The sequence below is a fragment of the Hippocampus guttulatus genome, chromosome 12 (genome assembly GCF_054856545.1).
Source record: "Hippocampus guttulatus isolate MCC_2025c chromosome 12, RoL_Hgut_1.0, whole genome shotgun sequence".
Lineage (NCBI taxonomy): Eukaryota > Metazoa > Chordata > Actinopteri > Syngnathiformes > Syngnathidae > Hippocampus > Hippocampus guttulatus.
Genome location: NC_141272.1, coordinates 14,972,621 through 15,229,113, shown reverse-complemented (window position 1 = coordinate 15,229,113; position 256,493 = coordinate 14,972,621). Strand labels below are relative to the sequence as shown.

At 41.9% G+C, this 256,493-nt stretch overlaps 22 protein-coding genes, 19 non-coding genes and 1 pseudogene across 59 annotated transcripts; 30 read left to right on the top strand and 12 right to left on the bottom strand.

Annotated features, from left to right (window-relative positions):
- Positions 1-3,209: 3,209 nt before the first annotated feature.
- LOC147197593 (claudin-3-like) lies at positions 3,210-5,004 on the bottom strand. Its single transcript, XM_086126003.1, has one exon. It carries the CDS (start codon positions 4,880-4,882, stop codon positions 4,235-4,237), a length of 648 nt encoding a protein of 215 aa, XP_085982129.1. The 5' UTR covers positions 4,883-5,004; the 3' UTR covers positions 3,210-4,234.
- Positions 5,005-8,583: 3,579 nt separating this feature from the next.
- On the bottom strand, positions 8,584-10,299 carry LOC147197592 (claudin-4-like). Its single transcript, XM_086126002.1, has one exon. It carries the CDS (start codon positions 10,009-10,011, stop codon positions 9,355-9,357), a length of 657 nt encoding a protein of 218 aa, XP_085982128.1. The 5' UTR covers positions 10,012-10,299; the 3' UTR covers positions 8,584-9,354.
- Positions 10,300-14,842: 4,543 nt separating this feature from the next.
- Positions 14,843-15,534, bottom strand: LOC147197591 (claudin-4-like). Its single transcript, XM_086126007.1, has one exon. It carries the CDS (start codon positions 15,479-15,481, stop codon positions 14,843-14,845), a length of 639 nt encoding a protein of 212 aa, XP_085982133.1. The 5' UTR covers positions 15,482-15,534.
- A 6,366-nt stretch (positions 15,535-21,900) lies between these two features.
- On the top strand, positions 21,901-22,520 carry LOC147197590 (claudin-4-like; annotated as a pseudogene).
- A 3,723-nt stretch (positions 22,521-26,243) lies between these two features.
- Positions 26,244-28,942, top strand: LOC147197589 (claudin-4-like). Its single transcript, XM_086126004.1, has 2 exons — positions 26,244-26,477; positions 27,342-28,942. Exons 1-2 carry the CDS (start codon positions 26,283-26,285, stop codon positions 27,783-27,785), a joined length of 639 nt encoding a protein of 212 aa, XP_085982130.1. The 5' UTR covers positions 26,244-26,282; the 3' UTR covers positions 27,786-28,942.
- Positions 28,943-30,109: 1,167 nt separating this feature from the next.
- On the top strand, positions 30,110-32,106 carry LOC147197588 (claudin-4-like). Its single transcript, XM_086126001.1, has one exon. The coding sequence runs from the start codon at positions 30,188-30,190 to the stop codon at positions 30,929-30,931; it is 744 nt and encodes a 247-aa protein (XP_085982127.1). The 5' UTR covers positions 30,110-30,187; the 3' UTR covers positions 30,932-32,106.
- A 1,102-nt stretch (positions 32,107-33,208) lies between these two features.
- LOC147197587 (claudin-4-like) lies at positions 33,209-34,521 on the top strand. Its single transcript, XM_086126005.1, has one exon. The coding sequence runs from the start codon at positions 33,292-33,294 to the stop codon at positions 33,922-33,924; it is 633 nt and encodes a 210-aa protein (XP_085982131.1). The 5' UTR covers positions 33,209-33,291; the 3' UTR covers positions 33,925-34,521.
- A 3,625-nt stretch (positions 34,522-38,146) lies between these two features.
- Positions 38,147-39,728, top strand: LOC147197586 (claudin-4-like). Its single transcript, XM_086126000.1, has one exon. It carries the CDS (start codon positions 38,184-38,186, stop codon positions 38,937-38,939), a length of 756 nt encoding a protein of 251 aa, XP_085982126.1. The 5' UTR covers positions 38,147-38,183; the 3' UTR covers positions 38,940-39,728.
- A 1,997-nt stretch (positions 39,729-41,725) lies between these two features.
- cldnj (claudin j) lies at positions 41,726-42,364 on the top strand. The gene has a single exon (XM_086124733.1). The coding sequence runs from the start codon at positions 41,729-41,731 to the stop codon at positions 42,362-42,364; it is 636 nt and encodes a 211-aa protein (XP_085980859.1). The 5' UTR covers positions 41,726-41,728.
- A 1,114-nt stretch (positions 42,365-43,478) lies between these two features.
- Positions 43,479-47,076, top strand: LOC147197584 (claudin-4-like). Its single transcript, XM_086124732.1, has 2 exons — positions 43,479-44,319; positions 45,270-47,076. The coding sequence occupies exon 1, from the start codon at positions 43,556-43,558 to the stop codon at positions 44,264-44,266; it is 711 nt and encodes a 236-aa protein (XP_085980858.1). The 5' UTR covers positions 43,479-43,555; the 3' UTR covers positions 44,267-44,319; positions 45,270-47,076.
- A 163-nt stretch (positions 47,077-47,239) lies between these two features.
- On the bottom strand, positions 47,240-49,041 carry sbds (SBDS ribosome maturation factor). Its single transcript, XM_086124731.1, has 5 exons — positions 48,767-49,041; positions 48,438-48,567; positions 48,136-48,336; positions 47,518-47,682; positions 47,240-47,437 (listed from the first exon to the last, which is right to left on the bottom strand). Exons 1-5 carry the CDS (start codon positions 48,892-48,894, stop codon positions 47,312-47,314), a joined length of 750 nt encoding a protein of 249 aa, XP_085980857.1. The 5' UTR covers positions 48,895-49,041; the 3' UTR covers positions 47,240-47,311.
- Positions 49,042-49,434: 393 nt separating this feature from the next.
- ech1 (enoyl CoA hydratase 1, peroxisomal) lies at positions 49,435-54,292 on the top strand. 2 transcript variants are annotated; one of them, XM_086124729.1, is made up of 11 exons: positions 49,454-49,496; positions 49,637-49,677; positions 50,565-50,733; positions 50,891-50,979; positions 51,094-51,218; positions 51,405-51,453; positions 52,186-52,250; positions 52,990-53,060; positions 53,204-53,275; positions 53,398-53,548; positions 53,835-54,292. In XM_086124729.1, exons 2-11 carry the CDS (start codon positions 49,641-49,643, stop codon positions 53,937-53,939), a joined length of 933 nt encoding a protein of 310 aa, XP_085980855.1. In that variant the 5' UTR covers positions 49,454-49,496; positions 49,637-49,640; the 3' UTR covers positions 53,940-54,292. The 2 variants fall into 2 exon arrangements, with proteins under 2 accessions (XP_085980856.1, XP_085980855.1); XM_086124730.1 differs by lacking the exon at positions 49,637-49,677 and having other exon boundaries at positions 49,435-49,496.
- Positions 54,293-54,552: 260 nt separating this feature from the next.
- Positions 54,553-72,695, bottom strand: cep295 (centrosomal protein 295). 4 transcript variants are annotated; one of them, XM_086124727.1, is made up of 30 exons: positions 72,410-72,695; positions 71,588-71,788; positions 71,214-71,338; positions 71,021-71,114; positions 70,346-70,462; positions 70,139-70,279; positions 69,064-69,247; positions 68,326-68,484; positions 66,704-67,009; positions 66,276-66,373; positions 65,688-65,879; positions 65,545-65,609; positions 63,056-64,145; positions 62,783-62,951; positions 62,447-62,587; positions 62,058-62,249; positions 61,688-61,806; positions 60,742-60,826; positions 60,413-60,595; positions 59,994-60,115; positions 59,120-59,552; positions 57,958-58,322; positions 57,605-57,781; positions 57,256-57,390; positions 57,118-57,187; positions 56,651-56,832; positions 55,708-55,885; positions 55,432-55,519; positions 54,749-54,848; positions 54,553-54,657 (listed from the first exon to the last, which is right to left on the bottom strand). In XM_086124727.1, exons 1-30 carry the CDS (start codon positions 72,506-72,508, stop codon positions 54,616-54,618), a joined length of 5,652 nt encoding a protein of 1,883 aa, XP_085980853.1. In that variant the 5' UTR covers positions 72,509-72,695; the 3' UTR covers positions 54,553-54,615. The 4 variants fall into 4 exon arrangements, with proteins under 4 accessions (XP_085980853.1, XP_085980854.1, XP_085980851.1 ...); XM_086124728.1 differs by having other exon boundaries at positions 70,346-70,459; XM_086124725.1 differs by having other exon boundaries at positions 54,553-54,848.
- A 235-nt stretch (positions 72,696-72,930) lies between these two features.
- Positions 72,931-80,848, top strand: med17 (mediator complex subunit 17). 3 transcript variants are annotated; one of them, XM_086125291.1, is made up of 13 exons: positions 72,931-73,089; positions 73,772-74,016; positions 74,095-74,258; positions 74,711-74,930; positions 75,007-75,143; positions 75,448-75,529; positions 75,639-75,791; positions 76,300-76,430; positions 76,734-76,918; positions 78,017-78,154; positions 78,311-78,428; positions 79,167-79,326; positions 80,459-80,848. In XM_086125291.1, the coding sequence occupies exons 2-13, from the start codon at positions 73,782-73,784 to the stop codon at positions 80,665-80,667; spliced, it is 1,932 nt and encodes a 643-aa protein (XP_085981417.1). In that variant the 5' UTR covers positions 72,931-73,089; positions 73,772-73,781; the 3' UTR covers positions 80,668-80,848. The 3 variants fall into 3 exon arrangements, 2 of the variants coding, with proteins under 2 accessions (XP_085981417.1, XP_085981416.1); XR_015102441.1 differs by having other exon boundaries at positions 72,970-73,089; positions 73,730-74,016; positions 78,327-78,428; positions 80,459-80,606; XM_086125290.1 differs by having other exon boundaries at positions 72,972-73,089; positions 73,730-74,016.
- Positions 79,809-93,384, bottom strand: vstm5 (V-set and transmembrane domain containing 5). Its single transcript, XM_086125292.1, has 4 exons — positions 92,919-93,384; positions 89,398-89,724; positions 84,300-84,443; positions 79,809-82,955 (listed from the first exon to the last, which is right to left on the bottom strand). The coding sequence occupies exons 1-4, from the start codon at positions 92,998-93,000 to the stop codon at positions 82,924-82,926; spliced, it is 585 nt and encodes a 194-aa protein (XP_085981418.1). The 5' UTR covers positions 93,001-93,384; the 3' UTR covers positions 79,809-82,923.
- Positions 93,385-95,900: 2,516 nt separating this feature from the next.
- LOC147197578 (U2 spliceosomal RNA) lies at positions 95,901-96,091 on the top strand. The gene has a single exon (XR_015102583.1). It is a non-coding gene; the product is annotated as a U2 spliceosomal RNA (small nuclear RNA).
- Positions 96,092-97,998: 1,907 nt separating this feature from the next.
- On the top strand, positions 97,999-98,189 carry LOC147197577 (U2 spliceosomal RNA). Its single transcript, XR_015102575.1, has one exon. It is a non-coding gene; the product is annotated as a U2 spliceosomal RNA (small nuclear RNA).
- An 897-nt stretch (positions 98,190-99,086) lies between these two features.
- On the top strand, positions 99,087-99,250 carry LOC147197576 (U1 spliceosomal RNA). The gene has a single exon (XR_015102572.1). It is a non-coding gene; the product is annotated as a U1 spliceosomal RNA (small nuclear RNA).
- A 558-nt stretch (positions 99,251-99,808) lies between these two features.
- LOC147197575 (U2 spliceosomal RNA) lies at positions 99,809-99,999 on the top strand. The gene has a single exon (XR_015102578.1). It is a non-coding gene; the product is annotated as a U2 spliceosomal RNA (small nuclear RNA).
- An 897-nt stretch (positions 100,000-100,896) lies between these two features.
- LOC147197574 (U1 spliceosomal RNA) lies at positions 100,897-101,060 on the top strand. Its single transcript, XR_015102571.1, has one exon. It is a non-coding gene; the product is annotated as a U1 spliceosomal RNA (small nuclear RNA).
- Positions 101,061-101,618: 558 nt separating this feature from the next.
- Positions 101,619-101,809, top strand: LOC147197573 (U2 spliceosomal RNA). The gene has a single exon (XR_015102582.1). It is a non-coding gene; the product is annotated as a U2 spliceosomal RNA (small nuclear RNA).
- A 902-nt stretch (positions 101,810-102,711) lies between these two features.
- Positions 102,712-102,875, top strand: LOC147197572 (U1 spliceosomal RNA). The gene has a single exon (XR_015102587.1). It is a non-coding gene; the product is annotated as a U1 spliceosomal RNA (small nuclear RNA).
- A 551-nt stretch (positions 102,876-103,426) lies between these two features.
- LOC147197571 (U2 spliceosomal RNA) lies at positions 103,427-103,617 on the top strand. Its single transcript, XR_015102574.1, has one exon. It is a non-coding gene; the product is annotated as a U2 spliceosomal RNA (small nuclear RNA).
- An 897-nt stretch (positions 103,618-104,514) lies between these two features.
- LOC147197570 (U1 spliceosomal RNA) lies at positions 104,515-104,678 on the top strand. Its single transcript, XR_015102570.1, has one exon. It is a non-coding gene; the product is annotated as a U1 spliceosomal RNA (small nuclear RNA).
- Positions 104,679-105,236: 558 nt separating this feature from the next.
- On the top strand, positions 105,237-105,427 carry LOC147197569 (U2 spliceosomal RNA). Its single transcript, XR_015102577.1, has one exon. It is a non-coding gene; the product is annotated as a U2 spliceosomal RNA (small nuclear RNA).
- An 897-nt stretch (positions 105,428-106,324) lies between these two features.
- LOC147197568 (U1 spliceosomal RNA) lies at positions 106,325-106,488 on the top strand. Its single transcript, XR_015102569.1, has one exon. It is a non-coding gene; the product is annotated as a U1 spliceosomal RNA (small nuclear RNA).
- Positions 106,489-107,046: 558 nt separating this feature from the next.
- LOC147197567 (U2 spliceosomal RNA) lies at positions 107,047-107,237 on the top strand. The gene has a single exon (XR_015102581.1). It is a non-coding gene; the product is annotated as a U2 spliceosomal RNA (small nuclear RNA).
- A 902-nt stretch (positions 107,238-108,139) lies between these two features.
- LOC147197566 (U1 spliceosomal RNA) lies at positions 108,140-108,303 on the top strand. The gene has a single exon (XR_015102579.1). It is a non-coding gene; the product is annotated as a U1 spliceosomal RNA (small nuclear RNA).
- Positions 108,304-108,854: 551 nt separating this feature from the next.
- LOC147197565 (U2 spliceosomal RNA) lies at positions 108,855-109,045 on the top strand. Its single transcript, XR_015102573.1, has one exon. It is a non-coding gene; the product is annotated as a U2 spliceosomal RNA (small nuclear RNA).
- An 897-nt stretch (positions 109,046-109,942) lies between these two features.
- LOC147197564 (U1 spliceosomal RNA) lies at positions 109,943-110,106 on the top strand. The gene has a single exon (XR_015102590.1). It is a non-coding gene; the product is annotated as a U1 spliceosomal RNA (small nuclear RNA).
- Positions 110,107-110,664: 558 nt separating this feature from the next.
- Positions 110,665-110,855, top strand: LOC147197563 (U2 spliceosomal RNA). Its single transcript, XR_015102576.1, has one exon. It is a non-coding gene; the product is annotated as a U2 spliceosomal RNA (small nuclear RNA).
- An 897-nt stretch (positions 110,856-111,752) lies between these two features.
- LOC147197562 (U1 spliceosomal RNA) lies at positions 111,753-111,916 on the top strand. The gene has a single exon (XR_015102589.1). It is a non-coding gene; the product is annotated as a U1 spliceosomal RNA (small nuclear RNA).
- Positions 111,917-112,474: 558 nt separating this feature from the next.
- LOC147197561 (U2 spliceosomal RNA) lies at positions 112,475-112,665 on the top strand. Its single transcript, XR_015102580.1, has one exon. It is a non-coding gene; the product is annotated as a U2 spliceosomal RNA (small nuclear RNA).
- A 662-nt stretch (positions 112,666-113,327) lies between these two features.
- Positions 113,328-125,301, top strand: tada2a (transcriptional adaptor 2A). 2 transcript variants are annotated; one of them, XM_086126210.1, is made up of 16 exons: positions 113,328-114,005; positions 114,649-114,709; positions 117,121-117,227; positions 117,311-117,370; positions 117,706-117,797; positions 117,930-118,087; positions 118,442-118,530; positions 119,634-119,706; positions 119,784-119,847; positions 120,534-120,577; positions 122,378-122,488; positions 122,609-122,680; positions 122,758-122,890; positions 123,207-123,250; positions 123,390-123,469; positions 124,819-125,301. In XM_086126210.1, exons 4-16 carry the CDS (start codon positions 117,368-117,370, stop codon positions 125,002-125,004), a joined length of 1,149 nt encoding a protein of 382 aa, XP_085982336.1. In that variant the 5' UTR covers positions 113,328-114,005; positions 114,649-114,709; positions 117,121-117,227; positions 117,311-117,367; the 3' UTR covers positions 125,005-125,301. The 2 variants fall into 2 exon arrangements, with proteins under 2 accessions (XP_085982336.1, XP_085982335.1); XM_086126209.1 differs by lacking the exons at positions 113,328-114,005; positions 114,649-114,709 and adding an exon at positions 115,227-115,399.
- On the top strand, positions 113,569-113,732 carry LOC147197560 (U1 spliceosomal RNA). Its single transcript, XR_015102568.1, has one exon. It is a non-coding gene; the product is annotated as a U1 spliceosomal RNA (small nuclear RNA).
- Positions 125,302-125,760: 459 nt separating the features above from the next.
- dusp14 (dual specificity phosphatase 14) lies at positions 125,761-130,409 on the top strand. The gene is made up of 2 exons (XM_086126211.1): positions 125,761-126,755; positions 127,769-130,409. Exon 2 carries the CDS (start codon positions 127,832-127,834, stop codon positions 128,489-128,491), a length of 660 nt encoding a protein of 219 aa, XP_085982337.1. The 5' UTR covers positions 125,761-126,755; positions 127,769-127,831; the 3' UTR covers positions 128,492-130,409.
- Positions 130,410-131,683: 1,274 nt separating this feature from the next.
- On the bottom strand, positions 131,684-167,551 carry synrg (synergin, gamma). Of its 7 annotated transcripts, XM_086126202.1 has the most exons (24): positions 167,486-167,551; positions 165,899-165,939; positions 164,450-164,625; positions 164,105-164,232; positions 163,380-163,485; positions 163,185-163,296; positions 162,236-162,592; positions 160,427-160,702; positions 158,545-158,625; positions 157,877-158,073; positions 157,437-157,676; positions 156,661-156,800; positions 155,864-155,979; positions 155,696-155,758; positions 153,059-153,943; positions 146,276-146,794; positions 144,244-144,407; positions 144,106-144,159; positions 142,684-142,780; positions 142,470-142,618; positions 136,989-137,099; positions 136,859-136,897; positions 133,917-133,949; positions 131,684-132,184 (listed from the first exon to the last, which is right to left on the bottom strand). In XM_086126202.1, exons 1-24 carry the CDS (start codon positions 167,518-167,520, stop codon positions 132,053-132,055), a joined length of 4,251 nt encoding a protein of 1,416 aa, XP_085982328.1. In that variant the 5' UTR covers positions 167,521-167,551; the 3' UTR covers positions 131,684-132,052. The 7 variants fall into 7 exon arrangements, with proteins under 7 accessions (XP_085982328.1, XP_085982329.1, XP_085982331.1 ...); XM_086126203.1 differs by lacking the exon at positions 136,859-136,897; XM_086126205.1 differs by lacking the exon at positions 160,427-160,702.
- A 5,074-nt stretch (positions 167,552-172,625) lies between these two features.
- hnf1ba (HNF1 homeobox Ba) lies at positions 172,626-200,773 on the bottom strand. 3 transcript variants are annotated; one of them, XM_086125240.1, is made up of 10 exons: positions 200,002-200,773; positions 195,745-195,944; positions 194,753-194,948; positions 193,365-193,591; positions 184,816-184,970; positions 183,775-183,901; positions 182,584-182,766; positions 180,578-180,696; positions 178,255-178,299; positions 172,626-174,718 (listed from the first exon to the last, which is right to left on the bottom strand). In XM_086125240.1, the coding sequence occupies exons 1-10, from the start codon at positions 200,388-200,390 to the stop codon at positions 174,698-174,700; spliced, it is 1,662 nt and encodes a 553-aa protein (XP_085981366.1). In that variant the 5' UTR covers positions 200,391-200,773; the 3' UTR covers positions 172,626-174,697. The 3 variants fall into 3 exon arrangements, with proteins under 3 accessions (XP_085981366.1, XP_085981364.1, XP_085981365.1); XM_086125238.1 differs by having other exon boundaries at positions 194,753-195,026; positions 200,002-200,772; XM_086125239.1 differs by lacking the exon at positions 178,255-178,299 and having other exon boundaries at positions 194,753-195,026; positions 200,002-200,772.
- Positions 200,774-225,518: 24,745 nt separating this feature from the next.
- Positions 225,519-228,350, bottom strand: dynll2a (dynein, light chain, LC8-type 2a). The gene is made up of 3 exons (XM_086125233.1): positions 228,200-228,350; positions 227,639-227,818; positions 225,519-227,190 (listed from the first exon to the last, which is right to left on the bottom strand). Exons 2-3 carry the CDS (start codon positions 227,768-227,770, stop codon positions 227,053-227,055), a joined length of 270 nt encoding a protein of 89 aa, XP_085981359.1. The 5' UTR covers positions 227,771-227,818; positions 228,200-228,350; the 3' UTR covers positions 225,519-227,052.
- Positions 228,351-228,828: 478 nt separating this feature from the next.
- Positions 228,829-233,607, bottom strand: srsf1a (serine and arginine rich splicing factor 1a). 2 transcript variants are annotated; one of them, XR_015102433.1, is made up of 6 exons: positions 233,199-233,607; positions 231,969-232,159; positions 231,097-231,269; positions 229,515-230,918; positions 229,165-229,240; positions 228,829-229,039 (listed from the first exon to the last, which is right to left on the bottom strand). XR_015102433.1 is itself a non-coding variant. In XM_086125232.1 (4 exons), the coding sequence occupies exons 1-4, from the start codon at positions 233,387-233,389 to the stop codon at positions 230,703-230,705; spliced, it is 771 nt and encodes a 256-aa protein (XP_085981358.1). In that variant the 5' UTR covers positions 233,390-233,607; the 3' UTR covers positions 228,829-230,702. The 2 variants fall into 2 exon arrangements, 1 of the variants encoding a protein (XP_085981358.1); XM_086125232.1 differs by having other exon boundaries at positions 228,829-230,918.
- A 906-nt stretch (positions 233,608-234,513) lies between these two features.
- On the bottom strand, positions 234,514-241,803 carry aldoca (aldolase C, fructose-bisphosphate, a). 2 transcript variants are annotated; one of them, XM_086125835.1, is made up of 9 exons: positions 241,798-241,803; positions 240,603-240,732; positions 239,964-240,175; positions 239,601-239,655; positions 238,999-239,159; positions 237,938-238,021; positions 237,692-237,866; positions 236,922-237,121; positions 234,514-235,866 (listed from the first exon to the last, which is right to left on the bottom strand). In XM_086125835.1, the coding sequence occupies exons 2-9, from the start codon at positions 240,712-240,714 to the stop codon at positions 235,774-235,776; spliced, it is 1,092 nt and encodes a 363-aa protein (XP_085981961.1). In that variant the 5' UTR covers positions 240,715-240,732; positions 241,798-241,803; the 3' UTR covers positions 234,514-235,773. The 2 variants fall into 2 exon arrangements, with proteins under 2 accessions (XP_085981961.1, XP_085981963.1); XM_086125837.1 differs by lacking the exon at positions 241,798-241,803 and having other exon boundaries at positions 240,607-240,735.
- Positions 241,804-243,557: 1,754 nt separating this feature from the next.
- bbc3 (BCL2 binding component 3) lies at positions 243,558-252,801 on the bottom strand. 2 transcript variants are annotated; one of them, XM_086126221.1, is made up of 5 exons: positions 252,550-252,801; positions 249,901-249,960; positions 249,726-249,819; positions 246,571-246,767; positions 243,558-244,671 (listed from the first exon to the last, which is right to left on the bottom strand). In XM_086126221.1, the coding sequence occupies exons 2-5, from the start codon at positions 249,946-249,948 to the stop codon at positions 244,576-244,578; spliced, it is 435 nt and encodes a 144-aa protein (XP_085982347.1). In that variant the 5' UTR covers positions 249,949-249,960; positions 252,550-252,801; the 3' UTR covers positions 243,558-244,575. The 2 variants fall into 2 exon arrangements, with proteins under 2 accessions (XP_085982347.1, XP_085982346.1); XM_086126220.1 differs by having other exon boundaries at positions 249,726-249,960.
- Between the last annotated feature and the right edge of the window lie 3,692 nt (positions 252,802-256,493).

Here is a 256,493-nt window from a genome sequence, read left to right as displayed (position 1 = left end):
ATTCCAACTTCAGGTGCCAGGCAACGTCTCTGCCCTCCACATTCCCCAGTTTCGGTCATGTGACCACTTGTCAGCAGCCTCCTTTGGCCGGAGCCAGCCTAACGTGACCAGAGGCTCATCTAAAATGGCTAAAACACATACGCTCACTGTATGTACATTAGGTTAGAATTCATACTTAGAATCAAAACAGAATGCTTGAGTGTAATTGAATCGTACTGTTGAAATCCGTTGGGAATTAATTGTCTTTTGTGCGGCGAGAGTCAATGATTACCTCGACACTGGTTAAACATGACTGAGGGTCTGACTTGAGTCAGTGGATCACAAACACGCACGTGCGCGCACACACACATAAACACAAATACATAAACTATACAGGGCAAAAGGACAAGAAATTAAGCACATTGTGTCCTGTTTGCATGCAAACTAGTCCTGTTGTTTCATTTTGGGCATCATATTCTCGATTTAATTAAAAAAGGGTGGGGGGAAAGATAATAATACTTAAGTTAATCATATAATCATTTACCTTTTATTGACATCTGTTAACTGTTTCAGTCATCCTAAGGAGCATTCCAACTTACTATTCTGCGACATATTTTTTAATCATTCTTTCCCTTCCACATTCCTCAACCGATTCAAGCCGTTGCACTTTCCCAACAATTATAACATTTTCCATGAAAACAAAAATCCGAATTCACATTGTTCAACTCATCCAGGGCATCTTGAGAACATGTCCAGATTTCCCACATTTTTCATTGTTCCACATTTCCCAGGTCAATATTCTCAACTTAATGCATCTAACAGATTGGCACCATTCTTTCATATTTCTTTGCCAATTCTATTTAATCATATTGTGCAAATCCCCATATTTCCAGGGCAAAATTCCCAAATGAAGATTTATTTTACATAGTGACCTCCTACCTCCACATTTCTTTGCTGACTCAGACCACTCTAATGTGGAGTTTCTACATTTCAGCAATTGAATCAATTTCACTTCAGCGACATCAGCATGCACACGTTACACATTCTGGAGTTCCTATTATTTCACTTGTACTTGATGGGATGTGTTTTCTTGGCCATGTGATGCTCATGTTTTCGCAGCGTCTCTTTAACTACAGTGGCCACGTCACACTGAGTCAATCGACGCCGATACACGGCCGTAACTCGACACACTCGTCTATCAGTCGTCCATCAATATTTTAGAATCCTGCCACCTGTTGGGTGTGACAAACTGACTCCAACCACATATACGCTCACAGGCCATTTAGGGACACAATCTTCATTATATGCCTGACTGTGTGTTGAATTGGTACAGAGCCCTTAAGGTGACATGGAGGGAAAAAAAACCCAACAACAACTTTGCGTCACCTCGCAAATTTTTGTGTTCCCTCGCAATGATTGCGAGATGAGTTTTTTTTTTTTTTGGCAAGGGAACGTCTTTTTTAAAATGCATGTTTATCGTGTGTCAGAGATTTTCTCTGACAAAGTTAAAGAAATGACTCGGCACACAGGAAAATTGTCTTCAATATCGGCGGGAGCGGATCTCTGAGAGCGAACGACGGTTTAGTTGCTCCGATGATACACACTCGGCTCCGTCTCCGCCGATTCGAACTTTTATTGCAAAATACAACAAAGACACTGCCCCAGAGATTTGCATACCGCGCCCCCGGTCCGGCCTCTCGGTAGTGATCTGATCTACCCGAATACACAAGTCACAGACTTTGCTGATGACTAATGTCCACCTGGACGCGACAGCTGTTCCCAAACTGTCTTTTGGTATTCAACAACTCTTTGTTCCCAATTTGTTTATTCCCACTCTGTGATTGAATCTAGCCTTCACCCCCCTTGCTTTGACGGCTGACACCTCTGCGCTGAGCATGTCCAGACATGCCCAAATTAACCGAAACTTTAAACATGATACAATTTTGTTCATAGATTTCTCTATCATCGTGTTTATGTACTTCCGAGTCAGTTTGGCTACTGGCGCCTCTCACGCGCGGCTTTTTGAGAGACAACAGTACGCTTAAGCTGTCTTTAGATTTTATGGGTTTGCATTTCAAGCCAATTTCAAAGTAAAATGCGATTAAACTCGCCCACCGATGAAAAACTTTCCATTTTTGTTGCTTTCATTTACCCGGAAGATGACCCGGAAGTCCATAAATGTGCATTTTTTTAAAAAATCGTGATCTTGTAATCTTTGTGAGGGAACATGTCACATTAGGGGCTCCATAAAACTCTATAAAATGGTGACATACACTGTATATATAATATTACGGAAAAAAATTCTAGCACTTTAAAATATTAAAACATGCCCAATATGATTGCTGTTCATGAAGAACAAACATAACAAAACCGTTGACACTGTTTATTATTATCACTCTGAGAGGTGCTTCTAATCATTTGACCGTCTAACAGTTAAACAGTTTGTGGCCAACTCGGTCCTCGAAGGCCACTGTCCCACATGATTTGAGAAGTTTCCTTCCTCCCGATGCACTTGATTCAAAACCTGAGGGTTGTTACCAGGCTTCTGCAGAGCTTGATGATGAGCTGATGATTTGAAAGGAGGAGACGACTATATACTGACTCGCGAAAGAGTCAGACGAATAATACCTCGCTAGCAATCAAAACAAGTGTTATGATCCGTCTTTCGCTCCAGTGAAAAGTAATGGATTACGTTTACTCATGTTATTGCAATTGAGGAAGTGTATTTTTTGTAAGTGGTTTTAAAAATCTGTCCTCTAAGGTTTTTTTGTTTAATCTATTGTTATCATAAGGCACATGGAGACTGTTAGTTACGATTGCCTTTGTCGTCTTTCCTATTATTCCAACTGCCACGGTTTACTATTTCGGCTTTATGCAAATTAGTCGATGTGTTCATTATTGCATTTTGGATTTGTAAAGGATATTGCTCCATTAATATCCAGTCCTTTCCTTGTTGAAGCAGTACACAGCATCCTCTCATTAAAAAGGAACATTTTCCAGTGCGTTTACTTCAGTGACGACATGATACTTTTCACTTGAGTGCACTTTCTTTACGACTTTTTCTGCAAACGAGCACGCCTCTCGTGAATGAAAGCCCTTTATTTGAGAAGTTGTCCCATGATTCATCGCCAAAGGTCTCTGCGGGTACTCCACCGCCTGTGAAACAATCCCATGGCCCACTGTCGAATGTCAGACGTCATGGTAAAATTTCAAGAAGGAAAGCACATTACTTTAAGTAAAACATGAGTATGTTTATTGTCAGAAGATGCAGTCTGGACATCAGTGCACATTGCATCACTGTACACGTGTCAGGAGATGAGATTAATGATGCTCTTACAGCACGGGTTATTCAAACCCATCCTTGTTCATAGGCCCACTGGATTATGTCAAGTTTGCTTGAAACGCATTCACGAAACATCGATATCACGGGGTCTGGATCACAACATTCAGCGCAGGTGCAGCGACAGTTCTGTCTGTGCTGTTTGTTTCTATAGGCGAAAATGGTGATAATGTATCTTTGCTCATCTATCTATGCCATTTATGTACAGTCACAGGCAAAACAATGAAATGCTCTTCCAGTCAATGCAATTTAATCAAACCACAAATATACTCAATAGGCTTGTTATGACTGTAAAAAAAATGAAATGTACAGTATCGTCACCTCATCGTACATACATAATTGCCCATGCAATTAATTGTTAAATACAATGTTCACGGCAAAATGAATACAAAATCAGAAGTCACCGAAAAATGTGGCACACTAATATTTAAATATACAGCTGTCGTTCAGTTGATGTTAAGACGCGAATTGCTGGGAAGAAATTGTTAAAGGTGAAGAAAAATACAATTTCAGTACAGATTTTCTGCCAGAATGGTACAAAATGATTCACAGCAAATAATGTGTGTGTGTGTATATATATTCATACACATGTATATACACACACACACATACATACATACATACTAATTTGGACTGGAAAAAAAAAATCTTGCTAGGATTCAATTGAAATTTCTTTTAATTCCACCTGAAAGCTGTTCTTGTCTATTCATTTTTGGTGATGGGCTACGAGATTTTTCTGAATAAAATATGAGCCTTGGCTCAACACAGTTTGGGGAAACATTTAGTGAGTAGTAAGCAAGTCACACATGTGAGACTTACAGTTAGGTAAAAATGTACACAACACCGACGAATGCATGAGTTTTTCATCATGTCCTGGTGGCGACGGCCTTCCAGTCTTTGTGTCCACGTCCTCACTCACACGTAGTCTTTCCTCTCCACCCCCTGGCCTCCTGCCGACCTGGAGGCCGAGTACGCCATTCGGGAATTGTTGTAGCGGGCCTCCCTGGGCGGGCACGAACAGCAGAGCAGTCCGCCACCCAGGATCAGGAGGGCGGCAGCCGCCCATCCGATGTAGAGCGCGGCGCCCAGTTCCCGCCTTTGGGCGTCAGTCAGCAAGGGGTTGTAGAAGTCCCGGATGATGGTGTTGGCCGACCAGGAGACGGGAATGAGCTGCATGACGCCCGACACGATGAAGAACACTCCGGAGACGATCATCACCTTGGCTTTGGAGGCCTCCTCTTCGATGCAGTTGGTGCACTTGGCGCCGGTGATGGCGATCAACACGGCTATGATGGCGAGCAAGATGGAAATGACGGTGAGGGCGCGGGCGGCCTGCAGGTCCTGCGACAGGGCCAGCATGGAGTCGTAGACCTTGCACTGCATCTGGCCCGTGCTCTGAACCACGCAGGTCATCCACAGGCCCTCCCAGATGATCTGCGCCGTCACGATGTTGCTGCCGATGAACGCCGTCACCCGCCACATGGGCAGGGCGCATGCCACAATGCCGATGATCCATCCCAGGATGCACAGGGAGATGCCCAGCAACTCCAGGCCGACGGACATCCTGCAGCTCTTCCACCAACGTCACGCCGGAGAAACTCTTGAGGAAGTTGGCGCCGCGTGCGTGTTTGTGTCTGTGTGTGTGTGTGTGCAGCCCCGACAGGAGCACTATGCTTTATAAAGTAGGCTCAGGTGGATGGGAGGAGTCCTCGGAGGAGCTGACATCACCACAAAAGGGGGAGGAAGGACGGGGGAGAAGAAGAGACTCCGCTCTCAGCTTTCACAATGGCCCCACTGGGCCACAATGAGGCCTTTTATCACATAGGCAAGTGTGGAAGGCGCATAACACTTTGGCTGAGGGCATATTCTATGGTCCTAAACTGAAAATCACAGGTTTCATCACAGGGTTTTTTATACAGTAATCTTAACGACGTCTGTAGCGCAGTAATTCTCAAATTGCGGTCAGCATAAGACTCTGCGATAAAGTAGCATGTGGTGCTCTTTAAAACTCCTTCTCGCCTTAGCTTCGGGCCAATAAATGCTCAGATGTGATTGAGACGTATCATCACAAAAATCTGACAATAACACAAAATAACTTTGTCCAAGACGTTTTTGTCCGAGCTGCAGTTCTCACACTTTTTACACCAAGTACCACTTCAAAAAATAGCTCTTCAAGTACCGCCAACCGTAAATACAGTAAAGATAAATAAATACAGAGGCTGGGGTTTTATTAGTAAAAATCTGATGTACTTTACTTAAATTAAATACAACTGAACAGTGCTTAAAGAAAGTGTACTTCATGGGTGGGCGGGAGGGGGGAGTATTGCAGTGGATTTGAAAAAACAAAACATATCATGAGAGTGAATTGCTGTGTCAACCGCTGACAGAGAGAGGAAAGTTTTTCCCTCTTGTTTGATCAAAATCTTGACCACATGTCTTGGTCAAATCCTCAAGCCGGTGCACCGGATAACCGAGCATTGGCTCTGTCTCTTTTGGACCCCACGCAATGGCACCTATTTCACCCATTTTGGGTTACAATTTGACCCAGCAGTTTTAAGTGTGTACATTGAATGTATCCATTTGTCATTCGTACAGTCACCTAGCCCCCTCTTTCCTCCTACAGTTTGTTTCATTTGGTTTCGCTAATCAGAATTTCCATTGCAAAGGGTGCCAAAAAATAATTCATAACAGCCCACTTCTCGTTTTGTCGGTGTTTTTGGTAGGAAGAGTACGCTACTGGTACAGTATTCAGATGTAACTTCCAAGTTAAGCATCTTCATTGAACCGTCCCCACAAAAATGGAAGCATGCATTTGTCCCAACACAACGGTTAAAGGAGGGTTTTGTTAGCATTTCACGTATAGCTTGATTGGCAGCAATTATTTCGTTTAGCTTGTAAAAACGCAAAATACACTTCTTTATTGATTTATTTCACTTTTATGACAACATATTCCACACACGGGTACGTCCATGATAATTCCAATGAGATGTAATGTGTTTAAGTTGCTGCTAGACAATAGACACAAATTGGACAACACGGAGGACGCAAAGAAAAACTATGCCATAATGCAGAGCAAAAATTTGCAAAGTGTACTTATGCAAGTTTTACTGATCCCGTGCAGGCAGTAGACAAACAGTAAAGGCAGGCATGGCACACGTTTGTGAACATTTCCGGGACAAGGAGCGGTAATACAGTTGGAAATGAGACAGCCGTGCAGGTGAAAATAATGCCAGAGCCAGAAGCGGGAGATTAGCTTCAGGGCTCGAGGGAGGATCCGAGTCACCAGTGCCGCCGCTGTTATGGCTACGGCTCTTATGAAGATAACGAGTGGAGCCGCACTTGTTAATGAAGCCGTTGAGGGATACATCTTTCCATTTTTCATCATTGCTCATGCTGTTATGACTCGTGAACGAAAGAGCACTCCCTGAATTGCTAGTTCACCCAAAGTGTGTTTTGTGGCAAAAAAGAAAAAAAATTAGAGCGCCTTAGGTTGCATCTTTCACATCACTTGGTAGATGTATTTCCTAGTTTTGGCTGGAAACGATATGGCTTTATTCTTTCAGAATTGACGCTAGATACATTACATTGGCTGCCAGTGTGCGTGTAAATGATTGTGCAGTTTCGTTCAACATTTGCACACGTTACGATTGTCTAGTGACGTGTTGATTGAACATGGCGATGATCAATATTATCTTTAAGACCAGGGGTGTCAAACTCATTTCACATTGTGGGCCACATACGGCCTCAGTCGATGTCAAGTGGGCCGGAACATTAACATTTTCCATACTGTGCTATTAATAACCAAAGTAATATGTCTTTCCTTTGTTTTGGTCTAAATAAGCACAAGAATATTTGGAAAATGTTGAAATTTAATGAACATATTTTTTACAAAAGATTTCATGAAGCAGCTTAGATTTCCTTAGACAAATGTGCAATTTACTTTTATCATTCACATATATGCATTGCAACTGATCCCACTGATTGTACTAAGGCACAAAACTTTAACAAGTAATATGGTATTGAAAAATATAGCAATGCACTTGTAAGATTAAACGAGATTTATAAAGAAAGGAATTTTTAAACCATTTACACATGTGCCTAAAAAATCTAAATTTAATCCCTGCCTACATCTTACAAACTAAGGTCTATGCATTTTTTCACTTTAAAATGATCCCGCGGTTCTGATTGAACGGCGGTTCTGAAGATACGGCCCGCGGGCCGTATCTTCGTTATTGCCGTTTAAGACTGTTTTAAGTCATTGAATGTACTTGACAATTAAATAAGTAATCAAATTGATTATAGACAAAATATTGAACTTTTATTGCTAAGATGGCTAATAATGTTGTGTCCCTATAAGATTCAGGTTCAGCTCAGGACTCAATCCCAGTTTAATTAAATATTATCATCGAGGCACTCCCTACCGAAAGCCCCATGAGTGCATGTGATCACCGACAGAGAATTTCAGTGGTTGGCAGTGAAGAATGAGGAAGTCCAACATGGATTTCAAAAGGAAGGAAGTTTTATTTTCAATGTAGTTTTGGATTTAGGGAACAAATGTCATATGAGCATTGAAGACGAGGCATTTACAGAAATTTGGATTTGAATATTTTACAGCGTGAGGAGTTTCGTACTTGCACATCACGGTTATGGGCAAGGACTCAAGAACTTTCTCACACTTGGCCTGGGCACTCTTCACATGCCAGCAAACAGTGTTTTATGGCCTTTAATCGCTGTGTGTCTGCGGGATGCCCTTGGAATTCTTTTGGCGGAGTGACCGTCTCTCTAGAAATGGAGCCACCTCCCCACCACCATCACTGTCTGCATTCTGTCCTCCCCTTAGCCCCTTCCTTTCTCTCAACCATAAAGCAAGTCCTTTGTTAAGGAGCTGACGAACATTTTTGTTATCTCGAGGAGCAAACAGCCAGGTAGACGGCTGCTCTGGTGCTGCAGAAGCCCCCATTTGGTTCAAAGTACTTCTGAAGAGTTTTCAGTTGAAATGAAAAACACAGTTTACATTCCAGAAACACATTTTGAGCTTAAAAACCGTGATTGAGTAGTGGCTCGAGTCAAGCTAGGCTAGGGGAACAGAAGATACCCTCCTACAAACTGTTACCACAAAGTTGAAAGAATTTTGTGATTGCCAAATGTCTTGATTGGAAGATGTAAAATTCAGTCACAACTAAAGACTCAAGTCCAACCTCAGACCCTTTGTACAGACTTTTGTAGTCTCAGGGGTCCTAAAATAAACAATGAAGATTCAGGCATTCACCATCCAAACAAATCTTTAATACAAAGTAAACATAGTGTACATTACAGACTTTCGCTTGAGAATGAAACTGTGAGTTGATGATCATAAAAAAATTCCCTTCGATAGGGACCAACCCCTTCCACCAACAGCAAAAAACTGATGATGAAACTGTGTTTTATTTTAATCAAATCTGGTTCAAAAACAAAACCCTTCTAGGTCACGGCATAAGTTCCGCTCAAACATCACATGCAGCTGGCTCGGCCGGAGCAGAGCTGAGACTCGAGAACTTCAGTCGCTGCCCGAGCAGAGTTTATCATTCATTTTGCAGAGCGAGCAAACAAAGTGTTTTCATCAGTGTTCATCATAATACATCTCGACTTGGCTAACATGGCCTCCTTCACCTGCCAAGATGGGAAAGTGCTGTTGATTTTTTCGAGTCTGATTACAGACGGCACCGATACTGATACAGGTATCGGTGCATCCCCAGCTTCAACCACAAACTACAGTCTGATGACAAAACACTTCAAAATGATCTTCCAACATTGCCTCGATTTGATTTTTTAAAAAGAAAAATGCACTAGAAATGCGAGGACGCCTTTGCCGACGTACAAATATCTTTATCAACTGAGATGGGTCCACGCCAACATAGTTTGACACCAAATACTACTTCCTCTTAAGTGGGAACAGGTCACTTCACAAACAGCAAATCCGAGACATTCCGTAAATTCAGCGAAGTTTGGAACACGGTCACACGTACAAAGTTCGAAACTGTTCATTAAAAGCCGCATTAGACGTAGTTTCTCTGTTCATAGCCACTCGGAGGGATGGATCTACTCGGTGGGTACATGATCTTTGATGGGGGCCCGTACCTCTTCTCGGGCTGCGGGGGGCAACTGGAGCACAGGATGCCCCCGCCCAGGAGCAGGAAGGCGGCGGCGGCCCAGCCGGCGTACAGAGCTGCACCGATCTCCCTCTTCTGGGCCTCAGGGATGACGGGATTGTAGAACTCCATGATGATGGCGTTGGCCGACCACGACACCGGGATGAGCTGGGTCACAGACGCCAAGATGAACGCCGCCCCGGCCCCGACCATCACCCGAGCTTTGGCCCGCTCCTCCTCCACGCAATTGGTGCACTTGGCCCCCATCATGGACATCAGAATCCCCAACAGGCCCACCACTATGGAGATGACGGTGAGAGCCCTGGCGGCCTGTAGATCGCCGCTGAGGGCCAACATGGAGTCGTGGATCTTACACTGCATCTGACCCGTGCTCTGCACCACGCAATTCATCCAGATACCCTCCCAGATGGTCTGTGCCGTGACAATGTTGACACCGATGAAGGCCGACACTCTCCACATTGGCAGAACGCACGACGTCAGGCCCAGGATCCATCCCAGGACGGCCAGCACCACTCCGAGTATCTCCAGTCCGGCCGAAGGCATGTCTTCTCGTTGTCCTCTCGTTGTGCCGTCAACGGGCCCAATCGTTCATATAGGCGGCAGAAGGTGGAGTCTCAAAATTCAAACTGTCAGACTCTGTGGTGGAACCCCCCACCCCCCGCCAAAAAATAAATAAAATTGCAGCTTTGGCTTAGGAAAACGGCCTTGGCTTAATCATTCAACTCCTCAGTAGCGCTTCCACCTGTTTTGGGTGAGGGGAGAGCACATACAAAGTGGCTATCTCAGATATGGAGTGGTTAAAGAGTAACAGAGGTGGTCAAGAACCTGCCGATGAATGATTGAAAGTGAATATCAGCACCCAAAAGTATCTGGTATGCCGACTCCCCTTTTTTCAGCTGGCGGAACCTTTAAAGCAGTGATTCCCAACCATTGTGCTAGGGCACATTAGTGTGCCGTGTGAGTTCGAACAAAACTTTGTTGGTGAGAAAATTATTTATTAATGACAAATCATGTATCTTAGCCCCTCGATCTATGCCAGCAATTTATAGTGACAGAAAGAACAAATAAATGATCTTCTATGAGATGGCAAAAAGTATGAAATTGACATCTGTTCACCCGCACTGTGGTTTTATTCTTCTTGTTCCTGATTGTAAAGTGTCCTTGAGTGTTTTGAAAGGTGCTTCTAAATAAAATGTATTATTATTATTATTATATGTATCCTCTTTTGTCACAATTCTGTTTGGTTGTTTGCCGTGCGATTTTTCAAACTTAAAATAGATGCCAAGGTTGGGAATCACTGATCTAAAGGTCAACACAAGTCATTCTGCCTGGGATCTGGAAGCCATATTGTTCACAGGAAATACAGTGTTGCCTTGAGATTCAACTTGAATTTGAAAACTCATATGTAAATGTCATGAATCCATTCCAGCTCCCCCGCAAAAAAACAAACAAAAAAGTCGTTTGTGGGAAAAAATAGCACTCCTAAGTATTTCAGTTTATAAACCCATTGAGTAATAACATAACTGAACAGAATGTCAATAATTAAACAGTTCAAACAGCATGATTGAATGCTGCAATTCAACATGCCTTGGCCACCAGGGGGCAGTACAGTACAATACAGTACTGCAGACAAAAATGAAGTACAGTACCCGGAGAAAACCCACACAGGCACGGGACGAACACGCAAACTCCAGCCTGGAGTTAAACCCTGGGCCTCTGCACTGTGAGGCGAACGTGCAAACCAGTCGACCACCGTGCCGCCATTTTCCATATAATGTATAACAATATAAGAATTTGATTAGTTGTCGATTAATCCGTCCACCAATAGTTCAACGGTCTACAAAAATGCCAGTAATCTGAGCGTTTTCGTCCTTGTCCTGGGAAAATTGTGGACTTTGCTCTTTCATTGACATTCATTAAACTGGTGTGCATAATGAAGTGACCAGTCATTCTGACATCATCTTTAAGGCAATTTCCTCCTCTGTGAAAAGGTTTGAATGTGCACACAATTCTTGTCAGGAAGTAGATAGACAATTACCTGTGTGCACACTGGTGCCAGATGGTGGGAGAGGAGGGGGGTAGGGGGGGGGGCCTTATCAGTGTCCTTGTTTTGAAGGTCACAGTGTTTTATTTATTTGCCCTCAGGTCGTTTTATGCATCACATAGCCTGGTTCTACACAAAATTTGTTACAAGATATCTACTGCTTTACCTTGTTTTTGGGATACTTTCTTACCACTTGAGTGACTTTTTTTCATTTATTTTGAAAGTGATAAGCAACAAATTAGTGACTTTTTTTGGAGTTATTGGACTCTTATACTCCCTCAAGATGATCCAATGTTCACCCCTCCATGTCAAGACTGCAGATGAATGGCTCATGCGCAAACCCACCACTGGCTAACAGGTGTCAAACTCAAAGTCCAGGCCAGATCTGGCTCAACACATCATTTTTGTAGCCCACTGAAGCACAAAAGTGTGTCTACTTCCTGTTTCAATATATATATATTTTCACCAAATATTTTTTTTTTCTTGTGAACCTATCCCAACTTTTTGGTTGAAAGCTCAGCTCTTTGTAGCCTTGGTGCTTTTTCTGAACTTAGATGACACAAGATGGTGCCAAAGCCCGCTGTAATAGGAATGTAGTACATTGGTTTCATGCAGATGTATTGAAGCCGTACCTCTTGATTAAGAGACAAACTTTGTATGTTTGGGAGGCACTAAACTTAGCCAGGGTTTTTATTCGAGAGTCTTTCCTAGATGTGTAAGTTTTTGCTGGTGGGTTTTTTTTTAAATTCCAAAATATCATCTGCAAGTCATTTATTTTCAAGGGTAAGGTAAGGGTGTTGGAAATGATATTCATCAGGTTTGGGATCATAGTTTGTGTTATATTTGTGTTTTAAATTATTAATATAGACAATCATAAAGGTTTTTTAGGGCGTTTCAATTCCATTATTTTTTCTCCATTCATTGTAAGGCTTAGCCCATATTGTCTACAAATAGAGGGGGATTAGGGGGATAATAACTATATTGCTTTGTTTTGGAAAACTACAACATGTGATAACATCACAACTTTTTTTTCTTTGAAGAATATGCATTTGTTATTTTAACATCATGGGTCCTATTTTCATGCTCAGCGCAAGTCTATTTAGCAAGTTTATTTACACAGATGCATGCAATTTTTATTGTTTAGGAATTGTCCTGTCACTTTTTTTCTCAAAAATAGTCAACTTTTTAAATCTTATAGGCTTTTAGGGTTACAACTTGTTATGTATAGTTGACGTGAAGATGGTCTCTTGGGAAAGAAAATCTCAACTGTAAGTGATCAAAAAATGTGTTATTCCCTTATCTTGAGGCCCAATTATCTGTATACAAGCAATGAAAAAGTATATTCATAATACATTCTTTAGAAGTGATTCATTTTCCCGCACATTCGGAAACAAACCTGTACCATAGTTGACCTCATATTGGAACTAAAGCATGTTTAGTTTGCAATGCGACAACTTCAAAAAACAGCCAAGTAGGCCACTTTTGTTTGTTTAGAGTGCACTAAGTAGGTCAATCAATAGTGAGGCTGAAAAATTTGTTGAATTCAAATCGACTTCACTGTGTAGCGGAATGCAATTTTTTAAATCGCAAACTTTGCCTTAATTATAGCAGAAGCCTAAAAGCCAAATATGTGTATGAATAATAAATTTTATTATTGTTCATTGTAAGACAATAAAATGTATTGCTTGTGTTTGTTAAAATGCACATGGGGGATATAAAATTCTCGCATGTGCAATATTGATTGGGAAGAATTGCAATTAGATTATTTTTCAAAATCTTACTCAGTCGCACATTTGGACTGAATGACTTACATTTACTATTATTTTACAGAGTCCCATTTGGGGTATGGGTGAGGGTATGAATGAAATCTTTGTGAGGGTTTCTGTTGCACATTTGGCCGATTATCCCAGACCGGGTTTCGGGACAAGTTACAAAGGAAGACGAGGCCAACAAGCTCCCCTTTGTCTCCTTGCTCAGTTTTCCCCGAAACTAAATATCTCATGGTGGGGGGTTGCATCTGGTATTTGTGCTCTTTCTACATCACAACTGGCCCAGGTGAGGTGGTTATCATTGTGGAAGTGGAAATGGATACCACATGATGTTATGACTTTAAATGGTTGGCAGCCTATTTCATTTTCTGTCACCTGCAGTCAAATACATTTGTCTAAAAATCTGCATTCTTGCTGCCAATTTTTTAAGCCACGCACTTTCTTCAGCATCCCCACACAGTTGGCGCACCCCCTCCACACACCCTAAAAAAAAATCAAATAATAACTTGGCGATAGTCGATAAAAGCCTCAAAATAAAGTTTCACCCCCCAACCCCCAAAGAAAAGTTTAAGGAAGCCTGTTAGAGCCCATGATGTCCAGTGAATCCATGCTGGGCCATGCTGCAATTAGAAAATGCATCTACAAGTATAATTCACACCCCCAAAAAGACTTTGTAATTGCCTATGAATGCCATAAGATGGAAGCAAAGGACTACTTCTGTCTGAATAAAATCTCATGTCAATTAAAACAATACTGTTTTTGTTCTAACAACAAATAGTTGAGTATTTTTAAGCGAATTACAGAGTATCTATATCTAAGACAACCAAAAATCTTTAAGAATGCCTGCATTAGCTGTATGCTAATGCAATGTGGGAAACCCCATTCTCAGGCCAATACATCGCAAAAAATAATTGCAGTGTTATAACCCTTTTAAGCAAAGAATATTCGAACTCAAACAATGTAACTCACAGGCTTATATTTTTTATCCTCTGCAAAAAAAAACACCCTATATTGCTGCAGCTTACTGAGTACTGATTGGCTTCATGTGGATTCATATGTCTGTATTATACTGCCCTCAAGTGGCCAAAGCGTCCACGCCAGAAGGAGCAACCCAATGTACATTGAATTGAAGCAAAAAAAAAAAAGTGCTCAAAACGGTTTCATTCTTTACATTCTATTTAAAGACAGTATGTCATTAAATCGTTGTTTTTATCAAGCATGATATTATAGAGTGCTATTTTTCTTGTGGGAAAAAAATCATCATAAAAATGAAAGGCATTTCCATGATGAAAAATGAAATATGGGCGATTGCAATTAGCTCAAGGCATCACTTTTTATTATTTGCCCAGACCACTATTACACTTGAAATTTGGTACACCTCTTGAAAAGGCACTTGTACCCCACTGACATAGAATATAAAAGGAAACAATGACACCCACCCCCACAGACACCTACCCCCCCCCCCCCAAAAAAACATGTCCAATTTACTTCAAATGTTCACCCACTGCCCGTTGCTCACCCCCCCCCTCTCCTTTTGCTGGTCACATTGGCCCCACATTCATCACACATAGTCTCGTCTGTCATTTCCACGCCGAGAAACAGCCAAGTAGTTCAACTGGATGGGCCCCCTGTCAGTCCGACGGCTACAGGGGCACCACAGCAGCGCCCCCCCCAGGATGAGCAGGCATGAGGCGGCCCAGCCAAAATAGAGCGCATTGCCGAAGTCCCGCTTCCCCGTCTGCTCCATAAGCGGATCGTGGAAGTCCAACACGATGGCGTGAGCCGTCCAGGACACGGCCGTCAGCGTCAGCATCCCAGCCAGTGTCAAAGAGAGCCCCCCGGCTGCCGCCAGACGCCATTTTCCCCTCACGTCATCGCTGCAGTCGGTGCACTGAGCCCCTGCTGTGGCCAGGGCCACACCAACTCCACCCAGCGCCAGTGAGACCACCACCAGGGCTCGGGCTGCCTGGAGGTCCCGGGGCAGCCCCAGCATGGAGTCGTGGACTTTGCAGTGCATCTGACCCGTGCTCTGCACCGAGCAATTCATCCAAAGGCCCTCCCAGATCACCTGGGACAGCACCACGTTCTGGCCCACGAAGGCGGCCACGCGCCACATGGGAAGACCACATGTCACCATCACACCCAGCCAGCCCGCCACGGCCAGCGTCAGGCCCAGGATCTCCACGCCGGAAGAGGCCATCGTTTGGGGAGAGAAGGCCCTCTGTGTGTTGGATTGTGCGCCGCCTCGCAGGTGATATGAGATCCCTTCGGCTGTTGGTGCCGAGTCCCTCTTGAGGGAGAAATTGATTCGACCTCCTTTATACAGCTTGAAGGTGGAGTCAGATCCAGGTGATGTCAAGTTGTGTTGAGAGATACGGGGAAATACTTCCAACAGATTATTCATTGTTTTGATTTTAAAACTTAATACAGAGTTCCTTCATCCTAAAACAATTTAAAATCTGGACTTTTTAATTCGATTTGAAATTAAATTTAAGATCTACTTCCTAAGGTTCCCAAAGTCCCATGTTGCCCAAGTTGTTTTAATACGTAAATGACGGGCATGTGAGTGTAAGAGCCCAAACTAAAAGCACATGACGTTACCACGAGAGTCATCAGATGAATTCTTTTTTGGAAAATAATTACTTATTTTAGCGATTCAGGATGAGTTGCAATCCTAAAATCCTACTTATGTGTTCATATATTAAAGACTTTTGAAAGATTGATTTAAGACATTTTAATGCCAGCAGTGGTCTCCAAGTACCGGTTCACAGCAGATCTCTCTTTGCTCCTGCCTGTCTGTATCAGCTAGCTATAGCGCTCATACACACTGCTCTGAAAGTGCCCCCCAAAAAAAGATATCACTCTGAGGATTGAAAAATTGAATAGAAGTGAAAAATATGACATGTCAAGTCAACACCAGCACCCAGGATTCTGAAAGCACTGTGCAAATATTATTTGCATGGCAACACATCAAAGCTGAAATCTGACCCCCCCCCCCCTCACCAAAAAAAAAAAAAAAGATTAACCCACAAACCGTAGCCAAAATGAGCTATAAAATGAAAACAAAAGACTGTCGGAAATAAATAATGACCATTTCATCTCATTTGTAAATATCAGTCCATGCTTGTGATGATGGTCCAGCAGGGAAGGCTTTGAAATGCATGACTACAAGCCACCATGTGGTTTTCATTGAAATAACTTTATCAATGCAGCAAAATGCTGAATCACGCTTGGAATGAGATCTGTGTGCTTCGGAGTGGGGGAAAACGAGCAACACAATGAATCCTTGTGTGCTTTGCCAACTTTCATGCAGGCATCCTATACACGTCCCACAGGAAGGTTGCTGAAATAATAAGGGGTGGGGGGGGGCTTATTTATATGGCACCAATACTTCCCTAGGGCCTTGTTTTAAATGAGTAAATATATGAACTCTGTGTCATTAAGAGCGTTCTTCTCATTTACTAAGGTCATCCTGGATCACCGGTCAGGGTGATCATGTCGCTAACCCCCCAGCTGCTTCTTCTCCACAGGTCACATGTCAACAGAAATCAATTAGCAGCGTATGCCTTCTCCGTACTGACCCAGCAGACAGGATGAAGCCAACCTGCACTATTCCAGATTCAAACTGTGACGCAAGCGTGAGAACCACTTGAGCACCATGATGTACACCAAAATATATTGCGCAACACATGCTGCATTGATGTCTAGAGGTGCGTATCATCTGACGTTTACTGGACAGGATTATTGGCTTCCACTTTTTACACGATCAAAATGTCGAGCGGCGATGCTAAACAGACCCAGCACCGCCGTCTCGCAGATCTCAAAACCACTTTATCAAAGCCACTAGATTTATTGACTGCAAAATCCTGACGTAGTTGCCGCACTGCCTTGAACATGGACATAATTTTAAAAAGTAATAATTTTATCGGCACACTTCTGGATGCTCCACATCTTATTTCTCAGAATTTTGAAACGACACACCCCCTTCCACATCCCAACAGAGTTGGCATACCCCCGATCCCTCAAACATACCCCTCAAAATATATTTGGAACATTTCTGGACGTACATGGTCACCTCAACTTTTCTCAAACGTTTTGAAGCCTCCTTCAACATCTCGGACACTTCTTAAAACTCATCATCGTTTTCAGATTTGGACTGTGTGAGGGCAAAGTGATGCACTGATAAGGATGCAAAAATATTTATTTAACAACTGAGTATTTTTTCTGTGGAATCTTCCTTGATCAGATAAGTTTGCATCTGCAGATGATCAAAATCCAAATACATGGTGAATCATAACAGTTTTATTGGCTTGCGCTTGCTGTAATCTGCTGGCATTTGATGTAGGTCCGTCAACAATTTAGTGCAAAAACAAGGCCGATTTTTTTAAGGCTCAAATCTAGAGGTTTGGGCTGATATAATGACAACACAGGACATCAGTCCAAAAAATTCAAGACATGAACAGGTGGCAGCCTGCAGAGCTGCTTGTGAGCATTGACCTGTTCTGGGAACGAGAGCCGGTCTGACCACTTCTCCGATTTATTTCTAATGGACGACCTGCTCAGAGAGGGTGCTCAAACTTTTTGGATCCAGGGGAGGAATCTTCACGTAGATCCCCTCAAAATATTAAAGTCAATTGAGCAACCAACACGTGCACCCCTAAATGCCGTAAGAAAAAAAAGGTCCCTATTTTCAAGGGAAAAGTACTAATGTTGATATACTGTAACAAATCGCTATTTTGAACACTCTAAATGGTCCTTAGCTGTGATTTTGAGCCCCGAAAGGTTGTTCGTCTAAGTGTGCCCTGCAATTGGCTGGCAACCCGTTCAGGGTGTACGACTGAACGAAGACAGCTGCACGCGACCTTTGTGAGGATAACTAATTGTTTAATGACAACTTTATTTTACAACTTCTTATTTAACCATCCATCCATTTTTAATCCACTGCTGGAGCCTATCCCAGCTGTCTTCAGGCAGTAGGCGGGGTGCACCCTGAACTGGTTGCCAGCCAATCGCAGGGCACACATAGACGAATAATCTTCCACTCTCACACTCACACTTAGAGACAATTTAGAGCGCTCCATTAACCTGCCATGCATGTTTTCGGAATGTGGGAGGAAATCGCAGTACCCGGAAAAAAAACCCACGCAGGCATGGGAGAACATGCAAATTCCACAAAGGAAGGCAGGAGGCGGTATCGAAACCTGCACCTCTGCACTGCGAGGCCGACACGCTAACCATGAGTCAACCACCCTGCCACCCACTTTTTATTTTATCGTTTATAAAAGAATAAATACTTAAATAATTTGATTAACCAATTTTGGAAGAAAAAATAACTAATGGCAAAAAAAGATATTAATAAAAACAAACATGACATTTTTTGATTTCCTTTTTTTTTCAGGAGCTGTTATCTTCTAGATTTCTTTTGATGTCGGCACGGGCACCTGCAGCGGCTCCTCTTGTTGTATGTTGTGAGAGGGAAGAAATTTCATTTGTGCTGTATGTTGCAGCACATTTGACAATAAAGTTGTACTTGATACTTGACTATTGATCATAAACTGCCTGACTTTGCCCAGGCCAAGACGTAATCTTGCATTCGTCGTTTTGTATTGTTTGTAGATTGTCAACATTTTTTTTTCTTAAAGATCGATTGTCAAGCTCAGTGGCGTAGTGGTTCACACAGTTGCACAAGGGGGAAGTCTGAGTTTGCCTCACTACATCCTGCCAACATTTGTCACTCCGGTTCCAAAAGGCAGTTTCTCACAGTTGCATGTATTATATTTATTTTTATTTTTTTTTTAATTCTCTTTATCATAAACCAGTTGGAATAACTTTTAGTAATAGAGATCTGACCATAGAAAGGCCTTTTCTCAACTTTTCGATCCATGTACCCACTTCAGCATTGGTGCAGGGTTAAAAAACCGTGACTATAAGTGCTAACCGTTAGCAGCTAACGGTTAGCATGTCTGTGATGTTTTGCTTTTTTTGCTAGCATCAAGCTAAGCGGCCGGCAGGCAATTCTATGTGCTTGTTTTAATTACACAAGTAATTAGTGATGTAATTCTCTTTGTTTGACGTTTAGTTAAACAGTAAACTTGAACTGGGTGTGGCAAAAAACATTTTGAAGACCATTTTGTGATTAATCATTCACTATTTGCCAAAGGAAATTGGCCGGATTCTTCTCCTTTGCAATTGGAAATTGATTCATTGTTCAGCTAGAATTCTTTCCTCAACCTTTGAGTTCCAACAGAGTCACATTGATGAGCAAAGAGCTTTCCCCCGCGCTCTGAAAGCATCTCTCCTCAGAGTATTAATTGTGGACATTCCTCCTGGTTGGTGGAATTCAATATGTCCAAAGATCCCAGCGTGGATCAAACGGAAGGATTGTAGTCTACTTTTTTGGCTGTGTGACACTGCCTCCATTCATTTGTGGTACAATCTGATTCCTTGGGCGGCGGCGCTCTTGGCCACACAATGTTGGGTGGACTCACTCGCGTTTGGGACCGCTTCCATCGTGTTTATCGGCAAAGCTGGACACTGGACTGGAGTTGAAGTTTCACTGACAGGTCAGATAGATTTTGATGTTTTCCTATTGTCGCTTGGTGTCATATGTTTATGTACATTCTTGGTTCATATTATGATAAATAATATCATAATATTATGGTATCATAATATTATGATACCTGAAAAAAATGTTGTTTTGTTTGTTCAGGAGAAAAAAAAACAACACATAAATCAAAAATGTGCTGCATTGCGGTGAGTTTCAGATTTCATATACCGTAAAGAGGCATCTCATGACAAATCAAGTTATGTTTCATCAATTTTTGAAATGTCTTCATAAAAGGGCTGTCATAAGTTTAAGCAGGTCCTGAAAAAAAAGGAAATCAAAAAATCTTTTGTACCTTTTTGGTATATTGGCCCAGTTCGGCAAAAAAAACAACAACAAAAATGCTTTAAGTGACAATATTTGTCAGTCGTTTGTCCATTTTAATGAACGGATTATTTTGCACCGGGGCTTTTAATTTTCAGATTTATTCAATCTTTAAAAGTTGGTGTCACTTGAAAATACACATATATATATATATATATACACATATATATACATACACCCCCCCCCTCTCTCACACACACACACACATACTGTATGTGGTGGCAAAATGTTTGACTGGTTAGCACGTCCACTCCACACTGCAGAGGTTGGGAATTTGAATCCGGCCCCACCCGTACCTGTGTGGGGTTTTTTCCGGGTACTCTGATTTCCTCCCTCCTTCCAAAAACATGCATGGCAGGTTAATGGAACAATTGTTCATGGTCCCTTGGTGTGACAGTGAGTGAGAATGGTAGTTTGTCTAAGTGTGCCCTGCGATTGGCTGGCGACCAGTTCAGGTACTGGTTACAGGGTACCAACGACAGCTGGGATAGGCTCCAGGATGAGCGGATCAAATAATGGATGGATGGATGGTGACTTTTAATGACACTGTCACCGAACTTCTTTTTGTCGTTTGCACTGGGCAGCACGCCAGGCTTACTGTTTGCTGTGTTTTCTGCGAGCACTCTAGCATCCGCCAACATTTCGTAAACATGCATGTTCGGTTCCCTGAAAACTACCCATGAGCGTTTGAACGCCTGTTTGTCCATATGTGCCCCGCTATTGGCTGGTCACCAGTCCAGAGTCAGCTGGGATCTGCTTCGGTTCACTTGCCAGCCTACTGTAGAGAAAATGGATGACTGGTATTGTTGGATTATTTTTTTCCAATCAGATTTCAGCCTTTACGTTGGATTTTTTTTTTCCAATCAGATTTCAGCCTTTACGTGTTTGCATGTCGATCTACTCTTCCCCGAGCCTTCACGATCACTTGTGCTGGCTTCAGCTATACTAGCAATGGGACTGTTTCGTGAACCAATTTGATTTCAAATTCATCCTCACCGGGTCAGCACGCTAGCCCTTAATGACATCAGCATTTTGATGTGCACTGTTTGGCTGGTCAGAGCAAAACTTGTCATAGCCAACTATGACTAACAAAGCACACGTTCATACATTTTGTAATCAGCACCTCTGGTGGGTATGACGCAACTCATTGATTTGTTTTGTCATGTTATGAGATATATATTGATTTTCAACTGTCCAGATGGTGTATGTTGCACTGTTTATGCTGATATATTGTGTTTTTGTACACGAGTGATACTTTTGAAAATTGAATTGAGGTGGATTAATTCTGCTTAGTTCCCGCTCAAGATCCAGACATGTACCAGTTTTGCTTCTTTACTGTTCCGACTGTGGACCCAAACGTGAAGTTAAAGCCAATTTTTAGATCACATTTCACACCTCACCATTTTACATCGATGTGGTTTCACCCTGATAACCAAATGTTACTACAACCTGCTCCATGATGAAAGCAACTTTCACACCCTGCACTAGAAGGAGCGACTGAAGTCTTTTTTTAGCTTCTTCAAGTGACAAGTAGGCGGCCATTATTCTTGCAACAGTCACTCTGCGTGTTGAAACATGCCCCGGGGGCAACCGCAAGCAGGTGTGTTAAGTGTAAAAAAGAGGCGCTACAGATTCACCTGAGCATTTCCTTCAAGCAGCAACACTCAAAGAACTTCATTTGAATTTTGGACATGGTGTCAGCGGGCTTCCAGATGCTCGTTGCCGCACTTTGCGGCCTGGCTGGATCGGGACCATCATTGTTTGTGTCCTACCCCAGTGGAAGGTGACGGCCTTTGTAGGCCATGCGATTTTGACAGCGCAGACCATATGGGAGAGCATCTGGATGAACGTGTTCCAGAGCACGGGACAGATGCAGTGCAAGGTCTACGACTCCCTCCTGGCCCTGAGCGCAGACCTCCAGGCCGCCCGAGCCCTGATCGTCATCTCCATCCTGCTCGGCGTGCTGGGGTTGCTCCTCTGTGTGATGGGCGGCAAGTGCACCAACTGCGTGCAGGACCAGGGCACCAAAGTCAAAATCTGTGTGGCATCCGGCGTGGTCTTCATCCTGGCGGGGGTGCTGTGCCTCATCCCCGTGTGCTGGACAGCCAACAAGATCATCAGGGACTTTTACGACCCGCTGTTGCCGTCCACCTTGAAGAGAGGGCTGGGGGCCTCTCTGTTCATCGGCTGGGGGGCCTCGGCCTTGCTCATCATAGGCGGCGCTTTCCTGTGCGCCAACTGCCCGCCCAAGGACAACTACAGCGCCAAGTACCCACCTAGCCGAGCGTCCGCACCCAAAGACTACATTTGAGTGGTGTCCAGGATTTCACCAGCGACCACTTGATGGCCTGCACCTGCCGACTACTATTTCATTGTTGACTGTAAAGTAGCCAATGTTATATTTCTCTTTCGTTGATCAATTCCATGTTTTTGTACACTCTGTTTCATTTCTTTGGTTTGGATTATTGTGTAAATAATGTCATAATGATTGTTCCTTACTCTTTTATTTTATTTATTTTTTTGCTCTATATTATAGCACAATTGAAAGAGTTCAATGAATAGAATTAACCACGAGACCAGTGGTTCTCAAGATTTTTTATTTACTTCAAGTGCCACCTCAAATTTGGATCTACAAATACCACCAGAAAGACCAAAATCAAAATACAGTTGCATAGTCGGCCCAAATGTTCATCTTGCTAAAAAATTATAGAGGTCCTATACACTATAGCTATACCTAAAATTTCACTGAATACTCTCAATTTCCAAAATATTCCCTAAACGTTGCCTCAATGTTAAAAGTTACGTAAGTACTTTTTAATTTAGGAAAAATACGCTTTAATCTACTATGCCAGGGGTGGCCAACCCGCGGCTCGCAAACTGCATGCTCTTTGGCTGGTTCAATGCGGCTCCCGGGCTTTCACACGACAATTGTCGAAAATGCCTCGGCGATGGTGCTGCCATTAAAACAAGGTGCTTAATACATAGAACATACTACGGCAGCCTATCACCAGTCCCGTTACTTGATTGACATAGAGAGCAACCAATCAGATGACTGAATCACCGCTCATGCGTAGACAACGGCGCTAAGTGCTAAGCTAGTCAGCGAATTACCTCTGTTTTTAAGGCAGGGGTGCCCAATACGTCGATCGCAATCGACCAAGAGCCAGCAAACTGGTCCCAAGTTGACCGTGAGCAGTGGGAGGAGGAAATAAAAAAAGATTTGTGTGTTTGTGTCTTTAGGTTTCATTTATGTTCAGGCGCTCAGGCTGTTGCTCGTCTTAGCGTACATGCATGTGTGAGCGAGTGCATGGTCGTGTGTGTGTGTGTGTGTGTGTGTCTCTTTGCAGTAACAGAGTAAAAAAAATTGGCTCTTCGTCTCTGACTGGTTGGCCACCCCTGTACTATGCTATTCCCAAAAAGTTACTTTACAGCAGCGGCGGGCCGTGCATTTCAACCTTAGGCCTCCAGTGACGTCACATACATTAACACAATATAGGCTCGTCAGGCAGCACTTAATTTCAGGAGCATTTAAAACCATCAAGTATGCATTCGAATTAAGAGCAGGAAACTAAATTTACAGATATTGTCAAAAATAAAAAGATTTTAAAAATACTAAATAAAATGCCACCCAAATTACGCTGTGTGATCATAAACAAGTCTGTCCAATAAATTGCACAATGTCGCAGTTTCATATAAGACACCAACCACACAATAACAAAACAAACTATTCTTTGAAAATAAAGTAAACAGATCATTAGCATTTTGAGAATAGGCTATACAACAAACAGCAAATAACTGAAAATGTTGAGCAGCTGAGATTGAACGAATTTTAGTGCACGAAGCTGACTACAATGCGCCATTATAAATTGCAGGTGAGCTGATTTATTTGATATATTTTTGTATCTTTGTCATTTTATTTCGTTCCCATTAATACTAACGAAATAAAATAAGAAGAAATGTAAAATAAAATTCATTGACTCACCAATGTAGTGCCTGTTCACTGAGCTGCAGATCTACGCGAGTGTCCCCAACGTTTTTAAACGCACCGTAGCTTGTAAGTGCCCAGCCGTGCTCTGATGTTTCCTTGCTGTCTTGGTAAAACAACTTAAATTGGTAAATCCAGTGGAAGGTCCGTCTTGAAAATTGTGTGGAAAGTAGTCCTGCAACCAGATCAACGTCTTCTCCTTCGGCCATTTTGGGTCAAAATGCAGCAACAGCTCCCTCTAGCAGGCGCTAATCCAATCACCGAACGCGCACGTCCAGTGTCGACGTCAACCCTTCGAGCTGGCCCTGGCACGCAGACTCGTGATCTGATTGGCTATTGCAAGCTGACTGTGCCCGTTCATTTACAGCGCACAGGGGCCTGCTCTGTTTAATCTGAAGCCCCTGAGCAAATTTAATTTACATGGCAACACAAGCTATCTGAAATATGATTGGTTAAAAACTCTACCATAATTAATAAGTTATTTATCGACTAAGTGGAAATAATATGACGTAAAGAATACAGAGAATAATTTTGTTTACATAATGATGAAAATAAAATAACAAATTAAATTTATGTTATTCTCAGGAAAGTAAATTTATTACATTTACTTTTGATCTGATTGGCTGCCTTGTATAAATTTACCTTAATAAAAGTAAATTTATTAAATGTACTTTTCTGAGAATGTTTAGGCCAGCAGAGAAGGCCTTGCTGGCCCTGACGGAACGCCACTGCTTTGCAGTAATACAAAATGTATTAAATATTCACTAAACGTTTCCTAAGACACTCCCGAAAATCACGTAAATACACTTAGATCTATCGTAAACAAAAGTAATCCTTTGCTGCAATCTTGTGGCATTTTTCAGTAATTATATTACCGTGTACCTCTACTACAGTAAACACAGGGCAGAGGGACTGAGTCATGCTGAAAATCCGTTGTCGACACGAAACCTTTATAATTGCCTTAAAATGCCACAAGGTGGTAAAAGCACAACATTTTTGTAAATTAATACATGTTTAGGTCTCAATTTATTTCGACATCCTTGCTTGACACCAAGATGCCACTTGATGGCGCCAAAGCAATACTGCTGTACTGTACTGACCTGAGGAGAAAAAACAGGCGGAGTGTTTCAAATGTGTTTACATATTAGCCCATTTGAACACAAGACAAAGATAATGACATCTAAAAACCTCGGAAAATAGCAAAACAAAGGCCAAATTTTGCAGGTATTTCTCTCTGTTTCAAAGACAAATACTGTAAAAATTAGCACTTTTAAAATCATTTGGTTGTTGTTGTTGTTGTTGTTTTACACACATTAAGACATTACAGCATCAGACAAAGATAATTACAATCAAACATTACCCAGCACTCGATTTTTAAATTTATTTTTTGCCAATTTTTTTGTTTTTGTATGTTGTAAAGTGAAACAAAACATTAAAGGACATTGTATTGTAAAAAAGTCAAACGTCCGGCCATTGATCCATATCTAAGTGTTGTAAGCAATCAGGTATGACAAAAAAATAAGTTATTTCATTCATTATATACTTTTTCAATCTAATCGGTTATCAGAAATGTACTCTGCCAAATATTGGAATCGTCATCCGCCTAAAAAGAGGAAAATTCATTCTTGATCGGGCCCTAGCACACACCAATAAATGGGTCAGACTACTTTGATAAAAGAAACATGAAACCATTTACTCTGTCGACCTTAAATTTTGGCGAATTGAATGCTCTGATTATGTAGGATCTACTGCACGATTATGACGAATCTTTGCATAAATCTGACATTTGGTTATAAGGGTCCTTGGAAAAATATTTACAAACCTAGCCACCAAATTTCAAGGCATATTTAACCCTTAGTTGGCAACCAAGAATGGCAACTTCTGACCTTGGAGTATTTGTGGCGGGTCAGCACCATTGAAGGTGACTCAGCCTGTGTTTTTGTGTAAACTCACCACAGCCAATAGAAGGCCAGGATTGCGTTGTCACACACCTCCCTGTAACCGTGACCACTTCTCCCCAAACAAACTATAAAAACAGAAGTTCACGTCGCCCCCGCTCGTTTCTTTGACTGGACGTTAGCCAGCAAGATGGTGTCTCAGGGCGTTCAGATGATCGGAGTCTCCATGGCGGCGGTGGGCTGGTTGATGGTCATTGTGGTCTGCGCGTTGCCCATGTGGAAGGTGACGGCCTTCGTGGGAGCCAACATCATTACGGCGCAGACTGTCTGGCAGGGTCTGTGGATGAACTGCGTGGTGCAGAGCACGGGACAGATGCAATGCAAGGTTGAAAATCTCTATAATCATAGATAGATAGTGACGGAACGTAAAGTTGCACATATTGCTAGCCTAATAGCGTAATTGCCTATTTTATTTATTTATTTTATTGTCTGTATATTTTTTAATTCCCCAGAGGTCATGATAATCGGCAGAGGTTGAATCAAGGGAACTGGGCTGTTCTCCGTCATCATATTCCTTGTTTTCCACAAACATTTAAGTATAACTAGGCAACTATTTGGCTAACAAAATGGCACTTGCCATGCAGGTTGAGTTTTGGTTGTGGTTGGAGGGACAGTTGCTCTCTGATAAAATCAGACGACGACGACACCATCTTCCTGAAGTAGGACAAGGGTAGTGAGAAAGAGCACGGATAGTGGGCCACAAGTTGTTGCTTTGACATGCGCATGTAAACTTGAGAGACAAGCACTGTATGGGGGCAATGAACTCAGCTGGACTCACTTCAAAAGAAATAGAACTTTGGTATTTTTTTAGTTTTGTTTTTTTCAAAATTTTTTATATATATTACATATACAGTATATATATATATATATATATATATATTGTGGTTGGAGGGATAGCTGCTCTCTGATAAAATTATATATACCACAATTTCTTGAGAATATATATATATATATATTCACGTTTCAATATTTTACCATTTTTCCTAATTAAAGAAAAACGCCAACACAAAAATATTTTGGGGGCGTGGGCAGGGCCGTAAGGGTAAAAATAATGTGAAAAGCACTACATTTTCATCAAAAGGGACATTTTATTTGAAGGCCAACGTCATCAAGTCAGGGCACATATTTTGTATAAGAAAAAGCTTGTCTGACCCCGCTGGATATCATTTAAGTCATTTAAACTCTAAAGGTCTACGACTCCATGCTGGCGCTGGCACGGGACCTGCAAGCCGCCCGGGCCATGATCATCATCTCCATCCTCACCGGGATTTTCGGCGTGATGCTGTCCATCGTGGGTGGCAAGTGCACCAACTGCATGGAGGAGGAGGCCTCCAAGGCCAGGGCGTCCATCCTGGCTGGCATCCTGTTCCTCGTATCTGGGCTCCTGTGCCTCATTCCCGTGTCGTGGTCGGCCCACGCCATCGTCACCAACTTCTATAACCCTTTGGTCTTTGAGGCCCAGCGTTACGAGCTGGGGGCAGCCTTGTACGTGGGCTGGGCGGCTGCCGTGCTGCTGCTGATTGGTGGGGGGCTCCTGTGCTGGAACTGCCCCCCCAAAGACCACCAGAACGCCCGCTATGTCCCCAAATTCACACCTGTGAAGTCGCCATCCACTTCAAGGGAATACGTGTGAAAGATTGTTGAAAGGATTTGGAAGACAACAACAAAAACTCAAGTGGCATTAGCAGTGAATTGATGGATTCTACAAGGTGTACCCCACCAAAAATGGATTCACATTTGCAATTTGTTACATATTCACAGATTTTATTTCGAACCTATCCTCCGTTTTTTGTTGAAAAACGTGCCTCTTTCCCACTTTTGTACAAACGCCTTTCCTGTATATGCCACAAGACCGCACTAAAGCTCTGTATTAGGGAAGATTAGCCCAATTCATTTTGTGAGCGCGATTGAAATTTTTAAATTCATATTTACCCAACGGGATACTTGCTATACCACAGGATTTTATGCTGATTAATTTTTACAGCTGAGCGATTTTGAAGGACAATCTAAAAACATTTTTTTTGTGATTGTGATTTGAATACGTATATATTTTAACTTATGACATTGGTATTCTTTTTATGCTATAATTCTGCCTTTTCAAGCTCCTTGAAGCAGCTTTCTGTCATTTTTTTAATGCAATATTGTGAAAGACGGCAATCGTTATCGCAGAGAGCCTTCTATATGCGAATCATGTTTCATGTGAAAATCAAGCTAGAATTATTCTGAAAATTAGGCAACATTAGCAGGAAACAAATGCAAAAACAGGTGACGTGGAAGCAGAAACACTTCTTTGAATGACGATCAAGGTAGATTTTGTAAAACGTGAATTGTCAAAATCAATTAATTGTCAAAAATATTGACATTTTCCGACTTAGCCACCAAAATTAAACGGAATCTATTCTATAAATGACGTTCGGGAGAAAAAAAATATATATACCAGTTGTTTGCCAATATTTGCGTTCGTTCGGTGAGTATCACATCAAACAAAAGGCCAGGGCCGCCTCTTCAAGGCATACACACATTCAGTATCACAGATACTACAGTGCACAATATGAGGATGGGGATTCCAAGTGGACAGCAAAACCTGCAGCTCACATGCATATACAGTATTGGGTCATCTGGAATGTACCAAATGAGGTTTGGCTGGATATCAAATGAAGTTTTCACAATTGAAATGCTATCCATCTATTCAAAAAATAGTCCTTTTGCATAACCATCACATACTTCATATTTCCTGTATTGTGTGTAGTCGCTATGATTTTCCATCAATAAAGCCGTCATGAATTCTTACACTTGTTGCATGTGGTCACTGGAAGCATCCAGCATCCATCCAAGCGTTTTCATAGTGCCTGTCCTCATTTCCTATCCCAGCTGAATTTGGGGCCAGAGGTGGGGCTACGCCTAGGACTGGTCACTAGATAACAAAGAAACAAATAGACAATATTATATATACTATCTTCTTTTCTTTTGAATTAGCAAAAATATGTTACTTTACCCCTATGAAAATATCTGACTTAAGTCTCATGAAAATGAAATCTACTTCTCACAACTACACAACTTTTGCCAGGTAACTACTGTATTGCCACTCTGAAATGGAGATAGTTTTTCAAAATTATAGCCACTGCAATTCATCGTACTATTCCATTCGTTTCACTGGCATGCACACAACAGATTGGAATACTGGATTGACACTTTAAAACGAAAGTGATGAGACACTGTTTGTGTAATCAGGCCCGAACTGTGTGTCATCTGATGCCCAGTGGCAGTCTGGTGTGTTTGATGAGTCGACAAACTTCCTGTTGACTGCTGCCGATGATTATCATCCTGGCTGAGAATGCGTGCGACACTTTTGGTTGCCGACTGTTAGCACGCGATCCAAAAATGTCTCACAGGAAGGGATACTTTACGAAAAGGGAAGGAACGGGGATTGCAACCCCAGACATGACATGGGGGAAATAAAATGGCCACAATATAGATATGTTTGCACAAATTACAAATAAATGATGTCTATATCATCCTGGGCAGTCAGGTAGGCAAATGGAGCGCGCCCTCTCTAGAAATACAAGGAAAGGTGCGCTCCATTTGCTTACACGGACATTTACATTGTTGTAAATTATAGTAAAGCCACAAATTAGCTTTACGTGTTATGTCTATATTGTATATTGTGGCCACGTGCATCTTATATCTAAATTGTCGCTACAATTTAAAAAAAATTTAAATCATCAGTCGTCATACAAAAATGTCTGAAAATATATATATTTTTTGTCCACAAAAGGAACACATTTCTTTAAAAAAGTTCAAAGCAATTGAAGACAAGGTTAGCATTCGAAATTGGAGTTCCAGTGCAGGGTCAGGGAAAGAGTGTTTTTCTCTCAATGCCACACCTGCAACTGTGAGAGGAGAATCCAGTTTAGCGAGAAGAACTCACCTGACAACCGCAAGTGAGGAACCACCCCACCCACTCAGTCGTTGAGAGAGAGAGAGGCAGCTGCTAGCTTCTGAGCGTCAATCGGTCCAGTACGCAGCCTCTTGGCCATGGGGAAGATCGGCAAGGAGACGGCGGGTCAGATCATCAGCTTCATCGGGCTGGTGGGAGTAGCAGTGACCACCGGCATCCCCATGTGGAGGGTCACCTCCTTCATCGGTGCCAACATCGTGACGGGCCAGATCGTGTGGGATGGGTTGTGGATGAACTGCGTGATGCAGAGCACTGGCCAGATGCAGTGCAAGCTCAACGAGTCGGTGATGAGGCTGACCCCTGACCTGCAGGCGGCCCGGGCACTGGTCATCATCTCCCTTGTCTTCGGCTTCATCGGTTTCATGATCACCTTCATCGGCGCCAAATGCACCAGTTGCCTGACGAAGGAGGCCTCCATGGCCAAGGTGGTGATCATTGGCGGCTGCCTGATCATCGTGGCCGCCGTGCTTGTCGTCATCCCGGTCACGTGGTCGGCTACCATCACCATCACCGACTTCCAGAACCCCTTGACCATCAACGAGCAGCGGAGGGAGATCGGGGCATCCATCTATATCGGCTGGGGGTCCACCATCATCCTCCTCGTGGGCGGGATCATCCTCACTACCTCGTGTCCACCGCAGAGGCCCACGTATGGATACCCGCGCTACCAGGCCCCGTACGGGTCAGCGTACGGCAAAGGGTCCACGTACGCCCCTGTTTATGCGCCACCCTCCAGTCAGCCCTACACGCCGAGTGGCTCATATTACCCCGCCAAGCCGTACGCAGCGCCCACCGGATACTCCCCGCGGGAGTACATTTAAACCCCAAAACAGACTGCAGACCGGATCAGTTTCGTCCTGCTGACGCTATCAACACAGTGTCGTGGTACACACTCAAGATGGTGTGTGTTCTACTGGAAAATGACTGGATTGTGGCATTATTGTGAAAATGAGTTCAAAGGAATGGATATTTGTTGATCGATTGGGAAATGTTGATAATACAGTGGATCCCAGCATATTTGTGGATTCACCTATTCGCAGATTGTTGGCAGGAACCAATTGTCGTTATTCACCGAAACCCTCACTCATTCGTGGTATCTTTTGCCTCATCTCCCACTTACTTGCTTTTTTGAAACAATCCCTCACTTATTCGCAGTTTTTTTTTCTCATTGAAAAATAATAATAATAATAGACTTGTAACTCAAAAAACGTTAGGCCACATAAATCCAGGTACCACTGAAATTACATGAAATCAGATTGTTTTTGTTGAGATTATGCTAAAATTTACCATAGATTCGACTTTTGACTGATTTTTAAAAAATATTTTTTACAAATAGTTGTTTGTATTTTTTCAGGGGTCATGAATCAGTCCTCGATTTTAATGGAAAATGCTTATTGACGGTTCATAGGTGTTTTTTTCCCCACAAATTTGTAGGGGGATGTTGTGCGGCGAAACAGCAGGCCAGGTGAAAAAAGAATAAAAAGGTAATTCAGGAAGGAGATTTTCCAGTTTTGGATGGAAAGAAATGTGCACCTTTCTTCCATCCAAAATCCACAAAAAAAAACAATTTTTAACGTATGCCTTTTCTCATCATGACAGGGGAGGAAAGGTTTTTTTTGAATACATTTACAATGGCCGTCAATCATACACAATTCTTTGGTATTCACAGGCCAGCCACTGTCTTTATTCCCCACGAAAAGCAGGGGACCACTGCATTTTTTTTCTGTTTTTTCAAATGCAACATTTTCAACTTTGAAATTTCCTGGAATTTTTCAATCCGAAATTGTGAGTCCATTCACAGCTAAGGACAGTTGGATTTAGCCTTGAATGACGCTAATGTATGTTTTCATTATGTGGCATCATCTAAATGCTCGTTTGCACGGGAGTTGACCATTGTGTTGCATGTTATTTTCTCCATTTTTTTTTTGTACTAGTGATTTGTTGATTTTTTTGTAAATATTACAACTCTGAATGTGTAATAAAATATTTGAATGAACACCAGACCTCTTATGTGGCATCAGTTACTAAGTACACATTCTGACCCCCCCCCTACCCCCTCACCCAAAAATATTTTTAGGAATCCTGTTTGGAATGAAATTATATATATATATATATATATATATATACACAAATAAAACAGTCGCTGGTAGTGTAGTGGTCTGTATATATATACAGTATATATATAGCTAGCTCGCTGCTGAAACAAGACCTGTATGAGGTCACAAATAGAATAACATATCATTGAGTATCATACAGGCATTTTAGCATTTACACATTCCGGAAGTCGAGTTTCTACACTCAAGCGCATGATACTACACCCACGTTACTTTTAGCAATTTCTTGCATGCTTCTCTGATGAATTTACACGTCATCAACCCTGCGTCATTTTCTTGATTAGACTTCATTTTTAACAAGTCACGCCCCTCAAGAAGAACTCAATTCTCCATTAATCATCGAGGCCATTCAAGAAAATATTCACATCTCTGAAATATTAAATCAAATTAAATTAATAAAGAAGGAAATGATAAATAAGTTGGTATAACGCTTACCATTTGTTAGCCTCATAGTATAATTCCTAAATCAATTTTGACTAACGGTTATAGGGTAAATTAAAAAAATACCAATGTGCTTGTGAAAAACGTTTTTTTTCTTGTTTTACGAACACATGACCAAGGCAACTATGCTAATAGGCTAACAAACGATTGTTGTACTCCCAAATCAGGAATTAAAAACAAAAAAAATCAAATTAAAAGTGAAAGCACTCCGTTGTACTGATCCGCTCAATAGTGTCCACTTCCACAACAACAAGACCATCAAACTCCCCCTTGACAGTACCACACCTCAAAAGTTTGTCACTTTGAAAACCGGAAGTGAGTATCAACCCACCAATTGGGTGTCAGAGCGCTGTTTGAATCAAGAATGTTGCCTCATTTACATAAAGTCACGGAGGAAGTGATGATGTTAATCTTGTCGAAACTCTCCGCGGTCCTCTGTGAGGAATCCGGTCAGGCAGGTTCATGGCCGGTTTCAGTTAAAACTGTGGCTTCTCGACTCCACCCCACGTAGGGTTCGTCATCCTTAAAACCAAGTCAAACACTTGGAGCTGGTTATTCTTCAACTGAACCTACTCGTTCAATTCTTCCGGCCTGCCTCTGCGAAACCCAAACACAAAAACCTCATTATGGTGTCGCTGGGCCGCCAGATGCTGGGCTTCATCCTGGCCATCATCGGATTTTTGGGGACCATCATCGTGTGCGCCCTGCCAATGTGGAAGGTGACCGCCTTCATCGGTGCCAACATCGTGACGGCGCAAGTGATTTGGGAGGGTTTGTGGATGAACTGCGTCATGCAGAGCACGGGCCAGATGCAGTGCAAGATCTATGACTCCCTGCTGGCCCTTCCCCAGGACCTGCAGGCCGCCCGGGCCCTGGTGGTCATCGCTATCATCATAGCCGGCTTCGGGGTCATCCTTGGGATCGCTGGGGGAAAGTGTACCAACTTCGTGGAGGACAAGGTGGCCAAAGCCAAGGTGGCAGTCGCGGCAGGCGTGGTATTCATCTGCGCCGGGGTCCTGGTACTCATCCCCGTGTGCTGGTCGGCCAACACCATCATCCGGGATTTCTACAACCCAATCTTGACCAACGCGCAGAGGAGGGAGCTGGGCGCAGCCCTCTACATCGGTTGGGGTACGGCGGCCCTGCTCATCCTCGGTGGGGCTCTCCTGTGCAGCTCGTGCCCACCCAAGGACGGACCCGAGTACCCGGTCAAGTACTCGGGCGCAAGATCCACAGCCACCAGTCGGGCCTACGTCTGAGGACTGACCCTGGCCAGGAAAAAAAAGACTTTCAAGTACAATCGAACCTCAGTTCACGGACAACCGCTTTTATGGAAAAGTTGATTTTCCGGCAAATCTTGCTCCGGTTTACGAACTGTGCTTCCGTCACAGCATCCAAACGGAACAATCAGTTGTGCTATTTCTTTTTTTTTTTCTTCTTTTTTTCTGTTTTTCTCTAAAATAGGCCCTCAGTCTAAAGTCTAAAGTAAATCGTAGCCAAACATGACAACGGTGTTTATGTTTCTAATCTCACAAAGCAGTTTGGTTTGGCAAAATCAAACAAAAAGAAGACAAATGTAACATGATACTGGAATGGATGAATTGTATTTTCTTTCAGTTTCAGAACGAATTAAGTTTGTGAACTAAGGTTAGACAACGAGGCATGAAAACTGCCTGAGGACTGAGCTCAAATTTGTATTCATCTTGAACCATGAAAGCAACAACAATGGGAAGCTATTTGTACAGCTACATATTATCTTGTAAATGTGTTTTGTGTAAAAAACGTTCTTCTTTCATGATCTTTTTTTTTTTTTTACCAATTTTACTGATATTTAATAAATCATTTGCTTACACTAACGCCATTTTGTCAATGTGCTTTTTCCACCACGTCAGAATCATTTATTGTGGCCAAGTATGTTGAAATACATTTCGGAATCACTCCAGTTACCATAGAACAGAAATCCCCAAACTAAGGCCCGCGGGTCGGATATGGCCTGCCTCCACATTTTGCCCGGCCCGCTGAACCCGAGCTGCCCTATATATATATATATATATACAGTATACAGTATATATATATATATATATACAGTATATATATAAAAAAAATATATATACTGTACATGTACTGTATATATTTCTTTTTTCAGTCTGGCCACTTGATTGAGACTTGTAAATGCATAGAACGTAACATCGTTTTCCACCCTTCAGAAGTGTGTGCCCTATCTGACCCCTCCCTCAAAAAATTTTGAGGGAGTGGGGGGGGGGGGTTCTGTCAACATCCCTGAAAGGGTTCATTTTCAGTTACGTTTGGCTTTTTGGAAAACAATGAATATTTACCTTTAGACACCTCTGCGATCATCACACCTTTTTGTTACAAACTAACCCCGGGCCCCGTCAGAGAAGGGAAAAGTTATTTGGCCTTCACAGGAAAAAAATTGGGGACCCCTGCCATAGAAGAAAAATAAAACAAAACAAACAAAACATCCAGTATGCACAAATGTATAAAGTACAGTGAGTCATTAAGCAAAATCATCATAATAATAATAGTGCAGTAATATTATTAACAGAAATGTGCATGGTTGTGAATGACAGAATTTCTTCAAGTCATCATATGACCAAATATGTCTATAAACTTGACAACACTTTCTTTGATTGCCAGACTTTGTCGGTTTATATCGAAGTAGGTCACCAAGGTCTCAGTCCTGAAACGCGAGAATCGAGTTGTTCTTCCCGCAGATGTTCAACCGGTTCACCCGGTTGTACCGTGTCAACAGTCTCGTGAAACTTGCATCAAACAGTCGATCCAGGGGGTCACCAACCCTTTTTGAAACTGAGCTATTTCGAGCTACTTAATACACTACTCAAATAACCTTTAATTTGATGTTATGATACTTTTATTCATTTTTTCCCATATGCTTCTACTTTCACATTAAACTTGATTCTCACCATTTCACTTTGAATATATTCCAACAATTCACATCTTGCGAGCAATTATTTTTCCCATTCTAAAAATTCACAGTTTTCCCATGATTCTACATTCCCCAAATCCTCATTCATAAATAAAGTTTTCTGAATCTGAATTCCCAAAGAAACATTCAGCAAGGCAGATTCAAATCAGTCCTTTTCCAAATTCAAAATGTTCAGTTCCTTCAGCTTTCCTTGGGTTTTCCGCTACAGAAAATTCCCACCTCCCAAAAATGACACGTTTTTCACCATGTCGCACATTTTTCATCAACCTCATTCCACACATTCCATGTCTTTCATTATGATTCCATTTCATTGCACGCTTCCCTAACATATATTGCACATTTTTCACCACTATCCTTGATTATTATTTCATATCTTTCAATAACTTGCATAAAATTCTACATCATGCCATATCTTTCACCATGATCATTCCACAGTTTCAAACAATATATTGTTGTTTTTTTAACCAGTGTCATTCCATGAAAGACAGACATGCGGCTATACACAGAGACAGTCAAAGCTTCTCATTAAGCTCGAAAAATATTAGTCAATCTTTGGAGGTGACACAGAATATATGTCCATAAGTATTGCTTTATTATCTGTCTAGATGTGTTGCTGCGCTGTTTGTGTTCAAATATCCGCAGGCCATTTTTTTTTCAGTTTTGCTGGAGGAATTTGCTTGATTATTGTTCCTCCACCCCGAGTTTTTGAGAGAGAAAAATGTGCAGCCTTGTTGCCCTACATTAAGCATTGTAAACCGGGAAGTGTTCTGTTACCCTACAAACACGCACAAATTGCTCAGTTCAATCTTGATGGAGACTTTGGTTTAAGTCAAATGAGTTCTTCCATGTCATATTGACAATATCCGTCAACAAAAGTTCCAGAATGAATCAGTCTTTCAGCCGTTTCACTCGACCTCACAGTCACTGCATCATGACGTGCAGTTTTCTTTTGTGAACACACCCGGTACTCACCGTTGCATTCTTCACTGTGGCATTCACGTTCAGTCCTCGAGCAAGTCACGCGGTAGTAATTATGTTGACACTCGGCAGGAAACAAAAGTATCACTTCCGGCATACATTTCTCCACTAAGGAGTGAACAAACCTTTCGGTCACCATTGCGTAAGGTCATTTAAAAAATTTTAAATATGACAAATGAACATCGACAACATTTCAGATTGTCTTCGAACATCAGTTTAGTAAACAACATACTCTTACTCGTTTATTTATATTGCACTTTTCATACATGAAAATGTAGCACAAAGTGCTTTACCTAAGAAGATCTAAACTAAGGAACCCCATGCCGCTGACACACATAAACAGTTGCACAAGTCCACAAAAAGAAACTGGTTCCCTCACGGACACTTTTTCTCACGCATAACGTACTGGAAGGAAGGCGACGAAATTGCTACCGTACTGTCAACAATTTGATTTGAGGAAATATTTGAACAAAATAAGTATGCTAGGTTCACTGAAGACTGAAAATTAGTTTGATGTTTATGAAAACCCGTATGTTCGGGTTGTTGGAGCCTCTAAATTGTCCTTCATTGTTTGTACAAACACGCATGTCAGTTTAAGACTCAAAATTGTGTTTACCAAAACAAGTATTTCGGGCTTATCGAATGAGCTAAATTTGCCGAAATTCATTAAATCAGGTTTGTTGAACGATCTCTAGATCATGGTTAAAATTTTCCAAAACAAGTACTGTTCTCTAGGTTCACTGAAGACTCGAATTATTTTTAAAGTTTATGAAAACAAATACATTCGGTAAATTGCCGGGAAAAATAAATACAGTAATCCAGTCCAAAAATACAAATATTGTGCATCTGTTAGGTTTGTTCATCAAAAAATACTTCATCAAATATGTTGGCTTTATCAAAGAAAAAATGATCGGCGAAACTAATGAAATCCAATTAGTGGACTTGGTTGTAAATCAAAACTGGGTCCAATGCTAACAAAAATACATTTGTCGCATTTGTTTAAAGTTCTAGATCCGTGATTCTCGAAGTGCAATATGGGCTCCCTCTAGTGGCACCCATGACAATCACCGCCTATGAGCAGCTCTATTTATCTCAGTACAACATGTTAGGCCTAGGGTCCATATATTGACGCTTTGGGCACAATGGATAGTTTCACCTAGAGGTTTACTCACTTTTGTTGCCAGCAGTTTAGAGTTTTTGACTGGATAGCAAATTCACACTGTTATCCAAGCTGTACACTGACTATTTTACATTGCAGCATAGAATTTTTTTTTTCAGTGGGGTCTCATGAAAGGATTTAATAAAATCTTTATAAAACGCAATATTATTATTATTAATAATAATAATGATAATATGCAATGGAAAACACACTGTTGTGAAACTTTCCGATTACAATGTACTCAAATGATGACTTTGTGTCTCTTTGTTGAGAGTATCGAGCAGACTGCAGGAACTCAATTCTCCGTGCAGAGGAATAATAACATCACCCTTGACAAACGACAAAGAATCTTGAACGGCAGGTCTTCTTTTGTGCAGGCCTGTGATGCGTCCTCGGCTTTCACGCCTCCCATTATGTGTCTGCGGCGCATTCGGGCAGCCGATCGCCTCCCGATATTACCTTCTCACCGAGTTCTCCGAAGCGCCACCTCAACCGCCGTCATGCCCTCCATGGGCATGCAGATGGCCGGCTGCGCCCTGGCCCTCCTGGGCTGGATCGGCGTGCTGATTGCGTGCGGCTCGCCCATGTGGCGCGTCTCAGCCTTCATCGGCAGCAACATCGTCACGTCGCAGATTATGTGGGAGGGTCTGTGGATGAGCTGCGTGGTCCAGAGCACGGGCCAAATGCAGTGCAAGGTCTACGACTCCATGCTGGCCCTGAGCCAGGACCTCCAGGCCGCCCGGGCCCTGGTGGTGGTCTCCATCATCGTAGGGCTCGCCGGTGTTCTGGTGGCCTTCGCCAGTGGAAAGTGTACCAGTTTCATCCCGGACAAAAGGGCCAAAGCGAGGGCTTCGGTGGCCAGCGGGGTTCTTCTGATCATCAGCGGGTTCCTCTGCATCATCCCCGTGTCCTGGACTGCCAGTATCATCATAAGGAACTTCTACAACCCGACTTTGGTGGACGCCCAGAAAAGAGAGCTGGGGGCTTCTCTCTACATCGGCTGGGGTGCGGGAGGGCTTCTGCTGCTGGGAGGGGCGCTCCTGTGCGCCAGCTGCCCCCCCAAGAGGGACGAGGCACCGTCGATGCACTACTTGATGGACAGATCCATGGGAGCGTACAGCAAACCCGACTCAATGGGCTCAGGCACGCCGACAAAAACGTACATTTGAGACGAGTCAAGTCAAAGCTTCAAAAGGGAACATGAAGGAAAAAGACAGTCGCTGTATGACATTTTTTAAAAAGTATATATTCCGTTACTGTATGTGTACAGGTGGGTGCAAAAGTAGGTGGACAGTTTTTATTTTTAAATGGATATGCTCAAATGACTGGCCTTGAGGTCAGGTCAAAAATAAAGAACTGTGTCGAAGTCTTAGAACTGTGTACTTAGTTTTGCGTGCCTGTTGGATGGACAGTTTACGACATTGTCTTCTTTTATTTCCGTGATTTAATGTTCTGGGAGTCAGATGTTGGCTTGATCGTTACAGTTTCTCATTTTACACTGTGACCTACCATTTCGGGTATTGGACGCTCGATGGCAGTTGTAACTCTTTTCCTTCTGTGATTTACTGTGAGAACGTTGGATGGACACTCAAGAGATTTTACAATTGTACCTCTGAGTGTCGAACGTTGTATGGGCAAATGTGACATTTTCTCTTTGCACAAAAGACCTCTGTAACCCACTCTGTCAAGTGACATTGGCTTCCAAGCGATGACATGTTCTCATTTTACTTCTGTGACGAACTGTTCCGGGTGTCAGACACCGAATGGACACTTATGACGTTTCTTTGTTTTACTCCTGCCATGAAGGAAAAAGACTTTGGATGAAGATACACGTTGTCTGGCATGCTTTGAAGACACAAAAGCACCAAGGCTGATTTGTACTTCTATTCAGTATTACTTAAATATATTAATGTATGTCGATGTTTCTCATCACAGTAAATTTAATCTTTTGGTTGTCACGCCTGTTGTTTGTTGACTTCAGCTTCAGGAGAACCGGTTTGTCGGCCTCCTTCATCCCCCGCCCCCATTGCTTTGGCAACAAACTACAGCAGTGATTCTCAAACCGGGGTCCTCCTGCAAGCCATTCCTTTGGGGTCCGCAAAATTGTTTGCTACGGATAATGTATCATTTACAACAAGTAATTTGTTAATGGCCAGAAATTATGGTTGCTATCTTTTGTCACGTAGCAAGGTGGTGGTGGACCCCAAAAAGCAGGCAGGAGGGAGGAGCAGGGTGTATTTGAAGAATTGTATTTAAAACAAAGAAAACTAAATCCAAAACAAACGAAGTCCAAAGTATCAAACAAAAAACCATGACTAAAGCTAAAACATAACAATGAACTAAACATGACAGAAGCCAAGAGCAAACAGCAACACACATGACAGTAGCAAGAAGCAACAATGACCCGACACCGAGTGTTCGGGCTGGGAGTCCCTTTAAGGCCCTAATTACCTATGACCAACAGGTGTGCAGCTGCCGGGGGAGCCCTACAGTGCCACCTGTTGGTCCATAAACCGAATCATGACATCTTTCTGTACAATAGCACACAAACTGCTAGCATGTGAGCATTTGATTTATTCTGATATGAAATACAGAAATTTGTTGCGAGGTTGGAATCATGACACAAATTTTCTCCTCTTCAAGGGCTCCCTGCATCCCAAATATTTGAGAACCCATCTTGTGTGTTTGTAACATTCCAAATGTAGGTTGGAATGAAGTGAGTTTACTGCATCATGTGATCCTTAAGACTCAAATAGTGTATTTGATGAATTGAAGTGATGAACTAATCCATTTAGCTCGAATTACAGACATGTTTGACGATGCTTGTTTTGTGAGATTAGGCAGGGGTGGGTATACTGGGGTCACATGACTGCGTCAAACCTAAATTGTACATTTTTAGAACTTGGGACTTGCAAGGGGGCGGCACGGTGATCGACTGCTTCGCACGTCGGCCTCACAGTGCAGAGGTACAGGGTTCGATTCTGGCTAGGCCTTCCTGTGTGGCGTTTGCATGTTCTCCCCGTGCCTGCGTGGGTTTTCTCCGGGTACTCCGGTTTCTTCCCACATTCCAAAAACATGCATGGCGGGCTAATGGAAGACTCTAGATGTGAGTGTGAGCGTGAATGGTTGTCCGTCTAGGTGTGCCCTGCGATTGGCTAGCAACCAGTTCAGGGTGTCCCCCGCCAACTGGCCGAGAGACAGCTAAGATAGGCTCCAGGCCATTGACTGTCATGATGATAAACAGATTAGAAATGGATGGTGTCACGTTGCGGTGGTGGTGGAGGACCCTAAAAAGCAGGCAGGAGGGAGGAGCAGAGTGAACTTGACAAACTGTATTAACGAAACACTGAGAAAACTAAATCCAAAACAAAAACCTGAAGACAGCAAGAATCCAAAGTAACAAACAAAAACCCATGGCAGAAGCAAAAGACGAATAGGAACAGAATCACCAACAGAAAACAATGACAGCAAACCTGACAGCAACAAACGATGACCTGACACCAAGTGGTCGTGCTGGGGGTCCTTTCAAACAAACAAACTAATGACACAATGACCAACAGGTGTGCAGCTGCAGGCGGAGCCCTACAGTGCCACCTGTTGGTCTCAAACAGAACCATGACAGATGGATAGGACCTGATATCGAAAAACTTGAAAACTAACATAACATACTTGACTCCCTCAAACTTCATAGCTTGACAAGTCTTACATTTCAATGAAAGTGTTGCTGCAAGTACGGTTACAGAGTGCAAAGTGGCTATTGTGCTAATATGTGTTGTGTGAATGATCATTATCGTAGAACTTGTTTCAAACTGCTTGAAACCTTTGGGGGACTGGACATAATGTGCTTAAATTCTCCACAGTGACTCAGTACTTGCTTGAAACTTAAAAGTTAAGACTTGAGACTCTACTTATGACTTCACAACTGTGACTTACTCCCACCTCTGGTTTTAGGTGCAACATGGCCCTGCAGGAGCTCGGTATTGTCCTGGCCATGCTGGGCCTGGCTGGTACCATGCTGATCTGCGCCCTGCCTATGTGGAAGGTGACGGCTTTCATCGGGACACGACTGGTGGTCATGCAGGTCTTCTGGGAGGGTTTGTGGATGACGTGCGTCAGCGAGTACACGGGCCAGATGCAGTGCAAGCTCTATGATGCCCTGCTGGATCTGTCTCCTGAGCTGCAGGCGGCTCGCGGCCTGGTTTGCATCAGCCTGTTCCTGGGGTGCCTTGGCTTCCTGGTCTTTCTCCTGGGTGCCCGTTGTACCAAGTGCCTGAGCCACCCACGCATCAAGATGCGAGTGGTGCTGGGTTCAGGCCTTGTCTTCGGCCTGGCGGGCCTCGCCGCCACGGTGGCCGTGTCCTGGACGGCCAACGATGTGATCAGAGACTTCTATAACCCACGCGTCCCTGATGTACTCAAGCGGGAGCTCGGGGCAGCGATTTATATCGGCTTTGTTGCATCAGGGTTGCTACTGTGCGGTGGGGGCATTTTGTGTGCGAGTAGGCCTCCACTCAGGGCTGTAATAAATTCTGGGGGGTACACGATGGCCAGAAGGCCCACAAACAGCAGCTACGCCATCAAGAACTACGTTTAGGATCGTAGTGGCGGGCCTTGCATTTGGTACCTGTGCCTTGAGATTTCACCGCTTACTACAACCACTACCACGTTCCAATGATAAAAAAACAAAATAAAAATAAAAACCCCAAAAAATGCAACATGACATCACGCAACTAACAAATAATTGAAACAAAAATGCATTAGACTGATCAGAGATGCTAATAGTCAAATGTATGCTGGTTGAACTTGGCTGAAACAAGTTTTCCTCTGACGAACCAATCAGAGGCAAGAAAAAAGATGATATCATTGAGGGCCTAGCTTGCCCGATGAAATCTGATTGGTTATGTAAACATTCTCATTGGTAATAGAGTTGAAGTTAAGTCAGCCAGCATGACTGATTCAGAAGGCCATGGGCAGATGAAATTGACATGGCAACAGACAGAGGCTGAAATCTGACTGGACCCCCCAAAAAAATTGATCATCAAAAGCTGCTACGAAATGAATAGAATAGATTGTTAAAAATGAATTTATTCAATCTCATGGCGCAACCATTAGAATTTAATTTGTAAATGCCGAGGAATCAACACCTACTTTAGAAAACGTTTTGATAAGATAAGGAAGCCTTTATTAGTCTCGCAATGGAGAAATTCCCAATTCACAGCAGCAAAGTTATGAAAGGAAGAAGTCGGACAACAAAATATAGGAGCTTCTGGAAAGGCAGCCACTTTCGCGGCGCCATTTTGAAGTCAAAATAACAAAAATAACACAACACAACACATATGGCACAACAGTCGTGCAATCTTCACCACTTTGCTGCATACACTTTGTTGTCTGAAGCAGTTCTAGATGAAAGAGGAGAGGATCAAAGTGTCCTTTCACCAGTGGATCAGAGACGTCATGCTGATGTGATGTATCTTGGTCTTATTTTTTTTACATCACAAAAACCCAGCATTTGAACAAGGGGGGTGTAGACTTTTTTCATGCACTGCTCTCATGCAAAAAAAAATAAAAATAAATACGTTTCCTTTAAATTGGGTTCTTGTCAGAGAGTAGAAAAGCCCACAGAGGAGCTTTTGTTCTGCCTGCTGACGTCTCAGGCTGGGAGAGTCGGATTGTTTTGGTACGATGTCAGAACAAACAGAGAATTCCTCTCGGGCTACGCCTTCCTCTGCTCTCTAATGCCGTTCGACTGGTTTCCCATGACAAACACGACGTGACAGCGGTTGGGATGCCCCACCCCGTCCGCGAGGGTTCGCGAGTCGACATGCGCCGGCATCTGGAGCTGGCGGGCCTGGGTCTGGCCCTCTCTGGGTGGCTCTGCGCCATCTTGACCCGCTGCATGGCCTTTTGGACAGTCAGTGGCACTCTGGACAATTCCACGGCCACGCTACCGGCCTACTGGGATGGGGTGTGGCTGGAATGGGACCACTGGGACCTGGCCCACGAAGGGCAGCTGCACTGCTCATTCTACCGGTCGCTCATGTCCCTCTCCGGGAGTTTCCGAACATGGAGGGCCCTCATCATGGCCGCGGTGGGCGCAGGTGCTTTTGCCACCTTGGTGGGTGCGGCCGGAGCTGGGTGGTTCCCCAAGCGGGGGCAGGTTAAAGTGTTCTCCGGGGCCACGTACATTTTATCAGGGATCCTCATTCTGATTCCTATCGCTTGGACCTGCCACCACACCAGCCATCGGTTGGAGGGAGCTTTGCACCTGAGGAGGGACTGGGGACCGGCGTTGTATTTGGGGTGGATCGCCTTTGCGCTGACGATAACTGGGGGGACCCTTCTCACCACGTTGTGTCCCACCGCCTCCGAGGGACCGGCCCTGGCCGTGGAGGGTTCGAGGCCGCGTCATCCGGAGGAGGCGACGCACCCGCTCAACAGGATCAACAGGGCCACCTTCACCCACAGCCAGTACCAAGGTGGGTCCGTTCCCATCTGATGTGGGGTACCCAACCATTCGTTTTGGACAGAGCTGGACGTCATTTGTCACGGGTGAGCTGATTTTGAGCTTTATCGCTCAATGCCCAATCACCATGGACGCACAGTAAACCATGTTTGATTAGTTTTTAGTCCCACCCGCAATAGGTGAAAATCTCAAATCATCTTTCCCCATTAGAATGACTTGAAATGTCATCTATCCCTTCCAGGCACACAACAAAATTCAAGAAAAATGTTTGTTACATGTTTTACCATAAGAGAAATAGCACTTTTTAATATTGTACTGTACTTCCTAAACACATGTAATAACATCATTGAATAGAATGTCATCTCAGTAAGATGCAGTCATATTAGTCATTCGCTGTATATTATTCGTCGACATACAGTATGTTAGTTTACCCTTTGTGCTCAAATATTCGTTGCTTAAAAGATTCAAACACTGACATATATTCGATTTTTCACCAATGGTCCTTAGCATTGTATGTTAGCATTAAGCTAAACAGACTGTTGTTTTAAACTATCAATGTGTAATTCTTAGTTTTCTGTTCCATTTGACAGTTACCTTCAACAGAGAGTGGCAGGAAACAACTTGAAGCTTTTTTCCAAGAACAAAGCAAACAATTGTTTTGTTTTTGTTTTTTTATTTTTATTTTGGGGCAATCAACAACTTGCATCTTGAAAACCCCGTTAGGTCCTGTCATGAAAAAGTATCTTATAGCATCACTGTGAGGGGGGAAAAAAAAATTCCAAAACACTCGCCTAATTGGTAATCCAATCGATTTTCTTCAGTATCCTCATTAGTCATGGGTAAATTGGTTACCTTTGCCATCTGAGTTTGATTTTTTGTTTTGTTCACAGAATTTTTGGATACACGTACTTTTTTCTCACTAAAGAAAGAGAAATTCAAATTCAATTTATAATCTACAGAGCAACAAGCGACCATACTTACTTTTACGCCGAGTCATCAGTGAACCTAACATGCGTGTTTTTGCAACCCCATGCAGGAGGGCCTGAGCTGAGATTCGAACGCAGACCATGTCGACAATGAGGCAGCAGTCCAACTATGAGCGCACCGTGGCGCCCACCCACCACAACACATGCAACTCGAGCCCATTTGCGCTTATCCTATACTGTCAGGGAGACAAGTGAGCCGGACTCCATCCCATGTTTTTTTTTTGTTCCAGAACAAAAATTTCAAATTAATGAACCAATCCTCTAAAAAAAAGTTGGGTCAAAAATAACGCAATTATGGGTCAAAAGGGGACCAACTTCTACATGGGTCAATTCAACCATTATTTTTAAACAAAAAAATTATTTGGGGGGCTGTTTTGAGCAAAAAAATAATTGGGTTGAATTGACCCAAATAGCAGTTGGTCCCTTTTTGACCCATAATTGGGTTATTTTTGACCCGCCTGCCTTCAGAATATTACATGATGATTTGGCAATGTTGGCTGAAGTCTTGAAATACAAAGAGAAAATCCAGGCAAGCATGTGGAGAAGATGCAAACTCGGAGCCAAGATTCAAACCACGAACTGTGAAGCAAACATGCAACCCACTAGGGTATTAATACTGTATGAAATTACAATTTAAGTCAATAATTTGCATCATCATTGATTGCAGGAATACTGCAGAGAGCATTCTATGTGCCATATTACTGGAACGTGTACAGGATAGAGTATGTATGAGGAGTACAAAGACAATAAGGTGTCACTCTTAAAACTACTAGGTCAAAATGAACTAAAATTGGGTTAACCAGCTAACCCAGTGCTGAGTCCAAATAAAGGATCAAGCCAATTCTGAGTTATTTATACCCAGCGCATTGGGTTGAGGATTTGAGGGGGTGAAAACTATGCACAATGTCGAGTTAAAGCTAGCAAGAGACGGGTTATCACGTTATCTGTGTAGCCGTGGTTAAAAATACTAATTTGACTACCAATGTTTTTTAAAAAGCATGTCAGGCGTCGCCACAACGATTCACTCGCATGTTGCTTCAGCTCTTCAGTCCAATGTGCAGGGTCAACATAATTAACCCTTGGGTAAAAGTAACCCAATCTGCTCAAAATCCACAGCTACCCAGCAAGTGGGTTAGAAAAACAACCCGCTATTGTTTCAGTGTGTGTTAGAGCAGACTTAGTGACTGTAATTTGGGTATACATTTATTTTTCTCTCAAGTTTACATTCATTATTGAACATTCAAGTCCATTTCTCCTCCATTATTTTGTTTGTTGACCCCCTGGAGACCATACCAGTATCTCTTACATGAAGCAAAAAAAAACACATCACCAAACAGAATGTTATTTCATTCTAAAGACTGTATGAAAGAGGTTGTGATGTCATTCATTGTGGGCATTGTGAGAAACTACGTTAACGTTTGGCTTGAACTTGAGTAAAAAAGGAGGGCTGTTATGAGAGATGTCTTTGCATCAGAGCAGACTCCTCATGCATTAGTATTAGTTAATTAGTATTGTAAATTTCCCCAGTGTGGGACAAAGAAAGGATATCTTATCTTATCTTAATACGTTTTCTTGTAATATTACGTTTCCTCTTAAAATGACCTTTTTGTCACATTTCAAGTTTCCCGGTATTTCTCACGAAAAATTGACATATCGCTTTATCGTTGTAATTTATTTTCATATAATGTATGACTTCTTTCCAAACATCACAACTTAATTCTTGTAAAATTGACTTGGTCTCATCTTATCTGAAGCATATTTGTACAATTGTGTTTTTGTGCGGAGTGTATAATTTGTTAGTCTTTTTTGTTTTAACAGACTTGGCCAATAAAGAATTTCCAATTCTTAACTTGTGGACATTGCGAGCAACGACTTTTCACTTGTTCTTGCTCGAAAAGAAAGTGACATTGTGAAATAGGCATTTGCATTTTACATGTGCCCGTAAAACACATAAATAAAAGAAAAAGTGCTGCCAAGCAGAGATTCCCAAAGAGTATGCTAATAGCATAGAGGGGAAACATAACGAGAAGATGAGTGTTTATTGAAACTGAATTAGTGCCGAGCTTCTTTTTAAAATGATGGAAGAGATTCCCTAGAGCTTCTCGTCACCCTCCTCAACGTCCTTCAGATTGATGACCTCCACCAAGCCTCGGCCTTTGGTCTCGCAGCGGATCAGCTCGCCGAGCTCTCTGTAGCAGCCGGGATCCACCAGACACATCTAAAAAAAAAAAAAAAGGGACAAAAGTTCACATTGCCCTTCGATAAGAAGGTGGGGGTGGCGTGCGACTGCCAACTTACAATTTCCAGGTTCTCCTCAAAATCTTCGCTCTCTACGACCTGCAGGAGCGGTTTGAGCTTCTCCTTCAGCCGTTTGGCCTCTTTGCCCGGCAGCAGAAGCCGCAGCCTCATGTGAGCCCGCTGGATCTGCATTGTTTCCTTCAGCTGCCGGATCACCTCCAGAGCCTATTCGACGACGACTGTTAATTATGCACCCGCCGTCAAATTTAACTTCAGGCTTTTTTTTTTGAAAACTCTGACGATGCTCTTATAAAAGTTATTATAATGTTAAAGTGTAAAATCAAAAACATTCACAAAATGGTTAGTTTATTCATTATGAGTTTTTTTTCTTGTTATATTACGACTCTCAATAAACTCGACTCGTAAAATTGTGAACTATCTCAAAATGTATTTCTCCTAATTTTAGCACTTTATTCCTCATTATAACGCAACCGTTTAACTGGAATTCCGCTTGAATTTTGTAAAATTATGAATTTGAAACTCACATTGAAACTTTGCAATTATAATTGTGGCTTCATTCTCGTGATTCTCTCATTTTATACGGGTGGTGGTAGTTTTTTTTCCTGAGCGAGTACGGGGTATCCCATGCCACAAAGGCACCGCCCATGATGTCTTCACCTGCTGCTTGGTGCTCTTGTTGGTCTTGACTGAGTAGTGGATGTCCTTCATGCCGCGCTCGATCAGGCTGACCGTGTATGGCCTCTTGGTGTCAGGGTTGACGCACTTGTCGGCCACGATGGTGGCAATGTCCCTGAACATGGTCTCCAGCTGACTCTGCCGCTCTTTGTCAGATACCTGGAGCTCCCCTTTGGCTAGGATCTGTCCGGACGCAACACAAAGGAAAGCGGTCAGAATTATGTGCATCGATGCCTTATTTTCGAGTGCAAATGGAAATATTACACTGGAGATTGTTACTGGACCTGTTTGCAGATTTCGGTCAGGTCATCTGTGCCAAAAGCTTTGCACAAGTCGTCCTTTTTGGCCACCTGGCCTTTGGAGACATTGACGAAAACAGAGTTTGTCTGCAAAACTTCATCCAAATCTTTCTCTCTGCAGACAAAAAAACAAACCAGTGACAGCTTTCTGTTTGACATACAGCTCGTTTGTTATTGGGCCTTGGCTCAATAAAGTTTGGGAATGAACAATATTTAGAATACATACGAGAATGTATTAAGACAACAACATTGACAAAGGGAGAGGGGATATATATGCAGTACTGTTCAATATCAACATTTGACAATTTACTTACGCTCCGGAGCGCCAGCTGAGAACTTTATTCTTATAACAAGCGATTTCAAATCGCTTGCCTGCTTTCTTCATCCGCACCACCGCCACATTCGTCAGTCGGATTTGGTTAGTCGGTGTGAAAATAGACATTTTCACGTCTATCTACTCGTTTTGTTGAGAATGAAACTATGTTGTCAAAAAGCTGGCCTTTGCGATGGACCTTTTCGTGTTACTATAACTAAAATTCGTTAAGAACCAACAATGGCAAACAACAGTTCCGCTTCAAATTACCTTAAACAATTTAGATGCAGTAAAAAAAAAAAAAATCTAATCAACCAAAAAGCAACTAAATATTTTCCTAGTGGAAAATGATATGAATTGTTTTTGATAACAGCCAACAACAAAGTAGATGAAAAGTAAAAATCCAGTCGCTGTTGACGTAGAGACCGTCAAGAAACAGTAACTGCGAACAAAATTTCCGTGTGTGATGACGTTATTTTCTTTACACAAACGTGGAAAATGCCGTATTTAAATTGAAAAAAACATTATTTTCTAATATATTTTCTTAGAGTAAAATTTATGATACGACTGGATTAGGATTAAATTAGACAACAAAGTAGATGAAAATCAAAAGAAACTTCCAGTCAATTTGAATATAGAGGGCGCTAGTGTTCCAAAACGCCAGTACCAGCAAAACAAAAGAGAAGAAGTGTAAAGACGCTGCCTGCCTCGAAGGACCTGAAAGAGTTTCGGTGAGGCGCCTGTTTAAAATCTATCCACAGCTCACGTAATTTCACTTTTCCGTCGATCGGCAAAACGTCGCTTCCTCTAAAATCGTGTATGTCGAGGTTCTAGTTTGTTTTTCTCTCCATCCTGCTTTCGTCGTCTCAAGGGCGATGTTGTCACTCTTTGCCCGATCTGCTCTTACAACATGTAAGTCAGTCACCAATGCTCTGTTGCGTTATTAAACGTCACGTCTTGAGTCCACAACTAACCATTGTTGTGTTTTGATTGGCTAGTTTTGTTAGTTTTATTTGTGTCTAAATTGACTTTGATACCGAGTGTCCGAGTCTGTTGTAGTTATCAGTCCCTGTGTGCCTTCAACGTATCCCACATTGAATTTTGTCATTGAGAATAGTAGTCAAAGCAAATAAAATGAAATAAAAATATGCACAGGTATAACTGAAAAGGCAAAAGCAAATATTATTAATTTAAGCACGCCCATGATACATATAAAAAACATTTGGACTATTTGCTTCCAGAGTTAAAAAAAACAACATGTTCTTTGCAATAATATTTTCTGTGTCCCCGCTAGTGTAAACACGGTATTCTGATTAATATTGCATTTGTAGAGTAAGAATTAAGCAGAATACGCCACTCGTTTTCAACCACCCAAGGAGACTGACATTTAATGCACCACCGTGCCCTGCTGACTCGCATTGCGAACGCCGCGTGACCAAACCCAGAAAACGGGTGAAGAGTGATGTTCGCAATGCGAATCCGTGGGCACTTTGACAGTTGGATAAATCTGCTTAATTGTTATTCCACTCATGCAAAAGTACCGTGCTTAGACTAGTGGATGTACATAGAACATATTCTTGCAAATAACATTTTGGACTGTAATGACAAGTACTAGGTTCGAGTACCATTTACTGTCATATAGCGCAGTTCAGTTGTATTTAACTTTGTTGTACATGTATTTAATCGTTAAGAACTGTTTGTTTTAAAACTAGTTTAGGTGTCATTTTTGTTTCACTATTAATGCATTATAATTGTATCATTATCTAAGTATAGTTGTTTTTCTTTCTTTTCCTTAATAGGCAGGGGATTCGGACCCTGCAGCCAAACGATTGTTCGGGCCATGTCGTCGTCCGGGGGTCCGACTGCCCCTTACACCACCCTGGCCATCAGCCACCCAGCACAGACGATCACGCATGTGGAGCTCCACCGTCCCAGCAAGCGCAACGCCATGAACAAAGCTTTCTGGAGGCATGAATCACATGAAAACATTTTCTAATAAATAAATTTTATATAGATATAGATAGATAGATAGATAGATAGATGGATGGATAGAGAGTATATATCCAACAGTATCAATCAAAACAGAGCATTATGTCTTTATGACCATAATTGTATCCTCCCTCAGTGAGATGGTGGATTGTTTTAATGAGATCTCTGGTGACCCCGACTGCAGAGTGGTGGTGGTCTCTGCTGCAGGGAAGGTCTTCACAGCAGGTACGACAAGTCTTGTGTCAAAGTTGCATATATTTGTGTGGATTTAGGAACAAATGCAATTCTCAGTTGTGTGCCTCTGTCGATGTGTTTATGTGCGTGCGTGCGTTCATCCAGGTATTGACCTGATTGACATGGCCGGTGACTTGCTGCAGCCCGACGGCGACGACACGGCCCGGATTTCTTGGAACCTTAGAAAGAACATCACCAAATACCAGGACACCTTCTCAGTCATTGAGAGGGTCTGTCTCACATATGATTATGAAAATATTCTTTTTCTTATTAGTGTGATTGTGAGTGTGAATGGTTGACCCCGACCCCCCACCGCCCTTGCTCGAAGTCAGCTGGGATAAGATCGTGAGGATAAGCGGATCACATCATGGATGGATGGATGATAATTACTGATCTGTGAAATTTTCTTGCTCCAGTGTCCAAAGCCTGTTGTGGTGGCTGTCCATGGAGCCTGTGTGGGAGGAGGTAGGAGGACATGATGATGATGTTTGAAGTTTGAAAACCTAATTAGTTAAAACTAGACAGATACAGTAAATACAGTACTTCATGTATCCAATGAAGGGACATTAAACTCGGAGGCATCAAAATTCATGTGTCGTATATACAGTAATGACTAATTGATGAATTGTATAATACACCCCAAATGAACATTGTTGGAAGCATCTGTTGATATGCCCAATACATATGCGTCCTAGTTCGAGAATGCGAGATAAATCAACAGCATTAGAAGAATTAAAATGTTGTTGAGGGGAAAAATTGTTCACCCTTCAGTAGATATAATATGGCAGTGGTAAGACTGCACCAACTTCCTGGCTGGCTGGCTGTTTTTTAAAAAACTTAATGTAGTAAAATTGCTTTTGACAGAAGGTTGAGGTTGTCTACATCTCGATTTGACATCAGCAGAGAAGACTTAAAAGTAGTATATTTGTAACGGCCCAATTTCACAATCATCTTTTCTCACGTTCGATTTTATGATGTCATATTGGCGCATAGAGCTTACATGACGGTCACGTGTCCGTTTGGACTTCTGTTTGAGTTACTAAATGTGGTGACTTGTCCTTAGAAAGGATGACCCAAGAAGGACACCCCACTTGAACACAAAATTCCCCCAAGTTAACAATCATAACAATCTTTTGAAGAAAAGCACCTTGAAGGAGGTAATCATTTGCTCATTCAAAAACTGAAATATTCTCTCAGGTGTGGACCTGATCACCGCCTGTGACATTCGCCTGTGCACCCAGGATGCCTGGTTCCAAGTCAAGGTATGTCCCGTGTAAATTAGTGATCATGATTATCATCCTCATCTAACATCCATTCCTCACTAGGCCACGCCCCTGAAAGGTGAACATATCCAATACAAGAATCCTCTATGTGTACAGGAATCACGATTATGATCTGTACAACTCAAGTGAAAAACTGTCAAATCTTTTTCAGGAGCAAGGTAAAATTAAAACATTGAGCTAATGATTGCAGAAGTTTGCGCACACAGCTTGGACGTGGCCTGTGTTTGAAGTTTACCCCCCCCCCCCCCCGACATGTCAACAAAATGATTACAGTTCATAATTTATTTATTTTTTAATCCAAGTATTACGACTGTATAAAAGAGAAAACTACTTGTAATATATAGAAATTTGGTAGTCAATGGCCTTCTGGAAAAAAAAATCCGAGGTGTTTAATAAATCTGTATAATGAGTTTCACTTTTTGAATTGAACAAAAATTGACCTATTCTAATATATTGAGATGAACCTGTATACAAGATGTCCCACAAAACGTGCTCGCCCCTAAAGTGGACATTACTTATATTTTGGGGCGGGACTTTGGTGTTGCTTGCCATATTCCAATGAGTTACATTAATAACATTATTTATTTATGGAAATATAATAGCATGAAGAAAACGTGAGTCTAAACACAACAACAGTACTTCAAGTGTACGGTTGAGTATTTTTGAAGGCGATACCCTATATATGCTTACGGTTGTTGCCTTGGTCACTGTGTTGCAGGAAGTGGACATCGGGCTGGCGGCAGATGTCGGAACGCTGCAGAGGCTCCCGAAAGTCATCGGTAGCCGCAGGTAAAGGGCTCACAATCACAAAATGATTGCGGTGAACCCCCGTTCATGGCAGAGGATACTTTCTGAAATATTCCACAGTAAAACGGGAGAACATTGTAATGAATGACATTTCATATCAATGCCGTTTGTTGTGTTTTCTCCAGCCTGGTGAACGATTTGGCTCTGACGGCGAGGAAGATGTACGCCGACGAGGCCCTGAACAGCGGACTGGTCAGGTAAACTAATTTCCGTAAATAAAACGTTATGGTACCCTTAAGATGGATATGGACTAAATGTTCAAGCAACTTTCCATAGTAATGAAAGGAACTGGGATGGGTTCTTCTCTTTGGGTATCCAGCCGAGTGTTTGCAGACAAGGAGGCCATGATGGTGAGCGCGCTAGAGATGGCCGGGGAGATGGCCGCCCGCAGCCCCGTGGCTGTGCAGGGCACCAAAGTCAACCTCATCTACTCCCGTGACCACAGTGTGGCTGAGGGACTCGACTACATGGTAAAGAAAACTTCACTCAGTTGGGCCTTCTGAAATGGATAGGTGGGCTGGTTCATTTATTGATGAGAATTTTAAAAAGGAGGGGGGGGGGGTAAAATGTTTTTTAAAAAAAAGGGTCATTGGTAAAATGTTGTCAATATGGCTGACAAGCTATGTTGATATATATATATATATATATATATATCATATATAACATATGTTGAGCTATGTGTGTGTGTGTGTGTGTGTGTGTGTGTAAGCGTGCCCTTGAATTGTGACTTGACATCGCATCCACCCATGTTTCCAGGCCACATGGAACATGAGCATGCTTCAGACCACAGACGTGATGAAATCCGCTCAGGCCTCCATGGAGAAGAAGAGTGTTAAGAGCATTGAGTTCTCCAAACTGTGAAAATAGATTAGAACATCCACTGAACAAGCTCATTCGACCAGTGGTTCTCAAACTGGGGTCCGAGGGCTGTCTTGAGGGGTGTCCAAATAGCCAACGCCATTGCTCATTTAAACCAAAAAAAAAAAAAAAAGTGAATGTGTGAACTCATTCATGTGACCTTGTGTTCATTTTTTTCAAATCATAGTATGTAAATGTTGCATAAATAAGCTGGAAAGTGCACTTCTGACAGCCGCCAAATTCAGTGGCCTGGCTTGACTATCAAGTAATTTTTTTACATTTGCTATCATTGTAAAATATGCATGTACTTGATTTGAATGTCTATATTAATCTAATAAATGCTACTGAAAGTTCAAGGAGACGCCATACAGTTTAAAACTCTTCCCAAATGTCTTAATCATATATCTGTGATTTACAGAATGAATGAAGCCTTGCGAGTTTTGCTTTTGTAGCAAGGAACGATGTTGAAGTTGAGCAGCTGCTGCATTTAAGTGTTTTGCTGCCATCTTGTGGCTCATGACTGTAGCTGAATATAGACAGCCATGTCTCAATCCATCAACGCACTTGGTGTAAAAAGTTCGAGGACCACTGTCCTACAGCATAAGACACCACAATGTTTGAATAAATTAAAAGCTTTATTGATAAAATCTCTAATTTACACAAGTTTGAAAACATTCACTCATGGATGAGTCTGCTTGGCACGGAGCTTCTGAAGGGTTTTCTGTGTGGGAATAAAAACATACTTTGCGTCAGTTGAGCGCCCCGTTGTAAGCGTAATGTCTCCAGGAGGGAAAGTGAGTGTGATGGTTTACAATGTGGAAGGCTTTGGCTTTCTGTCGGTTCCTGGCATATGCCTCCTGTTGGCTCTGAACAGCCTTGCGCAACTTCACCTCCTCCAGCTGCTCGTAGAGTCTGAAAGAAAACAAATTCACTGTTAATACAGCGGTACCTTCATTTAACAGTTTAATAAATCACATGAAAAATATTGTAACTCAATGTAGTTATATGGCAAATGGATTTTCCACATTGAAATATCATACCTTTTACCCCCCAAAAAACACTTTTTTGTTAGCGGTGTATAATAAAGAAAAACTGCACTGTATTTTCAAAAATAAAAAGAATGTAAAGCAATAGACGTTTTTTTTTTTTTTTTTTGCAAGCATCTGGGCGGGATATGTGATGGACAGCAGCTCCCCGCAAGTGATCTCATTTTGTATTTGTATGTTTGACTCTTTCTGCCATTCAATAAACAGCTGACAGGGCATCGGATCGGTGAGGTTCTTGTTGCTTACATGCCAGGCCATTCCTGTGCCTTATAAACGACACTCAAATGTATTCATGATGTTAAGAAACAACATCCCAAAAGAAAAACAAAAACCCATAAATTTAACTCATAGAAACACAGCCGCAATCATGTCAGACAGGACAAAAAAAATGATATTGCCCAAAATGTGCAAAGTGGCTCCTTTGAGGAAAAAAAAAACTGTAGAAATACCTCTGAGTTCGTCTGTGCATCTCAGTAACTTCTTGTTTGCTGCTCTTGACTTGGTTGTGCTCATTCAGCTTTGCTGACATGCTCGTTACTGGGAAAAATAATTGGCACTCAACTTCTGGGGCACGCAGATCTATCTACTCCATCCATGCAGTTACTTTTAATAATATAATAAGGTAGATAAAAAAAAAAGTAAAAAGAAAGAAATCAATCTTCATTCAACACAGTTATTATGTTCAAGGGAGTAGGAAGAAGTAAAAAACTCATCACATTTTCTACCTGGTGGAGTCGGGGACCTTTGTTGCTTGACCAAAGTGGACTTGGCCGTTTTGGAGTTATCAACTTTGGCTTCCTGTTGAATCTGTGCAGCACACTCCCTGCAGACCTCTGCAGCTGCTCCAGTCTTGCCCGGCGCCCCTTTGGCTTTGACTTGCTCCCACCGGTGGGCCGACTGAGTCTGCAGCAGGGTTATAATAATTTGCAATTTTTCATTCAAGGTATTTCTTTCCCTCCGTTTTGACTCTTATTTTTCAAATTCAGTTAGTTTTCATTAGTGTCTCGTGTGGGTTTTTTTTGTGTTTTTCCATCCATCCATTATCTGATCCGCTTATCCACGAGGGTTGCGGGCGTGCTGGAGTCTATGCCAGCCGTATTCAGGCAGAAGGTGCGGTACACCTTGAGCTGGTTGCCAGCCAATCGCAAGGCACATAGAGACAAACAACCATTTGCGCTCACAATCATAGGTAGGGACACTTAAGAGTGTTCAATTAACCTACCAGGCATGTTTTTGGGCTGTGGGAGGAAACCAGAATACCCGGAGAAAACTCGCACAGGCACGGGGAGAACATGCAAACTCCACACAGGAAGGCCGTAGCCGGAATCGAACTCTGCACCTCTGCACTGTGAGGCGGAGGTGCTAACCAGTTGTGTCCCATGCCGCCCTTGTATGTTTTTCTCAGTTTAATTTTTATTTTTATTTTGGGGGAAAATGCTTAGTTTTAGTTGAGTGTTTATTAGTTTTAGTATTAGTTTTTTTATGCAAGGGATTTTTTGGGTGCAAGATTAAAAAAAAAGTCAGTTAATTTTGTGTTTTGGAAACATAAAATGTATTTTCAGTTCATATTTATTTTTTCAAATACCTTTTAATTTTATTTCATCAATGAAAATGTCCTATCAATTTTAGTTTTTTGTAATTTCATTATTTTTATTGAAATATAATAACCTTGGTCTGCAGAGGGCGTTCCCCTGACTGCACGCTGCCCTCAGCCGCTGCTCCAGACCTGGCCAATGCCCCTTTAGCCTTGACTTGTTCCACCCGGCGGGCTGATCTCTTCAGAAGACTTTGGCGCTTCTCCTCAAAGTGCCCTTGGTCTCGGGACCCCCAGTTGAACTCGAGGAGCATGCCTGATGCCAGGAAAAAAAAAGATCACACCCAAAACCTCTTGAAAAAATCCAATAGAAATCACTCTTCACCTTTCAAGATACCCCCCCACGCAACCCCCTCCCCTTTAAGTGTCTCCATAATTCCAACGAGGCGTGAAAACAAATAAATAAATGGTCTGCGTATGTGAAGGGTAAAAAAACATATATACATACCTGTATATCACTTTTTAATGTTATTGTGACAATTAATTTACTTAAGAGTCATAAGTCAAAAAGGCACGTGGGCAAATAAATGGCAGACTTTACCTGCATGTACTGAGCTCTCGTAATCTTTTAAGGACCCTGAAGGTTCCTTCATGATGGTTGTTTGGGACTCCTGTGATAGAGAACACAAGTTTATATGGGAATGGACTTGAGAAGGTTCTGGAATGCCAACACAAATACCTCATGGTCTTTCTGTTCTTCGTCCGCCCACATGACTTCTTCCTCGGGCTCCATGCTATCCTGTAGTGTGATGTCCGTCAAGCTCAACAATGTTATTTGGGACTGCTCCAGGATGCCCTTGGTACTGCCTGCTTCCTGGAAACAGAATAAAACAAAACTTTGTCACTGTCACGGAAACAATGAAGATCAGCTAAGCACCTCACAAATTGCAGCCCATTGGTAAAAATAAAATTACAAACATGCAATTATCAAAAAGACACTTATTCACAGAACGTAGTCAGCCATATTAGGAAACATGACCAAAAACTCACACACGCACACGCACGAACTGTCGTGTTGAAAAATGTACCGGTAGCTTCGCAGTGAGATCCATCCTCAGGTTCAAATTGTGCTCTGCCTTCACTTCTGCAAGGGGGTCAGCAATTGGAACCTGCACTCCTTGCTGCTCTTGTTCCACATTGTCCTCCGGGAGTATGCTGAATGGAGACGAAGTGTCACTCGCGTCAGATTGGGAGAGCTGCACAGCCTGAAATCAGAAAGGAGGCAAATACTTTGTTATGCTCATTTAGGTGAACGCACACACACCAAACAGACACAAACCAAAAGATGCATACACAAAAAACAAAACAGGCACAAAAATCAACCAGAAAAACAGATGTGCGAACACACACTCGCACTCCCTCACTCACTCACTCACACAACCTGCGGAGAGTCGACGCAATGCCAAGCGGATGTCTGGCGAGAGTCGTCCTCCGCCCTGAAGTGCTCGGTGGATTGCTCGCTCTCAGAGACGCCATCATGTGACTGCAGGTCAGAATGTGCCGACGTACTGAGCTCGCCGCTGGAGAGACGTCCGTTGGAGGAGTCATGAAAGACGGCGGACGGGTCCGGGGCCGTCTCGTTGTTGGTGATCTCGGCCGGAAGGGGGTGAAAGGAGACTGCTCTGGGCGGGAGAGGATTCACACCGGGGACTGAAGCACCGTGATCGGAGGCTTCGGGGGGTGACGACACATGCGGAAGAATGGCGCCCTCTGATAAAGCGCTGAGATCCGTGCCAGTTCTTTCACCTTAAAAAAATAAAATAAAATAAAAAAGACAAAGCATGCCAAATTAAGAGAATGTTCTCAGTTGGACATTTCCATAGTAATTCAGACTTGAAGCATTGTAACGCCATAACACAGATGCTATTCATTAGCGTGTCCATGGCAAATTGGTTGTATGTTAGCATTAGGCTTGTGGCTTTCCCTGAGGAAAAGCAATGTGACTGTTTACAATAATTAATAAAGTCATTCTCTTTTGTTTTATGTTTAGTTTGACAGTAAACCTTAATGGGGATAGGAAAAAAAATTGATTGAATCCTGTCTTGAGGAATTGTTCATCTGCCAAACTGCTGCTAGTTGTGAAGTGGCTGTGGTGATAAGATAAGTTTTGGATTTTGCTTGAAAGATCGTTTTTATTTAGTCTTAAAAATTCAGTTAGTTTTAATTCGTTTTGTAGGGCAGGTTTTTTTTTTGGGGGGGGGGGAATGTTTAATTTTGTTTTAGTTTTGATTAGTTTTCGCTTTTAAGATTAAGATATCCTTTATTTGTCCCACACTGGGGAAATTTACAGCCCAGTAACTTTTGGTGTTCAAGATTAAAAATATACAGTATATAAATACAATTCTCAAATGGCTGTTTGACATTCCCTCTTCGAATGGTCTGTAGAGAAATACAGAAATAAATACTTCAATATTTAAAATGTACCATGAAATCTTATATAAGATATATAAGACATAAGTGGGCGGCGGGATCACTTTAATAAGTATTTTTGGTATGAAAAAAATCAAATTCACTGTCCACAAAGTGCCTCCATATCCTCAAACCTGAGCTTCCACTGTCCTGGCCAGAAGACACGTCCAACTCTGCGACAAGCGGTCTCATGGAGCTCTCCTCCGGATGCTCGTCCATCGACGGTTCTGTCCGAGACGTAAGCTGATCCGCACAGGTGTCCCGCTCGTCTCTATGCCTGCGCTGGCTTGACTCTTGTGACACTTGTTCCGTGATGTGACTCAGACTTGTTCCATGATGTGACTCAGAGTCCCATCCGGCAGAAAGTGGCGGGCCAGATGGCTGCCCGATCATAGACGAGTGAGCCGACGGTTGACCCATCAGCGGCTCCATGGCTGCGGTGTCTCTTTGTTCGGCGAGAAGATAGGAGGACTGATCCCCCGGCTGACCAATTAGAGGTCTGAACGAATCCTGATCCTGGCAAACTGAGCGTTGCTCTGTGATTGGGCGGGCAGTCTGGTCATGATTCTGGAAGATGAACAAAAGGGGCTTGGTTGAAAATATGTCCTTGAGTAGAAACTAAAAATTTGTAGTAGAAAGATTTTGGTTAAAAAATTACATTGCGATTTTTTTCCCCTCAATATTGCGATTGTGATTTAATATGAAATTATTTTTTCAAGGTCCTCTTTCCATGCTTTTTTTCCCTTTTTTCTTTTTACCAAACAAGACAAAAAAAAACTTTCAATAAACAAATTTATGGTACTTCAATGTTTCGGTCTTTTAGGTTAGGCTTACACTAAAATAAAGGTAAACACACTATGAATTAACATGAAACAAAGTGTACTTCAATTAGGGTTAACTTCTTTTTCACTGCCTTCAAGTAGATTTCCATTACCATTCAATATGCAAAGCAATGTAAAAATAGTAAACAAATGTCAAGCCTTTCAGACGGCTTTGTGGCTCACTGACCATGTCCGTTGTGTGGGCGGCTTGAGAGGGAAGAGTCATGCGAGATGCTTCATCGTCGTCCTCTTGCCTCCCAGTGGCTTGGCCTAAAGGGTGAAGCTCCTCCAAAACGGAGACTTCGGTGTCTGGAGATCAAAAACGGGGGAAATTATGTGAAGTCGGGCATTTCACGAGACAATGCAACACATTTTTTCATCGCCTTGCGCATGTGGGACCATTTGTCGATTTATTCACTTTTTGGGGGGGAATTCTTTAATATTTTTTTGTTGCTGACCAACAAATCACATTGAGATTTTTTTTTCTCAACCTCATCTGTTAATTACTGAGCCCTGAAGAAGAACCTTTCCCACCAATGCTCAAAATGTCCCATGGTGAACAAAAGCATCCCGCATGGCGGGGGAAGCATCTAACGCACGCTGTACCTGTGCTTTTAACCACGGCGCTGAAAGAGACGTCGAGCTCTTGAGCATATCGGTCGATAATCCGCTGGGCGTTGCCGCCGCTGAACAGAGCGGTGGGCAGAGCAGCTTGGGGTTGGCCTGCAGCATGACTGGAGGAGGTGCCAAGTTGAGAAGACTCCGCGGCTCCAAGAGTTGGAGATTTACCTGGTAATGACACTTCAGGTTTAAACTACAGACCAAAGTCAACGTGTACGTGCCTGCAACATTTTCTTTTATTCCTTTTTCCATACAGTCTCAAAAATACACAAGCCAGTGCTACCAAGATGTGTGCTGGCAGACGGATTTCTCACCTGCCTCTGGATCACTGGTGATATAGCTCCCAGTGGACAGGGTGGTGGTGGACAGGCATTCCAGATCAGCAGTTCCATGTGTAGACTAACAGCCCAAGCGCACACATAGTTAGGGTAAGTGGTAGATGCCTGCATTTACAAGAAAATCCTACTATACATTGTCCTTCATGAATAATAATAATTTAGTGCACCTACACTTACCATGGGGTAAAATGCTGATACCCCCCCAAATATATATATATATATATATATATATATATATATATATATATATATGGGGTGGAGGCGGTTAAGCATTTTACCCCCCCGTCCCCCCCCAAAAAAGCTCTCTTCTAAGAGCTGATGTAAGCAAATTTAAGATTAAATAGACACAGCCGAGCTCAGTTCAAGTGTAGAAACCCTCATGGAAATGTATTTTTAGTCAAAAATACACTTCAGGTCAAGAAGATTTACATCATCACTCAGTGCACGAACATTAAAAAAAACAACAAAGAAAAACATGCGTCTCACTCACGCACGCGCGAACACACACACACACACGCGCGCACATGCACACAGACACGCACACACACATTGAGCTCAGTTCAAGTGTAGAAGCCCTCATGAAATGTATTTCGCTGTTAAATACACTTCAGGTAATTTTGTTTACATCATCGCTCAGTACACACAAAAAGACGACACTCTCGCACGCACATACGATCGCAAGCATACCCACACACCCACAAACGATCGCAAACATACTCACACACCCACAAACATTCTGACAAACATGGACAGACATAAAGACGAAAAGCTTCTCATGCATAATCAAAGGCCAAGACAGATATTGCCAAGGCACTCAGATTTGGCTATTTTTCATCATTGATTCACGACTTGTGAACCTCAGAGGGCATGAGAAGTGTACCCGAATGCAATGTCACCCCTTGAATAAAAACAACAGCCCTACCGGCGGACTTGCCCCTCCAGGTGCCCGGGTAGCATGTGGGAGTGAGTCGCTGATCGTGAGTGACATGCCAAAGGAATCAGATCCCCTCTCAGAGTTGGATGAGATGTGTTGATATGAACCTGGAAAAGAGCAATTCCATTTTCAAATAAACCCGACCAGAACTGCTGCACCATGGCTTACCAACCTGCAAGCTGTGGACCAATACCGGTCCATGGGTCATTTGGTACCAGGCATCATACAGATTTAAAAAATATATTTTCTGACCAGATTCCTCAGAGTCTAAATATCAGGTGTCTTCGTAAACATGTCAAATTTTTCAGTGAATAAAATCAAAATGTCAGCACACGAGTTGCAAAAAAACTTAATTCACCATGCTCAGAAGTATCTGGGGATATTCCAGTCCCCATCACCAGATTTTCTCGATAGAGTGGTGGGGTGGACTTCCTTGAACTTGGTCCAGAGGGGGTCTGCAGAGTATGTTCGGTGGTCACGGATGACTCATATGGCTCCTGCAGAGACCAGTCCCTTGTATGATGTGGCAGGGAGAAAACGTCCACCGGACCTGAGAGTAGGAACAGCGCCAGTGATGAAGAGACATGGTGTCTTGCATGTAGAATTGTAGTTGCTATTGACATTTCAGATGTTTGCCCTGGTATTGTTTCAACACCAGTCTTGAGATACTTTACACAGGTCTCTCCCAGTCAGAATTTTAGTGTCCTGACAATTGTGACTTGTTGTAAATGAACATTTTATACTGACCCGTCACCAGGCTGGTGTTCACTGGCGTCTCGACTTCCTCAATGGCGCTGAGCTCATGCTGTTCCCTCATCATGCCCAGCCTGTCGCGTGTCACTGGGGGTTTTCCTGCTCGAGCAGGAGCATGCAGTGAGACTGGAGAGACTGAAAATACATAGCAGAAAGGTAGACAAAGATATCAAATGAAAACCCACGACAGCGTGTTGCTGGCAGTATGTGAACCATGATTTAGCAAGTGGAACATTATATTTCATCAAGGAGGACATAACAAAAAAAAAAACCAACCCACCACCAACAACAACAAACAAACAAACAAATCAATGAAACACACTTCATTACCAGTTTCGCTGGAGAATGGGGGTTGAAGACGTGGATCGACTTCTGTCTGCAGATGCTCCGGTTGGGTCAGACTCCCCCCATTAGATTCTTCTATGATTTTGAGCAAGGAGGAAAGTAGTCCCAAGCGGGATTGACCGGCATCGTCCTCTGCCGAGTCCTCACTGTATAGCTGTGGATTGGAAAGAACCTCATCCTACAACCATTTGACTTTCACATGACAAGACAACAGCACCAGGTGGCATTTTGACATCGACAGACAATGATTGAACTCACTTGTGCATCAACATTAATCAGAGCCCGCAATGTTTCCTTTTCCTGCCTCAGGAGCTCCAGACTATGTTGCTGTCTTTGTCGCAGCTCCTCAAGGCTTTCTCTCTTGCCTTCCTGCTGCCTGCTATCGTGGAACTCCTGAGACCCCTCCTGGTCGGAGTCATCTTCTGCAGGTGTTCCAAACTGTGGAAAGCGACCCTCTGTGACCGTTTGGATGGGCCGGAATGGAAGGCTTGTGGTGACCGTTTTAGAAGGGAGAAAGTCTGCGGTGACTGGTTTAAGGGTGAAGGATTCTCTGACGACCGTTTGAGGATTAAGTACTTCTCTGCTGACTGGTTGAGGATGAAGTGACTCTAAGGTGACCACTTGAGGAGTAAGTACTTCTCTGGTGACTGGTTGAGGCTGAAGTGACTCTCTGGTGACCACTCGAGAAGGAGCTGGCTCAGTGGTGACCAATTGAGGGAGTGGCTCTCTGATGACTTGTGGAAGACTAAGCGACTCTCTGGTGACCATTGGAAAAGGTAGTGACTCTCTAGTGACTACTGGAGTTTGAGGAAGTGAGCCTGTGGCGCTCACTTGAGGAGCAACTGGCTGTTTGCTGACCATTCTAGGATGAATTGGTACTCTGGTGACTACCTCAGGAAGAACTGGTCCTCTGGTGACCACTTCAGGAGGAAGTAACTCTCTGGTGACCATTTTAGGAGGAAGTGCCTCTCTGATGACCGGTTGAGAAGTAAGTGTCTCCGTGGTAGTCGGCGGGCTTCTAGCTTGCTCCGCAACTCTTGAAACAACTTTTCTCATCAAAGGGGCAGGATTGGAGATCTCCTGTAGCTGTTGCCTAGGAATGATTAAACTTTCGCATGGTTCTGCAGTCTGCAGGGTGGGAGCAAAGCTGGCACTGGTGGAGGGAACACTGGGTGGCATGGCTGGACCAGTGGATCTTGGTGAGGTAAACTCAGCAGCAATTTGTGGCTCTGTAGAGCGTAAATCCAGCAGAGGAGTAGGTGGAGTGGCCATGTTGTGACGACTCTGGAGAGCGCGCTGGTATTCTTCCAGGCGTCGTCGAGCCAAGTCCATAGACTGCTGATGAATTCTTCAAGTTGAGCCCCCGCCCCAAAAAAAACAAAGGATGGCATTACAATCAGACACTAGAGGACGTGGAATAAAATTTCTATACATTTTAGGTGTCAAATATGATTACAACGGGTTTAAATGACTTTAAATGTGTTTAAAACAACGGAAGGGGTAAAACCATTTACAAATATTGTTTTAAGTGTCTGAAACGTAACCAGACTGTATTCACATTTTTTCCTATGGAACTTAATCTCAGCTACCGTATTGGCCCGAATATAAGACGGTGTTTTTTGCATTGAAATAAGACTGAAAAAATGGGAGTCGTCTTCTATTCGGGGTCTAGACATTATACCCATTCACAACGCTAGATGGCGCCAGATATCATTGAAGCGAATGCTGAACTTGACTCCCAGGCCAAAGTGAACCCCTGTCACGAAGAATAAAAATAAAAATAGCGGTAGCACGAAGAAGAAAAATAAAAAATAGCGGTAAGAAAGAAAAGAGAATAATAGAAGAGATAACAGAAAATGGAGAAACATAGCGACAATCTGGAGAAAAGTGGGTCCAAGATCGGCCAGGTTAACCGGCAGCTGAGGAGAAGTTATGATGTAATTTACATTTCAAAAACTAGAAGCCACTCATTTACGAATGTGATTGCACTTCAGTTTACATATTTAAATGTTCAGATATTAAGATATGAATGAGGCAAAATAACATGCTTTTTCTCTCAAATATATTATTATAATCATTTGTTTCAGATGTACTGTAATTATTTTCAGTATAAAAATTTATTTGATGTTCAAAAAGTACTTTTTCAAACTTCAGTCTTGAAAAAGAGGGGGTCGTCTTATAATCAGGGCCATCTTATATTCGGGCCAATACGGTATTTGCTGAAAAACTCACCTATCCACAGCTAGCCAGTGTATTTGCACTCTATTTATCGTCCTAAATTGCTACAAGATTCCCCCAAAGGGCTGACGAATAGTGTCAAGGAAGCCTGTTGATGTGATACACCTCAATATTTTGTAGAACTTCTTCGTGTCAAGGTGAAGCCAAATGGAAATTACAAAGTTGTCGCACAAAATCTTATGTTTTTGGACTTCTTAGTGGCTTTGAAAAAGCGCAAGCTAACAAACAATGGCATTCTCGTTATTGGATAATTGCTCTATTTATGGTTGCATTGTTTTGCTGTAAAATAATCTAAAAGCCTTTTTTTTTAAAAGGTAATCTTGAAAGATGAATTTGAAATCAAAGTGTTTTGTGATCAAAGTTTAGGGTTTAAACTATGAATGTAGGCAACTATAAAAATGTTTTAAGCAGGGTCACGACAATTAAATTAAGCTTTTCACTATTTATCCTTATCCTTGCGAACATCATGGGTTTAATGTACAACTAAAGCAGCAGATGATGCAACATACCTGTTTTGCTCCAGGAGGCGCGCTTGACATTCTTGGATTCTCCTGGTGTGCTCTGGAGTTAACGGCTGTCATACAAATCAATACATAAATCATGATTGAGAATCAAAACCAAGAAAAAATATCTTACTCAAACATCGGCTAACCTGCGGATCTCGGTAAACTTCCTGGCCATGAACCGGCGGTACCTCTGCTTGATTAAGAGGGATTTCTTGGGTCTTTTGTTGTTTTCCATCCTGCTGAGCCTTGAGCAGCAGCTGCTCCAAATGGGCCTTCTGGTCTTCCAGCTCGTGTAGCAAGGCCATCTGCTGCTGTTTCTCCCGCTCCAGCTCCATCTCCTGCAGAAGATAAAAAGGTCAAGAAAAAGCCTCACCCAAGAAATTAGACAAAAACAAACCGGAGTTGCTCCTGCTCATCCCAGAGAGGGCAATCCTTCATAGACATTTGAAATATACAGTCACCCCGTTTTTATTTATTTGCTGTTCCTTATACAATTTTCCTTTTCCCGCAGAACCTGTTCCACCAAAGTCCTAAAAGTAGTACAGTAAATCAGTGTCAAGAAAGTACGGTGAAGTGACACACCTCGAAAAGTGAGCTCTGATGGTTCTGCTGTATGCTTTCATTTGATCAACCAATCATCACAATTTGCACAAGCCAAACTGCCCTGAAAACAATAATCAGTGGAAAAATGATTCTACACAAAGTGGACTACCAGTCCTTTGGCCATCTCTTACCCTTTTCTTTCGCTCTGCTTCAAATTCCAGAATTTTGGTGGACAGGTCATCTCTGTCTTGAGTGTCTGCTGGGCCTGGCTGACTGCTTGGATTTACAGCTAACAGAAAAAAAGAGACCCTGTTTTTCCTCATGGAAAGAGCTTATTGAATAGTAAATATTAAAAAAGCAAGAACATGAAGATTTCATCATATTTATCAATGACATTTGTACTGGCCCAGCTGGGCAGCATCAATGAACTTTGGGTAGCCCGCACAGGCACGTAGTGGACCCCAGTTCATTCCAATGCAAAGTTTATCATTTCGATTTTTTTCCAAAATTCCTCAATCTAATGTCACATTGAAATTTAACAGACGTTATACAAAAACTCGAAAAAAAATACCAGGAACTCTCTCAACCCCAAAGTGAAATATTTTGAATGCGGCATTACCTTGAAATAATGATGGAGGTTGGGTGGGCTGGCTACTGAGGGAGCCCGTGTCGATGGTCATGTCTTGCTCCGAGACCGCCTCTTTATCGACGACCGCAGCACTCTCCACAACTTCCTCGGGCCTGACGAAAGCATCCCGCTCGGGGATGACGTCGGTGTCCCGTTCTGAGACCCGACTGGCAACAGTGACGAGAGAATGAGCATCAGGGATGCCATTGCTGCCGCTTGTCGACTCACTCCTTTGGGTCCTGATGCGATTGAGGAGATTCTTCAGGGCCTGTCTGGGAGCTGCCCTGTCGGTTTTCACTGCAAGTTTAGAATGGGTGTGTGGAAAATTGCATGAGCATTTATTCAAAATCTTCGCTCAGAACGACAGTGTCGTACTAGTAATGGGGTTTTTCCCTTCACTATTAGTGCCACTTTTTGTCTACTTTGTCAATTTTAACATGGCCTTTTATCGTCTGCAACCTGAGTCGCACTCTTAGCAAAGGCACGCTGTCGTAGCAGGTGCAGAATGTGGTCCAGCATTGTCCCGCTGAACCAATCAGGGGCGTCCATGAAAAAGACATCGCTTAGATGGTAGCATATTTTTCCCCCAAAACCTGCATTTACCTTTCAGCATTAAAAGTGCCATCACAGATGTGTAAATTACCGATGCTATTCACGCTAACCCATCCCGATACCATCACAGATGCTGGCTTTTGAACTTTGCGTCTGCAACAGTCCGGATGATTCTCTTCCTCTTTGGCCCGGAGCACATGACGTCCACAATTTCCAACAAGTTGAAAAGTGGACTCGCCAGATCACAGAACCCTTCTCCACTCTGCATCAGTCCATCATTGATGAGGTTGGGCCCAGAGAAGCCGGCGCATTTTTGGGTGATGTTGATCGAGTTTTAAGTTGCACTTCCGGATGCAGTGCCAAATTGTATTTACTGACAATAGTATTCTGAAGTGTTCCTAAACCCATGTGGTGATATCCTTTACACATTTATGCTGGTTTTTGATGCAGTGCCGCCTGAGGGATTGAAAGTCACGGTCATTCAATGTTAGTTTTCCGCCTTGGCGCTAACAGGCAATGATTTCTCCAGATTCTCTTAAACTTTATATGATGGACCGTAGATGATGAAATCTCTAAATTCCTTGCAATTGTACTGTACGTTGAGGAACTTTTTCTTGAAACTGTTTGACTATTTTCTCGTGTAGTTGTTCACCAAGAGGTGAACGTCACACCTTCTTTGCATGGGAAGGACTGAGCAATTCAGTAAAGCTCCTTTTAAACCCAGTCATGGCACCCAGCTGCTCCTAGTTAGCCTGTTCACCTGTGGGATGTTCCAAAGAGGTGTTTGATAAGCATCCCGCAAATTTCTGTCATTTTTAACACCTGCCCCAGCTTTCTTGGGACATTTTTCCACCAAAAAATTCAAAGTTAATGATTATTTGCTAAAAAAAAAAAAAAAAAGTTTATCAGTCTGAACATTAAAAAGCTTGTCTTTGTAGTGTATTCAATTAGAAATAGGTTAAACATGATTTGTAAATCATTGTATTCTATTTTTATTTATCTTATACAATATCCCAACTTCATTGGAATTGGGTTATGAAGAAAAAAAAAGTGTTTAGTACCATGGGCAGAGTCCTGCGATGCAGGGTCCACTGTTGACTTTTGTTGTTTGGATGTGGTAGTCTCATCGAGTGTGACATCTAGCTCGGAATCCTGGCTGCTTGTGGACACGGCAGGAAGCGGTTCAGGGATGAGCCGGCCCAGCAGGTCACCTTTGAGTTCTGGGAACAAGCGCATTTATTTGCATTTAAGCATCACTTGAATCATTTGAGGCCATCTGGATTATAGCCATTCCACGTCAAAAAAATGTATGAAATAACGGTTCAGATTTTTTTTAGGATGATTCAAATATTTGGGAGAATTAAACTGAGATCGATCGACAGATCGACAGATAGATAGATAGATAAAATGACTACGGTACTCTTTTGGTCCCTTATCACAACAAAATGATGAACTGCAGAAGTGCAGACGGAACATTTGACCGTTCACAACAGAGTGGAAAATCAGCAAAAATTGCTTTCCCCTCCCCAATTTCTTGGGGAAGGAATATTTGAATGTTATGTTTGGTTTGTGTTGGAATGTGTTAAAAAAAATGATTTCTTTTCTTTTTTTCTTCAATGTTTTTGTAGATTTTAAAAGCACTAATATCGGCTAATTAAATTGGTCTGCCGATTGATTGGTCGTGCCCTATTATGAACAGAGGCAATTCTAAACATTTTTAGGAGGCTGTCAATTACAATTTTCGACAGGGCTAAGTCTCAATGTACAGTAGACTACTGTAAGAAGTATGGAGTTCTTACTCCTTTCTCTGGTGTACATGTCTTCAAAGGCAAACTCCATGTCCCTTTGGAAGTCGTCCTTCATCTCCTGTCTCCTGTGAGGCGGCTGGAAGATCACTGGCGGTATCTGAAATGCCTGCTGCCGCCTCCTGAGCATGTCAGCCTGCTGCATGTGCTCCAATTCAACAAGGAGCCGATCGCGGTCCTACAGAGACCAAAACAGGGTCTAAGATTAACGGTGGTCGGGCCACCACGTACTTACAAAATGCTGCGCCAAATGGGGTCAGTACATATTTCATGTATACATAAAATGAAATCAACACATTCTGCATTTACTCGATATTCTTGACATGCAGTGTAAAATTTGTGTACTTGTACCCTCTTTCTCCTCACTAGTAAGTATTCCGTGAACTAATATGAAGATGGGGCACACTAGTATATACAAGACTGCAATTCCAGCAACACTTTCTACTACAGCAATCCCATTTATCGTGGGAGGTACGTTCCAAAAAGAACCTGTGACATTCGTGAAGTACTGATAGTCTTCTTGATTTAAAAAAAAATTTTTTTTACAATTATTACATACAGAAGAAATACTGTGTAGAAGGAAACCAAAGATGAAAACTTTTTTCAATCCCAACCATTAAAAAAAAATTAAATAAAAAATATGAGCGTTTTCTGACGAACTGATAAACGTTTCGTCGACGTTGCTGATTTTGCCATGGAGAAACTTTGGCAAGCTGTACAGCGATGAGGTGCGGAGATTAGTCTACAGTCCCTTAGCCAATCAGGATGGCGAACACAATGCACTGTTCAAAAAAAAAAAAAAATCTATGAAACAGCAAAGCTGTGAAAGATGAATCACATTATCGCGAGGGATTACTGTATTCCCTCTCTCTACCGTATGACTCGGAATTCATTATTACAGTTATCTTTCAAAAGGAATTAATGGGAATCTATGGGTACTGTAATGTCCTCAAATGTGTGCAAGGAAAGCTAACTATAAAAATCAAAATGGCATGTCAAAAAAAGCAAGCCATTTTCAACACTTTTAGAATGGTCAATAATATGTAACCACGTGCATGGAAAGCCATACCAGTGCACGGTGCTCTTTCCTCAGAGCCGTCTTCCCTCGAACACGCGCCGTCTCTATTTGCTCTGCTCTCTTCCTCTCGCAGTCTCTCTGGAGGTCCACAAGCCTCTTCATCGCCAGCTCAGCTACCTCGTGGGCATCCGCCTTTTTGTGCAACTTGAATGAGAACAACTCGAAATAGGAACACGCGGTTTATGGTGAGGCTTTTACCTGTTGTGTTTCCTCTGCCCGATCCACTGTGGCTATGGGCATGTGGTAACGTGTGCTCGCAAAGGCACTGATGTCGGCTTTCCTTCCCACGTTTGATTTCGCAGAATCAATCGCCTGCTTGAAAGGAGAGGACAGCACAGTTCACAATAAAAAACCAACTATATCGTGGCTCATCATTCACAGTGGATTTTAAAGCCCTATTTTTTTTTGGGAGTGGGTTTACAGTACACAGGCACTTTCCAATGTGGAGTTTTATGCTTTCAGTTTTGTGCCTAATTGTGCAACAAAATGCCGGGCAGGAGTGAGCTATATTTGATGACATGCAATGTAATTAAGAAGAAGACGACGACACCCTGTCAATGGAGCATAGTCTGACATTTTGCCATTTTAATTGTTCCCAGAGCAGAGGGAATACCTGCGAGCATTGCTGTCTGCTCTCTTTGTATGTTGCCCTTGCGTGTGTTAATGTGGACTTTCATTTGATGAAATATGGTTTGATTAAACTTGTTCATGTTGAACTATACTATGTTTAATTTTCTTTCACTTTGTGCACATTTCTTTCCTAACTTTGTGATAATATTGATAAAAGTTTTTTTTTTTGTCATGACAATCTTGAATCTGTTCAATTTTCACGCCATTTCAACCACAACATTTTAGTATACCAGGGCAACTCACCAGAATTGGATTTGATGGAGGCGGTGGGAGGTTGGCCACTTTTGAGGATCTCTCCTTTTCTACCTGCAGCGCCTTCTTCCGAGCATTGATTGTACTGGAAAGTAAACAAAAACAATGTGCGCATTTCTCACGCTGTTTTGGTGTGATATCCATCCATCCAGCCAGTCATATTCAAAAGTTGAACAATGCTCACCGGCTTTGCATCTCGCTATCTTTAAGCCTCTGTGACTTCAACTCCTTGAGGGCATCTCGAAAGCGTTCCTCAGCTTTGGCATGATTCAGTGCTTCCCTTTGGTTTATGGCCGCCAAATCGGGCTCCTTTTACAGATCAAATGACATTTTAATCCAAATGTGAGATGCTCTTTTACAATACATTGTTGTCTCGAAAGTTGACATCTAGCTAAAGGGCAATCTACTGGTACGGCACCCATCCTTGCAAGGAGGACAACTACTTGTTACAAACATGGCAAAACTGTGCAGTTGTTGACATTAGTGCACTACTAGTCCAACTAGTGAAGCCTGTGTAAATGTTAACTGGTAGATTTTCATAATGTCATATTGCATTACATTTTCTTTGGCCATCCTCTGTCCTTGACCGACCATCTGGAGGCTCTGTTCGTACAGCATCTGCAACGTGTGTAGTTTCTCGCTATGATGTTGCTCCCATTCCTCCCGCAGCTCCCTTCCCAGCAGCTCCAGCTCACGCTGACGCCGCTGCTCAACATTCTGCCGCGTCTGCAGAGCAAAGTTCTTCTGCTGCTCACGAACCTGGGAGAGGGACAGGTTGGAGGGAGTCAAGTACACACTAACAGGATGAAATATTGTTTCCTTCTTAACCAATTACATTTGATGTCTAAGAATACAAATAATCTTTAAAAATCGTTACGTGTGGCTTTTCTGAACGGTTCCGTAAAACAAGCATTTTTTTCATGGTGAATTCCAAAACATACCAAGAAAAACCAATACATATTCATTCTTTGCAGAAGAAAGTGTTTGTTTGAGTACATGTACTAATGATCAGAATGTGTCTGTGTATTGAATGGCAGTCATCCATTTCATGATTATTAGCAAAGGTTGAATTGAGACAACTGGACTGTTCCTGTTTGTTAAAGTCCTTTTTAACGTAATTGGTTGAGCAGAACACAATTAATTTGCGACCCTGGGAAACAGATGAGAGCACCAATCAGCACGAATGGCAGTTTGAAAACTCACATTCACGCTAAAGTGAATGTTTGGCTTATTTGGTATTGGCAAGACTATTTGTAGGGATGCCAAATAAAACTTGACTCGAAAACCACGCATATTTTCGACCGGGTTAAGTGAGTTTATGACGTCACAAATAATTGGGACGTCAAAAAGCAAAGCAAATTTTCTTCCATTTTCGTTTACCTGTTGAATACGCAGTATTCTCCTCCTTTCCCTTTCTTCTTGAATCAACTGGGCCTCTTCGTTGGGACTCGGTCGTAATTTTCCCACCCGCCTCGCCATTGTTTCTCCGCGTAAACATTTCTCTCTAGCAACATACGCAGCTAGCAGCTCTCCGAATTAGCCCGAGTTGGTCAACGGTCCGCCCCTCAAACGCGAGTTAAAGGATAACACAGGATCATATCAAATTGCGTGAGTTAAAGATACAGTCCACTCAAACGAAAATTACATTTTGGAAAATTGTGCAATCGTCAAGAGTTCCCTTTGAATTAGGTCACGTCACATCCTGTCGTTTAAACATCCCGCCATGCTCGCGCGCTTTGTCGTGACAATTACTTGCATTATTTAGATGCATTATATTATTATTTCGGGTGTATTGTGATTATAAATGATTTAATACAATTATTGTAGATCATGGATATATTCTAAAAACATAGTATAAATGTATCCAATATTCTAACTACTGCAGTAAGAAGCACTTAGCGCCTCAAGAAGCGCTATTTCCCCGAGGAAGGTTGGCATCCTCCATATGGTGGACGAAGAAGAGTTTCTAGTTGTGCGCAGAATGGATTTGTAACGCCGGAAACAAAATAACAAGTCAAAGGAATTATCTTTGCATTCCTAACACTTGCTTAAAAGCAGAGGTAAGTAATGATAAAATCAAATATATGATTGACGGCAAGGTTTTCGTTTGGGTGATCCAACTACATTCGCCGTGGTTAGCATAGCAAACGCTATCCCATTGGGAAAACAAGGCACAGCAAAAAACTGTACATATATATTTCCGCATCGGTCGTACCGAATCACATATTACAAGTGCATTTCCTAGCAACCGATAGGACATCCTTCAAAACGCAGTGTGAGGAAGTATTGCTTCTAAATTAAAGGGGTAAATTGAATTGAATACAACTTTTTTGTCAAATGTGCTGTATGTATGTGTTGTATGTATGTATAAACATCATTCAAATAGAGCGGGCGGATGAAAATGTCAGGAGTGATCTATGACAGAAGAGCACCAAGTAAAATGAAAAGTGATATGTAAGACTGGACATATAGAGATGGTTTGGACATATGCATAGAAATTGAGCCTCCGGTAAGGAGGCAAAGAGAAGAACCAAAGAGGAGATTTAAAGATGTGGCGAATAATGTCTTGCAGATGTTGTAGAGGACACTAACAGATGTAAGATGGTTATTATTCGTTGCAGCAACCCGGGAATAGGGATCAGAAAGGACAGTAGAGCACAAACCTGGACTTTACAAACACTTCATATTTTCACATTGCAGAAGTCATATGATGCTATCGTTCTCTTGCTGTCCACATGTCAGCCCTGTCATCATGGCCAGTGGTCCGGGTGTGAGGGTCAGTATCGAGTCTTCCTGTGAGAAGCAGGTGCAGGAGGTGGCCCTGGATGGAACCGAGACGTATGTGCCGCCCCTGTCCATGTCCCAGAACTTGGCTAAATTGGCACAGCGGATTGACTTCAGCCAGGGATCCGACTCTGAGGAGGAGGGAGCTGATGGTGAATCCCGCGATCGCGAGTGGTGTAAACAGGATCCGGAGGAAGAAGAAGGTATCACAAGGACAAGTGTGTGTTTTGTGTATGCCCAGTGAGTGATTTTCTTTTGTACCGTTTTTTTTTTTCACGCAGGAACAGTGAAATTCCAGCCGTCCCTGTGGCCTTGGGACTCCGTGCGTAACAACTTGCGCAGTGCCCTGACCGAAATGTGTGTCCTCTATGATGTGCTTTGTGTGGTGAAGGAGAAGAAGTACATGGCGCTTGACCCAGTTTCTCAAGATCCATCCATGAGCAAGGTCAAATGAAATTGTTGTGCAGACTGACTGATTCACAATGCGGTACATGTCTCGGTACTACATGTCCATTCTTTCTATTAACTTTTTCACAAATTGCGAGATTTGTGTTTTATTTTTCCCTGAAGAAATAAAACAACCACATAGTTTTGCCTGAGTAAAAGTCATCCATCCATCCATCCATTTTCCGAACCGCTTGATCCTCACTAGGGTCGCGGGGGGTGCTGGAGCCTATCCCAGCTGTCTTCGGGCATAGGCGGGGGACACCCTGAATCGGTTGCCAGCCAATCAGTTTAACTTAAGGCTCACAAGCAATGCGTAATGCGATCGATGAGCTGATGAATAGCATCTGTGTTGCAGTGTCATAACCCTTTTTAGTAACAGATATTGGCCTTAATTTTTTCTTTCAAAATGTATTTTTAGTTCAATTTCCTCATCTTCATGTTCTGGTTCAGACCCCTCAGGTGTTCCAACTGATGAGCAAAAAGAAATCCCTGGCCACAGCTGCACAACTCCTCCTGAAGGGTGCAGAGAAGCTCAATAAGTCGGTCGTCGAGAACCAGGAGAACCGGAGGCAACGAGATTTCAACGCGGAGCTGCTGCGGCTGCGCTCGCAGTGGAAGCTGCGCAAAGTCGGTGACAAGATACTGGGAGATCTCAGCTACCGGAGTGCAGGTGATTGAAACCTTCAGGAAGTGGTTGTGTTCTCAACCGAGTCTGTCAAAGCTAGATGGTGTCATTATCCATGCAGGCTCCCTGTTTCCTCATCACGGCTCATTCGAGGTGATCAAGAACACTGATATCGATCTGGACAAAAAAATCCCGGAGGACTACTGTCCACTTGATGTACAGATCCCGAGTGATCTTGAGGGATCTGCCTATATAAAGGTAAAGGAGTGAGATACATGCTTTTGTCAGTAAAATGCTTCTGAATTTTGGTGGTCTACATATCACGCTTCAAGTCTCAATTGGCACCATTTTGTGACAAACCAACTCCGTTTCTCTGGAAGTCATCTTCCAATTTTCAAAGTTCTTGTTGTGTTGTACATAGGTTAGTTTGGCCTTTGCCGCGAGACTTGTCGTTTTGGTGCTAGTCATATTGCCTACTTCAGTGCAACATTCCCCTGCAAAGACTGAATTGTATGAAGAAACACGAAGTGATGAATGTAATTACCTCTGGGAATGTCTGCAGGTTTCCATCCAGAAACAAGCTCCAGACATCGGTGATCTCGGCACAGTCAACTTGTTCAGGAGACAACCAAAAACCAAAGGAGGTGTGGCATCAATGCACAATAATTAAGCAATCTCTTTCGTGTCTAGGATGAAGCTATCCCCGATTTTTTAAAATCTGCACCTCCACTTAGTGATGTGTCACATTGCCAGGTTCGCAGCCGTGGCACGTGAAGCTTGAGGCGGCGCAGAACGTTCTGCTCTGCAAGGAGATCTTTGCGCAGCTGTCGAGGGAAGCGGTCCAGATCAAGTCCCAGATCCCTCACATTGTCGTGAAGAATCAGATCATCTCTCAGCCCTTCCCAGGTCCTTGGAATGCTTGTGACTAGGGCCCGAACATTTAACCACAATAGAGTCATAATTATTCCCTCTTTTCAACTCTGCAAAAAATAGCAGTTTTTTTATTTTTTATTATAACTTTATTTTTTGTAAACACATTAACACATAAATGAAAAAGATCATGACATTCAAACGTCTCCCCCAAAAAGAAAAATAGCCAAATTTTCTTTGTTGTAAAGCTAAACAAATACTAAAGGACATAGTACAGTATATTAAAACAGTTGAATGTGCTGCCTGAAATTCATATTGTTACTGTTGACCAAAAACAAAGCTGTTTTTTTATTCTTCTTTTTTCTTTTTTTTTTTAAATGAATTGCCTGATGAATCGGTTATCAAAATTTTACGCTACCAAATACGTAAATTGTCATTAGTCTCCAAAAATCCTGACCAGTTGGGCCCAGCTTGTGACAGCAAGCAATTTGTCTTTTTCTACACGGTGTCGCAGTGCTCATTAATCCCATTTGTGCCTCTGCAGGTCTGCAACTGTCCATCTCATTGTGCCACTCGACAACAGAGAAACGGAACTATCGGGCGTCTCCGGAGAAACCCAAACCAGATGACCATCTTTATGTTCTGGAACATAACCTGCATCAGATGATGCGAGAGGTAAGACTTTTTAAGTTTATTTTAAACTGTGATAATAATTGGTCATTTATTTTCTTTGGTGTTCTTTCAAGTTGTATTTGAAGATGAATTTTAGTCGTTGAAATCATGAGTTATGAAATGAGTGGATAACTGTGTTTATTAATCGTGATTTCAATTAATTGGGATTTCTTTCTCTGTCAAAATAATCGTAATAATTGTTTTGGGTTTTTTTTGTTTTGTTTTTTTCCACCCTCCATAATCACCCAGACCTTTTTATGCACACCTGCTTTATGGAGCCTCTTTTTTCCTTTGTCCATGTCGCAGTTCCACAAGCAGCAGCTGAGTTCCATTGTGATGCCACATCCAGCCACCGCCCCATTTGCCCACAAGCGCCTACGTCTGGCCGGACCGCTGGCCTACGACAAGGCCGAGATCAGCGGCTTGCAGCAGAGAGAGGGTCTCCTGGAGAAGATTATCAAACAGGCCAAGCACATCTTCCTACGGAGCCGGTAAGACGGCTTCTACTGCATCAGGCATTTCTAACCGCTTGTCTAAGTGACACATTAGTGGACCAGGAGAGAAATGATCAAATTTTCTACATTACCATCCATACATACCGACTTCCCCTGGCCTAGCTAATCACATCATGGCGGGAGGAGCTTGCACATTACATCAGCTTGGGTGCTGGTGTGGTTATCATGTTAATTAGCGGTATTGTGATGTCGCATCGGGGCAGAGTGCAGAAGGCTTGGATGACATACACGTCATCAGAAAAAGGCAGATGAGCAAAGATTTGTTCCATTGTTCAGTTTCGCTCTTGGGCAGGTACTCCAGTGACCCAGTTATTTTAGAAAAGTTATTAAAAAGCACATTTTCCATAGTATGATTCGATATAATGACACTTTCCGAATTGTCATCTGGAGTGAATAGGAGGTCTGAAATTTGCTGTCAGCCAAGCCAGCTGTGAAGAGTGAACGTGGCATGGGTACAAAGTGAAACTATGTGAAATACGTCTGTATCTGTCGCAGCTTGCAGATAGACAATAGAGGTCCTCCGCAATATTTGCTCAGTACACATTTCCGGTCTTTATCCATAGTGACTGGAGCAGCTGCACTGATATATTATTACGATAAGTATTTTGAAAATACTTCCAAGGACCCTTACGTCAATTCAACATAACTACAATGTGGAGCCCGAAATGAACATAGGAATGAAAAAGGTGTCTGTTTCCCCCCCACCCAAAAAAAAAAATCTGACAATGTTCTGATAAAAAATTCTTGTTTTTAGCTCTTATGACGTTAATCGTGATATGAAAGTTAAACTTTAATGAGGGAAGAAAGTAATACTCTAACAAGTGAATTTGTAAATTTATATACCGGTATATAGAGAGAGAGAGATTTTTTTCCCTGAAACAATGTCGTCATTCTCAGCAACATTATGTCATATTCTCAACAACAGAACATTATTACTTTAATCATACTTTTTTTGTTTGGGAAAAGCTTCTTTATTCATGCTTCTGGTCTCAAATTCCTGTAGTTTGAGATGCTCGGTTTTAATACAATTCTGGGCCTGCATTGCTGAGTACACAACTGTGGTGCATTTGTCAGGACCGCACGCACTATTGACAGCCTGGCCAGCCGCATCGAAGATCCTCAAATTCAAGCCCACTGGTCCAACATTAACGACGTGTACGAGTCCAGCGTCAAAGTGCTGATCACCTCTCAGAGCTACGAGCAAATCTGCAAGTAAGTGGCGGAAGGAAGGCACAAAGGACCTTTTGGATGCAGCTGGCTGGCGTGCCGTGAGATTTGTTTGAAGTGTAAAATATATGGGCCCTGGCCCAATGAAGATTGAGATACAACTGCTCGAATGGACTACGGTTCTGTGTGTTAATCGTTCAGGTCCATCCAACTGCAGCTCAACATTGGCGTGGAGCAGATCCGAGTGGTGCACCGAGACGGACGCGTCGTCACTCTGTCGCATCAGGAGCAGGAGCTGCAGGACTTCCTCCTCTCACAGGTATGGCTCATGCGACCACCAAGATCAAAATCAGTAGTTCTCAAACTGGAACCTGGAGGACTACAGAGATCGGAGGTTTACGAAGGAAGGCTGGAAGTCCCAGGATTTCGACTAGGGAAACGATTAATGGATTCTCAAAATAGTTACCAATTAATGTGATGAGCAATTAGTTGTCGATTAGTTCATTTAATTCATCTATGCGCCTCTAAAGATGTGATCTACAGGCAGAACATTTGAGTGTTTTACAATACTTTGTCCTTTTGTATTTGTTTGAACTTTATACTTGAAAGAAAAACGGACAAATTGGCAGATTATTTGCCTTTTTTTCATGTCATTATCATAGTTTTATGGTGTAATCTGTTAATACAGAAAAACAATCACCCAAAAAACGGACAGATTTTTGCCGATTTGAAAATGGCTAATTGCGGCAGATTAAATCGGACAGCCAATTCATCGATTGGGCCCTACTTTCTTTTTCAGTATGATGTCAGTCATACTTCCGGGTGACAATCGCTCCAAGTGTACCGCAAGTTACACAAATCTTTGAGTGTCATGCTACCCAGGTAGAGCAATTGCGAAAAAATGGTAAATTTTGACGCTGCAATGGATGGCGCGCTCTAGGTCTGCGTTTACCAGCTGGCGAGCCGCTTTGTTTTGCTAAAATACTTAAAAGCCAACCCAACCCATCGAATGTCCCTTGCCTGGATTTTGGACGTCCCCGGCTCGTCCTTGTGGCAGATGTCCCAGCACCAGGTGCACGCGGTGCAGCAGCTGGCCAAAGTGATGGGTTGGCACGTGCTGAGCTTCAGCAACCACGTCGGCCTCGGCCCAGTGGAGAGCATCGGGAACGCCTCGGCCATCACCGTGGCCTCCCCCAACGGAGAGTACGCCATCTCAGGTGAGACGCGCCGGCATCTCAAAAGACTTTCAACTTACTCGGAAGGCCTCTCTCACTCTCAAGTAGACAAATCTCTCTCAATCTATGTTCATGATCACTTCTCCTTTGCCAGCCGCCTCACAGGTGGGGCATTGTCAAGATGCCGCAAGATTATTAGCAATATTGATGGGTGGGGGCTAAAGCAAAATGTGATCCCCTCAATTCCCACTTCCTATGAATCTCCATGGACTTCTTATTCCTGTTCATTTCCATGGAAAATTTTCCAAATTGGAAGATTTGCAAAGTTCCCAAATTAAACTTCCCAGGGAAATGAACGCCACCCGTTAACATACGTCAGGGGTGTCAAACTCATTTTTGTCACGGGCCACATTTTAGTTTCCCTTGGAGGCCATTATGACTGAAACCATTTAAAGAAGTCAAGAATAACTGTTGATTCAACTCTTGTTTCAGTTACTATCATGAGAGGTTTGGGAACAAGAAAATGCTTTGAATATCTCTCAAATTTAATAATAATAATAATAATACATTTTATTTATAAGCGCCTTTCAAGACACCCAAGGACACTTTACAATAACAAAAAACACAAAACAATACGGGTGGAGCAGCGGCAGCCAAAACGCGCCAGCGTTCACTCAACCCGGAAGTCAGAAAGAAACCACAAGGAAGGGAGAGGGGGGAGAAAAAAAAACACGCTCGAACTACCCTCATTTTGAGGATAATTTGAGTTAGGCAAAAAAACTCCTGCACAAGCATATGACAGTTACAACAGCTCACAAGACATAAACAATGAAGACGGTGAAACAAGGGAACGTATGAAGGAGGGGGTGATGGTGGGGGACTAGCTTCCGTGCATACTTTCATCAGGGGAAGGTCGAGATAGCAGATGTTGTTTTGGTAGCAGGCTGCCCAAGAATTTAAGACAGCCTTGAGTCCTTTATTACATATGAGAATTTAAATTTTTGATAGACATTTTAGAAAGCATCATGGAAGTTGACATGTTTGACTTGCTTCCGCGGGCCACATAAAATGATGTGGTGGGCCAGATTTCGCCCCCGGGCCTTGACTTTGACACGTGCGACATACGTGGTCAATAAAACTGAAGTCCTGGTATTCCCTTTCGTCCTCCCCGCAGTGCGTAACGGTCCCGAGAGCGGGTGCAGGGTTTTGGTCCAGTTCCCACGCAGCCAGACCAAGGAGCTGCCCAAGAGCGAGGTCATCCAGGACGGCAAGTGGAGCCACCTCCGGGGTCCGTACAAGGAGGTCCACTGGAATAAGATGGAGGGACGCAACTTCGTCTACAAGATGGAGCTCCTCATGGCTGCCCTTACCCCTTGCCCTTAAACGCAAGCCTCTCCAGATGGACCAGCATTTTCGCCGTATAGTCATGTTACAATAAACCAATAAATAATCCAGGCCCCTTTCCCTTTTATTCTTCCAAGGAGGATATTTACAAGACTTGTGTTGGCTGCCTGCTCACATTTGTACACTGTTGACTTTCAGAGAGAATAAAGAGCCAAAAGTCTGCTTGTGTTCCTCTGTGCCCTTCGAATGCAGTGGTTCTCAAACTTGGGATCCGCGAGCCAGAAGTGGTGGTCCAGTAAATTATGTTGAATTATTTAGAAATTAAAAAGCGCATACCTAAACCAATGACTTCTCCGTACTTAAGCTTTGGTTCATTTCGAAGCTGATATTATTCAGACTTAAATTTGGCGCCCCTGCATGAGTAAACTCAGGGGGTTTTACAACAACAAAATTTATCATTTAAAAAAAATTTTTTTATTAAACCTATATTTTTCAGAATAGTCTTTCTAGATAATAAGGTATATTTTCCAAGAATCTAATTTTATAATAAAATAGGTATTTTTCAAGTATAGTAAGATTTGTTTTTTTTAAATAAAGGTGAATTTTTCAAGACTTTTGTCCTATTTTCTCCAAAATAAGGTACTTTTTCAGAATAATATTCATTTTTCAAAATAAAGTTGCCTTTTTTTGAGTATACATTCCTATTTTTGTAGAAAATTAAAGTATGTTTTGATTGTGTAGTGATGGTGTATATCATTTATTAAATATATTTGTTTTAAGAATACAGTCCTTTTTTTGGAGGGGACAAGTGGATTTTCTGAGAATAGTTTTATTTCTCGAGACGATAAGTGTATTTTTCATGAATATTTAATTTTGAAAATACAGCTGTATTTTCGAGAATAAGGTCTTATTTTTTTAGATAAAAGTTGGATTTTTCCAGAATGTAGTTCAAATTTTCAGCGAAACAAGATATATTTCTTTAGCATACAATCCTTTTTAAAAAAAATTGTTAAATATAGGTGTATTTTTCAATAACATATCGGTATTTGAGAATGAAAGGCATTATTTTACCAGAATAAAGTTGTATTTCAGAAATTCACCTTTGTGAATGCAGAAGAACAATCACGCATTACCCCAAAAGTTACATATTTTAAATGACTGCTCCCCCCACTGTTTTTTTAACTCGGTTCTGCTTCTACATTTCTCATGCCGTTCAAACATCACGACTTCCGTTTCCACATTCTCAAATTTCCCTTCTTCCCGAAATTCTCTTTGTTTTCACAGTAAAATTGCTCAATTTAAACAAAATTAAGACAATGAACAAAATAAGCCTCACCATCTTTGCCATTTCATATTCAAAGGGCTGGGCACATTTAGAACATCTTGAGAACTATCTTCCACCTTCCACTATTCCCACTTTTCCCAAATCACACACTTTTCACAGTAAAAATCCCAAACTTAGCAACCGTTTTACATATTTTCCTGCTCCAAATTTGGACAATAAAATCCCCATGTGAATAGATATTTTTCGTAGCTTTTCCAATTTCAAACTGTTGTGGTCATTCAGAACATCTGGGGAACTGTTTGATCAATTCCCACATTTTTGTAATGAAATTCCCCAATCTAGACCTATTCGACGGATTTACCTTCTCCTTCCACATTTCTTGGCCAATTCCGACCATTCCAAATTCAAATCTCATTTTCAACAATTCCTTTAATTTAACAGAATTTCGCATTTCTCAGCTCTTGAGCATTCACATGCAATTTATCCGGAAATGTTATTCTCTCATTAAAATACAACTTTCTTCCCTTGTTAAACCTTGACTACAATACTTAATACTTGACTACTATATAAAAAGATATCAAGACTTGCCCCCCCCCCCCGCCATTTTTTTTAAAATTCCTACGCCATTTAGATTTTTAAATATGTATCCATGGTTTGTGATGTTTATTATTTGGTAATTTGAGAATTGTATTTCTTGTATGGGATCCCTGGCCCCAAAAGGTTTGAGAGCCTCTGTTTTTTGGCCTCTGTTGATGTCACAGGACCAATGTTGTGTGCAAGGGGAAGACACAAAGTGACCTAGTGAGCAGGCAGTTACTCCAAACAATCACTTATGCTCTGGCAATAAATACACTTTATATTTACAGTGATGAACACGTATAAAAAAAAAAGAAAAGAAAGAACAATCATGCGCCTCAGTCTCAGTTTTCGTACACCAAAGCCATTGCGTTGAAGAAAAAAAAAGACGGTCCTTCCTATTCCATGTGGAAAAAGTAATCTGGGCAAACGTCTCAAAGAGGCTGCAGCTCCGTTGCGTCATTTGCTGCGACAAGAAAAGAAGGGCAGAGTCATTTGTCAGTCACAGAGTCACTTGAGAATCTCAGCAACCTTTGTACTCAAAAACACACCCGAAGTGTCGCACAATAGATAACGCGCTTTCACAGCCAGACAGCCCTGATTATGGCCTTCCACACAATAGATTGTGTCTGTAGCAATCTGAGTAAACAAGTTGAAGGCAGTGGTGACAAGAAATCAAAGACTGTGCAAATACTGTGTTACTATACTTATGCCAATGTTTCCAGTACGACAGTGCCTTGAGGTAGGAGTTGTTGTCGGGGTGATTTTTGGAATGGACTTCCGAGCCCTAACTCGAGATACGAGGGCTGTACAGAATTGTGGTAGTGAACTCAACTCAACTCATTTCAACAAATGCACTGAATTAATCTATATGACAATACCTTATTCTTTTGCAATGAAAAAACATTTCTAAATTATTTTAATTTTAATTTTTTTAATGAAACTACTGTTAGAATGCTAAAGCTGTCACAAAAAAATGTTAGCAACAAAGTCACTCTTTTGCTTGATATGTTTGTTTTGTCAGATTTTTGGGCAAATTTTTGTGAAACCAATTTAGGATTACTAAAAAACAGAAAATATAATTTTATTCTCTGGAGAAAGAACTGAGTCAGTTTTTTTCTCTTGATAGATTCGCTGCATAGATTTATTTATATACAGTATATATTATTTATTATTGATATTATTTATTATTTATATTCTACAATTCATACAGCACAATATTCTGTGGGTCTCGAGAAATCTGTTAAAAACACTTTTTTTTCATAGTTTGGCTGGTTCTGCGACTGATACTCAGGTGAAGCTTGTAAAACGAAAGCTTGGACTGGCACCAAATTGTGTTGATAGCAGCAAACCAGTTCTGGTTGGATTAGAAATTTCCACTTCGAAGTATGTAAAAGTTTCCCTTCTGAGTTTAAAGTGGTTTACCATAATTACACTCCTGCATCACATTGTGACCAAAGGTAAAATCCTGATCGGTTATTGAGCCTTTTGGTGCTATATACAGTAAATCCTTGATGGAGCGACAAACTAAAAACCAAGGTCACACGTGTTACCATGAATAATACTTGATGATTTCTTCATCCTTCTTCTTCCGTTTCTTTTCATCCTGTATGTTGGCAGTTGGCAAATACTTTTAGTCCACCACCACCATCTTCTTTAACATACGACGTTTGCCACATCAGGGATTTACAATTTACAGGACCAAAAGGCGCAGTTGAGAATTCTACCTTTGACCCCAGTGCAATCCGGCATTCTAGTTCACACTAAAAATATATTTTTTTCTGGAGTTAGCCACGAAATAGAGTCCCACCTGGCATCTCCTGCCTCCGTCGCCACGCTACAATCTTGGTGTAGGCTTTGTCCAAGAGCCATATGGCCAGCATGAGGATGGCTGCCAAGCAGCCCAGCGCCAAGGCCGACACCGACAGGTATTGCAGGTCCTCGTAAAGAACCTCTGGGGAGGACAACGGAGAAAGCTGTTCGTGTTTTTTGCACATCCTTCATGTCTGTTTCGTAAGTTAACAACTCTATATGAAGTAGATAAATATAAACAGTCCATCATATTGTTTCATGGTACATTTGCCTTTATTTTATCAGACTCCTCAGCCAGTAGTTCTCAAATGGGGGCACAGGTACCCCTGGGACTACATGAAAGCACTTCAGCAGTTAAGTGAGATTTTCAAATCTATTTTAAAAAGTAGCATCCAGGCCTAAAAGAGCTTGATCAATCCTCAGTGAAGCACAACCCCGAGTGTCTCACTAAAAGGTCTCACTGAATGCAAAAACACCATCTTTAGTGAAACAATTCTGTGTTGACGCTTGGTAAAAGTTAAATATTTCTTTTGGGGAGCAGATCTGTACTATGATCCCAAAGGGGGAGACTTTATTTTTATAATATTTATTTATCGTTTTATTCATTGATTCCATTTTTTATTTGCAAATACCTGTAGTTCCAGAAATACCACTACAAATGGAATTACAGTTTAAACATGCACTGGTTAGGAGCTAAATCTAAAAAAATATTTACCAGGCATACGTCATTGAAAAAAAGTGCATAACCACATGCCTAGCCTACTCTGAGACTAAAAAAAATTATGTCTAAGAATAATAAGCAGATTTTTTTATTTTAATAGTGATTAATTTTTAGTTTTTTTAAATCAGAAATGCAAGTACATTTTTGCCAATTATTTTTTGTGCTGATGCGAAATCTGCCCGTGACTTTTTCATGCGTTTTCATAATAATAATACTAATAACCACATGCCTAGCCTACTGTATGAGACTAAAAAAATTGTCTTAAGAACAATAAGCAGATTTTTTTTTATTTTAATACTGATTAATTTTTTAAAACCCCTCCGTGAGTCGTCACCTTACCGTGGTGGAGGGGTTTGTATGTCCCAATGATCCTAGGAGCTAAGTTGTCTGGGGCTTTATGCCCCTGGCAGGGTCACCCATGGCAAACAGGTTCTAGGTGAGGGGCCAGACAAAGCACGGCTCAAAGACCCCTTATGATGACAAAAATATATGGACCAAGGTTTCCCTTGCCCGGACGCGGGTCACCGGGGCCCCCCTCTGGAGCCAGGCCTGGAGGTGGGGCTCGTTGGCAAGCGCCTGGTGGCCGGGCCTACACCCATGGGGCCCGGCCGGGCACAGCCCGAAGAGGCAACGTGGGTCCCCCTTCCCATGGGCTCACCACCCATGAGAGGGGCCAAAGGGGTCGGGTGCAATGTGAGCTGGGCGGCAGCCAAAGGCGGGGACCCTGGCGGTCCGATCCTCGGCTGCAGAAGCTAGCTCTTGGGACATGGAATGTCACCTCTCTGGCAGGGAAGGAGCCCGAGCTGGTGTGTGAGGCAGAGAATTTCCGACTGGATATAGTCGGACTTGCCTCCACACACAGCCTGGGTTCTGGTACCAGTTCTCTCGAGAGGGGTTGGACTCTCTTCCACTCTGGAGTTGCTCAAGGTGAGAGGCGCAGAGCAGGTGTGGGCATACTCATTGCCCCCCGGCTCAGTGCCTGTACATTGGGGTTCACACCGGTAGACGAGAGGGTTGCCTCCCTCCGCCTTCGGGTGGGCGGACGGGTCCTGACTGTTGTTTGTGCATATGCACCAAACAGCAGCTCAGCATACCCACCCTTTTTGGAGTCCTTGGAGGGTGTGCTGGAGAGTACTCCTGCTGGGGACTCCCTTGTTCTGCTGGGGGACTTCAATGCTCACGTGGGCAATGACAGTGAGACCTGGAGGGGCGTGATTGGGAGGAACGGCCCCCCCGATCAGAACTCGAGTGGTGTTTTGTTATTGGACTTCTGTGCTCGCCACGGATTGTCCATAACGAACACCTTGTTCAAGCATAAGGGTGTCCATATGTGCACTTGGCACCAGGACACCCTAGGCCGCAGTTCGATGATCGACTTTGTAGTTGTATCATCGGATTTGCGGCCGCATGTTCTGGACACTCGGGTGAAGAGAGGGGCGGAGCTGTCAACTGATCACCACCTGGTGGTGAGTAGGCGCCCATGGTGGGGGAAGATGCCGGTCCGTCCTGGCAGACCCAAACGTATTGTGAGGGTTTGTTGGGAGCGTCTGGCGGAATCCCCTGTCAGAAGGAGTTTCAACTCCCACCTCCGACAGAGCTTTTCCCATGTTCCGGGGGAGGCGGGGGACATTGAGCCCGAGTGGACCATGTTCCGTGCCTCTATTGTTGAGGCGGCCAATCTGAGTTGTGGCCGTAAGGTGGTTGGTGCCTGTCGTGGCGGCAACCCCCGTACTCGCTGGTGGACACCAGCAGTAAGGGATGCCGTCAAGCTGAAGAAGGAGTCCTATCGAGCCTTTATGGCCTGTGGGACCCCAGAGGCAGCTGACGGGTATCGACTGGCCAAGCGGAAGGCAGCTTCGGTGGTCGCCGAGGCAAAAACCCAAGCGTGGGAAGAGTTCGGTGAGGCCATGGACGCCGACTTCCGGACGGCTTCGAGGAAATTCTGGTCCACCATCCGACGTCTCAGGAGGGGGAAGCAGTGCACCACTAACACTGTGTACAGTGGGGATGGGGCGCTGCTGACTTCGACTCGGGACGTTGTGAATCGGTGGGCAGAGTACTTCGAAGACCTCCTCAACTCCACCAACACGCCTTCCTTGGAGGAAGCAGAGCCTGGGGACTCTGAGGTGGGCTCTCCTATCTCTGTGGTTGAAGTCACCGATGTGGTTAAAAAGCTCCTCGGTGGCAAGGCCCCGGGGGTGGATGAGATCCGCCCGGAGTTCCTCAAGGCTCTGGATGTTGTGGGGCTGTCCTGGTTGACACGCCTCTGCAACATCGCGTGGTCAACAGGGAGAGTGCCTCTGGATTGGCAGACCGGGGTGGTAGTCCCTCTTTTTAAAAAGGGGGACCGGAGGGTGTGTTCCAACTACAGAGGGATCACACTCCTCAGCCTCCCTGGTAAGGTCTATTCAGGGGTGCTGGAGAGGAGGGTCCGTCAGGAAGTCGAGCCTCAGATTGAGGAGGAGCAGTGTGGTTTTCGTCCCGGCCGTGGAACAGTGGACCAGCTCTACACCCTTAGCAGGGTCCTCGAGGGTATGTGGGAATTCGCCCAACCAGTCTACATGTGTTTTGTGGACTTGGAGAAGGCGTTTGACCGTGTCCCTCGGGGAGTTCTGTGGGGGGTGCTTCGTGGGTATGGGGTACCCACGAAGCACCCTGGTACGGGCTGTTCGGTCACTATACCACCGATGCCAGAGTTTGGTTCGCATTGCCGGCAGTAAGTCGGAATCGTTTCCAGTGGGGGTAGGACTCCGCCAAGGCTGCCCTTTGTCGCCGATTCTGTTCATAACCTTTATGGACAGAATTTCTAGGCGCAGCCGAAGCGTTGAGGGGATCCGTTTTGGGGGCCTCAGTATTGCATCCCTGCTTTTTGCAGATGATGTGGTGCTGTTGGCTCCTTCAAACGGGTCTCTCCAACTCTCACTGGAGCGTTTCGCAGCCGAGTGTGAAGCGGTTGGGATGAAGATCAGCACCTCCAAATCTGAAACCATGGTCCTTAGTCGGAAAAGGGTGGAGTGTCCCCTCCGGGTCGGGGAGGAGATCTTGCCCCAAGTGGAGGAGTTCAAGTATCTTGGGGTCTTGTTCACGAGTGGGGGCAGGAGGGAGCGGGAGATCGACAGGCGGATCGGTGCAGCGTCTGCTGTGATGCGGACGTTGTATCGGTCTGTCGTGGTGAAGAAGGAGCTGAGCCAAAGGGCGAAGCTCTCAATTTACCGGTCGATCTACGTTCCAACCCTCATCTATGGTCACGAGCTATGGGTCGTGACCGAAAGAACGAGATCCCGGTTACAGGCGGCCGAAATGAGTTTTCTCCCTTAGAGATAAGGTGAGAAGCTCGGTCATCCGGGAGGGGCTCAGAGTCGAGCCGCTTCTCCTCCACATCGAGAGGAGCCAGATGAGGTGGCTTGGGCATCTGATTCAGTTGCCCCCTGAGCGCCTCCCTGGTGAGGTGTTCCGGGCATGTCCCACCGGGAGGAGACCCCGAGGAAGACCCAGGACACGCTGGAGAGACTATGTCACCCAGCTGGCCTGGGAACGTCTCGGGATCCCCCGGGGAGAGCTGGAAGAAGTAGCTAGGGAGAGGGAAGTCTGGGCTTCCCTGCTAAAGCTGTTGCCCCCGCGACCCGGCCCCGGATAAGCGGTAGATGATGGATGGATGGATGGATGGATGGATAATTTTTTAAAATCAGAAATGCAAGTACATTTTTGCCAATTATTTTTTGTACTGATGCTGAATCTGCCTATGATTTTTTTCATGCGTTTTCATAATAATAATAATAATAATAATAATAACATACAGTAATTTGTAACACAACACATTCAGTAATATTATTGAGTTACGGGTTTGGTTCAGCAAGAGGCGTAATTTTTCCCTGAAACATCATAGCTGTAAATTTCAACGCATGGTAAAGTCATGTTGCGCAAGCTCGTACAGGTCAAACTGAAAAACAAACAAAAAAAAAACATACTGTATGTGCTAGAAAAAAAGTAATGGCATTTTTTAAATCAGCATCAAAAATATATTTAGGGACACAACACCATCTGTGATTACAATTTGGAATTGACCAATGTTATTTTTCCAGAACCCCAAATAAAGTTCAGCCGTTCAAGTAGATTTTTCCTGACATTTCTTTGCCTTCTTGCAGAAGCCTGAACGTTTTGTAATAACACTGACTAAACCAAACTGTCATAGTCCTTAAGGCCGTCAGCTGCTCCACCAGCGTGTACTAGGCCCTGAATCTTGAGCTGGACTTCAAGAATATTGCAGAAATATTCAAAATGGCTTTCCACAAGGCACAAGTGTTGCAACACACGGAACATGTTTTAAATATGGCAGTGAAAAAAAAAACCACATAACAGGTCTCCTTTCACTCACCGTTTACTTTCAGGACAAATCCGGCATGCTTGCTGCCGCCTGTCTTGTCGGTGACGGTCACCACGTAGTAGCCGGTGTCCTGCAGCTGCAGATTCGACAGGACCATGGAGCCGTTGTCGTGCGCCTCCACGCGGCTGCTATAGTCGGCAGTGATATTGATGAAGGCGCCTGGCTGCCAGATCCCGATGGCGCGGCTCACTGAGCTGGACATGAAGGTCCACTGGATGGTGGGGGTACCATTGCAGGTCACATTCATGGAGAAGAACACGTCCTCCTGCACAGACTGGGTTAGGCTGCTCTGGGGGGACTGGATGGTGATGGCCTCGGCTTGGAAGGAGACAAAGAAAGCATATTAGTTCTCAAAGTTTTTCCTGTGAGCAAAATTTCAAGGTGGTCACCTCTTCCTAATTTTGGGTCGCTTTCAGCTCCAAAAGCTTTGACATCATAAAAACCTTTCACATACATTTCCTGGAGTGCATGTTTTGTAATGTACAGTAATTAAAACTGCCACATCTGTAAAATGTTTAAATCTTCGCTGTAGACTTATTTTTATATTCTCACATCTGGTTAAGCGAAATGTAGTATGCCACTCGTCTCTCGCCTCACCTCATCCATTGACATCTGGATTTTGGTCTGTTTTACTGTCACTTCTCCTCTCCGTCACTTCTCCTCTCCCCCTCATCTCGGCTCGGAGTTGATGGGTATTTTTTTGTTTTTCAAATCTCAACGTTTACCATTGTATGATAGCATACTTTTGTATACTGTTGCTTTTAAAATTTGAAAATCTAGAAATAAACTATTTTTAAAAATACATCTCCATTTCAAAGCTTATTTCTACATTCGTGCATATGGTTAAACCAAACCTAGTATGCAACCAGTCTCTCGCCTTGCCTCATCAGTTGACATCTCGATGTTGGTTTGTTTTACCACTGTGTCTCCTGTTTAATTTAACATTGACCACCTGTACTTTCATTGTGTTTTTGTGTAATGTATGATGAAGGGAAGTTAAAAATGTGAAATAAATTCGTGTAAATACTTCACAGAAAAAATGTTTGAACTTGTGGGGAGAGCAAATGATCAGAACGTTACCACGTCTGCCTCAATTTGAGCCACAAAAACCTCTGGCACTTAGCAACAATGTGCTATTTCAAATGGCAGTCTGCTGGCAGAGACTCTAAAACCTGCCCAACATGCTCAGGGGCACACATTTTAGCCATGTGCGTTTGGGATACACCAACCCCTCATCAAGGTTGTCCAAAGGTGTTTCAGTGGACCTTCTGGTTCTACTGTTTGCTCAGTGGGGCATGGGGAAGGAATTTCATCCAAGAATTCCAAGACGCTGTGGGTTGGGGCGGAGGAGAAAAGGCGCAAGGTGTGCCATTGCTCATCGATTAAACAGTCTCAGTGACGTGGATCGAAACATCTTAATATTACACTGGAAGCAAATGTAGTCACACTGCATTTAAATAGAAGTACACTTGATTATGTAAAAACAAAACAAAAAAAGATTGGCAAAGGTAGATCTATGATTCAACTAGTGCGTGGTTCTTAACCTTGTTAGAGGTCTCGAAACCAACCAGTTCATATGCACATTCATCGAACTCTTCATGAGTGAAAAATAAAAATATGATTTTTTTTACAAATTCAAGAGATAAAAAAGGCATTTATTAAAAACAGAACAAAGGAAATACAGTTTCAAGACATAAGTATGAGTTTTTTTAATTGTGCACAAAATGAATCTCCATGCATTTTCAAGAAGTGTTCCTTTAGATTTGCCGGTACGAGGCAGAGTTGCTCAACTTGGCATGACAAATCATGCAGACGGGACGCTGAGTCCCATCATAGTCCGTGATGCATGTGAATCCATGTTGCACATATTCCTCCGACGGCTTTCTTTTTTTTGCTCAACATAGTTAGCATGTATTAAAACGTTCTTAAAAAAATCATACGACGTACTATCACGACAGTCACACGTTGACTACTGAGCGAACTAAATTTTCCGCTGCTCTGATTTTGAACAAGCAATGTAATGTGACCATCTGGAGCCAGTGATGGCCAAGCTGGTCGGGTGTGTCTTAACCTGCATAGCAGAGCCTCCGTTGAGCCACCCATTCACCGAACCCTTAGGGTTCGATCGAACCCAGGTTAAGAACCACTGAACTAGTGTGATTAAGATTCTAAAAAAAAGTAAACAGCATTTTTTTAAACTATCTCTGTCGTCGCTGCCTTTGTTGATGACTTTGTTGAAATTATGTCCTACTAATCAGAAGGAAGTTTCAATGATGATAATTTGGTCATAAAAGTAAAAAGGTCACTGCTACATTCCAAATGTTTCACATAAATTAAAGATACAAAATTGGCAATGACAACAAAAGTACCACTTCCTCAGTGAAGCATGATGTTGCTGGTGTCATGGTGTTGATATGTACTATATGGCTGCCAAGGGAACTGGTTCCTTTGTATTGACTGTATTGATGATGTAGACTGCTGACAAAAGCAGCAGAACAACATCTGAAGTCTTTGCTCATATTCAGGCAAATGCTTCGGAACTCCTTGGACGACACTTCACAGTGCAGATGGACATGATCCGAAGCATATTGAGTAAACAACCAAAGAGTTGGGGTTTTTTTTAAACAAAGAAGTGGAATAATATGCAATGGCCAGGTTGATTACAGGATTTGAATCAGATTGAAAGTCACTCACAAACTCTACACAAGCCTGACTCCGGATTTGAACCCTAAACTGTGGAGCAGACGTGCTAATCACTCGGTCAGCGTGCTTCCCCTTTCCTTTTTCCTTACTCGGGAACAAAAAGCAGGTTAACTGTAACTCTCTTAGTTCATAGGCTTCTGTCATTCATAGGTGAATATTTAAAAGGCAATTCAAAGTCCGCTAACCAAAACATGGGGCACCACAGCAGGTACACAGTTAGTAAGATGAGTTCAAGTGTGGAGGCTTGCTACATGTAAACTCGTTCATTGCATAGCATTAAAGATGATCTTATGTTATGTGGAGACAAATGACTAGAACATACTGTATTTATTAAGGTTTATATATTTTGGGGGAAAAATAATATACTGTATTTTCAGGAAAAGTAATAATTTTTACAATAATAAATTCTGCTTTTTTAAAATAAGAATAAAGTGGGTATTTTTTTTACATTAATGTAGTAATCTCACAAGACAAAATTCAAATAATTTTGTGAAAAAAGTTGTCATTTTACAAGAATAAAATTACATATTTTCCAAATTAAAGTTGTAATTTTAAATGGATTAAATTGTATATTTTTTTATACAAAACTTTTAAATAAGTGTAAAGGTAAAAAGCAGTGGAATGACAATTTGTACATATTTTAATTCATTTAGAATTGTAAATAAATTTGAACGTGAGCCTATATAACTTTAAGGTCTGTCACCAAGAACATCAAACTGAGATAGATCGTTTCATTTCTTTCTTTTCTTCTTCTGTAGCCCTCAGCAGAAAACAGCTCATATATCGTTGAATATACATTGACTGCTTACCTCGGTGACACATGTACAACATGAAGCAAAAGAGCACAGCAACGTCGTGGATATCCCAGAGCCTGTAGTACAACATTAGCATCTCAGAGCCATCGGTTGGTTGAAGAGCAGCAAGAAGAATCTCCTTTAAGCCACTTGATGTTCTCGTTTGGTTTTTTAGTCGTTGCCTGGTAGTGATCCCGGCATTTTCTCAGAGTCTTCCTGGTGCCTCCTCTCAGGCACTTGCTGAGTGTGTGTTCATACCTGCACGGCCAGCACGCACTGATCAGACAGGTTGAGCCGGAGATCACTGAGTAAACATGTCCCCACACTCACACATTGCTCAAGAAAGAAGAAGACCAAATGACATCGGGCCTTCCTGCTTTACTGAGTTCAGTAAGTAAGTAAAACAGGGACGCTGGGGCCACAAGAACCGCTAACATAAGGTGAAAGCCCCTCGCTCCCCCTCATTGTGTGACACACCTGGTAGAACGTGCCAAACAGGAAGTATGTGTGTTTATACACTCACTCACTTGTTTCACTTGAAAGAGAGAGAGAGAGAGAGAGAGAGAGAGAGAGAGAGAGAGAGAGAAAGAGAGAGAGAGAGAGAGAGAAAGAGAGAAAGAGAGAGAGAGACGGACAGACAGAGACACATGAGCAACCGGCCTACGCATGGAAGTTTGCTTGACTGTGGCAAGACGTTTGAGCATGTATTCGATGTCGTCGCCATCCAGTGTTAACTCATCACTGGTAGCCATTTTCAAAGCAGAGTTTCCCATAGCTACTAGCTGCTGTTTTGACTAATCTTTCAAGACCCACTGAATGATTTGTTATGCGACAATATTAACACCTTCGGAAGGATATTGCTGACACGCCAGAAAAAAAATTGGAAGTGAAACATTTATTTGACATTTCAAAAATAAAAATGACAATGAAACATCTTTCCTGCTCAGAGGGCTCAGATACTTTCAAGCAGCGCTGTATACAGTTGTGCAAATATGAAATGTGTACATTTACGTGAGAAACAGCAACCACAGCAAACCAAAATATGTAACTCGTGTTTATTGTTACATCGTTCAATCAATCTCTCTCAGTGTCAATCCAGATTTAGCATTATGATGAAGGTCTTGCACTGGAGGTCATCAGTTTGTGATGACCTCCAGTGTTAGATAAGAATGTCATAGAAATAAAAAATAAATTGTTTGCCACTTAGTTCATGATTAAACGTGTGGTACCGATTTGAAAAAGAAAAATCAGCACAGCAATTGCTTCATACGAAGTGGAGAATGACGTCACGTATAAATATTTGAGTCAGCAGTGGAATAACATACCTTTTTTGTAACGAGCTAGCTTGTTAGCTTTCACAGCTAATCATCACTAACTTAATTTTTTAACACTTTAGCAATACAAACAGGGTAACAAATTTAATAAAATATGGCAAAATAAAACATGAAAAAATACACAAATAAAATGTAGATACTGGCAATATGCAGTTTGAGTGGCCACCCCATTTGAAAGTCGTGTTCACTGTCACCTCGGATGTTTTTCATTACGTAAGCAGGCATGATTATTAAACATTCAATCTTGACAAAAACATTACTTTTCTTTCACTGTAATTTTCTTGAAAACAACAATTTATTATAAAAATGCGCTTTTGATGCCTTTCCGTTTATGTAGTGAAATCGACACGTCCCAGATGACACTGAACGTCACTTGGGTGAAAAAAAAACGGGCGGTCAGGTCATCGCGGATGGCGAACAAGTTACCTGGGGGAAAAAAGAATTTTCGCTGTCGAAGACCGACGCAAAATATGACTACGGACGAAATTTCTTCGGCGAATCCTCAAAATGTCCTACTGGTGACCAAGTGGGAAGTTTTACTTCAGCTAAATTGGATGTAGGTCACCTTCTACCGAACTGGTAAGCTAATTAACCCCAATAGCATAATTGACAAACACTTAAGACCTTCAACAAACGCATGGGTCTCGACGCCATTATAGCTTAAGTTAAACTTGATATCAAATATATATGCTTTAAATATTTTTTACCCCCCACCTTGGGGATGCATACTTTTTAGGGGATATATTCTAAGTGAAAACGAGTGGGCAATGGCCTTGTTTTTGGACTTTACCGGATTTTTTGTTTTTACTCTCCTTGATTATTAACGCGAAAATTTGACAAACCGAAACATTACATTTTATCTTGACTCTGGAAGGATAAATGACCAAATTTTAAACGTGTTTGAAAAGCGATTGATGCGAGTCAATTACGTATGTAGTTAACCTCCACTGCGGGGTGGCGCTCTAGTAATAGTGTTATACAGGGAACAGGAAGTAGTTTGGCGACTCCCACGCGAAACCGTGTTTATTTCGTCATATGTCGGTCAAACAGCGACTATAATTTTCCCCACAGCATGACACAAACGAGGTCCATTTTTGCATCGTAATTTAAAAAAACTCGTCGATTTTTGGTCTCTTTCAGAGTGTTTAACGTGGTTTAACGAGATGAGGTGAAATTACTTTCTGTCCGACGTGGATCACGTGACTGACTGGCGGGTTCCGAGCATTCTTTGAAGTGAAAAGCAACACCATTGTCCTATTCCATACTCTTATGATGTTTTCCAGTCTTTTTGTCAAATGGGGATCAAATGACTTTTATCCACATAATTAAAATGACAGCTACGTTTGAGTATGAACACTGGAAATTCCTTATGAGGTCATTTATCCATCTAAGAATATTGTGATCCCAGAAAATGCGATGCATTTATTGCTGGTTTACTATTGGACCACATTGGGTCACATGACCCAGATTATCCAGACAGTTGCTTCGCTTTTGTTTCATTTGAAGGCTGGCAAACCACACAGTTGGCCTCATTATCACTTAACTGTTCATAGTTGTTGTTTGGCGTGGAAATGCGTTTTGTTTTTGGTTGTTTGACTCTTGTAACCATGACTGTAGTGAGCACTGTCGGTAAAGAGATTGTCCCTTGGAGCAATTTGTTGTTATCGCTTCTCGGCCTTTTGGCTAAGATCAAGTGTAGTATCTGTTCTTATCAGTTTAATATCTGATACGTCCCCTATCCGGGGACCATATATTAAATTGATTTTTGGAACTGGGAGATGGAATAGGGGCTTGCTCCGTCCACTCCACGCATCGACCTGGTATTGCAGTACCTCCAGGAACGGTGCACTCCCTCTGTTGGTCAATATTAAATGTCTCTTAACCAAAATGTCACCTAATGACGCACTTGACTGTAAACGTTGTTATTTACCATGCGTATATAAATTTTAATCGTGTGTTTGAGGGTTAAAAAAACATTGAGCATGAATATGTGTTACTACTGTTGCAGGTGGAAATAATTACATCTTTGAAAAATGAACTAAAGCTGAAATAAAAGCTTTAATGTTAATACTTTTGGGTGCGGGAGAATCTTTTCCAAGAAAGTTGCATCCCTCATCAAGTAATTTTTTGGGAGCCATAATTTTCGTCGGATTAATACTCTTAATAACTCAACTTTGTTTCTATTCCTTTTTTTCTGATAACGATTCTTTTTATTGCAATTTTGTCAAATGTTCTAGATTTGTTTTTTTAGTTTTTTTCTGCCCTCAAGAGAAAAAAAGATTCAATGATTTTTTTTCAAGATTATTAAGGAATATGAAGTCATGCTTTTACCCCCAATTTTTTTTTCAAAGACATTTCATCTTGCTTTCTCCCTTCTACTAAATAAAGAGCTAAGTAAAAAAAGGATCAAGTATTTACAATTTGCGGTGGTCATATAAATCATGGTTTCAAACGTATATTTCCAATTGTAGATTTTTCATACTGTTTGAACAAATATTTAAGTGAAGTGTTGCAAAATATTTTTTGGGTGTTACATACCCCGCGAGTTGGCAGCAGCATTAAATTCTGTTCATGACCACACTCAGAAACAGGAAGTGAGTGCTCTCAAGGTGTTGAGGGGGAGGGACAATTCTCGCTTTGCATTTTTGGGAGAAAAGAAGCAATGCATCATGGGATTGTTTTTGCAGCTTTTTTTTTTACCTTATTTCTCATAGGTTAATGTAATGACCCTAAGGTACTACTTTAAGTCCATTCGACAAGCTGCCCATCTTTAAAACTTGTCTTAAAACTTTTTTTTCCCTTTGTCTTTTGACTCAACATGAGTCTTAGTGTTGAGTTTTACTGTTTTTGTGCTTTCGTCTGTCTTTGTTATTAATATATTGTTTTATTGTTTGTTGTTGTATGAATTATTTTTGCTCCATGCACAGCACTTGGTGGATGTTTTTCAGTGCTCTATAGGTAGAGTGGAGTTGAGTAAACTGAGTGACTGAATCTCATCTATTTATCTATGGACAAGTGAACTAACTGTGTGACTGACGATATATGAACTTCCTCTCTCTGGGTCTATAAATGAATGAATGGATAACTACCGGACTGATAGATTAACTGAATTTAAAAACTAACTCAAGATTAACAACTCACAAAACTGTACTCCTCACAATCTCTTTCGGAACAAAATCTACAACTCTCTCTCTCTCCCTGAATTAACTCTTGATTTTCTTCCATCCATCCATTTCTGATCTGCTTATCCTCACAAGTGCCCATGGGGCATGCTGGAGCCTATCCACCTGTCCTATTGGTTTTCTTTTCTTTCTTTATAGTAGGTAGGTTGTGCAAATATCAGTTGATGAACAGGAAACAGGAAGTAGTATGTTGAGGAGTGCCGGATGAGTTCCAGTCTTTCTGTCAAATGTTGATCAAATGTTGGCTTTTCACCACAAAATTAAAACAACAGCCACATTTGTGTCTTATCCCTGGAAATCCCTCATTGGGTTATTTGTCCACCTCAACATTGTACAGTATTGCTGCTGCTTTCCTATTGGACATTCTTGGGTCACATGACCCACAATACCCAGCAGTTTCTTCGCTTTTGTTTCATTTGCAGGCTGGCAAACCACACAGCTGGCCTCATTATCACTTAAATGTGCGTAGTTGTTGTTTGGCGTGTAAATGGATTTTGTTTTTGGTTATTTGACTTTTGTCACCATGACTGTAGCCGGCACTGTCGGGAAAGACATTGTCCCTTGTGGCAGTTTGGAGTTATCGCTTCTCGGCCTTTTGGCTAAGATCAAGTGTAGTATCTGTTCTTATCAGTTTAATATCTGATACGTCCCCTATCCGGGGACCATATATTAAATTGATTTTTGGAACTGGGAGATGGAATAGGAGCTTGCTCCGTCCACTCCACGCATCGACCTGGTATTGCAGTACCTCCAGGAACGGTGCACCCCCTCTCATGGTCAAAAGCAATACTACTTAGTTTACCAAAAACACAATGCTGTCATTCCATACTTGTAATCATCAGTTGGAAGTATAATATCTTCAAGATTGGTATGAAAGCTTTGTGTGTTTATATACTTCAAAAGTAAAGCTTGAAAATATGTTCCATTAATGTAGATTGATATAAATCCATCTTTGAAAAATTAACTTTCTGAAATGTGAATGTTAATCTTTTTCAGTGGGGTAGAACCTATTCCAAGAAAGTTGCATCTCCCATTAACTAATTTTTTTGAAGCAGTAACTCTTGTGAGATTAACATGATTCTCAATAAACCTTAATGCTAGTCCTTTTTCCCGGATTTTTTTGAAATTTTGCAAGTCTCTCAAATTTTCTAGATTATTTTTTTCTTTTTTTGCCTTCAAGATAAAAACAATCAAAGAGCTCAGCATAAAGGGATAAGGATTCAAACGTATATTTCCAAATGTAGATTTTTTTAATACTGTGCTAATAAATATTAGTAGTTGACTCATCTAAAATGTATTTAACTCAAGTGCTGCGAAAGATTGTTTGGTGTTACAAACACCGCGAGATGGCAGCAGCATTAAATTCTGTTCCCGACCACACAAAGAAACACAAAGTGAGTGCTCTCAAGGCATGGTGGGGGGAGGGACGATTCTGGCTTTGCGTTCTTGGGAGAAAAGAAGCAATGAATGATGGGATTGTTTTTGCAAATTCTTTTGACCTCACTTATAATGGGTTAGTTCATGACACAATCCAAAGGTACTAAGGATGTTGCCTCATCCAGTGAGTGTGAGTGAGTTTATGTGCGTTCTGACGCGTGTGGTAGAGGATCCCGTGACTGAAGACGGTGTGTGCGCTGAAGACTTTGGGCTGGTGACTTGTACAACTCATACTTACCTGGCAGGGGAGATACCATGATCAAGAAGGTGGTTCACCCAGGGTGAGGCTCAGCCATTGCACTCCGGCTGTGCTGACCCCTGCGAATTCCCCAAATGTGGGAATCTCGACTGCATAATTTCTGGTAGTGGGGGACTGCGTCCGCGCTCTCCCCTGATTCATTGGTCAATGGAAAATAGCTTCTTTATAATCTTGTTTGTTGTGAATAAGTTTCTCAACAAATAAGGTTCACACAAAATCACACAAAGGCTGTGGAGTAATTAAAATGGCACTGGTGCCAATATCAGCTAGCAGGACGTAGTGAGTGGGTTGACGAGTGCCGCATGAGCTTCAGTCTTTCTGTCAAATGTTGATCAAATGGCTTTTCACCACAAAATTAAAACAACAGCCACATTTGTGTTCTATCACTGGAAATCCCTCATTGGGTTATTTGTCCACCTAAGAACATTGTGGGAGCAGAAAATGGGGTACGTTGCATTGCTGCTTTCCTATTGGACATTCTTGGGTCACATGACCCACAATACCCAGCAGTTGCTTCACTTTAGTTTCATTTGCAGGCTAGCAAACCACACAGCTGGCCTCATTATCACTTAACTGTTTGTAGTTGTTGTTTGGCGTGTAAATGGATTTTGTTTTTGGTTATTTGACTCTTATCACCATGACTGTAGCTAACACTGTGAGTAAGGAGATTGTCCCTTGAGGCAGTTCAGAGTTATCGCTTCTCGGCCTTTTGGCTAAGATCAAGTGTAGTATCTGTTCTTATCAGTTTAATATCTGATACGTCCCCTATCCGGGGACCATATATTAAATTGATTTTTGGAACTGGGAGATGGAATAGGGGCTTGCTCCGTCCACTCCACGCATCGACCTGGTATTGCAGTACCTCCAGGAACGGTGCACCCCCTCTCATGGTCAAAAGCAATACTACTTAGTTTACCAAAAACAAAATGCTGTCATTCCATGCTTGTAATCATCAGTTGGAAGTATAATATCTTCAAGATTGATATGAAAGCTTTGTGTGTTTATATACTTCAAAAGTAAAGCTTGAAAATACGTTCCATTATTGTAGATTGATATAAATCCATCTTTGAAAAATTAACTTTCTGAAATGTGAATGTTAATCTTTTTCAGTGGGGTAGAACCTATTCCAAGAAAGTTGCATCTCCCATTAACTAATTTTTTTGAAGCAGTAACTCTTGTGAGATTAACATGATTCTCAATAAACCTTAATGCTAGTCCTTTTTCCCGGATTTTTTTGAAATTTTGCAAGTCTCTCAAATTTTCTAGATTATTTTTTTCTTTTTTTGCCTTCAAGATAAAAACAATCAAAGAGCTCAGCATAAAGGGATAAGGATTCAAACGTATATTTCCAAATGTAGATTTTTTTAATACTGTGCTAATAAATATTAGTAGTTGACTCATCTAAAATGTATTTAACTCAAGTGCTGCGAAAGATTGTTTGGTGTTACAAACACCGCGAGATGGCAGCAGCATTAAATTCTGTTCCCGACCACACAAAGAAACACAAAGTGAGTGCTCTCAAGGCATGGTGGGGGGAGGGACGGTTCTGGCTTTGCGTTCTTGGGAGAAAAGAAGCAATGAATGATGGGATTGTTTTTGCAAATTCTTTTGACCTCACTTATAATGGGTTAGTTCATGACACAATCCAAAGGTACTAAGGATGTTGCCTCATCCAGTGAGTGTGAGTGAGTTTATGTGCGTTCTGACGCGTGTGGTAGAGGATCCCGTGACTGAAGATGGTGTGTGCGCTGAAGACCTTGGGCTGGTGACTTGTACAACTCATACTTACCTGGCAGGGGAGATACCATGATCAAGAAGGTGGTTCACCCAGGGTGAGGCTCAGCCATTGCACTCCGGCTGTGCTGACCCCTGCGAATTCCCCAAATGTGGGAATCTCGACTGCATAATTTCTGGTAGTGGGGGACTGCGTCCGCGCTCTCCCCTGATTCATTGGTCAATGGAAAATAGCTTCTTTATAATCTTGTTTGTTGTGAATAAGTTTCTCAACAAATAAGGTTCACGCAAAATCACACAAAGGCTGTGGAGTAATTAAAATGGCACTGGTGCTAATATCAGCTAGCAGGACGTAGTGAGTGGGTTGACGAGTGCCGCATGAGCTTCAGTCTTTCTGTCAAATGTTGATCAAATGGCTTTTCACCACAAAATTAAAACAACAGCCACATTTGTGTTCTATCACTGGAAATCCCTCATTGGGTTATTTGTCCACCTAAGAACATTGTGGGAGCAGAAAATGGGGTACGTTGCATTGCTGCTTTCCTATTGGACATTCTTGGGTCACATGACCCACAATACCCAGCAGTTGCTTCACTTTAGTTTCATTTGCAGGCTAGCAAACCACACAGCTGGCCTCATTATCACTTAACTGTTTGTAGTTGTTGTTTGGCGTGTAAATGGATTTTGTTTTTGGTTATTTGACTCTTATCACCATGACTGTAGCTAACACTGTGAGTAAGGAGATTGTCCCTTGAGGCAGTTCAGAGTTATCGCTTCTCGGCCTTTTGGCTAAGATCAAGTGTAGTATCTGTTCTTATCAGTTTAATATCTGATACGTCCCCTATCCGGGGACCATATATTAAATTGATTTTTGGAACTGGGAGATGGAATAGGGGCTTGCTCCGTCCACTCCACGCATCGACCTGGTATTGCAGTACCTCCAGGAACGGTGCACTCCCTCTGATGGTCAAAAGCAAATTTTAACAGTGATACTTGCAATCAGATGTGTTATTATCATAATCTCAAGTGTCTGTCAAAAAATTCACTCTGTTTATCTCCAGGTTTGAAGTCCACAATTGTCTTGTGGTTTAGGGAAAGTACAGCAAGATAATGTGTCTTCATACTTAGTGTTGTAGATGCAAATAATTACATGGTTTAAAAAATTAACTTTGTAAAATTTTAATGGTAATCAGCGGGGTAGAATCTATTCCAAGGATGTTGCATCTCTTATTTTTTTTGTTTTACTTTTTTGCCCTCACAATATAAGAAATTTAACATAAGTCTCATCTTTCTACATTTTAATAATTATAAGGATTGTAAGGGATACAAAGTCATGCTTTTAACCCCCCCCCCAGAATTTAAAAAAAAGATACCTCGTCTTGTTCCTTCCCCTCGACTAAACAAAGAATGAAGTAAAAATGGATAAAGCTGAATATTTACAATCTTTGGTGGTCATATAAATAATGGTTTCAAATGTAGATTTTCCATACTGTTCTAATAAATATTGGTGCTTGAAGAAGTGTTGCTAAAGATTGTTTGGTGTTACGTACACCACGAGATGGCAGCAGCATTAAATTCTGTTCCTGACCACACTCAGAAACAGGAAGTGAGTGAGCGAGCTCATGGCGTGGGGGGAGGGATGATTCTGGCTTTGCATTCTTGGGAGAAAAGAAGCAATGAATGATGGGATTGTTTTTGCAAATTCTTTTGACCTCACTTATAATGGGTTAGTTCATTGCCTCAGTTGCCTCAGCCAGTGAGTGTGAGTGAATTTATGTGTGTTCTGACGCATGTGGTAGAGGATCCCGTGACTGAAGATGGTGTGTGCGCTGAAGACTTTGGGCTGGTGACTTGTATAACTCATACTTACCTGGCAGGGGAGATACCATGATCAAGAAGGTGGTTCACCCAGGGTGAGGCTCAGCCATTGCACTCCGGCTGTGCTGACCCCTGCGAATTCCCCAAATGTGGGAATCTCGACTGCATAATTTCTGGTAGTGGGGGACTGCGTTCGCGCTCTCCCCTGATTCATTGGTCAATGGCAAATTGCTTCTTTATGATCTTGTTTGTTGTGAACAAGTTCCACTCATCCGTTTAGTAATTTGTCTAATCACACAAAGGCCGTGGAGTCGTTGAGATGACACTGGTGCCAACATCAGCTAACAGGAAGTAGTGAGTGGGTTGAGGGGTGCCGCATGAGTTTCAGTCTTTCTGTCAAATGTTGATCAAATGGCTTTTCACCACAAAATTAAAGCAACAGCCACATTTGTGTTCTATCACTGGAAATCCCTCATTGGGTTATTTGTCCACCTAAGAAAATTGTGGGAGCAGAAAATGGGGTACGTTGCATTGCTGCTTTCCTATTGGACATTCTTGACCCACAATACCCAGCAGTTGCTTCACTTTTGTTTCATTTGCAGGCTAGCAAACCACACAGCTGGCCTCATTATCACTTAACTGTTTGTAGTTGTTGTTTGGTGTGTAAATGGGTTTTGTTTTTGGTTATTTGACTCTTATCACCATGACTGTAGCTAACACTGTGAGTAAGGAGATTGTCCCTCTAGGCAGTTCAGAGTTATCGCTTCTCGGCCTTTTGGCTAAGATCAAGTGTAGTATCTGTTCTTATCAGTTTAATATCTGATACGTCCCCTATCCGGGGACCATATATTAAATTGATTTTTGGAACTGGGAGATGGAATAGGAGCTTGCTCCGTCCACTCCACGCATCGACCTGGTATTGCAGTACCTCCAGGAACGGTGCACCCCCTCTCATGGTCAAAAGCAATACTACTTAGTTTACCAAAAACAAAATGCTGTCATTCCATGCTTGTAATCATCAGTTGGAAGTATAATATCTTGAAGATTGATATGAAAGCTTTGTGTGTTTATATACTTCAAAAGTAAAGCTTGAAAATATGTTCCATTATTGTAGATTGATATAAATCCATCTTTGAAAAATTAACTTTCTGAAATGTGAATGTTAATCTTTTTCAGTGGGGTAGAACCTATTCCAAGAAAGTTGCATCTCCCATTAACTAATTTTTTTGAAGCAGTAACTCTTGTGAGATTAACATGATTCTCAATAAACCTTAATGCTAGTCCTTTTTCCCGGATTTTTTTGAAATTTTGCAAGTCTCTCAAATTTTCTAGATTATTTTTTTCTTTTTTTGCCTTCAAGATAAAAACAATCAAAGAGCTCAGCATAAAGGGATAAGGATTCAAACGTATATTTCCAAATGTAGATTTTTTTAATACTGTGCTAATAAATATTAGTAGTTGACTCATCTAAAATGTATTTAACTCAAGTGCTGCGAAAGATTGTTTGGTGTTACAAACACCGCGAGATGGCAGCAGCATTAAATTCTGTTCCCGACCACACAAAGAAACACAAAGTGAGTGCTCTCAAGGCATGGTGGGGGGAGGGACGATTCTGGCTTTGCGTTCTTGGGAGAAAAGAAGCAATGAATGATGGGATTGTTTTTGCAAATTCTTTTGACCTCACTTATAATGGGTTAGTTCATGACACAATCCAAAGGTACTAAGGATGTTGCCTCATCCAGTGAGTGTGAGTGAGTTTATGTGCGTTCTGGCGCGTGTGGTAGAGGATCCCGTGACTGAAGACGGTGTGTGCGCTGAAGACTTTGGGCTGGTGACTTGTACAACTCATACTTACCTGGCAGGGGAGATACCATGATCAAGAAGGTGGTTCACCCAGGGTGAGGCTCAGCCATTGCACTCCGGCTGTGCTGACCCCTGCGAATTCCCCAAATGTGGGAATCTCGACTGCATAATTTCTGGTAGTGGGGGACTGCGTCCGCGCTCTCCCCTGATTCATTGGTCAATGGAAAATAGCTTCTTTATAATCTTGTTTGTTGTGAATAAGTTTCTCAACAAATAAGGTTCACACAAAATCACACAAAGGCTGTGGAGTAATTAAAATGGCACTGGTGCCAATATCAGCTAGCAGGACGTAGTGAGTGGGTTGACGAGTGCCGCATGAGCTTCAGTCTTTCTGTCAAATGTTGATCAAATGGCTTTTCACCACAAAATTAAAACAACAGCCACATTTGTGTTCTATCACTGGAAATCCCTCATTGGGTTATTTGTCCACCTAAGAACATTGTGGGAGCAGAAAATGGGGTACGTTGCATTGCTGCTTTCCTATTGGACATTCTTGGGTCACATGACCCACAATACCCAGCAGTTGCTTCACTTTAGTTTCATTTGCAGGCTAGCAAACCACACAGCTGGCCTCATTATCACTTAACTGTTTGTAGTTGTTGTTTGGCGTGTAAATGGATTTTGTTTTTGGTTATTTGACTCTTATCACCATGACTGTAGCTAACACTGTGAGTAAGGAGATTGTCCCTTGAGGCAGTTCAGAGTTATCGCTTCTCGGCCTTTTGGCTAAGATCAAGTGTAGTATCTGTTCTTATCAGTTTAATATCTGATACGTCCCCTATCCGGGGACCATATATTAAATTGATTTTTGGAACTGGGAGATGGAATAGGGGCTTGCTCCGTCCACTCCACGCATCGACCTGGTATTGCAGTACCTCCAGGAACGGTGCACCCCCTCTCATGGTCAAAAGCAATACTACTTAGTTTACCAAAAACAAAATGCTGTCATTCCATGCTTGTAATCATCAGTTGGAAGTATAATATCTTGAAGATTGATATGAAAGCTTTGTGTGTTTATATACTTCAAAAGTAAAGCTTGAAAATATGTTCCATTATTGTAGATTGATATAAATCCATCTTTGAAAAATTAACTTTCTGAAATGTGAATGTTAATCTTTTTCAGTGGGGTAGAACCTATTCCAAGAAAGTTGCATCTCCCATTAACTAATTTTTTTGAAGCAGTAACTCTTGTGAGATTAACATGATTCTCAATAAACCTTAATGCTAGTCCTTTTTCCCGGATTTTTTTGAAATTTTGCAAGTCTCTCAAATTTTCTAGATTATTTTTTTCTTTTTTTGCCTTCAAGATAAAAACAATCAAAGAGCTCAGCATAAAGGGATAAGGATTCAAACGTATATTTCCAAATGTAGATTTTTTTAATACTGTGCTAATAAATATTAGTAGTTGACTCATCTAAAATGTATTTAACTCAAGTGCTGCGAAAGATTGTTTGGTGTTACAAACACCGCGAGATGGCAGCAGCATTAAATTCTGTTCCCGACCACACAAAGAAACACAAAGTGAGTGCTCTCAAGGCATGGTGGGGGGAGGGACGGTTCTGGCTTTGCGTTCTTGGGAGAAAAGAAGCAATGAATGATGGGATTGTTTTTGCAAATTCTTTTGACCTCACTTATAATGGGTTAGTTCATGACACAATCCAAAGGTACTAAGGATGTTGCCTCATCCAGTGAGTGTGAGTGAGTTTATGTGCGTTCTGACGCGTGTGGTAGAGGATCCCGTGACTGAAGATGGTGTGTGCGCTGAAGACCTTGGGCTGGTGACTTGTACAACTCATACTTACCTGGCAGGGGAGATACCATGATCAAGAAGGTGGTTCACCCAGGGTGAGGCTCAGCCATTGCACTCCGGCTGTGCTGACCCCTGCGAATTCCCCAAATGTGGGAATCTCGACTGCATAATTTCTGGTAGTGGGGGACTGCGTCCGCGCTCTCCCCTGATTCATTGGTCAATGGAAAATAGCTTCTTTATAATCTTGTTTGTTGTGAATAAGTTTCTCAACAAATAAGGTTCACGCAAAATCACACAAAGGCTGTGGAGTAATTAAAATGGCACTGGTGCTAATATCAGCTAGCAGGACGTAGTGAGTGGGTTGACGAGTGCCGCATGAGCTTCAGTCTTTCTGTCAAATGTTGATCAAATGGCTTTTCACCACAAAATTAAAACAACAGCCACATTTGTGTTCTATCACTGGAAATCCCTCATTGGGTTATTTGTCCACCTAAGAACATTGTGGGAGCAGAAAATGGGGTACGTTGCATTGCTGCTTTCCTATTGGACATTCTTGGGTCACATGACCCACAATACCCAGCAGTTGCTTCACTTTAGTTTCATTTGCAGGCTAGCAAACCACACAGCTGGCCTCATTATCACTTAACTGTTTGTAGTTGTTGTTTGGCGTGTAAATGGATTTTGTTTTTGGTTATTTGACTCTTATCACCATGACTGTAGCTAACACTGTGAGTAAGGAGATTGTCCCTTGAGGCAGTTCAGAGTTATCGCTTCTCGGCCTTTTGGCTAAGATCAAGTGTAGTATCTGTTCTTATCAGTTTAATATCTGATACGTCCCCTATCCGGGGACCATATATTAAATTGATTTTTGGAACTGGGAGATGGAATAGGGGCTTGCTCCGTCCACTCCACGCATCGACCTGGTATTGCAGTACCTCCAGGAACGGTGCACTCCCTCTGATGGTCAAAAGCAAATTTTAACAGTGATACTTGCAATCAGATGTGTTATTATCATAATCTCAAGTGTCTGTCAAAAAATTCACTCTGTTTATCTCCAGGTTTGAAGTCCACAATTGTCTTGTGGTTTAGGGAAAGTACAGCAAGATAATGTGTCTTCATACTTAGTGTTGTAGATGCAAATAATTACATGGTTTAAAAAATTAACTTTGTAAAATTTTAATGGTAATCAGCGGGGTAGAATCTATTCCAAGGATGTTGCATCTCTTATTTTTTTTGTTTTACTTTTTTGCCCTCACAATATAAGAAATTTAACATAAGTCTCATCTTTCTACATTTTAATAATTATAAGGATTGTAAGGGATACAAAGTCATGCTTTTAACCCCCCCCCCAGAATTTAAAAAAAAGATACCTCGTCTTGTTCCTTCCCCTCGACTAAACAAAGAATGAAGTAAAAATGGATAAAGCTGAATATTTACAATCTTTGGTGGTCATATAAATAATGGTTTCAAATGTAGATTTTCCATACTGTTCTAATAAATATTGGTGCTTGAAGAAGTGTTGCTAAAGATTGTTTGGTGTTACGTACACCACGAGATGGCAGCAGCATTAAATTCTGTTCCTGACCACACTCAGAAACAGGAAGTGAGTGAGCGAGCTCATGGCGTGGGGGGAGGGATGATTCTGGCTTTGCATTCTTGGGAGAAAAGAAGCAATGAATGATGGGATTGTTTTTGCAAATTCTTTTGACCTCACTTATAATGGGTTAGTTCATTGCCTCAGTTGCCTCAGCCAGTGAGTGTGAGTGAATTTATGTGTGTTCTGACGCATGTGGTAGAGGATCCCGTGACTGAAGATGGTGTGTGCGCTGAAGACTTTGGGCTGGTGACTTGTATAACTCATACTTACCTGGCAGGGGAGATACCATGATCAAGAAGGTGGTTCACCCAGGGTGAGGCTCAGCCATTGCACTCCGGCTGTGCTGACCCCTGCGAATTCCCCAAATGTGGGAATCTCGACTGCATAATTTCTGGTAGTGGGGGACTGCGTTCGCGCTCTCCCCTGATTCATTGGTCAATGGCAAATTGCTTCTTTATGATCTTGTTTGTTGTGAACAAGTTCCACTCATCCGTTTAGTAATTTGTCTAATCACACAAAGGCCGTGGAGTCGTTGAGATGACACTGGTGCCAACATCAGCTAACAGGAAGTAGTGAGTGGGTTGAGGGGTGCCGCATGAGTTTCAGTCTTTCTGTCAAATGTTGATCAAATGGCTTTTCACCACAAAATTAAAGCAACAGCCACATTTGTGTTCTATCACTGGAAATCCCTCATTGGGTTATTTGTCCACCTAAGAAAATTGTGGGAGCAGAAAATGGGGTACGTTGCATTGCTGCTTTCCTATTGGACATTCTTGACCCACAATACCCAGCAGTTGCTTCACTTTTGTTTCATTTGCAGGCTAGCAAACCACACAGCTGGCCTCATTATCACTTAACTGTTTGTAGTTGTTGTTTGGTGTGTAAATGGGTTTTGTTTTTGGTTATTTGACTCTTATCACCATGACTGTAGCTAACACTGTGAGTAAGGAGATTGTCCCTCTAGGCAGTTCAGAGTTATCGCTTCTCGGCCTTTTGGCTAAGATCAAGTGTAGTATCTGTTCTTATCAGTTTAATATCTGATACGTCCCCTATCCGGGGACCATATATTAAATTGATTTTTGGAACTGGGAGATGGAATAGGAGCTTGCTCCGTCCACTCCACGCATCGACCTGGTATTGCAGTACCTCCAGGAACGGTGCACCCCCTCTCATGGTCAAAAGCAATACTACTTAGTTTACCAAAAACAAAATGCTGTCATTCCATGCTTGTAATCATCAGTTGGAAGTATAATATCTTCAAGATTGATATGAAAGCTTTGTGTGTTTATATACTTCAAAAGTAAAGCTTGAAAATATGTTCCATTATTGTAGATTGATATAAATCCATCTTTGAAAAATTAACTTTCTGAAATGTGAATGTTAATCTTTTTCAGTGGGGTAGAACCTATTCCAAGAAAGTTGCATCTCCCATTAACTAATTTTTTTGAAGCAGTAACTCTTGTGAGATTAACATGATTCTCAATAAACCTTAATGCTAGTCCTTTTTCCCGGATTTTTTTGAAATTTTGCAAGTCTCTCAAATTTTCTAGATTATTTTTTTCTTTTTTTGCCTTCAAGATAAAAACAATCAAAGAGCTCAGCATAAAGGGATAAGGATTCAAACGTATATTTCCAAATGTAGATTTTTTTAATACTGTGCTAATAAATATTAGTAGTTGACTCATCTAAAATGTATTTAACTCAAGTGCTGCGAAAGATTGTTTGGTGTTACAAACACCGCGAGATGGCAGCAGCATTAAATTCTGTTCCCGACCACACAAAGAAACACAAAGTGAGTGCTCTCAAGGCATGGTGGGGGGAGGGACGATTCTGGCTTTGCGTTCTTGGGAGAAAAGAAGCAATGAATGATGGGATTGTTTTTGCAAATTCTTTTGACCTCACTTATAATGGGTTAGTTCATGACACAATCCAAAGGTACTAAGGATGTTGCCTCATCCAGTGAGTGTGAGTGAGTTTATGTGCGTTCTGGCGCGTGTGGTAGAGGATCCCGTGACTGAAGACGGTGTGTGCGCTGAAGACTTTGGGCTGGTGACTTGTACAACTCATACTTACCTGGCAGGGGAGATACCATGATCAAGAAGGTGGTTCACCCAGGGTGAGGCTCAGCCATTGCACTCCGGCTGTGCTGACCCCTGCGAATTCCCCAAATGTGGGAATCTCGACTGCATAATTTCTGGTAGTGGGGGACTGCGTCCGCGCTCTCCCCTGATTCATTGGTCAATGGAAAATAGCTTCTTTATAATCTTGTTTGTTGTGAATAAGTTTCTCAACAAATAAGGTTCACACAAAATCACACAAAGGCTGTGGAGTAATTAAAATGGCACTGGTGCCAATATCAGCTAGCAGGACGTAGTGAGTGGGTTGACGAGTGCCGCATGAGCTTCAGTCTTTCTGTCAAATGTTGATCAAATGGCTTTTCACCACAAAATTAAAACAACAGCCACATTTGTGTTCTATCACTGGAAATCCCTCATTGGGTTATTTGTCCACCTAAGAACATTGTGGGAGCAGAAAATGGGGTACGTTGCATTGCTGCTTTCCTATTGGACATTCTTGGGTCACATGACCCACAATACCCAGCAGTTGCTTCACTTTAGTTTCATTTGCAGGCTAGCAAACCACACAGCTGGCCTCATTATCACTTAACTGTTTGTAGTTGTTGTTTGGCGTGTAAATGGATTTTGTTTTTGGTTATTTGACTCTTATCACCATGACTGTAGCTAACACTGTGAGTAAGGAGATTGTCCCTTGAGGCAGTTCAGAGTTATCGCTTCTCGGCCTTTTGGCTAAGATCAAGTGTAGTATCTGTTCTTATCAGTTTAATATCTGATACGTCCCCTATCCGGGGACCATATATTAAATTGATTTTTGGAACTGGGAGATGGAATAGGGGCTTGCTCCGTCCACTCCACGCATCGACCTGGTATTGCAGTACCTCCAGGAACGGTGCACCCCCTCTCATGGTCAAAAGCAATACTACTTAGTTTACCAAAAACAAAATGCTGTCATTCCATGCTTGTAATCATCAGTTGGAAGTATAATATCTTGAAGATTGATATGAAAGCTTTGTGTGTTTATATACTTCAAAAGTAAAGCTTGAAAATATGTTCCATTATTGTAGATTGATATAAATCCATCTTTGAAAAATTAACTTTCTGAAATGTGAATGTTAATCTTTTTCAGTGGGGTAGAACCTATTCCAAGAAAGTTGCATCTCCCATTAACTAATTTTTTTGAAGCAGTAACTCTTGTGAGATTAACATGATTCTCAATAAACCTTAATGCTAGTCCTTTTTCCCGGATTTTTTTGAAATTTTGCAAGTCTCTCAAATTTTCTAGATTATTTTTTTCTTTTTTTGCCTTCAAGATAAAAACAATCAAAGAGCTCAGCATAAAGGGATAAGGATTCAAACGTATATTTCCAAATGTAGATTTTTTTAATACTGTGCTAATAAATATTAGTAGTTGACTCATCTAAAATGTATTTAACTCAAGTGCTGCGAAAGATTGTTTGGTGTTACAAACACCGCGAGATGGCAGCAGCATTAAATTCTGTTCCCGACCACACAAAGAAACACAAAGTGAGTGCTCTCAAGGCATGGTGGGGGGAGGGACGGTTCTGGCTTTGCGTTCTTGGGAGAAAAGAAGCAATGAATGATGGGATTGTTTTTGCAAATTCTTTTGACCTCACTTATAATGGGTTAGTTCATGACACAATCCAAAGGTACTAAGGATGTTGCCTCATCCAGTGAGTGTGAGTGAGTTTATGTGCGTTCTGACGCGTGTGGTAGAGGATCCCGTGACTGAAGATGGTGTGTGCGCTGAAGACCTTGGGCTGGTGACTTGTACAACTCATACTTACCTGGCAGGGGAGATACCATGATCAAGAAGGTGGTTCACCCAGGGTGAGGCTCAGCCATTGCACTCCGGCTGTGCTGACCCCTGCGAATTCCCCAAATGTGGGAATCTCGACTGCATAATTTCTGGTAGTGGGGGACTGCGTCCGCGCTCTCCCCTGATTCATTGGTCAATGGAAAATAGCTTCTTTATAATCTTGTTTGTTGTGAATAAGTTTCTCAACAAATAAGGTTCACGCAAAATCACACAAAGGCTGTGGAGTAATTAAAATGGCACTGGTGCTAATATCAGCTAGCAGGACGTAGTGAGTGGGTTGACGAGTGCCGCATGAGCTTCAGTCTTTCTGTCAAATGTTGATCAAATGGCTTTTCACCACAAAATTAAAACAACAGCCACATTTGTGTTCTATCACTGGAAATCCCTCATTGGGTTATTTGTCCACCTAAGAACATTGTGGGAGCAGAAAATGGGGTACGTTGCATTGCTGCTTTCCTATTGGACATTCTTGGGTCACATGACCCACAATACCCAGCAGTTGCTTCACTTTAGTTTCATTTGCAGGCTAGCAAACCACACAGCTGGCCTCATTATCACTTAACTGTTTGTAGTTGTTGTTTGGCGTGTAAATGGATTTTGTTTTTGGTTATTTGACTCTTATCACCATGACTGTAGCTAACACTGTGAGTAAGGAGATTGTCCCTTGAGGCAGTTCAGAGTTATCGCTTCTCGGCCTTTTGGCTAAGATCAAGTGTAGTATCTGTTCTTATCAGTTTAATATCTGATACGTCCCCTATCCGGGGACCATATATTAAATTGATTTTTGGAACTGGGAGATGGAATAGGGGCTTGCTCCGTCCACTCCACGCATCGACCTGGTATTGCAGTACCTCCAGGAACGGTGCACTCCCTCTGATGGTCAAAAGCAAATTTTAACAGTGATACTTGCAATCAGATGTGTTATTATCATAATCTCAAGTGTCTGTCAAAAAATTCACTCTGTTTATCTCCAGGTTTGAAGTCCACAATTGTCTTGTGGTTTAGGGAAAGTACAGCAAGATAATGTGTCTTCATACTTAGTGTTGTAGATGCAAATAATTACATGGTTTAAAAAATTAACTTTGTAAAATTTTAATGGTAATCAGCGGGGTAGAATCTATTCCAAGGATGTTGCATCTCTTATTTTTTTTGTTTTACTTTTTTGCCCTCACAATATAAGAAATTTAACATAAGTCTCATCTTTCTACATTTTAATAATTATAAGGATTGTAAGGGATACAAAGTCATGCTTTTAAACCCCCCCCCCCAGAATTTAAAAAAAAGATACCTCGTCTTGTTCCTTCCCCTCGACTAAACAAAGAATGAAGTAAAAATGGATAAAGCTGAATATTTACAATCTTTGGTGGTCATATAAATAATGGTTTCAAATGTAGATTTTCCATACTGTTCTAATAAATATTGGTGCTTGAAGAAGTGTTGCTAAAGATTGTTTGGTGTTACGTACACCACGAGATGGCAGCAGCATTAAATTCTGTTCCTGACCACACTCAGAAACAGGAAGTGAGTGAGCGAGCTCATGGCGTGGGGGAGGGATGATTCTGGCTTTGCATTCTTGGGAGAAAAGAAGCAATGAATGATGGGATTGTTTTTGCAAATTCTTTTGACCTCACTTATAATGGGTTAGTTCATTGCCTCAGTTGCCTCAGCCAGTGAGTGTGAGTGAATTTATGTGTGTTCTGACGCGTGTGGTAGAGGATCCCGTGACTGAAGATGGTGTGTGCGCTGAAGACTTTGGGCTGGTGACTTGTATAACTCATACTTACCTGGCAGGGGAGATACCATGATCAAGAAGGTGGTTCACCCAGGGTGAGGCTCAGCCATTGCACTCCGGCTGTGCTGACCCCTGCGAATTCCCCAAATGTGGGAATCTCGACTGCATAATTTCTGGTAGTGGGGGACTGCGTTCGCGCTCTCCCCTGATTTACTATGTTAAATCAATTTTTGACCTGCAGCATGTGAGGTTTGTTGTCATTAATAAATTTAATAAAGTTTCCACATGGCTATTTTCTTTCTCGTGGTGACTTTTGTCACAGCAAATGGCAGGTGCAGAAAACTAATTTGTCTAAGTGCGAAAAAGCATAAATTGCTGCTCTCCAATTGGGCCTTTGTGGGTCACATGACTCACACACGGTACTCAATGAATGCTCTGTTTCATTTTTTAGGCTGGAAGACATCACAGTTTTGCCTTTGTGGTAAGTTGCACTGGTCAGCTCATCCACCTCACAGTGCATAGGTTGCAGGTTTGATTCCAGACTCCGGCCTTCCTGTGTGGAGTTTGCATGTTCCCCCTGTGCCTGCATGGGTTTTCCCTACGTTCCAAAAACATGGCGGGTAGGTTGATTGAATACTCGAAATTGTCCCTAGGTGTGAGTGTGAGCGTGGATCGTTGTTCATCTCTGTGTGCCCTGTGATTGGCTGGGAACCAGTTCAGGTTGTCCCCCGCCTACTGCCCAAAGATAGAATTATCCATTTTACAAATAAAGTAATACATTTATAATGATCTACACAACAATGTGTCATAATGAAGTATGCAATCATCTTTTATCATTGAATAAATATTGATTTGAATAGCTTGCCCTAGGCATTCTTCATGTGCTGAATTGTCTTCATGGCTGTGGTGTTGTGGTCCTTTTTGCCATTTAGGGCAGGAAAAGCCAGCACATTTTGCAGCAGTGGCAGGGGTTGCGGCAGCTTTTATGTCACAGTGCTTTGAAGCTTGTTTCAAATCATATGACATCCATCCTGCGACCTGATTCGAGTTCCAATGACCCCCTTTCAAGCTCCCGGTCAAACCTGGGGAAAATAAATGATGCATGATGGGAATTTTTTTTGCAGATTCTTTCCAGGATCTATCTGGACTTGTGAAATTCTGGACTTGAGTTGCCCATAGGACTTTGTATGTATCCTTGGAGTTATTCTTTGATTGTCTGTATGTTTTATGTATTTTTGTGAAGCCTCTGCACTGCATTTTGCACCTTGTTTCGAATTGAAATAATGCTGTTTAAAAATAGATATCTGATTAAGTAGGCTCACTGTGTATGCTTCAGTAACTCAAGATAACGGGCTAATGACAATATTGTTTGAAGCTGGACTTGCTAAAATAAAATAATCTTCATGATTGGTGACGTCTTCGGACACATTTTAATTGTATATTATTCATGCACATATAGTATTATATTAATAGACACGAACAAAGCCTAAACCTCAGCTATTGTCTTCTTTAGTGGCTCTGTGGTGACATCTTGTGATAAAAAAAAAGACATCGACGTTTGAGGTTTCCGATCACGGTCCCTGTCACCATTCACTCTCAAACGAAAAAAATGTGCAACACCACCATCTAGTGGTCAAAGTACAAATGACACCCTTCCCGCCTTCTCGGCCCCTTCGTGCCATCTGTGCTCGACTAATTTGGACTGAGGAAACCCCCAACAAGGCCATGTGTTGAGTTGAGAAAAAGCGATCACCCCTTAACGTTACTTTTATCTAGAATCATTCCCCTTTGCTTGTATCACTTTTTGGGCCGTTTCCCCCCACCCCAACTACAATTCTAAGTGAAGACACATGGACCACCTCTCTTCTTTCGGGAGTAAGTTAAATTGTCATCCCAGTTGTGCGGTCGTTATATTGTATAACAACCGAGGTAGCATTGTTACGCTAACAATATCGTACGGCGATAAACCACAACATTTGTTCGAATTTATGTTTTAGTGGCAAATCCGTAGCTAAAACCCAATTTTGTCTACTTAACTTATTGTTTAATTGATAATTTTTCGAAATTATTCAGCGGAATTTAAGGCTGCTTCGCTAGGTTGCATTAGCACTGCTCGCTAGTTACCTGCATGAAAAGCCCTTTCATTGTCTTCGGAGATCTGCAAATATCTACAGTTTGTTCGCCTAATACTGTCTAATATAGTTGTCTCGTCAGAGTTGGGGGTGAAAAAAAGACATTCAACAAATAGGAGTCCATGATTCGGATGACTGAAAAGCGTCCTTTTTAGCAATCATGTTATTTTAATTTTTATTTTTTATTGAAATTGTGGCCTTTGAGTTTTTTGAACGGACACACGGGCTGGATCATTCATGGATGAGGTTAAAAAATAATAGTGAAAGTTAGAGTGTCTGTCAAATAAATATACTGAACCAATGTTTATCTTCATTAACCAATTTTTTTATTACATTTAGATTTAGATTCTCATTTATTTTGGGATCTGAAACCTATACCAAGCTGACTGTAAATGTGTGTTGGACTTTTTAAAAACTAGATAAATCAATCACAAATGAAAGAAAAATATTATAGCTATTGTTTGTAATTCTTTAGTAGTAATGTAGCAATTTATTTTTTAATAAAATAAGAAATATTAAAGGTATTTGTAAAATAAATCTTTCCTACTAAGATTTTATTTTGTTTTATTATTTACAGTAACTCCATTAGCACATTATTTTATTCGATACACAAATGAAAAGTAAAATTAAATTGTTTACTGAACAGCTAAGTTACTGCAACAAATACAGTACTTTAAGAAAACAATCATGCTAATTGTTTTTTTAAGTATTTACGGAGTATAACCAATGATTTGATATGTACAAAATACGTGTAAAAATGTCGTTGCTACCTTTGTTGACAATAACTCCATTAACACATTATTTAGTGACTGAATCAACATACACGATACTGTATTTAAATTTACCAATTTAAGTGGGGGAAACGGCTAAATTAATGCATCAAGTATACAAAAAAGACATGCTCATATTTGATTGCAGTATATATGTATTTATGATTTATAAAACAGGTAAATGTAAACCTCTCGACCTTTTTTTAAAAAGAATGAGCCCACTGCAAAATTATGTTACTCCGATTTAGTCACCTACTAGGTGTATGTTTGAGTCAAATTAACATTTCTGTTTTATGCTGTAAACTACTGACTTGATAACTCCCGAATTCCAAATACAAAAGCTGTCCGATTGTGCATTTATTTCCAAAAAACAACAAATGGTCAAAAGAGCAAATAAGTCCAATGTGTTTTTTTGTCTTTATTTGGATTGTGTTGCATCTTTTCATTTCTGCCTTAGCTGTGTTTATAAAATTGTTCATCATGGATTAATGAACGACAGAAATAAAATTTAAAATAATCAATTTTAGCTAAATAATTTCACTAGGAAATAATTAAAGTATTGCAACAAACAGGGATTTTGAAAATTCTGGAGGGAGGAAAAAAAAACAAAACAGGCATTGACAATGTCAGCCTTGGGCCATGTTGGCCAACTTTAACCTCCAGTTGCCTATTATGTGGTCCATGTTCCCCTCAGACGACCCCTTTGATAAGCCGCCTTGCAGAGGCTGCTCGTCTTACCTCACTGAGCCTTACATCAAGTGTGCGGAATGCGGACCTTCACCTTTCCTCCTCTGCCTCCAGGTGACAATATGTCCACTCCAGGTAAAGAAGCTCCTTTGAATCTGAATAATCCCTCAAACGGCTTCTCTCTCTGTTTTTCCCAGTGTTTCACTCGAGGCTTCGAATACAAGAAACATCAGAGTGATCACAAGTATGAAATCATGGTAAATTTGAAGGGTCCGTCGGGGATATCATTCAGGGTTACCTCTCACATGCAAACTCACATGCACTACCAAAATGCTGTCGCCGCACTAGTAAAACACTCAAAACTAAAGAAAAACTATCAACACGTTGAATTCGTTTTGCTCACACACAACTGAAACAGTCACACGCAAACGACTGAAATGCACTCACACATGGGGGGTGAGTGTATCAGCTTGTTCAAGTGAGAGAAAAAAAACCCCCTGCAAAATGTATCACAAATGCAGTTGCACCTCTCACCAGTTTCTCATGGCAGCCGCGAAGTCAATTTCAGTAATGTTCCGTCTTGTTCATCCAGACGTCAGACTTTCCCGTTTTGGAGCCCGGCTGGACTGCGCAGGAGGAGATGGCTCTGCTTGAGGCTGTGATGGATTGTGGCTTTGGCAACTGGTCAGTGAATTATTTCATTCAGATTTGTTAAGATAGTTCAACACAACTCCCCCCCCCCCCCCCCCCCCCATTACTATCGCTATGCTTGGTTTTCCTTCTTTTGACTTTTGTTGATGAGCTTGTACTTGCCAGGCAGGACGTGGCCTACCAGATGCGCAGCAAAAGCAAGGAGGAGTGTGAGAGTCATTACATGAAGAATTTCATCAACAATCCTCTCTTCTCCTCAACGCTGCTCAGCTTGCGCAAGACCAAAGATGCTCGCTTTGCGGACAGCGCTATTCCTTTTAAACGTTAGTGACACCACATCAATGCTTTTTTTATGTCAAGTTATAGAATATAATATGTTTGTGAACGGTCGGCATCACGGTAATTCTGGGTAGTAGAAAGGGAGTGACTACCACTGCATGGAATTGAAAAACTGTGGAAAACACATCTAGTGTTTCGCGTTGCATCGTCAATTTTTATACTTAAAAAAAAAAAATTCATCTAGCGGAACCTGCTAGTAAGGAGAATGAATCGAATGGCGTGCTGCATTGGGTTGGGCCAACTCTGACCTTATGATACATTCAAGGACTTCACTAACCCTTGCTTTTTTTGGCGTGTGTCGCTAAAGCATAAAAAAAAAATCCTATTTTATCTGACAGCGACCGAAGATCCACCTCGGCCCACGTTTGACTCTGCGCTGTCTAGGGACATGGCGGGATACATGCCGGCCAGAGCTGACTTCATGGAGGTGAGGGATTTCATTTGATCGGGTAATTGACTTGTTTTGCTCATTATGGGGCAAATTCTGCCAGGTGCTCAAGTCAGAAAAGACGCGCAGCTACGTACTTTTTAGGCTGTGCCGATTCTCGCTTTGACTTAAGTATGTCACCTTCATGAAGTGTACACCTTCTTGCGGAGTGACGTTAAATTGATGGCGTCCCCTGTCAAACCAGGCGGTGCGCGGATTCCTCCAGAGACTGAAGCATCTTTCCTCTTGCCCACTCAGGAGTTTGTACTAAGGACTAGCAACTCTTCCATCCATCTATTATCAGAAACTGCTTAATCCTCACGAGGGTCACGGGTGTGCTGGAGCCCATCCCAGTTGTCTTTGGGCAGTAGTTGGGGTTCATCTTGAACTGGTTACCAGCCAATTGGATTGGATTGGGTTAAACTTTATTGTCAAATATACTGTATGTGAAACATACAGCACAGATGAAATTTCAATTGCAGGGCACACAGACAAACAAGCATTCACACTCTCAATCACACCTAAGGACAATTTAGAGTGTTCTATTGACCTCCAATGCATGTTTTTGGTAATGTGGGAGGAAACTGGAATACCCGGAGAAAACTCAAGCAGGCACAGGGAGAACACGCAAACTCCACACAGGAAGGCCGGAGCTAACCAGTTGCTCGCCATGCTGCCTTTAGCGGCTCTTGAAGGTGAAAAATCACGTTGCACGTTTTGATTCAATGAGCTGCCGCTGTGCTCCGATGGTAACGGCCCCGTGACCAACCAGCTGTTGACTTGTGCTGGCGGCTTGGAATTTGTCTGAAAGCGCCACTCACAACTGCAGTCATTCTAATGGTGGCAATTGTGAGAATCACCGCGCCTTGAAAGTGTGCAAGAAAAGCACGGAGTGAATTGATTTAAGTGCAAATGGGAGAGTATGCCGCTACGTGAATCTGAATAAAGTCCAGTTAGAGTGACTCACACAAGGCAATGACTCATACTGACATTTACCTTTCACTCCGACATTGTGCGCATCCACCCAGATGGCAAATCAACTGCACCTTCACCTCACAGTAATAATAGTAATAATCATGATCTCTCTCTCTCTGACCAAACAGGAGTTTGACAACTACGCCGAATGGGATTTGAAAGACATTGACTTTGTGGATGACGATTCAGACATCCTGCGTGGTGGGTATCGAAAGCCGCTCGAAGAGGCCCAACCGCACATGACATTGTGAAACGATAATATGATTTTCTTGTTTCAGCACTCAAACTGGCTGTGGTGGATATATACCATTCAAGATTAAAGGAGCGACAACGCAGGAAAAAGTAGGTTCGCAGCAATCTGTGATGACGCCAGTTTGACACTAGGTGGCATCCTTGGCCTGTTAAGTGTCTTTTTTTTTTTTTCAATATCCTTGCATCAATAACAAATCAAAAACAAAACTGGAGTGATCACAGTATTTTCCCCTCAAGAATGTTCAGGAAGCCCCATCCACACCTTAAAAGATTTGACTTTTGATCGAGTCACTGACTGCCGTCCGCTTTAGGCGTTTGGACTTTGACTTTCACCGTTAGGAAAAGTTTGTTTCTTGCTTTTCTGCTTTAGTAGTAGGACACGGGTTGATTAGCCCAAAACACCTGAAACCATGAAACAGCTAAAAGGAGCTTTTTGTCAAAACAAACATGATAAGCAGAACAGCGACTCTGACAGTAATACTTTTTCTGTCACCTCAAACTACATACAATGGAACCCTGCTATTCGCGGTGGTCATGCACGTGGCTGTCTCGCGAATCACGAAAGTCCATGTATAATTGATGCCCATTGAAAGGCAATTCTTCCAGCATTCAAAAAATACCAAATTGATGTCTTTTTGTGCATTTTATTTGATTAATGGCATCCTCTCAAACATGTTGCTCCTGCGTTCTATTGAGTTTATTTTTTCATGACATGCTAAAATGTGACAGAATAATATCTTTGGGGGGGTGGGGGGTTGTGTGTGTGTGTGTTTCAGGATTATTCGCGATCACGGACTCATCAACATGCGCAAATTCCAGGGTGAGTTGGCCTCTGACACACACATGCCCACATGGTTGCTATGGCTACAAGCTAACCGCTGCACTGCAGGGTAAACGAGTTAACGCATGACGTCGCATGATGGTCGTAAGGCACACGACGCGTGTCCGTCCGCGCTGCGATTGGTCGGCGGAGGTTGAAGTTGTGCGCTTATGATTCATTCATGTGAGCTCCACCCCCATTGCATCAGTCCTTATCTCTCGCAGCCCCCAGGAGACAAAAGACAAGTCCCGCTAGCCGTCGAGCTGCCGAACTGTCGTCATGGAGACTGTCAGGGATCGTGTGTGTGGGTGTGTGTGTGTGTGTGTGTTTTGGTATGTTGATATCTGAGCCTGAGAGGCACACACATACACACTAGCACACACATCTCCTCTCTAACACCCCCTCAACAGCTTGCCTCCACTGTGTTACTCAGCTTTGAGACAAACAAGCTCCAAGGTGGCCAATGCACCACACACTAAGATCCCGACGTACTTGAGCTTTCCGCATGCAATAACAGGTGCAATCAGGTGTGCATGCTGATGTACAGTGGTTATCAAAGGTATACACACTCTTGTTCAAATGTTGTTGTTTTTTTGTGCTGAATAGTTTTTCCACCATAGTGTGACGCAGAACCTGTAGAAGTCCTTTGAAAAATAATGAAATTGTTCATAGAGGGGAAGTCAAAATAAACAACTGAGATAACCCTCTCATAACCAAGGATATTGATCCGAATTAACCAGTCACATTAAAATGAATGTTAAATTGGAGTCGGCACACACCTGCCACTATTTAAAATGCCCCCAAATAAAGTTCAGGTGTTCTTGCAGGCTTTTCCTGACATATTTGTAGTCACAATGGCATTTGAACAGGAGTGTGCAGGCTTTTTTATCCACTGTATTCACACTAGGCACACCCAGCATAAGGTCGCTGAAATTTCAGGAAATTTCCCAGTTCTAAACCTTTCATGAAATTTAACAGGAATATAGGAGAACAAACTAATAATTATACAACCCTTAAGGTTGGCCCTTAATACGGAGGTTAAATATAGTTGAGGGGAATGACTAATACAGACAGATTTCTATTGGCGCTGCTAGTACCACTACTCCTAGTCAACTACTAATATTTGTCAACTGTAGGCATGTGGAGCACTTTGGGCCTGTTTGTGATAAAGGGCTATCTAAATAAATGTGACTTGACTACTAATAAAGCGCTGCATGTTAACTAGTAGATTTTTTAATTTTTTGTCACATGTAGTTTTAGTAGAATAGAGTTGTCCTGCTATTATGCCAAAGTGGTCCTAATAGTGAGGACAGAGTACAAACTGGTTAGATGGACCTTGAGATGGATATCAAGGATACGGAATGAATGCTCATACAGCTTTAATTATGTACTAGTGCACTCCTTTTCCTCACAAGTAAGACCTATCAGTGCACTAGTAGAATGACTAAAGTGCTCAAAAACGACGACTGTCTCTTTTTCCAAAATACGACAACGTCATGTTACAAGTGCAGCATAACTGTGCACTAGTTTGTATCTGAAGGACTTGATTTATAATTTTATAACGGCACATCTGACGTTTTTCCTATAAGGGTTAAAGTCAAGGTTATAGATTGAAAAGTCTTTCAAATTCAGGTTTTAGAGATTGGTTAAGGTTTCACAGTAAGGGAACTGCATCCATTGTATGATGTGATTTACTCAAAATGACTGAGGGATGAGTTTAAATGCTGTTTCATCTCTCTGGCTGATTATTGTTGCCTTCACAACATTTGTGTCTGTACTTCTCACTCTGTTCTTTCACAGTCCAAGAGCATTGCTACCCCAAGGAGGTTCAGGACCTCTATGACATCATGAGACGATTCGCCAGGGTCACGGGACCTGTTGAACACGACAAATTTATCGAGAGTCATGCATGTCAGTATCTAACATCACATCATTGTCATATGTTCTTATATACCTCACAAAACTTTATTATTAATAGTAGTAGTATTGTTATTATTATATTTCGTGGGGTGTCTATGTTTTTTGTTTTAGTGGAGTTTGAGCTGCGGAGGGAGATCCGCAGGCTGCAGGAGTACCGCAGGGCCGGGATCAAGTCTTCCTGCAGTGAGTCCCCAGCCCCACCGCGGCAGGGCCCGTTCATAGCGACTAGTGGTTACCTGTGGGGTTTTTGTGTTGCTCAGGTGCCAAAGTATACGAACGTGCAAAGCGAATGCGTGAGGACGAGCGTCACAAGCGGACCATGCTGTGTGACGTGCTGCAGTACATCCAGGACGGACGAGCGTGCCAGCAGTGGCTCAGCAAGCAGGCCGCCATGTAAGACACAGACAGGGAGAGGCAGTGGGTGTGTGTCCGTTTGTCTGTCCTTATGCATGTGATGGTCTTTCACATGTGAGTCCCTTTCATAGTTGTGTGTGTGTGTGTGTGTGTGTGTGTGTGTGTGTGCGTGCGTGCGTATGTTAGTACAACTCTAGAGTAATGTATGCGCGTTTGTATCCGTCCATCCATTTTTCCGAACAAGCCTTGTTGATTTTCTCATCTCAGTCTTTTTCTCAGATTTCGATCCAATCTACCATGTCTGAGTGTGTGTGTGTGTTTATTAATAGTGTCACTTTTAATCCCCCGCCTGCAGAGATGCTGGCATCACACCGGCTGTCACAACCATCACAACATCAGGTAGCCATTATTTCCAGTTGTTGATTTCTATTGTGTCGATTGTCACAAATAACTGGTGAGAGGGAGCGGTCACGTGGATTCTTAAGACTTGCAAGCCAAGTGCAACCAAGCATGTTGTGTTGTGTGTGTCTCTCCATAGCAACAGGCAGGAGGAGCGCGCCTCCCCTCAACCTTACTGGGCTGCCTGGTACAGAGAAGCTCAACGAGCGAGAGAAAGAGGTACGCAGTCGAAAGTTGGGTTTCAAACCAGGTTTAGGATTTATAATCAGGGTCTCAAGCCTAGGTCGGGGGTCACATACAATGGTTAGAGTTTCAGACAAGGGATAGGGTTTCAAGTGAAAGTGCGGTGTTAAAGGCAGGGTGACTGTTTGAAATAAGCGTTTCAAAGTAGGGTTTCAAGCAAGGATTTAAACTTTTATTAAGATTAAGATATCCTTTATTTGTCCCACACTGGGGAAATTTACAGTCTACAGCAGCAAGATTGTGGGTAGAAAGAAAAAAGAAGAAAAAAAACAAACACCGTTCAATTAAGTGCAATATAAATACAAAATGGATAAGTCACAGTGCTATTTACAATTGTTTTTCACATCATTTAATTATTATTATTATTATTATTATTTTTATTCAGCAGCCTGACAGCAATCGAGGGTGTTATGAGGGTGTCAACTAAGGATTTCAAGACAGTGTTAAGTTTTGGAGCCACGGTTAGTGTTTTAAGACAGTGTTGGGTTTCAAAATAGGATTTGAAGCCCGGGTTGGGGTTTACCACACATTCAAATGGACATCGCTCTTAATTCTGCTGTTTTACGATTACCGGGACATAGGTTAGCTTAGTTAGCAAGTAGCTTGGCTTCTCTGACTTTCCTCGCCATCCATTTGTGAGAACGGTAACGGTACTTGACAGATGTCTAGTTTATTCGCTGCTATGAAAGCGATGATACTAGTCGCCAGCTGAAGCTCTTTGCTACCTTGCGGGTACAGCTTAAGTAGCACCGACTGAGCTTGCGTCCACCTCACCTCCTACCCTTGCGCAGTTGACAAAAGTGTGTTATGCTACGTACGCCCAGCTTCGTGAAGCTTTTTGGGACCGGCATCGCCATTCAGTTATCGGAAAAACAGTTATGCGATTCATTGTGTTTTGAGACGGCGTAAAATGCAATTCTAATTGAAGTTGAGAAACAGTCTTCCATAATAATTCATGGTTCATTTTCATTTGTTTTAGCTTAAGCCTAACCAATAAGACCAAAACATTTAAGTAGAATAACTCTGGTATTGTAGATTGCTTGTGTTTATGAAAAAAATACATGCAAATACACCTTGAAGAAAAGGTAATATTAATCACAATTGCAATATTCGGTTGGGGTCGGAGGGCGGGTAGGGAGGGGTGTAGGAATCGCAATTAGATTATTTTTCAAAACCGTTCAGCCCAAATTTCAATCTGGGACAAGGATTCCAAACAAGGTGTAAAAGGTGTCATGAGCCGATGTGAATGTTCCTTTGATATTGTTGGTTGAATGTACCGGTAGTTGTGTAACTTGACGCTGCCGTGTTATTGTTTTGCGCGTTAGCTGTGCCAGGTGGTGCGCCTGGTGCCCGGTGCTTATTTGGAGTACAAGCAGGCCCTGCTGAACGAGTGTCGGCGTCAAGGCGGCCTGCGGCTAGCTCAGGCCCGAGCGCTCATCAAGATCGACGTCAACAAGACGCGCAAGATCTACGACTTTCTCCTCAAAGAAGGATGCATCACCAAGGCTTAGCGGCACGGCGACGCACGCGCCTGTGCAGTTTGTCTCCTTACCTGGTCTTACGCGGTCATCGCAACATACATGTTATGATGTGCACCAAGTGTCTTTTCAAGAGATGGACTTCAACTGGGACTCACTTTCTTTGTGGATAGCAAAAGCTCTGAAACCACAGGACTGGTCTCAAAGGCCCCGGTAAATTTTCATGCCAAGGATGACTGGGGATTTTTTTTAAGTATTTTAAATTGTAAACATTCCATTGAATGGGAATTTATGAAAACATTGAAGTAAACCAGTCATTTACAAAATTGATGGTTGGCTCTCAATAGGGTTAGAAACTTTTGAGTAAATTTCCAAGAAGTATTTAAGGCATGGAATTTTGGAAATGTTCCACATCGCAAACTTTTATGGTAGGTAAAAGGAATACATTGGAATTAATTCATTAGGAATTTACTAAATTAAAAGTTGGGTATATCAGGGATGGAAACCGGTAAATTTCTGGACATTTTCCTGTGAATTTTCATGAGGGACATTGAGGAAAGGAATTTCCTAAATATTCAAAATTGGAAGTGTTCCATGTGGATTCATGGGAATAAACCAGTAATTGACCCAGTTTGCCTCTCAATAGGGGGTGAAAAATTCCCAGTGAATTTCCATTAAATTTAAGGTGCAGAATTTTGGAAATGTTGCGAATTAGAAACTTTGATGATGATTAATAGGAATACTATGGAATGAATTACTGAAGGTGGCTCTAAAAGCGGTGGAGGTTTTCAGTAAGTTTCCTGTGAATTTCCATGGGAATTGTTGCAAAGGAATTTTGAAGATATTCAAAATTAGGGAAAAAAACCCTAGGATTAGGGTTTCGAAGTCGGATTGGGGTTTCAAACTAGGGTTGGTGATTTAAAGTACGGTTTAAAATTTGGGTTACAGTTTACAATTATGGTTTAAACGAATGCAAGGGTTTCGAAGTAGAGTTTCAAATTAGGGTTAGGGTTTCCAATTAGGTTTTCAAACTGCAGTTCGTGTTTCAAAGTACTTTTTCCAATTAGGGTTTCAAACGAGGGTTAGCGTTTCAAGGTAGGATTTCAAAGCACGGTTATTGCCTTAAAGTACAGTTTTAAAATAGGGATAGGGTTTCCAATTGAGTTTTAAACTAAGCTTAGGGATTCGAAACAGGGTTTCAAAGAAGGATTAGGATTTCAGTTTCAAAGTAGGGTTTTAAACTAAGGTTTTGGGTTTCAAATAGTCCATTTTCCAACCGAGGGTCTTAAACTGTTTGAAATTTGGATTTAGTTTCATTTGCAGGCTATATATTTGTTTTTATGTACTAAGCCAACTTAGAAATGCTCAATATTTGAACAGAGTTTGTGTATCATATATGAGCATGCTTCAGTGGTAGAAATTAACAAAAGTTGTCCGTTCTTGATGGTAGCAACAAGAGAAGTCAACGCCCCCAAAAACTTGTAGTACTGATCGTGTCCTCTGCGTGTCGCCGTTGTTCCCACTCACATGGTCAAAAGGAGAAGGCGGACCGCGCCTGTGCGCGCCTTTACGTAGATTTTGTCGTCATTTTGGCGTGTCGTGCATTTCGCGTGTACCTCCCCCCTCCCACCACCTCTCCCCACTGCCTCCCACTCTTTCCAATCCTATCCTTGACGTGATTTAGCTTTGGCGGACTGAGCGGACGCTGGGTGCCGAGCGCGGTGCGCTGAAGCGGGCGTTGCGTTAAAGATCGAACCGTCATCCCTTCATCTTCATTCGGATTGGTGAGTGGCGATTTGACGTCTAAGCGCCAACATGTATTGTTTATAAATAACGCGTCTCGCTAGTTTGCTGGTGTGTGTGTAAATGTATCTAAATGTACATATATTTTCTGCAAATAAACGCTCATGTTGTCAGTACTTTAAAGATGTCAATCTTAATCAAATGTGTGCCCAAAATCAGAGAAAGTGATGATGTTGCAGTGGTCTCTACATTTTTTTTCTGCCCGTGTTCATTTCATGCCACAGAATTGGCATAAGGTCACTGAATTTAAGAGACTGCTTCAAATTGGTAAATTAGTGTTGAATGCATACATGACATTGTTAATGTTCCCCATTTTCATGCATTATTTACCTACTTACCGCTGTAAAAAAAATGGACAATGGAGGAAAAAATAGACCTGTTTCGGTATTTTTGCCATTTTTCAAGTTCGTGTTATCAGATGTTTCTTGCATATTCCAATTGAATTTAAAGGATAAAATAAAGGGTTCCACAATTTGTATCTAACCAAACAGGCAGCTTATGAAAGGAGGGTTATCTTAATACTAACACATAATGCAAACTATCATAGGGCTACCAAAATTAGCATCAATGTTGCATTAGTTATACTGTATCTCTTGAAGCAACATACTACTGGTCATTGAAGGATGACTTCAGGATGCACAAAATTAATTATTTGTCCGTGGCTGCTTTAGAGTGCCTCATTGTCAGTCATGAGTGTGCGCATGTCACAGTGAGAAAGCAGGAAGTGTCAAGGGCGTGGGGGATGTATTCATTTCTTTATTTAATGTCATACCTGAGAGCCAGTATGTGGGCCAGTGCTTTGGGCTCGTGCCGCCGCTTTAGAGTGCCTCGTCTTAAATTCAATGACAAAAACATTTTGGTCTTTTTTGTGGGGCTGATTACAACCTAACATCTTAATGGAGAATGTTGATTTCCAGGTTCATGGAACTTATAAGAAAACAGCTTTTGCATAGAAGCTCACTGTAGTGACTCATGTGATTTTGTTTTCTTCCAGGAGTCTTGCTTCCCTACTATGACCTGAGGAATTCTCCTGTTTTACGTCTTGTCATCTTCATCCATGGGCTCCCGCAGCCAAGGCTTTTTCCCACACCACCACAGCAGCCACCACCACCATCATCATGATCATCACCATCGTAGCTCCTCCTTGGCACCCCCGCCATCGGCGGCGGCGGTGCCCCGGCTATTGTCCGAGGGCGGCATGGCCCAAATTACGCCGGGCCTGTTCCTGAGCCGCGGCAACGTGGCATCCAACCGTGGCTTGCTCCTGTCCAAGGGCATCACGTGCGTGGTCAACGCCACGCTGGAGCTGCCCAACTTCAACTGGCCGCATGTGGAGTACGTGAAAGTGCCACTGGCCGATGCGCCGCACTCGCCCATTTCGCTGTACTTCGACGGTGTTGCCGATAAGATTCATAGCGTGGGCCGCAAGCGGGGCGTCGTCCTGGTACACTGCGCAGCCGGTGTCAGCCGTTCCGCCTCGCTGTGCCTGGCCTACCTCATGAAGTACCACCGCGTATCGTTGGCCGACGCCCACGCCTGGGTCAAAGCTCGTCGCCCCGTCATCCGGCCCAATGGCGGATTCTGGCGTCAGCTCATTGAATATGAACGCAAGCTCTTCGGAAGGAACTCGGTCAAGATGGTGCAGACGCCCTATGGAGCCATCCCCGACGTCTACCAGAGGGACCGCCACAGTCTGGCACCCTACTGGGGACTGTGAATCCCTTGCCCCCACCCTCAATGAATTCTGGCGACAGGGGGATGGACCACGGGTGCAGTCGGTCTCCTGGTGTTGACTGTGCTTGTCATGATGTCACGTGTACGGTAGCAGTTTTTTGGACAGCAGTGTACAGTAAACCACACCCGACCCGCTGAGTTGAATTTGTTCCATGTGCCTTGATTTACATGCATCCTGGTTTGCATCTCAGATCAACTTTTCAGATTGAAATGAATGGAAATGCCATTAATCCGTTCCAGGCACCCATAAAACACTAACAAATATAGGGTCTTTTTCATCATTATTATTATTAAAACTTATATTATTATAAGATTCACACTATGATATTGTACTTACAAAAAATATCAAATAGACTAGACAAAACTAAACAGTTTGTGCATCACGATTTCATGTTTGAAACGACAGGTGTCAAACTCAAAGCCTGGGTTGAGTTTGATTCAGCCCGCCACCTGATTTTGTGCTCCACAAAGCAAACTGAAATTAGCCCAATAAATTACCAAAATTGCTAATTGTCTTCTCTTGACAAGTTAATGAGATGTCACACATATTTTAAGCATTTAAAACAGGAAACTATCGTTGCTCAGAAAGCAAGTCTAGTATTAAATTTGGTTGAAGATAAAGAATAGATGCCGATGACTGTTGTTATATTGTCTTTCTACATTTGTTGTCAAATAGCCATTGCTCTTCACCAGTTGTAACACTGCGACTTTCAATGCTAATTTTATTAGCCAGCCTAAAGCATTTAGCATTGTGTATTAGCATTAAGCGTGTAGATCTTCATGAGAAAAAAGTAATTTTGATGTTCTCTTTGTCTTGGTTATTTTTACAGTACATTTTTCAACAGAGTGACAAAAATCATGAAGACTATCTGCACAACTGCTGCTCATTATAAAATGTTCTGCTTGGAACTCATGACACCTTGTCTTGGGGGAGGGTGGGAACCCGTCATCCTTGGGGTCCCATGTAAATCAAGGTACCACTGAATGCGTTTGTGCCCCCCAAAAACCACCACAATCATTTTGAATAAAGAAAACTGGCAGTGGATTGTCAAACAAAAATAGAAAAAGAAGAGTGCTGTGTGTGCAGTAGCATTTTACAAGAGCACCTTACAGTGGTAAATCTACGTTTTAAACTAACATTGACGATTGTAAAGCTTTTGGGGATTGGGCTCAGTCCCTAACCTGCGAGAATATTGGGTTCACTGTACACAAATTACCTAAATGCCTAAGAGTAAAACTAGTTGTATTTGGTTTGTTGTACAAAAAGAGCAGTACAGTTTTATTGGACTGTTGTTTTTTTCCTTTGGTATTCTTTCAGTTTGGTACCGACAGCAAGTATTGTGAGCTATCGATTTGCATTCACACACTGCATTCCAACCCGAAACCTTGGCCTAAAGCCTAGCTCTAATTTTAACCACAGGCACGCCCAGAGCCCTAAACAAACAACTGTTAAGATTACATTTTTAAAAACACATAAATGTCAATTTTATAAATGTCTTGCCATGAGTTCCTGTGTAAAGTGGCCAACCTGAACCACACAATTGCCATTAACTGGAATTTTCCCGCCTCTTTCTTTGTAACTGGTGTGAACTGTAAGTAAGCGTTTGTGGAAACATGATTAGATTTATTCCGAAGTAAAAATCTACTTTTTTAAATGATTAACAATATGTAAAACAAACAAAGTCCTGTGCAGCACAGGCCTGACAATATTCTCTCTCTCTCTGTCTCTCTCATACACATTATTGTTGTGTAATGTGGTGTTCAATGATATTCCTGTTGGCTTTTGGTGAGCCAGAATCCAAGCACAAAAATGACAACATTGGTACATTGGTTCAAATAATTACTAGCTTCCGTTTGGAAAAAAAAATGACCCAAAAATAAAAAAGAAGAGCCTGTGCCAATATTTGTTTGACTTTGGAAAAAAGAAAAAAAAAAAAGACTTTCATGCAACATGACTGCCATTTATATTCCATGTGTTTTGTGTGTTGGGCAAGATTGCATTGAGAAGACACGAGCATGAAACACAGCACATGAGGCTTTTGGATTAACACAGCAGCTGGTGTTACTAAACATAGAGCCGCCTCAAGAACAAACAATTGTTTACACAATTGTCCAACTTGGAAGAGAGTGTGCGGCCACGTACTGCCTCACCCGGATTCAAAAGACAAAGACATTAATTTCTGATCACGTCTGCCAGCCTCTTGCGTATCCCAAATTCTTTAAAAAATATATTTTGGGGGTTGAGGGCCCACGTTAAATTGAGTCAGGTTTAACTAACTCAAAGCCTAATCCATATTCAGAATATGAACCATATTTTCCCACTGGTCACTGCTGGTGTCTTGGCACACTTGCCTGACTGGTGAGCAGGCAGCGTGGGATCGGTTACCATTCAGTGAATGTGGGTGTGAATGGTTGTTCGTTTCTACATGTACCCTGCGGATGACTGGCGACCAGTGCAGGGTGTCGTCCTTTCCCCGCAACACGGAATGAGATAAGCAGTGTTGAAAAGGGATAGATGGATATTTTGCCACATTAGGGAGATTTTAAGTTTCCAAAACAAGGGTTGAACTTTTGCCTAAAATCCCAAAAGGTATGCTTGGTGAGAATGCAACAGTATCTGCTCAGCGTTGAAAAAAAAACACCATTTGGTTAAGGTGGAGTGAATTATTAACAATTCCCAAAAGCAGTTCGTTTTAGCACAAATCCTTCTGTTGGAAAGCAATGCAATATCAAGTAAAGCCCACTAGAACATCAAAATTTAGGGGTTAATTAGTGGCACTTTAAATGCTGGTAGGTGTGCTGACTTGCATTCAACATGAGTTTGAATGCGAACGGTTCACTCTGAAAACAGTCCCATGCCCAGTTGTGAGGCTGTGCCCACTTTTGCACATTTTCACCTGGCCTCTTGAAAAGATTTTGTTGGATTTTTTTTTCTTCCAATTGTGATGTAGAGGTTAAAGTTCACATAAATGGTGTAAAAAGTTTCGAATGTTTTTCACATCATCATCATGAACTGGCATTTGAAAAGGGGCACGTAGACTTTTCCGACCCACTGCTTATATATATGATGCTCACTCTATTTTGACCATTACTTTCAGCACACAGCTACCTTTCCATTTGAATAAGTGCATCCTCGGAAAAGAGAACATTGCCACGTGGAAAGGTTCACAAGGAATTCAAACTGCTGCACTGGTTTATTTACATCGCATTCACATAGCACGCAAACACAACTTAATTAAATTACATTTTCCCCAAAATAATTTCCAGCCTTCGATTAACTAAAATGTACACCAGTTAAATATCCAGAGACATATTCAAAACTAAAATTAAATAAAATGTGTCTTCCAGCCAAGGAGAGTTAAAAACATTGAAAGTGACATTTAAAACAAGACTACATTCAAGTCAGCATCCATTTTGTTACATTCCAAAGGACAATGAATACCTTCAAGCTTTGAACAGGATCCAGTCAAGAGAGTAAAATGGCCGCCAGTGGATGTGACTCAACGAATGAATGAAAAAGTCGAAAAGGTTGAAAGTTGGTCGTTCAGAGCAGGTCGGGCAGGATGAGTCCCGGCGGTTTGGGCTCCACGCAGTTGATCCAGAAGTTGGCGCAGCTGGCGTGATACTGGTGCCCGCCGTACACAAGCTTGAAGTTGTCCGTCTCCGAGTTGAACGCCTGAAGATGGCAGATGGGTCAAGAAGATGAAGAGGAAGCCACCATCCTTACGTCCACGTATGTTCAAAAATGTTCTATTGATTACATCGCGGGTGTCCAAACTTTTTTTTATTTGAGGGCCACACACACAAAAACTGAGGGGTGCCAGGGCGACTTGAATTTCTTTTACTTTACCGTATTTTCCGCACTACAAGGCGCACCTAAAAGCATTCAACTTTCTCAAAAGACGACAGTACGCCTTATACAGTAATCTGATGAATCTTCGATATGGATCAATATTCTGATTTCTTAGACGTAGTATTTTAAACTTTCTGTAAAGTGCTTTGTTACAGCTGCAGCGGTTGTGAACGCACTATACAAATAAAGCGGTATTGTATATTATTCCCTTTAGTGGACGCATAACGCAACTGCAGCTACTATTGTAGCTTCTGTTCTATGCGCCTTACAAATGTGATGCGCCCTATATATGAAAACAGTTTTAAAACAGGCCATTCGTTGAAGGTGCGCCTTATACTCCAAAGCGCCTTATAGTGCGGAAAATACGGTACTTCCAAGTTTCACACTGTGCCTCTTCTTTCATGGCCATTTGCTTTCTGTCTTTCTCGCTTGCCTTGCACATACCAAAAAGGCACCAGCTACTTTGGCGCTGCAAAGTAGCAGTTCTTAAAACATGTCAAATTTCATTTCTGACGGCGAGGTCACGTTGTACTTTTTTAGTACTAGCGAGACTGTTCAACACCCGTTCCCGGAAATTAGAGTCCAAGCTATACGTGTCAGCGAGGTTGTACTTTGAAACTACTAAAGATGTCAATGAAACTATTTTTAATATGTCTTGAAAATGCATTTTGAAAATTGGGCTGACCAAGCAACTCAATTGATCTATCAAGATTTTCACAGCACCTGCTGTCATACTGATTAACAAATATTGAGATCTCCAGTGATGACTAACTGGGTCATGAGTCATAAGTTACTTCGCAGGTGGCCTGGTGGTCGACATCACAATGCAGAGGTACCGGGTTCAATTCCGGCTCCGGCCTACATGTGTGGAGTTTGCACGTGCTACCCGTGCCTGCGTGGGTTTTCTCCGGGTACTCCGATTTCCTCCCACATTCCAAAAACATGCAAGGCAGGCCGATTGAACAGTCCAAATTGTCCCTAGGTGTGGGCGTGCATGGTTGTTCGTCTCTGTGTGCCCTGCGATTGGCTGGCAGCCGGTTCAGGGTGTCCCCAGCCTACTGCCCAAAGATAGCTGGAATAGGCTCCAGAAACCCCGCGACCCTTGTGAGGTAAGTGGATCGAAAAATGGATGCATGGATTGATGGATGCTGCTTCACCTTGTCCCAAGACCATCCATTAGTTGTGCAAACAGCGTTTCCATAGTGTCACAAAGGACAAAGAAAAAATGTTTCAAAATTCTTCCTAGTTTCAAATTAGGATTTCAAAGCAGGGTTTAAAGGTTTTCAATCAGGAGTTGGTGTTCAAGTGAGGATTTCAAACAAGCGTTGCGATTTCAAGTTAACGTTTACAGCTTGGGTTCGGGTTTCAAATTAGGTTTGGGGTTTTAGCCTTTTTAGTCAGAGGTGCAAGTAGGATTTTGAACGAGGGGGAGAGTTTCAGCTTCAGGTATGAAGGAAAGTTTTGGGTTTCTTATTGGGGTTGAAACCAGCAATCTGACATGTGTTGCATAGATGAAGCAATGAATCTGTCTCATCAATAACTCATCAATATTTACCGTGGAGCGCCGAACACTTTCTGGAGTCAACGCCTGCAATCAGAACACAGATAACACTTGAACGGGACGAAGAAGGAAACAACAAGATGCAAAGATGGAGCCTCACAGCAGCAGCACAAACACAACCAGAAAGCTCGTCTTTAGACTTGGTGAAGCAGCATATGGCTCACTATATAAAGTTGCCCCGCCACTCCCCCAATGTTCTTTTAAAAGTAACTGCATTGAAGTTTAGTAAGTTAAATGCAACTTATTTGGCCGCCGAAACTTTTGCTGGCCACGCTTTGAAAATGGCAAATCGGGAAAGTCTGAATCCATCTTTGCAAGGAGCTGTTGCTCAGCTGCCAGCGTGAGATCCAATCAGGTGGCAAGATGAGCCCGAGGACGCTCCTGTTCCATTTGATGAAATAATCACGTACCATGACAATAAGACGAATGAGTGCAAGAGGGGACGCTAATAAGCCAGCGCGGCGTCAACCATCCATCTTGTGTGTCTCATTAACAAATCAGGATTTCGCTGCCCGTTTTGCCGATTGCTGTGGCCCAAAATGGCGGCATTTTAAACAAACCTTTTTTTTTTTTTTTTAAACATATGCCATTCAGCTCATACGAAAGAATGAACACCGCGGCAACTGCGACCACAACAAACAGCGAAACATTCGACATCAAAAGTTTAGACAATGCCAAACAAAGTTGAACTTTAACAATTGCAAGCTATTCATGTATTACCGTATTTTCCGCACTATAAGGCGCACCTAAAAGCATTCAACTTTCCCAAAAGCCGACAGTGCCGATGAGCCTTGTATATGGTGTCACACAGTCTCTTTATATTCCCGATTGAGTTGTTTCCGTTAATTTTCCAATGCCATCTGTGGTGACTATTAGCAGGAACCAATTGGAACCTAGAAGGGTTCTGCCCGACCCTAATTGACGTGCATTTGTTCACACACCCTCAAACCGAGAACTACTTGGTGAGCTCTGCGCAGCCATTATGAAAGCAAGATCATACTAAACGAAGGAAGAAGACAAGCAAGACTTCTAAGGATATTCAACATATGTTTTTGTAACACGGGTTCATGATGGGCAAGACAAAAACAAAAACAAAAAAAACAGCCCACCAAAAATGATTTTTTGCAGAATTTTCTCTCTGTTGAAAAGTTAAAAATTAAATTAAGGACGTTTTGTAAAACAGTCATATGTCCTGCCTGTGATTGATATCGTTATTCCTGTAAGTGCGAAGGGACCATTTAATTTTTTTGTAATTGTATTATATAAACATACATATAATTAATCAGCCAATTAATCAGTTGTCGTCACTTTATTCTGACAAATATTGAAATCTGCATCTGCCTCCGAAAATTCCCATCGGTTGGGTCCCAGCCTCAGGCGTTGACAGATTTCGTCGATTTACAAAAGGATTTGGCTGCTAATCGCGAGAGGTGCTTGCGCTGCATTTTAGGATCTTCCAGAACTTTCACCTGAATTCCCAGTATTACAACTTTTTGGTGGACGATCTAAATTGGCCAAGAGGCAATGAAATAAATAAAGAACCTGGTAACATCAAGCCTGCATGATTGGACACGAAGGTGAAATTACAACAGTCTTATTTCTCCAAGTATGTTGAAACCTTCAAGAATCCACACAAAGGAGCCAAAGTGGACAAGTGTGCTTTGGCTCTCTCTCTTCACCTTTCTAGCGTCAGTCCTCCAGCACAGAGTGAACAGACAACAATGACCCACATCGATTGTGCGCTAAAAGCACCCCGCCAAACCCTGACTGCTCAATCGCTAACGTAGCAACAGTTACTAAGGAGCGATGTCAAATCTTTGAATTTCTCCGACTGCTGCCGTGAGAGACTTGACTTGACATTTATACAGTGTAGCAGAGAAGACTTTCAAGTGACAGATTTGATGAGAGAAGTCATCGAGTTGAATGAACTCCTATCAAGGCGCCTTGGAAAAGACCCCAATGACTCTGAAATGGCGGCTTGGAAGCAAAATGGCTGGCTTATTGTCACTGTGTCAAACATACGGCCCGCGGGCCATAACCGACCCCGAGGAGGTTCGATCAGGCTCACGGGATAATTTAAAAATGAAAAATTGCATAAAAGACACGGAATGAATATTTTTAATAAGATGCAATTCATGTATTATCCGTTAGGGGCCACACTTTTCTCTTTAGTTTGTAAAGTGGTGGCAGGAATTAAATTTAGATTTTTATATGCACATCTGTAAATGGTTTTAAAAATCATTTTATTTATAAATCTTGTTTAATCTTAAAATGCATGCCTATATTTTTCAATGCCAATTACTTGTCAAAGTTTTGTGCCTTTGTACAATTAGTGCGATCATTTGCAATGTATATATGTGAATGATAAAAGTAAATTGCACATTTGTCTAAGGAAATCTCAGGTGTTTCATGAACTGTTAGGTAAAAGATATGTTCATTAAATGTCAACATTTTCCCAATGTTATTGTGCGTCACGATACCAAAACAAAGGAAAGGCATGATATTTTGGTTATTTATAGCAGAATATGGTCTAATGTTTATGGTCCAGCCCACTTGACATCTACCAAGGCCGTATGCAGCCCACAATGTGAAATGAGCTTGACACCACTGCTTTACGGGCATGGCTTTTCAAGACTTTTTTGTGGGTCGTCTTGAGACTTTTTTTCTTGGGGGGGGGGGGGGGGGGGGAGTCGACAGATGACAGTCCCATCTATTGACTTTCATGTTGCTGGTTTTGGGGGCTAATTATTGTAAAATGTGTTCACTAATACGGGGCAGATCGACACTCAACTGAGCCACACACTGAGTAATAATTGGAGAGAGGTTGAATAAGTGTCACTTCAGCCCCAACACACCAAGCATGAGGAACAGCCCAGCCAACACCGCCACCCCCACCAGACAGCACCAGAGGCAGAGCACAATGACATTTCTCATACTCGTTTAAGAAGGCGTCCAAGTGTCCTTGTCTCTTTGATCTGGAAACATGTTCCGCAGTCAGAGAAAAGTCGCAACACACACAACAACCCTCGGTGCACGGGTAGACGCGTTCACGTGTTGCGTTCAAACCTTGCTGCGGGAGTCGACGTTGAGGAGGCAGACACCGCAGGCCAACTCCTTGGCGTTCTTGATGCCGTGCCGCAGAATGCAGGTGGAGAAATCCAGAGAGCTTTCGTCAGGCTGCGCAAGAAAAAAAAAACCCCACTTGCATATATGTCTCATCATCGGGATCAGTGACGGCCAAAAGCCGTGACAGGGTATGCATACGAATGGCATAGGACAGGGGTCCCCAACCCCCGGGCCGCGGACCCATACCGGTCCGTGGGTCATTTGGTACCAGGCCGCACAGAAAGAATAAATGACTTGCATTACTTCCGTCGTATTTATTTCAGAATCTGAAAGATATTTTATTTTGAAAAGTTGGCGGATTCTCCGTAACATCCGTCTACAGTGTGTTACTCTTGACGCAGGTTAAGGAGCGCTTCTCGGTCACATGATCGGTTACCGCTAAAATGAAACCCAGGAGCTAGCTAAATGAGTAAAAAAAAAAACAAACGTCTCTGGAAAGTATCTTTGGGAAGGGGAAAAAAGTCTAGCCAGGAGACAGAAGAGGAGCCTATGACGTTCAAGAAAAAGAAGGCTAAATTTGTTAAGCGCTTTGTTACAGCTGCTGCTGTTGTGAAAGCGCTATATAAATGGATGTATTGTATTGTATTTAACTCATTCACTACCAGCCAATTCTAGACCAAGTCTGAAAAGACGTTTAAAAACGTCTTTGGGAGTGAATGAGGTAATAGACAGTCAGACAAGACAGACATCAGGAGTCCTACTTAAAATACGGATCTCAACGGGAGATTCCCACACACCAAGCCCACTTTGCGTAATATGCAGCGACGGTGAGTAATATTTTTCATGCATTTTTTATTTGTGGTGCATCTTATTTTGAAGGCACGTTTAAACGTGACCATAGTGACCAGAGAGTGTTGCGGTCAGATAGGACATTCCTCATGTCATGATTCGTGTTTTTTATTATGTTTCGAAAATACCACCGTTTTCATGCGGGTCATATCATATTATTTTGTTGTATTTATCCGTCACAACTTAAAGGCCGGTCCCTGAAAATATTGTCTGATGTTAAACCGGTCCATGGGGCAAAAAAGGTTGGGGACCGCTGGCATAGGCAGAGGACTTGGCGGGAGGTAGTACAAAGTGTGCCGCAAAGGTGAAAAAAGATGATGCGGTTCACAAAGGGAATGACGAACGGCATGTCAAACAGCAGATGTATATCTGGAAATCAAAATTTTGCTTTCTCAGGCTTGTTTTTGGTGTATTAATTTGAGGTGCACAAAAAATACATACAATTCGAGGCTTAAAGTCACGCTTGACATTATTGGAATTCAAATCAACATTGCTCTGTAGTCAAATGCAATTTTGAAATTGCAAAGGCTACACACACACACACACACACACACACACACACACACACACACACACACACACACACACACACACACACAAAAAGCTTCATTTTGGCCTGTCGACTGAAATAAATCCACGCCTTTCTTGTCATCCCCGCTGTCGTGAACATGGGCGGCAGCCGCACCGCAAACCAAATCAATCGCCGATCGATGCGGAGATAATGGAGCGGGACCACAGTCTCATTTACTAACATTCCATTTATGTAATCGGCAGCCTCATCGCTGGGACGACGCGGCATCGGTGCCGGTCCGTTTGGCAGCGTGTGTGTGGGCGAGTGTCTGAATTGGAGGCGTGTGTCAATCGGACCGAGATTTGGCATTGAATCCCACACGTGCAAGCGTCGAGTCTCAACTTTCGAGCCTTAAGCAAGTCCGGAGTCATTTTCTCGTGGGCAAGTCATCTTGATCAAATCCAATCTTGTGATATTTCACTTTATGACCGGCAGTATCAGGTCTTCATAAAGACAGACAAGCAAAGCTTTTTTTGAGCTGTATTCAAAGATGTTTTAGCGTTGTCAATTTTCTTCAATGAACATATTGATCCCAACAAAAGAAAAGTCAATTAATTCGACAGGTCAAATGTGACTATCAAGTCCCGATGGTGTCGTCATCCAGAGATGAAAGTTGACTTTTCTGAAAATTCTGGAGGGGGGGGGGGGGGGGAGTATATATATATATATATATTTATTTATTTATTTATTGGCATTAATTTAAATGAATTTTAATGGGTTAAAAAAAATTCTCGCGAGATTAACGCGGCACACGTCACAAGCGGATGTTACATTGCTCTATAAATACACCATTGCTCTGTTTTGATTCCATAAAAAGAGCTGTTAAGGCAGCTGTTGTGTGACAAAATATTTTTTTCACTGTTGTTGATGGACAGTAATATTGTGTGAGAGATTATGTGTGAATAACTGCTCCAAGTGAAAAATGTTCATGTAAAATTGAAAATCGAAATTGTTATTTCAGTAAATATTTGCATTTTGCACATAGAAAACTGATTCATGATTCCATGTTGATGAGAGCATTAAAATGGGGAAAAATAGGACAAAAAATATAAAAGGAAATTCAGAAACGATAAAAAATGCGTGAGTAATCACGATAAATTTTTAGCGAATTTGAGTTAATTATGACAGTTGCATTTTTAATTAGATTAAATATTTTAATCGTTTGACAGCTCTAATATATATATATATATATATATATATATATATATATATATGTATCACGCATGAATTAGTTTACACAAAACGCTATTCAAATACCGTATTTTCACGACTATAAGGCGCCATTAAAAGTCTAAAATTTTCTCCAAAATGGACAGGACGCCTTATGATGCGGAGCGTCTTGTCTATGCGCTGAGTTCCAAAACCTGACTGACAGCCGACACGCTGTTTATATAGAGAAAAGGCAGAAGTGACTGTGGACAGGCATGCGGCAAAGAAGTCGGCCAATCAGTGAAGGGTGGGCGTGTATACATACATATATGGAGAGAAAGAGAGAGAAAAGGCAGACGTGAGTGACAGGCATGCGGGGAAGCAGTCCGCCAATGAGTGAAGGGTGGGCGTGTAAGTGGACGCTAAAGGGACGCTACAAGCAGGTACCAACACCTGTATAGAGTGTGGCTATGTGCATTGTTGCAAAACAACTTCGGTTTTGGTTTCTAAGAACCCCCGAAAATAAATTCTACAAAGAGACACGCCTACGAAGCTCAGTTCAAACTTCAAGCCATCGGTTATGCTTTTGGCATGCGTGCCCATCTCACAGCAGCGGTGAAAAACCAAGTCAAGCAAATGAACTCTGAGCTTGCCGTTATTCCCGGAGGCTTGACTAAATAACTCCAACCGCTGGACATCGGCATCAACCGGGCGTTCAAAGTAAAGTTGCGAACGGCATGGGAACAATGAATGATCGATGGCAAACACAACTTTACAAAGAGTGAGAGGCAGCGCCGGGCGAGTTACGCCACAATTTGCGAATGGATTGTGGCTGCTTGGACGAACGTGTCTGCTTGCACTGTTGTTCGAGTTTTTGGCAAAGCCGGCATCATTTCTGTGGAGCCACATGGCAATGAGAGTGACTGACAACAAGAGGGAACACGGCGTTTTTGATGGATTACCGGTACTTGCACAATTGTTCAATTCTGATACAGAGGATGAGGACTTTGATGGATTTCTGGGTGATGATTGATCGAAAAACGTGAGTACATTGTACGATGGCTAAATAAAATACAACGGAACGCCGTTTTGCTTCGTTGCCTTTTTAAAAACGTGTTTTTAGCTTGTATCTGTATGTCTTGGCATGCTACCGTATGCTACAAGCTAACGTGTTTTTAGCGTGCGCGCATGAATGCCGTATGTTTAAGCTGGCGTACGTTTTACCACTTTAAAATTGCGCCCAATAATACAGTGCGTTTTGTCTATGTGTAAAATACAGAAATGGCACCCATTAATGAGACTGCGCCCAACCATACGGTGCGTCGAATGGTCGTGAAAATACGGTACTCAACATTCAATGATTAATCTTCCTTTTGTGTGCACACGTGCACCCTTTGTGGCTTCCGTTCTTGCCAAAATTTCGAAATCTCCGAGATATGGCGAGGCCATGAGAATGCGAGGCGAGGGTACTACTGTTGTGGCGACGCCACTCAAGCTAAGCGAGCCTCGGCAGTAGATAGCCCGCTGCCCTCTGCTGTGCGTGCTTCAGCGCGAACATGTACGCAAGCTCGTCTTTTGATTTCAACCAATCAGCACCGACGCAACAACGTCACACACGACAACAGCTAAGCTAAGCTAGCCGAGACGACACTCGAAGTCGGACGGACACGTTTTTCTGCCAATCTGTGTGTTTCCCTTTTTGTCCAAATATATTTTTTAACGACAACTGTCTTGTCCACGGTGTCTTTTATTCGTTCCACTGGGGTTTAGCGAGTGTGTTTATAATAATAATAATAATACATTTTATTTATAAGCTCCTTTCAAGACACCCAAGACGAAAATCTCTTCACTGTTCCTAGTGTTAGTGTCTCAACATGGCTACGCTCGTGAAAGCAAAACAACGAACTCAAACGCGTCTTCGTTCAATGTTGTCAACTAATATGCAGATTAATTTGAGGCAATTTTTCCTCAATTCTCCGGAGAGATTTTCATAAAAATTTGAAAAACCCGGAATTCCGGGAAAATCCGGAGGACTTTCATCTCTGGTCGTCACAATCACGCGGTCATCTTGAAAATGCTGCGGAATCATAAAATCCGTAAAAGTGGCCGAATGTTTGCACGCATGAGCACAACAATGTAAATCTCTGACAAACATGACGTTAATTCCACACTTTCTTCCCCCTGCGGATGTATGCAAATTTTTTTTTGCATGTCTCGGACACTCGCCCCACTAATAACAGCGCGTCCACACATTTTGCATGTGTCGCTGAAGTTGCTGTCCATCCTGTCATTAGTACCCCTTGAAGAAATCCTCTAGTGTTTTCAGTGACATCACAGCCACCATTTTGTTTCATCTTTCGTCTCGACAGAGGATGAAACAGTGGCTAGTTGCAGAATATTTACACCGATGTTTCGCAATTTTCATCATATCATGTGTGCAGTTGGATGGTGTCCACCCAGTCAAGGAGAAATTTCAAATGATTAAAAAAATAATAAAAATCTGATTAAACAGTACAGTATACATTAAATTTGCTAACTGACTTGTGTCACTGAGTGAAGCTCCACAGTTTGTTAAAAAAAATGCTCACATCAAAAATGTCCACCCTGTCATTGACCACCCAGTCAACGAGCGCCGATTTTGTCGTTTGCATGTACCGTAGTCTGATTTCAGTTCATTTGCAAAACTATATTTGCATCTGGAACAGCATAACATCTACATAATAGGTGACCATTAATATGAAGTCCAATGGAAAATCTCCACCTTTTCGGAGCAAAACTGGGGAAGTCTGAAAGCCACCTTATGGTGAATTCCAATTCCAATTTGCGTCTCGACGTTGCTTTTCAAGTCAGGAAAACCGTCGCTAAACTGCAGTGTGCGTATGTGCAACGCGATGTCGGCGTGTCTCACTCACCACCAGCTTGGCCAGCGACATGAAACTCATGAGATTGTTCCACACGCGGCTGATGTCCTTCAGCAGCTGCTGAAGCTTCTCCGAGCACACCGCCGTCGCCTTGACGCCCAGCTCCACCCGCCTGGTCACGCGGTACACTTCCACCACACCTGACGCATACTCGTCATTAGCGTACATGCTCTAGCGTGTGAAAGGCGTGCGTGTGCGTGCTTACCCAGCAGATACTCCATCCCCTGAGCAGACTGGATGACCTCGGTGCACACAGAGGAGCTGCTGATGCCGTTCAGCGTGTTGTTGGCTTTGGTGATGACCTTCGTGGTGGGTCATATAAAGATAGGCCATTAGGCTACCTCGCATTTATTTTGAAAAGCAGCTTCAAAAAATGTTTATTACTTTAAGGTTGAAAAATTATATTGTACTTTTCTTCTGAGTACACAGTGTCCAACACATGAGCATGAAAGCAGTCGTTCTTGTAAGTGGAACACTAGTGGTGCGCAGGCGCCCTCTAGTGGTAGGCGAAAGAATCACTTGAATAATTCCGCTTCTGTTCAAACTGTACAAAATGTTAACAGCTGTCTAAATTTGTTACAAAATGTTAACAGATGTCTAAACCTGTTTGAAATCCAGTGAATTTGGTCACACAGCTCAGGTGTCTTAAATTGTCAAGTACGATGCACTGGCAATTTAATCTTGTTGAACTGCTGTTTTCAAAAACATTTTGGTAAAATTTGCCTGAGACTTGTGTGCAATACATTTGATTTGAACGCACATTTTAATTGAATGTTAAAACTATGCATAGTGTCGAATTGAAAAGTAGGGGGAAAAAAAGCACCATTTGTTGCTAAGGAGCTATATTGAAGTGAGAGGAGGAGCTCCTATTAACACGGGCAAAAGCCCAGGTGGATAACATTTGGGACTCGGGCATTTAATCAAATTCAAAGTGACACTGCGATGTAGCAGAATGCAAAAAGAAAAAAAACATTTTGGTCAGTTTTGGTCTCTTTATTTTTTATTCATGTATGTATATTTTACACGTGCTTATATAGTGTCTAGATAAGTTGAATGGTTAAGAAGTTCCATATTTCATGAAAAGTTGAAGTGATAAAGTCAGAGATTTGTTTGCGTTATTGTTGTAAATCATGTAATCTAAATCATGACTGACTTGAGCGTTTAAAAAAACTGCAAGTCCAAGTGTTGAGTAAGTTAGCAAATCTAATTGGTATAGAGATCTCATTTTTAATATTGATTCATGACTCAGTTGCCGATAGGCTCCAGCACCCCCCGCGACCCTAGTGAGGATCAAGCGGTTCGGAAAATGGATGGATGGATGGACTCAGTTGCCCTTAGATTCGCCAAAGCCCAATCCGTAAGGTCAAAACATTGATGTATAATAAATTTGTTGCAATGCAAATTCATTTAGTGTTTGTGTTTGGGAAGTGGACGTTGAGAAAAATATAAATTTAAAAAAAATCACATCTTAAATCGCAAAAGCGAGGGAAAACACCGTAATTAGTTTTCAAAATGGTTCAGCCCCACATGGCCTAGACACCATTTAGAGGACAATAAGGAGTTATTTTTCCACATAGGTGTACCCTGTTGTAAATGAAATTGACATGGGTGTTGAATCAGTACAAACCTCAAGAGCACTTTCCAAACACCTCTGCCACTCGTAAGCATAGCGCTCGCTCTCCTGCGACATCACAGAGTGGTGTATTTCAGAGTCTTTTCAGAAAATGTGATATTTAGTGGTTGTAATAGTGGGCCTGAGGTTCACCTCCACTTCCCCCGTCAGATCCTTGTACTTGTCCCGGATGATGGGCAAGGTGGGCTTCTCGCTCAAGGTGCTGGATCGGTCTCGGAAGGGCTGCTCGGGAGGCAGCGATGCGGGCAGGCGGGCGATCTCCTTTTCTCCCAGGCTGTGACTGCGCTTGTGGGAGCCTGAAGATCGGACAGGGGAGAACTTTAAACGGATACAGTATTTTGATTAGGGTGATAATTGTGGCTTTGTGGTGCAAGCAAAAATGGGACATTTTAGGAGCTTCGGACACTTCCGCCACTGAATCTCGCTCTGTTTAATAGTAGGAGGACTTTTGTAAACATCTACTTTGACTTTGGAAAACAATGACCCACGTTTTTGACTATTTTCTGACATGTTACAGACCGAACTAGTAACTATTAACCACAAAATATAATTTTTTTAGGCCAATCCCGATATAATGAATGAATAAAATACAGATGGAATGATTAATATTTGTACACACATTTTTACACACACCTCCCTCTCTCCATCTCTCTCTCTAATTCATTTGCCCGCAAATACTGGCAGGTCACCACAAGAAAGCAGACTATGCCAAGTGAGGCATGTGAGCAGGTTGCGCTGGCTCAGTCAATACGACGACCACCAGTACCATCAGCACCAGCCCCCTGCGGAGACATCCGTCACCCTCCCCGACCCGCCTATGATCCCATTACACTTGCGCTGGGCAAAAGAGAGCGCAAAGGCACATCAAATGTAACTGAAGGAGATCATTCATGGGCACCCTGAGCTTGTATGACACCGCGGGAAACATTAATAAATTATTCGCAGCACGTGACATCAAGCTCAAAGAAGAAACGATGCGGTTCATCAATGTGTTGTCCTTTGCTGATCGAGCTAAGCATTCATCAGTGCCATTAAGGCTGTCATCTCAACACTGCCAGCTAATGCCTGACAGCTTTATTGCACCCTAATGGGCCAAATCAGAGGGAAGGAAGCGGGGGTCCAGCGTACTGCCCTCCATGTTTCTGCGACGTTACACAGACATTTTCATTACGTTTCTTAACAATGGGAGTCGGAGGATCTGTATCAGGCCGATTCTGGTCTCATTTTAAGGTATTAGGTACTTGTGGAGCTGCCGATACCAACCACTGATACTTGTAGCAAAAATAATCTGACATTGAGTCCTCCTCGGCAGTAGTTGGCGCCATCCTGCGGCAGTTTGACATCAGCGAATCATCGACATTGGAAAGAGCTATCTTCAACGTTTATTTCTTTTTCTCATTGTGTTCAATTAAATTTTACAGTATCAGTACTTGTATGGGTGAGTATAAATGCTAATAATGGTATTTGGCTGAAAAAAAAAGTGTTATCGAACATCCCAACTTTCAACGGAAAAATCAAGTGAATACTTAATAAATGAAAGGCAACAGGGTATTAAGTAACGAAAACGATAAAAAACAAAAAAACACTTTCCACCATTTCAATGGGCCAATAGTTTGCATGTTTTGTAAATTTTAAGTTTGGCCGTAATGTCATACATCGGAAATCCAATCGAGGCATTGCTTGGATCCAGTGTCAAAAATGGCTGAAGTATCAAACGTATCTCATTCAGTACCAGCCAATTCTAGCCCAAGTCTGAAAAGACGTTTAAAAACGTCTTTGGGAGTGAATGAGTTCATTCATTCACTCCCAAAGATTTTTGTGTGAGGACCGATTTTAGTGGAATCAGAAGCATTGACAGCTCGAACAGTAGCGATCCCAGCGCCACTCCAGCTCCCGTAACGGTCTTCTTGTCACTGCACACTTGTTGCGGTTTTTGTGGTCTGTGTGTGTGAATTTTTGCTTAGAAACACATCAAAATTTTGAGCAAAGACTGCATACAGTTGTCAGCTCTGGACTATGCACGGCTGTAACGCACACAAACGGCGGTGTCATTAAAAAAAAAGTAATCAAGTTCTGCTCATTTCTTACCGAATAAACGTTTCATATATAGGAACTTGTGGTATAAGGGAAAAAAGCAAAAGTCACCAAAAAAAAAAGAACTGACCTTGAACAGACAAGTCAAATGTGGCCAGCTCATTCTTGATCATCTCCTCGCTGGATTTGACTTTGGGCTGAGCGCTAGCCTTCAGGAAGTCAGACTTGCCAAACTTTGGCTTGTCTCCCTGGAAGGCGCCAAAGTCGTCCGAGTTCTTGCTCAGGTTGGCCTCCAGGCCGCTCTCAACGAGTGAGTCGGGCTTCTCGGAAACGGTGCTTGCAAAGTCCCCGAAGTCATCTTCGTCTTTGCCGCTATGCTGTTCTCTACCATCGAAGTTGGCAAAGGCTTTGGATTTGTCACCCTCAGCGTCGAGGGACGAGGCGATGTTGGCAGGCGAGGCGGCTGAGACGCTTTCAGAGTTCAATTCGGCCTTTTGAGTGGGTGTAAAAAGCGGAGTGCCGGCACCCCCGTGGCCTCGCGGCTTCTGGAGCTCGCTAGTGACGCAGTCCTCCCTGTCTGACCAGTCGTAATTGGCCAGGCTGCTGAGGCCCGAGGTCCCAAACGGGTCAAATTTCAAGTCGTCTCCCTCTGCAATGACAACACAAACATGCCAGTGCTTCCTGGAAATAGCGAAGACGCTGCCGTGACAAACCGAGGATGGATGGCAGACTGACTCCTATCTTATCCAATTGTGTTGCATCTTCAAATCATCACTCTTCTATTCTAATGATAGACTTATCTCTGACAGCCTATAACACAGGGAGGGGCAACTGGTGGCCACTCCTTGTATTATGGTGGGATTTATATGATCACCGGTTGACCACATTCTGAAAGGCATTCACCCCCCCCCCCCTCCTGCCAAAACTTTTTTGGGGGGTAATTTATTTTTTTTTTTACTATGCTCCCCTAAAAAATAAAAAAAATCTTCAAAAAGTGCTGATAGACATTCAATATACATTTCCATGAAAAGGGGGGAAATGTGTGGGGGGGGGGGTTGGAATAAAATGAAATATTCAAAATATGAAAAACTACTGAGATTTTTTTTCCCCTCGCAAATATTCAAATCTGCCCGTACTGAACTGCAAATATGCAGGGGTCAACTGCAGTTTGAAGTTGTCATATCGCCATTCTCCACCAGATGGCAAACAAGTTGTAGTTATATACTGTCCTACATTACAACTTGAGTAGGCCTCATATTTTTTTTTTATTGGAATGATATGCAAGACAAACTAAAATACCTCAATAATATCAACATTATGAGTGAGTTGTTTTTTTATGTGACGTTGTACAAAATGAGTACTTGCACTTCATGTTGGTTTCTTGTTCAGCAGTTTTGTGCCATCCTTGAAAGATGAATTTAATGCAAGAGAGCGCTTTGCATTGAAAAAATAATATTTTTAAAAAATCACAGTATGTGGTTATTTTGTTGTTTGTTTCAAACCCTTTGTTGGTGGCTTAGGAGAGTGGATAGATGCATTAAAAATGAAATGTATATCAAGAGCACATATTTTGTCCATATATAAAAATGGCATTTTTGTCATACATCTGGTTAGGTTCTATGTGGCTCCCCCAGTAGCAATGATAAAAGAGGCATGCGCCGTCCCCCACACCGTTGATTTCAGTGTACTGGACATTAGAGCATTTAGTCAGAAGGTGACAATATGGGACAAACAACATGAGAGCAGGACTCATTCCATTTTGTGTCAACAGTGCAGCCTGGTGGCGGTGGTCGTGTTGTATGATTTGGGGGGGAAAACATTTAGCAAATCTGAAAAAAATGCTGATTAATAAACAGGTGTTTAAAGACATTTCAAGTAAGAGTTGGAGGTTGTATTTTTCAACATTCTGACACCTAGCGGGTATTTGTTCCCTTTTACTGAAAACTAATATTTGATGCAGATATTGGTTATCGGCCTCCTTGATTATGAATAATCGTCATCAGCCTTGGGGAAAAAAAACATCGGTCTATCGCTAGTACAAATTAGTTTAGTGTCGCCAAAAGTGTTCGCGTTTAAAACCATAGTTTGGGTTTCAAACGTTTTCTATGAAAGACAGGATTAGTTTATCATTGTCATTCGAAAAATATATGCAACAAGACATTACATATCTAAATGAAATACTGCAATTAGTAATTGTGAGAAATATACAACATATTAGGTATAATAACATAAAATGTACAAATAAAAGCCCTACTGTCTAATAACGCGCACGCACACAAAACAGCCTCTTTAAATACCGCCCACAGTTTTTTGTTGTGTCCACTGCAGCCCAAAAAAAGAATTTGTGAAATTGACAAGGATCTAGTGCTGTATGCGAAACATTTAAAGGATGAAAAAGAAGAAGAAAAATAAGACGGCACCCATTTTTGAGCCATACCAAGAGGAATATTTATTACCACAACATGAGAGAAGAGAGCCAGAAAAGTTTCACAAAGTAGAATAATAGAGGTCTATTGTTACAAGAAGAGCTTTCGGCAAGCTAACAGTGTAAAACTAGACTTCAGTTTTGTTGCGCGTTAAACAAAGACATGCAAGAGTCAGGAGCAAAAGGGGAGAAATGAACAAACTGAAACGCAAGAGAAAGAAAAGCACAAAAAGCAGAGTGAGAAGGCACATTCACAGACTCCAATAAGTCAATCGGAAGAGGAGGTGACAAAATCCATTCAGCTACCAGGTAGGAAAGCAACTCTTTTTTTTCTTGGTTTTGGGGGGAAACAGAGGGAGGAAAAACTACATAAACCCTTTGAGGACTCAATAGACAAACAAAAAATGCAATGTAGAGGCTATAAATTGGTTATGTTCTATGTTTTTAAACAATGATGTTAAGTTATCAAGCACCCAAAGGGTTGGAAAGCAGACAAACATCCCTGCCATCCCGCAAAAAAGGACTTCAATTATTGTACATCCAAGAAGAATATTTAAAGAGACAGTATCCTTTTACTTCTTGCCTTAGTGACTGTTTGAAAGAGTAGCCTTATTAGGACAGGTACTCCAGTACGAGCAACTGAAATTTCTATTCTACCGGGTATCACACACACTTGTGTCTTAAATGTCAAAGTAAACAGAGTCCATTTCTGTCATGAAAATCCGGTACATTTTTCTCAACATCTAAAATGGCATCTGGGATGGTCTGTGTACTTGTCAATTTCACAAATTGAAAAAGGCAGCAGGAAGCAGAGAATGATGGGTAAAGAGCAACCCGTCAAGCGGACGTGACAATTCACCGCCCCCACCCCTCAAAAAAAAAAACAATAACAGTTTCCTTCTGTGCACCCAACTGGAAAGCCACTTGACAAAAGGAATACTGTCTCTTTAAGAGTATGTGGAGTATGTATTGTTCAGAAACAGGCGGCGCTTCAAACTGGGCTGAACAACACAAGATGCTCTGTGGCGCAGTCGTAGATCAAAAATAGACTTGAAAGGAGCATTTACAGAAGGATCAGAGCTTAGGTGGAATGCATCCACGTTGTGTTACTACTTCTTTATGTCCTACATGTCTTCATTTATAAGGCAATGAAGATGCACAACTGGATTAAATCATGTCGCGTATGGGAAAAATAAATTCCCAAATGTCCTTAATGAATGGCTGAATCAATGAGTGAATGGGTTCTGTTAAGAAGATGCAAGACAGATGTAAAAACAAGCGCAAACTTTAACGGCGGGCGCAATGTGTTAGTGTGAAGACGTAATTTAGCAACCGCTATTTGGAATCTGTTACCCGCCCCACCCCCCACCAATTTCTCATTGCTACTGTTTTAAATCAAGTCCTGTGTCAATCAAGCCACGTAATTAAATTATATTTTATACATCTTGATTTATTTTACCAAAAGAGACCAGACCATCCATCCATCCATCCATCCATCTTCTACCGCTTATCCGGGGCCGGGTCGCGGGGGCAACAGCTTTAGCAGGGAAGCCCAGACCTCCCTCTCCCTAGCTACTTCTTCCAGCTCTCCCCGGGGGATCCCGAGGCATTCCCAGGCCAGCTGGGTGACATAGTCACTCCAGCGTGTCCTGGGTCTTCCTCGGGGTCTCCTCCCGGTGGGACATGCCCAGAACACCTCACCAGGGAGGCGTTCAGGAGGCATCCGAATCAGATGCCCAAGCCACCTCATCTGGCTCCTCTCGATGTGGAGGAGAAGCGGCTCGACTCTGAGCCCCTCCCGGATGACCGAGCTTCTCACCTTATCTCTAAGGGAGAGCCCGGACACCCTGCGGAGAAAACTCATTTCGGCCGCTTGTATCCGGGATCTCGTTCTTTCGGTCACGACCCATAGCTCGTGACCATAGATGAGGGTTGGAACGTAGATCGACCGGTAAATTGAGAGCTTCGCCCTTTGGCTCAGCTCCTTCTTCACCACGACAGACCGATACAACGTCCGCAACCAGACCAGACCAATAAGGCCAAATAATGACTTCATAATTAAATTTCGGCATTGGTGAGTTTGCATATTTGTTGAGAATTTTAGGGGAACCTTTTCTCTATTACTTGTTGAAAAACTCAAAAAAATTCACTGATTTTGTGCTCAGGCCAAAATCTTACTTTGGCACCGTTCCGTGGCATACTGGTGGGCCGGGATGTTGAAGTGAAGGGGGGAGCTTTACTTTGTCAGACCATGTCAGCCTTGTCTAATGGGAAGAAAAAGTGCCTGGCTACCATCTTGTGGGATCTATAGAAAATTACAAATGTTTTTTGGTGGACATCACATTGTACTGCATTTTTTGCTCTTCACAGCAGAGCCTATCCAATAAAAACACTGTATTGCGAATATAAACGATATTTTCTGCTGCTCTCGACGAAGGCGGACACTTTTGCACTGCTCCCTGCCCCCCCACCTTTTTTTTTCCCTGCTCGCCACTTAGTCTTCTTGTGCTGTCTTTTGTCCAACTTTTTTCCCTAGCCTCCTACCGTGTTTTCATCCGAAGAACTAACCATGGAATTAGTTGGCTGGTCTCTCGATGTAATCGACAAAATCTTTTCGACGAAAAGAGCGGGCAGTGGGGAGCCTGCTTGGCCTCCGGGGACACTTGCTGCCGGATACGCCCAGGATCCATGGAGAAAGTGGAGACCACCGGTGTGCCTGACAGTACTGTCCGTGGAGGATGTGGAAGACATCTACATTATTGGCCTTTTGATAACAGGTATGCTGCTGTTTGGTGTTGGCAGCTTGCTGTTCTATCGCAAAATTCAACCGACGGGAGCGGCTCTATTGGAAGTGAAGAAGCTGCCGGTCACTCTGGATGGCTTGGCGCGAATGTCCAACACTCAGACTCAAGCGGTGACTGAGCTCAATCGAAATATTGTTGTGATTTTGGAGCGACTCCGCGCGATCGATAATACCATGGAGACGTTGGAATCCACGCTGCGGAAAGAATTTCTGGATCAGACTGATCGGCGCCACTGAGGAGATACAGACCAAGGACTCAAGGCTGTCTGGAAATGTTGGCGGCCGTCTCTCCAAAACAAACAACGCTATCTGGCCTTTCCCCTGGATGGAAATACGCACGGAGTCTAGGGCCCCCACCACCCCCTCCTTCTCGGCCATGGACTGATAAGCCGGGACTGTCTTCATGATGAGCAGACCTCGACGATGCAGCTATAACCTGCACACGCATACACAACTGGACAACCACACGCGCATACACATCCTTGTTATCACCGTCTTCATCGCTCCGATTCTTTTTCCCCCGTGACGTGGTTCGATAGTGCGGAGCGCAACGGTGGACCGTGCGGCTGGTCATGACGGCTGCGTCGCGGTTACCCCCCCCCCCCTCCCATTCATCCTCCCCCTTATTACATGTTATGTCTTGTGACTTGTTGTAACTGTCATATGCTTTTTTGTATGTGCTAGGGTCTTTTTTTATCCTGGACTTAAATTATCCTCGGAAGAGGATAGTTCGAGCGTGGTTTTTTTTTCCCCTCTCCCTACACAGCGTTTTTTCCTTTCTGAATTCTGATTGTAATTTCCCCATTGCGGGACAAATAAAGGATATCTTATCTTATCTTATCTTAAATCACCTCAGTAACACTTAAAGGGGGTGTTTGCAGTTTTTTTTTTTTAAAAGACTGCGCTCGAGGAAGAACAACCTACCAGAAGACAGAAGGCATGAGACTGAGATTAGTGAAGTGAGACTCGTTCACATCTCGCTTGCGGTTTTAAAACAGCAAATTCCCCCTTTTCGTCAATGGACGCTACAGCTTCGTGTTTGCTTTCAAAACTTAGCTTGTAGCAGATGTGTGCACATTTTCAGCATGACGTCTGACCCACTGGTGAAAGGACACTTTGATCCTCTCCTCTTTCATCTATAACTGCTTCAGACAACAAAGTGTATGCAGAAAAGTGGTGAAGATTGTACGACTGTCTGTGTCCTATGTGTTATGTTGTGTTATTTTTGTTATTTTGACTTCAAAATGGCGCCGCGAGAGTGGCTGCCTTTCCAGCAGCTCCTACATTTTGTTGTTCTACTTCTTCCTTTCATAACTTTGCTGCTGTGAATTGGGAATTTCTCCATTGCGAGACTAATAAAGGTTTTCTTATTCAAGTGGACATCTTAAATGATCACAACAAGGGAGGGAGGGCAACGTGGGCAGCAACAGAGCAACACTCCTATGACTATGAGGATTTGAATAAGCAAAAATTAACAAATTAATAAATACATAAATAAATAGATGAAATGAATGCTAAAAGTTGGAATGGAGGATGATGCTTAACATCCTATTTGATATGTTACTACATAGTGAGTGTTTGAACATTGTGTGTCTGTCTGGCTGACTGTGTGTGTGTGTGTGTGTGTGTGTGTTTCTATATGAGCGGGAGTGCCCCTCACCAGAGCAAGCGCACTAGTTCCTCACCTGTAGCGGGCGGCTGGTGAGACGAAAGCCCCGTCAGATCCAGCGAGCTGTCCGACATCACGTGCTTCAAGTCCCCGCCCGTATCGGTGAGCTTCATGTCCAGCTGCACCGACAGCGCGTCCTCAGAGTCGTCTTTCCCGGCGCTGCTGCCCCCGATGGACGGGAGGTCCAGGGACTTGACTGAGGCGCAATCCTCCTTGCCTTGCTTGAAGGCGGCCACCTTGTCCACCAGGGTCTTTTCGGAGGCGCCGAGCGCCGTGCAGAATTTGGACGACTGGAAGTCGGCAAAGTCATCGCCGTTGTCCTTGGCGTCATCGTAGGCCAGGCCACCACCTTCGAAGGATAACTGCTTGAACACGTCATACTTGTCCGAGTTCTGCTGAAAGGAGGTCTCGTTGTGGACCGCTGCGCTGCTTTCGCTTTTGGGCTCCCCGCCGGAACTCCCGAACGCCATGAAGTCAGCAAAGTCATCCTGCGGCGGCGCCGCTGCCGCCGCCACCCCCGGCGCTCGAGCGGCATCTGAGGACGAAGAGCCAAATAGTGCAAAGTCCCCAAAGCCGTCAGACTTGGGGTCGCCTGGTGGGACCGCGAGAAAAGGAGGTGATGAGCCAGCTTGTGCGTCGGAGGCAGGCAGAGCGGAGGGAGGGATGGAGGAGAAAAGATCCAGGTCTGCCATGTTGAGGGGGGTTTTGGCTTGAGAAAGAGAAGCGGCTGGCGGCTGCTGCTGTTGTTGGAGAGGCTGAGAGTTGGGGAAAGCGGAAGGGAAGGGGGGCTGGAAGATCTTGGCCTGTTCCGATGGCTCTAGTGGAGAGACGCTGTCTGCGGTTTTGAAGTCAGTGAAGCTGTCGTCAGTTCGGACAGACTTGAAATCGGTAAATGCCTCACCTGTGAACCAAAACACAAAAATCAAACTGTAGGGTACAGAAAGAGAGTATCTAGCACTAACCTACAACCTTCAAAAAAAGGGCGCGCTAGGGGTGAAACAAGTCTTCGAGTAATTCGAGTATTTTGATTTAAAAAATGTGTGAGAATTTTTTCTTTTGCTGCCTCGGGTCCCTGTTAATTTTATTTGGTGTGCATTGTCAGGAAGACAGTCAAGCCAGCCGCAGCAATTGTTCATGCTCTGCATGATGATAACACGGTGAGAAGGCCAACTTCAAAATCAAATCTTAACAGATAACACATGGACACCAGTGCCTTTTATTTTGAAGTTATTTCTGGTAGCGCGCGGCAGCTGACTTGACCCGTCTTTAGTCTCTAGTTGACACAGGTCATCTAGTCGTCAGGTCGACATCCATCAATCGCAAATTAAGGACTTCATTTATACTGTCATCATATAATATGGCGCCTGTTACCAGCTAATGGCTAGCAGCTAGCCACTAAGCAAGTGCCTAATATAGGTTGGCAAAGAGCTGTCAGAGGACTTTTCTAAGACAGCTTAATAGGCAAAAATGTGTCGGCACTTTCAGTAACTTGCCTGACACAGTTATAGTGCCTACTGATCAATAGAAAACCAAGCTTTCTCAAATCTGCTGTTTTAGCAATCAATGTGACGAATTTGGTTCTGACGTCACTTTGTCCCATACGCAACCCTTTCTAGAGAAGGAAGGAGTTTGCTGCTAGTCACAGCTTATATTTAAATAAAAGCTCTTGATTACATAAAAAAATTTAAACTAATCGGACCTTCATTATGAAGTGATATCAGTTATTTTCTCATCAGTATTCAAAATTGTTCTTTAACCAGGCAAAAAAAAAAGTGATCAAAATTATTTTATTCGAATACTTCATAGGATATCCGAATACCAAAATCCTAAATGGTTGCAGCCCTACTGCTGGCAAAATACTTCAGAGGAAGGATCTGAGAAAAACCTAAATCATTTAAAAAATGTCTGCCAGTGACAGTTAATCGACCTTCGGCTTCCGGGTGACTCCTGCTGACCTGATGCCAAAAGCGTATTCTGATGGGGTTGCACCACCAGATATACTGTATACACTCACAAGTTGTTGGGTTTTTTTTTTGTTGTTGTTTTCAAAATTTCCTTTTGGGGGGAAAAAAAATCATCAAAATGAATCCATCAGATCACATGGATAAAGTGTTATTTATAGTTGTCCAGAGAAGATCACAAGACTCTCTACAGTCATGTGTGAAGCAGAAGCACTCAGAATACACTTTAGAAAGGAGCAGTAGTTCATCCAATGTTGTATGAACTGGACGGGAGGCACTTGGCACACTGCAGACTGAGAGCATGACTTACTGGACTTGTAAGACTGGTCCCCATTGCAAAGTGTTCTAATGAAACAGGGAGGCGAAAAACAATTGGGATCAACAGTGAAGGAGTTTAAAAAAAAAAAAAACGTAGCGTAGCAAGTGAATTACAGTACCCAAGTTATTACCGAATCATCACTTGCGAGTCTGTGCTTTCGGGTTCATAACTAAGGGTGGACTCACACTGGGCAATCGGTGCTGTGTTTTGCCCACTTCATTACAGCTTGAAAATGTCTTTAAAATACAAGGTAGGATGATTTCATATTGGTCATGATCGCAGAGAGCTATTTTTTTTGTGGTGCTTGATATAAGAAGTTTGACAATCCCCGGCAGAGTGTAAGTACACACTAAATGGTGAGACGGCATCTTACCTAGTGGTTTCTTGTCAGTCGGAGTTTCTAAGTGTCTAAAGACACTATATTTGTCTCCTCCATCTAAATGGGGATGGGGGGGTAACGTAAGGGGGTGGGGTGGCATCAAACAAATGCTAACACACACACACACACACACACACACACACACACACACGAAACTTGTACCTGAGGTAGGGAGCGGGACTTCTGTGGGCTGATCCACAGACAGCTGCTTGAAGGCGGCGTACTTATCAGAGGAGGCTGAGGAGGCCCCGGACAGAGGAGTCAACATGGCAGGTACGCTGAAAGACATTAGGTAGCGGTTGGACTTATTGCAATTACGTCACCATCACGTTAATATGAATCTATGGGCTGAAGCTAACATTTTATGGAAAGTTTGTAGAGTATGTCGGAAGTAAGATTGCAAAGTGGTGATCATTTCCCGTACAAAGTTCTCAGTCTCTGCATATGTTTTCAACAATTATCCTGAAAAAATGCTTAATGTATTTAGAAACAAATCTCTGAATTCACTGTACAGGGTCTGTACTGGAAAGATGTTCAAGCGTAAAATAATAATAATAATAATAATAATAAAATAGTTTTGTGCTTCGGTGTATTCAAGGTTGTCTCACAAACATGGCAGCTGTCACATTTAAGCCCTTTTCCCACTGCACTCACTCGGTGTGAAAAGCTTACGTGCCAGCACAAATCTCTGCCGTGCAAATTTAGTTCCGCCAGATCTTCATCTCATGATGTAAAATAGCCTCTGCGTTTGGGCTGGTGAAGTACAGATACAGAGAAATGCACGTATCGACCACCCGCTGAAATTAATTCATTAGAAGCTGACCCAAACTCATTGTTATGCTAAGCAGCGTCCGCTAAGATAGAAATGATCGCTGACTATCTGACACTTAACTGATCAAAATATGCAGGATGACAACACTTAAATGAGGAAGCGCTGGAGCTGAATATGAACGTGTTACCTGTTTTGATGCTGCACTGCCGAACTGGCGGGGAACTTTGCGCATGATTCCCCCTGGAAATTAGTGAATGCCTGGTCGCCAGAGCCAGCTTTGGGAGCCTCTTGGAAGTCCTGGAAGTCGTCGTCTTCCACTTTGGTCCCCTTTCAGGTGTGGGTGGACAGAACAATACAGGAGACCAATTATGGAAAAGTGACTTTTCAATAGCTTGTAAACAAACGGTTATGTCTCCAGAATACCTGCCACCCTTCAAGTGTGAATTTCAACCAAGTAAATTACATATATATTTCTGAAAAAAAGTGTCCTATCGGGATTTGTGCATCTGTTATGCAACAGTGCGACTAATTTACATAATTTTTTCTTGCAACATATTTTTCAATGTATAAAATCAAACGACAGTACTGGAGTAACAAAATACTAAGTACATTTAGTAGTAGTAGTTTCTTTAGTCTGCATTTAGCATTTTCTTGTCGGCATTGAGCTAGCGAACTTTCATAAGACAGATATAGTATAATTCACTTTAGTTTTTGAGGAAATATCAGCTGGCGTGACAATAAGCAGCTTGAAGCAAGCACACCAGGCATCTCTTTTGAAGACCTGTTTGCTATCTGCCAAATTGCACACTGCACTGCTTCTTCCCTACACTCTTCTAAGAAACCATGGCCAGACTTTTGCTTGCACCCCCACCAAAAAAATAAAAAAATCAAAGAGCAGTGACTAGTACATGGGAAAAACTTGTAATTTGGGGCACTCGTGGGTCACAATAGATCAAGTGCTACCTGAACAGGAGGGAAACTTGCAATGAAGTTGGCGGGTGCTGATACTGGTGCCACCGTCATGGGGGGCATGCCTGTAGAGGGTGGGGTGGGCATGGGCATGGACACTGGCTGGTGGGTCATCATGGGTTGCTGGTGCTGGGGCATGATGGGGGCTAAGGCCATCGCAAGGGCCGGCAGGTTGGGCACCGGTGGAGATGGGAACTGACTGAGGATTTCCACGTTCATCGCAGGCAGGCCGCTCTGAGACACACACACACACATTTCTTTTTTTTTTTTAACATCAACATTGCACTTTAAACCATCTTATTACTGATCCCACCGGTCACGTCCTTGATGTCCTTTATATTTAACTTTACCACAAAATAAATAAATATAATAAATATATACATAAAGGCCATTCAATTCAATACATCAAAATGCCCTCATCACAACAGTTTTACCTGCGCCACACCAATCAGCGCCAGCACAGTGTAGAGCTCCTCTTTTGTAAGCATGCCAGGTGTTGTGCGGTTGGCGGATGCCCAAATTTGGCCCAAAGCCTCCCGAGGAAGACCCGACGACATGAGTAGCGGGTACAGCTTGGCAGTGTCAATCCCAGCCGGAGTCATACTAAACTCTAGAACCTTCTTGAACATTTCTGAGGGCAGAAAAGCACAAAATGTTCTTTGTTCAGAACAACAACGTGACAATTTCACACAAAATAGCTGATTTTTTTTTTTTTTACTCATTACTAACCATTTTAAGCAGTATCTAGGGCACTGGTGCAAATACATGATGTTTTATTGGGGACTATTCTGAAATTGATCATTGTAAAAAAAAAAAGTACCGGTAAGTGAACCCAGTTTTTTTTTAAACTTGCAATTATGGCTGTGTGATAAAACAATATGTGATCAATGCCAATCGAAAACAAAAGAGCCCGATCAATAAGTCGGCCGATATTAGCTCTGAATGTATTTATTTTTCTTTTTTAACGGTGTCACTTTGGAATGTGTGAATTTGACATCCAAAGTAACAGTATGCCTTTGATTGTGTGAACATCACCATGAAGATTCCACCCAATAAGGTACAAACTCGCCACCAGTTCAACATATCTAAATCCAAAGATTACCTGGGATGAGGCTGTCGTTGTAAAGCCAAGCTGGCGGGATGGACTGGATGTGTTCTTGTTGTGGATACATACCAACAGCCCCTGTGGTAATCAAACACACACATACACACACACACACAGCATTATTTGTTGCAGTATCAGCCTTGTATGGGAATACCAGTTGACAGTTGCCAAGTCTCTTGGCAGCGAAGCTCCCGCTGGTATCCAAAATTCCACAAAACTCATCTCTGGAAAGCTCGATGCTGATTTAACACGCAAAAATGTAATTATCCCGAGAGCTACTACCAGGGATTCAACTGTACTGACCTATTTCATGGTTTGAAGCAAACACAATGGTACCTTAACTTACAAGTTTTTCAGGTTACAAACCATCGCCAGGCGTTTTTATCTTTCTATTTTTTTCATAAAAAGATGTAAACAACATTGACCAAGCCCCCACTAAAACGGTTTTGTAATAGCAAATCGATTCCACTTAAAGCGGCATCAACATCATGCATTTAGCATGTTCAGAATCATGAACCCATGATACATAAGCACCTGCAGATAATTAAACAACCGAAACCATCATTACCGGTGACATTAGCCCAAATAACACACTTGCACAAATGCGACGTGACATCACACAAAGCACTAAAGTCATAAAACTCAACTTTTGGTATTGACATGCAAAAATAAATTTTAGGGAAGACTGGCAATTGCTAACAGCAAAATAGAATTCATACTTAGTGGTGAGCTACTGTCATTCGCCAGCGGCGGACACGGAAATACGTAAACGTGAGTCTTCATTATTTCGGGGTGGCCCAGTCTGGCATCATTCATTTTTAAATGCTTCCTCCATTGCTAAATTGCATTTTCCACATTGCTACTTTAAGATAGTTGAAAAAAAAAAAGGAAAAAATTTACATGGGTAACAGAACAATTTAATTCATTTAGAAACAGTTTAGACCACTTTACACAAAAAAAAGCTATAAATGATTATATTACTGCTCCTTCTCCTGCTTGTGCCCAAAATGCCCCCCCCCATTTTTTTTTTTTCGTGTTTGCGGCGGTCCGTAGGCCCTCCGAAATATCGCTTCCGTCAGCACTGATTCTGTCAGTGTTTCAAAGTTACCGTCAGTTATCAGTCCGCCAGCGAAAATGGCGGTCCATCACTGATGGAGTGATGGACTGGCAGATCGTTAGCGCTGATGGACAAGTGAAAACGCTTTTCAGAACTGCATTGGGGGCTAAGGAGAAACAAATACTTGGTTTTGCGGTCCTGACAACTAAATTCAAAGATCGGCAACAAAACAGTCAAATTAATCACCGTCAGTTGATTAACTCCAACAACAATGCCAAGATTCCACTACATGTTGCCGTGGTTACATGTTGATTGCTAAGAGAGGATAACGCCTCCCTCAAAAAATTCTTCAACTTTGAAACACACGTGAATTGAGCTTGGCCGCACATCAAATTAAACTTGTCAGACAAGGTACCACTGCACATCATTAGTAACTTAAATGCTGGAATTTCAATGAAGAGCCTCAGCGTTTGCCTTGATGACACAAAAGAACATAAATGCGCAACCATGTTAGTCCAAAGCAGGCAGCGTGAAGCATGAAACAACAAGGATTTCCATAAGAGCCCAACAAAGACATTGAACACAGAAAACCTGGAAAGTGTAGCAGAAGAGAGTGTAGCGGAAAGGGTATCAAGGTTTATTACGCCCGATTGCCCCACTTGACCATGATCACAGTTATTGAAGATGTCACCTTGCCTTGATTTGATTGCCAACATAACGTGCTATAAAAGCCAACAACGGCGCAGTAGAAGAAGACAGGAAGCTGCGATTTTAGTGGCAGAAGAAGCTGCAGAGGTCCGGTAAGAAATGGGCGTCTCTCACCGCTGTTTGGAGGCGAGGGTTTGGCAGCTGTCGAGGCCACGGCGGGCTCCGATGCGGAGGCCTTGGCTAGCCTTTCAGCCACGAAGACCGACTCAAGACTCAAGTCCCCGGAGGCCGTGGCCCAATTCCTGGCCTTACTGCTGCTCTGAAACTGAGTGGAAACTCTAGCTCTGGGACTCATTTCTGTCATAGTCTGCCTGGGTTTAAAGTTTAAGTGTGCTGTCTTGCCGGCCGTGAGGTCGCAAGAGGAGAAAAGCTTCTCTTCAAGGGAAGGACCTAGCGGGGAACAAGCGTGTTTTTCCATCAGGTAACCTGACTCTTTGGATTCAAACGTGACAACTGTTAAAAATGTTGATAGTTCCTGCGATGCTCATCTGTGTGAATGGGCGCTGTTGCCTGATTCTAAACCTTTCAACATATGTACTTCCAGGTGGCAAAAATTCCAGCAGTTTCAGATTGTACTACCACTCGTCAACAATTTGAGAAAACCGTAAATGTATAGATTTATGATTTTGGCCGGCTTCGCTCGCCATACTTTGAAGGTGTGAGTCGAGAAGATGTTAAATGAGGTAAAATTGCTTGGGAGGTAGCTAGTTGAGCTCGCTAAATTGATGGAAATTCAGACAAAGTGTCAGTATCATCGAGGCACTGGCTAATGAATTGACCTTTCTGTTGCTATTTTGATGTTGAAATGAACATTGTTTAGAACTGATGTTAGCTCGCAGGCTAGCCAATATGGTTTGCTAAATGACTCGGGGACAACATGACTTAAGATTTTATACATACCAGAGAAAATGTCCTGTGCATACCCGATCCAGGTTTAGTTGCCGATCTGTTCCTTTAAAATTAGCTTCTTTATCTCACAAGCTCTCCAAGTATATGACATTCCATTTCACCTTCTCACTCACAGGTTCAGATGGTTAAACTTGGGGGTTTTTTCTCTTTCTTTTGGTGGCATAACCCCAGAATTGTTTTGTCATTTCAGTTCAGCGGTAGTCACTCACTTTTCTGCCACTTGGAAGTACTTTGTTTTCCAACATTATGAATAAGTCTAGACTGTAGCGGCTGTGATGCACCTACCAGTGGAAAAAAAAAGACAAGTTCAAATTAAAAAAAAAATTTTTTGGATTGTCCCAGGAAGGGCAGGTTGTTGTGCTTCTCTGGTGTGGTTTTAACCACTGCAGAATTAACACACTGGAGATGTAGGCCGTACTCAGTTTAGGTCTTGTGACCCACGCCGAAGTTCAGCGCCATTGAACTGAAGAGATAACAAGTGAGAGGAGCGAGCGAGTTTATTATCGGAAACATTGCTCGCCCGTGTGTGCCTGACTGTGTCATGAACTTCTTTTTGGATTGTGGATTATTTTACGTCCTGTTTATTTCTATTGAGGAAAGTGGTGACGATGGTGTACAACTGGCAAGAGAAACAAGGCCATTAATTCCATCAGTGCTCGCCAACCACCAGGCCACGGCCTGGTTTTGTACCGGGTGGCACAGATGGAAAATTTATCATCTTATTTTTTAAACATTCTTTGTTACTGAGCATATGCATCTCAATCAGGAATATACAACAGCGCCCACCTAATGGTACCCTTTATTTCTCTTGACCAATTCTGCAGTGCCATGGTCCACCTCTTCCCAGCATGTCAGGAGGCGGCAGACACTCAACACTAGCCAAATGTACAGTATATATATAATGTAAGTTATGGCACAGTAGGGATTGCCGAGTGTGAGCCCGCACCAAAACCTTGTACCTATCCCATGTGAAATTATGGGCGGATGGAAGATGAGCAAAAGAAAAAAAATTACCTTGAGATGAAGTTTGCGAGCTGCTGTTGATGACAGAGTGTGGAGGAGTGGCAGTGGAAATGGACACAAAGGAAGGGAGGGAAGGGCGGACTTGAGAGGAAAGGTGCGAGTGCGCGGAACCCACAGGGCCCTGAACAAAGTCACTGAACTCCTCGTCTTCCTCGGGGAAAACGGTCGTGAGGGAGCCCATCGTGACGCTCCTGTGGGAGGAGCCCGCCGAGGAAGAGGAAGGGAAGGGGGAGGGGGAGGCGGGCCCTTGAAAGTCACTAAATTCATCATTGTCCTCGGACAAAGGCGGGGGGAGGGAGGGAGTGGCAACAGACGAGAGGGATGATGATGATGGTGATGAGGTTGAGTCTGCAAGAGTGAACAAATCGTGACGATGGAGCATAAACACACGCACACACTTGATGTGAAGAAGTCAGGATCAAACAGCAGAATCCAGTTATTCCTCCCAGAAGAGGGCGCTGTAATAGATTCTAGTGCATGGGTGGGAAAAGTATGGTCTGCGGGACACATGCAGACCACTTCAGTCTTTAATCACGGTCAACTAGCATTTTCATTATTTACATTGTGAGCCCTGTAATAAAACTGGCTCATCTGTATTTATGTATTTATTCTTATTTGCACCGAGGGTTATACTAAAAAAAACAGACCAAATTAATATCTTTCAAATTTGACACTTTTACTAAATTACGTGATTGAGTAAGTAAATGTAAGAAGACTATCGATAAATAAATACAGTGCCGATGTAAGGCCCGCCAAAAATAATTGATGCCACCCATCAAATTAATTCCTTATAATTGCCTACATAAATCATTAAATCCCTAAACGCTTTCAATTAATTTCCAGTTTATCTTATCATACATGACACTAAATTATAAATTGTGTTTTTTATGGTTTAATTGCTGATCCCTGTTGTCACCAGATCACGAAGGTGAAACTGCACCTGGCTTCTTGCTCTGTGATGACGGCGTGGGATGCATCTTGGCGTCCCTGCTAAAACCGTCCAGGTTCCCTTTTATCGCCTCCAGGGCGTCGTCCCGGCTCTTCTCCCCTGTCTGAGTAGCCAAAAAAGAAGACTAAACGATGAGTGACTGGTAACAAAAGCAGGATAAACAATGCCAGCGACAATGGTTCTCACCTTGGGTTTGACGCTGCTGAGCAGCCTCAGCTTCTGCTTCTGCTCCTCAAACTGCCTCCGTTTCCTGTCCTCCTCAAGCATCTTCTGCTGCTGCTCCAGACGCTTCCTTCAAACAATAAAATGGAATTGTAACGCGGACACCCTTGAGAATACCATTCTATAAATAGATCAAAGATGTTCTTGGTGAAAAGAGTGGAAAGCAGACTACTCTCTTTGTTTTTATTACTTCTACCCTTACCTACCGTCTCTGACCAAATCTGGCCTGTTTTAACATTTTACAAAAATATAAACATCCTATCAGTCATTCTTTCAGCCTGAACTTTGATGACTTTTTCTTGAGTGACCCAAAATACGCAAAAATAAAAACATTTTTTGATGGAATTCTTTTGTAGCATTGCTATAAAAAAATCATGTAAACTACCAGTGTATGTTAAATGGTGGTAATGGTGGAAATTTGGACCGCAGCAATCGATTAGTTTTAATTTAGTGTATTCGACTAATTATCCTATCAATTAATTTGATCCAAAGAATTTTGTGAGGTGCAGGCATTTATGTCCAAAACCTCATGTTCTATTTGGATCTCTGACTTTTGAGTGTGTTTTGCTTTAAAAGGCGATGCCTTGCCTGGTATGTAAGCTTTCATGAAGAAAGAAAGACAGAAAGAGAGTGAAAGACAGAAAGAGAGTGAAAGACAGAAAGAGAGAGCGAAGGTGCTCGTTTCTTACTGATGCTCCTCTGCCATTTGCTTCTGCATGTCGGCGCTGTACTGTGGGCCAGCAGGTCTCATGCCCATAAACTGGGGCTGACCCAAGAACGGCATCCCGGGGGCCTGCATCCCAATCGCCATCCTGGCCTGTTACATACAAATGAAGGCTTCATCTGACTGCTATCTCTAAAGTGGCGCTTTGTGATGCAAGTTTAATTTGTTCCGTGAGCACGCTTGCAACGCAAAACAATCAGATTACCTCAAATCACCTTTCCTCGCTGTAATTAATGGAAATGCTAGTCAGCCCCCCCCCCCCCACACACACACACACGTAACAGTGAGTAAATGTGTGCAAGAAACCCACCTGCATTGGCATGGCTCCTGGAGGCATCTGTCCCCCAAAGTTCATTCCCATCATGCTTTGCATATTTGGCTGCATGACCTGAACCATTGGGAAGCCCTGCTGCTGCTGTTGCTGCTGCTGTGGCTGGTGTGGATGTTGTTGCTGCTGCTGCTGCTGCTGCTGTATGGGGACCAAGCCTGCACAAAAAACAAGCAGCAAAAATGACATTTTGCTGTATACTAAAAGAATGACTGTCTAATCCACAGGTGTCAAACTCAAGGCGCGGGGGGCCAGATGTGGCTCGCCACATCAATTGATGTGGCCCGCGAAAGCAAATCAAAGATGTTAACTTTCATGATGCTGTACCAAAATTTCAAATTCTCATTCAATAACGAAGAGTAATACTGTGAGCATTTTCTTGTGACCAAACCCTTCATTACAGTAACTTAAACAATAGGTGAATAAACCGTTATTCCTGACTTCTTTGTATGGTTTCAGTCGTAATGGCCCTCCAAGGGAAACTGTCACTAAAGCCCGTGACAAAAATGAGTTTGACACCCCTGGTCTAATCTGAAACACGCTCGAGGTGGGAAAAGCACTTGGGGGGGGGGGGGGGGGGGGGAGATTGCATCTATGATAAGTATATCTACTTTCCCACCACTGGAACACACTGAGGGAAAATTTGATTTTAAAAAATGTAGTTGATGACTGTGATTCAATTTGTCGAGCAGCTGGGGAAAGACACGATACCAGTAAGGAGCCAATCTGTTTTTCGACAGGGTGGAGCAAAATGAGAGGTGTGGAAAAAAAAAATTAGAATTGTTTGCGATGTTTGCCAGTGCAAACATTGAGTTAAATGACAACCGCAGCCTTCTGGAGCCACCATGTGCTTCCACCATTTTAGGAGAAGGGGGAAAAAAAAAAAAAAACTTTGCAGACTTGACTGTGGATAACATCGGGTTATTGTGTTTATTTCAATTCTGCAAGATGCCATTTATCGTTAAGAACTGAAGACGATTGATCACATTACAGTATTTGTCATCTCCTCTCCCTTTACTGCCATGTCGTTAGTGTAAAACAGTGTGCATCAACCGAAGTATATAAGCTACTATGGGAAAAAAAGTTAAAGCTGATTTTTTAAATAAATAAAAATGTAAAAGGTCTTCCGCAGACTTGGCAAAAAAATGTGTATATATATATATATATATATATATATATATATACATTTTTTGTACATGACGACATATATATATATATATACACAGTATATATCACAGAAAATATGTATTTTTGTGCCTAAAATCTGCCTAAAAAAAATCCACAATCGGTCAGGCCCTAATAAAATAGACATTTTAATATCTAATGGAACTTTTGTATACGACACATTAAAAGAAATCTCCGTGAATTGCTATCAAAATTAAGAACTTTAACAAAAGCAATAAAAGCTTGATAACATCTATTGTGACTCACCTTGAGGCGGTCCCAAACTCCCTCCAACAGGATACATGAAACTAAAAAACAGGTAATGAGACACGTAATTAATGAGCTGTATTTCCTTAGTACACGTGCCATTGTATGACTCAATAGATGCTGGTTTAACTACAATTCCAAAGCTTGGCATCAGCCTGGCAATTTTATGTTTTCCATGTGTGTGGTGCGGTTACTTATAAATGACCCTTTTGGGACAGCAGTGAACTTTTCATCTGTCTTAATGTGTGTGGTAGAGTTTACTTTTACACAAATATTTCATTTTTCATTTGTTAACTCCCTACCAAGTATGTTTTTACTTATCAACTGGAATCCAATCATTTACTGCCACTGATGAATATATTCATCTCGTATGTTTTTCTACAGCTAGGCGAGTGTCTTGCCCAGCTTGTCTCTACTTTTGGTCTCAAAATGCACCTTTATGGGCTTTGATGATACAGCCGTCATCATGTGACACATACCAAGAGTAACTGCATCCATGATCTTTCCACCCACACTGGCTGAGCTTCTGTTTCACTTGTGCTGTATCGGTGTGATCCAGTCATTCATTATTTACGCAACTGAGGCCCACGACATGAAAAATGTATGAAAATGAATAACTAGTTTGGAGGTCTGGCTACCTGCTCACAGATACGCAAGGCGAAACATTGTTGATCCACAGACTTCTCCTATAGAATAGTTCCCCCTTTATAGTATGTCTAAAGTAATTTAATTTTATTTTCAGAATTTTGTTCCAGCTGACAACTAAAGTTATTTCAAGGCACCTTTTTTAAAGTAGTCATTGGTGTCAAGGACGTATTGTTAAAGTGAGGAGGCCTCGATGGAAATCAAATCTCCTAACCTAAATGCCAGCTTTCCCAGACTCTTACGTCTTAACTGTACAAATGTTGGCACCTTAACAGTACTCGTGATAAATATCTTTTATAAACGTCTCTTTTTATTATTGTTAATTGAACTCTTTATTTCTATTTATTTGTTTCTAAGCACCTCTTGCTGTCGTGTAGTTTACAGGGGTTTACAAGTTAGTTTTACAGCGATCATGTTTTGTTTTATTTCCTTCATTCGAGGACAAGGAGATTAGAATATTTGATTTTACTTAAGTCGTACATTTTTGGTTGTCGTTTTGAATTCAAGGACATTTTGTTTTGAATATTACAGTGCAGTACTGTATTTGTATTTGAATACCTCTATTATTAACTCAAAATGAGTCGGTTCCTGTGCGTATTAGCATTATTAAGGCGACATCACCACTCACATTTGACGTCATAACGACACATGAAAGCTGGCTCGAGTCATATTATTATTGATTAAAAAATAATAACGGTATTAGGCGTCAGTTTATCTTAATTGTAGTGTTGGAATCCTCTTGTGACAAGACCCAGCTGCTAACGTTAGCTATGGCAATCAGCCATCTCGTCACTCGGCTTCGATCACAAAAGCAACCGGTGTCACCGTCTCTTTAAAGCCACCACGGTGACCGCTTGAAGGCCAAGCGAGTGTAAAATGTGGATAAATGTCAAAAACACGTGACAAATTGGGATTAAAGAGGTTGTAAAGGTGCTCGAGTACCTGCCGCCTCCAGATGATCCCGGCCGCAGCGCCATCTTGAGAAGGGCAGTAGCCAGGATGGCACTGACGTCATTCAACGCGCCTGCGAGTCTAACCCAGCGTTTAGCCTCGCAGGCGCATTATAATGACGGTTTATGTCAGTGAATGTATTGACCCATAGGTGTCGGTGTTGATCTATTTGTTGACATTACAACCGCCGCGACGGCGGCCATCGGGTGTCAAGACGAATCAGTAGCATTGTTCCCAGGCTGACTGCCACAGTGGAACAGTCGAAGCAACGCAAGCCAAACCCAAATTGGAAACTCGAATCCTGGCTAAAACCCTACTTTGAAACAATCACCCTCACTCTAATCTTGGTTTGAAACCCTAATTGTAATCCTTAATATTGAAAACTTCATGTGAAATCTAAATTTGAAAGCTAACCCTGTCTTGATTCATTAATTTGTAACTCCAAACTTGAAACCCTAACTCTTGCTTGAAAACTTAATTAAACACCATACCCCTTACTTTAACCTGTAATTATGTATGGCGCTCCACCAGGGCTCGGGTGTCCTACAGCCCCATCATAAACGGCATAGCCCCTGTACAGCACCCCCTGCCCCACCACCAGCAAATTATTTATGTAACTGTAAAAACATTAAAAACTTCACAACCAGCCATTCTGTTCCAAATTTTTTCATGTTCCTGTGTTTGTACTGCAGTTGTACCCCATGAGTGTTTGTGAGGGCAGGGCTGGGGCTTGGTGAGTGTTTCAGTTACATGCGGTTAGCACACATTCAAATGTATTTGCGAAGTACAGTACGTTCATACGTATTTATAAAATGTAGGCTAAATGCTAAAAACATGGCATTTCCCCCTAATGCCACGAGGTATTGACTTGCCCACACATACTTGGAAACTTGAAGCCCTAATTTGAAACCATGACCCTTGTTTGAAACCTTAACCCATCCTAAACACCAATTCTAAAACTAACTCTATCTTGAAACACAAAACCTTGTAATTCAGTCTTAGAACCTTAATTCAAAACCCAACCATGTCTTGAAAAACCCTACTTTGAAACACCAGCCCTGGCTTGGAACCATAACACACTTGAATTCCTAATTTATCTTATAAACCTAAACATGGATTTTAACCTAACCTTGTTTTGGAACCCTAATCCAATCTTGAAATTCTATTTTGAAACCCTATTTTTGAAACTCTGACCAAGGTTTGAGACCCTAATGTGAAATCCTAGCCCAGAGGTGTTAAACTCACGGACCAGGGGCCAGATCCGGCCCACCACATCATTTCATGTGGCCTGCGAAACCAAATTATGTGCATTAACTTCTTCTTCTTAAAATCTGTACCGAAATGTCAAATTGTCATGTGTAATAAATAATGTTGAGATTTTGCAATAATTTTGTTACCGTCACTTGAGTTGGCTTCATTGATTTCAAAACTAGAAATCCATCAATTTGTTGTGTACTAATAATAATGCGACAAGGTGATGAAACATTTTTGTGGTTTTGCTGTCATAACGGTCCTCTGAGGGAAGAAATAAAACTCCAAAGTGGCCCATGACAAAAATGAGTTTGTCACCCCTGCCCTAACATAACCCAGATTTGCAACCCTACTTCTGGCCTGAAAACCTGATCCTGAAAATGTCATGTGACATTATGATGATGATGACTCATGAATGTAATTGCTTCAAAAATGAATAAGAAAGTGAGGGAGTGGAAAAAAAGAACCAGACTTAAGGGGCCAGAATGAGTACAAATGCCCCAGCCGAGGCCTCTCTTGGCTGGGCAACGATGATCACAGGCCTGGGCACTTTGTCTGGCGGTCTTCTCCCCTTTTGAATGTCAATAGCTGAATATCCATTATTAGTCATGCTAGGGTGATTAACGATGTCACCCATTAGTGATTAGATCGCATCTCCTTATAGATGTTTGCATGTATTCACACCTCTAATTGAGGTTCATTAGAAGCCCAATGAGGCTCCATCACTCTGTAGCTGTAGCTGTCTTCTCCTCCTCCTCTGCCAGAAGGCCATTCACAAGTCTGGGATCAGATCTGACCGGACCCCCCTCCAGGTTTGCCCCGAAACCCGTTATACCCCCATCCCGGTGAATGGCGGCGGGCCGAGAAAGGTGAACATTAACCACTGTGCCGTAAATCATGACAAAGCTGCGACAGCATCAGCATGACGACATCAATCTGTCAGACATTCACTTCCAAACGTGTGAGCAGTCTGACACCTCACATTACAATAGAAGAAATTTTTGTTGTTGTTGTATGGTACAGAATCAATCAAATGTGAGGTGAATACAAATAACAATACACTATAAACACGAGAACTAAGCAAGCCTGTGATGCAATGCATAACAACATACAAAAGCAATACCGATAACAAATTGACGCGTTTATCCCAAACTTTAATCCTGGCTTGAAGCCATATTTCAAACCCCAACCTTGACCTCAAACTGTAACCCTTGTTTGAAACTTTAACCCAGTAATGAAAACCCAATCTGAAATCTTAACACAGCCATGAACCCCGAACCAAGACTTAAAATTTCATCAAAAAGCTAGCCCTTTCTTTGAAATCTTAATAATGGCTTGAAACCCCACTTTGAAATCCTAACCACAGTTAGAAATCACATCCCATTCTTGAAATTCTTCGTTCACAGCCTAACCCAGCCTTGAAACCCCAATGTGAAACCCTAACCTTGACTCAAAAACCTGATATCCCAGCTCAAGCCTGAAACCTTAGCTTTAGTTGGGAATCTTAGTTTAAAACCCTAACAGAGACTTGAACACGTAATTTGATACAACAACCCAGGTTCAAAACCTTAATTTGAAGTCCAGTCTGATGCTTGAAAGATTTCTTTGACAGCTTAACCCAGGCTTGAAACATAACTAGAAACCCTAACCCTGGCTTTAAACCTCAATTTGAAAGCCAATCCCAAAACAAGACAAAATCTTAATTTGAAATCATAACCCGGGTTTGAACCTCTCATTTAATACCCCAACCCAGGCTAGGAGTCCTCATTTAATATCGGAACTCAGGATCATTTGTTTGATACCCTAAGACGTGAAACCACAACTCTCGTTTGAAACCAAACTCTGACTTAAAACCCGAATTTAAAACAATAAGACTGGGTTCACACCATAATTTAAAATCCTACCCTTGATTTGAAATCCTAACGCTGGGCGGAAATGCTGATTCGAAAGCCTACCGTTTGTAGCCAAATAAAAAAAACAAAAAGCAATGCAAGCAAACAGTTTGAAGCATGTAAATGCAAATGTAAAGTACCTAAAAGTTAAATACAACTAAGCTGTACTAAGCAAATGTACTGGACCGGTTTAAAGAAAAAAACCCCCATAAAGCTACATATCATATAAATTGTGCAGTTTGAAAACTTAATTCGGTGATTCTCATGTACTACGAGAGGGAGCCCACAAACACACTTTTGAGAAACATTGTGCTAGACATACAGTATATATATATATATATATATATATATATATATACTGTATGTCTAGCACATATATATATATATATATATATATATATATACAGTATATATAGAGAGAGAGTCAACTTCAAAACTTTGCAGTTGACCTCATGGCGACACTGAGGGAGGCGCATGCAACAAGACAGAAAGTGGTGGATGCGTGCTGAACGCGGCGGCGTGTTTAGCGGTGTCACAAGAAAGGATGCTACATCAACTCCAGCTGGGCCCCAAAGGCCCTGACGGAGGAGGTGGCCCAGCGGGAGTCAGGGGTCGGGAGGCTAATTGCTCACCGCTGCGACCCCGAAACTCATCTTTGACGGGCTAACACTTGCACACGTCACGGAGCTCTTCCATCATCACGCCTCTTCTTTTCTTATTGTTGTTGTGCTGCTTCATGATGACGCGTGCACAGTCATGGAGATGAGGGCAGTCGGCACGGTAACGCTTCGTGGCACCACCTACAGTGATGTTGACAATCCGTTTCAGGATCTCGCTCTCTCCCTCTTTCTTGGTTCGCATCTGATGGTATGTAATACGAGTGATTGTTACGAAATGAATTGTTGTCAATCGTTGCCATGGGTTGCCATCAATCAGCACAGGGACTGAAGACAGAGTTGAGATACCGGTTAGCATTCAGGCTGCATTAGCTGTGATGCTGAGAGCTTTTCCAACACACGCAAACAGATGCGTGCAGGCCCCCTTTGTAGCAGGCAGAAGAAAAAGGTAACAAAAAAAGGGGCCTGCTCAGATCTTTGCTGGCTTCCCGGGTGTGAAAATCAAAGGCCTCATTGAAAAGCAAATTGAGCGACATCAGGGGATTACAAGACTGCGCTCAGCAGGATGCCGGGCTGCAGGTCAACGCGGGGATACGAGAACACACTGCGGGGAGATATTTCGGTTGGGGAGTGGGAGGGGGATGACGACGACGCTGCAGCACTGACAACTACAACCACAATTGAGGGTTTTATGTCGAGTCATCCAACTTTGCCGCCATGTTTCATATACACATGAGGATGAAAATCACAAGTCATAATTTAGTACCCATAACGATCGAGTCACCCTTTTGACGAGTTATCTGAGTTGACCTCAGGAAATGTCTTGTTTTCGACTGATGCTCCACACATTCGACCTTGTTAATAGTGGCGCATTTTTTTTTTTCATCCAGCCCCTGAATGCAGTTGGACTGAACATGAAATTTGGTCGTCAATGAGTAGACCTCCCCCATCCCATCCAAAAACATCTCTTGAAGTCATGCTTGAAAAGTCACAATTTTGGTTCGAAACAACCAAGTTGGCCGCGAAGGAAACAAAATGCAAAAAAAAAAAAAAAAAAAGTAAAAAATGTAACAATTAAAAAAAAGATAAGAAAACCAAAAATTAAAAAAAGAATGTGAACTGGTTTAAAGCGCATATCACAACAAAAGTAAAACCTAAATAAAATGAAATTAAACAAAAAAAATGAAAACAAAAAATACACTACAAAATAAAATGTCAAAAAAGCAAAGTAATCACGAAACCAAAAAAAAATAGAATCTGAATAGTAAAAAGGTAAACTAAAATAAAATCAGAAATAACTATGCGGTAATACAAATTCTAATTAAAAAAGTTAGCATTGTCAAGCTAAATAACAACAAGCAGCGTTTCACATTCACTTTGAAAAACCTTTACTCAAAATATCAACATTTCCTCAGCACGTATAAATAATGATTTAAGATTGATTTCCATTTTATACAAAAATAATACATGAAGAAGAGAATAAATCACTCTCGCGTGCGCACACACAAACACATACACACACACACACACACGCACACACAATATGGGTATGAATGAGCGCCCCCTGGATTGGACGGCAGTAAGCACATGCACCTCATAACAGTCAAAACGTCAAAGCGCTACCAACATCATGACCTAATGTTTCCATGGGAATGTCTAATACTGTTGGGTGTCGGGACCCCCCCCCCCCCCCTGCCCCCACACATTGGATTCCATTGAGCTCACAACATGAAAGGAGTGGTCGCTTCTCAAACAGGGAGGGTGTCCAAGTTTATCATCAACAATATTCATATCAAAAGATGGATGATGAGGAGAAAATTTATGTCTACTTTGGCCTTTTTTTCCTTCTTCCTGCAGGCAGCGTTACGCAAAAAAAAAAAAAAAACTTGCTTGTGCGAATTGTTGGTGCTGCCACTCACATAGTGCATACAGTACACACACACACACACACACACATATACATGTATATATATATATATATACATATATATACAAACACACACACACACACACACACACACACACACACACACACACCGGTATATATTTTTCTCATCTTCCTGCGCTGAATCTTTGCATAGTCCTCTGAAGATTGTCAATAAAACAAGCAAAAAAATATATATATATAGAAAAAAAATCACAGTATATACACACACATGTGAGTGCCAAACAGGAAGACTTTGTGGTGGCGTGAATACGCCAGATCAACAAGCATCAGGATTGTCGCACAGTCCGAAGGCGTGATTTGTTTTCCTCGTATGATCACTTTGCGTTCAAAAGTGGGCTTGGCAAAGTAAATGGACCTTTTCAAATGTTTGTAAACAGCAGGCGCCAGGTTACATATGGGTGGCAGAAAGTGAGTGACTACCGCTGACCTGAACTAAAATGTGTTGTGATTGGGGTTGTGCTGCCCGATGTAACTTTATTTTGAGTGAATGTCAAAAACGCTTCAAAGGCAGAAGATGGAAGAGCAATGAGAAAAGAAGTCGGAAGTGAGCATATGCATAGGAGCTTTGTGATGGCGTAGCAATTTTAGAGTGCTTCATCGTTGCGGCGTCGAACAGCCGGGCGACAACCCAGTGGGATATGGTGAAGCAGATATATTTTCGCAGCTTAAATGTGGAAGAATGTGTCGGCATAACAAAGTAGACAGTTGTGGTTTCAGGATGTTCAAATTAGGTGCGGAGAGAATGGCTCGATTTTTCATGATTTTGAATCCTCATTTGATATACTTGGGAAATTTTTCATGAATCAAACTCTTCTTGTTCGTGTGTCAAATTCACAAGACATACTTGAATTTTCACTTTGGAGGGACCTTATAATCATGCTGGTTACGGGTCCTCCATACAGAAATTAGGACCGACTGAAGACCAGTCATCAAATACTGAGCACCGATATGTAATGGATTTGTCCAAAATAACCTACGTTTTATTTATAATCGTAGTCTATTTTTCTTTTATATCGCTAAATGGCAATGATCATAATCTGAGACAAAAATCTTCTTTTCGACTGACATGTTACACATTCGAGAAGAAGTCCCAAATCATCATTTGAGGCATTTGCTCTCTTCTTTCAAATTCATGTTCCTCTGCCTTGGTCAAATGACATGACAGAATTTGTTGACAAGTTGAAAGTTCCGTTTTCTGCCACCCAGAAGTACGTGACGTCACAGTGAAAAGGTTTACACTGCACGAACCAATCATACGTCCTGCTCGACACGCAACATAGACACATAAGCCCTGATCCTCGCCTGGCAGGTACTCTGGTCCGTTCAGCCATGGCTGCCGTATGGTGGTCCCCCCTCTGGGCAGCTTTCCCCCCACCCGATTCGTCATCCGTCGCCACAGTGACGGGCAAGCGGGAAAAGTGGAAAAAAAAAAAAAAAGAAGAGGAAAAAATGCACTGGGGTTGCCGGGCAGCGAGGAAGTCAGGTGCACACGCTCTCACCACGCTTGAAGAGGACACTGTGGAAGAAAAACAGCAGACTTGAGGGAAATAGTCAGGCAAAGGTTTACAAACTGAGGCTCGAGGGTAGAAAAGCGGTCCCACTTTTTTCATGGAAACAAACATGGAGCAAAGACTGGTTGGGACCTGGATTCAAACTATGCTTCAGAACTGTGAGACGGACGTGCTAACCATTCATCCAGCACGCTGCCGTCTTTTAAACAGAATATGGTGAATCCCCCTTCAGTACCTCACAACTATATTACTTGAGGCCCCTAAAATGATCCTATAAAAGCATTTTTTCCCTTTGTATTTGTGTATAATGTGGTCCATTGATTTTCTGGTATGCTTTATGATCAGAGTGAATAACGGTTTATGACTGAATTAAGAATTAAAGACTCAAAACATCTGCGATTGGCTGGCAACCAGTTCAGGGTGATGTCTGCGACAGGCTGCAGCATTTTCTAATGCACTTATCCTCACGAGGGTTGTGAGCATGCTGGAGCCTATCTCACCTGTCTTCGGGCTGCAGCGGGCTACACCCGGAACTGGTTTCGCGCCAATCGCAGGGCACACTTAGACGAACAACCATCTGCGCTCACAATCACGCCGAGGAAATTTTCGATTATTAACCTACAGTGCATGTGTTTGGAATGTGGGAGGAAACCGGAGTACCCGGAGAAAACCTGGGAGAACATGCAAACTCCACACAGGAAGGCCAGAGCGGGAATCGAACCCTGCATCTCTGCACTATGAGCTGGATCTGTGCACAGGGCGTGGGTTCGATCCCGGCTCTGGCCTTCCTGTGTGGAGTTTGCATGTTCTCCCCGGGCTCGCATCGGTTTTCTCCGGGTATTCCAGTTTCTTCCCACATTCCAAAAATATGGATGGCAGGTTGATTGAACACTCGAAATTGTCCCTAGTTGTGATTGTGAGCGCAAATGGTTGTTCGTCTATGCGATTGGCTGGCAACCAGTTCAGGGTGTCCCCCGCCTGCCCGAAGACGGCTGGGATAGGCTCCAGCACCCCCCACAACCCTTGTGAGGATAAAGCGGTTCAGAAAATGAATGGATGGATGGTTGGTCAAAGTCTTAAAGCGTTTTAAAAATAATGTTTTCCCAAATCTTGTTCATGTGCAGTATGCTCTTTTAGTAATTTTGGTAAGATAGTTTTTGTTTCTTTGCTTTTTACTTTTAAATCTCTCTCTCTCTCTCTCTATATATATATATCGATGCGTTTAGAGAGAGAGAGAGAAAGTATGTATATTTTTTTTAACACAAGCGTCTGTACTCCTACTTGATTACACAGTGTGAGTAGTTTTGTCACACACCTGACCAAATAGATGGGGCCTGTTTGGGATTGTTTGTGGAATTTATTTGGACCTGGCTGGCGGCGCAAACAGCTGATAACAAGGTGAGCCGCAGGGCGGAGTGGTCAGCGTCAGGGGGCAATAATGGAGGCCTTGTGAGTAAACAGGGAGTGTTGTTAAAAAAAAGTGTCATGAGAAGAAGGTGAGCCCGGCCGGCCAAGAGAACCATGATAAAGAAATACCTGGGAGGGCCCACCAAACAATTGTTGAAATAAATCACATGCCAGCCAGTATAAAGAAGCACTTGACTGCACTTCAATATTTCTATGACAAGTAAATGCCTGTTCAGTCTATAAATGGATACTACACTCGATCATTATTTGAATTTCCAGCCATAGAAAAAAAATACTACATCTCGCTTATTATTTGAATATGAGTGGAATGGTTACACTTTTATTACTTTAGTTTGAAAGAATATTTTGACAATTTCATTCATCACATTCCATTGATTGATTTCAAAACATTATAAAAACTTAAAAGCATGGAAAGTAATGAGTCTTAATTTCTTGGTAATTATTTGGTGAAGAGACTTCCAACTTTTATATTTTATTGCGCACTTTCATCGTATAAAAAAAATCTGTGTCTGTAGCTATTAATGTATTTTATTTTACAATCACAAAATTTTTATTCATTTAGATTTCAATTTTATTTGTTATTGTTGTGATTATTACATAGCAATTTACTGGAATTAAAGTAAGAGGAAATTATTTCCTCTGTTTTACTTTTATAATTTTTCATTAATAAGCATTGGCTTCAATTTCAATGTTGAAAATAAACCCTGCAAGGTTCCACATTTCTTATTAAGTGAAAATCCAAATGAATGTCCATTTTATACAATTTAAATGATAATGGTCGGATTAGGAGCATCTAGTGGAGAATCTTTTGCACGGTAAACACTGGACTCACTGGTCTAAATCTTCTATCCTTTGCCCTCCCTCCCCATCTGTCACGCGGCGTGGCTCCATAAGCGCTCAGCCTTGCTCAGCGTGGGAAATTGAGCGTGTGAATGCACCGACGACATTTCAGGCCACAGGCCGAAAGAGGAAGCGGCACGCACTTCAACCTGTCAATTTGGCATCGGACTCATTTGTGTATTTTCATTTTAAAAGAGAGTCTGGATTACTCTCATTCTTACAACGGAATCGTGTTTGCAGTGGATTTAAAAAGTCGACACACCCCTGTTCAACCATAGGGTTTTGTGATATTTAAAAAAAAAAGTGTGACCAATATGCCGCCATTAACGTGGCCCATAACCTCTGAAACCGAATTGGGAAAAAAAAGTGCTTTTTGAGAGGGGAAGTAGAAGAAAACATAAATAATGTGTTTGCACATGTGTGCACACCCTCATAACTCGGGGGTGGCCGTGTTCTGAATTCCCCAGTCACATTCAAACTCATTACGTGGGAGACATCACACACCTGCCACCATTTGAAGTACCTCAGCTTCAACCCGAATAAAGTTGAGCTGCTCCGTCTGGCTTTTCCTGACGTTATTTTTGCTAGTAGAAATTAATGCTGTTTTAACACTGACTGCTAATGTCCCACTCCAGGCTGGAAACCCCCCCAAAAAGCTGGCATTTGAACAGTGATATGTGAAGTCCTTTTCTATCCACTGCAAAGACAGATGAACAAAGATACATGATATCATGTTGCCCGACCGAGTGTTGCTGAGCAGACCGGGATGCTTATTTATGCCTTGCGCTGTTAATAAAAGCGAATAATACGCTTTGCCGTCTGTTATTGCCTTTTTACACAATGCGACGGAAAGTTCAGAGTGGAATTTTAGAATGAAAAAACCCCACAAACTCTAAACCACCACAAGTCTTTAGTAAAATCTAAAGTGATACTAAATGTTCATTTATCCACTTGGTTAGACATTCACATTTCACATAATTTTTGTCTGTTGACAATGTGTTTCGAATGTTTGTTTCAACAAGTTTAGATGTATAAGCCGTCGATAATGCTAACCCTCCCCCAATTGTTCCTTTCTATCTACTGTAGCATGACACCAAGCTCGAGACACGTTGGATTAAGAGCCTCATTTCCTCCCGCCATCAATCAACGTGCGTTCAGCTCCAAGGAACGAGACGCAGATTGGACAGGAAATGGAAAGACGGAGGAGTATGTTTGTGTGTGTGTGTGTGTGTGTGTGTGTGGCTTGACTGGACTAATAGAACAAAGTATTTACCCAGGAGAGACCCCCGAGTTGCACCATCTTGTTTACCGGAGCATCCTAATGTGTGACAGGAAGTCAACAAGTCAACACGCCATCATAGGAAAATACTTTAGGTGTGTTTATGAGTCTGTCTGTGGATGAGCGCACACTAAAATGCGTGAGAAATTAAGGAAATGTTGAGTCAGAAAAACAAAACTATGTTAAAAAGAGGAAATTCAAAGAATAAAAAAGAAAATCTGTCAATGTATCCACTATATTTGAATTTGTGTTAGTCGCTGAGAAAATAAGGGAAATGGAAATGAAGAAATGCATGAAAATAAGAGGACATGGGCAAAAGATTCCTAAAAAAAAAAACATTTAACCATCCATTGAAAGACAAACAAATGTATTTGAGATATTTTATAAACATAATAGATTGTATATAAACTAGTGTCTTCAAAAAAACCTAATATACCTATGACATGGATAAAGTTTCAAACACTAAACACTAAATAAGACACATTGAAATAAAATAAATATAATCGTTTTTGCATGTTTAATTTTTAACTGCATATGTTATTTGAAAAACGTTTAGGTTTATTTATGAAGGGCGGAACAGAAGTTGACTGGTGAGCACGTCCACCTCACAGTGCAGAGGTGCAGGGTTCGATTCCGGTTCCGGCCTTCCGGTGTGGAGTTTGCTTGTTCTCCCCGAGCTTGCGTGGATTTTCTCCAGGTATTCCGGTTTCCTCCCACATTCCAAAAACATGCGTGGCAGGTTGATTGAACACTCCAAATTGTCTCAATCACACGATTGTGAGTGCGGATGGTTGTTCGTCTATGCGATTGGCTGGCAACCAGTTCAGGGTGTCCCCCGCCTACTGCCCAAAGACAGCTGGGATAGGCTCCAGCACCGACCCTTGTGAGGATAAAGCGGGTTTGGAAAAAGGATGGATGGATGGATTTTTAAAAATCTCATTTCTAAACATATTTTCCATAAAACAAATACGATTATTATTATTATTATTTTAAAGAAATTATTGAAAGAAAGCCATTGAAAAAAAATATTGAATGTCCATCCCTTTTCTAAACCGCTTACCCTCACGAGGGTTGCAGGCATGCTGGAATCTATTTGAGCTGTCTCTGGGCAGCACCCTGAAGGGGTGACCAGCCAATCGCAGGGCACACAAAGACAAACAAGCATTCACACGCACCATCACACCTGAAATTTGTTTTTTAGAATGTATGTGTGTGTGGGGGGGGGGGGGGGGGGACTAGAGTACCCGGAGAAAACCCACGCAGGCACGTGGATAACATGCAAACTCCACACAGGAAGGTCGAAGCCCGGAATCAAATCTTGCACATCTGCACTGTGAGACAAATGTGCGAAACATTTTTTAATGTTGTTTTTTCCCTAACAATTATTTTCTTGATACAGTCATGTATTTTAAAAAACTTTATTGAAACAAAAAACATTGTATACTTATTTGTGTTTCTTTCAATAATTGATGAGAATTCTTTTGTATTATGTTTGAAGAAAAGTAATCCACTTATTATTTATTGAACCTCTTTTTAATATCGCATTTTTACATGTAGGTAATCTCTTCAAAATATGCACGGAGGAGAAGTCTTGTAAAAAAAATCTAATTGCATCTATCATCAAAATCTATTTTAGATGTAATAGTGTCTTCAAAACATATCAAAATAACTATGGCATGATGAAAAATCTTATTATAAAACGTTCAAAAAAAGAAAAAAAATAAATTCTTTCAATTTGGTATCGCGAAAAGATATAAATAGAAATACATACAGATCTGGAAAAAGAGACCATTGCAAGATCATCACTTGATTTTGCTATTTGTAGGAACTGTTTGTGTTTTAGACAACTGAGCATGTTTGGTTTATTCAATAAAAATTTGACAACCATCACAAATTCCTAACATATACAGTACATTTTTAGTTAAAAAAAAAGAAAAAAATGGCCAAAAAATATTCACTGTATTTGTTGTTTTTAATCTCCTAATGTTTTCCAGAGCTGTATTTCTAAGAAAAAATGTCAAATAGTTCTTCCTTGGCCCACGTCCCAGCCCTGTGCAAAAATTTGCCATAAAAGTGTGAGCTGTGTTTTTTTTCTTTGCATAAACCGTTGGCGTGTTAGTACGTTAATTATTGTGCTTGTAGTTTTTATCTGTTTTTTTTGGGGGGGGGGGGGGCTAATTTTGTTATTATGTGAAATAAAGCAAAGTAATAGCTTCGTACCCGTGACTAGCGACATGATCATGAGGTGAGCGCTGTGAGGAAGTGCAGAGGAAGTGTAGAGTGTGCACACGTGACATTTTTTGGTGTCGACACTGACCGTCTTGCTGGGCGTCATGGAGCCGAGTGTACCGATGGTGTTGGCGTCCGTCACCACCATCGCCGACGGGAAGCGAGACGGGTGAGAATATTGCGGCGGCTCCTGCTTGTGAGGGTACACTGCAGGCAGATGCGAAAAAAAAAATGCTTCCATTTAGAATGAATGGGAGCAAAAGTAGAATGTATGCGTACAATCGTTGCCAGGGTGTCACAAAAGTGTTGATCGGAAGTGACGCTATCCAATCAGCACCTTGATATGCCACGTCGGTGAGATGAATGGATTATCGCTCTCACAGGCATGTTTTTTATTTTCCAAGAAAAACAACTCGTCTTACTTCAGCATTTCCATTCATTTAAAATTAAAGACATTTTGACAGTGTTTCAAGTAGATGTGGATTTTTTTTAGACTCAAGCCGATATTTGACAACAAAAAAAAGTCTGATAACCAATTAATCAACCGATTATTGTAGGTCGATAGATCGATCAATATATAGATCATTTTAATCATTGTGTGGTTGAAAATAAAGGTCTCATTCCAAAATAATCTTAATGAGATCTTTTTCTTTTGTTTATTTTCACATTTTTGGCAGTGGCACAAAAAAATCAACCTGGGGAAAACTTGTCTTTTTTTGCCACGTTAATGTCATTATGGCAGCCGCTGATAAAATTGTGATTGTGCATAGGCGGAACTTTTAGCTGCCACTGGGAGAGTTTTGTCTTTGTTGTTTGTTTTTTTACTTAAGAGATGCTCCGATATAATAAAAACTTTCCATATCATACATACAGTCAAACCTTTTCTTGCCATGTTAATCAGAAATCTGGCCTGCCACTGTGAGAATTGTGAGTGGAGGATATGTGTGCGGAGGACGGAACTTACAAGCTGCACACCCAACAGTTTCATAGTTGCTGCCGGGGAGTAGACAGGTTTTATGTGCAAGCTGTACCATTGAAATCCTTCTGATGTCTAATGAAGCGTAAAAAAAAGACAGGACAACTATTGCGATGAGTTACGAAGCACAGCACGGATCCGTCCACTCGTGCATGCTGAGACGGTTCGCATAACAAAACACTATGTAACTAGAGGCAAAATTTCAATGAAAATGTTGTATAAAGTTTGTAAAAAGGCTTGTTCGTAACTCCCGCTTTCGCTGTATATATATATATATATATATATATACACACACACACACACACACATATATACATATATACAGACATTGCATTTTAATGGCCATATGAGGATGGAAAACTTGCTATTGTCATGTTTGTTTGTTTGCTGTTCCTTTGCTGCTGTCATGTTTGTTCTAGTAGTGTTTTGGTTATTGATAGTTTTTGTTTAAGTCAGAGGAAGGGCAGAGGAAAGCCGTTGTAGTGGATGTAGCGGTCCCAAGTGATGGAAACATCAGAAAGAAGGAACACGAGAAACTCGAGAAATACCAAGGGCTCAGAGAGGAGCTGAAGAGAGCCTGGAAGGTAAAGGTGACAGTCGTGCCTGTGGTGGTCGGAGCACTCGGTGCAGTGACCCCCAAACTAGATGAGTGGTTGCAACAGATCCCGGGAACAACATCGGACATCTCAGTCCAGAAATGTGCAGTGCTGGGAACAGCAAGGATACTGCGCAGAACTCTCAAGCTTCCTGGCCTCTGGTAGAGGACCCGAGCTGAATGAGGGACGGACACCACCCGAGGGGGGGTGAGACGAGGAATTTTTTTCATATATACAGACATTGTATTTTAATGGCCATATGAGGATGGAAAACGGTGTAATTCACACAGAATAATTATCAGACATCCCTCTTGCCCATACCCACTGAACAAAATAAGGCCATCTCGCCATTTAATCTGAAAAACTTCGGCCGTTATTATTTTGAAAAGGCCTTATATCGGCTTATGAATCAGCCGTGCTGTCCTTTTGAGCTACGAGCATGGTCACGGAACGAATGAAATGAGCATCTCAAGGCACCACTGTACACGATGTTGCTAAACAAAGAGGAAGGTTGTTACTGACTGTGCGAGTGAGTGACGGCGGCCATGAACGGCTGCTGGCTCATGTGACTGGGGGACTGCTGCATGAGGCTCTGCTGGTGAGGACTGTGAAGCTGCTGCGAGAATTGCACGGGCTGCAGGGCCGCCAGGCTGCCTGCCACGCTGTTGATCACCGGCACCGACTGAGACTGCGACGTGTTCAAACCTGAACACAAAAGAGTGCCGCTGGTTAGGGCTTCAAAGTGCGGTGGGCCGTCAGCCTGAGGACTTCAAACCAGGGTTAGTGTTTCAGAGTCAGACATCAAGCGGCGCTATTGGTTGCAGGTTATGGTTTCGTTTGGGTTGCAAACAAATCCTAGGCTTTGGGTTTCAAAATAGGGTTTTAAATTTGGTTTCAAGATAGCATTGCAAGCGAGGGTTAGGGCTTCAAGCGAGTGTGAGTGGTTGAAGCCAGTTTGTCACAAGAAAATGTTCCAAATTCCCTTGCGACAAGAAAAATACAGGTGAGCGTCTGACGGACGTCTGGCGACCGTTAAGTAAACACTGACGAACTTGAACGAACCCTGACGAACCAGGACGCCAATGTTTGCCACTCAGTGGGATAGGGGCTTTACGGTTTTAAGTTAGAGCTTCCAATGTGGATTAGGGTTTAAAAATCAACGTTTTAAGTCGAGGTTAGGGTTTACATTAAGGTTTGAAGGCAGTGTTTGTCTTTCAAGCATGGGTTAGAGGGTCTCAAGTCATTGTTAAGCTTTCGAAGCCGGGTTTAGAGTTTCAAATAGGGTGTCAAGATTGGGTTAGGCTTTCAAACAAGGGGTGGTGTTTCAAGTCCAGGTAATTACAGTCAAACCTCGGTTTTCGAACGTCTGTGTTCTCGACCAAATCGGTTTTCGACCAAAAATCTTCACTTTTTTATGCCTCGGATTACGACCGAAAATCGGTTCCCCACCAAACTGAGCGCACTTGAATGCGCCACGTGACTCCTCTCGCCTTCCTTACACGAGGAAGTGACGCTTCCTTATGTAGCGCTCCATTGTGATCAGACGTGTTCAAGAAAGATTTTTTTTTTTTTAAAGAGCGTGGTTTCGGTTTTCGAACAAATCGGTTTTCGAACAGCCTTCTGGAATGGATTATGGTCGAAAACCGAGGTATGACTGTATTTCAAAGTTATGGTGTCAAATGTTGTATTTGAAGTTGTTTCCTTTGTACATACTTTGCGCGATGGCCATGACTCCAGAAAGCGGCATGATGAGGTTTTGTGTCTGCTGGTGGCTGTGATGCGAACTGTGGATGTTGGTCAGCGTGCTCACCGGAGGGAGGCCGCCGCCAGAACCTGAAATCTGAAACCACATGCGTGCCATTGCTACTTCGACCAACTTCATTACAATGGGATCATTTCTTGAAAACAAAATGTTAAAAGAGAAAGACATAATATGTAAAGTATATTTGAAAATATTTGGTCATGTCCCTAATGTCGCCTGAATGTACATGTTGACTTAGTTCAAATTCTTTCATAAAAGGGTGTGTATGTATGCTTAGACAACAACATCGTACAAAAACACACAGTTACACACACACACACACAAAATCAAACAGTGATAAGGAACAAAAAGCGGTTTAAAAAAACATTTAAGCCAAAAATATCTGCTTGACTTTTTTGTTCTTCCAACATATTTTTTTCTCTTCTGTCAGCCTGAGACACTGAGATGAAGCAGCCCTGCTAAACGCTAACGTTAGCATCTACTAATACCATTACTACTGCTGACAATAGGAACAATGATAGTAATTATAACAACAATAATATCTAATATAATATACAAAGCTCTATCAATTGATAAATATAAATTATAATTAAAATACATTTTCAAAATAAATGAATGAATGAATACATTTTTGATTGTGGTGTGCAAAACTAGAAATTATTTTTTTTCTGTCATTAAATCAGATGTCCTTTTGATGTCCCTTCTAAAAATCTGAAATGTCCACTTGTATTGTTAAAAGCAGCATCTTTCTAATATTTCCTTGTGACAAACCAAATATTTGAATAGGGCACAGTCGAGAAAAAAAAAATCATAATAAACGTATGCGTCATCTATCTGTCGGCATGGCGTTTAATCGATGAGGACAGAATGTTTCTTTGTTCGTATCAACAAGGCCGCATAATGTGCTAATTGTGCTAAAACATTGAGCGGTTCTTATCTTATCTCAGGGCCGCGGTGTTGGGGGTGGGGCCCACACAGGTGCGCTCACTCACCATCTTGGTATCGGGTGACAGCAGACTGTGGCTGGGGTCCAGTCCTCCCGGTGACACCTGTTGGAGCACCGACTGGCTGGTAGCCATGCCGCTGCTAGCATGGTGGCTAATGGTAGTGGACGACGTCACCTCGCCGGGTCCTTGGCTGTAGCGCACTAAAATACACAAACAAAATAAAACATACCTAACAGTATGTTTACTCGACCGATCTCCTAAACAATGGGAAACTTTCTTAAAAATGGATTGTTCGAAAAAAATTAAGACCCAAAAACAGTAAGTTTGTAGGAGCCTATGGTACGACAAAGAACAAATACTGTCTGTTAAGGGTTGGCTAGCTCACTTATATGTCCGTCAATGCTAATCTAGATCATATTGAATGGATTGAACAAACAATTTAAAAACAATAAATATTGTACGCTAGCAAAACAACGTTAAGGCGTGGTGGCTCGCTCACTAATAGTAGCTTCCATGCTGCGAATTTTCAGAATCAAGTTAAGGAGAAAGTTCATTTTGATTGACTCGACCAGACCAGCTGGATAATCAAGTCACTTCTGAAACCAGCATGTTTCGTATGTCAGCATAACAACATCAGATCACTGTGGCTAGCCCACTAGCACTGCTTCCTTACCTCAGCGTGACAGAGCAAACAAACGCATTGCCCCCATTGCCCTGGTCTCTGCTATCTACCTTGTTCGGCCAAGGCCATACCATGTGACGACAAGCGCTCTTCCTAACTGCCATAAACTAAACTAGGCTCAGCTAAGCTAAAGCTGTGGAATGCTAGGCGACAACACTGACTGACAGTCGACTGTTTGCCGATGCAAGGCCCCCGTTGTGATATCAACAGAGTCAACATTACACAATTACAAGCAATGTCAAACACATTCTTATTCCTCACCGCCCACACACACACGCACGCACGCACGCACGCACGCACGCACGCACGCACGCACGCACGCACACACACACACACACACACACACACACACACACACACACACACACACACACACACACACACACACACACACACACACACACACACACACAATGTTTGCACTTTAGATTTCCCATCTTCCTCTCTGTCCATGACCCAGGTGTGACAGCGTAACACCCTACTTACTTACCTACCAAACACACACATACACACTGGAGTTTGTAGACTAGTTGACTTAATTACGAGGACGTTTAGAGAGTGACGTCAGATCGTCCTTAATCACGTGTTTTTGGCTTGAGGAGGAGGCAGAGCTTCTTGCAACAACAGATGAGGGCACTGAATTAAATTAGTCCATCACCCTCCTTGATTTAAATTGTCTTTTTGCGTCCAGTGGAGGAGTTGAGTCAGTACGTCTACCTTTACCAGTCTTTTTCTACACACGACTCTGTACTTATATTTAATTAAGTATATGGTGTGAGTAATTATGCCATCTCAGATTTTGATACGTGCTTAGTTTGTAATTGTGTAGTATAGGTACGTGATATTACAGTATTGCGTTTTAGGGGCCATGTGCATAGAACGTGCGCCTTGCATGTCCTGTTACACTATTTGCGCAACTGTGCACTAACTGCTAATTGTGTTGACTGAGGTTAATTAGGTCATCTGTCTTGTTTTGGGGGGGGGTTCACGGTAAGGTGTGAATCTCCACAAACATGGTCACTTCACTTCATTTGCTTTCAACTTAGCAACCAAACACCGTAGAACGGGGATTTGGAAACTTTTTTCCTCAGGAGCACCTCGCAGGCCTAACGGCAATCGAATCGAAATGAGTCAGCGCCATGTAAGCGCCTGGTGGTTAATGGAGTGGGGGACGTTAAGGGGACAGCATATGTGGGCCACCTCAGGCTAGCTGGAGGAAAACGGCCTCATTGAGAAAAGAGAAGGCCCGGCGCTGCGCGGACAAAACAAGAGGACACGGTACGTCCTGCATAGACCCAGGAGGTCTGTCATATGCAGGGCGGACACAATGAGCTCAGCCTGGGGTTGGGTGCGTGGCCTTTGATACTACATGGTTCTCACGTTGGCTGCAGGGTTCTTGCAAATTTTGGAATTACAAGGTATTGGATAGTTCACGATTGATTGGTTGAATTTGTGTAAAAAGATCGGTTAACAATCGGCGGAAAGGTACCTCCAGGTCGCAGTAAAGTGACTGACTAATGTTGACGTGGACTGAAACGATGACAATAACCATTTAGGGTTGCGCTGCCAGATATAGGCTAGTGTAAAAGTTGTGTTTTTTTACTTCAAAAACAAAATTAAGCCAGTAAGTAGAGCCTGTGAGTGAACAGAAGTGAACTGATTAGTTGACTAGTCAACGAGTCGACACAGCAGCGACATTTCAAGCATTCTGTCAAGTCACTGCTAATCGTGTGTTTGTGGCCTCTCGTCTTCCAGTCAGCGATTGTACAGAGGACTTGCTACTCACCACCTGCCACCATTGCTGGATACAGCAAAGTGTCTGGCCAATACGGTGACAATGTGCTCATGTGACTGCACACGTCTGAGAGCATGAAAAAAAGTTTGTGGTTGTGGATGACAACAGTGGTTAATCAGTTTGGGACTTATTATTTATTTTGAAGGGCACCGCATGGCGACTTCCTCCGATGCGGCATTTCGGCGGTTTTATCCTCAGCCATCGAGTGAGTGGTCACCTACGTGCTGTTAGCCTTTGACGATTCCAATCGCTGCTAGCCTTAAAATATTCATACAGGTGGAATCGGTACCATCAGACTGGCAGGCAGCAGTCAAGCTCCAACATAACATTACACACACTGACCTACTTTGCGACACTTTTGTCGTGCTTTACAACGTGTTTACGCAGTTGTCCCAGTACGGCATTTTAGCCAAGATAAGACCAGTAGCAGGGTCACTTGCAAAATATACAAGTCCATTCTCAAAAAGAATAAAATCACAAGTGAAATAGAATCCAAAAGAGAGAAAAGATTTTTTTTTGGAGCCTGGCTATAATATGCCTTCTTATCACACATGGAACACAAGGTGAGACCAGCAAGCTGTTAAAACACATAGGACTCCCATTAATTCCAATGATGTCATTGATTAAGTGACTCGGACATCGACTCTCATTACATGACGTATACCTGACGACCACAAAATCTTACTCAAGTCCTTCAACCTCTACCACAAAAATCACAAAACTGCCTGGTGGCTTCGTAGCCACTTGGAAAGGGATTTCGGGTTTGTGGATGACATTTTCTCACAGATATGTATAAAATGATTCCTTGTCTTTGAGTCATTTTAAAACATAATAGCTGGCCGACGCCATCCCTTCTCAGCTTCAAAAGTGTGCCACTGATTGGAGCAACATAAAAGTCATAATTAGACAGTCCCTAGATGATCATGTTAACTAGTCAGGCGATAACACCACAACACCATTGATGACTCGTACTAACCATATCCTGAATTTTCACTATATCTGTTTTTCAATCAACCTAAGTACTCTAAACTGTGCCTGCAATGGTCAGAAGGAAAAATATATTTGGTTTATCATGAAAAATTGCATCCAAACGTGTTTTCGTTACACAGGTTGTATTAAAGCAGTGGTTCTCAATTATTTTCTGTCATGCCCCCCTAGGAAGAGGAAAACATCTCGCGCCCCCCCCCCCCTCCCACACATGACTATAAATAGTATCGTTTGTCTATAAAATTGTAAAAGAACACCTTTGCATAACACTGTATCCTTATTAACGTATAAGAGAATAAAAAAAGAAAGAAATACGGACCAACTTACAATAAAGAATAGCTTTAGTAACTGGAACAGAAAAGATTTAAAGTGCATCTGAAATTCAAAAATTACATTAAATCCTTAATTTAACTATAAATATTTTTTGACTGACCATGTCAAACCATACGAATACTGAAAAATAAAATTACATAAAATCAATAACTAATAATGCATTCAAACTAATCACCAACATTATCTCAGGAGAAGAATATTAAAAAAAACTTTAACCAGCAAAACAAAAATTTTCGAAGCGAGGTTTGAAGCGGGACACAGCAACTCTTGGCTCCTGCTCAATGTGTAGCCGGGACTTGTATTTCAGTTTCCTGAAGTAGCAGTCACAAAGCGGCATGATTGTTGGCAATATTCGGCACGTTTTCGCTGGGAAAAAAAACTCGAGCAGCTTATCAGCGTGATTGGGGTGTAATGTCTTTAAGTGGCGCTTTAATTTATTTAGCTTCATGCTGTCCGCAACCAACATTTTTAGACACAGTAATCTCACCGATCTTTCCTCGTCTGCCACCGTAGTCACAGTGAAGTAAAGTGCTACATACGCCTCGTCTTATTTCCTCCCTTAGAATGCTCCCTGCGCAAACTCTGCCATTGAGAGCGCTCCTGCCCCCTAACGTAGTGGAGGTGCAACGGCACGTTATTTTAGGACAGTAAAAAAAATAAAAAAGCATGTTCCCCGAGGTCAAACGCGCCCCCCTTGACGGAGCCTCGCGCCCCCCCAGGGGGGCACGCCCCACTATTTGAGAAACACTGTATTAAAGCAAGCCGTATCCATGTCATACCATTGTTAAAAGGCAAGTCTGGATAGCTATTTGCTGCCACAGACAGGAATCGCTCGCGCAGGATTTTGGTCTGTGAAAAAGCTATCGCAGAAATTAAAAACAACTCCTGATTGAAACTTGTCAAGTGTATTTGCAGAATCTGTCCCTCAAGTTGCCTCCCATCAGTCCGAGTTATGACCGGTCCTGAACAAAGCGGGCCGGAATGGCATCCTAATGCTTTAAGAGGTCCAGATAACTGCCCTTTTATGAGTGCCCTTCCATTGTGTGCCGAGCGGGGGTCAGCAGTCCAATGGAGTGCTTTATTGTCCCGCCGTCATGTTTACAAGGCCCGGCCGAGAGTTGCGGGGGCCTCCAGTATGTCCGCGCAGACAATATGAAGTCAGACAAACTGGAGGACGGGCGCTCGGGGCCAATGAATCACAGTTAAACGTCTTTTGATTTGATGTTTTGAAGCTTAATCGTCCGTATGTTGTGTTGTCTTAGCATAACAATGAAATATTCTAACATGTTGCTATTGTGTTACCTTATAATAGGGCTGAATGACATGCCCTTCAAATGGAATCACCATCTTGGATATTTATTCTTTTAAAATCAGATTTCCAATGACAAGTGTTTTGAAACTGGGGTTTTGGCTGAATTCCCCCCCCCCTCCAAAATAAATCAGCTGAGTTATGACTAATTTTGTGTTTTTATTGAGTCATCAAACTTCCATGCTTGGCCTACATGTATTGATGAAAACTCCGATTTTTGTCATCACCTGATGTCATCCATCCAACTCGTAAGGACAATTTGGTAGCAACTGGACAAAATCTGTTGTAGTTTGTCTGAGCAGGATCCTGACAAATTTCCATTGTGACTGACAAGTAGAGTTAAACGGCTTGATGTGTCTTCTTGAGAGTTTTTTGTGGCTCTACTCATGACACACATGTCTCCCAAACGTCATGTACCTAAGTGAAGCTTCGGGGGCTAAATTTGATCCCCCTCAATTTGGTCCCGGGACAGATATTAATTATAGTTTCCTTTGGAGGGCCGTTTTGGCTGAAACCATATAAAGAAGTCAAGATTAACAGTTTATTCACCGATTGTTGAAGTTACTTTAATGAGGGGTTTGGTCACAAGAAATTGCTTACAGTATCATTCTTATTTATTACAAATGAGAATTTGAAATTTTGGTAGAGATTTTAGTAAGCATCATGAAAGTTGACATTGTTGATTTGCTTTCGGGGGCCACATAAAATGATGTGGCGGGCCAGATCTGGGCCCCGGGCCTTGAGTTTGTGCATTAGTTAATGCTTCAAATCAAAATGGCAGACGTCCTGTCTATTTTAGGGTGTAGTTTAGCGACTTTTTGAGACATTTTTGTGGGTCTATGCATAGTAAACATGTCTACCAAATATCCTACAGCAAAGTAAAATCTTTGAATTTTTTTAGGACCTCTGGAAACTGCCGAATGATTTTGGTTTGATCGCTCGGTGTAGCCATCGGAATCAATAAAAATTCACAAAGCATGGGGAGAATTCTTTGATCCGACCCACTGTTGAACTCTCGGGCGTAAGTGAAGCTGCGGCAAAGGAAGGATAGAGGGTGGAGCAGGAGGGGGGCGGGGAGCATTCGCATCTCTCACCCTTTTCTGGGGGCTCATCAGTCCTGTCTGGCCCAAAAAGAGCCAATACCCCAGTGGACAGCTCCTGCTGCTCCAGGTCTGCAACCAGCCTCTGCAGCCTATAAAGGTAAAAGGGGCGGGGGGTGTAAAATGTGACCCCCCCACTCCTTGAGGGACTAGCGGAGATAAATGAACCTAGTTTGCAGTCAGTGCAGTCTTCTAATACAACAGACAATGGAGACCCCCACCGAGGAAGGGCATAGTCCAAGCAGCGCCTTATCAAAGGCCTGGGAGATGTAGTAGCAAAGGATTTTAATTGTCCATTAAGCATGCATAATACAGGCCGTGCCCCAGCAACGCAATGAGACACCCCGCCGGGACATTATGGCCCGACACTGAAAAACAGCTGATGCCGTTGGAGGGATGCCAGCAGGACACCTTGTAAGCAGCCAGCTGAGAGCCAGGCCCAGCGTGGAGGTCAACGCCTGGTCAAGTGAGCCCGGCGACTGCAACAACCTAAGGCTGGTCAGTCATTCAGGTGTCTATTTCACCAGAAGGTGCCTTTCAGACTGCCAAATTTCATTCAAGAGATATTGAGATTTTCAAATGAACACCATATTCGTTGGATTATGTAGATCAGGGATGGACAATTTCAGTGTTGGAGGGGGGTCACAATTTTTCAGCACTGCTACTAGGGCCCAGACTGGCCCACCTAACCACAATGTTATTTTAAATATGGACAAAACGTGAATATGTGCAAGCACTGTGGTCTTAGTCAATTTAATTTTTTCATAATCCTGTCTTCATATATCCACTACCCTAACCCAACAACAAAGGCCTTGAAGTAAACAACTGAATAACCACATACTGTTATTTTTTTGTGTGCAAAATTGCATAAAATTTACCATTCAAGGACGGCACAAAACTGCAGAACCAAAAAAAACAAAACAACAACAACAACATAATGTGCAAGAACTAATTTTGATGATATTTTTCACAAAACTCACTCATTTTTTATAATGTGAATGCTGTACTATATATATATATATATATATATATATATGTCCTGCATATAATTCCAAATATGTCAAAAATTCAAATGTGGGAGATCTTATTTCCACGCCATATCGCTTCGTCCAACAACAAGAAAATAAAGCAAATAGACATCGGAGCAAGTGGTTTATCAAAAGGTAAAAGAGCAAAGCCAAGGCAAACAGTTTGTTTTCCCTCGTGTTCGGACACGAGTGGACACAATAGGCCCGCTCGCCGCCACTTTTATGGCGGCTGAGTGATGGCGCGGCGGATAAAGCTATCAGCTTTGTTGTTATGTCGTATACATGCCAGGTAGACTTTGTCAACACCAATCACTCGGTGGGCAAACACCAGCGTCGAGGTGAAATGGTCACGGCGGTACGGCGACCGCCTTTCCTCACGATCAAACGCGGAAGTGGCAGTGCTCCGGGACGGTGAGCCGCCGCCGCCGCCGCCGCCGGCCCCTCCCCAAAGTCACCCCGCTGACCCCAAGCTGACCCTGAGCCCGTCACAGGGCGGCCGCCCTTTGTGTCCTCTCAGGCCGGCGCGCTGACTTTGGAGTGAAGATTGCAGGTACAATGCGGATTGTTCTCAGTGTGTTGTTGAAGAGCCGAATGACAATGGCATTTGCTCAGCTCCACTCACTCAGGCTCATTGATCACTCGTCTGTCTTTCTCTGACTTCGTGATCGCATCAACAGCTATCGTATGTGCCTCCAAATATTTCAAGTGACCTCCAACTATTTCAAGTCACTTGGTCCCAAGATATACAGTGTATATATATATATATATATATATATATATATAGAGAGAGAGAGAGAGAGAGAGAGAGAGAGAGACAGAGAGAGAGAGCGAGAGAGAGAGAGAAATCACCTATAAAATGACTTATTTTTGACTGTATTTTTCAAGTTTTTACAAATGTTTCAATTTATTTATTTTATCATGTCATTTATTATTTGAAGGGATTAATTTTGTTTTATTTAATTTATGAATTCATATTTTAATAATTGGACGTGTTTAAATTTGTATTTTTTTTGCAAATAACTGTATTTATCTTCAAAAATCCATTTATTTATTTGGTTGCCAGAGTTGTCGTGGATACAGCGACTTCAATTGTTTGGGCCCTACGAATTCTGCCTAAAAACAAGGCAGGGCATGACAAAGGGAATAAAAAGAACAATTTTATATATATATATATTTTTTTTTTTTTAAACTACTTTATATTTAAAAAAAGAGTTGTGTGTAATAACTAAACATATTGTCTGTTAGACTAAGAACTGTTAAGTTTTCAAGGAAGCAATTTGCAGGTAAATGACCCACCCATTTTTATTATAATTATTATTATTTTTTATTTTTTTTACCAAAAGAATGCATATTATCTTACTTGGGGGTGAAGCGCTGGTCTGCGGGTGGTGCGGCGAGCCGTGGGACAGCAGCGTGTTGATGCTGTGCGTGGCCGGCGTGCTGTAGGCATCCATGGCCAGCTTCTGCCTGAACGCCTCCTCTTTGCGTCTGTTGGCGAACCAATTGTACACGCGCACCTCTGTCACCAGGTTGGAGCCCAGGCCTTGAGCTTTGGATGGCGACACACCCCTCTGGAGGCACTCGGCTCTGAGGGAACATCCACATTGATTAGGAAGGGTCGCAATTTTTGCATCTGTGCATACAGTACACAGCCAGCAAAAGTCACCTATGACCTGAGAAAATGTAGTTCCAGTTTTAACATATAAGAACAGTCCATTATTGCACTTTGTGCTTTTCCTGTTTAATTCGTGCAATAATTGTTATTTTTTTGTTACATGAAATTTGGTTGACATATCTGCCATGAGTTGAGCCACAAAAAAATGAACCGACAAAGGAAGCCTGCCATTTTGGCTCATCTTGTGTACTGTATAGTATTTTGAAAAAATTTCCCCCAAAACAAGGTTTGACTTAGTTACATGAAATTTGGTACACTTGTCTGTCATGAACAGACCACCAAAAAAGACTTAAGAACCTACACCTGAAAACACAGATCAAGTCTGCCGTTTTGGTTTGAAACAGCCATTTTTCGATCCTTTCGGATCATTCCAAGTGCTTTTCAAAGAAAACTTTCTTTCGCTGTTTGCGACAAAATTTGGGAAAATTCAGCCCCTGAAGCCAAGACTACCTGAGCATCATGAAATTTGGTAGACATGTCAATCATTAATCCTGTAAACCCACACTAAAGTCTCCAGTCTCTGAAATAGAACAGGAAGACATGATGATGTTGGACATTTCCACGGGTGCTTCTAATAAAAAAGTGATGGCTCATAATTCAAAGTCGCACTGGAGCTTTTGAGGGAACCCTGGAAATAGCTCAATTATATATTTTATTGGAATCATCTATCTCGTATTCATTGTTCAAATTTGGTGGCAAAATGATTCTTAAATTGTCATGTTTGCATTCTATTTAAGATATGCGTTCTCCATTTTTTTTTGGGCGGGGCGTCCTACACACGATAGTTCTACCTACCAAATTTTATTTGGAGGTTGAATTTTCTAAATTCGCGAGCAATTACATAAAATCTATCGGACAAATTCCTAAAATGAGGAAAATTCCTCTTTGAAGGACCCATAAAACATTTTAAAAATTGGCCATTTCAAACCAAAATGAGAGCCTTTTTGTGCCTTTTCAGGCATGAATTCTTGAGACTTTTTTGTGGATCAACTCATGGCAGATATGTCAACCAAATTTCATGTCCAGTTCAAGCTAGGTGAATCTGTTTTCTCGGGCAGTATTGAATAACCAACCTGTTGCACTCCTCCACCAGTGCCTCCCTCTCCTCCTTGCTGGGGTTCTTCTGTCTCTCATAGGCCTGGTAGAGGATCTGTTGCGAGGCGGGCCCCCACTTGAAACGATTACGTCTCATTTTCTTGGAGGAGGGCTCGCCGCCAATCTCGTCGCCACCGCCGGCCTGACCCATGCCCTGACCGGATGGGTTGAACTCTGGGAAAAAAAACACCGGATCCTGATTGCCTTTGTCTGTCATATTGCTGCCAGAACCTTGCACAGCCTGGTTGAACTCTGCGGAAATAAGAAGAAGCACACATGCACTTGTTATGACGGCCCGGATGGCTTTACGCAATGTTTGTCAAGACACTCAAGTCACACTCGAAGACAATCCAATAGCATGACAACAGACGAGAGCGGGGCTGGTTAACCTATGACCTACAACACCAGTGAGTGCCATCAGGGGCATGCAAAGGTGGTGATACTCAATGATACAACAAAAATTTAAACATAAATAATAGTAATAATAATAAATGATACGAAAACATATCATTACTAATAGAAATATTGTAATTAATAACATCTAAATCAAACATTACCAAAATATGGATATGTATATTATAATAAAGTATTATGTATACAGTATATATAATTTTTTTTAAACAATAAATTTAATGCTAGTGATAGCAAGGCTACAATTGATAGTTTTAAGCCAAAGAAAATAAATAGGTTAATTTTAAAGGATTATACGCAATTTTTTTAAATGATGAAAAAAATAATCAGCATTATAAATATGACCATAACAATTGTTTACATATATATAAAGATTGCAACAATCAAATTCATAATGAAAATAAATAACAGAATTATAGAATTATATATAATAAATTAAATGAATACAAATATCAAAAATGTATTGGCATGAAAAATAAGAGTTAACAGAAGAAATTCAAATGGAATGTGACTGGTCGAATTATATTTTTTCAGTCTGTCCGTCTGTCTGGTGACTTACGTCTGAGGATCTCCCGCTGCTTGCGCACGTACCAGGTGTAGAGGGCGGCACGCTTCTGGGTCTTCATGGGTGTGCCCTTGTTCAGGTGCTGCGACAGGTGCGACTGGTTGAGGCCTGTGATGTCCACTACCTCGCGCTGTGGGATGTTGTGCTGCTGCATGTAACCTTTGATCATGCGGGCGGCACGCCACGGATCCTCCCTACAAAAAAAAAAAAGGCCAAACAAGTTCAGCTCACCAACAGCAACAACACGAAAATGTCACTCACACTGGACCTTTGGATTGATTTTCATTTCCAGCAAACATATCCTTGACAGCATCCATGCATCCATTTTCTGAACCGCTTATCCTCATAAGTGCATGCTGGAGCCTATCGCAGCCATCTTCGGGCAGTAGGTGAGGTACACCCTGAACTGGTTGCCAACCAATTGCAGGGCAAACAAAGACAAACAAGCATTCACACGCACCATCACACATAAGGACAATTTAGAGTGTTCCATTAACCTATGGTACATTTTGGAATGTGGGAACAAACCAGAGTACCCAAAGAAAACGAACGAAGGAATGGAGTGAACATGCAAACCCCACACAGGAAAACCGGAATCAAACCCTGGACCTCGATACTGTGAGGTGGACATGCTAACCAGACATTCACAGTGCCGCCCTGCTCTAAAGCAGTCATTGTCAAAGTCTGGTATGAGTACAGGCCGTGGTTCGTGGGCGCTCTTTAGTACTATGCAAATGAATGACAGCTCAAGTAAAGTTCAGTTGTATTTAACTTTTAAGTTCAATCCTCTGGCCCAACCGAGACAGATTTTTTTTTTTGTCCCAATCCCAATTTGGATGTTTGGCAGAATAAAACTCCAATAACTAATTAGTCAGTCGATTAATGAAAAGAATATGGAAAGAATACAATACGTTTTTGTTTTGGTCTGTTAATGTTTAAAACAATAAAGATATGAATTAGTGGCACAACATTTTTACACCACTTTGTCATTAAGTATTTGTTTAACTTTACAACAACAGAAAATGTGGTAATTTTTCCATCCATCCATCCACCCCTTATTTGAGCCGCTTATCCTCACGAGGTTCATGGGCGTGCTGGAGCCTCTCCCAGCTATCTTCGGGCAGTAGGCGGGGTGCACCCTGAACTGGTTGCCAACCAATCACAGGGCACACATAGACAAACAACCATCTCCGCTCACACTCACACCTAGGGACAATTTAGAGTGTTCCATTAACCTGCCATGCATGTTGTTTTTGGAATGTGGGAGGAAACCAGAGTAACCGGAGAAAACCCACCAGGAAGGCCGAAGCCGGAATCAAACCCTGGTCCTCTGCACTGCGAGGCCAGTTTGAGAACCAGACAATCACCGTGCCGCCACTTGACAATTGTTTTCAGAAAAAAAATGGGGGGGGGGGTTGATTGACATTGACTTTGTGCTGTGTTGTAATCGGTTAAAAAAAAAAAGCCAAAAATGCCTGATTTTTGACAATTGCCCATGTCAGTTGATTAAATTGTCTCCTTTTTTGATACATTTGGATTGGAATTTCAGGATCTGTTTGTTTTAAAACTTTTACTTAAGTACAATTTCCATTCACGGATAGGTTTTATGTGCAAGACATTTTAATTGACTCATGACTAAGGTACTATTTTTTTCCTGAAATTCTTTTTGTTGTGGCATTTTGACATTATCTCTGTAAATTCTCATTGTCTTGTTCTTGTATTTCCCCTCTACTCTCATAAATGACAAATGTTTTCAAATTATTTAATGACAGCATTTTAAATATATATATATTCTTAACTCTCAGATCAGTTTTATTTTTGTTTCTTGAATGTGTTCCTGTAAAACTGTTGTTCAACCCATAATATCACAACTTTGTCGTACACTGTAGTTTGTTTTTTTTCCTCTGGTAATATTTTGACTTCATTAATGTGTAATTTTAAGTATTCCACATAAAATTTGGACTCTACTCTCATTAGATTGTTTAAAAATACAAGATCTGGCTCACTTTTGGATCAATATTTAGGCCTACTACGCTACTGTATGAATGTTAGTCATTAAGGTGGTACTTGGAGAGCCAATTCTTTGGGTGGAACTTGGTGCCATAACTTTGAGAACCAATCAACTAAATGATCCCCCCCCCCCTCGTGTGCGCGCGCGCACACACACACGCACGCGTGCGCGAAGGGCACATAATGAGCAAACAATTTCAGAAAAAAAAGATTTTTTCCAAAACTGTATCATAATCCACTTTTTGGATCCAAAGTTTTTACGAAGATCACAATGGCGCTTTGACCTGTTTGGAGGAGCTATATAACTAAAAAAAAAAAAAAGAAAAGAAAAAATGAGGCCACTCTATCGCTGCAGCTTGAATAAACTGCTGTAAATATTTTCAAAAGGTGCGTTCAAGTGCTGCGTGGAAAACTTTGGACTTTATAGAACAGCATCGTATTGGAAAACACCTGAAATTTCACATTACTCCGTCAGGAATCTTTTTTGAAAATGTCGACAAAATGGATCACGTAGGCCAATTGTCGTTATAAATACGAAAAACAGTAGTCATCATTAATATAAGCTCGATGCAGATTGGCATCCATTTTGTGACCCAGTAATTCCCATATTAAACATTTCAACAAGACAGAAACAATCACGGAACGAAAACAATCCAATTAATTGAACAAAAGCCATATCACGTCACTTGATTTTACATCAGTTAATATCGAAAAAACAACAACACGCGTGTGTTTGTTTTGAGAATGTGGATGGAAGCCCGCGTGTGGAAGTGTGAGAGTTGGTAGTTTATAACATTTTTTTTGACAATGAATAACCTGATGTCCATTGAAGCCTAATCGCGACACTGTGTATCTTCCAGTTGATGATTTATAGAATAAAATTAATAAGAACTCCACGCGCTAGCACGCTCGTTCCACGTGGTTTTGCCTTGCTGGGGTTAGGGCTGCTCGGATTATTTTCTCTTGCGGCTCCGCCACACACACGGGAAATTCGTTTCACTCGCGTTTTTTTTAAATAACAATTACAAATATTATTAATAACACATTTTTCCAACACTTCTCCTTAATACGTTTTCGTTTCGAGGAGGTAAGTTATTTTTTCGTGATTTTTCCTTCAACCTGTTTCATTATCATTGCGAGGTGGAAAGTAATAATTAATGTGATTTTAATGTTATTAGTCGTAGTTGGAGTCGTAGTCGTAGCAGTATATTACAAGTAGAAGAAGTAGTAATAGTAGTATTACTAATAGTATTCATGTGTTGTTGTTTTTTTTACCCGAGCACTTTTTCTTCAGTTTCCATTTAACATCCTTGGTAGGTAAAAAGTATAAATTGCACTGTTTTTATTAGTAGTAGTAATCGTATTCATAGTAGTAATGGTAGTCGTAGTAATTGTAGCAGTATTTTGTGTGACGTACGAGTTGACTTACTTCCAACACCTTTCATTCAACTTATTTCCTATCCTTGGAGGTTAAAGCAAATTATTTCTACTTCATAATTTGTACTAATAATAATAATAGCGCATTAGTAGTTGTAGCAGGAGTCGTGGTAGTAGTAGTAGTAGTAGTAGCTAGGCCACAGACTGCTTTCTAACACTTCACCTTCAACTTCCTTTTTTAACCTTGAAAGATAGAAAGTAGAATATATTCGTACAGTATTAGTAGAGGTATTGATAGTAGCAGCAGTAGTAGTTGTATTAAGCGTAGTAGCCGTGTGACTGTCAACTTTTTTTCGTGACAGGAAAACATGTCAGGAATCCTAACACTGACTCCGACTTCGATTTTGCTCTGCTTGCGAGGTGGAAAGTTGAAATTATTATAAAATTATTACCATTGTTATTATTATTATTTATTTTACTAGTATTAACAGTAGCATTCACGTTGACTAGTCGGAGTAATAGTTGGAGTGGTAGTAGAAGGAGTAGTAGGGCCTGGTCTACACATTTTTCGAACTGTCCCTTCAACTTCCCTTTTGTTTAATTGTGAGAGAGAAATTATAATGTATTATTAACATTGCAAATGTTTGTTATTCGATGTTCTAAATAATGTGACTAATTTGTGATTAAGCGTTCACAGGTTGATGGCGACAACAGGAGTGTGACTTGAGCGTGACGGTCACTTTTTGTAACAAAATTGGCGTAAACTAGTGCAGGACTGCTCGGGGGCACTTTCGCCAATTTTCGCTATTAATTCCAAACATTAATAATCAAAAATAATACGAAGCGGACGGGAAAGTGACTCACGCCAACATGCGCTCGACTTCGGCGCGCTGTTCGGCGGCCTCCTCCGTGTTGAGCGACTGGAGCTCCTTGAGGATGGGCGGCGTGTCGAAGTCGTCGCCGTCCTCCGAGCCCTCGTCGCCGGACAGTTTGGTGGCCGCCTTGCCGTGGCCGTTGGTCAGCGTGTGGAACACCGGCTTGGCGTCGCACGACTCGCCGTTGGAGTTGCATTTGTGGCGGGGAGACAGTGGAGGCTGCAGCCTCTCCAGCTTCACCCCGAACCCCGCGGCCGGGTTTGGGTCCATGTCGTCCAGCGCTTGGATCAGAACCTCCCTGGTGAGTCCGGAGTCCAGCAAAGCGCTCAGGAGCTCCTGCTGCAGGGACGTCAACTTGGACACCATGTTGGAGAACATCAAAAAAAAAAATTAAAAGAAAAGGAAAAAAAAAAGAAGTGTATAAGTTCCGTTTGGGCTCTCTGGTCCGTCTGACACCTGTTCGAGAGCGAGGAGGATGGATCTACTTTGCCATGATGCTGCCGCCTGTCACTGGGCCTATAAAAGATGCTAATGAGTGGGCCGGCTGACGGGGGCTTTATGTAAATACAACACCAGAAGAAGAAGAACAAGAAGAAGAAGAAGGTAAGATTCGAAATAGAAGAAGAAAACGAAGAAAAGGGGAGGAGGAGGCGGAGGAGGTGAAGGCCCTCTCCGGGTCCGAGGTGTTTACACTGTCAGTCTGCTGCGGTTTTTATTGGTTCCGCTTATCAGACCCCCGACTTTGTTGGACTTTGGACGGCTTATTGTGAGTCATAAAAAGCTAGAGCATGCACTGACACATTTTGCCAGCGAGCTGCGTGCAGGTTGCATGCTGCCACGGAGCTCGTCGGCATCATCTGAAGAAACACAACGTGGATTTGGAAATTGGGATGATCAAGTAAATTTGGCCTGGTGCTGATGTGCATGTCTGAAAGTTTTCCACATGTGTAAAAATGATTCAAATTCAAATTCGACAATTGCAAATATTTGTATTTTTGGGTAATTGGGTCAATTCAGAAAAAAGTCGTCAAATTCCAGGTTGACAGAATGACATTGACAATGACAAACCGCTGTTGCTGTGGAAACAAGCATTTATCTTGCCCTTTCCACTGACAACTTGTATTCCTCTATTTTTATTTGCATGACAAACAAATTGGAACAAACGCTCCCTCCCACGGCTGCAGGTTAAATAAGCACTCACTGGATGTAGTATCATTACAGTTGATCATTAGTAATATTGCGTGGACGCTTTGTTGTGAATTATCTGCTAAATTAGCCACCTAACATGTAAACACCAGCCAATAAATGGGCCATGATGCTGAGATGGTGGCAGGGGAAAAAAAACTACCTCGTCGTTCTGCACCCTCAAAGACTTGACGTTATGCTCTCTTATCTGCTGCTATTGTTATTGTGATATCAAGTTGCGGACGCACACCTGAGCTGCCCTTCGCTCCGCCGTAAAGAACAATGTAGTCAACCCTCGCAATATCCCCCCTCCCCGCCTGTGTTTTTTTCATGTATTCAGGCTAATGTAGAGAAACTAAGGGGACGGACGGGATGGGCAAACGTGACAGGCGGTGATTGCCATGGATGCCCTATTGCCATTCTCAACAAGGGTAGAGTCCCGACGACATGCAGCGCGCCTATCATGGCATTATTCAATGTGACTTTTCCAAATCCTCCAAAACCAAACACCGACTGTGTATAAAACTCAAAGAAAATCATGGTTTCATTACAGAAGCTGACAAGTGCCAATGCATTTTACTCAACTAGTGTCAGAGACTGAAACAGAAAGAAAGAGACGGTCTCTTTTGCAAGTTTTGGTCAAAAAAGAAGGACAAATCAATTTAGTCATTGACAGAATATCAAAAATATATTGAGCAGAACAATGTCGTGCCCCCCCACCTACCCACCCACACAAACTATCCTGACGCCAACTGTGGAGCTGTGTCTGACCGGGAAGCTTAATTCAAAGCAAAACGGCACCAAAACAGGGCAGCATCCACTTTTTATTGATACAAGCCCACCTACAGTCTGTCACGCATGTCATGATAGATCTTGAAAAAAAAAACTTAGTAAGACTTTTTTTGGAAGAAAAAATATATATCACAGTTTGCTAGGTTTTGAGTTAACTGGGCTGCCATAACCAAGAAGAGCCATAAAGCAGCAATTGTTTCAAGGTTTATAGTTATTGTGACATTGATGCAAATTTCTTTTAGCTTGTCTATGTTCATTTGCATTGTATGTTAGCATTAAGCTAGCAGGCTTTTAGAATTTTTTTGGGTTGGACATTTTTTTGTGTTTGAATATACAATGTTCAGTTTTCTTTTATGTGTCAGTTTTTGTCGGAGTGATAAATAAACACCTTGAAGCGAGCATGCTGTGCCTCTTATTTGGAGAGTTGTGCAAGTGACGGAATATTTTCTTTCTTTCCTTTCAGTGATGTTATACATTTATCCATCCACTATCCTCACGAGGGTCACGGTGGGCGTTAAGGGATTAAAGTGATTTAATAAATTCAGTGGGGGGGGGGGGACTATAGAATAAATAAAAAATTATGGGCTCGCTACACTGTGGATTTTCACCTAGAATAGGATGGTCAATATTAGTTCGGATTTGGGATAGTGAGGGGTTCTACTCAGTTAGGGTAAGTCATAAAAGGTTTGAGTTCGGTTTGGGTTATCGTTACTACAGTATTAGCCTTAGGTTCTGCATTGTGTTAAGATTGGTAAGGGTTTACTGATTCGTCAAGGTAAAAAGATGTTCAAATTAGGGGTAGGATTAGTTAGGGTTGGGTTTATAAAAGTCATGGTTAGTTTGCGATTTTTTCACAAGGGCAGAATTTTTAAAATGATGCATTAGGAGTACATGCCAGTGTCTTCAATGTAACATTTTGTGTTTTAAGCATGACTCAGAGTACAGGAGGTCAGCCAGAAGGAAGCCAACGACCACACACCCCTCTGGATGACAGACACAGGTGACACACACACACAGACACTTTCTCAAGTCTCCGTGATGTAAAAATCCATCAACCATTAACGGCAAATAATAACAAAAGTCTGGGAAAAGTTGATCCAGTACACGGAGGAGCATCCCGCCCTGTTGTGAAAGCGACCTGCGCACTGGAGCGAGCCTCAGAACATCCACTGCTCACCACACGTGTCACCTGTTTACGTAAACTGCTCTTTATTATTTTTTGGGACAAGACAGTTGTCACTTTGAATGTGTTCCCATATTTAATATCACAAAACATGGCTCAAGCTCCCTTCTGATTTTTTATTTGTATTTTTAAGTTCAGCCCTTTCATGCACCAACGAGAAATTTGGAAGGCATGTCTACCATTAGTCGACCCACAAAAAGTCTCAAAAAGCCATGTCTGAAAAGACAAACGAAGTCTGCCCTTTTTTGGGTCATTTTGGCTATTTGCAGTTGTACCACTCAATTCTTGTGAAAATTCAGCCTCAAAATTCAGTTTCACTGATCAACATTCAGTCAGTTTCCTGCGACTGACTGACTGGCGACCAGTTCAGGATGTGGTTTGCCGCTCACCCAAAGTCAGCTGGGATCGGCTCCAGCACCCCCCCCCCCCCCCCCGCAATTCTCGTGAGGAGAAGCGGCGTTGAAAATTAATGAATAAATGAATGACCAATATTCAATTTGGTAGAAAAGAAACAGGAAGTCTGTCAGTTTGGTTTGAAATTGCCATTTTAGGTTTACATCCAACGGTTCTTCAGAGAAAAAGCTGGCTTGCATCACATGGGATTTAAAAAAAATTTTTTTAATCACTTCCTTAAGTCCTTTGGATTTAGCAACATGTAGGTTAATCATGATAACACTGTACATACAAAATAGTCTCAAGAAGTCATGCCTGGAGACACACTGGAGGTCTGCCATTTTCTTTTGAATCAATCATTTACAGGTGAATTTGTCTCCAAAGGTATTTCAAAGAAGAACCCATCCTTTAGATTTTGTCCCATTGTTAAATTTGACAATAGTATGTTGGGCAGATATGTGAGGAAAAATTCTTAGGGATCAGAGTTTTCTCGGAGATGGAAAGTTTGATGAGAAGATAATTAATTTTGTGGAAAAAAAGTCTCAAGGTCAGTTGGACTTAGTATCATGTAATTTGGGGGTCATGTCTCTCATGAGTAGATCCACAAAAAACTCTCAAGAAGAAACACCCTTAAAAACACAGAAAGTTGTCCATTTTCATTGGAAGTGGTCTTTTTAGGCTCATTCGGTACTTTTCCGAGGGATCTTTAAAGACCTGCTGATCTGATTAACGACCAAATTGGAAATTCAGCTTCTACCTTGTCAACAATAGATTTGGTAGTCGTGTTTGTCATGAGTCTACCACCAAAAAAAATAAAAATAAATAGTATCAGAAAGCTATCCACAAAATGACACAGGAAATAAGCCATTATGGTTTAAAGCAGCCATTTTGGGTGAATTCCATGGCTTGTATTTTGACAAACATCCATCCATCCATTTTATAATTCGCTTATCCTCACGAGCGTCTCAGGCGTGCAGGAGCCTATCCCATTTGTCTTCGGGCAGGAGGCGGGTTGCACCCTGAACCGGTTGCCACCAATCGCAGGGAACACATCAACGAATAGCCATTCACGCTCACAATCACACCAAGGGACAATTTGGAGTGGCCAATTAACCTACCATGTATGTTTTTTTTTGGAATGTGGTTGGAAACCGGCGTACCCAGAGAAAACCCACGCAGGCACAGGGACAACATGCAAACTCCACACAAGAAGGCCGGAGTCGGAATCGAACCCTGCACCTAAGCACTGTGAGTCTGACGTGCTAACCTGTTGACAAACATCTATCGTGAATCAGTCCAAAAAGACATTATTGATGAGACTTAAATGTCATTATGAAGGCAAGCAGGTGCAAGGGACATGTTCCAGAAGCTCCAATGACCTCTTGCAAACTTTTCAGTCCATCCGTGGCTTGCAAACCGCGTGGGGGAACGGAGCGGAACATTGGGAGCGTTAGCGAGCTCCAAAGGGCAAGAGCTACAATGTGTGTGCGTGAGATTCAGGAAGCAGCGGCCATGTCGTGTTCCGCACAGTGAGTTGGACCTTAGCCTCAACCTGAACTTTCTGCCAGGATCAAACAACACCCCCCACCTTTCACCATGCCCCTCGACCACCACTACCTTAGTTCGTTCTCCCTTTGGGGATGGATCAATCCTCCAACTGTTTGAGCACATCATGGAATTAAACTAAAGGTTCCATTCAGCAATGTTTACATTGATCCCATCAGCTGACATGTGAGGATGATTTAATACATTTCATATGGAATTGTAGGGCTTTTATCTGAATTTGACCTGTCCGATGCCACCTTAAACGCGCATCACCATCCAATGGTGAACAATATCTCGGAGCATTACAATTAATTCGCTAAGAGTACATTGAGCTTGCTTATTTTGCGCTTGGGGAAAAAAATGTATTTCTTACAATCTATGATAAAAATGTCATTTCTTTTGATCCATTTTAAATATCGCAATAATACGGAGATTGCTATATTCAACATCCATATTGCATGTTTGTTCAATATTGTGCACCCCTAATATATAATGTCTGAAAAAACGTTGTTTCTATGAGCAAAGTCAATATTTACTTGTATGTATTAGTGGGGGGTAGTTCCCCTTAGATCGTCCAACCTAAACACTTTTTTTGGGTGCTTTCTTGCCTCCAGCAGCCAAAGAAAATTTCTGCACTGCCTCTTTGTCTTTCGATTACTTTTGTCCACTCACACAGCCACACAACAGGGAGTGGCAGCCAGGGTACAGATTCCTGCGGGGAGAGAACACCTCGTAAAAGTCAAAGATAAGACCCGGTTGCCGTTGTCAAGATCGCACAAAAACCCAATTAATCATGCAAATCACGAGGCGGCCATCTTGTTATGTGCCATAAAAACGCTGTGATTGCATCACGGCCTCCCCACACTGGCAGCAACTTTGATCCCAGACGAGCTCACGAGATTTAATCACCAGGTCGCCTACACCAAACATGAGAGATCAGCAGATGGGCCGTGGGAAATGATTCAATTTCACAATTTGTTTCAGTATTTTATTTCCAAGAAAATTTGTTTCCTACAAATACTGAATCTCAGTTCATCAATTTATGCCGATGACGTATGGTGACATCCCAAGATGGCCGAAGAAACAATAGGATGTTTTTTGAAAATCAGCCCACACAGCTGATTTTTTAAAAAATAGTCAGATTTTGCAACATGAAATTTGCTCGACATATCTATCATGAGCAGACCCGCAAAAAAGTAAGACCTGAAAAGGCCAAAGAAATCTACCATTTTGGTTTGAAACTGCCATTTTAAGATAATTTACAGAGGATCTCCAAAGATGAACTTGGTTTCCACACCTGGAATTCAAAAAAATTCAGCCACTGAATCTAGTTGTATTTTGCAACATGAAATTTAATAGGCATGTTTATCATTAAAAGACTCACAAAAAAGTCCGAAGAAGCCATGCCTTAAAAACACAGCCTGCAATTCTGATCTGAAGCAACCATTTTAGGCTAATTTCTAGGATTTCTTCAAAGATTTGACTTGTCAACGGAGTAGAACCCCGTGTAAAAAAAAAGAAAAAAGAAAGAAAATAAATCAGCCCCCAACACCAATTTCATTTAGGAACATGAAATTTGGTAGGCATGATTGTCCTGAGTAGACCCACAAAAAGGCTCCAGAAGCTAAACTTGTAAAAACACAGAAAGTCAGCAATTTTGGCTCACTAGCGCCCTCCAGATTATTTCAAAGAATTCATCCCCCAAAAGCCATTTTCACTTAGCAACATGAAATTTGGTTGGTATGTCTATCCTGAGTAGACCACAAAGAAGTCTCAGGAAGTCACGCAATCTTTTTGAGATTTTACCTGATTGCTACCAAATTTGAATGTCATATAGAAGAAAAAAAACATTCTTTTTTCTCTTGGAAGGAAAGTGATGGAGGAGGCTGGAATCTGAGTGCTCCTCCCAATTCCTAAACATGACCCGCCGGTGATCTTTGCTACGCCGAGGCCTGAGGCGGCCGATTTTGTGGGCCACGGCGTGTGCGCTGTGTCAATACAACAAAGTAGGTGTGTGTGTGACCCTATGTGTGTGTGTGTTCAAATTGGAATTAGGCCCAAGATTTGAAAGTCGCTCGGATGTGTTTGCTCTGTACAAAGTGTGTGTGTGTGTGTGTGGGAGACCAAGGATTGAGCATTTCCTGCTCTTTTCTTTTCTTAAATTGAGTCACACTAAAGCAGCTTTTAACTTTCTGAGTCATGACACTGACAAATGTATGTTCTGAAAGCATACGTACATACTGATCGCTCCCAATCTGCCAACTAAATTGCCTTTTGGGAGCGCTTCCACACTATCTCAACCCTCTAGGAGCAGCCCATTTTTTTGAAATACCCCTGGAAATTGCCAAAATAACCTTAAGATGGCCGCTACCAAATAAAATGGCGGGCTTCTTATGTCTTTTTGCCTTCTTAAGACTTTTTTGTGGCTTCACTCTTGAGCCACGGTTACCAAATTTTATGTTATTGGGTTAAATTACTTGCAATGTGACAAAATCTCATTTTTTATTTTTGAGGAACAGCTGGAAATGGACAATCACCCGCAAATTGTGGTTCTGAGTCAAAAATGTCAGACTTCCTATATCCATCCATCCATTTTCCGAACCGCTTAATCCTCACAAGGGTCGCGGGGGGTGCTGAGGCCTATCCCAGCCGTCTTCGGGCAGTAGGCGGGGGGACACCCTGAATCAGTCGCCAGCCAATCGCAGGGCAAGACTTCCTATATCTTATCAGGCAAAACGTAAGTCTTTTTTGTTAGTCAGAAAGTTGCGGCTTTGAACCAAAAATGCCAGACTTCCTGTCTCTTTTCAGGCAATACTTTTTTGTGAATCTATTCACAATCGACACATCTACCCATTTCACATTGCTGATGGATTCAGAGGCTTTTCTAAATTTAGTCGAAATCTCCCCAAAAAATAAAACCTGAAAATGGCCAAAATTAGTCAAAAGGGAAGCTTCAAAGTCCTTGTGTCTTTCTCAGCATGGCTTTGTGACTTGGGGCTGCTCATAACAGACATGACAACCAAATTTCCTGTTGGTAACTCAAACTGCTTTCAGGGTCTGAATTGATTAGTTTAAATTTTTAAGAACAATTTGCTGCCATGCTCCACCTAAATGAAATGACAAAAACTGAAATTCTTCACAACGTAGCATCACCATGGTGTCTCATTTTTGCGCTTCGAATTTGGTAGCAATTGGACATAGTTTCTTTTTGTCGTTGGCCTTTAAAGGGCCTCTATAAATGCTCCAAATAAGGATGAAATGACAGCTTCAAACCAAAATGGAAAACTCCATGTGTCTTATCAACCGCGACTTCTTGAGACTATTTTGTGGGTCTACTCATGACAGATACGACTTAGCAAATTTCATGCAGCTGAGTCGAATTGACTTCAGGGGCCGCATTTCTTTAATTATATCTTTTATGGTAAGTCAATCAAGGTATTACTTTGGCGCCGACTTGTGGCATCTTCATGACAAGGAACTATGTTGACGTGAATGTAGAAATTTAATTTAAAGTAAAGTAATTTAAAGCGTCAATTACTAGTCACTATTTGTGCCAATACAAAAAAATAATTCATCCTTCAATTTTATTGACATTTTCTTCACTTGTTCTGAATTTTGCATTGCCATTGTTGCTTTTTTTTGTTGCTTTACTTACACCCACAACTGAGATACTGTCATCATGTTCAATTTTATAGGTTGGATCCTGGTCTGTACCTTCTATGTTGCCTGAAAGAAAGGAGAGAAACTGGGATTAGTGCAAAATGGTCTAAGTCCAAATATTTGTCAATTATATACAGCCAGACGTTATGAAAGATGACAAGTAACATTCACTTTTTTGACATGCAACATTTTTTATAAATAAAATTTAAATTTTTAAATAAAAACCAAAAGGCTAGAAATTGTTTGAAAAAAAATTCATTCAAACTTACCTCGCTGGTGCTCTGGCAGGTGTTAATGGCATTCAGCTGGTCACTTTGATGAGAAGCACTTCCTTTTTTCACTCCTATTACGATTGGCACCATAGATAGGCTTGACAAAAAAAAACAATAACAACAACTGGCTCCTGATTAAACAACAACCATAATTAAGAAGAGTGAAATGACTCCGGCGACGCATTTCCCCTGCCAACATGGCCGCCACGTAGGCACATCTGTTAGCCTGCTCAATTGAGTCTGTCCTGAAAATCTGTGACACCAGCAGCACAACCCAGAATTCGTGGACTCGATTCTGTCTGTTGATTATGCCACAGCGCAAGGAAACAACTGCAGACAATTCTGGAACTGACAGACTTTGACAGCTATTGTACAAAGGAGCACTTGGAGTGGACTGGACATCGTTTTCTGTCTGTTAAACCCCAAATCCTTGAAATTGACTGTGTGCACTATAGCGTGACCATGAACAACCAACTCGGACCCCCAAAACCCCGCCACTCTCTCCTGCGTGCTGGCCGCTGGTCAATATTGACACAGGGATGGAAGCACTTTGTCACGCTGCCATGTCGCTGCTTTGGTTTCACTGTGACTCGGCGCGCTGCTATTGCAGGGCAGAACATTCGGTACACCTGCGCTCATGCTCTGAAAACGAAACTGGGTCACATTGAACAATTGAGCCAGGTGAGAACTATTGTGGGCTAACTCTGTTTTTGTCAATTAAATTGGAATTCTCTTTCCTCTCAAAATTTTCTCACTTAACTTAAAAAAAAGAAGACAATGAAAATGAAGAGAGTTAGCTCACTGTATTTGTCAGTGTCTCTGTTTTGTGGAGGATTTTTTTTACTCTCGTTCCCACTGAAAATAAAATATGCAAATACCATCCAAAAAAATAAACATCTAATTTTGTGATGCTACAACACTTTTTTCAAATGGTTAAATAAAGGAGGGATTTTTAAAAATGATATAAGTAGCTGCACATTCAAATGTGTTGCTCGGTTATCCATTAATGAGGTTTGAGATTTGCATGCAACCAGTGAAGCTCACATTTTGCATATTTGTGTGCTTGTGCAGTACAGTATAGAAACGGCCCACTGCAGTCCTCTTTTGTTCAGGACTAAGAAGCTTTTTGGCTGGCTCTGCCTCTGCCTCTGGCTGAACTCAGTGCTGCCCCCTAGTGCACTGTAGGGAACAGGTTTTTGTAAGTAATGACTCGGCAAATGAATTTACATCTTTTTAACCCTGAAGAACCCTTTTCTTCTTTGGAAAATGATGAATTATACATACAATTACTGCTATAGGTTCACTGAACACCACTGTTCACTGGGGGTTTTTCAAATATTCAATGCTTTAATCCTAATTTCGGATTAGAGCCAAATTTGACCCTTTGGGATTTAAGGGTAGCATTTAAGTAGCAGAATTTATATGGGCCAAATTTGACCCCGTGGGTTCTCCAGGGTTTTAATGTATTCTCTAGGAAGCGGCATTGTTGTTGTTGTTGTTGTTGTTGTTTTCATTATCATGATTACTACTGTTACAATTTTAAGTCTATTAATTGTTAATGAATGTTCTGAAATCATCATTATTCATTGATTTACATTTTTTATTCTTTATCAATATTACTGTTAGTAGTAATCGTTTTAGCAATGGCACTAGTAGTATCAGGAGTCGTAGTTGTACTAGTAATGGATTTTTTTTCCCATGCTAATTGTTCTACTTTTGAAAGTTTATTCATTTTTATATATTTTCAAGCACTCATTATTCATTTAAATAGGTATTGTATATATGTAATGTCTATGTGAATGTATTCATTCATTTTCTTGATTGATTTTTCTCAATAAATAACTGGTTTGTTATCATTAAAAATTATGGAAAAATAGGTAAATAATATTATGCACTGCAAACATTATATTTGATATATTTTTTAAATTAAATAATTAGAGATGCCTGATTGAATGTTCAAAATTGAGAATGAATTGTTACTGAATTTTTATGCAATACAAATAAATGTCCAAAATTACAAAATTTCAAATTCAAAATAAAATATTCACATATTTTCCATGCACATTTGAGCTTTTTTTTTTTAAAAGCTCATCAAAATGAGCTGGCCTATCCATCTCGTTTAAATGATCAAATGTGGCCCGAGAATATAAAGGTTTGTCCCTACGCAACAATAATAATAATATTCAATATATCTAAATATAAAAAAATGACAGAAAGTCAAGTCAAATGTTGTCAGTTAGATTTTGAGTGGCCTTTAGCATGCAATGTTTGTCCAGAACATTCCATCCGTGGCGGCCCGCTAGCGCGGTGCTAACGTGGCTCTAACGGCGGGCGTGCGTGCCGCCGCATTAATGAGCCGCGCCGTGACCCCGACGTTTAGCGGCCGAGGAAGCCGAGCAGGTAATGACTTTTCTCACAAAGAACAACACAATTGCGAGAAGGACGAGGAAAGAATAGGTAGGGCGCAGGAGGGTCCTAATAATCCCATTCTCATGAGTTTATGTTGGAGAGTCAAAATGTTTATTAATATCAGCCACAGAAAAATCCGTTGAGTAGCCAGTCCTGCCATGTCTGGATTTCCATCGTGTCTATTTTTGAATCAACTACCTGTTAAATGTAAGTTACGGTTGTCATTACGTCTCTCTTGAAAACAGTTGAGTCACTGGGATCTAGAGTGGGCTAACTCCATTTTTGTCAATTTGCAGTAAAGGTTTAATTGCTTCAATAAAATCTGGGCCATTTTTTTTTTTTTGAGATCTTGTTGATTTCTATGACAATGATTACTCATTCCGGATATTTGTTTGCCTCAGATGTTGGCATTTCAGATCATATTGAATATTTCTACCATATTGCTTTCACTCTTGGCCACAACTGAGGTATTGTCATCACCTTCAGTGTCACAGGTTGGATACCGGTCAGTGCCATCTCGGGTGCCTGAAAAGAAAAGAAGCAAGCTGAAATTACAACAAAAAAAGGTTCAATAGTGGTAAATTGCAACTGTTTTAAAGTGAGCTGAGGAGTTTCAATTAGTAAAAAGAAGCACATTTCTCAGACTTTTCAGAGGAGGGTGAAACTATCTATTAGTGGCAAGGCTTGGTCCCACACTACATGCCAATCCAAAGAAAAATATATTTTTAAAAAAATGTAAAATACAGAAAATATATTTTAAGAATTTCTTCTTTTATCCACAAATGAACATCTTCAGATTATCTAGTTTGCCTGAAATGAAACAAATTTGGATTACGCAAAAATAGTAGAAAATAAATCTTAAATCTTATAGATATTTCACATAAGATGATTAATATTTAATTTTACTGAGGTGCACCCAAATGAAAGTGCAACTTACTCTGAGTCACCAATCAATCTCTGGAATTTATTTTCTGGGATATTGGACCAGTAATGCACTGATGAATCTGGAAAAGTACCGAGTGTGATAAAAGACTGCAAAATTGGAACTAAACTTTGATTTCAACCAGCATTCATTTGGAAGGCTCTTTTCTCTGCATGGAACTTTAAAATGACAAAAAGGGAGGCCACTCTAGTTCTCAGTGGCTTGAATCAGTGATTCTCAAAGTGTGGTACAAGTACCACTGGTAGTACGAGGGCTCCCTCTATGCAAATGAATCACTGCCCATGTAGGCTAATGCTTCAGTTATATTTAACTTTTAAGTTCAATACGTAGGCAGAACATTTGGCTGTTTTACAATATATTGTCTGTTAGCATCTTTTTTAAATTTTATAACAGAGAGGAAAAAGTAGCAAAAAACGGGCAGGTTTTGTGTGTGTGTGTGTGTGTGTGTCTGAACTTATGTTGTAATGTGTTGATGTGTAAAAAAAAACAAAAAAAAACAATTGGTAATAATTACTACATCAGCTCATGGCAATTTTTATTTATCTTTTACGCACAATACATTTTAATTGAATCAGTACAAAGTTACAATTTTTTTCGTGTTGTTTTCCGCTCTTCTCCTTTTAGTGTGTGCAACAAAGCTATCTGGGCATATTTTTGGCCTCACTTAAATTTACGAGCAAAACGACTCTTTTTATTTTGGCTCGTAAAATGTCCAATAAGCAGAAAAATGTGACGGTAGCCGCGTGTTGACCTTTAGTGTGTGGAGATTATTCTTTCTGTCAGCCATTCGTGTGACAAGATGCAGTAGCAGGTTATCTCAAGTAGCAGCCTAGCCTTTTTTTTTTTGTTGTTGTTGCTGTAATTTTTATTTCCGTCTTTCTTGCTCGGTGTTGACAGTTAATATGTAACCCGTCTGAGAAGGAATCAGCACATTTCCTTCTTGTTATACGCAGATCGATAGAGGCCAGCTGAGTTCCATCATTGTCAATATTCAAAGAAAAAAAAAGTGAGATGATTGTACATAATAAAAAAAACATGCATCCGATCAAATTTACCAGGCGAGTTTTTATTACATTTATTTATTTGCTGACTATTCTTGCCGACTATTTGTTTCTGTATATCTGGTTACATCTTGTGTAGTTGTCCCTCCACTGCTTATATATGGACTTTTATTGACGTGTATATACATTCAATGCTGCTGACTAGTCTTGCCGAAGGCTCACATCTTTATTTGTGAATTATCTTGTTGGGTTGTTACTCTTGTACAGTAAATGGACTGTTATTGATACAGGTATAGTTGTTTGTGGAACTTACAACGCTACTGACTATTCTTGACGACTATCCACTTCTGTACATAGAGGTATGATTTATTCACATTTGGTTGTCACTCTGCTGCTCACATTGTGTGTGGACTATAATTCTATTTACACTAATACTTATTAGTCGATACGTGTATAGTTTTTTGTTGCATAAAATACTGGTGACTATTTTTTGCTGATCGGCCACTCCTGTAAATAGCACTTATTCATGTATAGTTGTTAGAACCACTTGTGTTTACTTAATTCTTGGTTACTTGTATAGATGCATGTATATAAAATGTTATTGAGGCATGTACCATATTGTCTTTTGCTAGAAACAATGATGCAGACTATTTTGGAGGACTATTTCCTTCTGAATATGCCATTTATTCATTTGAATGTTTGACTCTACTGATAATACTGCTGGTGCTTTTTTCGTTCTAGATTTAATGATAGATCTAGATTTATTGATATATGTCTATTCTGTGCTCCATTGGTGCCAACTATTCTTGCTGACTTTTCACTTCACTGTGCTATGATGTTTTTCATCAAAATTGTCACTTGAGTGCTTTTAATATGACTATGTATTGATAAAATACATGGATAGCTGTTTTGTTACATGCGATGCTGCATATACCGACAGCTACACAAAAATTGAAAAGGCCACTCCAAAATGATCAGTTTCTATGATTAGCCATTAATGTCATCCATCCATCCACTATTTGAACCTCTTTAGCCTGACGAGGGTCGCGGGCATGCTGGCGCCCATCCCAGCTGTCCTCGGGAAGCAAGCCAATCGCAGGGCACACCATTCACGCTCACAATCACACCTAAGGACAATTTAGAGTGTTCAATTAACCTACCGTGCCTGTTTTTGGAAGGTGGGAGGAAACCGGAGTACCCGGAGAAAACTCTTGCAGGGACAGGCAGCACATGCAAACGCCACACAGGAAGGCCAGAGCCTGGATTCGAACCCCTGACCTCTACACTGTGAGGATAATGTACTAACCAGTTGACCACAGTGCCACCCTGTATTAATTTTTTTATTGTCCATATAGTACAGTATGCAAATGTACATTATACAAAATTGGACCAAACATACATTGATAATTATTATAATTTTGATAGTAGACCTGGACTTTAATTTCTTTTGAATCGACATTTTGTGTGTGTGTGTGTGTTTATTCAAGTCAGCTACAGAACGATTAAGATTCTGGCCCAGCGCCACCTAATGTGCAAGCCGCAGTTATCTATTATTTCATGAGTGAAGACAAATGGCTTCACACTCGGTGGACCACAACGTCTGTCCTGTCCTGGCGTGGCGTCTTCAAGCATCGTCCGCCTCACGTTCACTCTCTCATCTCTGTAATCCAGTTGAGTGTCTGTTATTCTTTAAACTAACATGTGGCGACACTCACCGGCATCGATGGCTGCTCAAAGTTCATTTTTGGGGGGGATGTGTAGATGATGAAGGTGATGATGGATGTGAGGGGTGACCAAAAGGCGACAAATGGGTGATGAAGATGAGCGGTTCAAGTGTGAGGGATGTCACATGACATCAAAGAAATGATCTGTTGACAAGTTTTTGGCCTTCTTTGGGTTTACACAGCAATATACCACACAAAAGTCAAAAAAAGAAGCACAGAGTGAGACTAGATTAATCATAACAGGCACGTGCTATATAAAAGCCTGGAAAAAAAACCCACAAAGTGAGATATATGAAAAGGCGTGACTGATGTTTGCTTCAAAAAGCCTGAAAAAGAAGCACAGAGAGAGACATAGCGAATTGAAACAATAATATGCTATGTAAAAATGTGGAGTGAAAGCTTGCTAAAACGTTACAACAGTAAGTCACACAAAAGTCTGAAAAAGATGCACAAACTGAGAGAAGTGACAAAGTATGGCAGACGTTTGCTAAAAAAGCCTGAAAAATAAGCACAAAATGAAAACGTGCCAAAATGTGATAACAGTCTTCCACACAAAAACCTGAACAAGAAGCACAGACTGAAAACTTAACCAAAAGCGTGACAACAGTGTGCCACAGAAAACGCTGGAAAATAAGTACAAACTGAGTGAAGTGACAAAGCGTGACAGAAGTTGCCGACAAAAGAAGCCTAAAAAGAAACAAATTGTAAAACCTGCCAGAGAGTGGCAACAGTGTGCCACACAAAAGTCTGAAAAAGAACACACAGTGAGAGCTTGACAGCAGTCTGCACATATATCACCCCACAACAATGAGGCTCTCTAAAGCAGTCAGACAAGCGCATAGCCCTCGTCCATAAAAGATCTGTCACATTGGACTTTAAATGACCAAAAAATTCTATTGCTCTTTTGCCTTCTCTGTGTGATGTATGTGCACTCAGGGCCAACAACAAGCCACTCTAACGTGTTCAGGCTAGTGAACTATCTGAAGGGGATATGCAGTTTCAGTGCTTAGGGAAAACTCGCTACCTACCTCCACTTGCGCCAGGTAATTTTTGATGCAAAAGACGGCGTTCAAATTTTGATATAGTGGTCAACTCATGCCAGACTCCAAAGTGCCTCACATGTCATTTTAGGCACCCCCTCTCCCAAAAAGAAATAGGAAAATTGAAATGCATGGTGAAAATTAGTTTACTGTTTTATTTCCACAATTGAGTAGACATAGGTCTCAAAGTTAGTTTATGTTTTCAGCAATTATCTTCCAACATTGATCCATCCATTTTCTAATCCGCTTATCCTCACAAGGGTGGCGGGCCTGCAGGAGCCTATCCCAGCTGTCTTCGGGCAGTAGGCGGAGGACACCCTGAACTAGTTGCCAGCCAGTCACAGGGCACACATAGACGAACAACAATCCACGCTCACACTCACACCTAGGGACAATTTTGAGTGTTCCATTAACCTGCCATGCATGTTTCTTTGGAATGTGGGATGAAACCGGAGGAAACCCAGAGAAAATCCATGGAGGCATGGGGAGAACATGCAAACTCCACACAGGAAGGCCGGAGCCCAAATCAAACCCTCCACCTCTGCACTGTGAGGCCGATGCGCTAACCGTGCCACCATATTTAGATACAAATCTCCAAATTTGATTAACAGGGTGTTTACAGTTATATTATTCGCAAATGTTGTACCCGGGACCTGTCTTCTTTCTGAAGAGGACAATTCCTCTTGTCTTTCAGACTCAAGTGGACACATACTGTGTAACACTTCCATATAAGCCCTCCCAGCACCTTTGTCCCAGTGGACTCTGCCCCTCAGCCTTGTCCCTCAGCCTCCACACTCCTCTGCTCATCCTGAAAATTAATTCACATGCACATCTCTGAGTGGCCCACCAGCACATTAAGCGCACTCGGCCCTGAGTTCAGGAGGCATCCTATTGGGGGAAAAAAACGTCCCCCTGCAGCTCACTTGGAGAAACATCAGTTTGGACTTTCCCTCGTTGCTGAATTCCGACCATCACGCCCCTGGTTGGTTCACTCAAGGGTGGGTAAGCTTTACCTTAAACTCATCTGAGGGTACAAAAAAATTGGTGGGACTCCATCACACACATGACGCTTGGTATGGTGTGAGTTTCCTATCTGTCTATATATGTGGTTCAAATTTGTTAGCAGACGCGGAATCTCAAGAATGAGTTTATTTTTGAAGGTAGGAGGAAGAAGTTGTTAAAAAAAATCATTCAAATAATCACTTCAAGCTAAAATGACTTCATTTGTCTTTTCAGGCCTCTTTAGATTTTTGGTGGCTCTTCTCATGAATCACATGTCTACCGTGGCATTTCCAAATTTGGTAACAATTATAGACAAAATCCTGGGGATAATGGTCTCTTTGATTGACACCTGGAAATGGTAAAAATGAGCCTACAAGTGTTTCCTCAAACCAAAATGACATGGCATGAATTCTTCAAGGGTTTTTTGTGGTTCTACTCATGATAGAAATGCCTACCAAAAGTTCCTGTTGCTACGTTAAACTGGCTTTCGGGGCTAAATTGATGAGGGTTCAGGAGGTGCTACCAGACCTTAAAATAGTTGCTTAAAACCAAAATAAAAGCCTTTGGATGTCTTTTTCAACATGGCTTCTTGACACCTTTTTGTGGGTCTACTCAGTGATAGACACGCCTACCAAATTTCATGCTCCTAATTCTAACTAAAACAGAAGCCTTCCCATGTCTTTTCTGGCATGCCTTCTGGAGACGTTTTTGTGGATGCACTCATGATAAACATGACGAGCAGAGTTCAGGCTTCAGAGGCTGAATTTTCAAAAACGAGACAAATGAACCATTCGCTCTGGTGTCCATGGCTCTCTGAGCTTGTCATTTGTTGCTATGGGCTGGTGGGGAAGACTTATTGGGTGAGTTGGGGGTTACGCAACACTGGCTGCTTTGTGGAGGACAGAGAAACTATAATTGGGGGCCATTAGGCAGCTTGGCCAGAGCCACTCATGCACATCCAGTTTGTAGATTGAGAACATGGTGACTGCACAGTCCCACCACCCGTGTCCGTGTCCCCTACCTGTGTGACTTACCCCTGTGTGACCCTCCCAACACAACACATACCTCCCCATGTCCTTTGTCTTTAAATAAACCTTGACTAGAGTCAGGGACAGACTAAAAAACAATCAAATAAAAAAGTCTATTTTATGGCACTTTGGGGGCAATCTATAGGCCATCACTTACCTGTCTTACAACACCTGCCACGCTCTGTCTTGAGCTTTGAGCATTTTTTTTTCAATGCAATTGTTTATTCACACTCAAGGTTCATAGAAAATGCATGGTTACATTTAAGAATTAAAATGTAATCATACAGCACCAAAAAAAAACATATACAATGACTAATTACTATGTTTTACAAATAAGGATGTAAAACAACATGATGTATAAAGTGCACTCACCAGACTTTCCAGTTGGGGTAATAAAGCATGAATGCTTTTACAGTAAGGAAAATGTCATGGATCTAAAATTGCTGGACCGCAGGACTTTCTCTTGCATAAATGAAGGCTAGTTAGCTTAATTGGATTTGCTGCTGAATATCTTGAAATAAGGCATGAATTGCAGTTGAGTTTCCACAACAAATTGTGTCAGCCTGACCTAAATTTCAATGACCACAAGACAAACACAACAAAATATTAGCAGTGTTCCCAAATGAAAGCTCACTCAAAATGAATAAAGGTAGACTAAGACCAAAATGCCATTAGCATGTTACATTTAGTTAAACAAATGCTAACTTTAAGTGAATCAACCTATGCTAGTGTTAGTGCATAAAGTTTAGCTAAATGGATGCTAAATAAAGATTCTAAAGTCTAAAGGGTAGCGTGTTAACTTTAGTGAAACAAATGCAAACTTAAAGCCTGTCAACCTAAGCTAAGTTCTAAGTGATAGAGAGAGTAAAGTTAAGCTAATAGAATGCAAACTTAAGGTCAATCAAGCTAAGATGAGATTTCAGAGATAGTATGTTATGTTTTGCTGAACAAATGCTATTTTAACATGAATCAAGCGACCAAATCCTTTACAACCCTTTTTAAAAAACAAGTTAGTCAGCGGGCAACTTCCTTGTTCAAGGAGGTTAACAAGACCGTAACACATATTTTTGAATTCCAACGTGGGGGAAATGGTTTAATCATGACTCAACGGCAGGAATGGATTTAATGGCATTTCCATTGGGAAAGCTGATGTGAGATAAAAATGATTTGAGTCATGACTGAGGTTATGGAATGAATTCAACTTCCCAGTCAAAGTACCACTGTGCAATTGATCGGGAATGAAGCCCAACACAGCCCCAATGAGGGGTCAAAAGTACAAAAACGACTTCCTTTCATGGGGCCGCCACCTTTTTATGGTTAGAGCTCATAGCACACGTGACACACAACATGTGACAAACATGTCAACATTTGTACAGTACATCCCATCGGATCACAGAATCATACATACTATGTGGGTTTTTTTCCGTCGTGTGTTTGAAGTCATGGAAAGGTGCTGGAGTCTTCCTCCCCTCACTCAAACAAAAGCTTTCTTATCGGAGCCAAACCCTTTATGGACCATCACCTCATCACCTCGTAATCCCGCTGCTGTCAAGGATAAGATCATCCACTTATCATAAACACATGAATTATACAAGCACTCAGATGAAGCAAAAGTACTCACACTTGGTACTTGGTACCAATCTCATTAATGATCCCAGTTTCAGGTTCCTCCATGTCGCTGCTGTCCCTCTTTTCACTACCTTATACTGTATGCGCCCAAGATCTAAACAGTGCTTGACTTTCACTCATTCTATCGACATCCTTTTGCATGGCATGTCATCATCAGCGGAGGTTGAAAAAGATGACGAGCCTATATGTACAAAGTAAGGAGAAGAAAGTATCCATATCTGTTTTCAGATGGAATGAGCAAAAATTGGCACAATAACAAATACTCAAGTACAGCACAGAAGCTTGAAGTATCTACTTTAGAATGAATGCATGATGAAGTTTGATTCGAGAACAAAATTTAAAATAAAATCTTTCCCCAGTGAAATCAATGGAAATGCCATGAATCCATTTCAGTCAACCCAGCCCCCCCCCCCCCGAAAAAAAAAACATGGCGTACCATGGCCACCTGGAGTCACTACAATACAGACATGGGGATGTACAGCACATTGAGACGGTCACAAGTTACTCCTCTGTAAACTGCAGTAATAATTAGTCATTCCTCACTGTGGATAAAGAATATATATCTAAGTATTGTTATATTATCTGTCTACATGTGTTAAAATATCCATACAGGTCTCTCTCTTCTTTGATAGTCTGAAGATCAAGATGAAAGTCTGTCCATCCATCCATTATCTGATCCGCTTATCCTCATTAGGGTCGCGAGCATACTGGAGTCTATCCCATCTGTATTCGGACAGTCGTAGGGGTACATCCTAAAATTGTTGCCAGCCAATCGCAGGGCACACATAGACGAACAACAATTACACTCACACTTAGGGACAATTTAGAGTGTTCCATTAACCTAAGGAGTATGCTTTTTTTGGAATGTGGGAGGAAACTGGAGTACCTGGAGAAAACGCACGCAGGCCAGAGTCTCGATCAAACCCTACACCACTGCACTGTGAGGCGGACGTGTTAACCCGTCGGCCACCGTGCCGCCCGGAAGTCTGTTTTCTTTCGAAAAGGCACCTTTAAAAAAACCTCAGCCATCGATTCCGACGTCTTGGTTTGGGTGACATTGTGCTCTTATCTCTCGCCCTATCGCGGTACCGCGGGCAGGCATGTGATGTTGGGTAACATAAAGCCATAAAGCTTTACGAGAGGATCGCACAACATTGGCTTTGGTGAAAAGACGCTCGTTACCTCCGCCAAGCAACGGATTTCTGATTGGCTGCTACGTCAATCGTGGAAATGTGCTTGAAAATGAGATTAGAGGCACATTTTTTTCCTCTCTCCACTCTTTCTCTCTTGAAGAAAAATCATCCTTTGGTAAGAGGATTTTATATTGAAGTTGTGCTGTGCTGAGTGGAAATGTTTTTTTTAGATATAAAAGCTCTGAAGCTGTGTCTCTCAACACACATACCACACTGCCATGAAACCCTTTTTAGCCACCAAGAGGAAGAAAAAAAAGACATAATTGCTCTTGACCAGGAGTCACCAACTCCGGTCCTCAAGTGATCCTAATCATTTAAATTTGGTGTGTTGAAGGAAAGAAAAATCGAAAAGACACAGGATAGGGATGCTCGAGGAACGGAGTTTTTGACCCCTGCCCTAGACCTAGACCTGCTCTAGCTCTTCTGTAGTTCATACTTTTTCATGAGTGTACTACTCAAAACAGTGCAACCCTGTCACTCATATGACCAGAAAAAAAATATTCATATAACCAACAACCTCGCACCTTTGCCTAAAAGAAGTCAGTTTAGCTCAGTGCTAGCAAGCAATGCAAAACGCCACAGACAGGCTAACCACTAGCGTTATAACACTTTAAGCAATGGATATTGGAACACAAACAATGTTGACTGAAAATAAAACAACACTCAATGGCCATTCTTCTTTATCGTCTGTGAAGATTAACTAAGGGTGTATTCTCATCTGAACAGTTGTCTACTTTAAATGGACCAGGCTTCGTTTTCCACGCTGGTTTGGACCTTTTATGCAGGGGAGAATACACAAAAAATGATTCCTGGGTTCAAATCAAACAACTGGACCGAGACCCACTTTTTGAGGTGGTCTTGGTGGGCTTCGAAATGGACTCATGCAGTTTATTTCAGGTCTGAATGCAAACCATTGGCGAGCCAAAACAACCTCAGGATATATGCAACTTTTGGGCTTAGTTAGCCACCGGAGCCTGGCATTGTGGGAAATATTAGCCCGTAGTGAATGTTGGTCACACGCTCATGCAAGTTAATGCACACATTGGCCGATGATGTTTCAAAAGTTAAAAACATAGCGTCGCATTGATTGAGCATCTCTTGACACTCAAAATATTTTGCAGCTTTTATGACAGCATAAATATGCAGAGGAAGAATGAAGCAGGTAGGAGTTGTATGTTTTCCACAATTTGTGCTCTGTGTTTTGGAGGGTGCTTGAAGCAGATTCATGGAATTTACATACATTTCAATGGGGAAAGTTGATTTGAGATACTGTTTGAGTGTGTATCTATCATTGGGCAAAATATATGATGCGACCAATAAAATATTTTGAAAAAAGCGTAAATGATTTTTTTAGGCTGATGATGATAGTTTATTTCCAATTTTTCTTGAAACCATCACAAAAATTTGCAAATAAATGGTATGTTTTTCCAAAAAAATCTTGGCACCTAAATTGTCCTCTAGTTCTGCAATGAACCATGTGCTGGGGTTTTGGTGTCTTAGTAACAACGAAAAGTCAACAAGATATTGCAACAATGCAAATGTCTCCCAAGGTGGGGGCCTTTAGTTCCTTCCTTAATCTGTTGAATGGCTCCATTAATGAGCCTAATGGCATGTGAGCGATACTGCACCTGAACGAAACCGCACGGGGTGACTGCCTAACAGACTTGCACCATGGTGCGACAAAGCAGACCGAGTAGGGAGAGGGAGGGGGGGGGGGTCATTTATGAACCATGTCTGGTCCCCGCCCACCCCCTCTGGGTGCCCTACACACAAGGACAAAAACACGTTCATTCATTCAGACACTATCATCGATTCTTAACTTACAACAGGACGTCCATTAACCTTTGAGTGGGATTTGTATGAAATCTTTCTCAGGTATTATTAGCTGAAAAATGTGTCGCATATTTTGGATTTTACCAAATCATATTGTAAAGACATTGCAAAAACCTCATGACAGTGGACAGCTATTGTCAGTTATATTGGTTTTGACGCCATTTTTGATCCCAACAAGAGCTGACCAGTGAATGGCAGCCAACGCCACGCTCGCGTCCACTGCATCAGCTGTACAATAAAGTGCTAAACATCATATTTAACTGAATCATTGATGGCAATAACTCTCGAAGTTTAAATCAGGGGTCACCAACATGGTGTCTGTTCTAAAAGCAGTGATGGGACATTGTGATTTTCTAGGTGCGGAAACAATCTTTTGAAAATATAAACACTTGCAGAGATTTCCTTGTCGTATCACTGTTGATGATTGTTACTGACAAATAAAAAAATCATTTTTAAATTATGATGATGATGATGATTATTAAATGATTTGTCACTGACAGTCAGTCTTCACAAAGATAAATAACATTATTCATAGTTATGTGAGTAAAGTAATTTGACAATTTGACAAAATTTGGTATTTCAAAAGTGTGTATTAAAGTGAGGGCACTTCGTATTCATCAGTACCTAAGAAGGAACTCAGTTTCAAAATGTTGGAGGGAAAGAGAGATCGATAGATAGTATATATATATATATATATATATATATATATATATATATATATATATAGATAGATAGATAGATAGATAGATAGATAGATAGATAGATAGATAGATAGATAGATAGATAGATATATAAGATAAGATATCCTTTATTTGCTCCACACTGGGGAAATTTACAGTCTACAGCAGCAAGATTGTGAGTAGGAAGAAGAAGAAAAACAAAGTGTTTGCATTCACAAAATAAATGTTAGTTTCACACACACACACATATATATACGCGTGTGTGCGTGGAAAGGACCTTCGGAATGAGTGGGCGAAGGACAAGGCTGCTGTCTTGTGGTCAGGATACTGAGCTGCAGGGAGTACTGTATTGAGGCCACACGGAAAAAAAGACAGATAGGCAGACAGACGTTACGAGATTAAAGACATTTTTTTTCAGTTCCCACATCACAAACAACATACAAAATTGCAATACAAAAATTACAAGATAAATTATTTTTTTCTATTTTAGAAAAAAGAAGCACACCTTTTTGTCGTTCATTTTTATCACTCAACCAGGTGTTACTTTTTCAGCAAATAAAGACAACATTCAAAACATAGTTTTGAATTCCATGATTGACCTGACATTTTCATTAAAACAAGTAATTGAGAAAATACAAATGAATCAGTTCTGCTACTGATGAGCAGTAATGCATACTGATGAGTTAAATGATGCAATTAGCTGTTTTCAACCCACACGCATTGACCTTTGTTTTACTTGGCTTTTTGTCTCCTTTGGCATTTTGTCCTGGAGCCGTCCGACGTTTTGGTTCATTGATTGTATTCAAATACGCCCACTGTCATCGTTTACTCACTTGTTCTAAAATGTTTTCCTCCGTAGGGAAGGGAGAAATCAGTCATTTGGATGACGAGCAGAATCTGTTGCGCTTGGCCAAAAAGTCTATGCTAAGCTAATGCTAATTGTCCACGGCAGTTAAGTATTATCTTTCCAATGGAAAAACAAATGGAATACTATTTGTTGAGGGAACAGTCTAAAACACTGAATGTGCATATAAAGAAGCTTAATGTGGCTGAAAGTTACAAAACGACGACTAATCACAATCAAAATTCACGTGCACATCTTCACTTGCGCTCACTTCAGTATCAAGGCAATCGCCACAGTGTTTTCGATTTTATCTAGTGAATGTCCATGGCAATGTTTTTCAAACCCTGTGTCGCGGCACACTTGTCAGGTGTGCCGTGGGAACTCAAACAATATGTATGCCTGTGCGGTCGATCGCCTGGAATAATAATCATATAGTACTCTTCCATACCGGTAGGGAGCAGCAGTAGCTAGGAAATTGCCTTATGCTTCGAGACAAGCGAAGTTTCCGACGCGAGGCAATACAATGAAAGGTATCTTTCATTTAGTTTTAAGTTTACCGGAGATGCAACGGCAACAATGTTCCCTCGAAGCTGCGTAACTGCGTACTGGTCGCACGCTCTCAGCGCACAAGAAAACCTATCCAGCGCAGTGAACGCACTGTAAATGAATTAGATATGTAACTTTTTATTCTGTATCAATTTGCTGTGTAATTCAGTGAATGACAGGTGTCGACTCCCCAAACCAAAATAAGAATGAACTGCTGTTCTTTTAAGTTGGAGTGGCTGTCAGAGTATGTGCAAATAAGAACAAGCAGTGAAACTGGGTGAGATATTTTCTTTTTCGAGTGAGAAAGGTCTGCTCTGCAAAACATGCAGCAAAGTTTACGCTGTTAGCAAATTTTCCGAAGGAAAAATACGGGCCAAATGGAAGCTGGACTACCTCAAGCGACACATTCAGCAGAAAAGTCATTTGAATGATGTTGGAATTATACAGACTCAAGATGGAAGATGGGGAAAGGGATTGGTACAATATTGCGGGAGAGCGCAAACGACCGGGAGAAAAAGGCTGTCACACAGAAAAAAATCCGACCATGATTGTTGTTGATTTGATTCCTAAATAATAATTCAGTGCAAACAACACAAGAGACCAGTTTATAAGTCAACAATTATTTTTATTTCCTCGTGTTTTCTACGCTGTTTTGGTTACAGCTAATTGTAAATGATGAGCGACTGTTCCCAAGCCGAATGCGCTTTGTGCGAGGAGCAGCTGCAATATTTACAACAGCAACAACAACAACATGCCGGAGGCAAACGATCCGTTAAGGAAGAGGAAGACTTCCTTTTTGAAAACAAGGGAAAAAAAGGAACAGTAACGTTTAGCTCGTGTTAGCATTGCATTAAACAAGTTATTTGGATACAACGAGGTACAAAGTCAAAATGCTTGGTCTTTGCGGACAGAACTAAAACGCGGCGAAATGTTAAACCACATCAGTGCTTGACCCATGCTAGCTGCAGACGTTTTAAACAAAAAATATTTCAGGCTATATCCAATATGTCGTGTGTGTTGGTTTTATTAGCATACCTAATGAAAAATAACAGAATTCTCCCATTCATTAGGAAAACATGCAGAAACATAACATGGTAAAAAGTCTCGCAAAAGGCTCATTCAACAAGGCTGATGTTTGAGGCAACAAACTAAAGTGCTTGAGAACATTTTTTCACATTGTGGGGGAAGTAGTCACACAAACGTATGAATCATAGAAAAGTTCAGATATCCTGTCCCAAATAAACAGATTAGCGCTCATCATTAAGATGTGATGTTTTGATGCAACAAAGAAAATAACTGCTCTAATTAAGATAGAAAGATGTTTCAAGAAGATGATGATATTCGTTGTTCAAGCAAACTATAAAAGGTTCAGATATACTCAATCAAAGTAAAGCTCAGTAGTTGTTCCGTTGTTAAATATATTTGCTGTCATTGTTGAGATGTTATGAAGTTTTTATATGCAGATTTTTTTAGCGTTCGCATTCATCAACAAAAAGCACATTAATCTAAATGCTACAACCATTTGCTAGAAGATATCTGAACTTTTATTTTAAAATAAAAAAAATTAGCGCAAATCAATAGGATGAAATGATGATTCAATACCATGAATATTTGTGATAGCTGTGACATTAGTCATCAAATTTCAAAGAAACCTGGAGAAATGTATTCACCCAAGGTGGAGCACTGTAATTGTTAATTGCTATGATGTGGCATTGTTTTGACATCACAACTTCGAAAACTGGTCAACAACGGTCAAAGAAAATGTTCCTACAACTTTTTTTTCTTCATGTAAACAAATTAGCACTAATTGTTGCAAGAATCACGTCCATCAATACTTTTCAAATAAAACTAGCACGTTCTACAGCCTTCCCTTGTTGCACGATCAGCGGCCACCATTTTAACTGGCCAACACCACAGAATTGAGCGAGGTTAACAAAAATTAAAAGTACGAGTTGCATTGAACCGGCAACTGATAACCGATGTCACATAGACGAAATAAAGGTGTCGCGCATGCAGCGCTGCATCATTACATGATGTTGTCATTATTATTAGAGAATGAGATGCGTTAGCCTCAGATAGCTTTGAGGAGCAAAAACATAACCAAAAGGGAGGGGAACAAAGGATTAAAAAAAAAGGTCTCAGCCCGACTTGAAGAGCAAGATGGCGACTTGGCCTAAGTAGAAGTAGATGAAATGTTTGGTCTCGTGTGTCACGTAGCTGCCGAAGTTTCGACCCACGATGCAGTGCCAAGTGGGGTTATACTTCTTGTCAAATTCCTGACAAAACACCAAAAGACAAATATCAGCAACAGTCACTACAGAGGACAGCTGTTCAAAAGCAATTTTCTCCTCTATGCATGAGCCTTTCTGTGATATGTGTATGTGAAGAAAAACATTATTGAATAACTGACCACTGTAGTGACTGATGCGGTGTGTTGACATCAAGACAAAATCATACAAGAAAGCAGCTTTTTCGGTGGCTATCTGTAGTGACTGATGTACAATTTTGACGTCAAGGCTCATCGATACATTTGAAACATTGTAGTCAAGACTAAATGATTCAGAAAAACACTATTTGAATACCCATCGAACTATAGTGACTGATGTTTGACATTCAGACTAATGCATATAGAAAGATGCTTTTGAATAGCTGTCTGTTGTAGTAAGTGAGGAGAAGCATTTTCTTTGACTTTCTTGAAAAGTGACTCAGCGTCCCTCCAGTCACCTTCTTGATGTAGGCTGCAATGTCCTTCTCGATGTTGTACTTCTCCATGGCCTGCGTGGCGCAGTCCACGGCGTCCTGCTGCATGTCCTCCGACATGTCTGCGTTCTTGATGACGGCCTTCCTGTCAGTCATGACGGTGGACGAGGGTGAGGAAGAGGAAGAGCAGGAGGATGTTGGAGCCTGGGAGGAAGAGGGAGCACGCACATTATGACGGCGTGGACGTCAACATACACACACGCAAAAATGACGTGAACCAAATGCAAGACGACTGTTTGAACGGCTGAGCTAAAACATGTAGCCTCTCGCTAAAAACATAGCCAAGTCGTTCCTGCGTTTTAAAACTTACTTCCTTTTAACACAACACAGACATGACTTGGGGAAACTTGATACAGGTGGAGTGGAATTACTTCGCCAAATCAATTCAGCAGAGAAGCACATTCAGTATTCACTATTGTCTAACAACCGTTACACACGTATCTCACGAGTTTTGTAATAAAAACGTCAAACTGTAAACATTCAATTCAGTCTAGCCCTTCAAATTAATAAAACATATTAGCTTACCTTTGTTTGAGAGGAAAGGTCACGAAGCGTCCCAAATTCGAGCGCTGGTCGGAAAGTTTGTCTTTTAATTGCCGTTGGGGTTTTTTAAGCAAACTGGTCTTCGGGTAGATAGGTACGTTTGCGCTACTCTCGCTTGCTCTAGCGACACGCCCCACCCCTTCATTGGGGGCCAGGCTTCCTATTGGCCAGTCACACCGCCTTCCCGCGCTGTGCGGGCGTTTTCCATCAGCCGGTCTATGTCGGCATCTTATTTCCTCCCACAATGCAACATTGGCCCATGACGTAAAAAGACAATCTCTTTTCTTTCTTTTTTTTAGTTTGATAAATTTTGACTAAAATATTTTTAATAAACTCATTTTTTTTTCTAATTTATATCAGGGACAGTACATAATGATCAAAGTAAATATAGCAGTTAGCCAGAAGGCTATTTTTCATAATCATAAGGTGTCACTCCAAAAGAATACGTGTAAACACACACACAAATATTTATCTATATATTGCATAGACACGCACATTTTTAAGGCCGCCTCCATCAATGTGCTAGCTTGTTTTTCAAAACATTGCTTGCCTGATGCAATTGCTACTGTACAAGCTTACTGTCACAAATAAAATCAAGGAGGCATTAGGGGTCTTCTTGAAGATGTTTTATTGAAAATGCTAGAAGAAAAAAGGATTAAGCAAAGAAACCAACACTCAAACTAGTACCCCATATGAAACCCTCCCCAAATTTTCCCCGCATACCAGGCATCTACGATTCCATCCTTTGATCCAACTTCCTGGTCCTCTGTTTTTCTCGTCATTATCACCGAAAGACTTCATAAAAGATAGGCAGATGGCAGGCTATTAAAAAACAAACAAAAAAAATGTTTTTAAAGTTGCTCCGGGAGGTCCCCTATTAATTAGTTCTGAAAATTTTGCTGGGAAATCCTGGAAAACTGATCCCGTTCCCGATCATCCATCCTTGCCTATTATCCCTTTCCTAAAAATCGATCCAGCTCCAAAGGATTGCGATCCACTGAGCCACTCCTCTCCAATCAAAACCTTGAAATACCAGGAAGAAAATCAGAGGCAGACCATTAGAACACAATGTACAAAAAATTGGGGACAAAAAAAAATATTTTTTAAAATGCAAGAGAGCAGGTAGAAAAAAAATTCCCTAACACAAGTCGGATTTTTCATTTACACATAACAGCAAATATGTTACACATACATCACAACACTTTTTGTGTCACAGGCCAAAGAGGCATGTTTCAATTCTATGACATGCACGACAAGAATAAAGCAATGACAAGAATTGACAGAATGTGAAGCATACCATGGCCTCCATTTGATGTCCTATCCTGACCATACAAATGAAATGTGCTCCACCACAATCGGGTTTTTATTCCAAATCACTTTAATCCTTCTCTTCAGATGTCTAAAGGAAGACACAAGGTAAAATATAGTTAAAGCGTTGGTGTCTCTGATGAAATATCCAATGACAACAATCCACCCACCCTCTTTTTTTTTTTTAAATCTCAAAACATTGTGTGGCTCAACATTTTTGCGTGGGTTTTTTTTGGGTTGGGGCGGGGGGGAACAACTACATACCAATCCCATCTAGAAGGACAGCAAATAAAAAGAAATTGGAAAAGTGTTGGGGTTACATCTAGGGTTGCAAAATTCGGGGATTTTTTTATGGTAACTTTCCAAAGGAATGAATAGAATTTGTGGGAATGATCAACAGGACTAAAGCAGGGTCTTAGTAACCTGCGGGACGGCTCTCAATTAACTTAAAAGTGGTGTGGAATTGTATTTTACTACAACCATACAACTGGATTTCTTGCAAATTAAGTTAAAAAACTTTGCAAATCTTCAATACAGATTATCTGATTTTATTGGGAAGGGACAGAGGGGCTCTTCAGATCAAAATGGGGAGTTTGCACAGACATTTTTGGGGGGGTGGGGGTCAAATTTGTTTAATTGGTCATCATGACTTGCTTGACAAGTAGCACAGATGATTTGTCGGTTGGGGCAAATTCAGCTATCTGTTTTGGCTCCAATTTGATGCAAAAGCAACCACGGCATGTCTGACAAAAAACAAGAGAAAGAAGCCTCTTTAAAGATAAACACCCGATTTGCAAATGACAAACTCCCTTTTAACATTTTAAATTGGCCTTTTGTGGTGATGGGGCATTTTTTTGTGTTTGGTCAGAAGGCAACTTAACTTTTTTTGTTGTTGTTCTTCAATGACTCCAATAAAATGTAACTTGGAAAAACAATTTAGCCACAAATAAAATCAGTTGAAATGCTAAACTGTAATATTCTGTATGAATGTCTGCTCATGACACAACAAAATGGTTGATAAAAACACCTTTGCAAAATTCCCCCATCTTGACTTCCCATGGAAATTTACTAGAAACCTCCGAGAAATGTGACAGAATTCCCCGCCGCTTTGCAACCCTAGTTACATCACAGGGCGGGAGGGAGGTAGGGCGAAAAGGGATGAACGCCACCAGGTTTTCTAGGAGCGCGATCGTGATCGAGAGCAGCTGTGTCGCGGCGAGTAGCGTGGCGACGCCCGTCCGCGTCCTCTGGAGTCGCTGCGGCTCCGGCTCCTGCTGCGGCTGGGGGTGCGACTGCGGCTCCTGCTCCGGCTGCCGCGGCTGCGGGAGGGGGATCGTCCGTAACTCGGGCTGCGGGGACCGTCTAATTTCACGCGAACGTACGCTGTCTCTCCCTGGCGGCACACAAGACAACTGCACATTGTAGGTGGAAGGGCATAGATGGGGGTATGGATGGCGGACGGGTGGAGTTGTGGTGTGTTTAAGTGTGTGTTTGACGGAAAGGGCTACTCACCTCACTTGGCACACCACACAAATCCACAGTGCCAAGAGACCAAAGTGCTACCAACATACCTCGTGCGAACGGAATTTGGAGTTGTCCAGCTTTCGGACGGCATAGGTCATGTCTTCCTTGCGCACAAACTCTACAACACCGGTCCCGTCTCGGTACACGTCGGCATAGCACACGTCGCCGGCCTCGCGCATGTGGTCCTTCAGGTCCTGCCAGCTGCCGCTCTGAGGGAGTCCTGCAAACACAAGATGGCCAACATCATTTCACCATGTAGACAAGTACAAAATGACCCTGGAAATACCATGTGAAATTAAAGCCTCTTGCATTTTCATTCTGCTGCCGCCACACCTTTGCTGATTTGCATCTTTACACACATTCAAACCATCACCAGGCATCTCCCTGATCTCTTTATGGTGTTTATTTTATCTTACGCGATTGTTCTATTTTAATTTTTACAAGTCATGAGACTTGTTCCAGGTTCCAGGCATCGTATTTCGTAACATGTGCACCGGCAACCATTTTAAAACGAAACATGTCTCTTTTTAGAGACACAATGTGTGTTGTTCTTTTTGGCATCCGTTTAGTTTTACAGTTAACTCCAGCTGGGGTGTCAGTAAACAGCTTAAAGCACACTCGGGGACAGCAGAATCAAAATATTTCACACGCTTGCTGCACATGTAACATGGTCTATTCGGGTACTTTCACCACATTGGGAACGCTCTCACGAGCGCACTCGCGCTCTTTCACACGCGCACGGGCCGTTTGACACAATCATTTATCCTAGGTGGTAATGTTTTTAAGATTGTGGGAAGGCAAATTAGAGTTTCAAAATACGGTTACTTTCAAATTCGGGCTTCGAACCAGAGTCCAGGGTTAGGGTTCCAAAGTGTTAGGTCAATGTCAGCAGCAAAGCACGACAACGCATCAGGCTTACCGGACACAACCACCCGATACTCAGAGCGTCTGGATGGGGGCCCATACCGGCCTCTCGGGGCTCCGCCTCCGCCGCCGGCCCCGCCCAAACTGCTGCCTCTAGAGCCCCTCCCGCTCCGGGGGAACTCAACGCGCAGCCGGTAGCCATCGTAGTCGTATCCATCCCGGCCGTAAACGGCATCCCCAGCATCCCTATCCACAAAATGGAGTATGTAAGTCACAGTGAAAATGTGAGCATTAAAACCATGTCTTCTCTCTTTTTGGATGGGTTGCAGAGGGGTTGGACAATTTGTGGTGCATTTCCAAGGGATGTTAACTGAGGATAATTTTTAAATACGCCAAATTGGAAGTTTTTCGACGGAATTGATGGGTGTTAAGAGGTAATCCAAGCAAATTTAATGGAAGGGTACCTTATTCATGCATAATTTGTTTTATATCACAAATCTTGGCAAAATATATAGCTCTCCTTGCCCATGTGTGAGGACATTACAGCCACTTAAATGGTTTTATTACACTCCCCCCACTAACTAGCTCACAAAACACAAATGGAAAACAAAAGTGACTAGGTGACTGCTTGTAACTCCCAAAGCTTGTAGACTGGGCCAGTTATCTTATCAGTGTAACAAAAACCAATTTGGTTTGATGAATCGATTTAATTTAACCTAACCGAATTGTTATACTCTAAAAGTACCGTCCTTAAATCGTAACATCTCATGTATCCAAGTACTGCAATTGATTAAATGAGAACTGTAGTTGTTTTAGTCAGGAATTTGGTCAAATGCAATTCCACAACATTTACTTGTGTAAAATCCTGGTTTCTTTGCGTTTATTCCCTTTGTTGGGGGCAGTAATTTGACGAACTACTTGTTGGCGTAATAGGATAGTTACCTCATTCATATACTGTACTAAACACAACAATTCCAACCAATAGTAAGAATCAAGTTGCCTCAATTCAACCTTTGAATGGATTCCCATTACCTGGGAAACGGAAAACCTACACAAAGAGAAACAGTTCTCAGCACACACGGTGCAAACGTTGATTGGTATTGTGGCAGTGAGTTAAAAATTATGTTCCCATTTATGCTGCAAAATAAGGAAATGCAGTAAGATTAAAGTAAAACTGTGCAGCAGGTCCAGTGAGTCGTCTTGGCCCGTGAATAAATAGTTGGCAGTTAGCCACAAAATGGCGGCTCGCTGCCTAAAAAAAACTAAGCTATCAATAGCACTTTACCTTGGGTCTTCGAACTCAATAAAAGCGAACGGCGGTCCTCCTCTGCGGTTTTTTAGGTCGATGTCTCGAATGTTGCCGTACTTGTAGAAGACTTCCTCCACGTCTTTGGTGCGGATATCGGGCGGGAGGTTGCCCACGTAAATTCGGCAATCGTTATTCCCCGCCGGGCCTCGCACGACGCCAGACATCATTCGTAGATGGGGCTCGTTCTCTCCTGCTAGACGGGTTTAGTTTAAAAAAATAAATAAAAAGGAAAAGTGAAAAAAAAAACACTGGCCGTATAGTCCGAGCGCACACGTCCCCGCAAGCAGTGGAAGGGTTAATCACGCGGCTTATCGATGTTTTGTTTGCGGTTATCCACAAGTTGCGGACTCGCCTCGGCCTCCCTCCCTCCGCCACTCACCGAACTTCCGGCGTGGCTCGGGAACTCAACTACATCCACGTACCAAAAAGTAGTTCGCCACTAATAAAGATAGAAGTCGATGACCATTCACGTCAGTACATGTACAAAGCAGGCCATGCGGTGAATTGATTAAACGTGGCCGATATAGAGCCTAAAGATGAATATTGAATGTATTTTAATTATATTTTAAAAGAGCTTAAGTTGACAATTGCAACATCAGACAAAAACTCCAACTATTCATTGCGTTTGCATAAACGGCTGCTAATATATAAAAATACACACTATGCTATTATTGTTATTCTGTATTTTATACTTGTATGACTTACATACTTCTATGCACTTGTGCGTTCTCTCTGTGAAAAGTGCCATTCAAACCTAATGCACTTTGATTTAAAACTGACCACAGTCAATGTGTGGTTTTAACTAAATCCCTATCAAACCACGAGGTAGTGGTTTATTTAGCTGATTTGATGAGTATTCTATTGTAGTCATACTTCTTATCCTATATAATTCCTTAACATTAATTTTCAAAATATCAATCATAGCAACAAATTTCAGGAAATATCTGTGCATAAGAAAACACAACAAAAAATTGTAGTTTGTAAAGTGAGCCTGTGAGTGGCGCTGTAGTAATACTGCCCAGAAAAAAAACCGAAAATCAAGATGTCCAAATGCCGCCAACGTTGGGGGCTAACGATACAGCGTGAACAAAAGTCTCAAATAAAAATAACAAATGGCTTCCTTGTTCAATGTTGCGTGGATTTTATGCGAACTTGGTGTCAGAGGAAGCTGATGATAGCTCATGGTTTTAATGGGCATTCATACTCTTAGACTCTGATTACACTGCAGTGGTCTCGAAAGCAACACAGGACTGAGTGTACTGTACTTGGAGAAAAGCAAAACGTCCAAAAGTCTGGCTTCATCTGAACACTTTTATTTGTAATGGAGTCTCTGAAACTATATACACACAGACTGATTGTTTTTCTATCAAAGGATGCAGGAACACCAATTTTATTACAACCGATGAATTTCTATTCCAGGTTTCATGTGAGGCTAAGTTTAGAGTTCTCAAATTTGGATTTCATTACTCGATTGAGTTTTAATGTGGGTTCTGCTTTCAAGCATTATGGTTTTAAATTAAGATTTAAATCCAATCTTGGGGCTTCAAAGTAGAGTTTTTATACAGCACATTTCATACTGAAGGTAACTAAATGAGCATCACATAATGACACGACATTTAAGGCAAAGATATTTAAAAGAAAAGAAGATAAATTAAAAGTTGTTTTCTAAAATTATTTAAAGAACCTTTAAGAGCATAATTATCAAGATTATTGAAATGTTCTAAAACGCCTAAAGACGTTAACCATTGGTGTATCTGTGTTACAGTTTCAAATTAATGTTTCAAATCAAGGATTTAGCCTTAGTTGGGGTTTTACAGTATAGTAGCGTTAAAGACACTTTTAGAGTTTCAAGTTATGGGTCCAAGGATGGGTCAAGGTTTTAAACAAGGGTTGGAGTTTCAAATTAGGGTTTCAAACAAGCGTTTGGGTTTCAAGGTAGGATTTCATATGAGCATTTAATATAATTGATTTTGGTTTCAAATTAACATGTCAAATCAGGAATTGGATTGTAAATCGGGGCTGCTGTTTAAAATAAAGTTTAGAGTTTCAATTTGGGGTTTTAAAAAGACACGATTAGGGTCTCGAGCCACAGTTTGGGTTTCAATTTGACGGTTATGGTTTAAATTAAGATTTCAAGCTAGGTTTAGGGTTTTAAGGAAGTGTTAGCATCTCAAATACTGGTTTCAAGTCTGGATTAATATGTCAAAGTAAGATTTGATCGTATCATTTAATATCTGGGTTATTATAATTCCTGTTTAAAATCAGGGAAATGGTTTCAAGTCGGTGAGGTTTTAAGCATGTTGAGAGTTTCAAATTGCGGGTTTAAACATTGGTTAGTCTTTGAAAGTTGAGTTTAAAGGTCCTTTTAGTGTCTCAAGTAAGGGTTTCATGGGGATTTAAGCAAGGATTTGTATTCACCAACATCTTGTTTCAGAAATATGTGACCTCCAAGACAAAATGATGAAGAAAATTTCAAGTAATACTTACTACAGTATATCACAATATCTATTCACGTTTATGTGGCAGTGGAGTCTCAGCTCTATGACCGTGTTTAGTATGAGTAACAGGATCCATAGACGCCGTGTGCAGAATCTGCATAGCTGTCGGCGCCCTTGTACTTTCCTCGACACGCCAAACTGTTGACCTGACACAAACACACACACACAGAACACCATCAGCTGAATTCACATATGTACTGTGTGTTTGTAGAGTGCTGCGGATTGCGGCTGGGTATTTATTTTTCTGACCACCTTTTATTTTTAACTTCACAACACTCAAAAACGGATATGTACATGCGACTCTTAGGCCAAAAAAACTGAACTGCTCAGGCCAAAGCTATGTCTAATATAAAAATATTACTCGGACGTCATGCGGTGGCTTGTTGTGGTCACTACACGTGTTGAAGTGAGGGAGGAGCTTCATTGAGTCAGGCCATAGCCTCGTCTAATACATTGAATGGCTTTCCCGCCATCTTGTTGCAAAGAGCAAGCAAAGAGCAGCTGGAGGAACATTTAGAAAGAGGGAGCCATGCACTGAAAAGAAGAGGAATTAAGATTAGAACGTTATAATATACTGTTTGTGCATGAAAGAGAGATGTGGAGGGGGACAGTAAGACGACAGGGAGAAGTACGATGACACTTGTGCAGCCTGTACTACTGGAGACAAATTCCTTGTGTGTTCTACATACTTGGCCAATAAAGACAATTCTGTTTCTGATTCTGAAGTAGCGAGAGTGGACTTGAATCACTTAAGCCCGTATCTCACAGAACAACAAAGGATTGCAAGTGTGGGTGCATGTAGCGAATATAGTTTTTTTGTCATGCTTCATTCAGTGTTGCAAACAGTTGCAAAGATTTTCACCAGACATTCCCAAACCATTTTAATGGTCACAAACATATTTTCTTGCTCCCATCAAATGTTGAACATGTTCAAAATTTCTTTGTGACTCGAGAAACTGTTTGAGACCACTTAAAATTATTGGTGAATATCTTTGCGACCGTTGCGACCCGCTCATGTGAGACGCGGCCTTTAAACCGGCATCTCAATGAGCGGTGAAGGTTTGCAAGTGTGACCAAAGAGAAGGTTGATCGAAGTAGTGAGGGAATATAGGGGGCAACTGCAAACGGGACAAGCCAAAAAACAAAATAGATCTGTCCTTGAACATGAGAGCAACATGTGAATATTTTTTCACCCTCTGACCTCGGCCCTCCTGATGAACTGCTCTGTAGCGGCCTTCTCATTCTCCTTGTGTCCACGCCAGGCCCGCAGCGCCGAGGCCTGCAGGGCGCGGCCGAAGGAAAAGGTGAGGGTCCAGGGTTTAGCCAGGGGGCAGTTGTTGATGGCGTTCAGGTGCACGGACGCTTCCTCTTCGCTCTGGCCCCCTGATAGGAAGGCCACGCCTACCCGGGAAAGTAACATGTTTAGCGTAGACCGAGGGTGCCCAAGTCCACTCCATGAGAGCCCCTATCGAGCGTGTGAGAGATGTCCCTCTCGACCAACACACCTGATTCAATTTGTATTAAGCTTCTGCAAAGCGGACTGATCATTTGAATCAGGTGTGTTGGAAGAGGGAAACATCTAAAACGGGGGTCGGCAATCCGCGGCTCTGGAGCCGCATGTGACTCTTTAGCGCCCCCCCTAGTGGTTCCCTGGAATCCTTTCAAAAATGTTTGAAAATGGAAAGAGATCGGGGAGGAAAATATATATATATTTTTAAATTTGGCTTATTTGATATTAAGCTAACTTAGCTAATATAAATACATACAGCATGTGTTGCCTTCATTATAAGGCTTATATAAGGCTTTTAATTCTTTTGCGGCTCCAGACATATTTGTGTTTTTTTATTTTTTTTGGTCCAGTATGGGTCTTTCAACATTTTTGGTTACCAACACCTGATCTAAAACATGCAAGATATACGCCCTTGAGGAGTGGTTTTGTACACCTCTGGGTTACGGTTACGGTTTACTGACCTGCCACTGCCGGAGGAACTGTGCGGCGCAAGGCGGTGAGAGTTGCCATTGCGACGTCCTCCGGGCTGTACTTTTTGCTGCAGCCATGTCCCGGTGTGACCATGTTGGGTTTGAGCAGCGTGCCCTCCAGGTACACGTGGTGGTCCGACATGGCTTCGTAAACCGCCGTCAGCACCTGAACTCCAATACAATATTTTCATTGGTTATATGTCTTGAACTCACAGATGTGAGACATCGGTTGCTCACCTTCTCAGTGATGTACTGGCAGCGCTTCAGGTCATGTTCTCCGTCGGGTAAGAGTTCGGGCTCGATGACGGGCACCATGCCTTGCTGGATGAGGCATCACAATGTCGCAGATGGAAAAGCCAAATAAAATGTTGTATTTACAACCAAAATTATGTTTGCGGGTCCCAAATGAGACCCAAGCTATAGCAACACTGGCCAATGAAAACTCCGAATCAGAATGTTCGCATTCGGGTCAGAATTGGTAATAGCATATTGTTGTTAGAGAGGAATATTTGGATGGCACTCAGGTCTCCATATGTGTGTTCTACTGCATCTATGCGGGGAGTGCGGATGCGTGAAAGGCTATGTGCACGCTACATTTCAGCAGATGCATGTAAAGTAAGTAAAGTAGCCGTAAGTTATTTTAAACTAAAAGGAAAACCTTTTTGTGGGTTGATACATTGTAGGCCACACTCCGATATGTTTGAATGAGATGAATGAATATGGCTTTGTAAACGTATGATGAAGATCACGTGCCATGTAAGAGCACTCCATTTACCATTTTGAGAAACTGGATTTTTGATATGATGGACTATGTGTGAGTGTTTTTTGGGGTGGGGAGGGGGGGTAGAAGACTCCAAGCTGCGAATCGATTCGAACGTCATTCACTGACGTGAACATGAATGGCGTCTGGATTACGATTCGATTCGATTTGATTATGTACGGATGCTTCTGTCATGTTCATTAGTACAGCATGTAACATCATGAAAAAGTTATCCACAGCCCAAACTATTTAAGTTAAACAAATTGGAAGGAACAACAAATCATCAGCAACCGATATTTATTTATTTATTTATTTTTGATTGGGCTATCCTGAGACCGGTTGATGCTATCCTGAGACCAATTCATTAGTTTGCGTGTACAGGTGTGCATCTCTCGCATAAAAGACAATTCGATACTCAAACAGTTTATTTGACTGACGCTTTCTACTTTCAAAGTATGGCAAAAGGGAAGGTAGTGGCGCCATCCGAAAGGAGTTGTGATGTCATGGTGAAAAGGTCCATTTACGTGGGTACACTCACCTGCTGGCAGATGCTGGCGTACCGAGCCAAGACCTTGGCGTTCTCGCTGATGGCCAGCTTGGATGGGTTGGTGTCGCCGATCTTCATCACGCAGCGCCACTTGGCGAAGGAAGCACCGTCTTTTTTGTACTGGGCGCAGCGCTCTGACAAGCCGTCCAGACCTATGGGTGAATGTTTTTGTCATAATTTTGCACGACATGTCGGAGTATATGTATATGCCGAAGCATTCCCTCTCATTGCTCTGTCAATGCGTTCCCTCTTTCTAAATGGGCTTCATATGAGTAGATTCATCGCCAATTTTACACCAAGGTTATTAGTATTGGCGTAAGTGAATTAGACGATGTTTATTAGTGAGGCTAATTTGCACAGAGGTAGGCAATTTGTCCGCCAAATATATACTTCTTCCCTTATTTAAATATGCGCAAATACCATTGGTGGACCGAGACACATTCTGCTTGCCAACTTAGTGATACATTTCACCCTCTGCCCGGGCTTTGTTCAATTTTATCTTACCAGTTAGCACCACGCAAAAACCACGCAATCTATAAGGGAATTCTGCCTTCAGTGTACAAGAAACGGTCTGGTACGTATCCAGTACTCACCCTGGGTAGTGGTTTCTCCGCAGGTTCCTGCCAAAGGAACAACTCCCTTGTCAACCTAATCAACAAAAGACAAAGACGCGTGTCTATGAGCGTCCACATCAGTGCAATAGTCATGCTGTCTAATCAGCATCTTTATATTCCACTCTTATGAGGTGGGTAGAAAATATCTTTAAAGTACTTTTTTTACGCCTTGTTGAATCCATTTTGGACCCAGTACTGGGTTAGCTATTTTGCCCAATTTGGGATTTTTTTATCCACCAATTTTAAGAGTGCCTCGAAAAGCCACTAAAAAAATGGATGGTGGGCGGCAAATGGCTCTCGGGCTGTAGTTTGGACACCACTGCCCTAACTTTGTAAATGTACCTTGATGCCAACCAGGATGCCTCTATCTCGAATCATCTTGACAAAGCTGACCCCGCCGTCCGAGTGCTGGTAGAGCGTCTCGTGGAAGAAAATGACCCCGCCGATGCAGCTGATAACGCGGTCGTCAGCGTTGAACAGTATTTGGCGGAACTGACGACGGTTCTCCTCCGTGTTCTCCACGCCCACCTGGGCTAGACGCTTGGCCATGCTACCTGCCACAAATACCCATGCTCAAAAGTCACGCAGTATTATTTTCCACATTGAAATAAAATGAAAGGCCATTGATGTCTTCCAAGGTTATTATGCAAATAGTTCATGAAAACTAACAAAAAAAAAAAGAAAAACTAAAATTGAAAAATCATTTTGGTGAACAAATATCCATGGCCATCCAAAACTATTTTAACCCTTATCCCTTCAAGCAACCCAAAAAAAAGCACCATCAAACTCCATCTCTGTGGCCTTTTTTCCCGCACAAACGTCTGCTCCATGATCCTTGTGAGTGTTTTCATTGTGTATTTTTATGTTCGGCTGCTTGTCCCGTTCAATAAACAGCTGAAAGTACATTTATTCGATTAGGTGCCCACCCCCTCTCCCCACTGTTGAAAATCATTTTACCGTCGTGGAGTTGGGTATACGTACCTACTGACTCGTCTGCAGCCAGAATGCCCTTCCCCGGAGGGACGATGCGCATGGCGGTCTCATGGAGTTCCTTTTTCTGAGCCTCAGTCAAGGCGGTGAACTGGTGCGTCATGTTGACCAACTGTGCTACCTTCAATAGACGGCGCTACTGAATAATCAATTTTTAAAAAAAACACAGTCTGGCTAAATGTATTGGTGTGTTGAAAATCAGTCCTTAGCTGCTATTGATGTACACTGTAAATAGTGAATTGGCTATTTTGCATTGGTGTTCAAATTTGTTGTATATTATCGGGTTGTCAAGGTAAAAAAAAAAAAAAAATATATATATATATATACTGTATATATATCTGAACTGGAAGATCTGCAATTTCGTGGGGGACCAGAAAAAGTTGAACCACAATATAGCGTGGTTTACTGTCCAGTTCATAAAAATACATCTCATATTTAATGATTGATAACGAAACTATTGTTACTGTATTGTGTATAGTGGTGTATGCAAGATCCACTTTAATATGAAATATGGGTCTCAGATTTTAAAATTATAAATTAAGACTTTTTTAAACAAAATAAATATGCAAATTGCTTTTCAATAAATAACTTATTTAAAAAGATTTACTTATATTTTAGAGAATGAATCCTTAAAATTTCAAAACTTAAAGCAGAAATGAAAACCAGATAAAACGATTTTACAAAACATTTTTTTTCAATGACATTTGACAAATAGATCCATCAAACCCTTTTCCAAACCACTTATCCTCCAAACAAATCTAATTTAATTTTGAATTAAAAGTAGCAACAAGAAGCCAATAAATATAACATGAAATAAATACATTAATTCATTAAACAAATACAGCGGACCTTGTATATAGTCGATTCAATATTTTTTTTCCATTTTTAAATTTTGTTTTACATTTTTTTTAATGTAGTAAAATCAACAGCAGCGTCAATAAAAAATATTTCACAGATTCTCACAAGATATTTCAATACATGCAGTATTTCAAATATTACATACACATTCTAAAAATAAAACGCGTAAAATATCAAACATACATTTTTTTTTTCGAAATGAATAGGTTTTCGGTTTGTTTGTATTTAAAATCAAATTATCTTTGGCGGCTTGAAATGCCACTTTCTAGTTTGGTCAAAGGATTGTTTCATCTGGGGAAACAAAAAAGGAGCAGAAATTAGTTCCTACCTTGACAGGAAGTGAAGCGGGACGAACTGGAACGACGGCGGGCGCCTTTTCAACGAATCCTGCATTGTGGGCGGAGCTTGATCTTCACGTGTCACACCAAAAAAGGGCATCAAAATTGTACGCAATCATTGCTGTTTTCCAGATGTGACAATAATAAAACAAAAGGCACTTGGCTGTGAAGTAAATGCAACATTATCAACAGTAAATGTCAAATATCACATTTAAAAAGAGATCCATGGACAAACTATTGAATTAAGCAGCCTAAAGCAACCCACTTTGCGCCTTTAGCCGCATTGCTATTTCTATTCTAATTATCTCAAATGTCCCATGGGAGGCTGTGGTCAACCCTCCTGCTATTTGGGGCCTCTCCCTGGAATCCTCATAGGGCTTTTAAACAGTCTCAAAGCAATTCATCAACTCAAGCGAGGTTTCAACCGTCAATGAAAAATCAAAATTCCAAAACTTTTTTACCATGTTATATTACCAGTTTTGTTATTTTATGCACGTCGACTTCACAGTGCAGAGGTACCGGGTTCAATTCCAGCTCCGGCCTCCCTGTGTGGAGTTTGCATGTTCTCCCGGGCCTGCGTGGGTTTTCTCCGGGTACTCCGGTTTCCTCCCACGTTCCAAAAACATGCATGGCAGGCTGATTGAACACGCTAAATTGTCCCTTGGTGTGAGTGTGAGTGCGCATGGTTGTTCGTCTCTGTGTGCCCTGCGATTGGCTGGCAACCGGTTCAGGGTGTCCCCCGCCCACTGCCCGAAGACGGCTGGGATAGGCTCCAGCACCCCCGCGACCCTAGTGAGGATTAAGCGGTTCGGAAAATGAATGAATGAATGAATGAATATTCTGTAAGGCGCTTTGTTACAGCTGCAGCTGTTGTGAAAGCGCTATATAAATAAAGATGTATTGTATTTTTTTAAAATTAATTTTAACCTTTAATTAATAAGGTTGGTGCCAATGAGGTCAAGAGAGACCCTGCCAAGACACGCGGACTATCGGATGGCACCACGAATCCTTCTGACCAAGGCAGAGCCATTGAGAAAACAGGGAAAATGACATGAAGATGATTTTAGCCTTCTTCTCTACCGTCATAGTTTGAATGTGAAAATGTCAGTTAAACAAGCCGATGGTGCATTCTGCAAAACACAAAATTTGGTTCCCAGTTTGGCCTTATATAAGCGGCGACTAAGTCTTGTCTCTTTTCGGCCTTTAGCCACTGTGATGAAGGGCTGTTAAATGCAACAAGTTGACCATTTTGCTCTTGAAATTGCTTTACTCTAAAATGATGGCTGCATCCATTCCACAGTGGGTCAGTGTGGCTGCGCGAGTGGCCATGGTGGACTTGCGCAAACAAAAACCCGAGAAACAGTTCATGTTGCTCCCATTCATGAGTGTGAAGTAGATCAAGAACAGCAATCACATGTGGATTCCTCCGCTGGGATGCCATCGCTGTCATCCAATTAGAAACACTTAATCTTATCTTATCTATCTTTATCTCGTGCTGTTATTGAGGCCGCCCTCATTGGCTGGCTGGCTCCTCGAAATGGGTCAGCTCAAAATTGTCCGTAACCTACACGGCCAAGTAAAGATAGATTATTTCCAGTTCTTTTGTATGTTTCTATCACCTGCCACCATTTCAAGTGTCTCTGATAAACCCCTTGGAAATGATTTTAGAACTGACTGATTGATACCTCACTGTTCCAGTACTTTTGTAGGGCAGTCCATTTATGTTAATATAAACAAGAGACACCAAAACTGTATTCAACTAACTTTATTATATAAAAGAACAAAGTAGAAAATTCCAGTAGAAACTTTACAACAGTAAAAAAAAAAACAAATCAACTGGATGAGTTCCAGTACCTAGCAAAGGTACCAATGCAAAGTGGTAAACATGGTAAACAACGTAAAACAAACGCTGAAAGCAAAACAGAATGTCAAAAGTGCACTTTGATCGAAAGTAGATAAAGATTTCTTTGAGTGGCAAATCCTGCAGTTATGTCTTTTCGTCACTTTTTGAGTTCGCTGGCGGAGTCGCAGCTTCCCATTTTGTAACACGCAGCAGGAATGTCCAGAACATAAAATAAATAAAGAAATGCCATAGAAAACAAGACAAACAACAACAAAAAAAGCTACAAATATGCTACCGCAAAAATAAATTACTTATCAGACAATCATTTCAAAATGTGGTGAAATACTTTTTTCGGGACTCAAATGTTTTCTTGTTTTGTGTGACATACCTCCCAAATCCACTGGATTTATTTTTTAACGATCAGCGCAACACAATTTTTGTTTAGGATTGGTAACAAATATTTACACTCTCAAAAGTCATGGAGGACCAATTGTGTATTTGTGCGTGTCTTTGTATTGTGTGAACATTTTCACTGCACTAAAAGGGCATGTGTGTGTGTGTGTGTGTGTGTGTGTGTGTGCGTGCGTGATTGGTCAGTACAAAGGCACTGGATGCGTCACACGGTGAAAACATTTCATGACTGGGCTAGAAAATAAAAGTAAAAAAGCTAATTTGCCCAAAAAAAGCTCATGAAACGAAACTGGCTAGCCATTAGCTTTAGCATTGGGTGTGGGCAAATGTCAAAGAATTTGGATCCACTTTCACAGTTGACAAAAATACAAACAAACAAACAAACGTGTCGTCTGCGGTCCAAACCAGCAGAAACAAAAGCCAGCAAGTGTCGTCTGCTGTCTGAACCAGCAGACTCACCTACGCCTTTTGCAGCAGCCTAGTGGTTGCCGCAGTAACCCGGCCGGCACTATGCCTAGGCTAGCCTGTAGAGGGCGCTGAGGGTGCGAGCCACCAGGTTGAGGAAGCCCTGGCCCACATCTATCCAGTCCTGCCAGTGCGGAGCATCGTGCTGAAGGGCAGACACAATCAGACACATGAGGTCATGTATTAGTCAGCTAACATGCTAACTGTATTAGCGACCTAGTTGAACCACATGAAATGAGACAATGGAGAAAAAAAAACCCCCACTTGATTAACATACAGTATGTGCATGTACACATGCACATGGGCTAGTCAAAGCATTCAAATGACCAACAAACATATGCATGTATGCTAGGCAAGGTCAAATCAAAAATGTCTATCACAGTGGTGTCAAACATACGGGCCACGGGCCGGAACCGGCCCGCAAGGAGGTTTGATCAGGCCTGCAGGATAATTTAAAAGTGAAAAAAATGCACAAAAGACACGGAATGAATATTTTTAATAAGGTGCAATTCATGGAATATCCGCTAGGGGGACACATTGTTTTGATCAGAGGAAAAGACAACATTGTTTTGATCAGAGAAGAAGACAACAGCAGCCTCAGTCAGTCACTGAGACAGACCCAACACAGCAGACGCGATCAAGGACGTGAATACTTTATTCTTTACATGTATTAAGATAAGATAAGAAAACCTTTATTAGTCTCGCAATGGAGAAATTCCCAATTCACAGCAGCAAAGTTATGAAAGGAAGAAGTATTATCGCACTCTCCTTAGTTTGTAAGGTGTAGGCAGGGATTACATTTAGATTGTATATGCTCATGTAAATGGTTTAAAAATTCCTTTCTTTACAAATCTCGTTTAATCTTAAAAGTGCATTACTATATTTTTCAATACCAATTACTTGTTAAGGTTTTGTGCCTTTGTACAGTCAGTGGGATCAGTTGGAATGCATATATGTGAATGATAAAAGTAAATTGCACATTTGTCTAAGGAAATCTTAGGTGCTTCATGAAATGTTTTGTAAAAGATATGTTCATTACATTTCAACATTTTCCTAGTGGTCTTGTGCTTCTGTAGACCAAAACAAAGTATATTATTTTGGTTATTTATAGCAGAGTATGGTAAAATTTTTAATGGTCCGGCCCACTTGACATCTACCGAGGCCGTATGTGGCCCACAATGTGAAATGAGGTTGACACCCCTGGTCTATAACCACACACGTACATTCCCCCCCCCCCTCCACACACACAATAGGCTCAGTCAAAATGTCCACACACACACGCGCACACACACACACACACACACACACACACACACACACACACACACACACACACACACACACACACAGCCTTGAGCATATAAACAAAGATGATGTCATCTCCTGCCTCACTCAGACATGCAGCCTGAGTGTGTGCTTGTGTGAGAAGGGGGAGGGGGAAGGCTGTTGACAAGTCCTCACGCGAGGTAGTGTGAGGACTGATGAGGGGGGAGGAGATAAGAAAGGTAGCACAGTACAGGTTCAACATTTGGGCAGAATAAAGTGACCTCATTCATAAGTCAAAACCACATAGTGTGTGTGTGTGTGTCTGTGTGTGTGGGTGCCATGTTTCGTTGGTGATGACAACATACAACAACAAAGTCCACGTGTCTGCCTAAAAGTCACATGGATGTTGAAAGAAAGAGGGGGGGGGAGGCAACATGTGTCCAAATTTGACCTTTGGCCTGCCATTCCCTTTATCAGCGGACAACACGGACGATCAGCTCAGTGAGTAGTGAATCGTAGCATGATGTCACAGGGACGTCTCACTATGACGTCACACTATGATGTCAGTTATAATTCCAGCTGTGATATCTGGTTTCAATCACAGTGACGTCACGCTACAATGTCATGAAATCATGCCATGTTTCGAACTATGATGTCACTAAGATGTCACACGATGATGTCACGCTAGGGCGTTAGGCTATGATATGATGGCATCCAGCTTTGATGTTACATCATGACATCCTAAATACATGTATTTCCGTATCTGCAGATCTCTTACCGCTCTCAGCACAGAGGCGTTAAATTGATCCCCGATAGTCCGGAGCTGCTGGGCCACGGCGTTGGTGTCTACGTGCCCCGCCTCCATCGTAATCTCGCCTCTGAGATGCGACCCACCCCCAAACGCCCGCTGATTTTGAGGCAGCAGGTCCGGCAGGGGAGCGCGCTGGTGGGCCGCTTCCTGACGTTGCCGCCGCTCTATACAGAAAGATGTCACAAACAGGAAGTAAGAATAATTGTAGAGTACGTCACACTATATGGCTAAGCTAAACTCACACATTAACATAAAAGACAGCATTAAGTTTTAAGTTTCAGGAAAAAAATTAACTTGTTCAAAAATTGGATGAAAATATAAGTCTAATAAAAGCTAACTTCATCAATTAAAATGGATTGGTATTTAAGCATACATATTATTGTTGCTTTTTTATTTATTTTTTAAAAACAAGAACAATAGTCCATCCATCCATTTTCCGATCCACTTATCCTCACAAGGGTCACGGGGGGTGCTGGAGTCTATCCCAGCCGTCTTCGGGCAATAGGCAGGGGACACCCCGAATTGGTTGCCAGCCAATCGCAGGGCACACAGAGACGAACAACCATGCACGCCCACACCCACACCTAGGGACAATTTAGAGCATCCAATCAGCCTGCCATGCATGTTTTGGGAATGTGGGAGCAAACCGGAGTACCCAGAGAAAACTCACGCAGGCCCGGGGAGAACATGCAAACTCCACAAAAAGCAGATTTATTTGTTTGACGAAAAATTGCTCACCCTGTGTAATACAGTATTAGTGCCAGCTAATTTCCTTGAATTTGGTCTCATTTGACAACCATGTGACATTTGTATGTCATAGAAAGGCAGGCTAGTTTATTTTGCGTGTTTTAATTGAGGATTTGGTTGAGCGTGTGAGGTAGCAGGAAGTGCAGGCTGCTAGTGTGAGTGCATGTGCAGGACAAGTCTCAACATGCCCCACAGATGAGACACAGCACGAGGAGGGAGGGAAGGGGGAAGTTCCAGCAAACTGAGCCACCAACATGTCACTTCTTTACAAGATGCAAAATAAGTTTCCATTCACGCCTTCCACACAAGACAACACAAGGAAACATTTACTGTGTTGTAATTCATTTTTAAAGATTTTTTTTAGACTATTTGTAATGATGATGGTCAGTAAATAAAAATGTCATATTCTAATTAAGCTAATTATTTAAACAATGTTGTAGTTTCATTAAAAATGAAATTGGTCGTTTCCTCTAAAGTGTTTTTTTTTTGGGGGGGGGGGGGGGTTAATTTAAAAAATCACATTGTTACGACCGAACCATTGGCCATCGATTACTCGGTTGATATTATCACTTTTGAAATCTGCAGATTTATTTTCTTTTAACACATGACAAAATAAGGCAAAGATAATGCCATTCAAACATCACGCCCAACCCCATCCCCACATAAAAAAAAAAATTGGACGATTTTTTTCCCTCTCTGCTCTTAAGTGAAACAATTACTAAAAGCAATAAAAGTGTTAAATGTTTGGCCTTTTGTTCATCTTTATTCTTCTAAGCGTCATGGGACCACGAAAAGATGTTATAATATTCATTGTATTTTTTTTTTTAACAAATTCAATTTGTAAAATTTTGCACAATATTTTGCTAAGGAAATGTCATGCCAGTTAATGGCAAGCTAGCAACTGTCCGAAGACAGACAGCAATGAATTGAAAATAAATGCATGAATTAGAATGGGATGATTAAATAACCAAAATACTTTCTCTGTATTTACATCCCATAAGCACTCAATTGGGAAGTCCAATGTGCAGCCAGATTTTTTTTTTGTTTTGTTTTTTGGTACTCCTGCGTATTGTTAAGAATATAATTCATACACTGTTGACTTGTAAGATGAGATGTGTTTGCAAATTTGAGGTCTGTGAAGAAACAGAAAGCATGTGTCAACTTTTGTTTTCAACAGCATGTGTGAAACGATGTCATCTGTTCCACAAACTGGTCGGAGCACTTTTTGCTTCGGCTTGATACAACGATGTATCCCAATGTACGTCAATCCACACATAAACACCCTAAAGTGCAAGTATTAACTCGGGTTCATCACGTAGGGAGAGGCGTGGAAGACCAACCGCAGACTCGCAACATCTGGGGTTTCAAAGCGTGGCATGCGGACAAATGGTGGTCCCCAGAGAAACCCTATCAGTGGTACATTTGGAATTTTAACACCTAAACAGACCAAATGTTGTTCAGGAAACAGTCCAGAGTTGCAGTTGTGGTAACCCTTGTGTTGAATGTGTCTCACTATGTTCTGATGGTGCATAACGAACGTTATGCACCATCAGAACATAGTGTGCCCTCCACCAATCAGTTGGAGGGCACATATAGAAACGATCAACCATTCACGCCTACATCCACACCATCACTGAAATGGCAACCGACCCCACGCTGCCTGCACACAAGTCAGGTGAGTCTCCCACTGCACCATTAGTGACACGTCACAGTTTAATTGCACATTTCAGTATTCCCACAGCCGCAGCTGCCTGAAGTCTCGATCAATGGGATTTTTTTTTTTAGGCCGATGATAATTTCGGTATTTGACAATAAAATTCTGATAACATTTTTTTTTTAATGAATGAAAGAAAGAACTTCTTTGGACCCCTGAACGCCCTGGAATTGGCTGGCAACGGGTTCAGGGTGTCCCCCGCCTACTGCCCGAAGACAGCTGGGATAGGCTCCAGCACTCCCGCGACCCTTGTGAGGATAAAGCGTATCGGAAAATGGATGGATGGATGGATCCCTGAACAATTACAACAATAAATATATGAATTAAAGGCAAAATATTCAAATATTTTGTAATCCTATAGTATTTCTTTTACTTCACAACAGAGAGTAAAGTTGGCAAAAATCTGAGATTTTTTTGCCAATTTTTTGTGGGGGTGTGGGGTTGGGAATCGGGGGGGGGGGGGGGGTCAACTGATTTTTGTTGATTTTAAAAGAGGTAATATCGACCAATTAGATCGTCCGGCCGATTAATCTGTATTATTAATATTTGCCTTCTGCACTTGCACAATGAAGTTGACTCCAATCATTACCACTTAAGTGATTTATGACAGCAATTTTTGGACCTTTTGGAGCACATTTCCCGCATAATTTCACGATCCTACCCGACTGTTCTCCCAAGAAGGCGTTCGGCTGGTCTGGTGGTGAAGGCGGCGGTGCGGGCAGAATGGGTTGTTCCTGGTGGTTCTGCTGCTGGTTCTGGCGGTGATTGCCAGGAAAGTTGGTGTGCAAGACGAAGTGAAAGGCGCTGCCGTATTGGTGGGGTAGAGGGCCGCTCACCTCTCCGGCAGCCTCTCCCACACTCTCCACTGTCTCAGCACGCGCCATCCTGTTGGTTGCCTGAAAGAACAGCACAAACCCAAATTCCATCACATTTTGCACGTCCATTGCTGATGAACACCATTTTGGGTGAAAAACTGTGAAAAAAGATACAATTACAAAATGTACAACACTCCTTCCTACATGCATCCCAACAACACAAAACACACATCAGACATGGTATAGCATTTCTCCATTCACTCACAGGAATTTAGGAGTAACTAAAAGAAAATCGAACTTCTCACTGCATGCAACTCACGCTTTTGTGTCCTTCCTCAAACTAACTGACGCAACACCTAATCAACAGTAACCACATCCTGCCTCTCAATGCGTCCCACAAATACACATACAAAAAATCAACAGTAACCACTTCCTGCCACTCAATGCGTCCCCCAAATACAAATACGAAACCAGGGGGTACAACAACCCAAACAAATGTGGAGTCCCCCAGCAAACAACATACCACGATGTAGAAAGGTACATCATAACAATACTATGAACTTAGAATCATGACCGTTACAAATAACTCACTATAACTAATCCATAATGCGAGCTTTTGCCCCTCCCCAAAAAAAGAAAATGAAGCAAAAATAAACTTAGATTGGGTGGATTTAAATATTAATTGCACTGTATAATGTGATTCGGGGCGGCTCGGTAGTCCAGTGGTTAGCACGTCGACTTCACAGTGCAGAGGTACCGGGTTCGATTCCAGCTCCGGCCTCCCTGTGTGGAGTTTGCATGTTCTCCCCGGGCCTGCGTGGGTTTTCTCCGGGTACTCCGGTTTCCTCCCGCATTCCAAAAACATGCATGGCAGGCTGATTGAACGCTCTACATTGTCCCTAGGTGTGAATGTGAGCGTGGATGGTTGTTCGTCTCTGTGTGCCCTGCGATTGGCTGGCGACCGATTCAGGGTGTCCCCCGCCTACTGCCCGAAGACAGCTGGGATAGGCTCCAGCACCCCCCGCGACCCTAGTGAGGATCAAGCGGTTCGGAAAATGGATGGATGGATGGATAATGTGATTCATTGTAATCAAAGAATACAGTAATCCCTCGTTTATCGCGGTTAATGGGTGAGGGGGGCCAAAACCACCCGAGATAAACGAAAATCCGCGAAGTAGCGACCAATTAACATATACTGTACATAAAAAAAGAAATTGCCCCACGTGGGCCTTTGCGCTTGAGCAGAGCACTAACACACACACACGCACACACACCAGCGATCCCACAGGCGCAGCAGACTATTTATGATTGGTCAATTAAGGATGATTAGACAATTAAGGATAGAAGAGACCTGCTTTTGTTCTTATAAACCTTCTCTCTCCCTCTCTCTCTCTGCCACACACACACACACACACACACACACACACACACAGAGACAAGCATACGCACAAACTAGCAGCATCGTAAACAACACTTATGACACAGATTAAAGATCAAAGAGTAACCCACTGATAAAACAGAAAGAAGATGCACAGCCAATCAACATGGCTTTACATCTTCTTAGCCTCCCCCTTCACCCCACATGTACTGTATATGTTGGTCTATGTGACTCACTGTTGTTTTGCTGACTTGCACTGGTTCTCGTGGACCGTTTGCAGACTTTTTGCGGACTTCCCAAAAATAAATAAATAATGAATATGTTTGAAAAAATCCACGATACACCGAAGCCGCGATAAACGAACTGCGAAATAGCGAGGGATCACTGTATACAAATATAGAATACAGTATAAATATTGGTGTCATATTATTTGACTAGAATTTTTAAATATTGAGAATTTAAAACTATTTTTTTTCTGTATAAAATTGCTATGAATGATGCCAATGTTTGGCAATGAACCAAAAACACAGAAATAAAAGTGATTCTCAAAGTGTAGGACAGCTACCACTAGTGGTACGCAGAAGCATCACTGCACAAGCACAGTTCAGTTTCAGTTGTATTTAACTTTAAGTTCAATACGTTTACATTTCATCTTTAAGAATAGTTATCCATTTACTAAGATATATTTTTATGTACAAACTATTGTAATGACATCATGATTAAAACAGCTTTTAATTTTCCTACGTTTAAAAATAGCATTCAAACTGAGCAAAATGTTGCAGTTGCTTACAATAACATACTTTTTGTTGGGGGGGGGGGGTACTGATCGTTTTTAATGAACACCATGGTCGACTACGCTTTGTTTTTTGCGATTCTTGGTATCAACCGCTTGAGAAGCAACTACTTAAACGATCCCAATGGCAGATAGCGTCCAACACTGCCGAGTATTTATCATCCATCGAGCAGCATGCATTTAAGATGATGCAAGCTTGACCTACATTCCTTCGTTGGTCACTAGGGGGCAGCACATTGCAGATTCCTGTACAGTACTTGTAAACAAAACGCACTAACACCGTTTTAAAAAGTCAATTTTTTTGAAACTTACTCTACCCCAAAAATGTGCACTAAGATAATTTACCACTGCATTTGAACTTTGGGGTTGCTTGGATGGAGGTAGCAGGTCATTTTCGATTGTAAAGTGTTAGTTAATAGCCTGGGGAGCATGTTAAAATACGATTCATTGAATATTGAACGACGTATAGCTGCACGGTGTGTCGACTGTTTTGTGTTACCGGTATGTGGTGTTTCTTCGTGTTAAGTTCTTCGGGTCGCTGAGTCGAGAGAAACCCGAGCACATCAAATGCGGGCCGCTGCGAAAAAAGAGTGTCATGCGGTCGGTCCACGAGTGTCACTTCTGTCAGACGAGCTTGCCCGACGACTTTTGGTGGCTGGTCGAAGATTGTTAGGAGTCCATTCGTGCGGCCGCTACCGACGACAAGTTTGCATGTTTGGTTATCGTCGTCGTTTTCGAGTCTGCCGCCGCGCGGGGTTCCCACTCTTTTATAGTTAACAGCAATATCCGGTTTGAAGTTTCAAAATAAGATTATGTTGTTTTGACCAATAATCTCATACGTATTGCAACTGTTCGCACCACTGTATTAGTGTCGTAAAGGTTTTACAATCCAGATGAAAAACTGTAATCGTTTCCCTAATGTTTGATTTACATCTTATTCTGTTTGTAATTTTAAAAGCCCATGATATTTTTCTTCTCTACTCTCAAACTCCTTTCAGTGATTTTAATGTTTTCTATTTTTTTCTCCTTTACTTTGCAATGTCATTTGTACTTTTAAGTGTTGTGTCTTTATTTGTGTGAAGAGCAAGGGTCACCTCATGGATAATATATAAATGTGATACTGTATAAATAAAACGGCCTTGCCTTGCCTTACTGTATATGGCCAAGCTGAAAAGGGTTTTTCAATCACCATAATACTCCTCTGAATGACATGAGAGCATTATCCATATCAGTGTACAAACTGTTGCTTTTGTATAAAAATTACATAAAATAATTGCAATGTATTAATTATGTCTCGTGCACGTGGTTTGTTGTAAACAACCACTGAACGCTCGCCTAATATTGTGCTTTTACTTTGACGGAGTATCGTCCTGACATCCGGTTTGTGGTCACCTCTCCTGGTCCAAAACAAGTGCTGACATGCTCTCTGAGACCAGCTGCTGTCTCCGCCCCCTCTTCATTTGCAGTCCTCATTCAGTTTTTTTTTTTTTTACAACTTTTCTTTGTCTTTACTCACACTTAGCTGTCATGAACTCAACTCTGTGCATGCAAACTGTCAATGTCATCAAACGGGGCCTGTAGGAATTTGCATTTTAACAGTTGGTTTCTTCTTTGGCATGCAAACAAACCTGCACCCTGCTGATCTTAACCCACAATCCTCCAGTCGGCTTTCCCCTCCACTTCCAAACAATGAGTCAGTCACAGGTGTCAGGTTTCTCTGTGTTGTGTCGCACATGCTTGCCATGTGTAGTAATAATAATAATAAACTATTGACATCTGTGCTTTTGGCTCAATTTAAGGCTGCAATCCTTATTGAAAAACGCACTGGATCAGTGCATAGTAAAGAAGTGCAATTAGAGTCATTTACCTACGTAATTTCGGAGTCCCCGAACTCTGCTACACTTTGTCCTACACGCACACCTCATGCTAGGAGCGTAATGATTTTGGTTTATGGCCAAATGACTGCAAAGCATCGATTACCTTGAAGCAGACAAAGCTGTTTATGTTTGAGTTGCACCTCCTCATAAAGTTTCAATAATTGTCTGTTTTGTCGAAATATTGTCAGTAATGACAAAAATGTGGAAATGGTATGAGAAAAGTGTTCAACTTGACCTGACCCTTGACTTGGCCAAGGTACTAACGAATCATACAATGTGAACTGGCAAAATAATCATCTTTATTGGATTATGACAAGGAAAAGCACTAACCTGTGTTCTACACCATTGATTTGCATCATTAAACTACCCATTAAATGCCACTGAAACAAAATAAGATAAGAAATTTCTCAGTGGACTGCATTTAACTATTACTATAGTCTTCTTAAAATCACTTGCTTTGGTGTGAATTTGGATATGACAATATTTCTTAAAAAAATTTAAAAAATACAATAATTTTAAGAGCATTACTGGAGAGCATGACCAAACCATGGCATACATGAAAACTAGCTGTCTAGCGCAACAGCGATAAGGAGATAATTTATTTCCAAATTCTGCAATTTGGGAAAATCTGTCATTTCAGATTTGCATCAAACGGGCATCCCTTCACATTAATCAGTACCACAACCAAAGAAGTTCAATATTTTTTTTCTAATTAATTAATTAATATTATTCTTCTTTTTTAAAGGTTGGTGACCTCTGTGCTAAGGTCTCGCTTGCAATGGCCACTGGCTGTTAGCCAACCTGTTTAACCTCGAACTGGAGTATGATGTCTGACAGGCAGACCAGGCTTTTTGTGGGGTTGATTCTGGAGATGGCTGAGTGGTAGAGTGCTCAAAATGATCCAGAGAAAGGTCTGGATTGCTATTAGCAGTGGTAGATGTTAATAGCTGATCAACTACGGATTGCTAGCAGCAAAATTTTTTTCGAAAGCAATCAATTTGTTTTTCAGGGTAATGTAAGATGAGTTGAAAATGACATTTAATTGTCCAGGAATATAGTTATGTATACTGTATATTGTTTAAACTACCAATTTAGTTAATTGCAAACATTTTGGATGGGGGGGGCTTCAATTATAGTACTGGAAGATTTTCACGATTCACATCAGGACTTCATCACTAAACCCCGTAAATAGTGGGGCGGTCACTGTACAGTGACGAGAGATACAGTACGATCACATGAAATCTTTTCAACAGTAAATATATTATGTAACATAACCTTTTGGGGTTTTTTCAGATCCCATTTGACCAACCACATGGATTAATTTCCATCCTTCCATCATGTGCTTGTTGTGGCCTGGAGTAGTCATGGTAGACTTCATGTGACCAGCCCAGAAATTCACAAATAGCATGACTTCAATGTTTGAGCTAATTGACATATTCAAATGAGAATATGGATGAAAGTGTAGCTTTTTCTGTTGTGTTTACAACACCGTGACACACATGTGGGCAGCATGGCAGTAAAAATAATGTCACTTGGAGCAGTAGTAGTGGTAGTGTTTACAGTGACATCATAGAATAGCATTAGCATCACAAATGCCTGGTGACACCCCCCCCCCCCCCCCAGGTGACCTCTAACCCCGCTCACATTGTCTACCCCAGCTGCAGGGCAGAGAGGGGCTAGAGGGGGTGATTTGTTGTAGGGTTAAAGGCGGTCTAATCAGCTGGAAATGACCCCCCCCCCCACACCCCACCCCATTCCACCACCCCTGAACTCCTACCCCTCACCCACCATGTCCGTTTCCTGCAGAATTGGGGGTTTAAGGAGGGGGTGCTGAGCTTCAGTCAGGTACATGCCCGGGCGAGTATCGTCATTCATCGTTTCACACAAACAAACAAGATCATGTGTACATGGTGGTGTTTGACTGTGCATTGCATATCTAAATATATTGAATAATTAACCCTGTTGTTACAAACTATGAATGCAACTATTACAGCTGCAATTTTTAGTTAAGTTCAGGAACATAGATACTGTACTTTACTAAACATATTCTAATCTATAACAATTGAATTCTTCCAAATAAAATCAAAATGTAAGAGCCTACAATGGTCACCCTACTTTTTTCTCAGAAAACAAGTAGCTACTTATCTTTCTTTACTTTGTCAAATAACATCAGAGCCAAAACAAACCGATGTTAGCCATGCTAGTTAGCACCACAATAGTTAATTCCCTAAATGTGGACATGCTTACTCTCATAGCTGGGTGTAAACGTTCATTTAAAAATAGTCACATATTAACATTGCTTTGAATTTGTTGGAGTCATGAATGGCGGTCTCATGCATGTAATAGCTGTTGAAATATTTTTTTGAGAATTGTAAGTGTTGCTTTATGGAGCAGTTACTTTTCATAAGCATATTTTGCATATCTTTCCTTTACCAAGGTGCAGTACCTGAAACATTTTTTTGAAAAGATGACAAGTTACCAAGCTGACTGTCTGTTTGAAAGTGCTCTATCAATACAGTTGAGTTGAGTTGAGTTGGGTCTGCACCAACCATGGGAGGGGGAGAGG

Coding starts and splice junctions, on each gene's coding strand:
- ech1 (XM_086124729.1), top strand. CDS start 49,641: ATGTTGTCACTCTTTGCCCGATCTGCTCTTACAACAT. Junction 51,219..51,404: donor CCTTCTCAGTCATTGAGAGG/GTCTGTCTCACA, acceptor TTCTTGCTCCAG/TGTCCAAAGCCTGTTGTGGT. Junction 51,454..52,185: donor TGGAGCCTGTGTGGGAGGAG/GTAGGAGGACAT, acceptor ATATTCTCTCAG/GTGTGGACCTGATCACCGCC.
- LOC147197586 (XM_086126000.1), top strand. CDS start 38,184: ATGTGTCTGCGGCGCATTCGGGCAGCCGATCGCCTCCCGATATTACCT.
- bbc3 (XM_086126220.1), bottom strand. CDS start 249,948: ATGGCGCGTGCTGAGACAGTGGAGAGTGTGGGAGAGGCTGCCGGAGAG. Junction 246,768..249,725: donor CTTCTTGGGAGAACAGTCGG/GTAGGATCGTGA, acceptor CTTTCTGTATAG/AGCGGCGGCAACGTCAGGAA. Junction 244,672..246,570: donor ACGCCTCTGTGCTGAGAGCG/GTAAGAGATCTG, acceptor TCTGCCCTTCAG/CACGATGCTCCGCACTGGCA.
- sbds (XM_086124731.1), bottom strand. CDS start 48,894: ATGTCTATTTTCACACCGACTAACCAAATCCGACTGACGAATGTGGCG. Junction 48,337..48,437: donor TGACCGAAATCTGCAAACAG/GTCCAGTAACAA, acceptor GCGTCCGGACAG/ATCCTAGCCAAAGGGGAGCT. Junction 47,683..48,135: donor ACAAGAGCACCAAGCAGCAG/GTGAAGACATCA, acceptor GTCGTCGAATAG/GCTCTGGAGGTGATCCGGCA.
- LOC147197589 (XM_086126004.1), top strand. CDS start 26,283: ATGGTGTCTCAGGGCGTTCAGATGATCGGAGTCTCCATGGCGGCGGTG. Junction 26,478..27,341: donor CGGGACAGATGCAATGCAAG/GTTGAAAATCTC, acceptor TAAACTCTAAAG/GTCTACGACTCCATGCTGGC.
- tada2a (XM_086126209.1), top strand. CDS start 115,375: ATGGACCACCTCTCTTCTTTCGGGA. Junction 118,088..118,441: donor CAGCGCTATTCCTTTTAAAC/GTTAGTGACACC, acceptor TTTATCTGACAG/CGACCGAAGATCCACCTCGG. Junction 122,489..122,608: donor ATTTATCGAGAGTCATGCAT/GTCAGTATCTAA, acceptor TTTTTGTTTTAG/TGGAGTTTGAGCTGCGGAGG.
- dynll2a (XM_086125233.1), bottom strand. CDS start 227,770: ATGACTGACAGGAAGGCCGTCATCAAGAACGCAGACATGTCGGAGGAC. Junction 227,191..227,638: donor TTGCAGCCTACATCAAGAAG/GTGACTGGAGGG, acceptor GTGTTTTGTCAG/GAATTTGACAAGAAGTATAA.
- LOC147197584 (XM_086124732.1), top strand. CDS start 43,556: ATGCCCCACCCCGTCCGCGAGGGTTCGCGAGTCGACATGCGCCGGCAT.
- cep295 (XM_086124725.1), bottom strand. CDS start 72,508: ATGGCGAGGCGGGTGGGAAAATTACGACCGAGTCCCAACGAAGAGGCC. Junction 66,374..66,703: donor ACCTCCATCATTATTTCAAG/GTAATGCCGCAT, acceptor TTTTTCTGTTAG/CTGTAAATCCAAGCAGTCAG. Junction 57,782..57,957: donor ATTGCGTCGACTCTCCGCAG/GTTGTGTGAGTG, acceptor TTCTGATTTCAG/GCTGTGCAGCTCTCCCAATC.
- LOC147197588 (XM_086126001.1), top strand. CDS start 30,188: ATGGGGAAGATCGGCAAGGAGACGGCGGGTCAGATCATCAGCTTCATC.
- med17 (XM_086125290.1), top strand. CDS start 73,737: ATGATGCTATCGTTCTCTTGCTGTCCACATGTCAGCCCTGTCATCATG. Junction 74,931..75,006: donor TCTCAGCTACCGGAGTGCAG/GTGATTGAAACC, acceptor TTATCCATGCAG/GCTCCCTGTTTCCTCATCAC. Junction 78,429..79,166: donor AGGACTTCCTCCTCTCACAG/GTATGGCTCATG, acceptor TCCTTGTGGCAG/ATGTCCCAGCACCAGGTGCA.
- aldoca (XM_086125835.1), bottom strand. CDS start 240,714: ATGACGCACCAGTTCACCGCCTTGACTGAGGCTCAGAAAAAGGAACTC. Junction 239,656..239,963: donor GCATCCTGGTTGGCATCAAG/GTACATTTACAA, acceptor TTTGTTGATTAG/GTTGACAAGGGAGTTGTTCC. Junction 237,867..237,937: donor GCCAGTACATCACTGAGAAG/GTGAGCAACCGA, acceptor ATTGGAGTTCAG/GTGCTGACGGCGGTTTACGA.
- LOC147197593 (XM_086126003.1), bottom strand. CDS start 4,882: ATGTCCGTCGGCCTGGAGTTGCTGGGCATCTCCCTGTGCATCCTGGGA.
- synrg (XM_086126202.1), bottom strand. CDS start 167,520: ATGGCGCTGCGGCCGGGATCATCTGGAGGCGGCAG. Junction 163,297..163,379: donor TCAGCAGCGTCAAACCCAAG/GTGAGAACCATT, acceptor TTGGCTACTCAG/ACAGGGGAGAAGAGCCGGGA. Junction 155,980..156,660: donor GCAGTGCAGCATCAAAACAG/GTAACACGTTCA, acceptor AATGTCTTTCAG/CGTACCTGCCATGTTGACTC.
- cldnj (XM_086124733.1), top strand. CDS start 41,729: ATGGCCCTGCAGGAGCTCGGTATTGTCCTGGCCATGCTGGGCCTGGCT.
- srsf1a (XM_086125232.1), bottom strand. CDS start 233,389: ATGATGTCTGGCGTCGTGCGAGGCCCGGCGGGGAATAACGATTGCCGA. Junction 231,270..231,968: donor GTATCGGGTGGTTGTGTCCG/GTAAGCCTGATG, acceptor TTGTGTTTGCAG/GACTCCCTCAGAGCGGCAGC. Junction 230,919..231,096: donor CCAAATTCCGTTCGCACGAG/GTATGTTGGTAG, acceptor GTGTGCCGCCAG/GGAGAGACAGCGTACGTTCG.
- vstm5 (XM_086125292.1), bottom strand. CDS start 93,000: ATGCTAATGTTGTACTACAGGCTCTGGGATATCCACGACGTTGCTGTG. Junction 84,444..89,397: donor ATTTGTCCTGAAAGTAAACG/GTGAGTGAAAGG, acceptor TGTCCTCCCCAG/AGGTTCTTTACGAGGACCTG. Junction 82,956..84,299: donor ACGGAGGCAGGAGATGCCAG/GTGGGACTCTAT, acceptor TTCTTGTCGCAG/CAAATGACGCAACGGAGCTG.
- LOC147197591 (XM_086126007.1), bottom strand. CDS start 15,481: ATGGCCTCTTCCGGCGTGGAGATCCTGGGCCTGACGCTGGCCGTGGCG.
- LOC147197592 (XM_086126002.1), bottom strand. CDS start 10,011: ATGCCTTCGGCCGGACTGGAGATACTCGGAGTGGTGCTGGCCGTCCTG.
- LOC147197587 (XM_086126005.1), top strand. CDS start 33,292: ATGGTGTCGCTGGGCCGCCAGATGCTGGGCTTCATCCTGGCCATCATC.
- dusp14 (XM_086126211.1), top strand. CDS start 127,832: ATGGGCTCCCGCAGCCAAGGCTTTTTCCCACACCACCACAGCAGCCAC.
- hnf1ba (XM_086125238.1), bottom strand. CDS start 200,390: ATGTTCTCCAACATGGTGTCCAAGTTGACGTCCCTGCAGCAGGAGCTC. Junction 195,027..195,744: donor GCAGCGGGAGATCCTCAGAC/GTAAGTCACCAG, acceptor TTATTTCCGCAG/AGTTCAACCAGGCTGTGCAA. Junction 178,300..180,577: donor CCATGACGCCCAGCAAGACG/GTCAGTGTCGAC, acceptor GTCACACATTAG/GATGCTCCGGTAAACAAGAT.